The 288358-nt window shown below is 36.5% G+C and overlaps 7 protein-coding genes and 7 long non-coding RNA genes across 22 annotated transcripts; 10 read left to right on the top strand and 4 right to left on the bottom strand.

The window, feature by feature from the left end:
* Positions 1–112555: 112555 nt before the first annotated feature.
* Positions 112556–113378, bottom strand: LOC115763072 (trypsin). The gene has a single exon (XM_030705500.1). The coding sequence runs from the start codon at positions 113376–113378 to the stop codon at positions 112602–112604; it is 777 nt and encodes a 258-aa protein (XP_030561360.1). The 3' UTR covers positions 112556–112601.
* A 9078-nt stretch (positions 113379–122456) lies between these two features.
* Positions 122457–122852, bottom strand: LOC115763267. The gene has a single exon (XM_030705746.1). The coding sequence runs from the start codon at positions 122850–122852 to the stop codon at positions 122457–122459; it is 396 nt and encodes a 131-aa protein (XP_030561606.1).
* A 24066-nt stretch (positions 122853–146918) lies between these two features.
* Positions 146919–147661, top strand: LOC115763080. The gene is made up of 3 exons (XR_004017860.1): positions 146919–147034; positions 147094–147301; positions 147572–147661. It is a non-coding gene; the product is annotated as an uncharacterized LOC115763080 (long non-coding RNA).
* Positions 147662–151008: 3347 nt separating this feature from the next.
* LOC115763075 lies at positions 151009–151688 on the top strand. Its single transcript, XR_004017855.1, has 3 exons — positions 151009–151108; positions 151201–151340; positions 151397–151688. It is a non-coding gene; the product is annotated as an uncharacterized LOC115763075 (long non-coding RNA).
* A 1119-nt stretch (positions 151689–152807) lies between these two features.
* Positions 152808–153374, top strand: LOC115763077. The gene is made up of 3 exons (XR_004017857.1): positions 152808–152892; positions 152976–153114; positions 153167–153374. It is a non-coding gene; the product is annotated as an uncharacterized LOC115763077 (long non-coding RNA).
* A 608-nt stretch (positions 153375–153982) lies between these two features.
* LOC115763079 lies at positions 153983–155348 on the top strand. Its single transcript, XR_004017859.1, has 3 exons — positions 153983–154083; positions 154139–155074; positions 155143–155348. It is a non-coding gene; the product is annotated as an uncharacterized LOC115763079 (long non-coding RNA).
* Positions 155349–156013: 665 nt separating this feature from the next.
* LOC115763078 lies at positions 156014–156636 on the top strand. Its single transcript, XR_004017858.1, has 3 exons — positions 156014–156100; positions 156165–156306; positions 156365–156636. It is a non-coding gene; the product is annotated as an uncharacterized LOC115763078 (long non-coding RNA).
* Positions 156637–157418: 782 nt separating this feature from the next.
* Positions 157419–158059, top strand: LOC115763076. The gene is made up of 3 exons (XR_004017856.1): positions 157419–157516; positions 157574–157709; positions 157763–158059. It is a non-coding gene; the product is annotated as an uncharacterized LOC115763076 (long non-coding RNA).
* Positions 158060–159428: 1369 nt separating this feature from the next.
* LOC115763073 (protein FAM102B) lies at positions 159429–211455 on the top strand. 7 transcript variants are annotated; one of them, XM_030705503.1, is made up of 10 exons: positions 159429–159756; positions 193550–193601; positions 200690–201213; positions 201626–201937; positions 202010–202239; positions 202312–202610; positions 202691–202773; positions 205239–206462; positions 210203–210408; positions 210478–210596. In XM_030705503.1, the coding sequence occupies exons 3-10, from the start codon at positions 201038–201040 to the stop codon at positions 210594–210596; spliced, it is 2649 nt and encodes an 882-aa protein (XP_030561363.1). In that variant the 5' UTR covers positions 159429–159756; positions 193550–193601; positions 200690–201037. The 7 variants fall into 7 exon arrangements, with proteins under 7 accessions (XP_030561363.1, XP_030561362.1, XP_030561368.1 ...); XM_030705508.1 differs by lacking the exons at positions 159429–159756; positions 193550–193601 and adding exons at positions 200373–200518; positions 208432–209028 and having other exon boundaries at positions 210478–211455; XM_030705502.1 differs by lacking the exon at positions 193550–193601.
* LOC115763074 (probable cytochrome P450 6t1) lies at positions 211450–214300 on the bottom strand. Of its 2 annotated transcripts, none has more exons than XM_030705510.1 (4): positions 213021–214300; positions 212817–212957; positions 212549–212755; positions 211450–212480 (listed from the first exon to the last, which is right to left on the bottom strand). In XM_030705510.1, the coding sequence occupies exons 1-3, from the start codon at positions 214278–214280 to the stop codon at positions 212615–212617; spliced, it is 1542 nt and encodes a 513-aa protein (XP_030561370.1). In that variant the 5' UTR covers positions 214281–214300; the 3' UTR covers positions 211450–212480; positions 212549–212614. The 2 variants fall into 2 exon arrangements, with proteins under 2 accessions (XP_030561370.1, XP_030561369.1); XM_030705509.1 differs by having other exon boundaries at positions 212565–212755.
* Positions 214301–215135: 835 nt separating this feature from the next.
* On the top strand, positions 215136–217099 carry LOC115763127. The gene is made up of 3 exons (XR_004017869.1): positions 215136–215495; positions 215580–215763; positions 216918–217099. It is a non-coding gene; the product is annotated as an uncharacterized LOC115763127 (long non-coding RNA).
* A 2113-nt stretch (positions 217100–219212) lies between these two features.
* On the bottom strand, positions 219213–253838 carry LOC115763095 (protein WBSCR14 homolog). Its single transcript, XM_030705532.1, has 12 exons — positions 253103–253838; positions 249651–249757; positions 246595–246668; positions 244133–244249; positions 223006–223135; positions 222852–222938; positions 222153–222788; positions 221178–222059; positions 220387–221014; positions 220194–220317; positions 219674–219803; positions 219213–219599 (listed from the first exon to the last, which is right to left on the bottom strand). Exons 1-12 carry the CDS (start codon positions 253699–253701, stop codon positions 219466–219468), a joined length of 3648 nt encoding a protein of 1215 aa, XP_030561392.1. The 5' UTR covers positions 253702–253838; the 3' UTR covers positions 219213–219465.
* On the top strand, positions 242464–244125 carry LOC115763093 (gustatory and pheromone receptor 39a). The gene is made up of 4 exons (XM_030705531.1): positions 242464–243351; positions 243679–243741; positions 243810–243899; positions 243968–244125. The coding sequence occupies exons 1-4, from the start codon at positions 242464–242466 to the stop codon at positions 244052–244054; spliced, it is 1128 nt and encodes a 375-aa protein (XP_030561391.1). The 3' UTR covers positions 244055–244125.
* Positions 253839–255597: 1759 nt separating the features above from the next.
* On the top strand, positions 255598–271485 carry LOC115762977 (activating transcription factor of chaperone). Of its 2 annotated transcripts, XM_030705353.1 has the most exons (5): positions 255598–255748; positions 256786–257055; positions 257113–257223; positions 269933–270189; positions 270254–271485. In XM_030705353.1, exons 2-5 carry the CDS (start codon positions 256908–256910, stop codon positions 270884–270886), a joined length of 1149 nt encoding a protein of 382 aa, XP_030561213.1. In that variant the 5' UTR covers positions 255598–255748; positions 256786–256907; the 3' UTR covers positions 270887–271485. The 2 variants fall into 2 exon arrangements, with proteins under 2 accessions (XP_030561213.1, XP_030561214.1); XM_030705354.1 differs by lacking the exons at positions 255598–255748; positions 256786–257055; positions 257113–257223 and adding an exon at positions 262184–262232 and having other exon boundaries at positions 270254–271484.
* The last annotated feature ends 16873 nt before the right edge of the window (positions 271486–288358 follow it).

Here is a 288358-nt window from a genome sequence, read left to right as displayed (position 1 = left end):
TGAAATGCATTTTATGCCACTGGGAATTGCGTTTATGGCCAGAATTTCACTTGGTAATCGGCGACGACGCGCAAGTAATGGCAAACAATTTGTCAACAATACGTATTATCAGATTTTTTATTGAAATTCTTTCTTGTTTTGTTTTTGTTTTTTTATCTTCACTTTTAGTTGTGCGCTGAGCGAAGATTGATTTGAGGAGCAACAACCACAGTGGAAACAAAGAATTTCTAGCACAGTGTGCAGTTGAAGATGAAAATGATTGATTTCCCATAATGCCAGAGGCAGGGAAATGGAAGGCGTGGTGGGTTTTGAAGCCGGCATTCACTCAGAGTTTGAGATTGAGTTCTTGTTTTAAGCTGAAGCGTTTGTTTTTGCTAGCCGGTCTAATCATCAATCAATCAATCATATGCCGTGCAATTGCTGCATAAAACAAAAGGCAAAACGTTTAAAGTTTTGCGCCCGGAAAAGTATGCAATGCTTTTTGTCTGAGTTGCAGAGTGCGTGTGCGCTCGTGTGTGTGTGTTGCCTGTTTGCCTGCCAAGTTAACGGATCAGACTCCGCCGCAGTCCCTGACTTTATCTCAGCTGGCGAATTTAATTTCAGCTGTCAATCAGCATTCATTACGAGCCAGTTGGCTGGCTTTAAAACCGCATTTGAAGGCTTGCCAACGTAAATTCCGCATACGCAGCTTATAAAGAAGGGCAGGTAAAAACAGGGCCAGCTGCACACGGCACACACACACACACACACACACACACACACTTACAAACAGCCGCCAAATTGATTGTAATTGACACTTATTGGACAGCAGACGCTGACAGAGTTTCGCTGTGTGGATTGCGGACCTTTGCCCTTTTTGTTTTGGGACTTTCCTGAGGCAGTGCAGAAATATGTCGCTGCAAATAAATCAATAAGCGCCAGACACTATGTAACTTCCGTTACAAGTGTGCGGACAGCCAACATTTAACGGATACTTTATGAAGCAAATAAACAAGTGCCTATTATATATTTATATATTATTAGGCAACACATATTTGTTGAAAATCGACTTGCTTACTTCCTATGTCATAAATAAAATTACAATTTGTTTAATTTTTAAAAGTATTACACAATGCGAAATCAATTGACCGCGCCTCATGAAATTGATATTTATTTGGTTGGCTTCTGACCTCCGGTATAAAAATTGATTCTTAACAGTTATTCGCTTGGCATGGAGTCCGAATAGAAATGCAACAATTAAGTTCATCATAAACGATTTTTGCTTTTTATTTGTTTAATTTTTTTCACCAACATTTTTACATAATTTGACATATTTTCACCAATTTTCGAATTTAACAATTCTGATAGATTTAAAAATGACCTAGCACAGAAATTCATAGAGTAGTATCAGAATTTCAAGGCATATGTAATAATATGCCCATCCTTGCTATCATGCACAGGCACCGAGCTTAAGTTTTATATTGATTGATGCCCAGCAAATATGTTTTATTTTTTAAGTTGTAACTTTTAATACCTAAGGGTGTTAAATGGAAAAATAAGAATATTTGTTTTAAAAGTGTTTTTTATTTCAAATTGGGAAAAGCAACAAAAAGTAAAAAAAAGTTGTTCAGCAGAAAAGATCAAAATCAGATTTTTCTAAAGGTAGAAACAATTAAGACGACAAACTACAAACAAAGTGAGATTTCTGATTTTAAAAAATTTAGTTTTGGCAAAATTATCAGAGATGGAAATTTAGTAAGAGCATTTATTAAGCTGAATTATTCTGTGCATAAAAGTTAGAGAAATGAATGAAACCAAGGACTATTCATTGTCAAAGCATAGTTGAAATAAGACTTTGTTTAAATAAAATGAAATATTTTTGAGTTAAAGCAATCTACGTGAAAATCTCTGCAATGGAGCTCTGACATTTTCTTTTTAATTTTGTTTTGTTTTGTTTTGCTATTGCAAACAATAACAATGACAATATACAAATGAAAGGAAAGGTCTAATGGAAATAAAAAAAGTACAAACCGATTCGACAATTTGGATTTTAGCTTGTGGGCCAAAAACGTGTCTGGCATTTTTTTGTGTGTTCGGCTCTTGTTAATGAAACCCAAAGAGGGAGTCTTAAAACAGGCTGCCAGTCGAATTGATTTCTCAGCTGCTTTGTTTTGTGGTCAGCAAATTGTTTTAAATTTCTAACAACAAGTTTAACAGCCTCATGTGCACCCACTTCACCATCCACACACGCGCACACACGCACACGCACACACACACACACACACACACACACACACACACACACACACACACACACACACAAACACACTCGCACTCGCATACATCACATACGGTACACATAGAAAAAGTTTTGTTGAATTAAGGGCCGACTTACTACTGGAATCCATAGTACTTACTTACGCCTTCTTCGTTGTCCAACGAAGCATTGGATTTTAGCTGAGCTCTGGAGCGGTGCTAAGTGCAGTTTTTCCAGCCGCCCCCGGCAATCCTGCCAGCCGTTCAACACACTCCCATCAACCAGTTCAGTTTCGCTAAAGCCGTAAGCTGTATTTAAAGTTGCTGCAAAGTTTTTAATTCAAATTGAGAAGCGAGCGAGAAATGCTGCAGCTGAAGTCAAGCCGAACCGAACTCGTTTTCAGTTTGATTGACGCATTGAATGATTACCAACGGATTTTTCACAGTCTTTTCCCACAGTTCCGTAGCTGCGTACTTGGCATTAAAACTTTAACGCGGGCGTAAATTTATATGCCTGCCACTTGGTTTGTCACCTGAGCCAATAAGTCCCTTTTTCATGCTGCCTCAATGACGTTTTGAGTTTCACTTTAACCCGCGGAGAACCATTGTAATTGAATTGAATTTAACTTGACTTGTTATTGTTTCTTAATTAATATGAACTATGTGAACGAAATTGACTGACTGACTGATTGATGTTACCGATCACCGATGTTCATCGATCTTGGCAATACCTAACCGATTTGTGAAAATATACCATGTTTGTCAAATATGCTGTGCCTTGGCATATAATTATGTCTAAAATAAATTTCGAAACGTAGTTTCTGTGCAACTTTTGGTAGTTATACGACGTATCAGTTGCTGTTTCAGAGATTTAACATTAAATTGTGGCATTTACTGTGTGTGGCTTTTTGGCCAAAAAAATAAAAGCGACAATCAACAGTCAACAGGAAAAAGAGGCCACAAAAAATTATAGAAATATATATATATAAATGTATGTATAGTATATATGAAATGCTCATCATATTTTTATAACCACGTAGACATAAAGATTCGAATCGCTATACTTCTAAAGGGCAACGTGAACCGGCAACTGGCAACTGGCAACTGGGAACTGGCCGGCGAATTTGTTGCTCCGTTGTTGCTGTAATCTTTTGTTATGTGACCAATAAAGTAGGCGGCAGTTGGCCCGCAGGCAGGGCACAAAAAATATAAATGCCCCCCAACCCCTATGCAGGATACTGGCCGACAGACGAGGGGGCGTGACGCGTTCCGGGGGCGTGCAAAATTGGTACGTAAACCCGACATAAGCCAAATGTGCAATAAAAGGATTTGTGTGAGAAATTGCATGAGCACGCATTTTAAATCCACATTAAGTATGTATGGGGCTATAGTGGGCGGTGGGCGTTGTTTGGTGGACGATGGGAATGGACCTTAGGGCAGGACTAGGGCGCTTTTTTTTAGGCAGTTCGGTGGTTGGGAATAAACGCGTATAAATAAACATGAAATAAAAATGTAATGAATACCACAACAAAAGAACATAGCCAAAAACGAAGAGAGAGAGAAAGAGAGAGAGATTGGGAGGGAGACAGAGAGAGAGAGCGAGAGAGAGAGGGAGAGCCGTAGCAAATTGTTGAACTTTTGCGAGATGATTGTGAAATGATTTATGTCGAGGGCAGCCTGAACATCAAATAGTCTAACTAAAGAATGGAAAAAAGTAGAGATATAAAAACAACTTAAAACTGTCAGATTTTTGAAAATTTCCAGTTTCTTAGCTAAAAGGCATATTTCTAAAAAAAAATCGTTTAATTCTTATTTTTAAAAAATAATTATGTTTTAGTTATTTAGAAATGTACGCGAAATCAAAAATGGTGCTATATGTCTTTAGCCTCTGAGATCTTAAGGTTATTAAATATATATTTTATTTCTTTCTTAAATCCTAATAAATTATATATATTTTTTTTTAAAAGTGTGTTTGTTAAATTAAAAAATTAGTTTTACCTAGTCTACAGGGTATTTATATTTATCAGCGTGAAACTCAACGCTACTCTCATGTTGATTCATAAATTAAACATAGTTAAAGTCTATTATTAAAGGTAATTTCTATAATCTCAAAAGTATACATCGTTACATGCTACGCAGTTAACAAAGATCTCAATAACAAACATCGACTCGGTGTGCAGCTCATCGGCAATTATCATCATTTGGCCAGAGGCTAATTTTACAACTCCCGCAACTTTCAGCTCAGTCCATGTGGCCAGAGCTCGAACTGGAGACGCAGTGCCACAAAGAGTTGCATCTACGTGTGGGGCAGGCCGGCAGATAAATCAAGTTTTGTGGCACAGCCGTTGACGCCTTTGGCTCTGTGCCTTAAAGTCGAAGAGCTAAGGCGATCTCTCGAACTGCAGGCCTTGTCTACACGTTTGTGATCTGGGCGTGTGTTTGAGCTTTGTTTAATGTATATAAATTGATTAGGGATCAATGGGTTAAGCTGATTTATCAGGCGCGTCTTTACTGACTTATGCAAAAGACGATCCGAGTGGGCAGAAATTGTGAGTAAGAAGAATGATTTCATTCAAACAACATATACATTTACAGGGAACACAGAATTCTTCAACATTGGATTCTGCCCTAAATTAAATAAAATTCTTTTTAAATAATTAACCGAATGGCCAGGCAGAAATAGGAAAACATGCTCTTACTCCCAAGCCGCACAGTAAAAAAACAAATACTATATAAACTTGTTAAACAACTAGAAAACTTTTTGCAAACAGCGCTAAAACATCAACAACACACACATCCACACCCACACACACATACACTCGCATACATGTGTGGGTTATTCTATCTCTTGGCTGCGCTGCCTCTCGCGCAATAAGGCAGCAAATGCCTCCAAAGCGCTGGCTCATGTTTGTTTACTTTCTACTTACAACATTAACAACAACAAAACACAAAGTTTCAAGTGAGCGTTTGGCATTTCACCTAATTTCATTTAACGCCTGGGGGAGTTTTGCCCTTATAAAATCTATGTCAGAAAATCTTATCAAATTTAGTTTTGACGACTCGCGCCAGCAATAATTACTGCCAAGTACACATATAGTATTTCTTCTGACTATAAAATACAAGTTTTTGATAGCAATTCGTTGCAATATAGATAAGAATACAATTTTTAATGTTAAAAAGGGAAGAAAATTAATATTAAAAATAAAAAAATTAAAATAATAATTACTTATACTTAGTAATATTAATAAATATAATAAAAAATAATAAAATAAGAATATGTTTAAAAAATAGTGGAAAATAATTTAATATGCCTCTGTTCATTTAAGTGAGGTTTAGCAATTTAAATTTTGATCCCAAATATTTTTCAGCAGTTATTGTAAAGAAACTTGACTGCATGGGAACAAATAAAAATTAAGTAGATCTGAAGGCTTCCAAGCTACAGGGCATTATTACTGTTAGTTTTATTAAAGGATTAATCACGCACTATCTAAATAACACTCCTAATAGCACTAGCTACAATGGCCTCTGTCTAACACTACATTAATCCACTAGCCTGAGCCCGCAACCAAAATGACTACTTGGTATTCATTGGCAAAAGCTTTCAAAAGAACCTACATATCAAATAAGTATTGATACAGAAGTACTCGTAATCATACTCATATACATATAGCCAATTGCCACATCACATCCAAAATCAATGCCCACAAATCTCGGTGCAGCTCAACTCATTTCCTAATCAATTAAATATTCCGATTTCCAGGAACGGCCGTAGCCCAATGAATGCGTTTTGGTCATGGCGAACAAAGGCGCGACGAGGGACGGTTACTTAAGATTCATTCAGCTACGAGTTCCAAGTTTTTGGGGTCCTTTTGTGATTGCGTAATTACGTCTAATGAATTCAGCAAAACGAAATTGAAAGAGCGTAGCGACTTCTTCCCCAGGAATTTCTTGTGCGCTCAACCTTTTTTTTCGCATTTTCTTTTGGGTGTGCTACAGCTTAGGATTTGTTCTTGTCGCTTTTCATTTTTAAGACATGATAGAATAATACAAATTTAAGGCAGCCAAATCTGCCGTAACATGTACCCTAAATTCTGGACAGTTTTTTGCTGTTGGTGCCGCTCACAAAGCCAATTAAACAGTTTGGGCAATCGATTTTGCGTATAAAGCTGGCCCCCCTAACCCATAACAGAAGCTGTCAAAAGCTGCCGGTGGCTCTACTCCCTGAGCCACACAAAGTCCAACAGCTACACAGCCTTTTCGCCAACAGCTGCTGGCTGCAAGTGTTTTAAGGACATTTTGGGTAATTGACATTTTGACATCAATTACCGCATTTGCCGGGCGGCAAATGTGCTTAACCCCATCTATTTCTTGAAGTTGTTGTTGCTGTACTTGTTTACTGAAGTAAAGTGTCCTTCACAAGAATCACCTGAGAGCCAACTGCTAATGATTCAAGTGCTTTCCAAATACGAAACAAACCCAAAGAAATAAGAGAGGCATGAAAAACTGTTAAAATTATATATTTATAGAGTTAAAAATAACACAAAATAGCCCAAAATTGATATTATATTAAATCTATGTATCTAAAACTGCTTGATGTATTCGAAAAATACTTCTTCACACTTTAAAAATGCCAACGTCCTAGCAAAAGAAGACATTAAATGCAAACTTGATTTTAGATAAATTATAAGCACTTTGCACGGCAATTAATAAATATTTATATTTTCCTTTAAATAAATATCAAAACATTTTCATCATGTCATATATACGATTATCACATCTCGACTTCCTTTATCGATGCTAGTCTAAATTCATATCGTATCTCCAATTTGAACCCTGGTACCCTACATACAACTCCCTTGGCCCGCATTTGGCTCAGCAAGTGGCGTCCAAATGGCGACTGCTTTTTGGGGCAGCTACAGAAACAATCTGAACTGTCAGTGGGAACTCAATGCGCCAGGGCCAGACTGTCAGGCTGCCAGAAGCGGGTCAAGCAACCAAAGCTACATACATATTGAAATCGCAACAGTGGCAAAAAGGCCAACAACAAGAAGGCTAAAACTTGCAAGAGTACGGGCCTGACTATTAAATGCCCTTTTATATCAAAAACTTTAATGTACGCTTCGTTTAGCATTGCTCTATAATATATTTTTCTGTTTATAGAGCTGCCTTAAGTTCATTCTAATGGGATTGCAATCAAAAATTAAATAGTTATAAGTAAACTTTCGATATATTCATATAAGAGCACGTAGATTAATATATATTCTATATAAACATATTATATATTAATCATAAGCATTTTGGAGAAGTTTATTATTTGAAGGAATCTGCATTCTAAATTTTGTCGATCTAGCCCTGACAGTTTCCGAGTTGAAATAGAAGTTTTATATTTTTTTTGATCCCAAAACAACTTCCTGAATTAAGGTGGTTTTTAATACCCACTCTTTGGAGTTTTTGTTATACAGGGTATATTATGAGCAGCAACAAAAGGAAATGTCATTGAATTTTTACACCAATGCAATGCAACATCAGCTGAAGCTGGAGGAGAATTTAACGCTGTTTCCGCTCCTTGTTCTCCACTGGCTGCTAACGTTTTCAAGTCATTTTCGTAATGGAATGACTTTTGAATATTTGAAGAGCTGTTACAGAACATTGAAAACTTGACTGGCTGCTACACATGCTGCTGCTGCTGGTGCTGCAGGGCGGCATTTGCGAAATCTTGAAAACGCTTGGGGCAAAGGAACTGGGTGCCAGTTTTGGGCCGACTCCCTCTTCTATCTATCGTCGCTTTGAAATTTTCATGAACTGCTGCTGTTGCAGCCATCGCAAGTTTCTTTTTAATTTTTAAGCATCTCCTCTCTCTCTCTCTCTCTCTCTCTCTCTCTCTCTCTCTCTCTGTCTCTCTCTCTCAGCAGCACAGTTTTCAATTTGCTTGGCATGCAGCTATCTGTCTATCCAGCCATGTATCCATTTCTACAACTGCAAAGCTACACAGAGTTAGATCGAGTGAGTGGAAGGGAGAGAGCATCAGGCAAGGCAGCAGCATCAATTGCTCAAGTCAAGTGCCAAAGTTTGCAATTGCAACATAATCGATGATTGGCAACATGGGGCAACTGCGCGGTGTTGGGGGTTAGTTTTCATGTGAATTAATGCCAAATGTTCAAGGGATTCGCTGCAAAGTTTGAATGTGCACATGTTTGCATATTTTGAAGAGATTTTTGCTTTGCCAAACGAATTCAAAGAGCACAAAACACTTTTCTTTTTGTCATCTGTTTTTTCGCCTTCTATATTTTAGCAATTATTAATTTTGTGTCAAATATTATGTTCCCATTTAGGGTACATAATATATTTTACCTGTGTACAAATTAAATCTATGAAACTCCTGTTAGCTCTAATCTTTTAACGATTTCTTATATTTTGGTTTTTTATTTATTAGATTCAAACATTGCCCGGTATCAATTCATTTACTTTAACATCTTTACTCGACCCTGTAGATGACCGTGAATATTTTTTGGTAAGTACTTAACACTTAATTTTTATATTTATTTAAATCTTTCTGCACCCTGACGAAAGTATTAAAATTTTGTAACGCATAAAAAAAGGTATACCGATATATATACCTGATCAGGACGACTACCTGAGTTGATTGAGCTCTGTCCGCTCATCCACTTAGATAGTTAAGCATATTCTATTGCTATTCTTTAGATGGTAAATATGTTAGAGTGAACTTCATGGGAATTCTATCTGATATGTATTCACATTTGAACAATCGGTTAAAAGATATCTAAACAATATTCAGCCATAATGGCTTCTATATAACTGAGTTGTTCGATAGCTAAATAGATACATTATTCAGACTGATAAGATTATTATCAAAAATATACTTTTAAGATACATTTTTGAAACTATTAACTATCAACCGATGCCCAGCCGGATGTGCTAGTAACTTTCCCATACGTATTCACATTAATAACCAAGTGTTGACTTTATCTTTGGTCGCAGGCCATGAAAATTGCCCACATATCGACGCACAGCATATCCCATAAATAATTTGATGTGAGAAGCGAAATTTTTATAGCACCCACATGCGAACTATGCTGAGATTGGGTTCACAGAGAAGAGCTAATCTTTTATTTTTGTGGGAGACTCGAAAGGTTTTTGGCGAGCCTGTGCTCACATATTTATGATCACTCAATTATTGTGGGGGGGCTAGAGGGGGCGTGGTCGCGTCAGCATGAAACAAATCGAAATGTATGTATGTATGTGCATATCCATTAGCATTCCATTCCATTTTCATTTATGCGGCCATATTATTTATGCGTGTTGTTGCTGTTGTTTGCCTAAATTGGCATCAATATGCCCCACACACGCACACAAGCACACGAACAAAAATCGAAGCTGCCACGCCCACCCCCAGTGTGTTGACTGTTGACTTTGTGCGCAGCTCGTGTGAGGCATTAATGTTAATAATGCACGAGTATTTGGGTCCAAATGTCGGGCAATGTACTCGTAAATAGTTAAAAATTATATTTGATTACAGCGGCCATTGGCCGAAAATGATGGCCAAAAACTCAGTTTCCTTCCTCTCTCTTATTTTTGTGGGACAGTTTCGAATTGATTTTACCCCTCGCAATCGTGCTGTTGCAAATGTTGTTTCAGAGAAAAATTGAGATGAATTGTTTAGTAGGCAATTTGTTTAAGTGTGGCTGTGTCATGGGCCAAAGTCGAGTCTACTGGGATGGGCCCGCACTCAAATGGAACTTAAAAGTGTTACTTATGTCTTTGTTGGCCATAAATGTGCGTAAACAAATCTTTGCTTATCCGAACTTGTTGTTCTTCATCTTCTTCTGCCGGCTTACGAGCATTTTATGTGACTGTAACTAACTGGAGTAAGGCACTTAATATTAGGGCCTCTAAATATGTCTCAATGTCGGTCGGTTGTGGTAGGGGAGGGGGAGTGGTGTTTCGGGTGGTTATTTACATCGGCAAGTTGAAAAAGTAACAAAGGATATAATAGAAAAGTTATTGAACACAAGTTTCGTCTCTTAGGAATCAACTTTTGACATTTTGACCACATTCTGTGGCATTATAATTATTATTTTCTTTTGTTTTACGGTATTATATAATAGATTGGTGGGAGTTGAGCATAGCTCAATATTCGCATGTATATATATGCAAGTTGTGATATTTTTACTTAAGATATGCTTATAATATAATAATATAAGTACAAATATACACACATATATAGATATATGAGAGAAATGCCAATACAGATGCAGATATAAATGCAAATACACATCGAAATATATATAATTAGGTAATAGCGCAAATAAAGATGATAAGATACAAGTACCTATTTAGATAATAAGATTTAGATACTTCTTCTGATACAAATACAGATACAAATTAAGGTGCATATTCCGATTCACATGAGCAGGCAAAAATTTGATATATAGATATTGATAAAGATGGGAACACATATGCAGATACAAATGAACAAAAAATACTAATAATACATGAATTTATATAAGTGAAAAATCCTTTACGAGAAAAAAGTATTTGATCCGTTTGTCAGTTATTTGAAAATCAAATACCAATGTATCACAGCTTAACTGCCAGTCTCTATATTTTTATTATAATCAACAGTATATTTTCCTAGTTTACATGTGAGATAAAAAAAGTCAAAAAATGTATTCTAGTTAGTTACCATTTGGATCGATGATAATAGATATAGAGTACATTTATGTTTCTATTTAAGCAACAGAAAAGATAAGATTATAGAAAGACATGCAAAGCCTTTTTAAATTTCCTTTGACCAACGATGATTTTCTTTAGTGTTAAAATGAACGCATTTCCATGAATTTACAATTAATAACATAAATAATGCCATGGTTTTTTTTTGTATTTTTTTACTGCCCGGAAGGCGAGCTCAAATTTGTTTAACTGCCCGCAAATGGACGCCGCTTTTTCTTGCTTCTACAAATTATCATTTTACATTGATTCTCAGGCCTGTGCATATACATATGTATACACATATATATATGCACGTATTTTTTTGTGAACTAAAAGGGCTGGCACATCTCTGGGCCATTCGCTGGCGGCCTAATGCAGTTTTCTTGTTAGCTGCTTGCATTTAAATGCTGGTCGGATGTTTTTGACCGAAATCTGACATGAAAATTTAGCAGAAAATCGAGCTGGACATTTCAAGCCAATTAGTCAAATTTGTGCCCTAAAATATGCACGAGTTCGAGCATTCCGGGGCATTTATTTATTTCAATTTCATTTGTATGCGCCGCGCCGCACCATACCAATCCGGTTCTGGCCGCCGGCTGACCCCAGCCTGTTAGCCGGTTTGACCTTTCAACACCATTCGTGCGTGCGTATCTAAATCTTAATTGCTTTGGCTCTACAGACAAAACATCAAAAAAAAAAGGATAATTTCTTATAAATTCGTTGAACGCATCCATTTAGAAAGAGGTTTGCGCCAAGTGTGTGCCTGCAGGTGATAAAAGCAATATGTTTTCATCTATCAAGGGTTTTTCGCCTAATTGAAAAGCCAGACGGCGACGGAGTCGGTGTGCGGTCCCTCAACAACTCCTTGAGCTGTTGATGCTCAAGTGTTGGGCATATCCATAGCATTAAATGCACTGCGGTCAGGTAGAAAATTTTAATTGGTCATGCTCGGATTACATATTCAATGGGGCATCTCGCAATGTGTGGTGCGTTTTCCCTATATGCATAATCAACTGAGCTTCATATAATGAAAAGTTATGTGATAATTTCTGGCTACTCATCATTATTGATATTAATTTTATACACCCTGTAATCTTAATGTGTATGAAGGGTATAACGAAGCTGTGAAACTGACAGAACAGACAGGGATTACGCCATAATATATCTTATATATTTTATATATTAAATATAAAATAATTCAAATCGAACAGATTTTGTAAGGCCTATCATAGAAAATTAATTTTTTTTATCAAATTGCATATAGTTTTTCATTTAAAATTAAAAAATAGTTACATAATAATATTAAAATAATCATATTTCATATAAATTGGGCAGCGCCTTTCGATTATTATTGTTATTTAGGGTATTTATATGTCGATCAATTTTTGATAAAACCAATTCTGATCTTTTTTTGTATTTTTTATTAGGGGTGTAGCGCATTTTGACCTTTTGTTTAGCTTTGTTGCCTAAATTCTAAAGGGGTTTCGGTTATTATTTTAATGCGTGTAGATGACTGATTCCAATTATGTGTTTATCCTAAAAAGATTACTCAATTTTGTAGTGTGCTATAAAAGATATTTTTGAATCTAAAAGATACCAAGGCTTAACATTTTTATAAACAACTTTATTGAAGCAAAAAAAAAGCATGAAACTCATATACTCGATTGCTTTAGCAATAATAAAAATAAATTTAAAAAAATAAAAATAGTCTCCTCAATAGGGCTCGAACTCACATTCCAAATTTCTCTTGATCTTATAGGTTCTGATATGCTTGCGTTCATACATACAGACGGACAGACAGACAGACAGACGGACATGGCTAGATCGGCTCAGATATTGATTCTGATCAAAAATATATATACTTTATGGGGTCGGTGTTGCTTTCTTCTGCCTGTTTGCACAGATACATCTCTACTTTTGTATCCATTTTCAATGGATTGAGGGTATAAAAAATATGTTAATAATTAATATACCTGGAAATTAAAGATTAAGGGTATATAAAGGTTAAGGCTTTCATTAAGAAATATTCAAATCTTTCAACTCCATATTCAAAATCAAAAATGATTAAGACACATAAAAATGGAGCCGTATGTTTAATATTCAGTGTTCCGCGAACGTTCATTTATGAAACAATAGCTAAATTTGTAGTCAATATTTGCAAATGTTCTAGGCCCAGCATTTGTCTTCAATTGGTATAATTGGTATATAGGTATACCTATTCCTAAAATACCTATACGTAATTTGTTCGTAAAACATTGAGTGTTGCACACATAAGTCTCTTCCGTTAACTATTCAGACCAGTAACAACACATAGAGGAAAAAATGGAAATCAGCACAATCAAATTACATAATCATGTTGGTCAGTCAACCGAATTCTTCGGTCGATATGCACACAATCGGATACGCTGCGCACAGCTTTATAGAGTATGCCGAATGTTAATGGCAATAAAAATGAGTGGGCCAAGAGAGAGGTGGTGGAGAGAGGAATATTTCTTTTTCATGTCGGATCTATCTCGCTCGGGCTCAGTCGACAGCCGACGTGGCATCAACTTTAAAATGCAATTGCCACACATTTGTAAAATGCCTCGCTACGAATTGCATTTGCTGCTGTTGTTGTTGTTGTTGCTGTTGTTGTTGCTGTTGTTGTTGCTGTTGCATCTCCATATCCTGGCCATATGAACAATTATGTGTTTGCACTGCAGCAACAGCAACAGCAGCCGTCGTCGATTTCGATGGGCAGTAAAAGTGCATTCGATCGAAAAGTTTTCATTATGTTCAGACGCCGGACTCGGATTCGGACATTTGTGCGGCATCAAGGGGCAGCTGGCTAGGGCAGGTGGCGGAAGGCAGGAACTATCTACGCTTCAGTTCATTTATTTGCAGAATGCACAAGCCACTGCGTGAGTGGCTCTGTGTGTGTGTGTGTGTTGGTGTGTCTGTGTGGGGGTGTGTGTATAATTCAGCCAACTATTTAGCACTTGCACAGTGCAACGAAATGGCCTACGCACAGAGCCATGAAATTGAATCGCAACTGTGAAAAGAAGAGCATTAAAAAATGTGAAAGTAACAAATTGTTTTGGCAAGCCGAAAACATAAATACTCTGCAAGTCATATGCACAGGGTGAAAAGCTGCTAATGAAAGAGTTTTAATAACTTGTGGAAGTGTTAAAAAAAATCGGGGACTTACTCTTTTTCGTGAAGTGAAATTCAACAAAATGGTGCAAGTTCTTACGAATAAAATTTAGGATAAACTCTTTAGGGCATAAACTAAAGGGTGTCAGGTTAATTAACTATTATTAAAAAAAATCAGTATAAACTATGCAGTTAAAAATTGTATTCCTTTATATTTTTAACACTTATTGAGTGAAAACCAATATTAATATAACACACTTGGGTAGGTAAATTGACTAAGTGATGCAAGTATTCTTTATCACCGTACAATAAGCTTTTGGGCTTGAAAGAATGTTGTAAGGTCTTAGGCTTATATTTATATAAGTAAATGGTAGATAGACTTCTAGATTAGGTACTTAAACGTTGCTCAAATAAAGGAGCTCTATGAAACTGATATGTAGATAAGAGGATACGAGTAGTAGATTAACAACTTTTGTCTGCCCAGGTAAGGTCCAGGTATCATTTCTGCTGTTTCTGTTTATAATTAGACAAGGCAGAGTCTATAAAATGTTGGTCATCAAAAATTTCTGATCCAATAAAGTATAAATAATGATTAGTGATCAGCATCCATAACTGACTCGCATTGGTCAGGTCTCTTCTTTAAAGCTCAAGCCAGCAGAGTTTGCACACAGCGAAGCAAGATAATGTAGTCTTGGCAATCTGAAGGTTTATCTGGTTGACTTAGTTCAATTATTTGAATTAGTTGCTTATGGCAGATAATTTATTTATTATGGATATATACATATTCTCATCATTAGGTTAAAAGCTTTATTTGTATTTAGATTCAAGCCGATTGTATGGTTAACAAAGTAGTTGCTCTTAAGAACTGGACTGTTCGTTGATCATCAAGCATTCAGCATTAAGGCCTAACTGATTGATCGAGGTGTTTGACTCTTACCCTTAGGGAAAAAACTTTAAACTGTTGTTGTTTGCTGCTGTTAGGCGCGTCATTTGTAAGCCGCTTACGCAACAATAATAACGGCAACAACAACAACAACAACAACAACAACACCAATAACAACAACAACAACAATTAAGCAACACGCAATGAACAACTATTTAGCAACGGGTCCTCGGCATATGCCGGAAGTTTTGGCCAACACATTTAAATGATAATTATTATAATTATTTACGGAGCGTCAGACGCGTGGCATATGCGAAACATTTTTGGTTCCGTTGAAAAGCAGCACGATGCCACGCCTCATTTAATTTATGCCGCCTACGCTGCCTATGTGTGCGCGTTTGTGTGTGTGCATGTGTACGATTGTGTGTGTGTGTGTGTGTGCTTAATATAGACAACAATGACGTTTTAATTATGTGCAGCGATTTCAGCTTTCAATTGCACTGAGCCAACATTTTATCTAAATTTGTTTATTCATTATTATCGAAATTGAATTTAATTGAGACACAATTTTGAATATTTTCACTCGGAATGCGATTAGAACAAAAGGCCAAATATTTGGAACATTGTTGGGAATTAAAGTTTTTATCACTTTTCGCGTGCATTTTTGAAGAGAAGGCAATTATTGTTGTATTCGATTGAATTGTGCGAACTTTTATATATCAAGTCTTCTGAAAGGGTTTTTAAAATGACAAGTATTATAAGGAATTTCTAAATCGGGTACATATATTTGGCAAGTTGGGAAGCAATTTTTATAAACTGTTTATAATAATAAAACAATACATATGATATTTATGACCAGATGGACTAGAATCCTTAGTGAACTAACCGGTAAAATATTTAAAGTAAATATAAATTATAGCCTTGATATTTTTATTGAAATATGGTTGTTGGTTTGCTTAAAGATAATTTTATAGATAAGATTTTAAGCAACCACCAATAGGGTTTCGTTAACTATTACGATCTTATAGAGTTTATTCTGTGTACAAATTTATTAACAAGAGTTTCGGCATGAAAAATATTTAAAACAAATGGATTGCTTGAATAGTAGTAAAAATGTATTTACTTATATTGTCTGACTAAGGTCTCTGTAATTAAGATAAGCGATTACCAGCCCAACACGATGTGCTTAATATATTAATCTTTAAATATATTAAATTAATTAAATTAAATATGTATATTAATATATTATTACCGAATTCGGCTGGAACTTTATGGTATTTGTATCCATTTATTTAGTTTAGTTTTGTTTATACCTTAAATAAAATTATGATATCATTGTTTTTCTTTATCCTTTTTTAGTATGTCGTATTATATAGATTTGACTCTATTTATATTTATTTTGAAACGCTTTACTTATTTATTATTACATAATTTGTTGCTTAATGTATTCTAGAAAAATATTATTAATTTTGCCAACATATCTTACTCTAAGCGTAATTAACAAGAGTTACCGGCAAACTATAGCCGCAGCTTCCTCTTTTTCTTAACTTTATTACATTTTAAGATTTGGGGCCATTATCAATTCCCTTTTGTTGGGCGCGTTGGCGTTTTAATAGGATTAACAAAGAGAAATATCTCAAATGGCTGCCAAAAATATGTAAAGATATTGATTTTAATGCGCCACTGAAAAGAAAGCGTTGACAAAATATGTTTACCCAGTCGAAGACCCCCAATGTTGCACGAATTCAGTTTTTTTTTTTAGGGCAACAGACTCCAAAAAAATGTTAAGATTTTAAGCGCATTAAAAAAGGCAAATGAAAGAAAAACTCGCTCGGGTCATAAGAAAGCGCATTTGTCAGCGTGTTGCGTTCGAAGCACTTTGAACTGGAGCATCAAACCAGCTCGAGCGGGCTGCGACAATGTTGCTAGCAACATCTATGGGCAGCTTATAACTCACCACGGACTCACACTCAAACTGTGTTGCATCAATCAATTTAAAACTGTAAAGAATATCCCTCAAACTGTTGAGTTGCAACTTGTTGAGAGCATTTCACTCGAACCCGGTATGGCGTGTGTTACAGCAACATGCATGCACTGCAACAATGTTGCTGACACATTCGGCCAACTTCGTGTGCGCTGCGCACAAGGAAAAAAAAACGAAGCCGAAGCCAAAACCGAAGCTGGCTACGAACTCGAGTTGAGTTTTTTTTCACCAAAATAGGCAACAATATAGAACTTATTGCGTGTGGCATATGATGCAGATTTTCAAAGGAAATTCCTGAGTGAAAGTTTCTACAATAAATTAGGTTTGATTTTTATAAGACTTTACAATATCTTTAAAGTCTATAAGATTCTGTCTAAAAATACAAATTTAAAAAATGTTGCAAATCTGATTTAATTTAAAACGGAAAATGGCTGTTTTAATATTTGAGTAGAGTGTCTTATCCTACCAAAATATTTTAATATTGAAGAAAATTTAAAATATGACTATATGGAAGACAATGCATTTTACAGTGAAATATATTTTTAATTAATACAGTAGCTTCCAAACATCTTAGTTCATGTTTTTTAGAAAAAAAAAATATATTTTTGGGAATTTTTATTTGAACTTCTAAGGGAAATTTAATAATTGTTTTCTCTGGTTCATTTTTGCATATTTGAATATCAATAAGAATATATAAAAAATATGAAGCTATTAAACTTTACGTTTCTGGTTTACTTAGGATAGTTTTTTTTCAACAATTGAAATGGAAAGAAATCTCCAACTATGAACTTTTATCGCGAAATATAAATGCTAATAAAAAGATATAAAATATATGTACATATAAATTGAGTTATTAAGACCTATTCATACCTGTTCGAAATAAATCCTGATTGACTAATTGACTAGTGATCAACACACTTTTTGGAGAAGCTTCCTTTGGAGTCGAAGACTTCACAGTATTCGACCTCGAAGTCAACAATAATGCAGCTATCTAAGTCCGCATTGCAAATCTATGTACTCATGGGGCGGTAATTTGAGCTGTTATGTTTCTGAAGTTGGGGCAATTATGGAAATAACTTAAGAGCTACTTGCAATTGAAATATTATACTTTTAAGCCAAGAGATGGCAGGTATTTAAGTCCTGTAGAATTGAATAATATAAGAGTTTTTATGATTTGCTAACCTTTTTTTGTAATATAAAATACATAAATACAATTAATTATATAAAATATCCAATGTAGAAAGCCTTATTTCGTTAGCAATATTTTGATTTTCCGAACTGCAGAATTGCAGAACGTAAGAATTCCTATGTAGGGTCTTAAGGTTTTAAGATACTTTGAATAGTTTTCTTTAAGTTTTCTGAAACATATTTAAATAAATAAATAGTAGAGTTTTTTTTCGCAAACTTTGCCAACTTTGAGGTTTTCACCTGACGCTGACTGATGCGATGCGATCCGGTCGAGCAGGTGGAAAAGCTGTTAATTGGCCGCATTTGTTTTGGGCACGCGTCGTCGCGTCCATCTTTAATTAGTTATTCATACGAAATTTTAGTCGACAGACCAGAGAAACCAGCTAATTTTTTAGCTGTCGGTTTTCTTCAACTTCTTCTCTATGCGCTATTTTGTTTTGCGTTTCCTATGGCACGTTTATCTCTGGACTTCTTCATTTTGAGCTTCACTTCAAAATTATCATTTTTTTTCCCACGCCCCGCGCAGGTTGTTATATCCTGGCGCCATTTATTTGCCGCTGAGTGGGTCGAGCGAGAGTCAACTACAACAAAAATGTATAAAAAAAATAAATAAATTTTGGGTTATGCGTTGTTCGAGAAAAGTGAAATTAGCATAAAGTTTTCCTTCTGTTGTTTCTTCTTATTTTTCGCTTTCGCTTCGTATTTTTCACTTGCAACCTATTGTGGCATCGTTTTTTGTTGTCTTTTTTTAAGTGTAATTTCTTGGGTGTTATATTCCAGAGGTTTTTCTTGTTGTTAGTCCTCAAATTGTTGTGCCATCAACTTTATGGCGCAAAACTGTTTAAAGAATTAGTCATATATATTTCCTTTTTTGTTAACTTTATGATTCCACATAGTCTAATTTTTGTTGCTCGATAAACTTTAATTTATTATTATTTTAAATTTATGATGGATGCTTAGGATAAAAAGTAAATATTTTAAGAGCGTCCTAGATGTTATGACTTAATTCTGCTGCAAAAAATATTAAAGTTTTAAGTAATCCGAATTTTCAAAATATTTTGTTTCTTTGTTTAAAAACTGTTGCATGAATATGTCTTACTATTTGTTTATTAATTATTTATTGGGCTTTTAGTTTTTCACATTTAAAATTACTATCAGGGATTTGATTTTTAAGAAATATTTCAAATTTATTATTAACAATAATAAAATAAATAAAAATATACAGAAATATATAATTTGTAAATGTAAAGCACATTTTCAGACTATCTTTATAGTCAAATCTTTAAAATAATTTTAAAATATTATATATTTTTTTAAAAAAGAAAAATAAAATAGGTGGTCATTTTTATCTTAAAGTCTAAGAGACAATAATTTGTATTCCACAAAAGTCTTTTGCCGAGTAAGTGCTTTGAAAAGTTGAGAGTTTTTTAATTTTTGCAAAATTGTGTCCAGATATTCGAATCAGCTCCGATAGCCATCCACTTAATTAGCTTAATTGCGAAGGGTTTTTATGCTTATTAATTGCATTATGGCTAATTAGCTTTAATTTATTTAGTAATTATATTTTAATTTTTGCAATATGGCAACATATTTCATACACATGCATCTATATACTTGTGTAATTATGTAGGCTTGTGTAAAATAAAAATACAATCAGAATTGTTAATGACACACGGCGCCTCGTACATATACGATTTGCATCTGGTTAACTATAATGTAGATAATTTATTAATGCAGAGTGCAACACAATTTGTTGCATGATGCATGTAAAGAGGATTTAATGCAAGCCCGATGCCATCGATACAAAAATCAGGACAAGCCGACATGAACTGAAGCTGAATGTGTACAAGCTGGATAAAAGGGATAAGCCAATTGCTGGAATGAGTAAGTACAACAAGAGCGTTAACATGTGTACGAGTTGCATATAAATATGTGCACGCATATATCCATCTACACTCAGAGAAAAAAAATTGATTTTCGTGAAATCGTTTATCGTTTGTTCGTTATCGTTTTGTGCAAAATAAGGGCAAATAGGTCTCAGCGAATGCACAACATTAAGCTTTGCTTCAATAATTTTTTATCTTCGCTGAAATTCCATAGTTTTTAAAACCTTTTAAAGTTGTTTTTCTCTGATGGAGTATTTTATTTGAAAACGGTTTTTGAATTAATATTTTCTGTGTTGAATAAATACTGATAACGTTTATACTAAATTTTATATTCCCAAATGCTAAACGATTTTTCGCTGAGTGTATGTTGCACAGTCTGGCAGCACATTGAGCGACTAATTAAAAGTGCCAACAGTAGAAGATGCCCATACAAACAAGAGACAAACAGATAAACATGCAAACAACTGTGACGACAACAAGTTGATTTCTGAATGAACAATGAGCCAAAAGGAAGCTGAGCCAAAATTACAACCAAAATAACAAGTCGCACACATTGTATGCAAAACGTTCACAAAAAGTTGTCTAAGAACCACACCCTAATACTCTTTGTAGGGCATACATTAAACATGATATCTACAACACTTTGCAATGACAAACGCATTCCTATGCAGCTCACGTAGTGCTCCACATACATATCTATATAAATATATATATATATATATATATATAGGCGCCCATAATTCTTTCAGTTTTAATTGCACATCTGACAACAGGTTGTACATTCATTAATTAGTTTGTATTTTAGTATAAATAAGAAGAAAAACAGGCCCTAATATGCATTGCATATTAATTCAATAACACACTGTAATGTTTTCAAAGTTGGGTGAAAGAAATTAATAGTCGCATACATATGTATGCAAAGTCCGATATGTGTGTTAAATTATTTAGAAATGTTATCAAAGAACAATTATCTGTCATATTCTGATTTAAATTGATATTCTTTAAGTATGTTATATTCTTTTTTATTGTATAATTATTTTAAATGCAAATTATAATAATGAAATGGAAATGAGGTCAAGGATATATGTAACTAATGGATTTAGTTATGCCAATATTCAGAACGATCAGGTAAATAGGATTCTTTAATGTCTATTGACTTAAATATACCCTTTTGTGGCTAGCCACGGGGTATAATAAGCTATTTGTAACTAGAGGGAATGTCAATTGCTGCTCCGAACGGTTCCTTTGCATTTACAGTTAACTGAACTTTGCCTTCTTTTTCGAGGAGTTCGCGGGCTCCACTTGTGTAATCCGACAATTGGGTCGTGGGGTGGAGTGAAGGGAAATTGGCTAAGGGCAAGTTTAATTCTAAACAAATTTAATTGAAAAACTTTTTGGACGCTCCACTGATGCCAATGGTCAGATTTGGGCAAAACTGCACAGCCAGCTGAAGCTGGTGGAGCACTTTCCAATTTCTCGAGCCACAAAAGGATACAAATGCATATGAAATTGTTGCAAAGTTGCAGTTGCAGTTGCAATTCCAGTTGCTGTTGCCATTCGCCCGTTGCAGTTGCTTGTTTGTCGCGATACACTTGAGGACCGCTTGGCATTTAGTTTTCCGAGCTCTCCGACTTTCTTGACTTGGATCTCACTGCATTGGCCAAGGGAGCTGGCCAATTTTGGCTGTTGTTGTTGCTTTTTTTTGTATTTTTTTATTATTTAATTATTTGCTAGCCCAAAAGGCAACGGAGTACTACAAAACTTTGCAGTTCTTGATGAAATTTAAATTATAACTTTTTGTTGCTTTTTGTTGCTTGTGGAAAATTTTATTTCTTTTCTTATGAATTATGTTTGCAAGATATGTCTCCGGGCATTGGCTTTTGGGTATTGCTCAATGAAATTATATCAATTCAATGAACTTGTGGGCAATTCGGTTATGAACAAAGTTTGTTGCACAACACAAAATCGACATCGATTTTATAGAAAAGGAGTTCAGTTTTTAAAAAAGTATTAATTAATTAATAACAAAACACAATAACTAGCTGTATAATGATTATAATATTATTTAAGTTAGGGCTCTGTATTTAATAAAAGCTTTATCCAACAAAGTGTATAGTTAGTATAGTATAGTATAACTGTTATTAATGAAGCTGTTAAATAAATCACGAGGTGCAGACTAAAAATAAATCTGTTTACGACTCAGTTGTTTTTATAGATATTTTAAATATATAAATATAAAATTTTAAGAAGTATAGACGTTTATTTAAATACAAAGTAAATCGTCAACCAACACAGCTTTTGCATTCTTAATATTAATCGATAGTTCACTGTATTTCAGTAACATATTTGTTTTGTGCATATATTAAATTTGCTACATATGAAAAGTAAAGCTTTAATCTGCAACAATAATCTCTTTAGTTGCAGTCTGAATTAAATATTTAATTCATTTATTGTAAATACAAGATGTTTTTTTTTTACACATTTTCGAACATTAACTTTAACTTTACTCTGCGCTTCATATTTTAATCGACACTCTTTGATAAGTCGCTGAACAACACTTTAGGATTTACTGCTTGGTATATTTAAATCTGCTTGAATTTTATTTAAAATTTAAGTATTTTCCATACTTAAGCTCATTTAAACGAATCCTTTTTCTCTTTCTATCAGCTTATTTTGTCGCATTTGTTGGTATTACATTTTTGCTCTGGAGTACTTACAGAGCTTTGCTCTGCACAGATAGTTACTTAGCTGCAGAATTTTTTTTAGTATTACAGAACAGTATTATTTTCAATCAGACCATCCATACACACACACGCACACACACACACTCATACACACACTCGTATACACGTTCTATTGATAGCCAACCAGATCGTTGCGATATGGAAATGGAGATGAATCGCAGCTATTCAACTATAAAATGCCGTTAAAATATCCTAGCTTCAACTATGTATGTATATACATGTGTGTGAGCGTGTGTGTGTAGAAGCAGACAAAAGCAGCTGCCTGATGTGTATGAGTGTGTGTGTCGCATGACTTTAGATATTTTATTGGTTTCAAGCGGCTGCCGCAGCGCGCACTATTCAAAGATTTATATGAAAACTCAAGGATCAAGCTGCTGCTTATAAGTAGTTGCATGTGTGTGTGTATATGCGAGTGTGCGTGCCTGTGTGTGTGCTTGTGCGTATCTGTGTTAGCATGACATTTGTCAACTGCAAGTGGCTGCCAAGGAGCAAACTTGCATACAACTGCTCCGCGTATGTTGACGACCAAGTTATGTCCTTGCCACAAATTCATATACTTACCCACACACGTATGCACATACAGTGAAGCAGGCTCACGGGTGAGTACAAAAAATTCCAATGCCAGTATTATATTATATATTCAAAACATAAATAAGAAGACGTAGTTCAATCAACCTTTTCGATCTTTAACGATATATACTCAATTGATATACTACAGATACTGACTTTTGTGTGGGTTTAATGGGAAAAGCACCTAATTTAAAATATATATATGTACATATCTTAATCAAAGTACAGAAATATATTTTATAAAACGTAATTCTGATATTTTAAGTTTTATAAAATTCGACTACATATTTAAAAGGATTGACGCCGACATCAATTATTTATTTAATTTTATTATTACTTAAAAATAAACATATATAGCTTCGAGTTTGCTAGTGAAAAAATAGCTATAAGAAATATTGCTAAAAAATAAGATACAGAATTTAACTTAGAAAAAGATTGTAAATTAGTGTACGATTTGAAATTGAATACATAACTCATAAACTCTTTTTAAAATAGTTATTATTATTAATTATTAAAATTATATTTATTGAGTTAAATAGCATGCCTGCTGTTGATTATAGTATTGTTCTACTGTTACTATCTCCGATATGAATCGCTATGTGCTGGCATTATGCGAATTTTTATTTTAATTTTTGCCTTTTGCATGCTCACTTCAAGTCACCTGTTTATGCACACACACACACATGTGTATAAGTATATGTGCGTTGTTGTGTGTGGGGGTCGGTCTGTGTATTCATGTACCTATTGAAGGCAGCTGAGTTTCAGGCCAAGAGCCCAAAAGAAAAATGTTCGCAGAGTGAAGCATTTTTTTTTTTTGTTATTGGGTGCTTCTGTGGCCCACTTTGTTGGAGACTTGCAACTTTTTGTTTTTTGCCTGCAGATTGTCGTCGTTGTTTGTTGTCGTCGTTGTTGCTGCTGTCTTTTTACACTTTGTCGCATTGCAAGGAAGTGTGGAGCACTTGAGAACTACTTTTACTTTTGTATACGCAACACTGTACGTACGCTATCACGCCCGCTGCCCCTTTTACCGGTCCCACCTGCTTTGGTGTTTACAACAAGTTTTGGCTTTGGCTCACATACATATCGCATATCGGCGCCTGCTCAAGCACCTGCCAGACAAACTAAGTTTTCCTTTGCAACGTCTAAAAGCTCTTCATTTTTTTCGAACGTCCTTGCGACTTTTAGTCGTGTGTATATGTATGTGATACGCAATTAATGTGACCTCATATGTGTGAAGTGGCGGATAAAACGCAAGTAACAGCTGAGACAAAGTTAACAAGATCTGCACGATGAATTTGCGCAAAAAAGAACAATTTTGAGATTTCAGTGTCAATGATAAAGTTTTCCGCAAGTTGGGTTGATAAAATTAGAAATTAAAATTAAAGAAAATTGTTGATTCTGCTTACGATTTGAAAAGCAAATAAGTTTCGCTGCAGTCGTCAATGGATAAGTTTTCAGATTCCGGGTTCGCACCTCAAGCGAGTGTACAGCTGAAGTATTTTCTTAACCGAAGTATGGTTGATTATTGTTAAAATGAAAAAAAAAATAGTTTCTATTTTTATAATAATATAACTCATTTAAATTTGTTTAATAGAAGTCATTTAATAAAAAAGGATTTTATTTTAATTAAACCTTTACACTTTTACTTTTGTATGGAAAATTGGAACTGAGAAATTTTAAATATCTGTGAAAGTGAAAAAATCACAATTGTAGAGCTTTCTCTGAAGTCAGGTTTTTGCTTATTTGCAAAATTGGCTTTAAGAAATGCTCAATTTATATGATTTTGATTAAAATGCATCAGATTTTGAGTATGGCCACGTTTCTAGACTAGCCTCTAATTATCATACTGCTCTACCTTAAACATTGTATGAAGAGACGTTTCTTGTTTGCTCGAAAATTATGAATGAAATTATGAACAGCTCTGTTTAGTCAGGAATAAGGGTAAAAATCTAATTTAAATGTCAAACTGCCACGCCCTAAGCAACAAATAGGAACAGTTCGATACACACCCAGGACAACAGAACCATCAAGTCTAATTAGCCAGTCACAAGAAATAATATCGATAAAATTGTGGTAAGAGCAGAGACACTTTCAAAGCGATAGAAGACTTTCAAAGATAATAGCTGACAATAGTGCAAAAGGATAGCGAAGACAAGCATAGCAAAGGCAAAGGAGAAACAACGAAATGGGGTAGCGAGTGGCACAGGGTGGACAAAGGAAGGGAAAACTTTTGACTTTGGGCCTGTCAGGTGTGTTTTGCAGTCGCGACATTATTAACACGTGACTGCAAATTTTTAATTGCCTATTTTAATTGAGGGACTGAGCTGGCAGGGGGTGGTAGCCAACAGGAAAGCAGTTATTGTTCGCAGTGAAGGCTTGGCATCTGACATTAAAATAAGAATGATAATGGCAATAACAATAAAAGTGTCCCAGACTGAAATAAGCTCGTAAAGCTTAAAATAAGCGCAGTGAAAGTAGTGAAACAAAATAACAAGAACAACAACAACGAAAGCAACTAAACAACAACACAACAAAAACAAGAACCGCCAGCATCCACAAGCTGCAGCTAAGGTAAAGTCATAAAAAGTTAAACATTGCGCATACGCCACATTGGCCCCTTTTTTTCGGAGTATTTTTATTTTATTTTACATTATTATTATTCTGTTTTTTTTTCCCCCTTTTTTTTGCTGTCTGTTGTTCGTGTAGTCCATAATAAAGTTGTAAAACGCAACTATGTATTTATTGGCCATAAATATATTTGCTTCATTTTGTTTTAGGGTTTTGAAAAACATCAGCTTTATGGAAATTGTTTTAAAGTTCGCTTCAAGTTGTTGCTACGTAAAGTTTTTGTTTATTTTTTATCGGTGTTGAAAACCATAAAAAGTTCAAGAATTATATTAACAAATGGCGTTACATTTTATAAATAAATTCATAATATATTCCTTATTGAAGAAACATGAAAATATCTATGAGTCTAAGAGAAGAGAAGATGGTTTCTATTTGGTCAGTATTGGAGATATGACGTATATTATCATTCTCTCAGAATCTTACCTTAAAAGCGAATGTTAACAAATGTGTGTATATTTTAGAGGGATCGTGGGATATAGTATCTTGGGGGCCGAATAGTGTGTTCAGTGTTTGTACTGATGTCTCAGCAGCTGACCCATTTTATTAATAGTAAGGGTATTTTCTGAATAGATCTGGCATATTCGACTAATACACCGTATAAGTAACATTTTTACTTGAACTGTGGGAAATAAATAAATTGTTAAAATAAATTTTTAAGTAAGAGTCTATAAATTGTTTGCTATAAAAACATACGTTATATGAATGAATATCATTCCATAAATGAACATAATACGTATAGAGAACAGTCTATATACCAAATATAATGTGCTTTTCTAGAAACTTTCTGGGTAATAAGCAAAGAGCTAAGATATTTATAAGAAATGTTTTTCATTGCCTGCTGGCGCACATAATGTTCTCTAAATTATGATGCTTCACTTACCGAGTTTTATGTGTACAGGGTATATAAATTGATGCAATGCGAGTTGTCCATTCATTCCATAACTTGGTTACATTTGCCACCAACAAGCCCGAGTATTTCACAGACATAAAAGTCACACTCAACACAGGGACAAGAGAAGCACTTTGCTGCAACACTCGAGATTTTGTTAGCCAGTCATAAAAAGGCGGTGATAAGGTGCATTGATTATGCGGCGCCTGCTCGGCCCGTGATCAAATGCTCATTATAAACCACTAAAAAAATGCTTAATTACATAACAAGTCGAGCAGCGAACGACGCACAAAACGCCTGTAGAAGTTGTCAACGTTGTCGGAACATTTTCTTCCACCTTTGTGTTTCTGTTTTATTTGTATTTTTTTTATGGAGCACTTAAAAACTTGATGGAACAGTCGCACAGTGGATTGGATGAACGTGTGTTGGTCGACCAAAGTGTTTTGCCGGCCACTGGCAGCGCCGCATCGCATGTTGTTGTTGGCCAACGTCTGGGTCATTTGGTTAGTACTCAAAGTGCCATAAAACCCATGTGGCAGCGTTTGCTACCCTCCCCAGTTGGCGGAAAAGCGTCACGCGATTTTCCAACGGCCTTCGCATGCCCGTTGCGCATTTTTGACACGCCGTTCCGTTCTGTCATCCAATTAGGCAAAGAAGTTTCGCTTTCACTTTTTGGCAAACGGTACTCCAAACTACGGCCACTGCGGTATCTTGGCAATTAGCTAACAAATCGGACATGATTTCAGGTTTATAAATATATTTAGATAAGACTTTAATTATATTTTATGAAAACTGGCGAAAGCCGTATATAGTTAATGTGCACAGGTGTCTGGCAAGTGCTTGAGATTGTATTGTATTTTGTAAGAAGTATTCCTGTAAATAAAATATGTATAATATGTATAATAATATAAAAGTTCTTCAGATATTCAATTTAACAGCTTTAATGTTCTTGAAGATCTAGATATCGAATGAGGCATATATGCAAAAAGGGTCTGCAATTATATATATCTGAAAACCTTACACGATTGATAAATCAGTTCATGTTTCTCTGTATGTTTCTCCCAATCCACTTCCAATGTCTTCATCCCACTGAGTTTGCAATGCAAATGACAGCCGACCTTTGGTGGACTTTAAATAAGCATTTCGAATAGTCAACTATGATAGGAATATTCATTCATATATATCTTGTTCAATAAACGCCTCAAAGTGCCATATTCAAAAGTTTGCAAGTCAGGGATCGAGTGAATAGATGGGGAGGGGAGAAACAAAGGGAAAAGGAAACCAATAGGCGACCAACTTAAAGACAAAAGCATTTGCCACACAATGTCCTTTGGCATGCTACAAGTTATGTCAATAGCCCCAGGATGAAATTGTGGGCACAGGCTGGGATAAGAACTGGCCTAGTTTGAGTTTTCCAGCCACAGCATTGGGCCATGTATTCATGTATGTATGTGCCCATGTCAGCAGAACATTACCGGCAACAATAACAAATATGTCGGCCCATCGAAATTGAAGTGATGAAGTGTGGTGCAACCAGACACAGCGTCACCTCGCAACCCTCTAGAAATCCGGCAGCATTGACGACTATTGTTAACAAGCGGCGAATATTGTACATGACAGCCTGTGCAAAAAGGACTGAACTGATGCGGCTCGTGAAACCGGCAGAGCGAGCTATTTGTATTTGCTAGTCGAAACAATAAATCCACTTGAGGCAGGCCCAAAGAAGCACAAAAACCCAAGCCAAGCCATGCCAAGCGAGCCCAGGCCAACCCAAACAGAATCAAAGCGAAGCACTTGACAAGCCAAAAAGCAAACGCTACACAAAAAGAGTTTTGACGCCAGTCAAGTCAATTCTAGGGATCTCAATATGTGGAGCAGGGGTCAGTGTGCAACGTGCAAGAGCTGAGTTATGGCAAAGAAACAAGGTAACGCGTGGGCTTAACCTCTGAACATCAACAGGAACAAGTGACCCGTTGATAGAATCGGGAAATTGATTGACTTGTCTTGACCTGACGCCGACTCAGTTTTTGGATAAAGCATTTGGGTTCTTGACTGCATGTAAATTAATAAGGGATGGCTTTTGCTTGATTTGTTAGGAATTTATATCTGGGAAAATTGATCAAAAATTTGCGCAATAATTATATCTAATAATGGACTTATAATCAACTTTTCCTTATCATCGATACTTAGATAAGAAAACCTATAATATTTCATAACATTTCTGCTATTAGATATTAAAAAACATTATTTTAATCAAGAAATGTTAGGAATATTATGTGCTTGCAGTTATTATACTTATATAAATGGATAATTATAGAATTTATTTTTATAAGTTCTGGACTACACACTTGCACCTTTTTTCTGCAGTTTAGTTGACAATATTTTTTTATTTAATAATTAAATTAATAGGCATATTTATTTATACTTTGATAGTCAATTAATTTTTTAATAAAATCTTAAATATCCCTTTACAACCCAAGTACGATAAAATGGCGCCTGTTATAAAGGTACTTGATAATTTTATTCAGCATCCTTTGTAGCTGCCTTCTTTTTCTTCGTAATAATCCTTTGACTATGCTTTGTTGCTGGATTTTATTGAATATTCATTCAACCGCAACTCGAAGCTGGCTAAAAGCAAAGAAACAAAAAAAGGCATCTCATTATCGGAAGTCTTGGTTTTAGTGCTTGCTTCGACTTTTAGCTGTGCTTAACTTTTCTTAACTAATTTATTAAGCACTAATTGCATTTGGCACTAGACTCAATTAATCAATACCAGAATACGAGAATATTTTGCACTTTGATTAATTGGCCCCAGGAAAATGGGGAAAAATGCATTCAAAACTGGACAAAGCTGTCCACAACTCGAATCAATCTTCGTTCGCCTTACTTTGACTTATCACGTTTCCTTCGCTCCCGCTCTTATATTCATTGAAAAGGTCCCCAGTTCCATTGGGCTCCATTTGACTACATTTATGCGCCTCGTTTTTGGCTGCCATTGACGTGGCTGTGCAATAGCTGTCGCCTGCAGTTCCCGCCCCCAAGTTCCATACCCTGTTTCTAAAAGGTATTAGGGCGTATATTGGTTTTTTTGAATGTCCCAGCCAGTTATCACAAATTATTTCTATTTCGTAAAAAGAAATTTCTGATTAAATTTTGTGTATTTTCTGAATTTAGTTATCCTTAAGTAAGCAAATATATATTTTCCTCTTGCTAATGGCTGATTTGGCGAATTTAAGTTCGATTGTTTTATAAATACCAATAAGTTCAAAACAACATAAGTTTCTGCTATCATCCGCAAGAAGATAGGATATGGAAGCATCTCTTAAATATCTGGAAATCAAAGACAAAATAATTTCCCCTTCGTAAACATAGTAATAAATATATATCAGGGTATTCAAAGTGGCTCCTATTTTGCTATGCCTACTTCCCTACTTTTAAGCAGGTTGTCTTCGTATACATTGTACGCAATGGTTAAATAATTAATAAGAATATATGTACAGAAAATAAAATATCATAGTAATATTAATAATCTGACAAAGCGAAAGCTAGCAAGGTTGACACAATCATTTACGCCTGGGTCGAGTTCGAAGTCCCTTAAGAAAATGAATGTGTTCTGTGCAAAAGTGAAAAATGCATGATCCATGAAAGATGAGGAACGCTTCTTGAAATCTTCAAAAATGAGAACTAAATATTTTTCGAAAGTCTGCAAAATATCCATAATTTCAGTAAATTAGTATTTGTTTCACGCTTGCTGACGTTCTACCTCAATTTCTCTTTTTTCAATATTTTGCCCACATACTACGAACAGAGTATCGTTTGATCGAGAATGTCGAACTTCAACCGTTCTACTCGTGCATTTCTTTTTGCATATGGACGAGATGCTGACATTTCTGGCTGTGTCGTTTTTACACCCAGACCTGCAGCAACAGAAACAACAACAAATATAAAGGTGGAATTATTCGAGTGTCGTATGTTGTCGTCTGGCTGCGGTACTTGAGACTGACATATAGAGAACATGTCTAGCTGCAAGTGCGTTTGCTAGCAGCTTGTTAGCCAGGCGAGCTGAATGTTGAGCGAGCAAAAGTGAGAGAGAGAGAGAGAGTGAGAGAGAGAGAGAGAGAGCGAGAGAGAGAGACAGGGAGAGCGAAAGAGAGCTAGAGAAGACCAGGCTCATTGTCACAGCCAATTTGGCGACTGATATTTGCCATTTAGTTCAATCAATTTGCCACAATTTCCGCCCGGGTAGCTACCCTATTGAAACCTAATGGCACAGCTCAATAGCCCCAACCGCTGCCAGCGGCACGTAGGTCATTGATCAGATCTACGCGACAAACATAACAATGAGATGGCCCGGAGTCCGGAGTCCCAAGTCAGAGACTTTTGGGCACGTAGCCGTGAGATTTGTAACTTGTTGAGAGCGTTCCATGGTGCTTGCCAGATTTTTAAGTTTATATATATTTGGGCATACATAGGTAGGTATTTCTGTTGGCCCTTTTGGTTGATTATTTTTTCAAGTCTTGACTGCAAGCTGCGACCTGCAACCTGCAGCAGTCGTGAGTTATGACATAATGAGCCACATTTTTGGCCACCGCATTTTCTATTAAAATTCAAGTGTGTGGCCCTTGCGCAAATAAGTCGCTCCTTCGTACCCTTTTTTTATAGTCTTGTTTTTGGGTGGGTTGGGGGTGTGTGCTCTTTTGCCAACGGCGGAAATTACATAGTAAATTTACCACAAAGTCTATGAAAGCTCCAAAAATGTTGGTATGTGTAGTCTGCCTGGCAAGCAATTTAATTACAAAATGAAAACGTGGCGACTGCAGTGAGAAACAGGAACGCGGCAATGCAGACTTGAACGACGAAGGGGTACGATTATACATATATATATTAACAGACTGTAGTCTTCACAATTTCCTGTATTAAGTGGAACATCAAGTCAAAAAGGGCTAAAGGGGCAGAACAAATATAATTTATCTAATCTACAAAATATAAAAGCAGACTCAAAATTCGGAGTTCGATTTTGTTTTTTATGTAATTTAATTGAATATAATTTCTATTGGTATCTTTGGTCAATTTTGCTAAATTCCCAGTAAAAAGTAACTGATATTTGAAAAACATATTGCTTGCACTAAATTTTGTGTTTTTAGTTCAAAGTTCTAAAAATTAGAAAAATCTGCCACAGTATGCATTTGCTTCCAACCCAAAGATTATTTTACGCAAATATACAACATATTTGGGACACTATTGGCATGCTGTGTATTATATGTGTGTGTGTTTGTTTGTTTCTGTGTGTGAAATTATTCACAAAGTGTTCATGCCATAAACAAATCTGGATTGTGGTAACAAGAAGTTGCAGGTTGCCAGTGCAACTTAGGCAAACGCAACAACAAGCGGCAAGTATATCAAAAACACAAGCCGACACACACACTAATACAGCTGCATCTGCAAATGTATCTGTAGCTGCAGTTGTATCTGTATCTGTACATCTGTGCAACCACAAGCCCAAGACCCATCCAAATCAGCCGCATGCATTTTGTGAAAACACAAAAACCCAACTTGGACTATCCGAAGCCTACCTCCCCCATTCCCCCTCACATTCACAAGCCCCGTCACCACTCACCTGCTACCACTTGTCAGGGCCCGGAAGACTGTGGCAAATGGTCAAGCAAAAATATGAAAATACAAAATGCGGGCTCATGTGGGCGTTTCGGGTAGTGGGCGGTGGGTGGGTTGGTTTGGTCTGGTATGAGTGGGTGGTTACCCATTTGGCACCTGGGGAAATCAAGCAGCTCTCATGCAGGCCTCGTTCTCCTCGGCTTTTGGTGTCGGTCGGTCTCTGTTGTTGCCACTTCAACTGTAACTGTAAATGAAATGAAAACGACCACAGACAAATAACAAAACATGACAACAAGTTCTGACTGTTTGTTTTTCTTGTGAGCGTGGCATGAGCATGGGCATGGGGGTACCCGGCCGAGAAAGCGAAAACAACTCAAGCGTCTCTGAAGTTGGTAATTTCATTATCAAAAACATATGTGAAAATAAAAACTTCTTTCAAGGCTGCACATGGCATAAATTCTTGGCTGCGGTATCTGTTCACAATTTTTGCTATTTTCCAGTCAAGTTTTTGAAGTCTGTTTCTTAACAAAAATAAATATCAGGCATTTAAAACGTAAGGCTAGAGTGAAAGCGGCTCGGGATACCAATATTTTGTTAAATAAGTATACCGAAGCTTGAACTAATATCGTTGTTACAAAAATAGGCGAGGTCAGACTGGGATAGCTTCCAGTTAGGTATCTTGCTTATATATTCAAACAATGGTTATGATCTGACATTGACGGCAGCTCGACCGCAGGTGCCAAGCCTTAACTCAAGGATCGCCTGAAGCCCTTTCACCTGGCCATCGATTTATGTGCATTTGACTTTAGCGGTTTTGTTTGTTGTGGGAGCTGGCCCAATGTGGGTATATGTCTTAGTCAGCGTGCTCTGTAAAATTATGCGTCTAATGGCTTATTTATACAGTGGCAGTTATATTATGTCCACATATTTATATTTATAGAAAATTGGGTTAAAGTATATCCAGCTTTGGTACAGTTAAAATCTAAGGAAATTCTGGTTTGGGAGTAGTAAATATATTTATTATTTTCTCTTATGGCAATAACAATATGTATGTGTATATGTGTATATGTGTGTATATTTTAATCAATACTTTTGGGAACATGCAATTGTATTTAATAAAATTAAATAACATCTTATTTTAATTTTACTTGATTTTTATTATTTATCTATTACTCCCTAAAAGTAATTCAAAGTTGTCTAACTTAGAAATATAAAATACATTTCACTTTCTTCAATTTTTTTTTTTAATGTATTTTAAATAACAATTTCAAAAAATAAAATAGGGTTCATGGTACATGTTGCGTGCGTGGGTTACACATCAATAAACCTTGATTTTAGTTTTCACTTTTCCAGTTTTAAATAAAACAATTACATTTTTAATTTGAAAAAAAAAAATGATAGTCAAAGGCTGGAAAAGTACAAAAAATTTTGGTTTTTCTGTCAAGCCGGTTCGGTTTAAGATCAGTTTTCAATATCAGCTTACATAGCTTTCCTTTTAGGTTATACTGAAGTCAAATAGTGATAATAAAATAAATATTCAAGTGGATTTGAAACTGAAGTGTATGTAAATCTCCAATCTCATGATTCTCTTTCAAGCTTAGCTGTTGCCGCCACTCGTCTACATATACTTGACACTCACTGTTGCTTATAAATAAATGCGTTAATCTATTAAGGCCATAACGACATCGTTGGCTCTAACAACCACCCCATGAACAGCCCCTCTTCGAATGCGCATTGACGCATAGTTAGAAAAAACAAACACGAGGCTGAGTTGTCGACAGCAAACAATCTGAATTTCTGCAGGAAAATGCAGGAGAGCTTTTCCACCAGCCAACAGCTAACAGCTAGAGGGGCCGCCTTCAAGTTGTCCCGCCATTTCCGCCGCCCCGCTTAGAAGGCTGCTGTTTGTATTAAATAAACCAGGGTTCAGCTGCCAAAGCAGCTGACCTGCTCCCAGGGGCGAGGTTAGCGGCGGTTGCGAGGTGGCAGGCGTCAGTTCTAGCCGCAATTTATGTCGACTTCACTTCCGGTCTGCGGGAAATAACTCTTGTTGGCCACAAGCCGGGCAGGGCCTGCCTGGGCCAGCCCCCTCCGAGTTGCTGGACTGTGTGCGGGAATTTCTTGTCATCATTTTCCAGCCAGCTGCAAATTAACTTGCATAATTTAAGCGCTAGTCGGAAAATGTTCAGCCCAGTTCATCGGGCGCATTTAAAACATGATGAAAGCACTCATTTCGCCCTCCGGCCTTGCCTACTAAATTATTTCGAGAACATAGCGCATAAATCAACACGGCGGTCGACTGGTCTCTGGCCTGCCCAGTTGGGTCAATCAATAAGCACTGTTCATGAGCTAGGGTATATTAATCAATCTGATTTTCATGTTAAATTTTATTTATTAACTTTGCTTACCTTTTGCATTTTATAATTATATTAGCTTACGGCCAAGTGTGTAATAACACTGCCTGGAAAGAAACACAACATTTTTGATGGAGCAAATATGCTCTTGGCATTATATATTAACTTAAGTTTGCGTACCTTGGACGGGAATAAAGTCTGTTTGGGAATTTTTAATATACATATTTATTAGTTGCAAATGAAAAAGTAAAGTAACCGCAACTTCCAATCTTCCATATATCAGCTGTAATAAATTTGTTAATGATCATTTTGATTGTCTATCCAGTCCAACTTGCACGACCAGACTTTTACATGTTAAATTATAGATTTTTTAAAATGATGATTTATGTAAGTCAAGCTAATCGCAGGTGATGACATATATAACCACATATTTAAGTGCAAATGTTTTGAAATAAATATTTTGTCTTTTACCTTTACGGTTCCTCAATCCCTAAGCCTTGTCAAAAATGTTCTGACGCTTAGCCCAAGCAAGCATTTAACATATCGTTAAGTATTATAGTTTTAAAAACTAATAAAACTAATGTCAGTACCAAAAGCTGGGATTCTCTAATCTATAGCTCAATAAAAATTATATCCTGTCGATTCGAACTTTAAAATTCGCTAGATTCATTTGATCTAGTATCATGTAATTTTTGTTCTCTTGTCAACACTCCACTTTTAAGAAAAATTCAAATATTGCTTTTTAATTTATCCTGTCGATTGCAACTCTGAGAAATTGCGTCATTCGTGTCATTTGGTGGCGCCAACGAGACCGGGAAAAAAGTTCAAATCTGCGACATGCATAAATTGTGTGACGCGGTTTTCTGTGTGTTCGGTTATTCGCAGTAAATCTGCGAATTGTTAAGCTAAATCCAAAAGCCAACTCTGAAGCCAATGACTGCCACTTGGCAACATATCAAGGAATAAGGATGCGACGGCGGCTCGTTGCCGCCATGAGAATTTACGAGTGACAGAAAATGTCTCTGTGCCGCATGCAGCATGCGGCTTGCAGTTGCCTGTTTCCCGTTGCCAGTTGCCAGTTTCCAGTTGCCTCACAGTCCTCTTTACAAATTCGGAACATCCAGCTCAGCCCCAGTTACGCTTAATGACAAGACAAATTATGAAATTTTTAAGATGCTTAATTTTTGTTGGGTTTTTCCCTCGTCTTTGGCAGGCATTCAACTAGAAGCTGAAACCCAGTTGTTCCGAGAGGAGATAAGTGGAGAGGAGAGTTACGGGCCGAGGTTTGTTGGGTTTTCTTTGGGCATTAAGTATTTATGTTTGTGCCAATTTGGTTTTCCTCTCCGTTGCAATTAGACTGTAGAACTGCATAATGAAATGCCAAGTACAAAGGAACTGAGCTCATCGATGGTCTTGCCATATTGAAATGGGGGTGCATATGAAATAGGATTCCCTTTGTGTGACAGTAAAATTAAGTTTTAAATTTAAAACAAGAATGATTTTGAATTGAAATAGAAGGTATAGATAACAAGCAAGAAGGAGATTTTAGAAAATTGCAGTCAAAACATAGTTAAATTTTTACGCAAATAATGAAAAAATGTTAGCCTGGCACTAAATTATAAACTCTAGTTCATTTTTTTCAATTCTTCTACTACTTATGCTTCAATTTTTGTATTAGGTATGTATAAGTTCAAGTAATAATATACTAATCATATATAATATAAGAATATACTCTTTATATAATATGCATAAAATAAATTATATTAAAATGTAGCTAATCGATATATCGTACGATAGCACAATGTCTGCAAGGGCTTTATGTCTTCAAATATTATTTAGCAATGACGATGATGTTTAGCAACTTAAATGTAGTCAGTGCTTGGTTGTGCTTCTAAATCATAAATTAAAATCAGTTGTGTGAATAAGCATTACTGCCTGGGTTAATTTATCTTTTCAACAATGAGCAGAAACTGTTTCCTGTTTATGAACTCTTTTAACCAAAGTTCAAGAGTCCATATGCAAAGCTAGCATAAATTGAACAACTAAAATTGAATTTCCTTATTAAGCGATCACCAATTGTGCATTTTTACTTTAATTGCTTTGAATGGGAGAGACTTCAACTTGGGGACTCGACGTCTTCCAGCTGTCATCTTCAACGCCCTGTTTGAAACATTTACGCACTGCAAAGCATCAAATCAAGTGGACTTTAACTTAAAATTTGCATAATTTATTGAGCAAATCATCAGACAAACAATACGTAAGACCCAGGAAACGGGAAGTAATTTAACAACAGACGGACACAACTTCTGGCACAGTCTGTCTGGCCGGTCTTCTCTCCCATTCTCTTACATACTCTGCCTGACTCTTTCTGCACTTAATAAGCAAATTAAAAACTAAAGCAAAAAGTGTGGTTTGTGGGGAAACTCTGAAACTTTTGGAGTAGATGGCCGCTGTTTTGCTTTCGACTTTAGATGCTAAGTTGGCGTGAAACAATAAATCCAATAAAACACACATTAGCCGCGACACATTTGACGCTTAACGGGGCTTAACAAGTGCGAATACGAATCCGGCAACATTCAATGCCCCGCCTGCCCCACCCGTGAACAAGTTCTGTTAGCTGCCGCTTAATGCGTGTCGTTGCCGTTGCCGTTGGCGGGCTTATTTTACCGCATGCGGTGTGTTGAATGTTCTAACCAAAACCCAATCCGGCCACGTCACCTTACTTCCAACTCAGTCCCTTTTAACTCGTCCATAAGCCATTCAACTTAAAAGCTAATCCACTTATTGGGGCTTGGGCTGACAGTGGCTCAAAGTAGTGACAACTGAAGAGCAGGTAAATCAACTGAAGTGCTGCAAAGTGTCAGCATCTTAAAGTGCAGACACACATTCGCATACGGGGCACACGGGGCGTATGCGCAATGTGTGATTTAAATTGCCAACTTCGGCATTTGCAGCACATTCGATTGAAAATCACAGGCTGGCATAAAAAATGTGCACAAAAAAATACTAGAGGACTGTGCAATCAGTGGAGGAGTGCCAACATTTTTGTGGCTTTTGAAGTTCGTACCACTCCCACAGCTAAAATAAAAAGGAAGTGTGTGTAAAGGATTGCAATTTTTTTGTGTCCGCTTTTTTTTGCATTTGCTGATAAATGGGCCCTGTTCACTGTGTGCAAGGGTCGCGTGAAGTCAAATTAATTACACTAATTGACTTTGCAGCTAACAAACCAAAAACGCGCCACACACACGCACACATATGGAAATGTAGTGGGACAAAAAGATGAAAACCCTCCGGAAAATACTGTCAGAGATTTGTCAGATATTCTTTGGTTTTTTATGCGCGCAATAGTAGTCAAATTTTATTTTAAGTAATCACTGTGGAAAGTGTGGCCTCTGAATGGTATTAAAAATGAAACTACATTTGCTTTGAAACGTGTATAAAAATGTTATCAAGAATTTGTGTTTAAAGTGCGTCAATTAATTTATTTGATAATTACATTTTAGTATAAGGAATATGATTAAAAACAAAAATTGGACTAACACTACTTGTAAAACATAGACTTAAATTATATGGAATAATTCAATTATTTGTCTTGCACTTGGATTGATGAAACGCGAATATACGCCAAGCCTAAGAGAGTGAGAGGCATTCTTTCGAATCGATTTGCAGTGAGGTTTACATTTTCATATGCCCATAACAAAAGATCACTTCATCATAACATAAACATGTACACATAGGTATTCACATTTGCTGCCATTTAATTTCTGTTCACGTTCTTTTCAATTTCCCTTGACGATTTTCAATTACTTGCTGGAAATGTATTCGCCAGATTGTCGTATGTCTATGGCCGTCAGTTATATACTCATCGATTCGGATTTCAATGGCGGATGGCATTGCCATTTATATGGCATAATGATATTCATATGTGTGACAGCCGCATTAATTACTCGCCGTTGGCCAACGGGGAAATCAGCAGCGATATTTTGCACATGGCTGGCGAGAAAAATATTTTCGGGTAGAGCATTTTTAACGTACTTATTTTACGCTTGGCAAATGAAGTATACACCATGTGGCCGCGGCCAGAAGATGTTGCTGATCGGCCGGCAAATTATCGTCAATGTTAATTGCATGATTGAGTCGTCGTCCTGAAAGGTTGCTGCTTCACTTCAGTGCCAGCTGCTATGGCATTAAGTCGCCATACATCCGTTGTATGTTTTTCCGCAACTCATCGATGAGACGCTCCACCATGCATCCATTCGACAACTGGCACACGATTCATTCGGGAGCTCTCACATACTCATAGTCACACATATATACTGCTACTTATACTTATATTCACATGTGCATTCGCATCACTTCAGCCGCAAATGTCCTTGCCTCATTTTCTCATGCATGGGCGACATTTCGGCGAGAATTTCGATTATATCACTTGGCTCTGCGGCTCAGTTAAAATTGTCGCTTATTAAAACTGAGGGATTTGGGGCCATTGGAAAAGCCGTATATTTAACATACTTTACGTCTATTAAGGTGCTTAAATTTAACCATTAAAAACTGCCCAAAAGGACGAATTTTGAACTACAGAGACAAGAAATCCGCCTGGAAAAGTGTACAAACATGCAAAAAATGAAAATTATATAAACAGTTATTTTAACTATAACGTTTAGGTATTTTACATAAAGTTAAAGCGCATTATTGACCTGAAAACTAATTTAAAATTGATTTATATTGAAATAAATATGTTAAATAAATATATGCATATAACATATAAATATATACATAAAAAATAAACAACATAAATATTATATTATAATATAAATATTACTATAACATGTCCTTGTATTCCCTTGACAGAATAACACTATTATTCAGTATTACTATGATTATTACTATTTCAGAATCAATTTTATTGTTACAAATAAATATGTGCGGTAATAAGATTCATTTAAAATAATTAAATTAAATAATTTAATATGAAAGGATTAAGTCAAGTTATATTATAGGTTAAACTATCTATTCCAATTCCTAACAGCTACTCCATCTTCTTTTAGCCACTTCAGATAGTTGTCCAGTTATTTTGACATAAATGGCTCACGTAAATGCCGCAAAACTTGAGCCTGAAGGATTGAGAAGGGCAAAGTGCTGGAAAAGGGCCATATTACACGGTCAATTGGAAACTGATTGAGTCTGTCCTTGTGCTAGGACACCAGAGCAGCAGACCTGAATGACCAGATGCAGATCGATGGCTGTCAGTGCAGGTAAAAATTCAATTCTGTTAAAAATTCAATGTAAAAACCCAAAAACTGAAAGCTGGCAACTGCCAACGAACCGACGAGAAATGCTCATGTACTTGAGATATTTTGTCGCTGGGTCGCCGCAAAGTATGCAATGCATTTTATGCTTCGTGTGTGCATGTGGGTGTGTGTATAAGGGTGTGTTGTGTGTGTGTGTGTGTGTGTGTGTTAGGGTATTTCAAGTCACATAAATAAATAATTAGCACATAGTGCAGGCGACATTTCACATATGCTGCATATGCTTCATGTTTAATGGCTGCTTAAAGTGCAATTTAGTTTCCAGTCCTTTGTGCTGACATAATGATGCGACCGGAACATAGAGACCTGAATAGTCCTCTGCCGGCTTATAGCGTAACCAAGCCCATCCGCGGCTTATAAAATTCTTGTTTACACTGCATCACATAAAATGACAGGAGCAGCGACCTTCGCAAGACGAAAAAAAAAGTATATATATAACAAAAAATAAGTAGAAAAACGCAAAAAAAAAAAAAACAAAAAGAAAAAACTGAAAGCAGCAGTCGATTATTTTTGCTTGGTTTCCTCGTCTCGTTTACTTGGCTGATGCGTACGTGCCTTGACTGCTTAATGTACTTTTCGTTTGCTGTCGGCCTTTTAGGCGTGAAATAAGCTACTTAGTTGTGAGCAAAAAAGGAACTCGCATGCTTCAGGCAATATGTTAATAACAAAAGAAATTATCAATTACCTGGCAGCGACAGCCGAGACGTTTCCGGCCAGTTGAGCATATGTCTAAATTATACGAATATTTATGGCTGACTGCCAGGAGATTAGCAAAACATATCCTGTGAGTCAATCAACTGGGGTCGAGCTGGGGCATATGCATAAATCTTATGCTATATAAGAACTGTTTTGTTAAACCATGAATTTTACCCAACCAAATCCTTTTAATCACATAGTGATTTAACGACAATTTTGGTGAATGGTTTTGGCAAAAATACTCTGAATTTTAATTTAAATATCAATCTCCTTGAATTTAAAAAAATTTAAGTGAACACTTAAATGATTGAATGCAATGTTATTCAAATTGGTATAAGAGTAAAAACGCAAGGAGTCGAACTGGATGTCGCATTCCTTTCTATTGAGCTTCACATGCCCCTAACGTGGTCTGAATAATTAAGCTTCTTATATTAACTGAAGAGAGAACGCATTCAAATTAAATGCGAGTGAAAAATTGTAAGCTTTGCGTTTATTATTTCCATTTTTGTTTTAATTTTGAAAGTTAAATTTAAATTGTGAAATGAAAACATTTTTTATATTCCACTTATATAATAATAGCGGGTTTTTCCCGGCGTTGCCCGAGGTACGTTGAAGGTACAATTTTTACATGAACTTCAACCAAGAATTATGTTGCCAAATTAAGATGCCAAATTGAACTTGAGGTCAAACCTAGAATAAAAGGCTAAATCTTCTAAAAATCGCTTGAGTTTTGACCGAATTATGGGAGTGGGAAATTTCGACCAATGTCCATAAAGGATAATGATGGGTATAACCCGGCCTTGCCCGTGCACGTTTAAAATAAATACTCTCCAAAAATCTTCGGAGATACGATTAAAACCGTTCGAACGGTGGACAAAAAACTTTCATTCAACCGTTTTCATTGAGTTCTTATGTATAGCTTTCATACAAAACTTAAAACTTAGCCTAAAAAATGTTTATAGCGCATTTTCCGCCGAGAGGGCCTTGATTTTGCGAAATTTGTGAAACACGTCCCAAATGATTTTTCATATAGATCCATGGAAATGAATTTGAGCGCGAAAGATGAATGCATTTCTCGAAAAGTGTGAAACACCCCTTAAATGAACTTGAACAAAGATCATTGAAAATGAGTTTGGGGCGGATCGAATAGTAACCAAAAATGTTTCATATAAACGCTTTACGCGATTATTCCAGACATGCGAATGGAATTTCAGTCAGTCAGCGTAAACTGTGTTATATATATTGAGATTTGTAGTATGTGTACTGGACGAGCTTACAAGATTGTCTCCATTTCTTTTGACACTGGTGATATCTATTTTAATTTGCCTGACGAAACGTTTTAGTATGCCATAAGAAAGAATTTGTGATAAAATAAAATGAATTCGCCAAGCAAATACAAAACCTCTCTATTGTACTTATTCTCTTTTTCATATCCTTATTTGTCATGCCGTACTTTGTCAGACAACTACTAAAACTTTGTTCGGGTAAAATCCACTTTATTTGTATGTATATAGCGGCAACTAGTTGACTGAAACTTCAGATAAACCACAATAATTGGCCATTAGCCCATATAAAATGATGCTTTTAAGCCATGCTTCAGCCACGCAGCCATTTGGCCAGCATCCAAAAACTGCAACTCCAACAACTGAGTTGAAGACACAACGCTAATTGCGTCTAAGCTCTGATAATAAAACAATTAGAGATAAAGCCACAGAGTTCATTGAGCTCCATCTGCCAGCTTGTCACATGTCCTTCGTGTTATTTAAGGTCATGAATTTATAATGCAATTTGGTAGATTTTTTTTATTGGCGTGCGTTGACAGAATAAATTATTAAATATACATTTGAAAAAGCGAACTACTAGTCTAAGATTTAAGTTATTTAATTAGAGCAAATGTGCAAATTGAAATGGAAACATTTCTTTAAAATGTAAACAAACGCATTTAAGGCCCTAATACAAAAATAAGAAAGAGCTTAATATGGTAGAGTTAAAATATGAGAAAATTACATTGTGAATTAAAATTAATATTTAAGTGTCATTCAAGAGGAGCGTGCTTATTCTTTTTTTCAACAAAACAAAATTAAATAAAACCAAAATAGTTTTACGTATACTTAAACGTTAAACTCTGACAAATGCAGTGCAGCTATCAGCCTTGAGCCTGGCACATGAATCTAAGCTGGGATATATCCAGAAAATACATTACACACATTTGCCAAGTCAACTGATGAACCAACTGTCCAAGCTGCCGCTCAACTGACTGCCCATACACACACTCACACATACGCTCAGACACACACACATACTGGCTGCACTCTCGCAAAGGTGTGAAAATTTATGCCTGTGCATGTGTCGCTTTTTCTGATACGCTCTCTTTTTCGCTCTAGCTCTGTCTCTTTCTCTTTATATCTGTGTCTTGCTATCTGCATATCAGACGCTGCCGCAGGCACAATTTTGCATTTCAGTAAAAGTGTCAACGGCATTTTAAAAGAAAATTTTCATAATTTTTGTAAATGCAACTGACAGCAAACGCTGATGACGATGTTCCTCTTGCTGATGATGATGATGTAAGGGGCAGCCTGATGCCTGCTGTCTTGTGGAGTGTGTGCTCATTTCAATTTAATATGCTTTTTAAGTCTGCTTTCTTTTTTCGCTTTTGCAGACAAACAGAGGCTGATCAGCTCAAGTCATATGTATACATAATATAAACATAAGAAAAAGAATTTTTAACAAAAAACTTTGTCGCTAAATGTCACGAATTTGTTACTCACTTGTTTGGCTTTTGCGTAAATTGTCGTCAAGTTGACACCTTCAGAAAATTCGTCTTTTTAGCGACAGCCTGCAGGCTTCTTTATACTCTTACACAAGGTATTCTGTGTATCCTATAATATTTGCAACATAATGAAGAACTCATTTAGTAAATATAAATATATATTAGAATTGGAGTCTTAGTGCTACAAAAATGAAAAAGAATAAGTACAAAATTCATATTACAAGAATTAACATACTTAAGGCAAGTGTGATGCGTTTTAAATGGAGGCTCAACAATTCTCAGGTTAACTCGGAAATCCAATTTTTATATATTAGCAGCTTATCTTACGATCAACTTGTGTTGGTTAGGGTATTGCATCTTCGGTAGCTTAAAGCAAAGGCTGCTCTCTCATTCTATTCGTGCAATCAACTTTAATGACTCACATGCGGCGACGACAACGCAGCCGCTGATGGCCTTCAATAAAGCTTATAAATCAAAGCTGCGCCCCTTTGCCCGCCCAGCTCTTCGCCCCAATAATATTGATTGCTTCCTTTAGACACGTGTAAAAAGTTGTCAGGATAATTTTGGCAGATTTGTTTGCAGGCGTCTGTCCCATGCCGTTCGTGAGTTGTTACACCTTAAATATCCTTCAGTTATAACATTAAATTTACGTGTTTTTACTCTTTTTGTGCGGTGGACTCTTGGTACTCTTGTTAGATTTGCTAAAATTCGACTTCCAAAAATACTAAAAGTGCAAGAGAATATTTGTTAATTTAAAACATATGCTTGCTTTGGGAAAACTATACAACTTCTTAAGAATTATATTTCAACTAAATATTTTAAAATTAAATTTAAGATTCAACAAAAATATTTTAAAATTGCATGAAATCCAAAATGCTTAAATCGTGTAAAACGTAAACAGCTTTACTTAAAGCTCAGCTTTAAGCTATTTTCCGTTCCCAAGCTTTCATTCTTTTCAAACTCAAAAGCGAATCGTTTGCGCAAAAATGGCAACAATAATTCAAGTGACTTCCGTGCAAATCAGACGCACAACAATCGTCAGTAGCAGTCAGCATTGCCAAGTTCCTATTCCTCAGCCGCCGCCCCCCCCTCCCGCACCCTCTGCCACCCTGCCGCCTACACACTCTACACACCACCTATTCCCTTGACGCAACCATATGAAATATTCGTCCAGGCGCGTGTGCTACTGTGTTCTAGGAATTTCACTTTCCTCCAGACGATTTCGATTCAGCTTGCGACCCGCAGCACCAGGGCGCTGCTCCTCCTGCTGCATTCCGGGCACTCGCATTACTCCTGGGCAGACAAGGGTATAAAAAACGCTACATTGCACTGCACAGCGGGAGACATTGGCGGCGGCGGGGGCTGCGGGTGCGACGCAGCGCACAAAGTGAATTTATTGCTTTTGCCGCTAAAGTGAAACACAAAACGACTTCATTAAGCTATGTCGACTCTGTGGTCTTTGTATGAGTTGGTTTAGGGGGCGGTGGGCGTGGCTAAACCAAAACAAGGTTATGTTTTTTTTTGTAAGCGCATGAGATTGGCATGTGGCCCAAAGGATAAATGACGTGAGCTTCAGCAAAAGGTATTTGTTGTGGATGAGCTACTAATTGCAGATGAGTGTTAAGTTTCAGAACATTCTATTTAGTTTGTTAAAATTCTATTTGTAAATATTTTCATGATATCCATTTAGTATGCTTTTTCATCTCTAGCAGAATTTCGAACTCTAACTTCTTTCTAAATGGGAGACTTTCTGCGTTTCTCATAGTAACAATTCTCTTTTAAAATATTCTGTGCATAAAGGCAACTCACTATAAACGAAATTTACGTATGTATAAAAATCCTATATCATATCACATGTTAAAAGTCCGATACACACTAAACATAAACATTAAATTACCTTTGGCATCTAAATTAATCACTTTTATTTCGGATTTACACTTGCTTTTATTTCCTGAAAATGCTGTGCATATTGAAGTTATTTGCATATTTAATTAAGCGGCAGCTCTATTTGAAAACCAAATAAAATTCAACAGAAATCAATGCAGAAAAGGCCGAAAAATAGAGAAGCCAATCGATACGCGAAACGGGGCGGGCATGGCGTATACAGGTATAGATTGCACTTTGTGCAACTATTAAAAATTCAATTGTTAAAAACCCGCTGGCAGTACCAGTTACCAGTTCGCAGCCATCTCTATTTTCTGTGATGCTGCCGGTGCTGCTGCTGCTGCTGCTCTTTTGCAGCTGCCCTCATTGTGTCAAAGTGGTAAATTTGATGGGCTTAACAGGAGGCTGCGACTGGGTTTGTAGTTGTGGCTGGGATCGGAGCTGGGTCTGGGGGTTGGAATCTACCAAGTTTTAACGCCGTTAGGCGGCGTGCCTGCCTGCCCGCCCGCCTGGCTGGCTGGCTGTCTGTCTGTCTGTTTGCCCGTTTGTCTGTTGGCCGTTTGAAAAGTCAAACGTCGAGTGCAGTTCGCGTCCATTGGGCAAAGTTTTAACCCTGCAAAATATAAAAACCAAATTGTTTGGTCGGTGTTTGGTCCCAAGGCTTGCCACGGCTGCGATCTGCGGCTGGGACCCTCGACAGGGCATATGGCGTGGAAATAATGAATGAATGCCAGAATTGTGCAATCGCTTGCTTTGCCCCCTCAATCTGCCAAAATCTGTAACGTACTCCGTGACAGTTTCACGGACCAACTACTCGCTGTGTTTGTCACATTGTTGCAATGAGATTATACCAAGATTATATATACCAGACGTGCTGCCAGCTCTCATGCAGATAACATATAACCAGGGAATTCTCCTGGTACGCTATTCGTTATCTCGTGTTAATGACAGTAGTTATGGCCATGGGACTAACAAAAAATAAATATCCTCTGGCCCAAGTTAAAAATAAAAAAAACTGAATCGAATTGTTTAATATATTTTGAATTTTAAATTTGATTTTGTTTAAAACTGTCATGAAATACACATATTTGTATATTTTAAACAACAAATCTGGGACTTGTAACTTTAAGAATTTCTTCAATTTAAGAAAGAAGAAAGTTTATGTAAAGCATACTTGAACAAACAGCTTTTGGCTAGTAAAAATATAAATAAAATAAATAAACAATTGGTGAACCCATTCCGAATACGGTTTTGTCTGGTAGTTGAAATTCAATAAATAACATTTTGGCAGCAGCTTCTCTCTTCTTCACATTATAACCAACTTTTTTGGACTAGACGCTCAAGATGTCTTTATAAAAAATGTATACGAAAATATGGCTGCTGGAAATTTAAAATGTTCTGAAAAACTGATCTAACTTATATTTGTCTGATCGACTCGCATCCGTTTTGATTTTATGGCCATGATGTCATATCGCTATGATGATACCCCCTCTCGCTACGCAATTTTAGTAATGGATAGTTTAAAAAATTCATGTGATTTAAATAGACTGAAAACCTAAATATAATTTAGTTCAAACAGTCGTTTTGCTCAAATATGTTTGCTCAATGTAAATAATAAATTGTTAAATCAAAGTTTTCACTTTTCGCCATTGTTATGGCTTTTTGTATTTCCCCAAACGGGCAAACTCGACTAGCTTTAAAGTTGGCTCCAAACGCACATTTACACAAAATGCACACAATATGTACACAAAAAATATGAAATATTAGTGGGCAAAATAAGTACAGCAACAGCCATTGGGAGAAGCACAAAACAAGCGTAACGACCAAAATAAAAACTTTCAACATAAAAAATTTCAATGACAAAACTGCAGTTGGTAAAATTTGCGCGCCATTTCGGAAACACTTAAAAGTTTGCTATTTTTTTTGTTCGACTGAAATTGTCGGACGGGACAGACGTTGCTGTAGTGAATATTTTTAAAATGGCGCCGCAATTCAAATGCAATAAAATGATTGAATTACTCAAAAATGAAAATATCTATTAGAGGTATACTACTAGCCATTGATGGCCATAAGCTTTGGTTAAAATTGCCCGCAAAATGCGCCAATAATTTGAAAGATATATCTTATTCGTGTATTTTCTGTTAGTGTTTCTTTAACAAATGCGTCCATTTCTCTATAGATTATTTAACCCGGTTTCTGTATTTTATTCTGAATTTATTTTCTGTGTTAAATATACGCTCATTTAAAACTAATGTAGAAGAATTTGTCTATATATACCCTGTTTCCTTTCAGAATGGGTTAAAAAGCTGTTGCTCATTTGTGCACATGATGCTTACAGCCAGTAAGAGGCTTTAAGTGTATACTTATGTACTTTGTCCTACACAATCGGTCTAAGAGCTGGCAACGGCAAAATTGGAATATAAGTTTAATGTATAGCATATCCAGACGCATTCTTTTGTTAAAAATACCGATATAATACCATGGAAGTTGCATTGTTTAGTTTTGATTTGTGAACTCTCTTTGTAAATCCAGCTGAGAGAATATATCAGCTAGGGACTTTTATTTTGCCAATGTAGTCTCTCGTGTAGCAAACACATAATAAGTACATCTAACATTTGATCAGTAGATAATAAACAAAGTATATTTTCCAAAATACATTTTGTCACCTAATCGGTTCCTTATGTTTGTTCAATTTATTTATTTATTCATGTCCAGTTAAATTTCTAAAATTAAAGCTGAGTTTATAAAAGCTAACAAATTAACAGGGCACCTCTGAATATGCCTTTAGAAGCTGCATTCAGAAGTCGAGGCTTCGATTGAATACACGTTTATCTTTGTGGACACATTAATAACATGGTCAATAAACAACTGACAATTTGTGAGCGAACCAGAAGTTGACGCCCTTTTAAGTGGTCAGCACAAGGGCCAAGTGGTAGGTAGATGGCTTAGGCAATAGCTGGAAAGGGGGAATGGGTTAACCTACCACGGCGCTCGCTCTTTGACCCGTTTAATTTATGCGTTCCAGCCAGAGCCGAGAGGCTTAGAGGCGACGGCGACGGCGACGGCGACGGTTACGGCGACTCGATAATACATAATACCAAAGGCGATTACACTAATGGTGATTGGCTTTGTGCTTTACGAGTAGAACCTGGTCCGCAGTTAACGGTGGCAAGTTTGCCTAACTGTTGATCATCAGCCAAGTTTTGTCTATGTTCTGCTCGTCTGTCACCAAATTGCGACGACCCTCTTCCCGCACCTCTCCCCCTGTCTAACACCCGCCCCAAATCTTTTTGGCTACTTTGTAGCCAACTACTTATAAAGTCGTGACAAAGTCATTGACTGTTTGCGGCTCGCTTGGCATTTGCATAGAAATGCAATTTTCGGCCAGCTCACGACTAGAGCAAACACACACCCCACCCCCGCCCCATACACAAACACACGCACACACTCCTCCCCGCAGCAAACAACTAAATCTGAAGCTGGAGGTGGAACTGGAGCTAAAGCTGTTGCTGGTGGCAGTCGCCAAGTTTCTTTCGCTGCTTGCTGCACATAATTTTCGGCTTAGAAAGTTGTACAACACACACACATACACACACACAGTCACAAATTGGCCTGCCTTTCGCCCCTCCAAGCACTTGCCCCTCTGCATCGGAATCGATTTTTGCTTCTTAAGCCAAAAAAAGAAAAGAAAATGCGGGACGCGAAACCATTTAACAGTTTATCCTCAACTGACAACTGGGTATCGGTATCGCAATCCGTATCTCTAGCCCAGTGCTTGTTATAGTCTCAGCTTGTTTAATCATAAATTCCATAAGTAATCCAAGCCATGAGACAATTTGCAGTCGATGTGACCAATATTGCGTGCGGTATAATCGAACAAAAAATTAAGCTATAGCAGAACCAATTTTAGAAATTTAAAGCTGGCCAGACCATGTGTCTCGGTTCATATTGGTTTCTATCCATTATTATTATGTTTTAGTTTGAATTAAGTTTTGCACATTTTTTTTCATAAAATTAAGTAAAATATGTAACCACTTAACTTTTGGGAAACTATGGCTCCGTTTAAGTTCTTATTCGGCCTCTCTTTATCTGAAGCATATGGTAAATACAATTAAAAATCAAAAGAGATTTACAGCCTTACGAGAAATTAAGATAATCTAATAAGAAATGGTATTTGAAATATGATTTATTCATATTAATAAACGAGCTTGCTTTGGACAAACTACTAAGCACGCATTTTTTTCCAAAAAAAGTTCAGTCGTTTTTCATAAAAACTCTTGATACCCAGCTCTTACCCAGAGAACATGTGTTTTGCAAATAGTATGAATATAAACACATTGAATTTACAAAAAAAAAAAAAAACTCAGCAAACTATTAAAAACAGACATAAGACATCGAATTTCCTCCCTTTCAGTAGGAATTTTTAATAATTAAATATTTGATCGCCCGTCAGTCAGTGGACCAGTCAGTCAGTACAAGCGGTTAACACTGTTTAGCAAAATTTCTTTAATTGCATATCTGCACATAAAGTTAAAGTGTACATTTACTTTATAAATAGTTTAAGTTTAAATAATATTGCATGTTATGAGCACAAAAGTTGATTAATTCCCGTCAAATCACTTTCAATTTCGCTTTGAAATCAAATGTATTTGCTTTAAATCATGAATAAAAATATGCACATAACTATATGTATTTAAACAGCAACTGTTAAAAAACAAATTTTTAAAATACATTAAAACATATGAATATAAACTTATAATTTATAAGTGTGGCATATACATGCTAGGTTGGCCATCAAAGTTCCGCAGTCATGAATGCAATGTTTGTGTTCTTTTTTTTATACCCTGAACCCATTAAAAATGCGTATAAGGGTATATTGTATTTGTGCGAAAGCCAAATGTATGTAACAGGCAGAAGGCAGCAACTCCGACCGCATAATGTATATATATTCTTGATCAGCATAAATAGTTGAGTCGATCTAGCCATGTCCGTCTGTCTGTCCGTCCGTCCGTATGTATGAACGCAAGGATCTAAGAACCTATAAGAGCTAGAGACTGAAATTTTAGATATAGATGCTCCTAGCTCCCGCGCAGATCGAGTTTGTTTCCGATAATCGATAACTTACTACGTTTCCAAGCAATCGATAGAAGTCGATATCGATATCCTGTTTTTTGGGCAATTTTGGTAAATAATAAGAACTAAAGTCACCAAACTTGACATATAGCTTCCAAAATAGAATATATATATGACATAGGATTTTTCTTCATGGTTTTCCGTCTAGATTAATCTGGCATTCAAATCTGAACACCGATTTTTTAGTCGAAATTTATGTCCAAATCTTACCCCAAGATTCGTATATAGACATGGGTCAAAAATTACCACCCCCATAACTCGGTCAAATCTTATCCGATTTTCACGAAGTTTGGCTTTTTCTTCATGGTTTTCCCTCTAGATTAATCTGGCATTCAAATATGAACACCGATTTTTTAGTCGAAATTCACGTCCAAATCTTACCCCAAGATTCGTATATAGACATGGGTCAAAAATTACCACCCCCATAACTCGGTCAAATCTTATCCGATTTTCACGAAGTTTGGCTTTTTCTTCATGGTTTTCCCTCTAGATTAATCTGGCATTCAAATATGAACACCGATTTTTTAGTCGAAATTCATGTCCAAATCTTACCCCAAGATTCGTATCTAGACATGGGACAAAAATTACCACCCCCATAACTCGGCCAAATCTCATCCGATTTTCACGAAGTTTGGATTTTTCTTCATGGGTTTCCCTCTAGATTAATCTGGCATTTCAGAATGAACAGCGATTTTTTAGTCGAAATTCATGTCCAAATCTTACCCCAAGATTCGTATATAGACATGGGTCAAAAATTACCACCCCCATAACTCGGTCAAATCTTATCCGATTTTCACGAAGTTTGGCTTTTTCTTCATGGTTTTCCCTCTAGATTAATCTGGCATTCAAATATGAACACCGATTTTTTAGTCGAAATTCACGTCCAAATCTTACCCCAAGATTCGTATATAGACATGGGTCAAAAATTACCACCCCCATAACTCGGTCAAATCTTATCCGATTTTCACGAAGTTTGGCTTTTTCTTCATGGTTTTCCCTCTAGATTAATCTGGCATTCAAATATGAACACCGATTTTTTAGTCGAAATTCATGTCCAAATCTTACCCCAAGATTCGTATCTAGACATGGGACAAAAATTACCACCCCCATAACTCGGCCAAATCTCATCCGATTTTCACGAAGTTTGGCTTTTTCTTCATGGGTTTCCCTCAAGATTAATGTGGCATTCAAATCTCGACACCGATTTTTTGGTCGAAATTCATGTCCAAATCTTACCCCAAGATTCGTATATAAACATGGGTCAAAAATGACCACCCCCATAACTCGGTCAAATCTCATCCGATTTTCACGAAGTTTGGCTTTTTCTTCATAGTTTTCCCTCTAGATTAATGTGGCATTCAAATCTCGACACCGATTTTTTGGTCGAAATTCATGTCCAAATCTTACCCCAAGATTCGTATCCAGACATGGGTCAAAAATTACCACCCCCATAACTCGGTCAAATCTCATCCGATTTTCACGAAGTTTGGCTTTTTCTTCATGGTTTTCCCTCTAGATTAATCTGGCATTCAAATCTCGACACCGATTTTTTGGTCGAAATTCATGTCCAAATCTTACCCCAAGATTCGTATCCAGACCACCCCCATAACTCGGTCAAATCTCATCCGATTTTCACGAAGTTTGGCTTTTTCTTCATGGGTTTCCCTCTAGATTAATGTGGCATTCAAATCTCGACACCGATTTTTTGGTCGAAATTCATGTCCAAATCTTCCCTTAAGATTCGTATATGGACATGGGTCGAAAATTACCACCCCCATATCTCGGCCAAATCTCATCCGATTTTCACGAAGTTTGACTTTTTCTTCATGGTTTTCCCTCTAGATTAATCTGGCATTCAAATATGAACCGCGATTTTTTGGTCGAAATTCATGTCCAAATCTTCCCTTAAGATTCGTATATGGACATGGGTCGAAAATTACCACCCCCATATCTCGGCCAAATCTCATCCGATTTTCACGAAGTTTGACTTTTTCTTCATGGTTTTCCCTCTAGATTAATCTGGCATTCAAATATGAACCGCGATTTTTTAGTCGAAATTCATGTCCAAATCTTACCCCAAGATTCGTATATAGACATATGTCAAAAATGACCACCCCCATATCTCGGCCAAATCTCATCCGATTTTCACGAAGTTTGGCTTTTTCTTCATGGGTTTCCCTCTAGATTAATCTGTCATTCAAATATGAACAGCGATTTTTTAGTCGAAATTCATGTCCGAATCTTACCCCAAGATTCGTGTATAGACATGGGTCAAAAATTACCACCCCCATATCTCGGCCAAATCTCATCCGATTTTCACGAAGTTTGGATTTTTCCTCATGGTTTTCCCTCTAGATTAATGTGGCATTCAAATCTCGACACCGATTTTTTGGTCGAAATTCATGTCCAAATCTTACCCCAAGATTCGTATATAGACATGGGTCAAAAATTACCACCCCCATATCTCGGCCAAATCTCATCCGATTTTCACGAAGTTTGGCTTTTTCTTCATGGGTTTCCCTCTAGATTAATCTGTCATTCAAATATGAACAGCGATTTTTTAGTCGAAATTCATGTCCAAATCTTACCCCAAGATTCGTATATAGACATATGTCAAAAATGACCACCCCCATATCTCGGCCAAATCTCATCCGATTTTCACGAAGTTTGGCTTTTTCTTCATGGGTTTCCCTCAAGATTAATGTGGCATTCAAATCTCGACACCGATTTTTTGGTCGAAATTCATGTCCAAATCTTACCCCAAGATTCGTATATAAACATGGGTCAAAAATGACCACCCCCATAACTCGGTCAAATCTCATCCGATTTTCACGAAGTTTGGCTTTTTCTTCATAGTTTTCCCTCTAGATTAATGTGGCATTCAAATCTCGACACCGATTTTTTGGTCGAAATTCATGTCCAAATCTTACCCCAAGATTCGTATCCAGACATGGGTCAAAAATTACCACCCCCATAACTCGGTCAAATCTCATCCGATTTTCACGAAGTTTGGCTTTTTCTTCATGGTTTTCCCTCTAGATTAATCTGGCATTCAAATCTCGACACCGATTTTTTGGTCGAAATTCATGTCCAAATCTTACCCCAAGATTCGTATCCAGACCACCCCCATAACTCGGTCAAATCTCATCCGATTTTCACGAAGTTTGGCTTTTTCTTCATGGGTTTCCCTCTAGATTAATGTGGCATTCAAATCTCGACACCGATTTTTTGGTCGAAATTCATGTCCAAATCTTCCCTTAAGATTCGTATATGGACATGGGTCGAAAATTACCACCCCCATATCTCGGCCAAATCTCATCCGATTTTCACGAAGTTTGACTTTTTCTTCATGGTTTTCCCTCTAGATTAATCTGGCATTCAAATATGAACCGCGATTTTTTAGTCGAAATTCATGTCCAAATCTTACCCCAAGATTCGTATATAGACATATGTCAAAAATGACCACCCCCATATCTCGGCCAAATCTCATCCGATTTTCACGAAGTTTGGCTTTTTCTTCATGGGTTTCCCTCTAGATTAATCTGTCATTCAAATATGAACAGCGATTTTTTAGTCGAAATTCATGTCCGAATCTTACCCCAAGATTCGTGTATAGACATGGGTCAAAAATTACCACCCCCATATCTCGGCCAAATCTCATCCGATTTTCACGAAGCTTGGCTTTTTCTTCGTGGTTTTCCCTATAGATTAATGTGGCATTCAAATCTTGACACTGATTTTTTTGTCGAAATTCTTGTCCAAATCGTACCCCAAGATTCGTATATAGACATGGGTCAAAATTTACCACCCCCATATCTCCGCCAAATCTCATCCGATTTTCACGAAGTTTGGAATTTTCTTCATGGGTTTCCCTCTAGATTAATCTGGCATTCAAGAATGAACAGCGATTTTTTAGTCGAAATTCATGTCCAAATCTTACCCCAAGATTCGTATATAGACATATGTCAAAAATGACCACCCCCATATCTCGGCCAAATCTCATCCGATTTTCACGAAGTTTGGATTTTTCCTCATGGTTTTCCCTCTAGATTAATGTGGCATTCAAATCTCGACACCGATTTTTTGGTCGAAATTCATGTCCAAATCTTACCCCAAGATTCGTATATAGACATGGGTCAAAAATTACCACCCCCATATCTCGTCCAAATTTTATCCGATTTTCACGAAGTTTGGCTTCTTCCTCATGGTTTACCCTCTACATTAATCTGGCATTCAAATCTGAACACCGATTTTTTAGTCGAAATTCACGTCCAAATCTTACCCCAAGATTCGTATATAGACATGGGTCAAAAATTACCACCCCCATATCTCGGCCAAATCTCATCCGATTTTCACGAAGTTTTGCTTTTTCTTCATGGTTTTCTCTCTAGATTAATCTGGCATTCAAATCTGAACACCGATTTTTTAGTCGAAATTCACGTCCAAATCTTACCCCAAGATTCGTATATAGACATGGGTCAAAAATTACCACCCCCATATCTCGGCCAAATCTCATCCGATTTTCACGAAGTTTGGATTTTTCTTCATGGGTTTCCCTCTAGATTAATCTGGCATTCAAGAATGAACAGCGATTTTTTAGTCGAAATTCATGTCCACATCTTACCCCAAGATTCGTATATAGACATTGGTCAAAATTTACCACCCCCATAACTCTGTCAAATCTCATCCGATTTTCATGAAGTTTGGCGTTTTCTTCATGAGTTTCCCTCTAGATTAATCTGGCATTCAAATCTGAACAGCGATTTTTTGGTCGAAATTTATGTCCAAATCGTACCCCAAGATTCGTATATACCAATGGGTCAAAAATTACCACCCCCATATCTCGGCCAAATCTCATCCGATTTTCACGAAGTTTGGCTTTTTCTTCATGGTTTTCCCTTTAGATTAATATGGCATTCAAATCTCGACACCGATTTTTTGGTCGAAATTCTTGTCCAAATCGTACCCCAAGATTCGTATATAGACATGGGTCAAAATTTACCACCCCCATATCTCGGCCAAATCTCATCCGATTTTCACGAAGTTTGGATTTTTCTTCATGGGTTTCCCTCTAGATTAATCTGGCATTCAAGAATGAACAGCGATTTTTTAGTCGAAATTCATGTCCACATCTTACCCCAAGATTCGTATATACCAATGGGTCAAAAATTACCACCCCCATATCTCGGCCAAATCTCATCCGATTTTCACGAAGTTTGGCTTTTTCTTCATGGTTTTCCCTCCAGATTAATGTGGCGTTCAAATCTTGACACCGATTTTTTGGTCGAAATTCTTGTTTAAATCTTACCCCAAGATTCGTATATAGACATGGGTCAAACATTACCACCCCCATATCTCGGCCAAATCTCATCCGATTTTCACGAAGTTTGGATTTTTCTTCATGGGTTTCCCTCTAGATTAATCTGGCATTCAAGAATGAACAGCGATTTTTTAGTTGAAATTCATGTCCACATCTTACCCCAAGATTCGTATATACCAATGGGTCAAAAATTACCACCCCCATATCTCGGCCAAATCTCATCCGATTTTCACGAAGTTTGGCTTTTTCTTCATGGTTTTCCCTCCAGATTAATGTGGCGTTCAAATCTTGACACCGATTTTTTGGTCGAAATTCTTGTTTAAATCTTACCCCAAGATTCGTATATAGACATGGGTCAAACATTACCACCCCCATATCTCGGCCAAATCTCATCCGATTTTCACGAAGTTTGGCTTTTTCTTCATGGTTTTCCCTCTAGATTAATATGGCATTCAAATCTCGACACCGTTTTTTTGGTCGAAATTCATGTCCAAATCTTACCCCAAGATTCGTATATAGACATGGGTCAAAAATTACCACCCCCATATCTCGGCCAAATCTCATCCGATTTTCACGAAGTTTGGCGTTTTCTTCATTGTTTTCCCTCTAGATTAATGTGGCATTCAAATCTCGACACCGATTTTTTGGTCGAAATTCTTGTCCAAATCTTACCCCAAGATTCGTATATAGACATGGGTCAAAATTTACCACCCCCATATCTCGGCCAAATCTAACCCGATTTTCACGAAGTTTTGCTTTTTCTTCATGGTTTTCCCTCTAGATTAATCTGGCATTCAAATCTGAACACCGATTTTTTAGTCGAAATTCATGTCCAAATCTTACCCCAAGATTCGTATATAGACATGGGTCAAAAATTACCACCCCCATATCTCGGCCAAATCTCATCCGATTTTCACGAAGTTTGGCTTTTTCTTCATGGTTTTCCCTCTAGATTAATATGGCATTCAAATCTCGACACCGATTTTTTGGTCGAAATTCTTGTCCAAATCTTACCCCAAGATTCGTATATAGACATGGGTCAAAATTTACCACCCCCATATCTCGGCCAAATCTAACCCGATTTTCACGAAGTTTTGCTTTTTCTTCATGGTTTTCCCTCTAGATTAATCTGGCATTGAAATCTGAACACCGATTTTTTAGTCGAAATTCATGTCCCCATCTTACCCCAAGATTCGTATATACCAATGGGTCAAAAATTACCACCCCCATATCTCGGCCAAATCTCATCCGATTTTCACGAAGTTTTGCGTTTTCTTCATGGTGTTCCCTCTAGATTTATGTGGCATACAAATCTCGACAATGATTTTTTGGTCGAAATTCATGTCCAAATCTTACCCCAAGATTCGTATATAGACATTGGTCAAAATTTACCACCCCCATAACTCTGTCAAATCTCATCCGATTTTCATGAAGTTTGGCGTTTTCTTCATGGGTTTCCCTCTAGATTAATCTGGCATTCAAGAATGAACAGCGATTTTTTAGTCGAAGTTCATGTCCACATCTTACCTCAAGATTCGTATATACCAATGGGTCAAAAATTACCACCCCCATATCTCGGCCAAATCTCATCCGATTTTCACGAAGTTTGGCTTTTTCTTCATGATTTTCCCTCTAGATTTATGTGGCATTCAAATCTCGACACCGATTTTTTGGTCGAAATTCATGTCCAAATCTTACCCCAAGATTCGTATATAGACATGGGTCAAAAATTACCACCCCCATATCTCGGCCAAATCTCATCCGATTTTCACGAAGTTTGGCGTTTTCTTCATTGTTTTCCCTCTAGATTTATGTGGCATTCAAATCTCGACACCGATTTTTTGGTCGAAATTCATGTCCAAATCTTACCCCAAGATTCGTATATAGACATGGGTCAAAATGTACCAACCCCATATCTCGGCCAAATCTCACCCGATTTTCGCGAAGTTTGGACTTTTCTTCATGGTTTCCCTCTAGTTTAATCTGGCATTCAAATCTGAACACCGATTTTTTAGTCGAAATTCATGTCCAAATCTTACCCCAAGATTCGTATATAGACATGGGTCAAAAATTACCACCCCCATATCTCGGCAAAATCTCACCCGATTTTCACGAAGTTTGGCTTTTTATACTCTGAACCCATCAAAAATGGGTATAAGGGTATATTGTATTTTTGCGAAAGCCAAATATATGTAACAGGCAGAAGTCACCAAACTTGACATATAGCTTCTAAAATAGACTATATATAAGCATTTGATGTTGGAAGAAGAGGGTTCAGGGTATCCCCTAGTCGGGAGCTCCCGACTAGAACCTCTTACTTGTTTAAATATCGCGTGTGTGTTGCAAACACAACCTGCCACAGGCAGAGGCAGAAGCAGAGGCAGTGACAGTGGCAGCCTCACAGTTGCACAGGAAGTTTGTGTCCTTAGCTTTCGGATCGAATGACATTTGTCAATTTAATGCAAGTAGCTGCCAGTTTAGGGTTTGACAGGCGCCAGACCCAGCTGACAGTTTTTTATTTGCGATAATGAAGTTGCATTTGCATATGAAATTCCTATTTTGCTGTCAATACTCCCGCATAGGCAGCCGTATCCTGTAGGCTTTCAGAATTTAGATTTTAATTTGTATTTTTCATACATTTAATTGAAAAACTTGCTTAAAGGTCGTCAGTCGCGCATGTTAGCCGTTCGAAATTCTGGCCCGTTCCCATTTACGAATTTCCTTGTGTTATTTGCGATGAATCAACAAAATTTCGTGGAAGTTTTGGATTCGACCTTTTCTCTATTGGCAAACGCCTTTGGGTGTTTTCGCTTTTTTGTCGATTTAGTTTCTTTGCTTTTGCAGTTGCTGTTGTGTTGGTAACGAAAAGTTAAATTTATTTAGTGTTCAGGTTTGTTTGTCTATTTATTTGATTGGCTTGCGTTTTCGATAAAAGCTTTTGCAACGGGCCATTCAATTTTGTGAAAATGTTCCTTTAGACATTTACCCAGCTTTTTGCTTTATATACTCGAATAATTTGTTTTAACTTTTGTTTTCTATGTTCGCATTTAAAAGAGGCAATGCTTTTTAACATACATTATTTAGCGTGAGTGGGTATAGGTGTTTCCTCAATTTGTTCTGGTTCAGAAACATATTAAACATAAATATATATAAACATATTAAAGTGCTTACTGTTTTTAACTGTATATTATTATGTAATAATATAATATATTCTATACTAAGTATGTATCAACTTTATTTACATTCTGATCGGATTATTGAGCTACATCTGTTTATTCATACTAATATTTCATAAGCATAATGATATTTTGGTATTTTGGATATTTTATAAATAATTTCAAATATTGTGTGGCTACAAAATAGAAAGAAATTCGAAATCTAATATATGTCTCCTAGGGTATTCAGTCATCGACACATCTGTTTTTTGTCTCTATCAAATTTTTTTCTTGCCTCTTAATTTGCTCAATTATCTTGAAATGATAAACGCTAGACGAACATTGACACAGACTTGTCGGCTGGAAAGAATCCAGACAGTCAGGGAAATAAGCATTTACAGAGCGGATCCAATTCGACTTCAATTAGATAAAGTGAACTCGCAATCTTTTTATTTGCCGACGCGTTTTTGGGAACTTTAAAGCAAATTTTAAGTTGCAACTTGAATGAGGTGAAAAGGGCGACACAAATGTTAGCTAAAAATTAGGCACGAATTGTGCGCAATTTGTCGTGGCCTAAACTAACACACACACACGCACACACACATAAACACACATGTGTGCAAACAGTGCAACGCGTCTAGCTTATGACTGAGGGGTGCGGAGCGGGCTGCGGGTCGCTAGCTAATTGTTGCAGCGCTCGCGGCAGCTTTGCGGTCATTGTGTGTGCACCTTCCTGCTGCCAGCTGTCAACGGGCCTTGCCCATTTGTGCTTGATGCCGCAACCATCCACCAACCACCACCCACCACCCCGCCATGCTGCCGCCCATTTTTACGGTTTTTTTTTTTTAATTGCCAGGATTTTCGCATTCTGCATTTTGCATGAACTTAACTTGGGAGAGCCGCGGACGAGCAGACATCCAGCCAGCTGTAGTCTCTCCACTCTCAGCTCAGTGCTCCCCTAGCTCTCTCTAGCCTTTTCCCCTCCCCTTCGTGAAGCTGCTGCTGTTGCTCCTGTGGCATTAGTTTTGGTCCTTTGCATTTGAATGCGCATGAAATGTTTTTCGACTTGTTGGCAAGTTTGCGAATGCAACTCGTCCAGCAACGCCCGACAACCCACCTTCCCCTTTCCCACCCTGTCGTTGCCAGACCACCGTCTTGTCCTTTAATCGAGTTCTAATTACTTAAACTCTTACCAAGCAGGATAATAGCCACAACGTGGTTCTCAATGTTCATGCAATTATTAAACACAACGGGCCAAATGTAAATTTGATGCGAAAATTTCAGTTAATGCGCTTCAAGAGTTAAAACTCGAATTTAATTGAAATTATAATTATTATATATAATTTAAGTGCTCATGACAAGCGCAATATTTAATGCACAAACAAAACACTTAAAGCTGCAATTTAAATAATAACTAGTTTCGGGATGTAAATATATAGAAACTGGTTTTATGGTTTGATTTTATTCATGTAAACCGTGTTAAGCATCAACTGTGTCTTTAAATATAAATACAAATTTTAAATTCTTGAATGGGGAAGTTGGTTTTAATAACGGGCTTGCCTAGCTGTATAACATATTTAAGGACCAACAACTGTCCGCTGATCAGTAACAAAATATTAAATAATATAGCTGTTATAAATTGATTGATAAATTTTTGGCATATGCCAACAAGATAATAAAAGTTGGTAATTGTATTACCTTTATTTATTTTGCCAACAAATGGGTGAATCTGTGATAACAGCATTATAGGCTCAAGTGAAGGCAATACTGAAGGCAATGGTTTCCAAATTCAGAGTCGATAGTAAAGTTCGCTGATGATAAAATCTTGCGACGCTTCTTTATGGCCGTTATGAGCTACATATACAAATATTATTGGACAAGATAGAGAATTTAACATCGGTAGGCGAAGACTAAATACCATTATAGAACAAAAGCAGAAATGTGACTTAATATTTTTTAATACTAAGCTCTGCGACACTCCATTGCAGGAGTGCGTTTTTATATTAGTATATATTTTTCCAATTTTTCATAATTTTTGCTTTTTAGAGAAACAAAAGAAACATTTTGTCTTCATATTTATATTAAATGTCTTGCTTACCTAAGATGCCCTGAAATGGAAAATAATAGAAATCAAATCAAGATATCAAATACCACAAGCACACACACCTACACACCTACAGTGAGCATACCCATCTGACGAACAAGGACTAGCCCTACCGCAGCAGATAGTACAGATATCCGCTCGTAGATACCTATACAAATGTATGTGTATATATATGCGTATTGGCATGCTGCCAGGCTAAGCCAATGACATGCCCATACACTTACCTGATATAAAGAAAGGCAGAGGTAGAAAGAGAGAGAGAGAAAGAGAGCGAGCAAGCGAGTTCTGGCAAGGCCAAGGCAGTACATGAAAAGAAATGCCGCTACACTCGCTAATAAACCGTAATAAACTGCCATCCTCTGGCTGTCTGCTACGTTTTGGTGTTTGTTTTCATGTAGCACCACCTTGTGTCTCACCCATACTGCCCCGCCTCTCATTGCTTACCGCCCATCATCTCTCTGCTTTCCGAGGCATACGACAAACATTTAATCTGCACACACAGACACGCGCTTAAACTTAACAGCAACAATTTTTCCAGGACCTTGCAGAATGTGGCGCGGTGTGGGCTTGGGGTTGGGGGCAGGTAAATGCGGGAAGCCTTTTGTAAAAATTATGCTCCTTGTTTGGCTCGCTTTGGCAAGGCTGGCAAGCCAAACGCACAGAGGATGATTATGAGATCACTTTGTGTGACGTGCTGGCTGGCTGGGTGGCTGGCTGGATGGCAGGACCCAAACTGCTCCGCCTGCTCTGAGCCAGTCTCTGTGCGTGTGTGTGTTTGTGTCCTGCTAAAGGCGTCCTGCATGTGCTTTAATAAAAATAAATGTTACTTGTAATAATTTCTTGCACGTCTCTTGCAATTTCCACACCGGTTTTTGTTTTATTTTCCGTATTTAACGCCTGTTTGCCTGAGACCCACCTGAAGGGGTGGGCATCCCCTCTGCAGCCGAGGACGTTTCGGAGCCTGAGTCTGGGCCTCGAATCTCGCTGACTGCCCGTCTGCCGGCAGCTCCATTGTGCGCTGATGTCGAGTCAATGCTGAGGCGTCTGCGTCTCTTAGTGGGTAGAGTGCATAAAATATTAATAATTGCACGCGTGGTGGTAATGAAAATACACCCACACACATATACACACACAACAACCTAATGCATACATTTTGGGTTAATAATGTGGACTTAAAGCAACCACACACACCCAAACGCATCTTGGCCGTTGCCCGGATATAAACGCATAATCAGCATCTTCATGAGTTTCTTTTTCGCCTGGCACTGCAGAACTGAGTTCCTGCAGGACTGGAGGCCATCCGTCTCAGTTTACGATGATTGAAAGGCAATTGAGACTTGTCTCAAGTCAAGTGACAGCATTGAATTCTAGTTGAACATTCAAGATGCGCTCCTCTTTGGACAGAAATACTTGAAATGTCTGCATTTCTTTATTAAATCTAGAGACAACAGGTTTGTTTGGCTAATTAAAGATCCAATAATAATATGTAAATGGTCACGAACATGTAAATGATAAAACTTGCCTAATTACAACTTTGCTTTTTGGGAATACAAGTATATCAATTGAAATGAGTAGTAAAGGGCATATTGGTTACATGCATACAAATCGACCTCTACAGTTGATGTATATAAGTAAGTATATTTTTGGTTAGCCTAAAAAGCAGTGTTAACTACAACCGAATAACTTTTGATTGTCTGTATGAATGCATCCATCTCAAAGACTACAAGAACTTGAGCTGATCTCCACCAACTTTTGCTTATCGTTAATTTCAGCTTTGTCTTTTGTACTCTTTTATTTGCACACATTAAGATGTAATATTGTAGCACTAAACATATAGTATGATAAAGATTGGTTAACAAACCCCAATGTTACTGGTTTCTCTCTGTATATATTAATATAAAGATAAGTTTGCAGTGTACAGTGCAGTGCTACAGAGTATATCTTCCTCAGCTACTCTTGACTTAGAGATTCTCATACCGGATAATCCCTTTTTGGCCGTGCGGTCTTCTGGGCAAGTCTCAGGTTGCGATTCTTTTGCGAGAGTAGTCTTTTGCACAAAGCAAAAAAAGTCTCTCAGTTTCATAAAGAAATACGTCGACCTGTTGATTTAACAGGTTCAGAACAGCTGTTCCAATTGTTCTTATTATGAAATAAATAAGAATACTTCTTAAAAATATGCATCGCCAACACATATTTTTATTTTTGGTTTTGCTTCGAAAAAGTAAGTAAATAAAATACATATTAATTACATATTAGGAGCTTGTGTACGTTCATATAAACACGGCCCCCACTGACAGTATTTGTGAACTTGTGAGAATATTGACAAAATGTGCAGCCAAAGGGAGCCTTGTGGTTAGTGGAGGGAGAGCGTCGCCTTGAGCGTAGACGACAGCACCTGTCAGCTGTAATTAAGAAGAGGAATTGTAAAGAATATATTTATATACATATATATAAAAGAAGCATTTGCTTGGCTGTGACGTCAATTGTAAACTATGCCACAAGATGTGGCTGTTCTAAGAACCTTTAATCCTGTGATTCCTTTGGCGTGGCTGCTGAAAGTGACGCTTATTGGATGCTTGCTAATCACATTTATAGCCCGCCTTCGAGATTCCTCTATAGCCTTCGGTTCACCAACCTTTTTAACCCTTGAGCATGGCCTAATTAGAGGGAGCCACCCACAGTAACCGCAATTTGGAACCCTTTGCTCTGAGACGACCTTGAACTGTCTGTCGCCATTGTGTCGGGCATAACTGTCAACAGCAGCAGCAGCAGCAGCTACGACAACAACAACAAAAACAATGACAACGACATCAACTCTATAAAACTTTACTGCTTTTGTCAGTTTCACTTTTCGTGTTGGTTGGGTGTTTTTCCGCTTTTCCTCTGACTCCGGGGCTGACTCTGCGCTCGTTTTCAATTCAACTTCAAGTGCAACGCTTTCGGCTTGCCCTCAATACGCAGTGTAACAGCTGATAACTTTTTGCATCTCGTTCGATCGTTGTTGTTCCCGTTGTTCTTCTCCTTGTAGTTGTTGTTGTCAGTTTTTATTGTTCCCGGATGGATTTTAATTTTACTTTTTTTTTACATTTTTATTTGTGTGATATAACTTTTACAGCTTCTTTAAATATATATGCTCACGAACAGAGTTGTTTAAGACTCTATATAATTTTATTTTGATTATATTCATTTAAAATGAATATATAAATCATGTTCCTTTTTCACTTTATTCTTCACAAGGTCCTTCTTACTATAAATATAGACAGGAATGAATAAAGGACATGACCTAAAAAAGGCGTAATTATTAAGATGTTAATAGACTGAGAAACGAAAACTATTTATATAAAATATTAAATATATAAATATTTACTCAACACTATGTGCAATATGCACATTCAATACAACAAAAATATTTTCAAAGTTGATTTGTATCTTAAAGATACTTCGAATTAGGCAGCATATCTTCTTCTATGTTGCGTGGTCCAATGCTCCTCAGGAGTAGTGGAATATTTTTACTATGAGCCCCAAAAGCTGTTTAAGCTTTCTATTAAATTGGTAACTATTTTCACTAGCATTGAGCTTTCATTGAATAAAAGCTTGAACAGGAGATTCTGCTATGCTGTATTCTGCTTAAATGCGTTTGAAAAAAGCTCAAGCTGAAAAACAATTTGAGCTTTTTTGGTGCTTGATTTTCGTTAAGGGATGTTGGAGCTGCTTTAACGTTAGCTTTCGCAAATCTGAGTTTATTCGGTGGCAACTCTGGTTGGAGCTTATTCAAAAGCAAAATATTTGAATAAAAAACATTTGGCATTATATAAAAAGGCACGATATTATTTATTTAATCTGATTTATTGATGCTCTTTAATACGCAATTAATAAAAAGTAGTAACATTATAACATAAGGAATTAATAATATAGGATAGTTTTATAAAAGCTTGTGCAGCATTTCTTACATATAAAAAAAATGAATCGTTCGCGCTCTGTATCCAACGGAATTCTACTTCATTAGTGCGTCCTTCAACTAGTTTAACCCTTTTGACTGCACAGCCCAGCAACTAGGTAATTTAATTTCGCTAACATGCCAGCAATTAATCCTTCAAGAGTGCATGTTGATGCAGTGTGTGTATGTGTGTGTGTGTGTGGAAAGCCTATATGCATATTTTCTGCACGATTTGTGTATTCCAGCAGAAGTATTTAATTAATACGTACACAATATTTTTATAATAACAATTATACATTGACTGTATGCTCAATTAGAAGATACCCTTTAATTTGATATTAATACATGTGAAACCATGATGTTCAACCAACATAGTATGTATCTCTAGTAACTTGGATCGCAGAAGTATTTTTACGCCCAATTACAAACGCTTAACCTTAAGATATTGGAAGAGAGTATAAAATAAAACAGTAGCACTAGAGAGGGTATTTACATATTATAGCATAGAAAAAGGTTTTTGAGAGGGAGCTTAAAAATTAGAATAGGTGTATGAGCTGCTACAATTTAAGTTAGCTTAGGTGGAAAACTTAAGCACAGCACATTAATCGCCGGAGCAGCATTAGCTGCATGCGTCGGGTACGAGGGAACCAGGTGAAGCAGGCAGCAATCGACTAACCTCAATTTTGACACGCACACTTTAACTTTATGTTAAGCGCGGGCAGTAAATAAAAATGTATTTCGTCACTTTCATATGAAAATGCGAAACCCAACTCAAAACAGAAAAACGAACAGCACTTGACAGTTAAATAGGGAGGAAAGGCGACGGATATGGCAGCGGAAGTGAAAGCAGGGCACGTCGCCGGCTACTGACTGACAAGGACATTTAGCCCAACCACACACACACACACACACACACACTAACACACACACAAACACACTCACAAACACACACGCATACACACGCCTGCATGCAGGGCTGTTGCATCGTCTGCTGCTCGCCGACGGCTGCTGAGTTAATCTGCTTCAATTAAGTTCATTTATTTGAATTTAATTGCTTTCCGTGCGCCCCCAATCCCGGCCAGAGATCCGTTTTTAACTTTGTCATCGGCGGATACCCGGCTGCCATCAGCCCCGCTCCCCCACCAGCACCTTAACTTGTTCAGGTTCTCACGGGAGTCGCGCGTAAGCGCTGTCTGGATCCAGGGCTCAGTGGGACATTTGGTATTCACGGTGATTTTATGCAACAGACAAAAAGACATAAGATATATATATATATATATTCCGAGCAGAATTGATTGATTGTCTATTTGTCCATCTGTGTGATGGAATTGATGGAGAACCTTTGAGAGCTGGAGACTTTTAATGGAATTTGAGTCAAATTATGAGCACTATCTACTTGACATCTTGAAGGTGCTCGAAATAGCAGAGTTATGACTGATTTGGTGATCAATATCCATTTTAGAAAAATAGCCATAGCTCGGAATTGAGATCGTGAGGACCACCTACATCGATCTGCTTTCAAAAATTATGGGTTCATCCAAGAACCTTGGACTATGGACTTATTCATAAGGACGGATGAAAGTCTTAATCAGAAAAAAATGATATGGCTTTATCCAAGGTATGGGATAACCAACGATATGTGGGTCAACTAGAAACCAACGTTATTGATTAAAATTGAAATTTATTATTTTTATATAAACTTTAAAGGTATGAAATTGGAGAGTCCGAATTTGGAAAGCATTGCTATTTGGATCCGTAAATACTGAGAAGATTAAAATTAGAATTTAAGAATGCAAATTTCGTAATACCAATCGGTATTACATGTCACACATTTTCCAAAAATGATGTAGAAAACTCCTTAAATTTCAGAGTCTGATCTTAAAATTAGTTAGCCTAGCTCAATAACTAAATTGTGATTTTTTGTTTATTGATGTCAAGCGACCTAAGCGCCCCACTGTATATCCAGACACACACAAACACACACATACAGTTTCCCACCTGCAATCTCCGGTGCTGTGTCCTTTTATTTAAGGCACGTGTGTGTGTGCGCGTGCTTCTTGCTTTGGTGTGAGTGATGTGTTCATTTATTTGTTGCTCTGTGAATGCTCGTGTGAGTGGCACGAAAATAAAACAGTTTCACTATCATTTAGTGCAGGACGCGAGCAGGGGCAGCGACAAACTGTTTATAGTGTATGCGTGTGTGAGTGTGAGCATATTTGGGAAGGGGGATGCATGTGTGGCGCCTGGGTGTTCATTAGGTCCAATGGAGCAACTACAATGTCGGCACTCGCCGCTCTATGCAAATGAATGTGTACCACATTAGCTGGGCCAGACAACAGACGGGTTGATTAGGTGTAACGGGGGCGGCAGGGCAGGACATGGGAGTGGCAGCACTTTGTTAGCTTTTCTGCTTTCCGTTTTCAGTTTCATTGTAGTTTTCGGCTTTTGTCTGTGTTGTGGAAAATGCTCTCTCGAATTGGGTCGTGCCTGCTGACCCCTTAAAGCAACTGCGCACGTTCATCATAGTTAGTGGGCACCGTAGCCACTCACATGTGTTTGCATTGTGCATTGGAAAATGTTGCCCCTTTCACATGTGCGACCACTCGACTTCCGGTTGCCGCTGGACTACTCACGGCAATAACTTTAATGGAGCTTTAAGCCCCTTGTGGTTGCACGCGCTTCCCGCCTGCAGCCAATATTAACTATTGAGCTTGATTGGAGTGACTTTTGTTTTGCCCTTTTGTCAGCAATTGCTGTGACAATTGAATTAGCGCAAATTAATTGCAGCTAATTGTGACTGTGGTCGTGCAAGGTGTTAGGTGGTAGTTCGCAACGCAAATATCCCTCGAGCAGTTTTAATTAACTTAGATTTGTGTGCTTTTTGGATTGATACAATCATTTAATTACAAACTTTAACTTTCCCCACTAATTTACCTTTAAAAAGTGATTCCTTTCTTGAAATTGAGTTTGACAAAAACAGTGAAAATGTCATTTAAAATTAATAATAATAATTATAAAATAATTACAAACCTTTTATAAAATATTTGATTCTGGGCATTCATTTTAATTAATTATGCCGCTATGGATCAGCTGCCCCTCGCTTGTCAGCATTTGCTAAGCCCAAATGATTTGTAATGATTTTCGCTAGCTGCGCGAATCCTTGCGAGCATTTTGAAAAGGTTGACATCGCAGCTTAATCATAATTGCAGATGCTCAAAAGGCATTTGAAACCGTGGCCTCATACAAAATGCATATGTGAAATAACGCACACAGATGCGGCTACAGTTGCACTCTCGCCGCAGATACATTTGTGCATGCAGATGCAGACGCTATCTGTGAGATACTTGCAACACTTGCCGCACGCAGCAGCAGCTTACGTATGTCAATGGCAGTTTTGCAAGATAGCTCGTCCTTGCCGGCAGCTGCTTCACACATTTTTGGCATTTGCCGTTCATTTAATTTGTTGCTCAAAGTGATCCCCCCATTGCCGCCCCGTTTCCCTGCTGTGCAGCTCCTTTGTCATTGAGTTGCTTTTTACAATCCTTGAAAATGTTCGCAAAGGCGTTCGCATAGGCACAACATAACGATCTTTGTGTGTGTGTCTGTGCGAACATTACACGCAAGTCAAATAAAATTTTACGCTACACACACACAAACACGCGGACACATACACACATGCACATGCACATGCACATGCACTCGTTGGCACTCACTCACAAAATGGCGGCACATAAAAAGCGTCTTTAAAATGCGCTCAGGAAATTGTTGCATGTGACATTTTAGACGCGGCAAAGAAAGTTACCACAGCTATTCAATGCAGTTGGTCACTCTTACAATATAAAAAAATATAAATATCTAAATGAATATACATACAATAATTTAATAGAATATATAGTTAATTTAGTTTTCATTAATTACAGTTATTTTTGTTTTTCAGTTATAAGAGTATTCAAGCTTCGGCTTTCTACAAGATTATTTGCCTTTTCTTGTTACACGCTGCTGTTGTGCAAGCTTTGGCATGTGCCTCAGTGACTCTCGCTGTGTGTGTGTGTGTGTGTGTGTGTGTATACACACGTGCGGTTTTTGTAGTTGACACACTAACACACACTCTCACACACACACACACACACACATACACATATGCAGCTGTTGCGGCACGCAAACACATTTCATTTACGTTGAATTTTGTGCAGATTTGCCTGGCCAACCTACCGGAACCGAAACCCAACCCCGCCACGACACGCCCCGCCCACCCTCCGCCCTAACTGTCAGTAAACTGTTCTCGCATACCTTGCCTCAATGTTACCCAAAACACACACATATTTTCATTTTCCCGTTGCCCTTCCGTCCAGTGTGCTTAAGCGTAAAATTTCGTTTAGTTTTTCAACACATAAAATAAAAATCAGCAACAAATGCAGCATGAAATGGTATAAAACGCTGTATTACAAATATTTATTGACCAAATTCCTTGTATGGATTTAAGCAACGGGGCGGGCTAGAGAAGCTTTTAATTCAATCAATAATCAAACTGCATCACCGAATACCCTTCTGGCATATAACTGATAGAAAGAATGTGTTTTTGGCAAGAGATATAATCGCTTCTAAACGCCCTACTTTTTCACCTATAAGATATCTATGGCAGCCGATAGGGCTGCAGCAAATGTTCTTCAGGCTCTTAAAATGTATGGTTAGGGTTGTTGCTTTCACTTTGAAAATTGATTCAAATGACCGTTATCGATAGTTATCTTATCGATAGTTCATTATTGAAAATTTGTTTGAATATAATAATATTTATTAAATCATAATATATACAGAATATTTACCAAACCCAAAACTAAATATGTATACATATTTTTTAAGCGCATTTTCTACTCTAGAGATTTTAACTCGGGTACTCGGCTTACCTAAGCCTATAGATATTTTAATCACTTCTATTAAATCCTTAGCCTTTTTTAACGAACCGCTAACCGAAAATACCCTAGAATTATTTCTGTATGCTCTATATGTTCTGCAGTACTGTTGTTGGTCGCATATTTTTGATATCTTAGATTTGTATTTGCTAAAAAGGCGTTGGCTCAGCATACCCCATAGAACTCAATTAAAAAATATGTATATTTTTTTCGTATATTTTGGCCACAGTTGATGTTTGTCTTTTTTTTTTTTTAGGGGCGGGTGCATTTTTTCTGTATACTGTGCGACTGCGTTTGTTATTCGTGGGCATTTTTATAGACAAAGTTTTGATTTTAATTCTATTTTTTGTTTATTTTTATTGTTTTTTAGTATTTTGTTGTTGTTATCGCTGCTGCTGCTGCTGCTGCTGCTGCATCCGAGGCTTATTTGTCTGTGCCCAATTGATTGGGGCTTATTTGTGTATTTATTTATCAGTTTGTGTGTGTGTGTGTGTGTGCTAGTTTTTAAATTAAATTTGAGCGGATTTTAAAAGTCAGCCACTTTTTTAGCCGTTGCCGTTTTTTTGTTCTTTTATGTGAATAGTTTCTTGATTTTTTTTCGTTATTTTTAGGTTGGCCATTTATCAAGCACGTATTTAATTTTATGAACTGGGATTCGGTACCATGGAATATTATATATTATATATATATACATATGTGTCCATGTATGGATACTCTTGAATTTATTCAGCGTTTGCAAACGATTTATCAATTTCCTGATTTATGTACCATTTAACTGAGATATATGCGTATATTTTTCAGTAGTTAGTTCTTTATAATCGCTTTTCACCCTGACTAATTTAAGTTGGCAATTTCAATTGCGTTTGTTAAGTGCTTTCAATTTAAGCTTGGAATAACATTTTTTTTTTTTTGTATTTTCAATTTAATAGTTGAATATTCAAAGCTATTTCTTAGCAAACTCTGACTAGATAGCAACATTAGGTTTCCTAGCCATACTTTGTCAGATTTATACACATCATTATGCATTTTATTATTCTATATAAGTATTTAAAAGTAATTCATTGAACGTTTTATAGGAAATCTCATTGATATAAGACTTAATAACTTTATAGCAAAGGGATTTATTCACATAACATAGCATCGAATTTGTTTAAGTATTTTTGTAGACTTTGACAAAAGCAGTCTTATACCTTTTTTTGACTTGAATAAGTTACACAGATGGGTTGTGAAACTAGAATGTAAGCTCTACTGTTCGATGACAGTTATAACTAGATAAAAGTATGACTTGCACAGCAATCTGTTATAACTGTGGGGAAAAAGTATAACAGTATAATAAATGTCTTATACAATGAAGGAAATTATACCGATTGGAAAATATGTAATACTGTATAACAAACATCTTATACAATGAGGGGTTTTATAACTGTCGTTAAGCAAGTATAACAGGCAACTTATAAAATGTATATTTATAGTGTTAGACTGTCATACTAAACCTCATGCATGTCAGCCATACATTTTCTGATTGCTATAAACAACCCCTGTTGTAGCTGAGTTCACAACCATGAGTTTTTATATTATAAAAATACAATAGTATATCTCCAAAACTTCCCCTGGCGACAGAAGGGGTTGGGCTTTAGTAAGTTATTTTTTACATGTGGAAAACATTTTTTTTTAAATCACCATTTGATATTCTTTGTTTCAAGTAAGACCCTACAAAATATTCATAATAATAATATTAAAAAACGTTGTAATTCTTAAATGATTGTGATAATTTTTATTTAAATTTTTTTAACATATTTTATTGCGCATTTTTAAACTAAAATTATTAAATTTATTTACAATAATAAACTAATGAAATTAGACCGTCATAACTTTATGTTATTCATTAAGTTGTAGCTGCCATTTCCTAGAATTCCTTTCTGATACGAAACAGATTAATGAACGCGTACCAGTGCAATCTGATCACAATTTCACTTAAATTTTTTACAGGGTTTCAGTCCAAAAGTTGCCAACATTTAAAAAATTCGGGACTAATTTTGCCAGTTGAGGAACTATCGTCCTATATAGTCCTCACCCTCCCATTTAAGAATATACAGCCCGAGGGACGAAACTCCTTCAAACAACGAAGTTTTAAGGAAAAATTTCAATAAAGAAAATGGGCCATAGCTCGGCTGTATTATTGGGAGTCCTTACAGGACACGTGTCAAAAAATTGTACTAACCATACCTACCAACTGGCCAGGACATCAAGATCGTCCTTGCAGTTTCAGAGATATAGCTATTTTACTGAAAATTTGTGTTTTCAGCCAATTTTCATTGCGGCCCGCGACTGAAAATTTACCAAGTCCCGGATTTTTAGATGACACCATAATGTTTTAATGCAGTTAGATGCAGGTGCTCCGTACGATACTATTGCATCACGTCATTTAAAAATCTGTAAGGATATGTTCGAGTTATGGCTATTTTTCTAAAAAGGATATTATAACAAAACCACCCATAACTTGGATATTTCAAGCTCTTTCGGCATGTCCTTTGCATGTAAAACTGTCTTTATCTTCCCCATTTAGAAAATATAATTAAAAGGACGAAAGTCCTTTAAACAGCCAAGATATGAAGACATTTGGCTTGTATATTAAAATAGCTATATCTTAGCCATATCCTTGCGGATCCTGAGAAGTCCTGTGTTAAACAACTCAAAAAGACTAGGACTATAAACTGTCCAAAGGACATCAAAATCGTCCTTCTGGTTTCAGAGATATGGCTACTTTTTTAAAAAGGACATTCTTCTTTTAGCCATATCTTGGCTATATCCTTAAGGATATCAGAAGGATATACCTTTTCGAACTCGTGAGAAGCAGGACTATCGATTGGCATTCAAGGATTTCCAGAATTCGACAAAAAATTTCACTAAAATTTATTACAGGGGTTTAGTCAGAAAATGGCAAAAAATCGAAAAATTCGGGACTAACTTCGCCATTTGAAGGACTATCGGGATGTCCTTTGGACAGCAGATAGCCCTCGCCCTCCCATTTAAGAATATACAACCCGAAGGACGAAAGTCCTTTAAACAACGAAGTTTTAAGGACAAATTTCAATAAAGAAAATAGGCTATAACTCGGCTATATCCTTGCGTGTCCTGACAGGACATGTGTCAAAAAAATTGTACTGACCAGGCCTACCAACTGGCCAAAGGACATCAAGATCGTCCTTGTAGTTTCAGAGATATAGCGATTTTACTGAAATTTTGTGTTTTCAGTCAATTTTCCTTGCGGCCCGCAACTGAAAAATTACCAAGTCCAGGATTCTTAGATGACCCCATAATGTTTAAATGCAGTTCGGTGCAGGTGGTCCTTACGATCCTAACGCACCATGTCCTTTGAAAATCTGCAAGGATATGGCTGAGTTATGGCTATTTCTTTCCTCAAAATACCCTTTTAACTTCCTTATGATATTTTTGATTCAAATGTGCTTTTATCTTTTCAGATTGAAGGATGCAAGGACTCTGCTCGATTCAAAGGACTTTTACGAATCTAACAAGGCTATTCCTACCAGGATCGGACTTATTTTAAGACAGATATAGCCAAAAATGTTAATTTTAACAGAAATAAATTTACATTGAAATCGTCCAAAAACATGTTTTTTCTTTCTGTAAATGAGCAGCAGCCGCAGCTGTTATTTAACAGCCGAGTTTACAGCACTCATGGGTGCCCCTTTCGGGTATGCAACAAAAATTTTTCGATCGCTGAAAAATTTTGTCGACCTTCTGGGCATTTCTGTTCGCCTGGTATTTTGGCAAAATTTAGGAAAAATCTCGGCAGCCAGCGGGCCCCTTACGGGTATGCATTAGATTTTTAACGTCCGTCGATTTTACAATTTTGCACAATTCCATATCCCTTGGAAGTACAAAAACAGGAATTTGAGTAATAATTTTAAATTTATCCTTTATTTTTGTTAAAATTAACATTTTTGTTGTTTTTTGCATGTATTTTCGATTTTAGCTTAAAATGTCTATATCTGGCTTAAAATACGTCCGATTCTGGTAGGAATAGCCTTGTTAGATTCGTAAAAGTCCTGAATCTCGATTCAGAGTCCTTGCATCCTTCAATCTGAAAAGATAAAAGCACATTTGAATCAAAAATATCATAAGGAAGTTAAAAGGGTATTTTGAGGAAAGAAATAGCCATAACTCAGCCATATCCTTGCAGATTTTCAAAGGACATGGTGCGTTAGGATCGTAAGGACCACCTGCACCGAACTGCACTTAAACATTATGGGGTCATCTAAGAATCCTGGACTTGGTAATTTTTCAGTTGCGGGCCGCAAGGAAAATTGACTGAAAACACAAAATTTCAGTAAAATCGCTATATCTCTGAAACTACAAGGACGATCTTGATGTCCTTTGGCCAGTTGGTAGGCCTGGTCAGTACAATTTTTTTGACACATGTCCTGTCAGGATACGCAAGGATATAGCCGAGTTATAGCCTATTTTCTTTATTGAAATTTGTCCTTAAAACTTCGTTGTTTAAAGGACTTTCGTCCTTCGGGTTGTATATTCTTAAATGGGAGGGCGAGGGCTATCTGCTGTCCAAAGGACATCCCGATAGTCCTTCAAATGGCGAAGTTAGTCCCGAATTTTTCGATTTTTTGCCATTTTCTGACTAAACCCCTGTAATAAATTTTAGTGAAATTTTTTGTCGAATTCTGGAAATCCTTGAATGCCAATCGATAGTCCTGCTTCTCACGAGTTCGAAAAGGTATATCCTTCTGATATCCTTAAGGATATAGCCAAGATATGGCTAAAAGAAGAATGTCCTTTTTAAAAAAGTAGCCATATCTCTGAAACCAGAAGGACGATTTTGATGTCCTTTGGACAGTTTTTAGTCCTAGTCTTTTTGAGTTGTTTAATACAGGACTTCTCAGGATCCGCAAGGATATGGCTGAGATATAGCTATTTTAATATACAAGCCACATGTCTTCATATCTTGGCTGTTTAAAGGACTTTCGTCCTTTTCATTATATTTTCTAAATGGGGAAGATAAAGACAGTTTTACATGCAAGGGACATGCCGAAAGAGCTTGAAATATCCAAGTTATGGGTAGTTTTGTAATAATATCCTTTTTAGAAAAATAGCCATAGCTCAGACATATCCTTGCAGATTTTTAAATGACGCAATGCAATAGTATCGTACGGAACACCTGCATCTAACTGCATTAAAACATTATGGGGTCATCTAAAAATCCGGGACTTGGTAAATTTTCAGTCGCGGGCCGCAATGAAAAAGGGCCGAAAACACAAATTTTCAGTAAAATAGCTATATCTCTGAAACTAGAAAGGCGATCATGATGTCCTTTGGCCAGTTTATAGTCATAGTCTACACAGGATGTTTGGCATAGGGCTTGTCAGGATCCGCAAGGATATGACTGAGAGTAGGTCATTTTAATGGATAAACCAAATGTCTTCATGTCTTAGGCACTTTGATGTCCTTTAGCCAGCCTATAGCCCTGGTCTATCTATCTGGAATATTTGTCAAGTTCAAGGCCGGGTAATAATATTCTTGTTTATTTACATGGTTAGTTAGGATTTGGCTAAATGTGCATCGAATTTTGCATTCTGTTTTCCCCAGCAGGGCGTGCGATGGTAAGGAAGAATATGGCAACCAATATATTTTAGGGAGTTGACTCAAATTTGGAAAAGGGTAAAGAACATTGAAGTTTTCTTGTCGCAATGACAGTCTGAAGAGTATTTCAATGCAAATGATTATCATCAAATGTCCGGATGTGGCCAAACTTAGTATGGGGGCAAGGAGCTTAAGAACTTTGTGAACCTAAATAACTGCATAAAACGTAATGATTCGAATTTTTAATATAAAGGACATAACTATGTTAAGTCTAAGGAGATCATATTTTTAGGTTTATGAATACGTACGCATACGATAGGATACGCATTTTTGGTGTAGTTCATTGCCTAATTTTCATTTAGTTTTTTTTTATATACTGCTGGCACTATAAATATAAATAAATATCTGTATAGAAGGAAGATTAACATTTTTGCTTGATATTACCATTTTGTAAATAGGTATATCAACGTAAACAACAAACCAAATTCGCCTTAAATTTACTAAACTATGATATTTAATTCTTACGAAATCAAAAACATTTTTCAGTGTTTGCTTTACGATGTGGTTTATTAAAGCAAGCCCCAAAATATATGTAAATGAATATGGCAATATTCACATGTAGCATGAAAAACATGTAAAATATTTAAACTCACACCTTTTCAAGGCTTTTAAATGCCTGTCAATATTTACGAATTATCTATATTTATTTAAATCATTCAAATATAGTGTTGGCTACAGTAACCAATGCATTAATTTTTACGTTTTTTGCCCTTGTAATATTAGATTAATATAAATAAATTGCAAAATAGATACGTAAATATGTATGTATTTATACACGTATGTATATAAAATTATTAATTTTTTGTTGTTTTTTTCTGCTGCAGGCTTATGCGCCCTTTATTCTTAACTCATTAACAATTAATAGCTATTATGTTTCATTTAAATAACTAAAACGTATTTTTATCAATTAATTTGCCAAACGATTAATTATGCTTGTTTGCGCAGCACAATTTCAAATATCGATTCTTTACAAATGTCATTGTTCTATTTAAAATTGTATATTTACATTTTTCGAATTCTGCAATTGCCTAGCAAAATACTTCAGAATTCATTTCTTAGAAGTTCCAGATTTAATTGTTTTTTTTTGCTATTTTTGCTATCAGCAGTCGCCAGCCCAATAAAATACTCTATATATGAATCCATGATTAAATCGATTTGGGTTTTCCGAATGAAATCAAAGCTATGCAGCTGATAAACGTAATTATAGAGGAAATGAGGAAGCGAAATACATCATAAATGGATTATAAATTCATGAAACTTTAATCGCATATCTTATGATTTGGCTTTGGCTTTAAAGAGCTGATCTCTTGAAGTCTTAAATAATTTTAAAATTTAAATTTTATTCTGCTGTCGCTTAGTTTTCAATCATTAGTTTATCAAAATGCAATTGTATATCTTCAAAACTTCTCCTGGGAACAGAAGGGCTTGGGCCTTAGTGAGTTTTTTTTCATGTGTAAAAAATTGCTATTTTCAAGAAAGAACTTAAAACATTTTCTGATAAATTCCGTTTCGTATTTAAGAGCTTAACATAAAGCAATTTAACATTAACAGCGTATTTGAGTTTCTGCGCTCTCAGTCCCTTATACGTATGTACATATGTACATATATTTATATTTATATCTGCAAGCAACGATAATGCGCTCTCTGGTGCCGGAATACATGGCCAACAGTGCAAGCTCAGCATAATTGGGCTAGCTACGGTCAATAACTCGCTTGTGGCTGATAATGCCTTGCGCATGGAAATGTTTGCGTCAATATATAATTCTTGCTTGTCTTTCATGTGCGCACATATATATGTCTATGTACTTAAAATTGTGGACTGACTGACGGATTGACTAACTGAATAGCGCCCAGCCCCAGACGTAAGTGCTACAATATTTTACTGTACATTTTCAAAAGGAATTTTTAACGAAATCCACTCGCAATTTTGGGAAATTCGTGAAAAAATGTCTGTGTGAGTTTTTAATTTGTTTTTTTAAAAGATGTTTGTAAGACACTTTTTCTGCGCGACAGTTGCGGCGAAATTCTAAGTTCTGTTTCATTATCGACGATATAGAAAAATAACTCCAAAAAGAATTCCACCCACAAGTGTGGAATATTCGCGGAAAGAGTTATGTGAAACATTTTATTTTATTATTCGCTTAAGTCAATTATATTAACTATATGAGACGTGAACATATTTTTCAACGGGAATAAAATGAGTGGAAAACCTTGAGTGATTTAAGCATTAAGTACGTAGCTTAGCCCGAGAAAGGCCGGGTAATACTTGCTACAGATATATGTATTTATTTATTGAACGAAGTGTTGCGAAAATGAATGCCAAGGCATAACATGACGATAACTTAAAAGCGAGCTTACGGAGTACGATAACAGAACTTGATTATGTTTTGCTCTAGAATATTAGGCGGGCCTCTTTCCAGGTTTCCAATAGCTCTTTCAGTTTGGATGCAACACATGCGAAGTTCAGACTCCATAATACTTAAATGTGTTAGACATGATATAATTGCTAATTGCTCTAAAAATATATCAAATTGGAGCTGTGTTAAGCAGAAAACTAAGTAAATTTGAGAGAAATAAATAACAAAATAAATAAATTAAAATATTGTGTGTGCTGTTACTTAAGAAAATCGTGCTAAGTTCGTAAATTTTAAGCTTACTATGGATAATACTGCTGAGCGATTCATTAAATTTGAACAGAAAATTTTGGCTGGACTTAATAAAAATACAAACGATATAGAAAACCTTTACCGAATCATACTAAGTGCCACTCTAATCGTTCTGTTTGTTATCACAATACTATTTGTTGTTAACCTGGAGCCAGTTAGGATTTGGCTAAATGCGCATCGACTTTGTGCATTCTGTTTTCCCAGCAGAGCGTGCGATGGAAAGAGAGAATATGACAAGCAATATATTGCCGAGATTGCCGCAAATTTGGAAAAAGGTAAAGTACATTTTAAGTTTTGTTATCGCAAGGTCGATGACAGTCTGAAGCGTATTTCAAACTCAATGATCAATTCACAGGAAATCCTTATCCAGTTGAACAGGGACTCTATGCTGTCGCCAATACGACTCCCTCACTCATAGCAACAAGCAAATGATTATCAAATGATTTCATGTACGGACGTGGCCACATTGAGTATGGGGGCAAGGGGCTAAAGAACTCTGTGAGCCTATATAAACGACATAACCATGTCTATGGAGATGATATTTTTAGGCTTATGAATAAGTATGCATAGAATAGAATACGCATTTTTGGGACAGTTTGTTACCTAATTTTCATTTAGTTTTATTTATATTTCTGGCAATATAAATATAAATAAATATATGTATAAAAGGAAGCTTAACATATTACTACCCTGTTTACCTAATCATCATCTTAAACAACAAACTAAACAGGCCTTAAAATTACTAAACAAGCAAATTTAATTCTTATAAAATCAAAAACATTTTTAAATGAATGCTTAACGATGAGGTTTGTTAAAGCAAGCCCCAAAATATATGTACATGAAAATGGCAATATTCACATGTAGCATGAAAAATATGTAAAATATTTAAACTCACACCTTTATTTCTATATTTATTTAAATCATTCAAATATTGTGTTGGCTACAATAACTAATGCATTAATTTGTAGGTTTTCTGTCCTTGTAACATTAGATTAATATAAGTAAATTGCAAAATAGATACGTAAATATGTATGTATTTATACACGTATGTATATAAAGTTATTAAGTTTTTTGTTTTTACTGCTGCAGGCTTATGCGTCTGTTATTCTTAACTCATTGACAATTAATAACTATTATGTTTTATTTAAAAGCCTAAAATGTATTTTTTATCAATTTTAATTAATTGCCAAACGATTAATTATGCTTGTTTGCGCAGCATAATTTCCATGCATCATATTATATCAAATTTCTAGAATGATAGATTCTGTTCTATTTAAAATTGTATTTTTACATATTTCGAAATCTGCATTTGCTTAACAAAATACTTCAGAATTAATTTCTTGGAATATCCAGATTTGAATTATTTTTTGCTATTTTTGCTTTCAACAGTCGCCAGCTAAGTTAAATACTCTTCCGAATGCAATCAAGGTTATGCAACTGATAAACGTAATTATAGGGGAAAAAATGAAGGGAAATAATTCATAAAATGGATTAAGAATTCTTGAATCTTTAATTCTATATATTAAGTTCTTTGGCCTTAAGGAGATGATTTCTAGAAAGTCAAGCAAGAAAATAATATTATACTTCTAATTTCCAAGCGAGCATTATGATTACTTTATTGTATGGTGTTAATTAAAATAATGTTATGCCCCAATATGTAGCCCACAATTGTAGCTGCAACACAGCTGCTACAGCTTTCAACAGCTCTTGTTGCATCTTGCATCATGTTGCAAGCTGGCGTCAGGCGAAAATGTTTTTGCGGCTTATCAGTTCGACCGCAACTGAAAATGTAATCATATCGTTAACTGCTGATTGGAAAAACTTAGCACACACATTAACACAGTAAATGAAAAACCGGAAAACAGACAGATTTGGTTACCGAAGCGTCAAATGAATGTAATTAAACTGAACCACAAAATTTCATAATAAATGCCAGTGAACATATTTCCAATATGGCATAAAAGACCACGTAGCTCTATGATCAGAAACGAGCAGAAAAAATTAACTTGGCCATAATCGTAAAACTGCCCGGCGCACACTTCACACTTGCGGCTGCGTTTGGGTTTTTGGTTGCGCTTAACGAAATTCTTTTTTGGTTTTTTTTTGCGCCCCCCGTTGTAGCCAGAGCCAACTTTATTAAAAATCACTTAAAAATAACCAAAATAGCTGGCAGGGCGGCCACGTTGATATTGGGGATGATGATGATGATGATAGGGCTGATGATGGCCATGATGATGATGATGATGATGTTACCGGCTTTCGATGGTGGCTGCGGCATAAATTTTAGCATAATTCAGGCAACAGCTGTTGCCACAAACGATAAAGACCATGAATGGAATACAGCAGCAGCAGCAGCAGCAACAACTAGGAATAGCCATAAGCCAGACGTTCAACTCTCGCTGTATATGGGCGCATATAAAGCCATTTGGAATCTTTATAGACACACAAAAATTTCCAGTATGACTTCATTTTTCAAATTCCTGCGAAATGTAGCCCATAGCCAAGTCTTATGTGTTTGTGTGTACTATGTGCTTTTTTTTTGGCTAGAAAAAGTCAGAGCCAAGAGTCGTCGCTGGCAGGTGTTGCATTGAATTAATGGTGCAAATGGCATTTCTATTGCCTGCAAAATTGAGTTGCAATAAATATTTATGCACTAAAGTGAAAAATTGGCACAGCAAAAGACAGCGTTGAGCGTTGGCGACAACGAGAAAAGGGCACAAAAATGAATCAAGTTGGTCACTGTGCACGTGCATGTGTGTATGTGTGTGTATGTGTGTGTGTGTGTGTGTGTGTGTGTGTATGTGGCTGTGTGTCTTGGTGTGAAATCAAAGTTTGCAAAATGAAAAATAAATATTGCCATTACTCTACTGCAGGCAGCGAAGCGGTAAGGTAGAGTCTGAGCCCAAACCCAAGTCGGAGTCGGAGTCGGAGTAAAAAACTGAGTCTGAGCCGGAGTCGGAGAACTACACGGAGACCGAGACCTGAGGCCGATGTGTCTATTAATATTCATATATCGAGGCAAGTCGGTGCCAACAAATCAAATGCAGACGGCGTCTGGCAACACAAACAAAGACGGGTTAAGACCAGAAAACAAAGCTGGCAATAAACGAACATTTAATGCACTTTGGCCCAGGTGAAACACCTTGTTGTAGAGCAAATCAGGACTTTTATTTTAAGGAAATTTCAGCTCGACTTAAGTAAACATTTGCCTAAATTGCTTAAGGCAGAAGGGAAGTGGGCGTTAGATATGGTTTTGGTGGGAAAAAAGTGTAAAAAATGCGAGGAGGAAAGTCGCGCCAAGCTTATTTTTTTAAGAATTTTCGTGTACTTTATTTATTTCTAGCGGTTAGCTTGCCAATATTATTGAAAAAAATACTGATAATAAAGCCATAAAAAGTTCAAATTAAAGTTGAAACTTGTAAATCGAAAAAAAACCGTGTGTTGAGGCTCAACGTATGGTGTAAAAAAAGGCAAAAATATGAAAAATAAAACTTAATAAAAAACACTCAGCCAGTTAATTTGGATTAGTTATATAATAATAAATAACCGAACATATTAATAATTTAATAAATTGCTGACTAACTTTCATAAGAAACAAAATGAACATTACCTTATTTCCAACTGTTAGACCCTTCGTATATCGTTGTATTTGAATTGTTTTTTCATATCTTGCTCTATATTTTCTTAAGTTTTTTTCACTTAACGTCTCTCCCGAACAGTCCGTACGACAGGCAACTAGCGAGAAAAGAAAAATGGTACATACAAATAATATTAATTAATTAACTAGATAAGCCTTTGAGTGTATTTCTTAAATTAACCATTACATTAAAGTATATCTTAATTGAATAAAAAATTATTAAAAATAAACGAAAGAATATCTTCCCCCTCGTTAAACAGTTTTATACTTTGCCATTTTGCAGCAATTAATATAAGAACAAAGAACAATGAGTTGATATAAGTTAGTACATTGTTTATTTAACTCTCAAATCGAGCTACAGCCCTCGGGCTTTGCAGTGTATTCAATCAAATCGGAGTTCATTGTTTACGCTCGACCATAGTTTGTGCCGTTGGCTTTGCATGTTGGAATTGTACGGCGGATGGGCTTAGAAGGGACTTTGGGCTGGTCAAGTCGTTACCATTTCGTCTGCCATTACGTTGGAAAAATCTGTCAATTACAAGTAAGAAAAGCGCAAAAGCATGTCTATCACACGGATTCTCAGACACTGGCCAAGTATTGTGCACAAACAAACAGTCGATTGGGCCGTCAAGTGGCACTGAAAACTGACTCTTAGGAGGCTTATGGGCAGGGAAAGGGGGAGGGAGCAGTAAAAGGGTACAAGCCGACCGTGGCTGGGATTCTGAAGTTGCCATGCCTGCGCCTGCTTGCCATTTGTTAGACTGGGTCTAGGCGGTTCATGATGTTTGCCACGTTTGAAATTAATTCGTTGGAAATAGCGAGAGTAAGACAAACGGTAGAGCCAGACGGTCAAATTAATCCGCTATAAATATGGCAAGTGTGGCAAAACGTGAATTAAAAAGGCAAAAGGCATAAGCACCTGGGCTGTATTAATTAAATCCTTAAACTCAACCCAATAAACCTGAACTTTTATAATAATAACTAAATAAGCCAAAAACATCGAACCCTAGCTCAAGCCCAAGAAATATCAGATCACGAGCCGAACAAGTATTTTTTGTAAATGGTTTGTTTTATAACAAGAAACGCTTTAGGCAGTTCGAGCCGTACTAAATAAAATAATTGAACGCTAACTACTGAACTTATCTGATCATATTTTACAGATGCCAATAGAGATCAAAGTATGCGCCAATTGAACTCATAACTATGTACGCCCGGCTTTTAAAAGAATGTTCAAGAATACATTGAATTTTTGAAAACAAATGACAACACATTTTTTTAACCAAAGCCTTGATGTGGATGTCGATGTGGAAAGCTGACAATTTTTTGTTTGCCCTGTTTATTATAAATATTCATATACCCTACCAATCAGCATCTGCTGCAAGTTAACAAACTAGAAGCTACCTATCAAGCGATATCCTAGGCTTCGCCTCCTGGCAACAGCGGGCAGCAATAGCTGCGAAAAGGCAGAGAAAGCAGAATCCGCAAAGAGTGGGAATTGTAGAAAATGAAAAGCTGAAAAAGACAAACGCACGACAAAATTTTTCACGATTTCTTTCTTTTTTTTTTTTTTTGTTTGTTACCAGCATTGTAGGCCAGAACGACAAGGCGGAGGACGTTGAGGACGTGGACAAGAGCTTGGCAGGCTCGGTTTGTTTTTTAGCAAAAGCCTGACAAACCTGTCACGTGATTGCTCAACTATAGCTTAGACGCCGAGCCAGGACGAGTCGGTCCAGCTGCTAGGCCGACGTCAGCTAGCTATAATGACACCCCCACCCCATCACACATCCCACATCCCACATCCCACGCCCCAAACACGCCCACAGCCTCCAAGTAGCCAGTTGGGCACGGGCCTATTCACTCGGCTCTGTCGTCACCGTGGCTATGCGCGGTGTGTGTGTGTGTGTGGGGTGTGGGGTATGGCGCCGTGTCCTGGACAGTACCTATGTCATAGTCGTAGCCATGGCGACGATATTTTTCTAGTGGCTGAAGCTTTTTAATTGAATTTTCCGCTATTTACGACGTCGCAGCAGCCATAAAAGGACGAACTATCCCAGCGAATGGCAGGCGCTGAGCGCCGCGGCACGGCGGGAAATTTTGTTTGAAAATATGGCAGCAGTTGGAGAAAAGCGAGAAAGAGTTGCCAGATACGCGTAGAACGTAAAAGGCAAATTGTGTAACATTTATTCATAATATATAAGCGCTTCGGTCCGAGCCGCCCCGCAGGCCTGGTCCCTACGTTTTTTAAGTAGTCCCGCTTTATTCTTTAGAACGCTTTTTGCTGTTCCAAGAAAATGGTGTGAAAAGCTTTAAAAAAATTAATATATATATATATATATATATATATATATATTTCAGCACCACTTCTTTTCTGCGCCTTTCCTTGTTAGCCAAAATAACGAAAATATTTTCCGCATTAATACGCCACTTGTTGTTGCGTAATTATGATTCTAAAAATGATCATCGAGGTGAAATGTGAATTGCCATTGTCCAGGAAATTACCACTGGTTCCTTATAGTGTGAATAATGCTCAGTCCAGTTACACAAGTTGTGGTTGGATGTACTTAAGGGCATTTTAACTTCTAATTGTAAATAATTGGCATTAAGAAAAGCTAAGAAACATATCTATTTGTAATCAAAATTCTATTAGATATATAAATATTATTTAATTATAATTAATAAAACAATAAATAAATATTTACGAATACTTTGTAATATGAGTAAGTAATTTAAAGAATGAATATATTTATCTTATATAATAACATTTAATTTAATTTAACTTATAGCGTAAAATGATTTACTTATTGTAAATTGTTGTAAATTCAAATAATTAATATTATTTTAATTTATTATATTATAAGTTCTAACTATTTGATTTTTTATATAATAATTTGTTATATTATTTATTTGAACATTATTAATATCGATTTAGTATAAATTAATTATATAATAAATTGATCTATTAAAATTAATAATATTAATAGAATTATTTATTATATTTTTTTCTTTAAATAACCGATTTTGGAATCTATGAGTTGTTTGGCCATACAATATAGAAAAATATTATGTGTTTACTTTACTCTTTACCAGCTCCATATTGGAAAGAAGAAGAAGTGATAAATGAATAAGCACATTATACAGGGCAACACCTAGTCGAGCAGCATCCACTGGTACTTGATTGCTTGTCCAAATTGTGGTCTATTCGATTGTTTCATATTTTAGACTTCATCAAAACAAGCCATTAGTAAAGTCAATCGAAGTTGACAATTGTCAACTGAAAATATATTCAATTGAAAATATATTTTAAAGTACCAGCTGGCCGCAATGTTTTCTAATTGACAAGCTCAAAAGACAAATGCCAGTCCATCAAGTAGATTTGGACTGTATTTGTGCCGCAAGTCATACAATTTAACCCAAATAGAATGCAACTCCTCGACCGCAATACACAAGTTTCCCACTCTATGCAAAGTACACTGCCAGACAGTTTCCATCTCAAGCAGCAAAGAAAAAAAGAAAAACAAATAAATATAAAGAACAAAATTATTATTCCTGAATATTGTGCAGTTGATTGCATTTAATAGAATCTCACAATACTCTGGGCAAAGTCTGCTGAGTTGCTCTGGGATTATTTTACCAGAGCTTATTTGGTTATATTTTTTAATTTCCGTAGTCTTTGTTTATAAACCACACACTCTTTCCAACGCACACACATACACACACACACACAGGCACATGTACGCACACATAATAGTCACTTAATAATAATCAAATGCACTCGAGTCGCATGCATCTTAATTTTGGCAATCGGCATTCCGCACAGAGCACCTAACACATTTTCCATTTTCCACATACTGCCTAGTTAAATAGTTTGCTGCAGCTTCATTTGTTTATTTTGCAAATAGAGAAATTAAAACACATATAAATATTTATACTTCATAGAGTATTTTAATTTCTCGGAGCGTTACTATTAAAATAATATACATTAGCTATAGCTAGCATGCCTGATAAATCGAATTAATTTATTATATAGCTAATATATACAAATTATGCCTACCAAATTTAGTCGTTGTTATATACTCTCGTGCTCAACAAATACATTAACCAACTAATAAATCAATTAAGAAAAAAATCATCATACACTATTATTCAAGTAACATAAATTAACCTTATGTTAATATATGAATACAAAACTAAATTAAATTTCAAATATGTTTGCATTAATGAATGCATCAATGAATAGTGAATAATGCACCGTAATGCTTAGTTAATATTGTTAAATTGATTTTATACTATTTACAATCTCACAAATCAAAAGACAGACATAAATAGTTAATTAATTAACATGCAAGCGCATTCACTATTCGGTTGGGAAATACAATTTTTAATATTTGGAATTTTGTATAAAATGTTATTGTAACTAGGACTTTTCTGCTCAGTTGCCTTCGATGCTTTCGTCGCCTCTCATCGCATTTGCTTGCACTTTTGTTCTACAGTTCGGGCGGGGGAATGGAGCAGGACGACCACAGCTCCTGGGCAGCAGACTGTACTCGTAGATACAAAAGTACACGTAATTGGGCTAATGGATATTTCGGTACTAACACAATTTTGCTAATAAAGTTCGCAAACACACAGAGAAGCACGGAGCCGGCCTGTCGAGCGGCAAAAGCAAAGGCACCCAGATGGACGGGGCCATTGCAATAGGGATAGGCCCAGCGACAAGGACTAGAAACAAGGACCTGGCAGCGGCAGCTGCAGCAGCAGCAGGTTGTCTGCACTTTTTGTCTAGTCTTCTGCTGCAGCTTTTGGCAACTCTCACAGCAGGCAACAACATTTGCGTATAAGTGCGTCTCTATGTTTTTGTTGACAACTCCTTACTGGTCACACAAACACTCACGCTCACACACACGCACACACCAACACTGATACAAGGTATACTCTGATTTATATTGCGCTGCCTTGCTCTGAGACCTACAGCCTACAGGCCAGTCGAAAAGTTTTCGTACTTAATGTACTCTATTTAATTTGATAATTGCTTACTAGGTAAACACTTTTATTCGAATTCCCTATATAATATAAATAAAGTGGCTTAAAAGGTATCAAATAACTGAGCATATGCAAATAAAAGGATGCAGTTGAACCTTAAATTAATAGAAATTTAATAAAATAACAATAAGGGGTTAAAAATTACAAACTTTTTTTATCTGTAACGATTTCGTATTTGTTTGAGTAAACTATTAAGGAGGATTTTAAATATAACCTATATGCTAATTTAAAAATTTTAAATTGTGAACGTGAATCACACATTACGACTAATAAAAATAAATAAAATATCTTACATTAACATATTTTAATAATGTAATTCATTTAAGTAACAATATATCTTAGGTTTTATTAACTAAATAAGATGCCCTTAAATCTTTATAAAAAATTTATCTCCACGGCTATAAGATCAATTTCTTAGAATATAATTGCAGCCATTAAGCTCGTTTTTTTAATAATTAATAATCTGCCAGACTTAAGGTACTTGAACAACACTTTCTAGCAATTATCCATTTGTACTATATTATAAACCCATTACCTAGAAGCTAACGGTCAAATTGGGAATGTCAAAAACTGAATTGATACTGTTCAATCCGTAACTTGTGTGGACTCAGCCACATATCTAATTGCAGCTGGTACTTATCTGGCATCTGGCAGGACTTTGAGCTGGGCGTTCACTTTTTTACTAGGAGACTGTGCAGCGTCCTCCCGATATGGCAGCTGTAGTATCATCAGTAGATGGTGCGTGTGGACTATAACCAAAGTTTGTTTAGCAGCTGTCCATACAAGTGTGTGTGTGTGTGAGTGTGAGTGTGGGTGTGTGTCTGTCGATATATGTTGCCTGGATCTCTGCACAGCAGTCTATGGAAATTGCCGAAAATTCCAATGCAAAACACACACAAACACAACCAAGGGGAGGCTTTGGCGAGTGGCTGGAGGTTTGAATGCATGTCCTGCACTTCCCTTGACTTGACTCACCACAAACAAAAACCCAACCAAGCAGCTAAACTCTGTTGGCAGCCCCCCCCGTGCCACGGCACCGCACCTACCCGCAGCTACCGCTCGGAGTCAGTTGCCTTCCTTTTGGCAGTAGTTAAACTCAATTATTATGCAAAGTCAACAATGTCTATTTGTGCCACCAAAAAGGTGCATTGCTTCAATGGCTGTGGCAGGGTAACATGCGGCATAGGGAAGTAGAAGGGAGGGAGAAAGGGAAGGTGTGTGTTGATGCTGCCACAGAAAATATGATGCGTTTTGCGACCAAATGCATTTAAATACATTTTGATTTGCAGTTAAAGAGATAACTTGGAACGTGCACAGACATCGCTTCAGCTACGTGGTGTGGTTATCTGTGCATCCACCCCCTGTGGCCCGTTGCCTACCTATTCTGGACCAAATTCTGTAAACTCTGTACAGCAGGCGGTAGGGTTGGGGAGTGGGAAGTGGAGCGGCCACTGCAAATGACAAATAATTTGTGCAGTTTTATTGAAAATGTTTGACTTTTATTTGCCCAAAAACTTGGCGCTACTTCGTTTGCCTTGTACATTCGAGTGTCTGTTGTAGTCGCAATTGTTTTTTTTTTTTCTTCTAAGGGGTGGGTCGGGTATTATAATATTTTTGTTGGCTTTGTTACGCTGAAAGGGGATATCTATATATTAAGCACACCATCTATGCGCTGTAAGATACCCTATACATTTAATACAATTATTTTTGGAGAGAATTTACCAGAGTAAAGCTCCCTGTTTGCCTATATGAATAATAAAAAGAGCTTCTGTGAGACCTTTTGAGCGCAACTGGCCCTGTCAGATAAAGAAGTCTGAGTATGTTTAACATTCTCTAAATGACTTTCACTGCACATAAACTGAATTAAAAAATCGACAAGTAGTCCACCTCAGCCCCATACCTGACATGAATACAATCAAAGGTACAAGGCAGCGAAATACAAGCTGCTATGAAGAAAGGAGGTAATAAAAGTGGGCCTGTAAGCTAAAAGATTGTAATAGGCTATATATTAACAATATCTGTATTATTTTACAATATTAAAAACAAATTAATTGCAAATAACATTAACAAGGAAACAAGGTGAAAATCAATCGATTTCGTTTTTAAACATAACACAAATATTCCACAGAGAAATTAATGTGTTAAGTTGGAGCCACTATTCTATTCCTTTCCAACGTAATTCGCAAGAAAGTCCTGAATAATATTTCTGATGAATCTTCAAATACTTTTAGCAAATTTAAAAATTCAGTATACAATCTCAACAGCCTAGGTTGACACAGATCCCTAACGAATAAAGAAAAGCATATAAAGCAACTATTCGAGATTTTCCGATATTTTCTGATCAGCATTAATATTCTGTGTTTTTAAATGCACTTGTCTTTTGTTTTCAAATCATATATTTAAATGTTATAGATTTTTAATTGAGACATTTGGAATTTATTTGTATATTTAATTCATCAATAAATAAGATTTAATACTCGATTTTTAAGAGACGCAGAGTATCTTTCCGTACATTTGTATATGTTGTAATTGTATCTGGACTGAAACGTGCTTATTGTTTCTGTTTTCTAGCTGCTTTCTGTTTGCTGGCTCTGGCTGGCGCACTTTTGCAAACAATAAGTTTTTAAGTAGTTTGACATTTGAACTTGCATCTACTTTTTGGAGAGCAATAAAAAAGCGCAGCTAGCCGGAAATGAGAGACGCAACAAAACAAATAAGCAAGGCCTTCGTCTTCGTTTCCAACCTCCCCTTACTCTTCACACTCCTCAAAGTTGGGGGCGTGGGCGAGAAAAACTTTGTCAGCGAAAAATTGCGGCGCAGTTTATTGCAAAAGTTCATTACAGTGCAAATGTTGCTAGATTGTCCCCCGACGGGTGGGTTGCTCGGCGGGGTAGGAGGTAGGACTGGTTGGGGCGGTAAGGAGCTAACACTAGAGAGTTGGTTTGCGAACTTAAGTCTGCTTTGTCTTTTGCCATTTCGGCGCCACTTGTTTAATTATAAAGTGCGAAAAATGTTTGCATACTTTTCGGCTGACGCTGATGAAGCGCAGGTGATGCAACATCCCGTAAGCCTCATGACGGCCCCACCTGCACCCGAAAATGTCCACTCTGTCGCCAAATGCAATGAAGTGACTTTTTTTCTTTTTGTATTTATTTACTCGGTGCAGCGGCTGGGGCAAAGTTCGCAGTTTGTCTGCCAACTAATTTGCATTTTCTCATCAACGCAGCCGCCTGCATAACTAATATGATGGAGGCAGGCCTGTTTGGCCGAGATGGGGGTTTGGGTGGTCTGCAGAGATTCTCAGAGTTCTCAAAATATTATAAATAGTGCGCTGTGATTTTGCATAGTTCGCGCCTGTGCAAACTTTAGGCATTTAGCGCATACGTCAATCATACGACATGTGGTCCAGGATGGACACAACCCACGTTCACCGCGCCTCGCACCTATGCAGAGCCAGGATAATTTATCATTAACCGTTGCAGCCGTAACAAAACTTTCGACCTGATAAATGAAGTGTTTTTATTCTCCTGACTTTCCAGATTTGCTTCCTTTTTTTCGGTTTTGTTTTATGGTCAAATTATGCAAATGATTAAATTATATTTTTTGCTCTCACAGAATGTCACATGAATTGGATTGCCAAAGGACACAAAAAGGTGTTCTAAAAGCTTTTGATTAATGGTCGAAAAATTACTCGAAAAAGTTAATCAGCTAAGCAGCCAAATTGAAATGTGTTGCAAGTAAATTAATTTTCACTATCTTTGCTTTTTATGTGCATAGGATGCCAACAGAGTGCACATAAAAACATAGGAATTCACTTAAATTCAGCATTTAGTCTAATAAATATTTAAAAGCAACTGCAAATTTCGACTCTTCCAGTAAAAGTAAGATATTAACCTATAAAGTTTGAGGGGATTAAGGAAACATTAGCCGAAATCAAAAGGTAAATCGTATTATGTTTTTTTTTTTTAGATATCTGAAAACATTCCTCTAATTGCTGTACAATATAATAAGCTGATCCTGCCTAAAATTTAAAAAGAAATACAAATTTTAAGAAATTCACAAACTAACTTTAATTTTAATTTACTAAAAAACAAAATAAAGTTTACATAATAATTATATTAACATAGGTATACAACATATCTGTGGACTTCAAATTTAAAATTGAATAAGAATTTTTGCTATGCCGCATTTTATTTATAGATATGTAGATATGTATAGATAAATTCATAATGAAATGTGTAACTCATAAATGAAGACATCTTTGACCCTATAAAGTATGAATACTCTAGATCATGCTCAAAAGTCATGGTAATATAAAACATGTCCGTCTGTTTGTTTTCACAGCGAGCTAATTTCTCAGTTTCAACGCCATCTTGATTCGGATCGGACTACTTAATCATATAGCTGCCATATTAGAATAGTCGTAAATTATGTTCTTATATGATACAATATTTCTTGACCAAACCCTGCATTTACTATTTACAAATATATAACCTTATATTCTCGCATAGTTTAAGTCCCTTGGCAATATGCGAAATGATTTTTATAATTTCGTCTCCACCAATTGTTTTCAAAATATAGTCAATTAATTATTTACCCAATATTCACTTGAAATTTGCTTGTTTAATTGTCTGAGTAATTGACAAGTTGAGAGCTCAAGAATATCAGTCATAATTTATTCATAAAAATCCCAAATCAATTCTTACTCAGACATTAATTTCAATTATTTATTACAAAAAAAAAAAATCAAACTGTCACGGATTTAATTTATTTCTCATTAATATTTGCCACTTGTCTGTAATTGTTTGCCTCGCTTTCAGTTTCGATTACACAATTCACGTTTATAAAGTCATAATCCTTATGGCCCCCTTTGTAATGTGGGTCGATTCAGGCGCCGTCTCGAAGAACTTGACAAAAGTAAATAATTTGAAACGAAAAAGTTTTTGCTACATAAGCCATAAACCTGGGCAACTGAACGCCCTAACTGGTCTTAACTTTTGATTAAGTATTTTAACCCTAATTAAATTTCCAAAGGCCAAATCGAAAAAATCATCATCGACGGCAATAAGTCATGCATACTAATTGAATCACAGGTGGAAGGCGAAATCGAATTCGCTGATTCTTATGCCCTTGTAGAGGGTATCATAATTTTCAGCTGAAATGTGTAACGCATAAAGGTGACCACATGAAGTATATATCTTGATCGATATAGACAGGTCCGTCTGTCTTTTCCAAGCAATGCATATATGATAACCGTAAGAATCTGAGCTCTATATTGTATATATATATAATTTAAAAATTTCTTGTATGACAAATGTTAAGTTTAAATATAGCTTGAGCTTTATTTCCGACATATATTTAAAACCGACTTCTACATAAGGCTTCATTAGAAAGAAGATACTTCTAAGCTATTTGCCTACAAGGGTATTGAAGTTCGGTGTGCTGAATTTAGGCGTTCTGAGTTGTTTTTCTTTAATTTTTTGCGCTACTCGCTCGATTTGTTGGCAGCTAGAGCCCTGCCTGCGGGCAGAGATGAGCAGTGCATATTTCAGGTGGCAGGTAATCAAAAATGCTTGGGCCAACAAACACTTCAGGCCAACTCAGGCAGTATGGTAAGGGGGGAAAGAAGGAGGGAAGAGACCGGCAAGCAGGCAGCCAAGTAACAAGTGTAACAATGAAGTGCGAGCACTTCGGGCCAAATACATGTGAGAGAGAGAGAGAGAGAGCGGAACAGAGAGAGAGAGTTAGATCCAAAACATTGGCATAAGTAGCGCTGCAGGCGGCTACAAGTGGGCGTGTACGGTAACGTGGGCATGGTCGCGGGTAAGGGGCTCCCAATGATGTAGCCAGGCCCAAGGCTCAAGGATTCACACGCTGTTTATATTTGCATACATTTAACCTGAGGCTAGGCTCAGGCTCGGTTGTGCAATGTATTTGTTGTTGTTGGCTGCCAGCTTTGTTTTTACAAGTTGTTTCGTTTATGTACATTGCACATTTAGTTATATATATATATTTTGTATTCTGTTTTATATTCTACTTGGATGTCTGTACATTTCGTGGTTAATTAAAATTGCACAAGTGGCTGCCTAGTCTGTCTGGCTGATTCGTGGGGCGTTACTTGCCAAAAGGGCGGCGGGGCGGGAACCCTAAATATCTAGCCGCAAGACATATCGCACCAAATATTTAGAGAAATATTTAGTCTGGGAGCTGAGATAAAGAACAGTTGGTAGCACATTTTTACTACACGGTAGAAAATGTTATGTGCTACTGTTGTCAGCATGACCAGCGCTGCGCATACGTAATGTTCATACGCACTGTTTGCCGCAAGTTCATAAAGAGATGACTGTTGAGTTTGAGACTACGCAGAACCACAGAAAACTTCACTCAGCGAATTAGTACCTATGCCGACGACTTTAACTAACCTATGCATAAACTGCACATATTTAAGATCTTAACTGATCTAAACAACGAAAAAAGAAACACCTAAATATTGCAGTCGTAAACTTGAAAGTTAGATTCCAATTGGATTGTACTAAAAAAAATTAAAAGCAATAGCAGCTATAACAATAATATATATATATCTGCCTTGAAAGGAAAGCTAAAGTCTTAAATACTGCTGTGGGGCTTCGGTTACTAATAAAAAGTACCTTCCATCATCAATTGCACTTTTGATTTATGCGCAAAAAATAATAATAAACAAGGATAAAAAAGGAAATAACAAACAGTTCGGAAAAACCAATTTCACGTGGCTTACGAGTATATTTTTTTAAACTCCTGGAATATACTATGGCTACAGTTGATTTTAATCTGTTGCATAGCACGTACACACACACACACACACACAGGCACACACACAGGCACACACACAGACACGCACACACACGCACGCACGAGGGCATTTATCAATGTTACGACAGGATATCAAGAGTTTGAGCGGGTCGACTTTCTCATTTTCATTTTCATTTTCATTTCTCATCGTTTGATAACTCGCTTGCCATACTTTTGTTTTTTCATTTTGCAACTTGGCGGCCAAGGAAAATATTTACACAATCAATTGAATTATTGTAAAATTTATTTTATGAATTATTAATGACTGGGCTCTGAGCACCGCAAATCCATATATATACATATCAATATTAATATATATAGAGGTTTATATATATATATATATATATATATGTCTGTATAGAATGCATATCATTTGTTTCATTTTATGAGGCCTCTGACCGCAGAAATTTTAAGAATTTGTGGCATTTGATATTCGAATAATGCACACGAGAAAATGGCAGCAAGCGGAGGGGTGTGGGGTTGCTTTAATCGATAACAGCCGATTATTCATAATGTGGCATACAAGCTGGCAATTTAAACTACTTCACGTGCCTACTGCAAAGACGTCAATATATCGGAAAAGCCGCTCAGATTGTAGAAACTCAATTGGCTGATAATTTGTTCTAGAAGGCAGCTGCTCGTTAAACTTTACAAGCCGCTCGTGTTCAATGCTTAAATAACGTTAACTTGGGTATTACACTGTTTACCTATAAATACAACCCATCGGCACACAAATGGCCTCATTTAAAGTTCGAGTTCGCAGCGAGGGGGAGAGAGTTATATTTGTTTGGTACCGATAATGTATCCGGCTGAGTGTTTGACCTGGTCACAGTGCCTTTTAAAAGCAACGGCCGCTAATCAGCTAATCGTTAAACAATTGAGATCCCTGCTGCTCTTTATCTGCGACGACGAACGACTGTTGCATGTGCTGTGGAAATGGCTGCTCTATAAGTACGAGCACGAATTCAATTAGCCTTAATATAATCCATAAGCTGTTTAAGTTATCAATAATAAATACAAATTGAAACAAAAGAACCAGATCAAGTGCAAATTGTTTGAAAGATAAAATAACTCAGTTGCAGTTGGCTTGAATAAACGTGAATAAGCGGATTGACTAGCTCAAAGATAACCCTTTAAATTGATAATGCGGAATGTATACATATTGAAACCCATTATTTCTTTAATTTGTATATTTATATGTTCCATGTACGGATTTAAAAATGCCCAAGGTTTTTCTGTGGGACTGCTTTTAAACCAGTATCGCTTTTAAGTCAGGATGGAATATTTCTTGAAGCAAGAACCTGAATTAAATAATGTTAATTATTTCTTGATATACAAAGTGCGCTCATTTCAATGGGACTGTACTCATGATACTAGGACACTTAATAGCTGTTAGGGCCCTTGATTTCCTAAGCTACTCACTCAAGTCAGTTGAACAACACTCGCATTATTCTCTTTCCAGCAAAACTCTAATCCAAATACAGTCAGCCCGAGTTGCAGAAATTTCACTCATGACTGCCTTTTGCTCTACATTTAATATACTCAAAGAGTAATCATTGGGAATGTTAAAGGTACTTAGTCAGCTGCAGCTTGAATCATTAAGTAAGAAACTCAATGAGCTTGGGTTAACAATGAATAACTCAAAAACATTTGCAACCTACGTAATTTACTCAAGAGTAAAAACTGAAAGAGTGCTACCAAAATACCCTTACAAACAACTCACTCAGCAGCTGCTGTAAGCAGTTGCTCTAAGAGTTTTTTCTACTGAGTCTAAAATAGACTCAAGAGTATTTTATTGCAGCACTCAAAACTGTGACTATTAAGAATTTAGCACATTTTTGCTCAATAGGTTACAGCTCATACACTCAGCTACAGTTACCAGCAAGTGCTCCGGTTTGAAACACTCAAGAGTAGTTCAAGTGATTGCAAGGCATGCAATGCTCATTCGGTCGTTATTTTATATTCACCACTTAAGAGAATATTTCGCACCAAGCACTCTCTAGCGAGAGCTCTTTATTTTCCTGGCAAAGCCCACTCAAAGAGCAAAAGCTTTACGAACTGGACTCGCCTCCCAAAGCAGCAGAACCGAAATCGCAGCCGAGCGTGCAACGAAGACTCGCAGTGCTTCGTGGCGGATGCAATATTTTTGGCACATTTAGTACACGGCCAAGGCACACATGGCCAAGGTGGGTGTGTGTGTATGTGCGTGTGTGTGGCACGTGAAATTTTATTTATTTATCGAATGTTCTTTTTTGTTTTTGGTTTTTTTGTTGTTGCATCTTGTTGCAAAGCTTGCAGTTTATTTTTTATGCGATTTTTTTTTTTGTGGGAGGCAAAGTTTTGTTTCAGTTTTTGTTTGCTGGCTTTTTACTTTTTATGCAGTTGCATTTGATAGATTGAATTTTGCAGAAATTGAAAGATAAGACAGTATCAATAGTATCTTGTATCTACGTAGCTGCATAGCTGCGTATCTACGCATTTGCGTAACTGCGTGCAATGGGGTTTATGGCGCTCAGCGCTGGCTGCTGTTCAGACATGTTAATTTCGACTTAATGCTGTTTAAGTAAAGCCCCAATATTTGCGCCTAATACGCATACATGTGTAATGAATGTAGGCGCTTAGGCACACACATGCACACAAGCACACACAGACAGACAGACTTGGCAATATGAGTGACTTACATGTGTAAGTCGGTAACACGACGAAAACAGATGCTATCTTGCATACATTTAGGCGCACAAGCAACAGCACAGGGCCAGAGGCTGGGACTGGGACTGGGACTTGGACTGGCATTGTGTACTGGTAAGGGGTTTGGGAGCGGAGTCGTCTTTAGGTGCTGCCACTAAGGCGTCAGTCACGTTCAGGGCGTGCGACAGAGATAGTGAGAGTGAACGGCACTGTGCAGCGATAAGCAAACATTGTCCATCAAAAACACACCTACATAACTGCAAACACACACACACACACACACACACACGCTCGCATGTGTTTGTGCATTCATTGCATTGAGCATGACATATTTGTCGATTTGCAAATTTATGTCAGCCTCAGACAAACCCTTCGTCCGGTGCACACACCATTTCAATAACAGTCCCAGTTCCCATGTCGCTTCGTTTGATCCCAAAGTGTCGGCCGACTCAAATTGATCTTTGGAATCAAATTAAACAAAATTATATATGCAAGTCGGCTGGTACTAAATGAAAGTGTTCGACTGCAAGCGGCAACAGCACATGCACCAAATTTTGATTTTGCATCAAGTTATAAATTGCTCGAACACGTCTTAAGCTCCTTTTATTCAGAATTCTTAAAGCTGGCCAAATTATGCTACTCAAAATATTACTCAAATGTAGCAAAATTTCTGGCAAATGCACTATGTCAATCATATACTAAATAAATACCCATACAAAACTTCTTAAAAGTCTGTGATATAATTTTTGCTGATAATATATATTTGTTTCTTAACAAAAAATAAATATAATCAAAAATGTCATGAATTCAAGCATGAATAAATTCTTAAATAAGATTTAAGGTCTTATTCTTTATTTATATGCCGCCCATTTGAAAAAAAATGTGAATAGCTTGTTCTAGATCACAATTGGTAATCAACCTATCTTAACAGATTTAAAAATGTTGTTTACATATTTATATTTGAAAAGAAATCTCTATTAGAGAAGCAGGCTTTTTGCATTTGAGAACAATTTGAATGGTATAATAAATAAATTGTACATTCAATGTCAAAATAAAAGCCTTGACAGCAAGTTTACTTTCCATAAATCCATAAAACCTATATGCTCGTAACTTTGGGGAAAACGTATCTTAAGAACATCGAAAATGTAACAACAATTTTTTTTTATCGTTTCAATATTCGGTATTAGTTTTATAATAAATTATAACATTTTTCTATGAATTTAAATTAGAATTTATGCACTTTTGTGGTGCATTTAAGTGCGTTTCGGTAAACTGGCAAACTAAATTCCAGGCCACACACACACACACACACACACACACGCACACAAGCACAAATATGCGTATGTATGGCAACAACCTTACAAGTGACTGCACTAAATATTCAATTACATTTCAATGTTTAAGCTTTTTGGGCAAATTTTGTGCAAACACACTCGAGCACGTACAAATATATATTAATAGATATATATATATATATATATATATATAAAGGATTGATGCTGCGCACGTGGGCGTGGCTAGTCAATCTCTCCGCCCGCTTCATTAAAAATACTGTCAATACCTATTAAAATCAAAAATCAAATCAATTTTGTGCTATAATTACAAAAATGTCTGCCGTCGGTCGTAAAGTGCTCAGTGAAATGCACACATGAATATTACCACACACACACACATATACACCCCAATATAAACACATACATACACACACACACACACACACACACACACACACGAGCACACTCAGAGTGAGTGCAGAGTACAAACAAATGTCAATTAAAAACTAAAAATTGCTGGAAAATGGCGCTCGACCTGACTAAAACAAAAGGCCAGTCAGCCAAGCAAGGGTCTAGGCAAAAGGGGGAACTGGGTACAGCGTACGGGGAACCGGGCCAAGTCCTACTGGCAGCAGAGAGACAGTCAGCAGCAGGGCCAGTTCAGTTTGGGCCAGTTTTAGCCAGGCACTTCTGCCGCATTTGTCGTTCACTGTGCACAAAACTTTCTGGCCAAGCCGGAGCCGCCGTTTTGCAGGTCCTTCGATTGGAGCGCCTGTTACCAAACACTTTTGGCATTGGCAAATGGCAAATGGCGTTCACGTTGCCTGCTACTGGGTTAGGTTAGGTTTTCGGCGCGCTTTGAACAGGATGTGGGTCGAATCATATTGCCAAGCACATTGAGCTGAGAATGGCCACTGGCGGACTTATTCATTTTGTTACTAGGCTAACTAGTAGACAGTGGACAAAGGGAGCTTAGTTCTAGACAGTTATTGAGTAGAATATTTTAAATATCAACTTACAAGAAATACTTTTTGATTTATCTATTTATTCAAAAAGAAAAACTATGTTTTTTTACGTAAGACTTTAAGACTTTTCGTAGAGTATTTTCAAAATTTTCATTTTAAAAAACATGTTACTTTTTTTATACCCTGAACCCATTAAAAATGGGTATAAGGGTATATTGTATTTGTGCGAAAGCCAAATGTATGTAACAGGCAGAAGGAAGCTTCTCCGACCCCATAAAGTATATATATTCTTGATCAGCATCAATAGCCGAGTCGATCTAGCCATGTCCGTCTGTCTGTCCGTCCGTCCATCCGTATGTATGAATGCAAGGATCTCAGAACCTATAAGAGCTAGAGACTGAAATTTTAGATGTAGATGCTCCTAGTTCCCGCGCAGATCGAGTTTGTTTCCGATAATCGATAACTTCTTCCGTTTCCAAGCAATCGATAAAAATCTATATCGATATCTTGTTTTTTGGGCAATTTTGGTAAATAATAAGAGCTAGAGTCACCAAACTTGACATATAGCTTCTAAAATAGAATATATATATATATATATATATATATATATATATATATATATATATATATATATATATATATATTTGATGTTGGAAGAAGAGGGTTCAGGGTATCCCCTAGTCGGTAGCTCCCGACTAGAACCTCTTACTTGTTTTTTGATAATTTTGAGGGTTTTCTTTAATGGATTTTAATTTTAATTCCCTCAAAAGAATTTAGGGCCTGTATGAATGCATTTAGAGACATTATTTATTCTCATTCTTCTTAGATAGAGCGAAAAAACTAAAGGCAAATTGTAGTCTATCTTCGTCAATTTACAGAGCTTTTTATCCATTTAAATGGTAGTATAACTATTTTTAAATTTATTTGCTACGATTTTTAAATGGTTTATTCATGTTATTTATATTAATATTTTCTACTCCCTCCCATACTTTATTACACAGTCATTCTCGCTTTCTATGTTTGTCTCTCTCTCTCTATTTGATTTTAAGCATTATTATTTAACAACTAATCCCGCTTTTTCTTCTTGTTCTTATATCTGTCTTGGTCTACTTCTTGCTACGTCTTCCACTTTCTTTATTTTTCTTTCTTTAAATCATTCTCGCTCGCCCTTTAAATCTTGTTATATATTTTCCCATTCTTTATCCTCTGTCTTTTTCTTTCCCTTTAATTGTGTTTGCATTCTTTCTCTTTTTCCACAACCATTCCTCCTTTTCCCACTGGTGTACTTTTTATCCTTACAGCACTAATTACTTATCAAGAAGTTATTGATTTGCAATGTACATTTTCCTTAAATTATTCCCAGCTGGTCCGGCCACTTTCTTTTACTTCCCTCTTTACCCACTATGACTCTTGCTCTCTCTCTCTCTCTCTCTCTCTCTCTCTCTTTTCATGTCCTTAACTTCTACTACTCATCTATCTTTAAATTATATTTTCTCCTACTGCCTAAAGCCCGCATCCACTTGAACAACTGGACTCAAGACTTCATTAAGCAAGCTTCACTGTACTTGTCACTGTCACGCTGCCGTTGACTACATTTTTTGGGGGCCATTTGCCTTGGATGCTGGTCAACTGGGCAGCTGCCACTTAAAAGGGCCTGAAGCACCCAAGGAGCGCTGCTCCATTTGAATGCCGAGACTCGACCGCTTGGCTGTTCTGGGGTGTTATATAAAAAAATGTAGGCGCCATAATAAATGTCTGGCAAAAATAAATAAAAAATAAAAAAACCAAACAAATATATATAAAATGGTACAGAATCAGTACAAAAAGCGGGAACAAGACTCGACAAGTGCTCCGACTTTAACGGGGCTGCCAACTGAATTCAACAAACAACAATTGCCAAAGGAACAGAGCGAGAGAGAAAGCAACCAGAAAAAGAAAATAACTGTGATTGAGCCCTGTTACTAACCAGTTCTACAATTACAGAAGCCGCTCGCCCGTCGCCATCCACCCCCCCCCCTTTAGACATAGATCGAAGACGTTGACATCGTCGGAGGCTGGAATAAGTGCACTGCGCGATAATCGAAAATGAAGCAATATAGTATAAACAAAAGCGCAAAGAGGAAGTCGAAGACTGAGTAGGAATCAAAGTCGTTTGCGGCAGGGAGCGAAACAGAGGGAGAGGAACAGTCAGATAATTTACAATATATATTTACTGATTTTTGGCGGGGGCGGAGGGCGGTCGGATTTACAGTTGAGCTTGCCCTATTGCTTACATTTACAGCCAATGTTAAACTACATAACCTGCTTTTAAATGCATGTCTGAACTTTAAGTTTATGTTCTTCTTTTTTGCTTTCTCTATATATTTAATGCGGATTGGCAGCGAAAGGCAGAAGCGGGTAATTAACAATTTCTACAATATTGTTATGGCTGGGCAGTAAAAAAGGGATTGTTAAATGATTTTAGTCGCCAATCTAATATATTTATTTTTAAATCAGGTTCATTTTAAAGGATATAGCTAACAACGTTCGGGATTTGCCTTCTGCATGCAATATTCCCAAAGAAAAAAAGAAAAAGCAACTATTTTCGATTTTTGAAATGAACATCGATTTCACACTTTCAAAGCAAGCTGTGAAAACGCAACTGGGAACACGCAACAGCAGAGATAACTAAGCATCTAACCAAAAATACATGCAAACACTTTCGGAACGGAACTGACCTATCCAACAATTTTGGCGCTGCCAAAAAGCAGAAGAAAGCAGAGAGCGAGTAACAAATGACGGTCAGTAAACAACGAAGCGAACGAATTATTTGTGCGCGTGAGAAAGAAAGGCGAAAAGCCAGACAGGCCGAAATCAAATGAAACGCATAAGAATCGATTCGATTAGTAAAATGAAATTTACGCCAAAATAAATTTGCACAACTTACTGACTTGTCGCGCCTAAGTGTATGCTATATATATCTATGCCCTAAGAGAAGGTATTAGTGTGATGTCGGGGATATGTAACACCGTTAAGTAAACCTTTCCGATAATTAAAAATTTAAAAGCATATGTTATAATTTTATATATATAAATTTATATATACATATATATTTTGACTATAAGTAGACTTTGAATTTGGATGTAGGTTTTTCTCGAGTCAATTTATTCGCTGTTTACCAGATACCATAGAACTTATTGATAATTAGTACACCCTAATAGATCAAACTACCTAATTCATACATACTTAACGAGTCTGGGAAACAAAAAAAAACCTATAGAAAATTGGGTTTTTGTATGAAAAAAATACCCAAATGCGAAAATTATTGCATATCAAAACAATATGTGTATATGGTATATGCAGATCTTTCAGGTATATAAAGTAAACAGCAAAAAATAATGTCAAGTTTTCTTTGCACAATTCCAGTTCCAGCTTTTAATGATGAGTATCTGCGTTTAGTAATTTATGTATTCCAGAAGAGAAACAGTAGGGTATATAATCTTCGGCGTTTGATTATTTTGATACAGTTTTCGTGCTCATTTTGTATTTTGCGCCAGTCGCAGCCGCTTGTCATGTTGTTGTCTTCGTTGTTGTCGTTGTCGTCGTTGTCGTCATTGTCTCTAAACTTTTGTACGTTCATTAATCTTGTAGAGCGTTTTTACTGTTGCGTCAGACTTGGTGTCCTTGTACGTATGTATGTGTGGGTGTAGCTGTCTCGCAACTCCCTCCGTGTGTGTGTGTGTGTGTGTGTGTGTGTGTGTGTGTGTGTGTGTGTGTGTGTGTGTGTGTGTGTGTGTGTGTGTGTGTGTGTGTGTGGCAGTTTGTTTGTCTCGTAGTTGTTTAAGCTGCGCCGCCTTTCTCGTTGGCGCTGTCTTCACTGTCAGGACACTTGTGCGACAGTTGTTGCATGATAAGGTTTAATCTATTTAATTGTAATTGATATTTTTGCAAGATACGATGGAGCTGCCAGCTTGTCCTTTTTTTTTTGTACCCATTTATAAACCAAATGAGGCGCCTAAAACAACAACAACGAGTCAACAACTTGTTGGCAACACTTGAGCAACACCCAACAACTGGCAAATCATAATTTATAAAGTGCTGCGCGTGGCAGAGAAGAAAATGGTAGCCGGCTGAGGCCTGTCGACAACTAAATACCCTTGTAGTTGACACAATTATTGACTTGATTTTAACTACAAAATATTGTTTTATGCTCTTAGCTAAAATCTATCAAAATTTATCTTACGACATTTTAAGAAATTCCTTTGTTTTAATCTATTTTTAAAAAATACGTTTTTTTTTTTTTAAAATAATTTCGAGAAAATATGTATTATATATTCATTCTACAATATTTATACGAACGATCCTATCCAAATTATGATTGACTTTATTAATAAATTATATAAATTGCAGCCGAAATATTTAAGTGATATTTTTAACAACATTTTCCTGAATAAGAACCCGTGCTTCGAGCCAGCTAAACAAATAATTAAATTATATAAATAAATAAAATTAGTTATTATCGAAGTAATGGGGTTGGGTTCGACTGTAGAGCTAAGGTTTAAGAATTATGAGAAAAAAAATCAAAAATGTAATATGCTGCAATATGCTGCTCACTTTTAGGGGTCACACATTCCCTTACAAAATGATAATTACCTTTCGCTAGTACATTAAAAATCAATTTACTTAGGGACTACATAGCCAAGAGCATGCATGAATGAGTTAGTGGAATATCAGAACATTTATTTAATTTGGCACATCATAGAGTCATGGCAATATATAAGATGTGTAGGAATTTTTACCATGCAAAATGCTTATTTTGTGGCCATAGCAAATCTTAAGAGAGTAGAATACAAGTGTTCACTTTTATTCCTAAGCAACCTTCCCTTAAATTTCTTTTAGCCAAAGTAAAGCTGGAAGTAAATAGAATACAAGTGCGCACTCTTATTTCCACTTACCATTCCTCGAAGTAACCTTAGTCCTTCCGCTTAAAGTAAACTCGAACAAAAGCGTGTGATAATTCAATGTCTGTGCCCAGTCAGAAGCTCTGTCACCGCCTCAGTTTCAATGTGAGGCTCAGACTGTAATCACGCCCATGCCATTATCCTTCGTGTCCCTTTGTGTTAGTGGAGATGATGGAGGGACGTCGCCGGTATCGGCGTCGTCGTCGGCGTCGCACACATGGGACACATCAAATGCAGTCAAGATAAGAGAGTGCCAAGTTGTTGATGTGTAAACGGTTTCGGATTTAAAATAAGTAGGCGTGAGTGAACACGACACGGCCGTGGGGCGCGGGGGAATGCGTTGCCATAAAAAAGCCGAATATACAGCAGGAAGCCTAAAACAAATTGTAGCGGAAACGCCAGCAAACACAATAAATGTTTAATAAGCCAAAACGAGCAGAGAAAAAGCGAAAGCGATGCTGCTGGAACCGTCTGGCCTAAAAGCCGACGACTTCAACCAGAACCAGAACCAGCAGACTCTAAGTCCCGGTTGATGTTCTGGATGTCGGCCGGGGTCTGGCAAATAGTTAAAGGGAAACGGAAGTTCAAGCGGAAGCTGCTCGACTAGTAAAAACAAAAGCCGGATCGAAAAGTCAACTTTTGCCTGATATCTAGGTTAAATTTTAGAAAATACGCTTCCAAGGAAATGCACAAACCATGAGTGGCTGGGAAGACTAAATGGGGCATATTAAAAAATAATTTGAAAAAATTCTACGATTCTTTATGTTCAAATTTTAACTTAAAGAGTTTAAAAATACTCTTGACTAAAAATCAACAACAAAAAATAGAGAAGCAAACATATTCTATGATTAAAGAAAGACTAAAGACTCTACAAAGCCAAAATATGTATTAAATTATTCATATTTTGAGTATGCAACTCTAAATGTGAATAATAAACGAAGCAACTTATTAACAATATCTTGTTATTCTGAAAATTGGAAGATATAATGATTCGCTTACACAGAAGAACCCAATTATCTTACACATCATTTAAAATTCAGCCCAACGAAAGGTATATGTACATATATTCGAATGAACGTTCTATGCAAATGAATAGCACAATTTATGCTGGCAAAGAGAAAAATATATGAGAGCCTATGCATTTTTCATAAATGAAACCAAAACAGCAAATTGCACAAAAGAAAACGCTTTAAAAGATGCTCGCAAACAAAAAAGTAAAAGAAAACCATTTAAGTATCCTTTGGCTGCCACACTAAACGCCTTCAATTTAGGGCCAGACACCTAACTGGGGGCGAAAGTGGTTCAGTGGGGTAGACCGAGGTGGGCGGTGAGGTAAATCTACAGTGGGGGGCACGGTGCGCTTCAATTTTTGACCGCGCATTCAAAATACGACTCAGACATGCGCCCCAAAGTATGCTACACCAAAAATCACTTAAGCGGCGCAAAATTTTCAACAATTGCGAAAAGCTGCAAAAAGCGCTGCTGATGAGGTGTAAGAAGCAGCAGTAACAGCAACAGCAACAGCAACAACAACAGCAGCAAGAAAATTGCACGAAAACTTTCAGTTAAGGAAAACATATACATACGTACGGGACTCGTAAAACTTTGCTTACGACAGCCGCTTCACGTCCTGCGGCTCCTCCCTCCGCACCTTTTTCTCAGGCGTATGTCAGACATATATCATACTTTGTGCGTGTTCGGAGCTTAGGAAAACCCGCAAACAATATTTAAACTTGGCTCAACTTAGAAAAACTAAAACTACAGCTTATGTTTAATCCTTAATTTTAGACATTAGCCTTGTTGTCTTTTCCTTAATTATCCTAAAATATTTTCATTGCACAGTAAAATAATTTCCAGAAAAATCTTATCAAGGGAAATATATGCATACAAATTTTAATTGGTAAACATTTTTTTTTAATAATAAACGCTAAATATCATAGATTAGTTGTAAAGGCTAGCGTTGAAATCAAAACCGAATATTTATCGATGTAGCTGAGAAAATCTTAAACCCAACTATTTAATTAGGCTTCTTTCATGTTAATTAATAAACGTTGAATAATATCGATAAATTGTTTAAGCACTAGAGATGACATTAAAAGGGAATATTTATCGACATATTTTTTATTACAAAATTTACAACTAGCTTCGGTTTCTTTTTGAGAAAAGTTGAGATATCTCAACCTTAGTCTTAAGCTCGAAGCTCAAAATGTAATGCTTATTAGCCAAATTCGCCAATGACAATGTTTTAGCTACAATTTAAATTAATAGATCTCTGTTTTCTACACATATATTTGATAATAAGGAAATCTCTATTTATTGCTGCTTATTTTGTGGGTGGCTGCAGCGCACAATTATGAGACCTGCTGCGGCCCTGTTCTTTCTACCTTATCTAATGCCCAGCAAAACAAGTTAATAGTTTTTCACGCAACATGTTTTTCAGCCAGGCAGCTGCTCTGTGTCGAACTTTTGTGGCATGTTGCAGGTCGCGCCGCGTCTCCTGTGGCGCAGTCAACTTTGCTGTCGACTTTAAAGTCTGTATGGGCGGAATTGTAGTTGTTGCTTTGGTCGCCCGGCAGAAAGCTTTAAAGTTTGTTTTTATGTGGCTATTTACGCTTTTAAAGTGTCATAAAATAGATGCTAAATGCTCGTATATGGCAAAAGGTGCTAAAGGCATTCTAAATCAGGAGCCCTTCTTCAAATTTAATAGAATATATGTGCGAAAATATATAAAATGATTAAGTTTTGCCATATATGTAGTCGCATATCTACATAAGTATTTATTGTAGTCGCATATCTAAATAAGTATTTAATAGTAATAAAACTGCAAGATATCGCGAACTTAAATATAATTGAAAAATACAGAATGGCAAAACTTATATTTTGCTAAAAATGTAAGGCAATTGCCCCACTCAAATCCTGCGCCACAAAAGTGGCAGACTGAACAGACAAGGCAATTGGTCAAAGACCTGGCAGCCACTTGTTGGCGATTGCCAGACAAAACACATGTAAGGCCAGCCACGCCCACAACTGTAGCATGTTTTTTGTAGAATGTAAGTCAAGCGAACTGTGTGTGCAGATAAGGCAAGCCAGATATTATAAAAATAAATTTTAAATGCCAACGAGCACAAAGAAAAAAAATTGCAAGCCGTGGAATATGGCACTGAGGATTACGCCCTAAAAGCCTACCCCAAAAATTATTGTGCAAAAAGTCGACAACAATAACAACAACAACGACAACCACAAAATGCTCAAACTATGCAAACTTTTTAAGTGCAGAATTTATAGCTGGCGATTTGTTGTCTGGCCGGCTTTTCAGTCCCCAGCCAAACCCCCTTGCCGCTAACCCATTTGGCAGCCCACAATTTGTTCTTAATGGTTCTGCAAAATCAATACAATGAGAGCTCCTCCCAGTACATGTAACAATGTTGTGTTTGTGTGTGCTGGTATGTGTGTGCAGTGCATTTTAGAAAATATGAAAAGTCAAGAAAAGTTTATGGTAAATGAGTAATGAGTGGCCTGACTGGCTGACATTATGGCCAGCCTCAGTCTCAGCCAGGCAAATGCCAACTCCTGCCAAAGCCAAAGCCAACGAGCATCGTGTTTGACCCAAATAAGTTTTTAAACAACTTTAAATACCCTAGAAATAGGTACAAATATTGAAGGAATGTCTTCAATTGATGCTACAGCATTTTGGTCCTTAATATTTGTGATCAATAATATTGTCTTATTGAGAAATGGTTATTCGTTAATTGATTGAAAGCCATCTGAAAATGAAAACTTGGTAAAAAATGTTTATATAGCTAAGTATTCTCTTTCAGCTAACAGCATCTCGCTTGGAATTTCGATACTCATCAAAAATGTTTAGCGAAAGGATGATAAAAACACTTACAACTTTTTTTTCAATATTATTTTTTGAATGGTTCTAAATTAAAGCATAATCTCTGTTAAGGACAAGTCTACTTTAGGTAAGAAATTAATTATTTAATATGGCCAACAGTGAGTTTTAATATTGTAGGATGTATATAGATATCTGAATTGGTTTTATGTTCATTTATTATTTCATTGTGTTCCAATATAGCTTGTTCACCGATCTCTCGAGATCATGCCTCCCTTTCTATCCATCTATCACCAACAACTTTTCTGGGTCTTGTTTATTTATTTTTTATTCTTGAAGTAAATTAAGTTTCTCATACACTAGTTCATAATTACATCAGCTGTTTAATTTCGCAATCGACTTATTTCGAAGAGACGAAAAAAAAATACAAAATTAGTTAAATATTTGTGTGCTACCTACTTGAGGTACTCAAATTTCTACAAATATTTAATACCATTTTTCATTAGTATATTTTTTACAAAGTTTAACATGCACTTGAATAACTTTTTAATGGTTATGATTGGCTGCACATGTATGTGTGAGTGTCTATGTGTGTGTGGGTAAGTGGGCGTTACAGCAATACATAGCAATAATTAATTAAATATATGTTTGGTTAATTCCGTTGATTCTCTCAGCTTAATTTATTTGGCTTGCAATTCGAAACTGCAACAAGCCCAGGCTTTAGCACATCAATGACTTAATTGATTTAAATATGATTGATGAACACTAACAAGCACACAGATTTTTTTCGAGTGCACTTTAACAAAACTCAGAACTTTGAGTTAACGCCCTGTTTCATTTGCTGAAACACTTATAAAGTATTTTTAAAATTTATCTTATAACTGGGATGCTCTGTTAAAATTACATAATTATTATAAAATTAATTGTATATAGTAAAATATTTTTCAAAACTTTTATATTGATTTAATTACGTTTAAGTTTAGGTTAAAAGTTTATGTAAGCAAATAAAACATATTTGGTTAGGAATCTATCTCATTTTCAACCTCAGCTTCAGAGTCCATGTGCTGTTACATTTTCCCCGCCATATAAATGATATTTAACATCCACTGAGAACTTTTATGAATTTTTAAAACAACCCACGCAACCCAAGCTTACACACTTACATACTCATACCCTTACACACACACACACACATACACACATCCATTCATAAAATTGACACAGTTCCCCACTTGAGTTGCCACTCGGTCAGACCCAAATATTACCAGCCAGACAGGCATAAATTATTATTATATTATGCAAAAAAAAAAATAAAAAAATAATGGAGCAAGGCTGGCATCAAGTGATTTTCATCCTTCGCCAGTGACTGAATTTTTATGCGACTAACCCAAAATCTGACAGTTGATTGCAGCGCAGCCAGAAGATTGAGATATTAAACCTGTTCGGATATGAAGTTCAAGCTGGGGCAAAGTTAAAGCGAGTTAAAAATTGTTGATTACATTTGAATCCCAGTCATAACTGTCAGACAGTGCCTCAGTTTACCAGTGGATGCCCCCACCAGCTCCCAGTGCTGACATGTCCCACCTTCTGAAATTGATGGCTACATGGCGTATGTGTAATGTGTGCATGGACTGTGCGGAAAAGTCGGCTGTCATTATGTCATAAACATATGAGAGAGGTTTACACTTAAAATGCACTCATAATAACGCCGCCTGCCAGTGGTTGGCAACACGGCAAGAATTCACCGTCCACTACAGGACTGTTCCTTCAGCCAACAACCAGAAACAGCCTCCAGTCCCATTATCATTGCCCCCTGCTTAAATTTGAGTTAATGTAAATGCATTGTGGAAGAGCTGGAGACAAGCAAACGCGTTGAAAGTTTACCTGCATGTACACTTTTCGCTTCCCTCGCAAAACATTTTAATATTGAAAATCGGAATCTAGAATTTCCAAATATGATGTATAAAAAGGCTTTGTATAATGCTCAATCGAATATTTTACGATTGCAGTATCATTCAAATTATTATTTATATACTAAAAAAATTGAAAAAATACTTTTTGTCAAATAATAAAAGGAAAAAATGTATTTAACAAGGAGTTCTGATAATATAATATATATTACAATAAAAACTCCAAATACATAAATTACAAGGAAAGATCATTTAATGTTGATAATGAAACCTAGTGTAAAATGTTTAAGAATATAAGCTTGACAAATTTAATATTCACAGAACTAATAATTTTCGTCAGTTGATAATTTTGGCAAATGTATTTGCCTATATCAATCTGAACATTTCAAGTAATATAGCGTAAAATGCTATAATTAAAATGGTTATCTTTTGAAATTAAAGTAATTGTCATGACTATCCGCCCTGGGTACACTGCCGGGTGTGCACCTGTTTCTGTTTCGGCGACCCTGTAACGGATATTCATGCAGCACATCAGCTATTTCTGCTATGCCACGCGTCTGGCATATAATTTTACACCTGCCTGAACGACGATGTCAATGCTGCCTCTGCTGTATTCCGACCTGTGTGGCACCTCTCGAGCGTGTTGCTTAAACATTGGAAATCATTTTGGTTGCCAGGTGAAGAGGCTGAGGGTAGAGGGTAGGGGACAGAATTCGCATTGTTGTTGCCATCATGTTGCCGGGTCAATTGCTGTCCATTTGAGCCGGGCAAAAATATTCCACATTTCTAGCATATTTTTTTTTTCGTAGTTGGTTGTTAGGGCAAATATGATACTAAATCTCGCCGATGCGGCGGCTGTGTGCCGAAAAGCATTTCAGGGAGTTGATTACTATACAAACTATTCAGCCACAAGCTGAAGCTCGGCCGAATGGCTCCAGGAATTTGTAGTGTTTGATTTTTTCCCCATTTTTTTTTTTAGTAATATATACTGCACTGCATAAATGGGAAATTGATAACTGTTTGTAAAATATTGTGTACAATCGCATTTATTGACTTTTATTTAATATTCATCAAAATCTATGAAACTTGTTTATATTTCTCTTGATTGATTTTGATTACGTTTGGATTTTATAAAGTGTCGTGTACACTTGTGGGTAAAAAATCAAAGTTTTTTTTTGAGTTTAGTCAACACTTTTGATATGTACATTCGATAGAAAAAAGGAAAATATCATATTTAATAGTTTTAATATGGAACACACAAAATTCAAAGAAATTTGTTGGCTGAGGCAGAATTTGAATTTCGGGGTCGGACTTGCCTCCTCCTATGCGTTACACATTTCTAAACTAAATAAAATTATCTACAAACAAAAATAAATAAGTCTTTGACTAGGTAAGTTTCCAACTTCAACTTTTATGATTTGGGCATTCCCTTAAAGGCTTTTCATGTAAAATGATTTCACAACAGAATCATATTGTTGTTGAACAAAAAAAGTTAAATAATTTGAATTTCAATTAATAGGTAACATAATAAATAACATAACGCTTTATTGAGCTTTTTTGAACTGTTTCCCAATGGGAAATGAATTTCTCCTACAATCCTTTCATTATTTACTTTGGCTTTTTCATTGGACCGCTCCCTGAGCAACGACAGCTGAGATTAGTTGGGTAACACCCAAACGGAATTTTGATTAAAAATGTTTTTAGATAAAAGATAACATTTAGTCTCGACTTTGCCAGACACACACGCACAGCTCCGACTGCGACGCCGGATCCGGTTAGCAATCGCAGTCACAGTCGTAGTCTTTGTCTCCGCCTCGACTGTTTTATTGCTTGCTAGACGCCGGTTTGTGGGCGTGACTGTTTGTTGTTTTCTATAAAGCTGTTAAATACTTAAGTGTAATTTATGGCATGCGATATTATTCGGGTGTGCTGTCATGTTTGCTAAAAGTTTTACATATGCCCAGGCGCATAGCCGAAGCAAAAACCAAACCAAAAACTTAAACCGAGTCGACAAGAACTCGATGTATCTGCAGGATACACTCCGTATTATGGCAAACTCAAGCCGTTGTGCCAACACACAAAATTTCTTATGCCACACAAGACACACACACGCACTACCACACCCACACTCACACACACGCACATAGGGGATAATGTTGTAGTCTGGGGTCTCGACCCCAAACCTAGGCAGGCAGTTAGTCAACTTGTCGTCGTTGTCGTCCTGCTCATCCTCGTCAAAAGTTCTACACTCACTTCTAATAATTCTTTGCATATTTTCAGCTGGTTTCAAGTGGCTTGTTTTGTGGCTGAGCTGTGGGTCTGTGAGTCTATTAGATGTTAATAAATGAGCAAGTTATAGACAAGTTGTGTTATGCCTTGGGTGCTATCATGTGGCTAACTGATGGCATGATAATGTTCACAGATTGACATTGGGCCAAGTGGATTAAAACCCATTACCAGTATCTCAGGTTGTGGCTTAATAAAAAATACGACAAATATTTCTTGTAATAAATATTAATATTAGTTCAGGTTTATTTTGGGGTAAGGCATATGTGAGCTGGGGAAGAAGTTATCGTGGAGGAGAAAATGTATTAACGTCGTGGACATTTAGCCAATATGATGACTTTTTCTATTTTCAGGCACATCTTCTCAAAAACAGATATTGATAGAATAAAGGAAAATATATCTTTAAAAGGGTATTTAAAAAAAAGTTGCATACAAAAGGAAAGTATTTGATTGATTCATGCAATAGAAGCTATATCGAACTATATTGATCGTTATGTATCTGATTACAGGTTGCATATATATAGAAATTGGCAAATAGGAAGTTGGATGGATCATAAGCTTTATACTTAGAATCCCAGGATCTTTTCGATCTAAATTTCGTTGGAAATTTGAAATGATGTGAGAGTTAAAATCTATGCAGACAAGGCTCACAAGTAAAATACTGATCTTAATCGGAATTCATTACTCATAAAAATTATTATTAATTATTCCCAAATATTGGGAGAAAAATAAAACTTGCAGCAATATAATATTTATAATATCATATGAATTTATCAGATTTTGATAATTTTATTAAAAAGTTTTACAATTCCGCGGCAGTGTTCTCAATCCATTGTCTGAGAGAAGCAACATCAGCATAGACACCAGGATAGTCAGTCATGGCGCAGCCATTGCCCCAGGACACAATACCGACCAGCTCACCATTGGCGACCAGTGGGCCGCCAGAGTCACCCTGGCAGGCATCCTTCTTCTCGGTATAGGCACAGACCATTGTGTCCAGAATCTTGTCCTGACCGTAGGAATAAGTGTCAGAGCCGCAGTCAGTGACTGACAGCAGATCGACCTCCACTTGCTGCAGGGTATTGGGTGATGAGCAGAACAGGAAACAGGTGGTGCCCCAGCCGGTAACAACGGCAGGTGTTCCGGATGGAGGTGTGACCTTGGCCAGCTCAATGGCGCGCAGCTTGGCCGTCTGGCGGACAGGGGAGCTTAGCTTGATCACAGCCACATCGTTAATCATGAGTTTGCTGTTGTAGCCCTCGTGGAATTTGAATGACTTAACGCTGACGACCTCGCCGCCCTCGTTGCGCTCGGTGGCGCCCAGACGCACCTGGATCTCGGAGGCCTTATAGGACTGCATGCAGTGGGCAGCAGTGACAACGGTGTCCGAATCGATCAGACTGCCGCCGCAGAAATGGGAGCCTTTGGTGGTCTGAATGGAGACCTGATAGGGATGAGCCTCGATTGTCGTTGGCTCGCCATTCACGATGCGGCCAAAGGGAAACTCCGTGTCCGGCAGGCCCTGGGAGGCGGCGATGCACGCCAACACCACAACGAAACTCACAATCAATCGGTTCATTTTGTTAGTAATTACTAAACTGAGCAGCACTCGGTCCACATTGCTTTTATACCATCGCTATACATGGTCAAAGGCAAACATTCTTATCGGCTCTGGCCAGTCATGCTGTAAATCACGGGCCATCTATCGTACGGCTTTGGGAGCCCATAAATTCTCGGAAGGCTTCACAGGTCTACAGATTAGAGTTAGGGGCAGCACGCGTGCTATTATATTTAGCCCAAGACACTAACTAAACAAGTAAGATCGCTTTACTCGGGAGTGCCCAGCTTGGAGATACCCTGCTAGATACCCGCACATACACAGCACAGAAAACAATACAATCCCAATTGCAACCCTTTTTTAAAAATAATTTAAAAAAACCAACAGTATTTAAATATCGATTTGTATCGTTTGCTTGGAAACGGGGCAAGTTATCCGATTATAGAAAACAAAGAGGACCTAGGTTCAAAATTGCATGTCTTATAGGTTCTGCGATCCACGTATACTTGATGTAGTCGGAGATGCTTCCTTCTGCCTGTTACATACATTTTGTCAAAACCATCATACACACTTAACACATTTTCAATGAGTCTAGGGTACAAAAACAAGCTTAATTATTATAAATTAAAAACAAGAGAGATTTCAAAAATATCGCGCGACTGGACAGTAAATCTTTATGGACTACGCACTTAAGTCTATCAGTTACGATCACGATCTATAATTAAAAAACAAGTTAAGAAAACACAGAAGGGTAATCAATAAGAATACTGATTTGGCGAATGATTAGTCAAACTCTTATCAGCATTGGGTAGCCCTTTGAACACATTTAAAAAGGTCAAGGCTAATCAAAAAGAAGAAACACTGCTGCAGCTGAAAAGGTTCGAGTACAATTTGTCAATTCTAAAACATTTCCACGACTATAATTAATACAGGGGATATTTATCCGAAGTATTCTACCCTCTCTGACTGATTTATTGACCAAGAGCCCTAAAAATCCCTTTAAAAAATATATTTGTTCTATCAGAAATTGCTTTTAACATTTTCAAGTTCAAATTCGACTGATTTGATTGAGCTTTGCTATACATAATGATAAATGTTCTACGTAACCAGCATATGTTGCTCATGTTGTTATCTGGACGCGTTTCTGATGAAATCTCTGAGGGACAACAGCAATCAGTGCACATAGAACACAGAGCTTTATCTTATCAAGTGACTGACAAAACCAGCGAGTAACTTGCCACAAAATATTGGGCATGCGACGACGCCAGGGTTGGGCTGAGAGTCGAGGGCGCCCCAGAAGATAAACGTCGACCAGTTGAGCTGACCAAGTAAAGAATTGTGGCAAAAAGTGAACATGACCATGAATTTCAGCTGCCAAAGTTCATTTTTAATTTAACACACAGAAGAAGAAAAAAATAAAGAACGAAGCGGAACAATCTATAAACCCGCAGCACACAAGAGCTCTACTCCTTCTGGACAGTGGGTGGAAGGATTGGGGGCAGGTGGATAGTACTCGCAGTTGTGCGCTCAAAGTTGTTGATATCTATTACTGCAGATTTGAAGTTGTTCGCCGGCGTCTTAACTCACTTAACTCGCAGGACGTCGCACGTCGGAGCTGGCGGAGTGAAAGACTTAAAGACAGTTGCCAGTTGAATGGAACTGACTTCAAGCTGTGCGAGCTAGCTTCCAGCTTGAATTGACAGGGCAAGGAGAGGCGCACACACTCACGCACACACACACACATGACACGACAGCTGGTTAGTTTGGCTGCTTTAAGGAACAGGGGGGAGTGGGTGCCACCGAGGGCACGAGGCACGTAGCGCACTGCAGTTAAGATTTGGATTTGGTTTTGCCAGCTCGCTGGCTGAGCATATCAAAGGAAAAAACTACAAAACACTTATCTGGGTGACAAATAGAAAAGCGGGCGCCGCACAACCCAACAAGACGCCAGCATAGCAGGAATAATATCTCCGAGTAGATTAAAAAGAAAAAAACAGCAGAAGAAGCAGCAGCAGCAGAAGAAACCGCGCAGCTCGAGAAAAACAGAAAAGAAACCGAGCACCCACCCACAAAGCAAAAAATGACGCAGGTTGTCGTTATAATAAAAGCGCCACAGCAAGTGTGTGTGTGTGTGTGTATGTTATGCATGTGCGTATGGTACATGGGACAGGTGCCCGGCCAAGGCTACACACATGTGTATACACAGACATAAATGTGTGTGGGCTAGACAAGCTGCGGGCGCTGCGTCTATGTTTGCCATTTTGTTTTTTACTATTTACTTTTATTTACTATTTACCAGAATAGTCAAGACGTTGTGACTTAATTTGATACTCTTCAAAAAAACGGCATCCACGATAGCAATTATTACACGAGTAAACTGCATAATAATAGAGGATGATATTCAAAAATTCTTCACTAGCCAGAAAACGATTGAGCTGAGAGTATTTTGTTACAGCTATATGCAAAATGATATCAAAAAAGCACTATGTTATGATTATTTTATAGTTTTCTTAGAAAACAGACAAACAGAACTTCAATTATTATAAGATAATCTTTAAAAATATATATTAATGTTCAAAAAACTTTTACTAAATATTGGTAAATATTGTAAGTTTATAATTTTATAATTTATATTTACCATGTAAAAATTAGGTTCTTGTATAATCTATAATTGATTTTAACTATTACTCGCCATTGAGAAAATTAAAATTAAATCTAAATCAGAATTTTAAATAACAAATATCATAAACACATATCTCTGAAAATGACTTTGAAGCTAATCGTTTTGCAGCAATTTTCTACTCGTGAGAAAATTTAGATTAGTTTTTAATTTATTAATAAATATAAAATAAGATTATAAAAAAAAAATATTATAATAAATGAACAAGGCAATCAAAAACTCAATTTCCAAAAAATATCGATTGCTTTTAAATAATATAGTTATAATTATAATCAGACAAAATCTATATAAATACTTAATATATATAAACTATTTAATTAAAAACTCACCAGTTATTAGCTCCGCAAGGGACTACAAGATTCACAATGAACATATTTCCTATATCATCTTCTTGTTAATATTTGCAAGACGGGCAAAGGGCGACTTTATCTTAACAAGATCAAGTCAGGACCCAAGAGTTCTTGAGCTGTTGTTGTTGCATGCCATTCCGGTTGCCATTTCTTATATCATTTAAAATCATTTTGCAAGGTTTGAGCTGAGCTTTGCCTTTGGCCTCGCGCACATCCCTTTAAGGATTTCTTGTATTTGTTTTGTTTCTGTGTCGTGTCTCATGTGTGCGGATTTGCTTTCTTATCGGTTTCGTGTGACATCTTAGTTGCACGCGCCAAAGTTCCTCTAAGAAGGGCAATGCGAGCCAGAAGGAGCGGAATGTCAAGTGGTTAAGCGGAAAAAGCCTTGCAGAAATCTGGGATGAATTTAGCGATAAGTCCATGAGCTGTAAATAAGCATGGAATCGTTTGCATATTATCGGCTTATTGTTTTCATAAGGCATTGAAGAGGAGGTATTTCAGATATTTTCTAAATAAAAAGTTGGGCTATTTAATTAATTATAGACAGCTTGTTCTGCAAAATATAAAATATAAATGAACCCATTAAAAATGGGTATATGGGTATATTGTATTTGTGCAAAATCCAAATGTATGTAACAGGCAGAAGGAAGCATCTCCGACCCCATAAAGTATATATATTCTTGATCAGCACCAATAGCCGAGTCGATCTGGCCATCTCCGTCTGTCTGTCTGTCCGTCTGTCTGTCCGTCTGTCTGTCCGTCTGTCTGTCCGTCTGTCCGTATGTATGAACGCAAGGATCTCAGAACCTATAAGAGCTAGAGTTTTAGATGTAGGTGCTACTAATGCCTGCGCAGATCGAGTTTCTTTCCGATAATCGATAACTTACTCCGTTTCCACGCAATCGAAAAAAATCGATTTCTATATCCTGTTTTTTGGGCAATTTTGGTAAATATTAAGAGCTAGAGTCACCAAACTTGACATACAGCTTCTGAAATAGAATATATAGATGCATTTGATGTTGGAAGAAGAGGGTTCAGGCTATCCCCTAGTCGGGAGCTCCCGACTAGAAACTCTTACTTGTTTTAAATATCTTCTATGATGCTAAATAAATAAGTTGACATTTTTTTTATAAATAAATAAATTTATATTTTTATAGCTATTTTGTAAGTTTCTTTTGCAATCTACCCCTATAAAAAGAGTTGGCTCTTAACTGAACTGCAGACTCTTTAAAACCATAAAAAATTATGTCCCATCCATGTGCGTGAACAATTTATATAGCAACAATGCGTAGATCATATCACGTGGATAGTGTTAAGCCGTATAAAAAAATACTTTTGAAAAGGATTTTTTATTTTCATGGTTTTTGTTTTGTCATGGAATGCATAAAAACGTGGTCGTAAAAGAACAGCAGATTAATTTGTTATTAAATTACAACATAACAATATCTAATTTCAATGCGAAATGCGGGGGCGTGGCACGTATTGTAAAATCTCATGTGTTTGTGTGTTCGGGTATGTATGTTAGAATAGGATCCAAGGGGAGATCCCCTCCCAGGGGTGGCCATTGTTGCCAGGCCGCCTACACAGCCAGTCGGCCTATTAACCACATTTTAAGCATAATTGAATTTTGTGCATAAATTTCGGTTTATGGGACGCTGGGAGACCACGACCCGGGCAGATTATTACATTATTTACTGTGCAGAGCCGGCAGGCAACAGTTAGGTTAGAGCAAGGAGGGGACATGGCACGTTGGCCAGGCGATCTGGGACTATAGGCCAGGTTGTTTGGGCAGACGACAGGGCATCAATTTTATATGATGCTCGCTGGGTCGATTCAACGGATTGGTCTTGGCTGCCTGCGGAGCGGCTCCGACTGCCGTTGAAAGCCGAAAAATATTTATTAAATTTGCTTTTTATGACACAAACACACACACATACAAAAAACAAAGCGCTCCACAAAATGTTGCCAAAGTGTTGGCAATTGTGTGCAGTCAATGTCCCTTATTAAACGCTGTCAGGGATGGTCCACGATGTTGCTAAGCCCTGATAGGAATTAGGGATATTATATAAACAGAAGCTGTTATTTTTACCATGCCAAATTACAACCATTGTATAAAAACCCAAAAATTGTAAAAATTAGACACTTATAAGGTAGGTTAAAATGGGGAAAGAATGCCTTTTACTCGCAGTTTTAATTTGCTTTTAATCCTGATTTCGCTAAATCAATTTTATATCCTCAAATTTTTTCCCATTAATGAGAATCGGCAAGATTAAAAAAGAAAAGGTCATCAAATAACCTAGTATTCAATATAATTATTATTAAATATCAATAAATATTCTTCATTACCGTTCAAGCTATGTTTTTCTTAAAGTTTAATTGTGTTTTTTTTTTATTTTTTATCGCAGTCAATAGTTTTTAATATACAATTTATTCTTAAATACTTACAATCAACAAAACACCCGCCGATGGTGCCTTTTTGATTACAAATGCCTCTCAAATGATTTTTGCAATTATTTGTTTTTGCTTTTAATATAATTTTTGGTATTTGCCAGTTGAATTTGATTCCGAAACATAGTGCAAATGTTTATTGGCAGACCAGACGAGTGTCTGCCTAGGTTCATTTTCAGTCAGAGAAAGAAAGCAGAAAAACAGGCAGCCCATCAACTTTTTATTAGCTGGAAAATAAACACGGAAAACAGCAGAGATCAAGGCAGGGAGTTGGAAAAGTGTGGAAAACACGAAAATAAACAGGCAACACAACACAAAACGCAAACAAAGGCGGCAAGAGTTAAGTTACAAATATTTACAGCCCACCCCATCTTCCCCACCTCACCAAAGCCGTCCGACATCTAGGCTGCTGTTATTTGCCATTTGGTAAGACACGGCCAAGCAGCGTGTAAATGTTGGCCTGGCTACGCAGCGAAAAACCTTCGCCAGCGCGACTTAATAAATCTTTTTAAAGTACGCGCCGCGCGGCTCTAAAATATGTTATTTTATTTTAGTAAACTGCCTGTTTTTTTTTATTATTTTGGTTTAGACCCTTTATTTTAAGGGCCTGAAATGCAACTATGTTGCTCAATTTGACCCGTCTACCGCATTTTCGCTTTACATAAATATATTTCTTATTTTACGCTTATTGGTTCTCCTCTCCACAACATGTAAATAGCGTGGCGTTGGGTAATGTATGGATTTCGGGCTTATGAAAATAATGACAAACTAAGTACACTTAGCAATAATGCTTGATCCGAAAATCGATGGATTGAATAACCTCAAGGATAAGCCAAGTTGATTTATCGTGCCTAGTGCTCATCTAAAAAATCCTAAGGTATGCCAGATAACAACATTTTAAACTAAATTATCCTAAATTCATCTAACAAAATAAAAACGGTAAGGCTTAAATGTTTTTTTCTTTTTTGAAAAATTTTCAATGAAAAAGTATTTATACACTTATAGCTATACTTTTTTACACTTTTAGCTGTGGACAAATTATTTATTTTGTATTTTAGCTTGGTTTTACTGGATACCCTCAAAAATTGTTTTGCCCTATCTATCTATTCTGAATTTCTAACACTTAACAGAAATGCCCAAAAGTATGCCGACATTAATACGACCTTAAAACTGAAAATTTGATCGTTTAAGTAAATATTCATAGAATTAAAAGCAAAATAAAATTTTTTTTTAAATATCATATATATACAAATATTGGATAAAAAAGTAAGTCTACTGCTTTGCAGCTTTAACCAGTAAATCTTTGAACGAAATTATTAATTGAAACCTATTCGGAGTTCGCGGCATTCACAATAAATAGAGGCATTCATTATGGCAACTTTTTGTTTCTGTCTGCGCAAGGACCCTCGAAGTTCCTTTGGATCTCATCCCAACGAGTAAAACCGTTCAGCTGCCCCATAAATTTGTGGTCCCCATTCAATTTAGTGCCTTGCGCTCGATTTCGTTGGCCTTTTTGTGGTAGAAGCCAGGTTCGGGGTTCAGTGAACAGACAAAACTGTGGTCAATAGCCAATACCAGAAGAGATGGGCAAACAAGGCGAACTTGGCGATTGCTTCTGGTACTGTGGCAGCTAAAACAAATTATCAAATTAGTTTGTTTTGTGGCCACTTTTACTAGCTGTTTAGCACATTATTTGGCTAAGACGATTGTTTTGCGGGCCAAAAACAAATATGAAAAAAAAAAACAAAATAAAAAACCCTACAATGATTAATTGTTTTTAATGGACAGCTTAAGTGTGAGTTAACAGGCGCATAAATTAATGCTGGGGCCTTTTCTAAAATTAAAGAACTTTGATTAACCGCAATTACCGATAGGGGGCTTTTCCCAAGACTCTGCAGACTGGAAATTATCTCAAAACAACGGCATATTGATATACCACTTGCCCTATCTTATCGGCGCGTACGTGAAAGAGCTCAAAAGCCAAAAGCGTCTGAAGTGATTTCAGGTATTCCCCAATTGCGTGCTCACAAATTTATCCACTTGAATCGAAAATGGGTTGGTCGATATCTATACGATCAAGTCAAACCGGTTTTAACTCAAGTTCTGATCTTATTTATTGAAAAGTAATATCATTTATTTCTATATTAAGAATGAGTTTTCAATTGACTATGAAAAAGATTTCTAGTATTTTTAACAAGAGAGGAATCAAACCCGATTGAGACGGTTATAAATCGATCCAGTTATGAATTGTTTGTAGCCAGCTTATCAAATTCGCAATCAAAAATATATTTTTCCGTGACGATTTTTGATTAAATGGAGCTTTATCAACATAATCAAAAAACAATTATTTTTTTAATTTCATAGTTTATTTTGGGATTGTTGTATAACAATTCATTATATCGTAAGAAATGATTTTTAGTTAAACTATTTTTATTAATAATAAATAATTTACTGAGTCAAACCTTGCCCGACTTTAATATGAAATGCTAAAAATATTGCAATAACATTTTGATGCCAATCACTTTCCTCGCTGGTTGACCCACTTCGTGGGGCGCGTCTCCTTTCACCTCAGACGCCAAATGACAATACGAATTCTCCACCTACGATGTCATTACTTAGAGTGCAACTGAGGACCTTTGGCCAAGGTCTATGCCAGTTGCCGTGGATGTTGAGTGTGCACACACACTCAGCATTTAAGTACATATGCATGTCATATCAGACAGTCAGCAATATACGATTATGATAAGCCAATTTAACTTTAAACACAAATGGAAACTGACAGCGCCATCAATCAAATTGCACAATCGTCTGATTGATTGATTAACGATAAGTGTATTAAACAATTCTTAAATATGCGATATGATATATCCTTTTGCTGGTGCTTAAAGCACAAACATATCATTTATCCATTGCGCTTTTGATGTTCTTAAACAATATTTGGTCGCGTATCTGTGATATGGATAGACATATGCATATATAAGTACATGTATATTTAAAGCACACGCTTGCGATACCCTGTATAATAAAGGTCTTACAAGGGTTGTTGAAATATATTTTCCATTTGCTTTTTAAAATATTCCCTAAATATAAAAGTAATTATTTTACAGAAAGGTTGGATAATACTTATAAGGTGTATTTATATATTTCTTATATGTAAAGCACTGACAACTAGTGCTGTAAAACTATCAAAAGTAGTTTCAATAAGGGATTTCGAAAAATAAATATGAACACCTGTGACAACACCGATGTAAGCAATTTTTAAAATAAATAGTAATTAACGTAGTATATTTAAATTTAAAAACAGCTCTAACGCGACTTACTGTGCTATGGACAGAGGAATTTTTTTTATTATTATTTATCTTATCTGAGTGTCATAAAACTACACTAACTTATAAATGTTTCGAGCCCATTTTGATTTTAATTCTAATATACTAAAATGTTAAATATAAATGATATATTAATTAAATTCCACAAAGCCATATCGACAAGCTAGAGTACGATTTGAGTATCGCCACGTAATTGAATCCAGGATATCTTGTGGTCATATCCTTGGCGTGTTCTCACTCTCTGTTGGCTGTTCTATTGTTCCTTCACTTCCGCTCCTTGGCCTCGGTAAACATGCTACGCCTGGGAAGCTTTGCACTTGAGCAGATTTCTTTTGTCGCGACTCATGCGACTGCGGGCCGCCATATATTTCTCATGAATGAGCGCGTACAGCTCCTGCTGAAAGTATCCGTGCTGCGGCTCGACATTCATGTAGTCACGTCGTATTTGCCTGTCCCGACACCGGAACTCGCGCCACAGCCCAAGCAGTGCCAGCCACTTTTTGTCAATAAAGTCCAGAGTCTTGCGCTCGAACGGTGATTTCTTATAGTTGGTAATCGCGTGTAAGATGAAATTTGCATTGATTTGTTGTTGCAGCGCCAAATGGTCCAGCATCTGGAGGCCGTTCGGTGGCCAGGACACTTGATTAAAGGGAAAACTGGGCCCCAGCTTTAAGGCAGCAACATTCGGCATTTTATTTTATTTTTATATATCTTTGTTACTTTAAATTTCTTTTCACTTCTTGCACTTCACTTGTAATTTATAAAAAATTGTTATTTTTATTGTTAAGTTTTATTTTTTGTTGCTTTTCGACAACAGAATATGTTTTGTTCTTCTGTGCACTTGTCTCGCAGTCTCCCGGTCTATTTTATAATACTAAACCGTTGGCGGCTTGCGCTTTTATATATAGCATCGAGTTGATAAAATGTACAAAAAGTTTTTTATGGAAATTCCGGCCTGATAACTCGTAGTGAGCTAGCTCTATGGAAAATTGCGCGTCATCAACGTAGGTGTTTACAGTACCTGACGCTACTGAAAGCTACCGAAACAAAATGAGTGGACTCTGGTAGTAGTATATATACCATGTATAACTGACTAGATCTTTAGTGCGAAAATATAATAGAAATATTCACATGTAAGTATTAAGTTGTCTTTAATAAAACAATAGAATATAAATATATTTTTCAGTTACTAAAAGAACAAGAGCCAATCATTTCTTAGGTGCCAATAATTTATACCTCGTTTTGAGAACTTCAATCTTTGCATCTATGAAGCAGACTTTTGCATTGCGCCTTTAAACATTTATTTAAAAAAAAAAAAAACTAAATTAAACGCTTTAATTTTGAATTTATAATTGCAGTTTGCAATTGAACCGAACTGAATATATTTCAAGTTTTTCACTAAACTTCACATCTACCAATAGTTGGTCTATATCTAGAATTACACAAATGCATTAGTTGAGGTTTAAGGTATTTTTGCTGGATGCCTAAAATATTTGTTGTATTCAACCAAACCATTTTAAAAGAAATATGGTACGATTGAAATTGTTACAATTAAGTTTTGGTTCATATTAAGTTGCATATTGAAAATTAGGGTTTGAAACGGTTTGGCGCAAATCCGCTGCGCAGTCTTCCGCTACCCCCTTTACAACTTATTTTAACTTACTAAACATACGATTTCTCGTCAACATATTAAATATTATAAATTACTTATTAAATTGAGTTAAATAATTTTAGTTCTCATTAATATGATATACTCAAATCTAGAAAAAGTTAGCAAGTCGTACGAAGAGTTTTTATAAAGAATAGTTTTTATAACCGACATAGGCTTAAGACTATGGCAAAGTGTATAACTATATACCCAATGTAAACCTATCCGTTTATTATAAAAAAATATAATTCTTATTTACGAACATAGCAATTTGTCAAGGACATTTTTATACATATATATATATATATATATACATATATATATAGAGAGAGAGAGAGAGAGAGAGAGAGAAAGAGAGAGATAGACAAAAGTACGTAATATGTGTATTAAACTTTTTTTTTATTTTAAAACCTTATAAGTATAAAGAAACGGCTAGAGGTGTACACATATACTCCCACTAAATGGAAACGCCCCTTAAAAAAGTGCTGGTAACCACACAACACTGACCACACACCCTGCACCATAGTTTGGTCAATCATTTTGGCCAATTGTTGAGCAGCCGTAAAACAATTGTTTATCAAATCACGCACAGGAGGCCGAGCTGCTGTTTTTGATTCATGACGATTCAATGGGCGATGTGTGCTATCAAGAATATTGCTCGCTAAGCATGATATGCCGCAGCACACACGCACCCACGCACACACGCACCCACGCAACCGCACACACACAGACACGCGTACACACGCAGAAACACATTCATACACTCAGGCAATCATACACACGCACAACCCATCAGCAATTCACTCGTTGCGCGGCTGGCACATTAGCCTATTCAACAAAATCGTTAGCCAGTCAATGAACACAATCGTTAAGCATTACACTAGGCAACAAAATTTTATCGCCCCCAGTGGGCCGGCTTATGTCGGGCGTCATGTTATCGTCAAGTGTCGCCAGCTCATCGCTGATAATTGTGACGCCCCCCATATCATCACGATTGGAGACGCCCAGCCAACTCCAAAACACTAAGCTAAGTGCTGGGGTCTCATAGATTCAGTTGAGTCTTACGGACCACTCGAACTTAATAATGATTTAATTACAGGCGTCAAGTGTGTGTCAAGTGTCACTGCAATCACATGCAAACGTTTTTGTGTGTGCCTTTTAACTAATATGGATACTAAAACTGCGATCCCAGCATTAAATGCTGTGACTGGTTTAGCTGTTAAAATATGTTTCTAAAATTCTGCAATAATTCCCAAGTGGGCTTTTTACACAGTAAAACTTGACTTCAAGTCAAGTTGGCACGTACAATTAAAATATATCTATTAAAATTAAGGTGCACGCTTTTAACAAGTTTTGGGAAACTTTATGCGTCAGGTCGGGAACTAAACGAAATATTAATATGCGAAACTTTTTCATTAAAAATAAAAGAAATTTTCAAACACCAACAATTATTGCAAATATTTTAATTGAGACGTGAAAGTGGAAATTTAAGTGGAAGTACGACAACTATTTTGATTAATTATATTTGTATCACGGGAAAACCACTTGACACGGGCAAATTTCCCTATTTGAATTTCTAAATATAAATATAAGCCCCAACGTTCAAAAAAAAAAGCTATTGAGTCATGAACACAGAATATTTTCGTAATGTTTATACTAGAGACAAAAAAATATATTACCCAACAGATATTGAATGAAATATATAAACATTTTTCTAACTGTATCTTCTAATAAAGTACTTTTACTTACTGCTTGACTGGAAGATGCCTCGCAATTGGATCGTTGCTCTTCAACTAGGCATTTACCACTGGCATATTTACATATTTATTTGAATATATAAAACTCATAATTTGGTAAATTTAAAATGCTTGTTTAGGGGATACCTCATAACCAAATAAAGAGTTTATCATCTTTAAAGTTAAATTTTAGTAGCTTAGAAAATACACTGTAACTTGACTAAAAGAAACGAGGGTAGCTCAAAGGATGATATTCAGTTTAGGTCCAAATATATATTTGCATATCACATTCACTAACAGGGCAATATTTTTATCTGCACTGTTTCACTCTTATTTGCTGATATCTGTGATAACGCAATTATTAAGCTATAATTATCGTAAATAAGTATATTTAATATTTAGCTTACGACAGACAATTGCAGCATGTGTAAAGTGTATTATAATATGATGAAAATGTTGATTTCACAAATGCGTTGCATATTTCACGGCTCTCTGACTCTCGGATGAATGGACGTGTTGCATGAATGGGTTTTAAACACTATTTTCAAATGATTCAAATCAAATGAGCTGTCAATTATTGTTATTTGTATTGTTGCCACATTTGGGCTGGCATTCTTGTTGTTTTCTCTGCTCATGTGGCTGCTGCCTTGGTGGGCATATTTAATTTTAATCTGTTATTTAACTATGGCCTGTTTTTGGTTTGGCTATTTAATTTGCAATATGAATTGCATGGACTTACGAGCATATTCAGCGGTCATTCAAACAGCATTCGAGCATTTGGAAATTAAATTGAAGCTCAATTTATATATTTCATTGTATTAGACTACAAAGCATAAAAAGCAAAGCTCATAAAATAATGGACAATTAAATTTGTTGAATAAGTTAATCCTGTTACTTTGCACTATACGAAATGTATCGAATTCTAATGTGATTTACATTATTAGCAGCGATAACCAGGCTTTGCTCGAATATTCCCTGAAAAAAGGTTTATAGAGTATTCAATAATTTTTCTTTCTTTTTGTTTTTAAACATATTGACCAGTTGACTGTAAAATGGTATGGAAAAAGTACACAAAAGAAAAAGAGTAAGAAATATCAAGTGGCCCACAAGCTACGCAACTTGGTTAATGTATTTCTAAAGAGTTTTCCATCATGTAAATTCACAACAGCTGCTGCTGCCTGCCGCACCCCGTTGTCATTCTTTAACGTAAATATCATTAGCATTATGATGCTACGCAGCTTGAAGCTTTTTGTTATGTCACATTTCACGCCAGCTGAGCCGATGTCCCCTACCAGCCGCGGCCGCCTCTACAACTACCCTTGCCCCTACCACTACTCGTCGTTGCCATCATGAACAATGTTTACCTTACTTCATATGCACATTTACACACACAAACATGGAGCCGCACTCATACGCAACGTGCTACACATACGACCTGAGGACATGTTTTCATATCGAAAACTGAAAAGATAAGCAAATGATCAAATAACGACCTTAATACACACTATCCAAATATATTAATATATATACACTAACTTAACGATTTTTATTCAAAGAAAGATTATTATTCAAACACTTTTCAAATTTCTGCGTCGAATATACTTTAATTTTCGAATTTAGGAAATCTTTTTAAATTAATTTATTAATTTACTGTTGGTTGCTTAAAGGTAATTAATCAGGCACGGATGTATTCCGTTTAAATATTATTTACTACTTGAAATGGAAAACTTATTTTAATTATGCTGCCAGTATGGAAATTATCATTATATGTGGGCAAATGCTGTAATACATTTTCAGAGCTCGATTATAGGGTATATAAAATAATGAGAATATGCAGAGGAGACTAAAAGGCAACCAACGTTAACGCATTGAGTGAAAATCAACATGTGCACAAACAAGCAGTTGGTTCTACTTGTACATCTATTGCCTACTTGTAGGCGCAAATGTTTTTCATATACACAAATTACATAATGCATACATGTATTTATGTATGTCTATGTGTGCATGTGTGTGCATGGGTGTGTGTATGTGTTTGTATGCGAATGCGTTGTGTAAGTGTTGCAATTGAGTTTTCTAGCCCATGAAAAATTCATTTCAACTTTTCCATATTACTTAAAAGGCAGACGAGACCAGAGCGCAGCCCAGCAACAGTGCATATATAGCTTAATTTTTCAATACCCTAAATAAAGGGTATTCAGATTTTTGGTGATGGTTTGTTGAAAGGGAAATTAAAAAGTAAGGGTATGTTCCGAAAGTAAAGTGAAAACCGAGACCGCTTGTTAGTCGAAAATCGACTTATTAAAATTTGTTTAACAATAAATATATAATACAGAAATATATATATATATATTTAAGTAATTCATTAATTTTAAGAAGTTAATGCAACAAAATAAGAAAGTTTTGTCAAGAGGCTTAAGACAGGTTAATATATAAGCTACTATATTTATTATTATTTTGTATTTTGAACTTGTGTACCCTATTCAAGAAGCGTATTTCTGCTTCGGCTGCCCACAGGAAAACTATGCTTTCTAGTTCCATGTGGCCACAGGGGCGCCACCTGGTGTACGTACACGGAACTGACGGCAACAGGGTAGCGAGGAAAGGTTGCTTACAACTTGGTTCTGTTAGAAATTTTATTTTATTGAATTTTTATCAATTTGTTGGCAGCTAAATTGAAACAGCAGCAGCCAGGCGCACACGCATGCGAATGCAAACACAACATTGCCACGCCCATTTTTGAGGCGTACTTTTGCATGCAGTTGGGCTTTATGCTGTTTACTTAGCCCACGCAGCCGCCCACGACATCCCCATTACCCAGGCCGTCGGTTTGCAGCAACAGCAAAAATTGTTATGAAATTCTGGCCTGTGTGTGTGCGCCTTGTATGACAAGTTGTTAGACATTTGACTTTTTTGCCTAACCAGAGCCGAACCCGGCAACACCCCTCTACCCTCGCACTCTGGCCTTGGCTCATGCTTTGGCTCATAGTTTAAGCCATTGATTGCATTGCCCGAGCATCGTTGGCTTTTGGCTTTTAGTACAAAAGTTTTTAAGTCTTTGTAAAATGTTTTTCCATCTCTGCTCTCTGTGTGGCCTGCTGATGCCATAAGCCGAATGATGTTGACTGAATGCTTGGCTAGATAGGCATTTTTGCCCATTGTAAGCCCGGGCATAAAGTACCAGTAAGTATTATCAAGTCATAGACATGCTTCATGTCTTAACCTGACAATATGCTTTACTCTGTAGCCCGCCTACCATTTCCATTTGGCAAAGTGCATATTCAAGTGGCTTACTGCAGATTTTCTTAAAATGCAAGCAACAAAAATGAAATTGGAATCTGTTTTGACATGCATTGTAATAATATTTATTAGTGTTTTTTTTTCGGATAAAGCTCCGATTAGCATAAGCCTAATCTAAGTTGCAAATTTATTAAGTCTATACAAACAAGTATATTATTAATCAACATAATGGAAAACTCAAAGAACATAAACCAAGTAAAGCTTTTAATTAAAGCTAAGCATTATCAAAAGACATGTAATAATTAGATGAAATTAATAGCTACTATTAATATTTATAGTATACATATAAAATTATATTTGTAATATATATTTATATCAAAATATAATAAAAAATTACATCAATATTAAAAAGGTTTTTAGAAAGTATAAATAAATAAATTGTACCAGTAAAGATGTGGTATAGAAAAATGTTCCATATGAAAATTGCAACACATAAATTATAATATAAAAAACAACTTTCATATTTTTAATATACTCAAAACTATATAGTTTGAGTATAATTAATGCAACAAAAATTTACAAATATAAAAAAGTTCAAAATATATCTCTGTTGCGATACAAAAATGAGTGCGTAAAAAATAATCAATTAAAAATACTCAATTAAAACGACACCATAACCATTTTTTTTATCAAATAAAAACATATATATACGAATATATTCATAGTGATGCTTTAACCCAACCTTATTTTATTGACTGATTTAAATTGTATTCATAAAACTTTTCATGGTAAACTTATACAATTTAACTTCTCAACATTACATATATGTTTAAAAAAAATATATAAAAAATATTTACACTTCATTTCGCCTTATGGGCATAACTTTACCTCAACTACACACAGAAATTTAAGTATTATTTCCTATACACTTTTATTTCATTTTCATCCCATATTCAACACCCTTTTACGTATTTATCCTTATCATAACCCCAGGCGCTAACAATTCAGCTTTATTTATGTATTTAACGTTTTGTTATAGCGCAGTTTTAATCAACGCTTCACACATACACACACACACAGACACACACGCACACACACACACACAGTAAAGCTCGCTGCAGGGTTGCCAGCCCTCTCTGCAGCAATAAGAAAACAAAACCCTGTTACATAGTTTTGCGAATAAATTAGAATTTGCCACGGCCGCTGGCAAGCAAATTAGAAACCTCTTGAAATGTGCGTGATATAACTTCGACCATACACAGAAACATGCAAGCACACACACAAACACAAACACACACATACACACACACACACACACACACACACACACACACAGATACTTGTTAGTTACTCAGGTGTGCGCACACACAGCGCCCAAAGCAAAATGTGCGTGTTTAAGTAAAGAACGCTACAGAAATTAAAATGAGAATCTGCCCAGGCAAAAGTCGCCGAAATAGCAACAGCCAGAAGTGGCAACAAAACAAAAGAAATAAATAAATTTTATATAGCACCCTTTTCGAATTACCCTTTCTGTGAATGCCGATTACAGACGTTAGCACTGATACCCTGTAACAGTTGCAAAATCAAAGGGGAACTTGATAAAACACATAGACACAATTGAATATATTTCTTTAGACAGTATGGATAAAGCACATTTTAAATTCTCATTTAGCATGTAATCTCTAGAATAATAATAATAATAAAATAATAATAATAATAATAATATATACGCGTTAGATCTATATGGGAACAATTAGAAACTTTTAATTTGTTAATATAGATTTCTGAAATAGATGAACACTGAACACTGTTTTCAATAGCCAAGCGTTAGAGTCTGTGGTCTCCCTCACACCTTAAAATCTTTAAATAGCATTATGAAATGTTAAACTCGAAACTCAAAAAAGTAATGAATTATTAATAATAATTACTTTAAATTAGATATTATATATTTACAAGCTTTGAATGTAGCCCGTTAAGTCTTAACTTATTCTAATTTGAGTATATTATTGAGTATATCTAAATATTAACAAAATGTTAAATTTAATGATTTTTAATCTTAATCAAGAAAAACAGAGCCTAGTAAAAATGTTCTACATTTGTTCGAAGAACCATTTATTCATGTAAATATACATTTTTCTGATTTTTTGAGGTCTTAAGTCTTCCCTCTCTACTCTAAAAGCCTTTTCGCGTAACTGTGGTAAATGATCCATTGTGTAGAGTCATTTTCTTCATTTTTTCGTTACCTACTCTATAGCAAATATGTATATTCTTTCCAATTGTAGGGCATGCAAACGCAGAAACTAGCCAAACACCTTTCGTCTATTTGGCAAAAGAAGCCAATGCCCGCGCCTGCCTACCCAGCTGCCGCATTGTCTGCCACAGCAGGAGCCAACAGCGACTCCTACGGTCTGCAGGCATCGGCTGCGGCACCACATGCATTTCAATTAACGGCTACCGAAAGCACTTCAAGCGCAAAAACACGCACCGCTCTTACAACCACCGGGCACGCCCACCACATTGATAGGCGCTAGCTGGAAGAGTCGTGACAGCAGCTGCAGCTGCAGGTGCAGCAGTGGCACACCTGACAGAGAGGCTGGCCGTGCTGTGGCCGTGCTCCAGCTCTGCTTTTTTTGTTGGTTTTGCGTGCCGCTGCGGAGGGGCGGGCCTGGAACTTGGGCTAGGTCTGGCCGTGCACATACGAGTATCCACTTTGTTTATGCTGCGTGGCTGCACTTTATCAAAGCGCCGGCGAATGCTAAAAACAAACTGCGGTCGCCGACGCCATTTTGACTTAACACACTCAGCGAAATAAACCAAAATATGCGCACACAAGCTATGCTAAAACATTGTTCACAAACAATAAAAAAAGTCTTCGTTGTATAAAACAATTTAAATTTAATTTAAAGTTTTTTAGGCTTAAGGAAGTATTGAATATTCTAATAATGAAAAATTATTGTAACTTATGTGATCAGAAACAACTTTATAAATAGCTTATATGAATTAAAAAAGTATTAAATTAAATAAAAACGATATTACACAAAATTGATATTTTATGATCCTTAACGAAAGCAAATGCAATACACTGTTTTTTTAAAGAATTTTTTGCTTCCATTATTAACATTTGTTTCAATAATTTATTGAATATTTAAAACAATTTTTGATAATATTTTTAAATCAAATCTGTTTTTATTAAAGACAAAGACTAGATTAAAATTAAAAAAAAATAACCACAAAAAAAAAAAAAATGTTTTCGCGAGTATTTTCCGATCATGCCAAAAGTTATAACAACGCTTTTCTCTGAGTGCAGTTGCGTTTTTTATTCAGCCCACACCCACCAATTTCCCCTACACACCTATCAGCTGCCGTTGCACTTTGCGTAGGAGTTAAAAAGGTTTTCAGCTCGCACGCACTTCCGCTTCTTGTTGTCTCTGTGCAACCACTCCCCCTACAAGCCGCATTGACAGCTTAAGGCTGTCTGGTTAGCTACTAGCAGAGGGAACTTTGCTCTGTGCTATATACATATATTTATGTATATTTATATATATATATATGTATATATATATATTATATTTGTTGTGGGACAATTTTCCCAGCTGCATATGCAAACAAAAAGCGCAAAATAAAAGGTAAACAAAATTACTTCCGAGCAATTTCGCGAATAAAATTATGTATTCAAACACCCCCTTCCAGACACACAGACCATCTGCCACCAACCTCCCTCACAGTCTATAAAGTACACAATAACTTTTTATCCGAAATGTTGTAGGGCATCTCGCTTTTTAGCCGAAATTTATCCAACTGCTCCATAAGAAACTTAATTAAGAGTTATTTTTTTTTTTTTTTATATTTTACTCGTGAAGCCATTTTCGAATTTGCGTGTAAGTTTAATTATATTCAAATTCAGTTAAATAATCAATAAGATTATTAATATTATCAGTTAAGAAATTTATTTATTACATGATAATACATTTCTCACTGTTCTTGATTAATTTATACAGTTATTTACGTCTATTTGAATCGAGAAGAATACAAAATTTATTATAATTTAATAAATTATAAGTTAATATAATTGCACATATTTCTAACTTATTGTTCAAAAAGAATTCATACAAAATATATTCATAAACAATTAATGATTAATTAACTTGGTTTGGGACATCGAGTTTTTGTTTATATAGTGCTTCGATTCTTTGAATTATTTAATGTGTGAGAGATATTACCTAACTTCAAACCAGCATAGAAAATATGTTGGAACAAGTTTTGATTAAAATAGAATTATATTACCCAGTATGTAAATGTAGCGCACATCTGCCACATGTTATTAAACCAGCTTTAAATCTCAATGGTTGTCGCACAGCTGGAGCCGGACATATCGACAAAATGATAAAAGCCTTTGCAAGCGAATCTAAAAGGAAACCAGGAAAAACCGCAGCCTAACTAACCAGAAGCCGGTCAGCTGGCTGACAGCTAAGGTTAATGCAACTGTCAACAGCTGTTACGGCCGTGTTGTGCATCTCACATAGTATCTATTTTTTTTTCGTAACTCTCCGCTCCCCACACACTTAACCCCTTCGTCCATGTGGCGTATCGTGTGTCGCATTTAGCGCCGCGAGCAATGCAGCTTTACATTTAGTTTGTGTGTGTGTTTTTTTTTTTGTGTTGGCTGGGGCTGTTCCATGTTGGAATCTATGCGCGGCCCGTCTAACCCGTCTTTATCTATACCAACAGCCAAAATTAGCTTCTATGTATTTAAAATTTTCCACTACTGATTTTCATGCATTTTAAATACAACAAACAAAAAAAAAAAACAATATGGAAACTGAATCCAAAATCTAATTATAACAAAATGTTTGTATACTTTGTGCGATGCAAATTTTAGCGAGAAATTTAATTATTTTTCGAGCATACATGGCGTATACACAATATGATATTTTGTGCATAAACCTCAATTCGATTTAATGCGTCGCCCAATTTGTTTAAACAAATGCAGTTATGGCTCTTTTCTAATGCGTGTGTTTGGCTTATATTAATTTACAAAGCAGCTAAAATTTTAATAAACAAATTAATTAAAAGGCTAGCAATAAAATGTACATTTGGCAACGTTTGGTAAATAAAAGTACAAATTTATCACCAGCCAACATATTTGGGCATGAATATTGTTAGAAATAAAATTGGAGCATCCAAGAAGCTAGCAATATTGATAAAAATGTAATTTCTTTTAAATTGAATCGAAAGTAAAATAGGAATCATTTATTAAATAAACAAGAATGACATTCTTTCTTTAAAAAGGCGTTAGCCTAGCACATTTTTAGCTGCCATATTATAAGCTTGAGAATTTCATAGAATATATAATAATAACCAATCGAACAGGGTATCTCCTAGTCGAGCATTTGTGACTACAGTACTTGGTTTACTTATTTATTAATATTTTCTACCGATCTGTACTTAGGCAGCAATTAAATATATGAAACCTATACAATTAACTTTTATATATATTCAACAATTTTATTTAGATCTACTTAGAATGTTTTTTTGTTCTATTTTCGTTTTACTTATTATGAGAACAACTAATTCTACAGTTAAGTCTTATAATAAAAAAATGTACAAAAGTTATTGTGGTTAAATTAACCGATCTGAGAGATCGATTGGATGAGACCTCCGCAATCTCCTCCCGCTTTCGGACTTCTACAACTTTTCGTGACAATTTTGTAAATTCCAAAAAATTTAACAAAAAATCAAGTTTGTTGTCCTATTTTTTATCAATTACACCCCAGCCATCAATTGATTTCTCAACTCGTGCAACCCTGGCAAAAATATCTTAAGTCTCGATGAAACAATTCCAAGCAATTAATTTATCCACTTAACACGCAAACTTTAAGTGTAAATATTGGCAGCTGTCTGCGGGTGTGCCCCCGGCCCCTCCGCCTGCCCCACCAGCTATTCAATCTAAGTTCTGCACTTCTTGCGCCCCGCCAAGTATGCAATTATTATATAGAAAGAAATCAGGCGTCAGCGCGAACAACTTTTCGGGAATTGGAATTGAGTTGAGCTGAGCAAAGTTGAGTTTAATTTCAATGGGCACCGCAATGGCCTTTAAAATGCATTTGAGAAATTTCATCTTTTTTTAATCATGTTTGGGGTTTGGGGTTTTCTTTAATTGCTCAACACTTACACTTTAAATGCAGCCAAGCAGCAGGGGGCCTGGCAGGGCATTATTATTTTCATTGCATAGCATGCGGCGGCGGGTAGCCCCCGTCTTCTTGGCCAGGCAAATAAAATGTCTGGGCTGCGTGGTCTACCCGACTAGCCATGGGCGGGGCTTGGGCTCCCTTTTATTGGTTTGTGGGGGCACTTCCATTGAGGTTTGTCGCAGGGGGGGTCTATGAAAAGTGCTTATCAGGCAAATTTTTCGACTTGTGTTGCCGGCATTATTGAGAAATTAAGAGCAAAGCGTGTGCATTTGTGCTGCCACGTACTGCCACGCCCACGGTGCCAAGGTGGCTAATAAAGGGGCAGGGGGGAAGAAATAAAAGGCAAAGCCAGCCACAGCAGCCAAGGGAAACTTTAATGATAAAAGTAGCTAACGGAAGTAAGTAAAGGAAATATTATAGCAAAAGTAAACGACAGAATGCGATGAAAGGAGCAGGTGTAAGAAAATTATAACGACAACCTGCTGAGAAAACGTGGCTGAGGAAAAGCCACAGGCAGCCGGAATGGGAATTCCAATGAGAAAAAGAAAGTGAAATAAATAAACTAAACATAATATGAGCCATTGAATGCTAAGGAATTTTAGATATAGTAGGTAAAAGAAAAGAAATAAACGGAGAAGCGGAGTAGAGACAATTTGAAAGAAAAAGAAGCGAGATTAGCAACACGGCATAGAAGTCTTTAGCATACTGACACTGAAACATAAAGGAAACTGTGGTATATTAGGCGACGAACGATCTGATAAATTTAAGATTTTGCAATGAGAATAGAAACTTAAGTTAACTAAGTGAGTATACAAATAAAGAACAAAGCAGATCGTCAGTTTTTCAATAAGAGCTGAGTTTTTCTTTTTTGATTATAATTGATTCTAAAACTGTATCCAGAAGAATTTAGGTGGAAATACCATATTTAAGACTCAATCATTTAATAAAGTCGAAAGAAAGACTAAAGTCTAGGAATTACAATTATTTCATTATTAAACATTCATAAGATATTAATCATTTTTTATTTTAAATAAAATAAACATTTCTTTTACGTTGTGAACAAACTATAAAAACGGTTTAATATACAAAATATGAAGCAACAAAATATTATGTGTTGGATATAGTTTGGACGAAGCTTGATTAAAATACGCGGACAATATTTAAAACTGCAGTCAAAATGAAAAAGAAGTATGCAATGCATGGGAGACCAAAACCACAGTATATCACATTCGATGGAAATGGTCATCCAATTGGAAATACAACAAAAAAAATTGTGTGAGTCCCACACGAGTCCAATTGGAGCAGTTGGGTCCACGTAAACGTGACAGTGGGACAAATAATTCACTGGCATCTAACGAGCTGCTGCTGTGAGCAGTCGCGTCGGTGCCAAGCCAAGTGGGCTCAACAAACATAATCAGGAGCTAAGCAATGGGCGAGCAGCTCCAATTGCAACTCGAAACGGCCAAAAGTATGCAACAATTTATGCATGTTTACAATGGCAATTTTGGGGTGGATGCAACTGCACACCCGGAGTGTGATCAGGGGTGTATCTCTGTGAGTGAGTGGATGTGTATGTGTGTGTGTGTGTGATGGGGAGCTGTACAAATGACCAATGCCCTGGGCGCGTTGCATACTTTTGAACGGCTGGTGCTTTGGAGCACCGCAAAGCATAGACAAACATTGATCACTTACAGGATGCCAGCGGGGCCGGTTTGTAGTGGGCGGGCGGGGGTTCATGGGAGCTCAACATAAGCCAACGGGCCGTTTTGTCAGCTGCACTGAACTGATGCAGCCGCCGCATGTTAATATCGAGCGGAGCCAGGAGACACAGTTGACGGCGGGGCGGTGGGTGCCACCATAGCCATGGCCAGATGTAGCGTGTTGGCGTCTATTGGCCATTGGATTAAAGGCTGACCATGTTGGCCATGTTGCCCCGTTTGTAGTCGCACTGGCAGTCGTCTGGCGACCAAACATGTGGACAACCTGGTAATGGCCATGTCCTGCATGAGCATCGATAAAAACAGACGCTGACTAAATGCAGCGCATATTTCGCGTTTCTCTCGCTTCTTCGTTTTCTACTTTTTTCTTACCATCCTTTTTCAAATTTCAAATTTTAGAAACACCAAACACGTTTTAAATTATTGATAGTTATGCTGCTTTCGTTTCTTTTTGACTGCTTACAAAATTATTTCACTAAAATTCCTTGAATATTTTTAGCTGTGAAAATCAAATAATGCAAAGTGACCTCTTCTATCGCTCGTCGCTTTAACTTGTTGCAAATTGTATCGCATCTGACGACGAAAATCAGTAGAGCGCAGAAATCGAACGATAAAAGCTACAATAGGCCTGGAAGACTTAAACAATCGGATGAACTTGATGTTCTGCCTTTTAAACTTTCAATCTCCTTTTAAACACAAAAAACAAAAATTCTGTCACATTTAAATGTTGCGAAAAATTGGTTTTAAAGCTTAAATAAAGTAAAAGAAATTCGATGCACAAACAGCACTCAGATAAAGCATTTTTATAAAATTAAATTTTTGCGGGAATTCATTTTGGCAACTCATTTTCAAGCCGAACGAAATTTATTTAACGAATTCTGCATTTAAGCCCAAACGCTTCGGTTTCGCCGAATCTTTATGTCGAACTGTAAAGGGTTCCACCTCAATGTTCGCTTCGTCCGCCTTTAAGGGCAAGACAAAATGGCGCAATTAATTAAATGCATGCAGTTTATGGCCAAAAAGCTCGGGGCTTGGGAGTTGGCTGGGTCGGTGTCTGCTTTTGGGGCGGGGCACAGAAGGTCTAAAGCCAAAACCACACAATCAGCTAAATAGCAATCGCTGCCTGGCGCCAGCGTTGTTTGAGAAAGACGCTGAGAGCTGCTGGAAACCTGCATTCTCCATGCCGACTGCTGACATCGACACCTGCGACACCTCCGACTGTTGTTGCCAGCAGCAGCAGCAACAACAACAACAACCACCACCACCACCACAACAACAACAACAACGTCAACTTAATTTTGCCAGTTTAGTTGTTGAGTGTCTGCTGTGTGGCAAATTAATTGACACTCTGCCAAAATGTTTGCCCATATTATTGGCAGCGGAAATTGTCACAGACTAAGTGAATAAGCGATTCTATGCAATTTAAATGTTTTCTGCAACAATGTATATATATGCAGACAAACATGCTTCAATCTTAGCTCAGTTATAATTAGAGTTATTTGCACTTCTCGTTCAAAATTGTTTCGAATACTTGAATCAATAATTGTTTAATTGTTTTAAGAACTTTATTCTTAATTTAAGACAAATCTGGTACGAAGCATACCCAAAAGTTGAGGGTACCAAAAACCTATATACATAAATTAAAAGTTTTTTTGATATTTACGGAATTATGTTATGAGCTTCAAGGAAATCCATTTAAAATACGCTGGCTCTCATACAAAATATATAGGGATAGCTATCAAAATTAAATGAAATATTTCCTATATTCAATTATGATTGAGTAATATTACACGGATGAATTTTCCAAAATCGAATTCAGTTTTTTTGAAGCCGATGGCAGAAACTTAAAACTTCACCTTTCACCCACATTTTCCAAGAAGGTGAATTTCGCAGAAAGTTTTAAACATGTCAAAAATTAATTTTCGCAAAGAGCTCAAAAAATTATTTTGGTAGGGCTTTAAATAAATATTAATAGATATCCTTGGAAAGGATTTAAAGCAAATCTTTGGCCCCATTTATATACCCCTCAAATTAATTTGAACAAAGATCTTTGAAAACGAGTTTAAGTTAAAGAAAAATTAAATGCAATGAATCAATGAACGGTTGCATTGCGAAAAGAAGGTGGTATGGTTTCAACTTTTGGTATGGAAAAAGAACATGTCTAAATGCAATCACAACAAACATCTATATTATTAAGAAGGTCAGGAAAAGGTACAAAGCTTCATCCTGCGACAGCTTATATAAAAATATTTGTTTCAAATAAATAAGATAAAGGCCCGATATTTTAAATACTTGAAAAATTATTATTAGAATAGATATAATATAGATTTAGTTTTTCATATTGACTTAATATGTTTACCTATATGGATAAAATATAAGCAGTAGCCTCAGACTCCAACCAGAAGCCTCCCTCACTTATAAAAGACATATTTGTAAATGTGTGAACGATCTTGTTACATTACACACACACTTACAGCGACTTAAATGATAAATGATACAGGATGAAAACAATTATGTTTTCTGTTAAGAAACATCAATTCATTACATTTAATTAACTCAAGTTAATTGTAAGTTCAATCTTTTAGATTGCTTAATCATACACACCTAAGGAAATTGCAAAAGACGTAATAAATCAAAATATATTTTATTTAAAAATTGAAAATGTGTGAATACACAGCTCCACTTTGACTTCAGCTAGTTGCCCTTTTGGCTTAGGTGAGAGGGAGTGATAGGGATTACTTATCGATTCAAAATCGAATCGAATCAAATCAATTTGCAAGCTTCACTCGTAATGGAGAAATATGCCAAGTTTCAACTCTTGGCAAAAAACAAAAGCCAGACAAGTTACTTTCAGACTTCCATCCCCTTTTCCGACTGCACTCCCCTGGCAGGTGCATTCATAAATCTCAATTTTCAGCGCCAATGACTGGCAAAAGTTGCTGTTGCACATGTTTTTTTTTGTTTTTCTTCTATTTTTTATCATTTTTTTTTAAAGCATGCGAGCAGCTGCAGGCAACAAAAATGTTAAATTTAGAATTTCTCAGTGCACAGCAATTACAAAGAGACGGTTGGGGGCTCGCATCCGCCCCCAGTCCAGGTCCCCAGTAAAGCGTTTGCCAGTTTTATCTTTATTTCGACCTAGTCTACTTTATCGCTGCACCGTTCTGGCCATATCTTTTCTTTTATTTTGTGGCAAGCGTTGCCATTTCCGCCATAAAATTGGCCCCCAAAAACCCAAACTCGAGCCCAAAAGCCGCAACACCCATTTCGACCAGCCCTGGCGACCATAAAAAATTAACAAAATAAATAAACAAAAAATGAAACAGAAACAACAAATAAAAAAAAGGATAGAAAGAGACAGAGAATGAGAAATATTCTAAACGGGCAGCAGAAAAAAGGGTAGCATAAAGCTCTCGCCCGCAAAAATCGTAAAAAATTAAAAGTATCTCGCAGATACAACAGTTGCCGTAACACACTTCTCGCTGCTACAGTGTGTGCCATAAATATTGCTCTATGGTTTTGGTCATGCAACTAATTACATTTGCATTTGCCTGCATCGCCACTAAGGGATTCGGTATTTCACCAGGCCTCAGGCCTCAGATCAGCTCTGCGAACACAACAAATATTACGATAGAAATATTAGAAACTGTGCAGCCAGAGGCTGAGGCACAATTCCTAAAAAATGTTTGAAAATTAAGTACAACAAAAGTGTACAAGTTAGTTCGTTTGCAATATTTCCATGCAGTATATATTTTTTGACATTACAGAATATATTTTTAGATAGATATTCTGGTAAAAATTTGCCGAGATGGGAATCAAAGCCTAATATCTACGAAACACAGCCTCGCTTTCTCTGACAATCATTTTTTGAATTATTTAAGAATTGTGAAACAGAACACACTTTTAACAACATTTGATTGCTAATAAAAAATGCAATTAAAGTTATTTAACTCAATTTTTAAATACACATTTGGTTGTGTAATAAGATAGTAAAACTATCTGAAAGTCATATTCTATGTCAATATGCTTTTGACATTTTATTACTAACTTTAATTATGTAAATCTCTGCAAATTTTATTTTAAAGACGAAAAGAGTCTCTTCGTTTCCTTCATGCGGACCGACCGCTAAGTGTTACTCCACGAGGGGGGATGGCATGGAAATCTCTTCTAGAATCTTAACAAGAGTTACAACTCAAATTGCGGTGCCTTTCAGCGTTACGCTAGGATAATATGATTTCTGCTACCATGTGGATTACTAAGTAGAATATCTATCACAACAATGACTGTAAAAGGGGTCCCAATACAATGTCTTAGCTGTTCCCGTTAAGCTTTATGTGTGTTAAATATAACTCAAGCAAACTTATCTAATTGCCTTAATCCAGCTTTTTTTTCGTGTTCCATAAAATAATCATAAAAATCAGTCAAGTCGTTCTCTAATTATTGTTTGTCTACAACTCAGATCATTTATTTATAGAGATACGTACAAGTATTTTTAATTTTAGCTGCTCTGATAACACCTAGTTTTCCTTTATTATCTGTAATCAATTTATTTAAACTCACCCCAAAACTGCACAGTATCTTAAGCCAGAAGCTGCTCTTATCGCAGGTGCAGCTTCATTACAAATTATCCACTCGACTTATCCCCAACGAAATCGAAGTGTGCCCCCAGGTAATCAACACCTCGATAGACCCGCAACCAAACCACAAACAGCAAAAATCAATCGTGCTCAATCGCTGTATATATATATATATATATATTTTATTTTATTTGTTTTTTTAATTTTTACTCTTGACTTGATTTATTTAACTTTAATGAACTGCGAGCAACGGCAATGGGTGAAAAAAGGGAAGGACAGAAGGAGAGCAAGGGCAGCCACAGAAACTGACGGATGACAAACAAGTTAAGGTTAAAGGTGTAGGAAAAGCGGCCAAAAGCGAGCTTGAACATTTTTGACTCTTGGCTAGCTTTTCGACATGATGATGACCTTTTGGCCAACTGACAAACCCGCAAAGTCAACTGCAGCCAGTGGCCAGTTGCAGGTCGAATTCGAATCCGCCTTCAGCTGGCAACTTCCAACTCTCCGCCAACCGACGACTGCTAGAAACTGCCGCTGAACTTAACCTCAAACCTAATAAATAGCTTAATTAGTCTTTTGTCTGTGTATGTGTGTGTGTTTGTGTGGATGTGGGTGTGTGTGCGTGTGTGTGCCATCACCTTGACAGAGCTGCAGCTGGAAACAAACCCCAGGAGCTGACCCATGGCATCATTACACATTTAAACGGTTCACTTCCGCCTGCAGCAACCGCATCACCCGCACCACCTGCTCCACCTGCACACTCCGCACGGCTCCCCCACCTGCCTGGCTGCCTGCGTTTGTCTGGCATTGGAAAAAATAAATGTATATATAAAAATAAAACGTATCCAGTTATTGGCATGAAATGCGCATCTGGTTACGGGAAATGCTCGTAAATGTATTTTAAATTTAATGTCCGTCTACATTGTACTTAACAGGGACAAAAGAAGCAACCTTTAACTGAGTATAGAGTATGCCATTTGCATTGATTTCTTGATTTAACAAGACAATCTAACAAGCTTAGGACTTGGTAATCGCAGCATTGATAATGCATACTAAGAGTCATATTTTATTTAACACTATCATATAAAGTTTGCTTAACTTTATAAAAAATAATTTTTCAATAGAATTTAAGTTCTGAACAAATCTCTACATGATAACATAAATAGTAATTATAAGCTGAATATTAATCAACGATATAATTTATTTATTTGGTAATTAATTTGCAACTTTTGTAATAAGTTGTGTTAGGCGATGTTAAATATAATTCCTATGAATCTCTGGAGCCGTTAGTTGGGTGATAATATATATAATTTTAAAACGATATACAAATAAATAGGCATTCGTTCTCTTATCTATGTTGTCCGGGTTAAAATTGATAGTTAATCAATTACCACAAAAGTTGGACTAGAACTAACAACAAATTTAGGAATTTCTGCGCTATATTTCTTGGAGAGAAGTTAAAACTTTAAATAGAAGCCAAATTAGGGCCACATCATCAATTTTTAATATATTTGCAAATACAGTCAGACAGAAAGACATATGGATAATTGGGTGGATAGGCGGATAAATAGAAATGCAGACAGATGGAGGGTCATGATATGCAGCTACATAAAGATAAAGATAAATATACAGAAGAGGAAATAATTATATACACGGATGAATTACAGGACAGTCCGGTAAAATTACAAATCGATAAGCGGGCGGATAAACTATTATATAGCAGAACGTTTGGGCAGTCGGTTAAAATAATAGTTGAACAAAAGAATAAGCAGATGTACCAAAAAAAAAAAAACGTTTAATAACATACATATTAAACAACGTCTGCATGGAGGACATATAAACTTATAAAACGACTTATCTATTCGTCCGAGCTTCTGCTTTGTAAGCATTCAAAAGGATTGATAGATAAATTAACGAACTAGACACATTTGTCCATTATAAGCAGAAAAGCAAACGAGTTGACAGACGGAAGAATAAACGGATAAACAGATGGGTTAATTGCCAGTTGGATAAATGGATAGACAGAAGCTCAATGTGCAAACTTCATTAAACAATTGTAATACCCTCTGTTGGGCTTAAAACGGAAATAATAAGAAATGCTCTAATACCGTATACCTATGCACATAATACTGTATTTTAGGGGGTTTGTTTTAAACGCCAGTCGCACCACAAGGCTCCCATTAACAACAATAAGCAGCCAAAATAAACAAAATAACAACAACAAGAACAACAACAAAAACAAGAATTGTAATGAGCAACGCGACGGTCGCATCTCGCGATAATTATGTATGAAGCAATTATTTCGCATGTCCAGCAACAGCATCAACAAAAAGGGAAAGCAACAACAACAAACTCACACACGCGCGCACACACACATACACACACACACACACAGGCAGACAGGCAATAAGTGTTGTTGGGGTTTCTACGTGCGATCCACACAAATTGAAACGCGACGAGGCTGGCAACAATATGATGCTGTTGAACGACAACAACAACAAACGAGTTAAATGCCTGACTGACGTCTATAATTATAAAGCGGGCAAAAACAACAACAGTTCGCGCGAAATTTAAGCACGTGCTGCTATTTTGTGTTAATGATCGACTAGGAGATACCTCTTAGGCAACAATACATGCTGAATTTGACATCGCTGGCAACAAAAGGCCAAGACTGATATTTATTAGTTTATGGAATGTGTGAGATGTTATCAACAATACTTGTATCTGCAATACTATACGATAACTTTCCGTATATACCAAAAAAAAACAGGACTGAAGTTCGATATTTATCGATTTATGGGCATAATAAGAATCTGTATCGAAATTAATTAAAATAATTAAACAAATATCGATTTTTGTCGATTATGGGAATGAAGATGGCGTTATCCACAGTATTTTTGATCTTCATAAATCAGGACTAAAAAACGATTATTTTCGACTTTAGGCAACAACAGACGCATTATCAATAATAATTTGGATCTAAGCATACCATCTTTTATCTTTTATGCTCGAAAGTTAAGGACTGAAAACCGAATCGTATCAATTTTACAAAATATAACGTTAGCATAATTTTGTTTTTCGATAAATCCATACAGACAGACGAAGAGAAAGACAGACAGATAGATCGACTCGATATTTACTCAATATACCCTTTCTTGAAAAACACTCTCAATACAGGGTATAACAATACAACCCGAAAAAAATTAAGTGGAAAATGTGTATAATTAAGTCGCCAGCCCAAAAGTAGGCAATACAAAATACCCCAAAAATACCCACAGCTCAACAGAGCGTACGATGGAGTGGGAAACAGGGAAGGGCAAAGAGGGAAAACACAGTCAGCTGTAATTGCATTTGTATTTGTATTTGTATTCACTTGTATTTAGTATATTTTATTTACAAATCGGATTTTTTTATTGCCCACGCTACAACATTTTTATAAATCGAAATATACAATTTTCCCCACAGGATTTCCCTCACAAGCGTAAATATTATTCACTTGCATATATATTTACTTTTATACAATTTTAAGCATGTGTGAGTGTGTTTTTCTGTAAGTGCATTCTAAGCTGATTTTTATGGCTCTGTCAGTTTGTTTTTACTTCCTTTTCAAAAGTATTTTCGCAAACGTTTTTGTGATGTCTCTTAATTTGTTCCATTGTAATATATTTTTCTGATATATATAAAAAACACTTATAGATCACTTTTAAAATTTAAAAGTGTTTGGAAAGTGTGCAATTTTGCATTAATTTTTATTTTTACGTAAGAGTGCAAATATTTAATTTAAAACAAGTAAGAGGTTCTAGTCGGGAGCTCTCGACTAGGGGATACCCTGAACCCTCTTCTTCCAACATCAAATGCATATATATATTCTATTTTAGATGCTATATGTCAAATTTGGTGACTCTAGCTCTTATTATTTACCAAAATGGCCCAAAAAACAGGATATCGATATCGATTTTGCTTGGAAACTGAGTAAGTTATCGATTATCGGAAACAAACTCGATCTGCGCGGGAACTAGGAGCACCTACATCTAAAATTTCGTCTCTAGCTCTTATAGGTTCTGAGATCCTTTGACTCATACATACGGACGGACGGACGGACGGACATGGCTAGATCGACTCGGCTATTGATGCTGATCAAGTATAGAATAGAATAGAATGGGGTCGGAGATGCTTCCTTCTGCCTGTTACATACATTTGGCTTTCGCACAAATACAATATACCCTTATACCCATTTTTAATGGGTTCAGGGTATAAAAATATTTTCGCATTCATTATCGCTTGATATTTATATGCACACAACTTTCCAAATCACAAGCTGAAATCGATTTTTATCGATGTTGGGGTAATAGGAAGAGTTATTAAATTTGGATAGGATCTGCCCGGCCTGCCACTAATATTTTCTCGGCTGCAATCTACCCATTTCTGCCAACTTTTAAAAATAAGCACAGGACTTCAAAGCAAGGAAAATCCGCAATAACAACTTAAGCCTCTTGAATAATGTATTGAAAGCAGCTTTAGACATTTAATTGCTTGTCATTAATTTTTCACCTTTAACACTTTATTGCTTTATTTAATCCCCGATTTTGCTTTGTGTACCTCACGCCGTCAGTATTTGCTTATTGTCATTATGAAAGTGCACAACGTGTCCTCATATAGATGGGAAATACCTCCCTCTGTTTTTTATACACACTTCAGATTCACAACACCTGACCTGAATTGAAGGGTTCAGGTCAAATGCCAATTGTAATGCCTGAATTATGTAAGGGCACGGAAGGCTTGGGACACAAAATTGCGTTTGAGATATATAATAATTGCTGTTAGGCTTACCAGACTTCCTAGGTAACGAAAAACGTTGCCAACTCTTGATAAGTCCCGAACATATGTATGATAAGCTTCACTGACAACGTCTTCAAATCCAGAGCTTCGTCCAAAACGGCGACGAAGACTCCTGATAACGTGAACCATGAAAAGTTCAATTCGAAGGGGTACTTGCCGCTTTTACAACAGTTCTTGCCCATGTTCGTGCCACGCTCCAACGCCTATCGAAGCGTTCGCCTGTCACGCGTAGATTTCGCATGTAAATCTTGTCGCATTAATCCGCCGGCCTTAACGGCAATTTTTGTTGTTAACGTTGTCGTTGCTTGAAAAAGTGCAACACGCCCACGGGCACACACTCATATACATATATATATACATATATATATACATATATATATATATATATATATTCCGGCATATGCTCGTGCGGAGAGTACGAAAATGAAATTTAATTTTAATGCACTTAACACATTTTTCACTTAGCTGGAAAATTTATATGAATACTCGAATTCACATTTTCTGCCGGAATTTTTTTTTTTATATAGCACACACGCGTTTTTGCCGCCCATAATTACAAATTGATTTTTTTAATGATAATGTAAGGCAGTTGTAGCTGGTTCTTTCTTGCATACCCTGTAATAGAGAAGAGAGTATAGTATAAGTAAAAATTCATAAATACTTATGAGTAAACATACATTTGATCTAGGTACGCATGAGTATATATGCATATATGGAGTGAGTACTTTCGAGTACTCATGTACACAAGTAGGCGTGTGAGTAGGAGAATATATACTTCATGTAGTTTTAATTGTAAGTTTATTTTAAATATATAGATATTGTTTGGGTACATTTGAGTATATTTACTGTAAGGAAACATAAGATTTCGGAACCTCAACAACACAGAACAGGGTATCTGCTAGCCGAGGAAGTGCTATTTTTTATTTGGTAGGTTCTTGGGCTCATTAAGCACTTTGGGCAACAGTGATTAACACAAGCTGTTGCAGATACCCTCAAGCAGATAAAACCAGAAACGAAAAAAATTGAGCGCTAAAAAATGTGTAAAATGGGTGAATAACGCGTTTTTAAAGGCAGCAAAAGAAGTGAAAAATAAATGAAAAACATTTGAAAGAGTTAAACGCCTTCAACATTAAATTATTAGGGTATTTTTATTTGCAGAGACCATAAAAAGTATAATTGCAGTAAATATGAAGGGTAAGCAAAGAATAGTTAATTAAATTTAAAACTTTGAGACTTCATGTATAAAACTTCAAACACTTCTTAAAACTCTTTAATTGACTCCATTTCATTAGGTTATGCATTAGCTGCAATCGTTTAATGCTCCCAATAACAATAATGAAGCACTCTTCCTCTCACACTCTCACTAATATGGCATTAAAATATTCAATTAAATATCAAACAGCTTTACGTTATTTAATTACTTTTCATTGTATTTATATGCTTTTACTTTCGCACTTTTCCCAGAATTTGCGCCATTGTTACCAGGACTGCAACAACAAGCCCAAGTGGCATACAAAGAGAACAGCTTTATCTATTGAACAGAGTAAGAGTCCTGAAATTACAGACATATTGAAGTTTTCAATACTCTCAATTGCCCTTATATTTACCTTTCTTTGTTGGCTGCTCGTTTATAACAAATAAGATTTCCTTAAATTATGTTTCTTATTTACGGGGTATTATAAATGAAATGTAGGGAATATTGCATCGCATACAAACTATTCAAGCTTCTAAAACACAATAAGCTCTGCCTAATATTATTTCAAGTTGGTTTTCTTGAAACTAATTACAGATGTTTATATTTCAGGCTTTTTAGTAGGAGGTAAGTGTAAAAAGATATGCTCGATTTTTTATCCAGCAATCCAAAAAGTATCTTATGCAAAAAAGATAAAAAGGAGAAAAATAAAAATTTTAATAATATATAACTATAATGTTAGCAAAAAGTTTGCCTACTTTTCTTCAAACACCGCAATATGCTATTAGATTTGTATTAAGATCAGTTAACTATAAAAGTTCTGCTGAGAATACAAATTTTAACATATATTAGGGTATTTAGTCTTTAACAGCTCACATTAAGCTTGGTTTTTGTTTGTTTTCTTTGCCGCAATTGTCCAAGTTACGCACATTAATGTCAGGACAACGGGCTTGGCGTATATACAAATATATATATATATATATGTGTGTAGTATGTATTGTACGCATTGTTGTTGTGTGCGCGAGCGGGTCACAGTCAAGTGGTTGTCTGTCTCCACTCAAGTGTCAGGGTTGTCCTCGTCATGAGGCTGGCAAGCGGCCAAGTGACGTGAAGCTAGTTGAATGACATTGTGCGTGTGTGTGTGTGGTAGTGTGTGTGCCATTTTCACTTCCACTTGCCCGTTCCGCATTCTGCATTGTTACACACGTACATGAATGTACAGAGGCTTCCTTACTTGTTGGCTAGCAGTGTGAATCCTGCGTCTAGTCGTAAATTTTCCTGGGACACATTCAGTCTTGAACATCATCCTGGTCAGCTGCTGATTAACAATTCTCATCTGCTTGTTCTTCTTTTTGCTACTTGTATATTTACTCAAAGTGCCTAACATGTGTCTTACTTATAATCTCGAAGTAAGCTACAATTATAATAATTTAGTTGGAGCTATAAAAAAAATACCTCTATTCAATAATCTAAAAATAGTTTTGATAATTTATAAAATATAACAAAATTTATAATTAGAATTATAAGTATAGCAAAATAAAAAGCCCAACTTCCTATGTATCAATTTTTACTTTTGTGAAAGAAGTGTTATATAGAGATACTTTAATTACCTATTTTAAAATTCATTGATTATAATAATTGAAATGGAACATTTCCAAACAAATATTGTTCGCAATGCAGACAATAATTATGTCAGATCCAAGCAAATGTTCAGGTAATATTTTAATTGTATTTGTTTCATTATAAAGTATTATTCAGTTTATGGTAACCGAGAGCATTTAATTGTGATCAACCCCCGAAATAAGTGGCCCCTTTTATCCGGCAAATATATTGATAGATGAGCTCAAGCACTTGGCACTTTTCATTGCCATCTTCCGTTGATATTTGAACTGGAAACTGGAAACTGAAAGCAGCTCTTTGCCTTTGAGTTAGGTTTAAAGTGCCTGCCTCACATTTTCTCCGCACTTCGGCGCAAGCTTGCAAGAAATTTTCTCAGGCTCCGGGCTTATGTTACAACTCTTAGTCAAAGTTTGAAGTGCAATGCTAAAATGTTCACACAGTTGTGTTTAAGATGACTGCGAAGTTTGTCTGAATTAATGCTCAGTGTATTTAAATTGTGCTCTTAACTGACTAAAATAATTTCCCAATAATAGAACCGAAGTAGGCTCCGAAAATTTATTCTAAACGATTCTGGCCCAGCTACCAGACCCAATACAAATAATCCTCATTCTGCTTCTAAACTTGTCCAGTAAAAGACTATAGATTTTTTTGTGTTATTGTGAGTTTTTCATAAAAAAATTGAAAATTATATTTATTTTTTTAAATATTGAAAATTATTTAATTTTCTTATATAACCACAGGTTTCTTGTAACTGAAAACAGCGACTGCATTGGATTCCAGAATCTTGAAATCCGGAATAAAGTTTTCTGTAAGCCAATCTGCAGTCGTGAACTCCCATCTTAGTACCTATTTCCGTGAAGAAGTTCAACTAAACGTGAGTACTAAAATGTAACTCGCTATTTTGTCTAATATCCATCTTCTACTCTGCAGTCCCTGTCAAAATGTGCTGCGGACCTTGCTACCCGTGCTGCGGACCCTGCGGAGGATGCTGCGGACCTTGCGGACCCTGCGGTGGCTGTTGTGGACCTTGCGGTAGTTGCTGCGGTCCCTGTGGCGGCTGTTGTGGACCTTGCGGAGGATGCTGCGGACCTTGCGGACCTTGCTGTGGTGGCTGTGGTCCCTGCTGTTAGAAACATCTTCAGAACGAAACTTAGGTACTAACCAGCATTCGGTACAAAAAGCAACAGCAAGTCCCATGTAATAGTATATAAATAAAACGAACAAATTAAAAATCTTTGGTTGCCATATACTACTCAAGCAGGCTTCTCTATTCTATCTGCTAGCATTTCCTTAGCTTTAGGCTCTCATAATGTCACAAAATTGGCTATGAAAAGAGGCATAGCTGGCCAGACGGGCAAATAAAATGCCTCCATCGTGTCGGTGATACTATTAGAAGATTGTATATTCTATTAAGGCATTCAGCATTTAATTTTCAATTTGCTGTATTAAATAATTAGGAAGACTCTCGTTTTTGTCGACCATTAATAAATAAAAAAATAAATGAAATAAATAAATTGATAATATTTACACATATAAATAAATATCTATGTGCTTATAAGAAATTTCCTTTCATACATTTATCACTAACTTGGAAGAGTTATCAAAATGGGCTTAATTACTAATTGCAACATTTTCATTCTTCAGCAGCCGGCATCACAATCATTGAAAACAGTATATTTTGAAATATCTTCTGTCAGCTAAGTGATTGGTCCGCTGTTAATAAGATTTTGCATATATATGAGGATCTTAGTAGAACTAATAAATGCCAAATTTGGTCAAAATATCTTGATAAACACAAAACGTAACATTTGACTATGGCAGCTATATAATAAAGATGTCCAATCTGACCGGTTCCATATTAACTGCCTGCAACAGAAAGGCAGATCTATACAAAGTTTGAGGACGATAGCTTTAAAACTTAGGAGCTACTCCGTATTGAATGAAAAAGACCGAAAGACGGACAGAGGTCATGGATATATCTACTCAACTGTTGATTCTGATCTAGAATATATATACAATTTAAGGACTTGGCAAAGTCGTTAGGCGAAGACTAAAACTCAAAGTTGGCTCTGACAACGATTCTGGCCTAGCTAGCAAACACAATACAAATAAACCTCACTCAGCTTCTAGCACTTGTCCAGTTGACTAGATTTTTGTGTAACTAGATTTTGTGTAAATTTTATGGGAATGTAAGCTTTGATATTCTAATAAAAAAATTAAAATTTATAAAAATCAGTTGATTTTGAGCTTAAAATTAAATAATCTTTATCTTATGCAACAGGTTGAAGTCTTTTCTGTAACAGAACACGTCGACTGCTTTGGGTTCCAGGAACTTGATATCCGGACTAGTTTTCTGAAAACCAATCGGCGGTCGATAAATAACATTCTAGTACCTATTTCTGTGAGGAAGTTCAAATAAACGTGAGTACTCAAATATTCCCCACTATTTGAACTAATATCCATCTTCTGCTCTGCAGTCTCTGTCAAAATGTGCTGCGGCCCTTGCTACTCGTGTTGCGGACCCTGCGGAGGTTGCTGTGGACCTTGCGGTGGTTGCTGCGGACCCTGCGGTGGTTGCTACGGAGGGTGCTATGGCTGTTGTGGACCTTGCGGAGGGTGCTGCGGAGGCTGCTGCGGTGGCTGTGGTCCCTGCTGTTAGACCCGTCTTCAGAACGAAATCTAGGCACTAACTTTTGTTACAAAAAGTCACGGCAAACCCTATGTACATATTTGTTTATCAAATTATATAGTAATAGAAATATATAAATAAAGTGAAGCCTTTTTAAAAAATAGTATCTTTTACTGAGCAGAACGTAAAATAAAATAAGACCCAAAATACATTTGTTAGCCGTAAAACGGATTTGCAAACAAAATAAAGTTTATTCAAACTGAGTAATGCAGGCTCTACGCGTGCCAATATTTCTAAGCCAATCAAATTTAACAGTGAATGGTTTATGCAGTTCTGCAAATTATCTTTGTTCATATTTCGCATCATTTTCTTCGTATATTTTATTTATGTGAACGAAATCTTAAGGACCAATCTGCATAGCTTGAATGTGTCCACAAACTTTTTTGAAAATTTCGTTTTCCATTCTTTTTTTTTTGTTTTGAAAAATTTGTGAACTATCAAATATTGTAACATTCCCAAGCATTGTAAACTACAAAATATTGTGACACCACGTACAATTTTTGATAATTCTTGCCAATATTCCTGAGCTCAGATTTTACAGTGATGTCAATCCAGTTCTGCAAACTATCTTTGTTCATATTTCGCATCATTTTCTTCGTTTATTTTATTTATGTGAACGAAATCTTAAGGGCCCATCTTCATGCAAGTATATACGTGATCTTGAGGTCGAATAAAAAATGGGCGTTCCTCGATCCAATTAAGGTGAACTTTGCGAAGGCGTGTCACATAGGTTCTAATAAAGATCTTTGAAAATGAGTTTGGAGCCAATAGTACACCAAAAAATTAACTTAAGTATTTTCGCCAATTTTCCACAGTTGCAGATGGAATTTTCAAATCGCTGAAACACGTACTCATTATGCTTTGAAAATAAGTTGGATGCAAGTCAAACATAAAACAACATTTCGGCCAAGTTTCCATATATATAAATGTTCCTCCTCGAAACGATTGTGAAGAAGCGTATTTACACTGGTCAATGGGGAAATGAAATAAGCCAAATTTTAAGTGGACTTATCTTTAAGAGATGATTCTAATTTTAGAGCGAAAGACATTTGAAGTGCGCTGGCCACAAAAAGAGGAAAGTTGAAAATTCGCTAGCATATATAACATATAGAACATAATGTTACAAAGTAAAGACCACAGTAGGCTCCGACAATTCAATATGAATGAGTCGGGCCTTGTTAGCAGACCCAATAGAAATAAACCCCATTCAGCTTCCCAGATTTGTCCAGTTAATAGCTCTAGATTTTATTTGTGTTTTTTTTTTTTTTGTAAATTCTTGGGAATGTAAGTTTTGAGCATCTCGACGGAATAACAAATTTTGTGATTGCATTTACAATTAAACTAATACTTTTGTTATTCGATTACAGGTTGAAGTCTTTCTTGTAGCAAAAAGCACTGACTGCATTGAATCTGTTTTACAACCGAACTAAATAGTTTTCTGAAAGCCAATTAGCTGTCGGACTTAACCATCACAGTACCTTTTTCCGTGAAGCAGTTCAACTAAACGTGAGTACTAAAATGTAACTCGCTGTTTTGTCCAATATCTACTACTCTGCAGCTCCTGTCAAAATGTGCTGCGGACCTTGCTACTCGTGCTGCGGACCCTGCGGAGGATGCTGCGGACCTTGCGGACCCTGCAGTGGCTGTTGTGGACCTTGCGGACCCTGTGGTGGCTGTTGTGGACCTTGCGGAGGATGCTGCGGACCTTGCGGACCCTGTTGTGGTGGCTGTGGTCCCTGCTGTTAGAAACATCTTCAGAACGAAACCTAGGTACTAGCCAATATTCGGTACAAAAAGCTACAGCAAACCCTTTGTATTGTTTTTCTTTCATATAGTAAGCATAAATAAAATGGAATACTGATTTATTAAAATTAGAAATGGTTCGATCTCAATGTGCCGTAGCTTAGCTTTTCGCTCGTATCTTTGAAAATGAAATAAATGTAGCCTGTTGGTCTTACGCTAAAAATTCGTATTAAATTAGGCTTAAATCTACAACCAATTAAATAATACAGTAGATCAAAAAGAACCTCCCAATAAACTTTGGAAATTGTATAAATGCTTCTGAGATATGCTTTAAATATAAATATGAAACTAGATACTCATTGTATACATTTTAAGTTCATCGAGTTCTTAGTATCAGAATCGTCGTGTATAGACAGATATGTTATATGGGGACACATATACTTCTTGCTGCGTGCTACATTTGCTCAAGAACATTTCCCATTTTCGTGGATTTGGAAGACATGGTCCACAAACGATAATCAAGGCGGTTCTTAGCTTATATAGCAATCATTTTTTAGGTGTGCCCAATAATATTCACTGTACTATAGGGCTTGTTGTCGTATCAAAGTTGGCTATGATAAATTAACTTCTGACGCTTTTAGTGTGTTTTTTAGACAACATTCATTTCCCTTTTTAGGCTTGTCCACTTAGCATCTATATTTTATTGTAGTTTATTTTCCAAATTACCGGAATGTAAGTGTTAAAAGTAGAAAATTGAAGAAAAATAATATATTCTTTTCAAATACAGGTTGAAACTTTTTCAATAAAAAGAAAGCATCGACTGCTTTGGGTTCCAGCAGCTGGAAAACCGAACAAAACCGTTTTCTGAAAGCCAATCAGCGGTCGATATTTACCAACTCGGTATCTATTTCCGTGAAGAAGTTCAATTTAAAGTAGGGGAATTTCGCCTGACATAATCTACGATCTACTCTACAGTCAGCATGTGCTCTCCGTGCTACTCGTGCAACTATTCCTGCACCACGCCCTGCAATGGTTGCTGCTCTGGATGTTGTGGCTGTAACGGCAATTGCGGGGGCGGAGGCTGCTCCGCCGCCTGCTTCTGCTATCCTAACTGTGGCGGATGTGGACCCTGCTGTTAAGAACCTATTCAGAATAAAATTTTGATGCTATATCTAATAGTTTGATGTTAACTGTTGAAAGGATTAAGTTGATTTTATTGATTTATAATCAGCTTTTATTGCAAATGGGACAAGGCATATTCGACCCCAATAATAGATTCTCGATCAGATAACCAAGCACAGAACCATGTGTATCTGTCCTTGCGATCGCTCTTAACCGGAGCTAATCTGCAAGGTTAAACTCTCGGTCAGCATAAACAGACTTTTAAAGTATGATTCATGAAAGAAATATGTGAGCCATAGTAGAGCGTACATCCAATGCCCTTGCCAGATGACATTGAATCCTTAATAAGGATTTGATTGAGCGGAGCATATAAAGGGATTCTTCAGATTATGTGCAGTTTGGTCAGAAAAAGATGTTGGGAGAAACCCTTAATCCTCTCTCCATTTTTAATGGGCTTAGCTGATCGGACGGAACTTTATAGAACCAATTGCCAATTGTTCTATAAAGGAAGCGTTTTTATAATAGCAAAATTTTCAGCGGAATTCAGTTTACAACAACAACAACAATTTTGGTTTAGCTACTTACCTAGCAATAATTCAAGGTGAGTTGAAAGCAATCTGAAAAAGGAAAATTGAGTTAAAGTGAATTGTATTTTATGTTTTTAAATAGGTTAGTGTTTCATATAACAAGAAAAATAAAGAGTGTTGGGTTTGTAATCTCCGAAAAATAACCTAATATCCGTGAAGAAGTTCAAATAGAAGTATATACTCTGTTTCTTCACCTAAATTGGAACTACGTTAATCATCCTTTGACGTTATTCATCCTTTTTCAAGAACAAAATCTAGGCACTACACATAAAGTGCAACCTATAACCCACATTTTATATACTTCCGATGTATGTATATGTAATAAAAAGAATTGTATATAAATCAAATGTATGTGCGTGCATCCATTAAATGGAAAAGACTGTACTGGAAATGGGAAGAGATTTTTGATGCACGTAATTGCTAAACTTGTAGATTATTCCTATATTATGACTGCTATATATTGGTATATATTATTGGTAGAGCTCTTAAATGCCAAATTTCGATAAGATTTGTTCAACAAAGCTCGATACGACTTGGCCCATATATAAGCAGCACGGGTTAAATAGTAAATGGGGTTGACCAAAATATCTTGATATACTAGTCTGATCCGACCGGATATGCAAAGTTGCAATTGTAAAGATTTAAGATAGGGAGACTAGTCTGTATTGAAATAGACTAACGTGTCGGACTATATAAACTAGACTGTTGATATTGATTAAGAATATATAGACTTTATATTCCATTATATTCCGATTGACATTCCATGATATATTCTGGCTCGGAATTGATGCCTCGCGTTCCAGTGTGCGAACCGCTGCATTGACAAGTTTTTGGGCCTATCGACATGATTGTTATACATTTTGGGCCAGAAGAATCCTTCCGATTTTATGTGTATTTGGAGCAAAGTAGCCTTAGAGCCTCTTATCTCTAGTAATTTTGTTTATGCTCCTGGGACAGCTCGGAGCTCACTCAATTTTTGAGGCTTGTCCAGTTAATATCTCATCTTTCTTTCTGTACTTTAATGTGAAGTTTTTGGGAATGTAAGTTTACAAAAGAGCAAATATATTTTCTTGAAGTAGCTTTCATTTTATTTTTCTATAAAAGGTTGAAGTTCTTTCCGCAACAGGAAAACGGCAACCGTGCTTGAACACCCGCAGCAAAGAAATTAGCTCGATAAGATTTCGTATGCAACGGAACGGTCGCTCAATTCCCAAAGAACACCTATTTCTGTGAAGTGTTATTCAGGGTAGAAATCCTCCTAGTTTTACTGGAACTCTCATTAAAAAAAACCCACCCATCTACAGCCTATTCTATCAACATGTGCTGCAAACGCTACCCGTGCTGCGGCGGCTGCGCCTCCCCGTGCTGCTACCCCCCGCGCCTATGTTGCGGCGGATGTGGTCCTTGCTGTGGAGCGGGACCTTGCTGTGGCTCCTGTTGCGGGGGCTGTGGACCCTGCTGCGGACCCTGCTGTGGCGGCTGCGGACCCTGCTGCTAGAAAAAGTCTTCAGAACGAAATCTAGGTGCACCACATTCAGTACAAAATGCCTTCCGTAAATGTGTTTGTAAATTCTCAGTAATGAAATAAAAATTAAATTATTTATAAAAAGAGTTTGTCCTGGGAGGCCGATGATAGCTAGACATTTGCCTTATGATATTGCAAAAAACATTAAATCTTTTGTATACCTACTTTTCGACCGATCGTTTCTATGGCAGCTATACAAAAGTATCACGATGTTGGGATTTTTCAGTTTGGACAAGATATCTTGATAAACAATATGTTTTTCATGCAACAACTTAATTTTCGACCGATTGTTCCTATATGATATAGTGGTCCGATCTTAATAGGATTTTGCATATATATGAGGAATATAGTAAAACTAATAAATGCCGAGTTTGGTCAAGATATCTTGATAAACAAAAAAGTTCCATACAAGAGCCTAATTCTCGACCGATATATGTTAGTGATCCGATCCGGCCGACATATGGACATATGGGCTGCGTACAACAGGAATTTGGAGTTTCAAGTCGATATTAAAAATTGCACGTTCTATAAAAAAAATTAGGCCCATTTTTAAAGATCATTGTAAAAATATGGAAATTTGAGCTTTAAGATTGCGTTGGCGAATATAAAGGAATAAATGAGAAAGCAATTGCAATTGCAATTGCAATTCCACTCATGGTGGTATATGAGGAAAATATATAAATCTTTATAATATAACGAAAAATACTTTGCCGATATCGACTATATCGTAGAAAGTCTCCAAAAAGATCGATTGAAAATTATCCTAAAATCATCGAGCTTTAACAAATAAGAACAAAAGCAGGCCATGATATACTAACTACAACGATTCGGCCTAACCTAACCAGACCCCATACAAGAAACACTCATTCTTGCTTTTGGGCTTGTCCAGTATTTGCTTTTTTATGTAAATTTTTGTGAATTTTACGGGAATGTGAGTTGTAAAAGTATTTTAAAAGAAAAGTTATTCAATTTTTTAATTCAACTACAGGTTGATGTTATTTCTGTAATAAGACGACGACGATTTCATTGGTTTTCGAGAATTTGAGAAAAAGATCTTTGAAAACCAATTGACGTTCGCCTAAACCCCAAACAGTGCCTATTTCCGTGAAGAAGTTCAAATAACCGTAAGTAAATGCTTTCCAACGTTGCTTCAAGTGGAACTAACGGATCTTCGCAGACTCTCTTTTAACATGTGCTATCCGTGCTATTCGTGCTGCGGCCCTTGCGGCGGCTGCTGTTCCCCATGCGGCGGATGCTGCTATCCCTCTTGCTACTGTGGTCCATGCTGGTCGTGTTGTGGTGGTTGTGGACCATGTTGTGGTGACTGTGGACCCTGCTGTTAGCACTTCTTCAGAACGAAATTTAGGCCCTGCTCAAACTGTTTGTACAAAGTAACCAACATGCCCAATGTAAATTCATGTATTCCTACACATGCATACGATAACTATGTATAAATATATGGAATCACGTCTAATAGTGTTCGGTTGTGGCGCCATCTTGGTTTTACCGTTTTAAGTTAAAATGTGTAATTACGAAATGGTGGTTGTCTGGGGTTGCAAACGCGTCGCTTCAGAAATTATGCTGCAGGTGGCGAATATTTACATGGTCCCGAGACCAGGCACGCGAGTGTTTAAGTAAATCGATACTTATAGTTTCACATTAAACGCACGAATAGTTTCCTTAAGCACTTGATTTTTGGTAACTACGTTTTGTTTTTCACCTTACTTTATTATACATTACCAGCCGACTTAATGCCAAGCGTAACAGTGCCATTCTGAGCGCGACAGTGCCATTTTGAGTATAATCAGCATTCTAACAGAAAATGTTAATTTTAAGCCTAACAGTCTGCTGGTAGGCATTTGATTGAGCCCAGTATGCAGCACATGATTAACGTTGCGAATTTTATATTAAATCACTAACCGATTAATGTAAATCAGAAGGTGTTCTCTATCGAAGTAAAATTTGATGTGATTAATCTGTAGACCTGTGCATTCCGCGTGCTTTTAAATGGGGCCTTGATACATTCTCACAAATGAATTTCAAACTTAACAGCGTAAATTGTAACAGGCCCACTTGAGTATAACATAATGCCCTCATGTCTAAGCACATTAACATAACGTGTTAGCATTAACAATCTTACAAGCGGACGGTGAAGTCGCGTTTTGGGTGCGTTTTAATTTGCATAATGTTTGTGTGTGTGTGTTAATGCCTAAAAGTTTAAAATAATAAGCATAAATACGCTAAAACCTAAAACAATCCGATGAATAGCTAATATTTGCTTCAGTCGAAATACTGAAGTCACTCGCTGATTGGTTGCCGCGTTCGGTCGTGGGTGGCACTTTTCGTGGCTCTATTGTACAATTCATATGTATTTCGTGTGAGATTGAAACCAAAGCGAAACGCGTTTAATTTAATAAAAGTAGCTGAAACATATTAATATTAATATATATTTATGAAAGCGACGCGAGCGTCGCAATAACAAAAACAACTGCTCTCAGAAGCAGTAGCATCGTGTGTACATGTGTTTGTGCCTATGTGTGCGTGTGTGCTTGGGTCTTTCTATGCATGCGTGTATGTGTGTGTGTGTGTGATGCGTCTTTTCACCACAAAAATGTTAATATAAGTGCTGAAATTTTGAGAGAAAATATTACAATAACAAAAAGCTTGCCACAACAATACACAAACACTTGCAAAGGCTGCAGAACCTGTGCTGAGAGCGCGGCGAGAAGTGCTTTAATGCTTTTTCTCAGTGAAAAAGTGACAGATTAAAACAAATGTATACTAAATTTGCAAAATTCTTGTGCTTTCAATTAAAACAATGAACATTTAGAAAACAAAAGGCAACTGCAACAATAACAACAACACTGCCTAATACGACGCCCTGTCGTTTATCTTTGTATTGGTGAGCGACGGCGCCGTTGATGTTCGATTTTTTTTTTGTTGTGCTCATTGAGAGAAAATTCGTTCTGCTGTTGTTGTTGTTGGTGCTCCTTATCTTATTTTATTTTTGTTGCTTTGCTCGAAAAAAGTCTTTAGTTTGTGTTTGCGCGCGTGTTTTAATATAAAAAAAAAAATTTGTTTCTTTGCCGCATGCCAACAGCTGCTCGTGACGTCGACAACAACATCCACAGCGTAAATTGTAAAAAATTTGCAATACCAACATTTCGCGAGGTGAGTTTCATATATTGCTGTATTGTAAGAGATGTTGCTTTCTTATATCCGATTTTAACGATAACATGATTGTTCTTGCTGCTGTGCAGTCATCGATTATCGATAAATGCGCTGCTGCAACTAACATTTGTGCAAATCTTGCTTAACAGCTGCTGCGAACAGCTGTTTAATATGCAGGTGTAGGAATTGAGAACTTTGCTTTTCTCCTAAGAAAAGTAGTTTTAATGAAAAACAGACGTAAGATGCAAAGCAACAAACGCTGTGCAATTATATGAACGTTATTTCAACTCTCCTAGTTGGCCACATACTTGCAGATTAGCTTTCTTGGAAATTGTTCAAAGGCAAAAATGTTAAAAATGTTAGCAAAATGTTGGGTTGGAATTTAAGGTATTCTCAATTGAAGAAATTCAATAAATATGCACGAGAATATTGAATAACGACAGTTATTTTCGACAAATGTTTTAATATCGAACCTCAACTTTTTTTTTCCTTTATTTTTTGAATTTTGCTTTTTAACATAGTCTTCATCTCCGTGAAAGTGCGCGTATGCACATGGAGAATATACTCCACACTAATATATACGTACCTATGTATGTATACTCCAGCCTGTTACGTAGACTAGCTCAATTTTGTCATGCCCCCTTAACCCGTCTGTAATGGGTATTGGGCATTAACATGATTTGAATGGAGCTCAAGAGACGAGCGAATGTTCTGTTTGCCGCGCGTGTAGCTATGCCAAAGGTGTATATCTGTCTGTGTATGTAGTTGCTTGCGTGTGTGTGTGTGTGTGTGTCTGTATTTTGTTGATTATAAATTTGGCTTTTATTATTTTTTGTATCCCCACATTCTGCGCAATTCAAGTTCAAAGCATTCCGTTCAAACGCTGACAGAAGTTTTCAGCATTCGATTTACTGTTTATGAAAACTACGTAAATATGTATCTAGAAAATATTCCGAGCATAGAAATTTAACATAAATTCATTTAATATGTAGATGTATCTACAAACTATACAATTCGAGTGAAATTTATTTGAGATTTTGCTTTCTACACATTGTTTAAACAGAAGAGGAAAAAAACTTTTCATTCGCATTTGTTTCAGACAAACAAACAATATCTAAACTGCGAGATAAATGCGTGGGCTATTTCATTATTTCAGTCTTATGATAATTGCTTTCTATCGTGCGAATGAGTGGCTTTCAGTTTGGCGATTTGGCCGAAAGGCCCCGAAAAAATAATCATAATAGTTAAAAAGAAGGCTAAACAAACGTAAGGCAAAGGCGAAACAAATCAGTCCACTTGAAAGGTATTTAATAAATTCATGCACATCAATCTGAGCTTAATAACAATTGAAATTAGCAAATAATGCACAAAATGTGAACTAATTCAAATATGTTGCAACAACGAGCTAAATTGTAGAAAAGAGCTTTTATTGCTAGAGAATTTCCAGCAGGTAGAAGCTACAGCTTATATAGTTGGCCTTACAGGGTATTTTGTAGGTCTGGCACACTCTACTGTTACGTTCTTACATGTTTTTTAAGCAAAACCTTGTTGAACTCGTTCCGCAAGTTCAGTGCTCTTTTTAGTTGCCTTCTCACTCTTCTTCTTTTCACATCTCACTCCTGGCGTCTGCCCTGAGAATTGGGCTGTGTGCCTCTAACTGAACCCCGTCCCTTGCCTATCCACCCCTCCCCCCCTCTATCTGCTCGACGCTATCTGCATAGAGGAACTGAGCTTTGTGCTCGCAAATGTATCTGTATCTGTATATTGCTAGTCGTGTATCTGTATCTGTGACTGTGACTGCAATTAGGCAAATAAATTGCGCAAGCTGCCGGCCAGGCCCACAAATTGATCTCTTCCGGCCGTAAAAAAGCAACGAGCTGTACGGAACACGATACAAAGGTAAATCCCAGACTAAAGGCCAACCCATTAGCTAAGCAGCTGTCAAAGTTGAACTCTCTCTCTCTCTCTCGAGGTCAATCAGGATCTCAGAGAGTCTCTCTCTCTCTCTCTCTCATTCTCTCTTTGCAAGTGCAAAAGTTGTTATTTAATTGAATGTATCCTCATTAAATTCAGCTTCCAAATAAACTCATTCACACTGATTTGATTACAGCCCGCACTTGGCGACAGTTTCAAATTGAAAAAATACATAGATAGACAGATATGCATACATCTAAATATAATATAAATGTGTATGTATATTCATTTTCAACATTCAATTGAATGCTCATTTCGAGCTCAGCTGCGCAGCCTGCAGCCACAATTCGGGCTGCTTATTTGTTATTTTTTTAGCCACTTATTTTTATGTGGGGCTAAACTGAAGGCAGACAGCAGATTTTAGATTGGCCCAAAAGCCAGGATAAGCATTTCAGCCTGGCTGTGTGTGTGTGTGTGTGTGTGTGTGTGCGTAGGCAGGCTAAAAAATAACAATTTATTGCAAGTACATTATGTACTCGTGGGTACAGTAGTCTCTCGGAGACGAGAACTTTTTGATCTACAATTTTATCGAAGCTTTGAATATGCATTTAAAGACCTGATATATTTTATTAATATTTATTTAAATTAATAAAAAATTAATGAACAAGCTTAATTTAGCATTAAAAACTCTGGAATCGAAGCGTTCTATGTTAATAAATACTTGTTGTTGTGTTATTTATTTTGTCATTGTTTCTAAGAAACAATAATATGCTTATGCAGCTGTTTTTTTTTTCTTTTTTTATAATAACAAATAAACGTAAATCTGTTTAAATATTTGACTGCAATATGGTTTAGCTAAGAATAATAAAATTAGCTAAGAATTAAAAATTATTTACTATTTAAAAAAAAATTGCCACTGCTTAAATTATTTATATGTTAATCAAATCCCAAGTTTGATCGAAATTTAGATTTTATTAGAATTTGAGCTATTGAAGAAATTCCTGCATTCGTTCACTGTAAAAGTACTTTGAATTATTCTGAAAATTTATTAATAAAAAACAAATAACAAAAAGAAAAAAATAAAAATAAGCAAAGGTTTTTTAAAACATTTAATATTTTGTTTGTTTTTTTTTTAACAATAAATAAATTATAAATTTCGCGCATGAAAATCGTCGCTGTAATTGAAAGTTTCTCATAAGCGAGAGACTACTGTATGTCCTTTAAAAAATCTTCACATTGAACTGTTAAGCATTTCGTTTTAATATAAAACCTTTTGAATACTCCAAATATATAAAGAAATATAATCATATAATTTAAACTAAAATAATTTGCTCAAAATATTAAAATAATATTTATGTAATTGAGACAAAAACTTAGACGTTCTTAAAGAACTGTTTTTATTTTGTTTTTAATTAGTTTTCTTTTGCGTTTATTTTTTTTTTATAGTTTTTGTTTTATCTTTTCGCTTATTTGCTTTTTGGTTAAAATTTAAAATTCCAATTAATTTGTTGTCTTGTCGCATAGTTTTTTGTTGTTTTTTGTTACTTTTTGTTTTGGTGCTTGTGCACTCCGATAAAAAAAAAACAAAAAACAGGAAACCGGTTCACTTAAAGCGCCTTTGCTCTATTTAAGTTGAGGGTTTTTCAAGCCCATTTATTAACTTTGTTTGTTAGCTTTTGTTGCTCTTATATATACATATATATATTTTCATTAGCGACTGAGGCTAATTTGCATGCGAAACACATTTGTTGTGTGGCATAAACAAAGATTTACTAAAAATATCATTTGTTGATTTTTATTAGCCAAGGTCGTTTTTGGGACGCGCGGCTTATCAGCCAGCTGGGCGGGTCTTATCGCTTTATCTGAGGTCAACTTTCTATTCGCTGGATAGCTTCAAAACGTTTGTGTTTCTTTGAAATGATTGTGGGAACAATGAATTGCCTTATCAGCATGTCGTGTTATCTATCGTTGTCTTTATCAAGGGGAACTGCAATAAATTTAATGGTCTAATTGGTTTCAGGTCTTTTTTTATTGCACTTGTTCGATTTCAAGTTCTACTAATACCATTTTCCAGGCAAACTCTTATCGGCTTCTACCACATAGTGGAAAAGCGCTGCAGAAGGGGGCGGTGGGAGGAGGGGGCTCCCCTTCAGACGGCAATTGGTTCTTGGAAATTGTTTAATGGCAAATTGTTTTTAATGAGAAAAACTTGCAGATAAGCTATTTTTAGCAAATGTTACCTACCGTAAAAAGGGTATATACAAGTTCTTATGATATTTAATAAAAAGCTTCAAAGATTATTGTTCATATCAGGGGGAAGGTCTTTACTTTCCCCTCAATATATTGAGGAGCAAAGATTAATATTAAGTTATCTATTATATGTCTTAAAAAGTACTTATTTGAATATTATTTGATTTAACTAAAAGAAGATTTTAAATTATGAGAGCATGCAAGTATTTAACATAATCAAAATAAAGAGTTGATTATATTTAATAAATTCCATAATAGGTAAAAGAAAATATATGTTACTTAACTATATGAAACAAGCATATTATTTTTAATTTTCCTCAAGGTACTTTATGTGAATATGCCCATATATCAATGTATGACAGTCAAAGAAGACACACACACACACACGCACTGTCACTCCCCCCCACACACACACACAAGCACACGCACACACACAAGCACACGCACACTATCAGTCAAGCGTAAAGCACCAACAAACAAGCCAAAGAATTCGCTTTACTTTTTTTTTTATCAGCAAGTGGCTAAAAATAAAAAAAAAGCAACAACAACAACAACAACAACGTAAAGTTGTCAGCATACGAAGAAATGAATGAAAAGCAGGCATCGTAAAAGGAATGGGCAAAGCGAAAGAGAAAGGCAAAAGGGTGGAAAAGAGAAAGAGAGCGGCAGAGGGAGTGGGAGAGAGGGATGACAAACAGCTAAGGCGGCTGTCAAGTAATGGAGAGAATGGTGACTAAAGTGGAGAGTGGAGAATGGAGACTGTTTGAGCCCACGCCTTGTAGTGTTGTGTAAATGCTTAAGAGTAAACGCCGCACCCCTCCCCAACCCACAGCTGCCAGCCAAGGTTCAGCGCCCCTGAAGCCTGGGCTAGGCCAAATGTGAGCGAGGCATATGATGTAGATTTGAAGACGTGTTACGAAAAGCTGTTGGAACACAAATTTGACCCACAAAGCAGGCCCAATTGATTTTTTTTGTAGCCCTTAGCCCGTAGCCCTAGCCCACACACATGACGCGTGCCCCGTGAAGAAGAGGAACAGAACACACCGGGTCCATGGGTAACACCTGTCCGACAGGGGGAAACAAGCGTAGCATGTCGCCCCTCCCCCTTCAAGTGTATTTGGGAATATGGAAAGCGGACACGAGTCTGGTTCCGAGAAAATTACGGTGGACGCGTGCACGGCACGCGACCAAAACAAATTAATTTGTGTTTTGCATACCCTGTACTGTACCCATTCGAAATGGGCTAAAGGTGTATTAGGCATATGTGCAGGTAAATGTTACAGCTAGTTGGAAGCGTATTTATTCTCAATCTAAAGGTCTTAAACCTATTTAAGTCTTCAACTATAATAAAAATCGTTTTGTTTAAGTTGTTCAAAAATATTTAGGATTTTTATTTCGACTCTGTTTATTTACAAAAAATTAGTAGAAATCAATTTCTCAACTTCTTGATACTAGAAACTCAATATACAAAGATCTGTTTCATCACCAAGCGCAACTTGAACTTGATTATAGGGTATCCTTACGTCTGCCAGCTAATGAAATCTTTCTTGTTTTGAACATTGAAAAGTAACTGTAAAACCAATAAGTTCCACCTCCTCCTCCGCCAGCAGGCTGGTAAAAAACCAGTGACTTGTCCCGGCCAAAAGTACCTCCAGCAAAAATGTAACGCTCATGCGGAAGTCGGAAACGCTTTTCACATGCCAAAGATGATGTAAACTGGGCCCAAGTATGCGTTATACGAAAAGTGTGTGTGTGAGTTAATGATGATGATGATGATGATGATGTTGATGTTGACAGAGGCAAGCAAAATATGTGTGGAAATTCAGATTGATGGGAAGTAAGCATTTGAAATGAATGAAAGATTATCAACGTACGATATTAGGAAAATAGTGAAGGCTTGTGAACTTTGAGCTTAGTGATTAATCGTGCCCAAGTCCCTTTCATTATAATTAGTCTGGGAGAAATATATACAATTTTCAGGTTTCTACTGTAAGGTTTTTACTGCTAGGGCTATTAATAGAAAGTCTTCAAATAAAAGTTATTAATACATATAAGAACTTCAATTTTTCCGAGAAAAAATCACATTTCTGTAAAACTGTTATTGTCACAGTAAATCTAACAGCAAACACAACAGTGCGCTGTTAACAACATTCAAGCACGCTGACTACGTGCAGAGGTCATGGCGCTGTTGTGGCTGCTGTTGTTGTAAATAGTTATATGCATACATTTTACATACACAACTGAGCGCTGGCGACATTGCGACGTCATTTAGAAGACGTCACTGGGTCGCAGACTTTGCTGTATAAGTATGTTCCTATGACTGTGTGCGTGTGTGTAGTTGTTGGGGTTTGCCGTTAATGAGGCGACGCTTGTGGCAATAACAACAACAATACCAATGGCAAATCACAATAGCAAAGCAGCCGCGCTGCTTGTTGCCCTCTCTCTCTCTCTCTTTCTGCCGCTCTCGCTGTGTATAAGACTTATGCCGTTTTAAATGTGAGAGAATATTCGTTTGTCTTCTATTTCGCTGTTGTTTGTTGTTGGGGGCACTCGGAAACAAGTTCCGCCTGCTGCTGCTGCTGCCTTTTGGTGCGCTTTTGTTGTTGCTTCTGTGGCAAATGTTTAGCGGTTCTTTTTTCCGCTTTGTTGCAGCAGCTGCTGCTGGTTTTGGAGGTTATTCTTCTATTGCCCAATAATTATTCTCTGAAGCGTTAAAAAGTAAACACGGCAACAAATTTTTGCTCTATTTCAATTTATATTGTGCAAATGGTTTTTCCTGTACTTAACATATTTCCCATGCAAATTGCTTTACATTCTACAAGTTTTCACCAGAATGCGTGAATCTTTGATTTCGATTATCGACGGCCAGCGATGAGGCAAATATTTGAGAGAGAGAAAAAGCTCACTTGACCACTTGGCTCCGGCGACTTTTTATTTATTTTTAATTTTATTCGTTTATTTTTGACCTGGCAGCTAATCAAAATTACCCAACCGGTCAACAAACCGCAAAATTAAATAAAGAAAAAAAAGAAGTTATAAACTGTGTCGAATTTAAACTCTTACAAATTTGCATATTTATAAACTCACTTTAAAACCCTTTTATTTAAAAATAGCTTTTTTCTTGAATTGTTCAAGATTTCAGTTGAAGTTACTATTAAAAATTCGCCTAATGGCTTTACGAGAAATATCTGGTTCGGTTCTACAAAACTTGATATACCGTTTTGTTTTGGGGCTTAAAATAGATATTAACAGGGCAAGAGAGGGCGACCCTCTAGGTGAGTGTCGTGGAGCTGACATCCGATATTGCATGCATTTCATACAATTTCGTGCTGTGCTTCTTCCTCTTCTTCTGCTGCCAGTTTAAGTGGTTGTGTAGGGCGCAGGGGCGGGGGCAGCGCAGGGGCGTGGGCACAACGACAAGTGCAGTAGAGTTTGCTCAAGATGAGAGAGTTGTATATAAGAGTACATACACTTTTCAAACAGGGCTGTTCATGAACTAAATGAGGTAAAGTACTTGAAAAGATAAAGTTAAATTAATATTAATAGCATTACAACTTTTTTAAAAGCTGCTTTAAAAAAATAATAAGTTAATTGTGTTCCCAATTAATTGCTTTCATCATTATTATTTGTTCCAAGCTAATTCCTTAATTTGTAAATAAAAAGTTAATTACTGATTGCCTGATCGGTTATTAAAATTTAAGTATTTAAGTCAGGTCAACTCAATTCTTATTAAATTTATGGAACTAATTGATTTGCTTCTCTCTGGCCCGTCATTTTCCCAATATTAGATTAATAGTTATTAATAACTTTAAGAAATGCGTAGAGTATTAAGGATTGTTTTCTTCTTCTGAACGTATCGAAAAATAATAATTATCTGATGAAAATGATGTCTGTTATCGATCAAAAATATCGATAAATATAAAAATAATTAATATTTTGAAAAGTTTTATTGATAACAGATTAAATAATGATAATATTCAAATGGAATTCAAAATACAACCCTCGCTCATAAGCTTTAATGCAACTCAAGGACGTTGTGCTGCATATTCTACACATAAGTATATACAGTGTGTCGCAGAAGTATGTGCACAACGCAGATGCTCCGAGTATTTGCTTGGTGCGCTTGACTAAAACTGGTTGCTTGGTCGGTCGGTCGGATGGTTATGGAGGGACTTTGCTTCGCTCTGAGTCTTTTAATTAAGTTCTGCCACAGTGAGTGGGGCATTTGGTTCTCATTGGGGCGTGCTGTCGAGTTGTTAGCTATGCTTAAGGGCTTAAGTGGCTGTTGAATCGGAAATCAGCGCTGGATGTAATGAGTTTTTGAAATGGGTAAAACCTAAATTGTGAAATAAAGAACAATGCATTTTCTGAGCGATTGACTTAACTGCTTGAAGAGACCAGTTTTGGTATTAAATAAATTCTAGATTTTTTCTATTTATTTTGTTATTTTTGTGAACTTAAAATAGTTGCAGATAGAACTTTTCTAGCGCATTCCATTTCATCAAAAGTTTGGGGTTTTTAGAATTTCTGGGCCCTTTATCTAACACTAATTTTGACATCAATTAATACTAGATGTGAATATAAAACATAATGTTGGTAGTAGTGATTCATTTTAATATCTAGATCAGTACAGAATACCATAAATATTTGTAGGGGTTAGGGGAATTCCCCTAGTGCAGCAACATAAAAATTTCTTGTGGTAGGCAGCCCTGGGAATACCCTTAATTATTGCCGCCATAACTTAATTGTGATGATAATGAATCAACAATCAACTCTGCAAGTCATCGCCCGCCTCTCTCTTCTCGCCCCCGAAGCTCACAAAAAAAACCTGTTGCGGTTCTTAAGTGACCAAGCGAAAGATGTCTTCGTGCTGGCTGGTCCACAGCTTCACGCTCTCCGCCCCCTCCCGGCCCGGAGCGGAGCTACTGTAATTCAATCACTTTTCACGCTCGCTCACAGCACTCGAGGCACTCTCAAGTATCCACAACTCGTTTGGGAGTTGGAGCTTTACTTGTAGCCAACTTTGTTCGTGTTTTTTGCAATTTAAACGCATTTGGACTTTGATTAGATACAAAGTGAATTCACAGCTGCGGCTTCTGTGGAGTTTGTGGACATATAGGCTATTGCAAATTCGGACAAAAAGTTATCAGGTAGTGTACGTAGCTGGGGTTAAGGGCCTTCCAGTACGCAAAATGCTGCTCTCAACACTTTCAAGTCAATTTCAGTTGCGTGTCAAGTCATTCGCCATGCTGGTCGCGTATAAATTTGCCAAAAAAAAAAATAAGCTGGAAAATAGAGCGAATGTAAAGTGTGTTAGCTTGGCTACTTAAAATTGTGCAAGTTTTTGGTTAAATACGTTATGTATGTATATACTTATAAAACGGCAGACTTTTTGGGTTACACATGGATTTCAGTTGTCACGAAACTGCTGCTCGAAAGGTGTCTTTAAACATGTTATTCGTTTCTGTGGAAACATGCCAGAACGACACCTAAAATGGGTTAACATATAAAAGGAAAAATAAACTAGTTTTTTTTCTGGATTAACTTAGAATTAAAATGTTCCTGATTTTGCAAACTTGTTTGGATTAAATATGTTATTCAAATATATTTCCCAAATCTTAAGCTTTTTTAGCTCAGCATTGAAAATGCTCCCCGAAGATCTGTATTCAGGTATTTAACTTCCCAACTCTAAAATAATTTATTACATTTATCTAGTCATAAATAATGTGTTAATCAGTGCATTAAGTAAAATACAAAATTATGAACACCAATTCTCTATGAACTAATATCGAAGCGCCCTTGAAACAAGCTAACTCAAACGCTTATACGTACGTCGAAATGATAAACTCCTTCAAATAGAAATCCAAACGAACAAAATTAGCCAAAACAAAAACTTGAACAAACGGAAACCTGAACAATGCCTCCTTTTGTAACCAGTGCGAGAAATCCAAGTCAGGGCCAAGGTTTCCGCTTGGTATGCATGCCGAGCCGCCGAACCGCCAAGCCGTCAGCCGACGACATTCTTTAATCATTTATTTTTTTTTGGTTTTTCAAAAGCCGCGCTTAATAAAATGCACAAATTTTAAAATGCTGGACAAGTGCGACGAGTAAATAAACGCATAAGTATCCCAGACTGCGAAGAAGAGGGACGGAAAAAAGCAACAACTGGGTTTTTTTTGTAGCCTCCAATTGCAGTTGCAGTAACCTTCAGGCCCGGGTTCGAGCTCAAGCTCTCGGGTCCAGCTTCAATGCCGTCAACAGTTCCAGTTGCAGTTGCAATTGCGACCCAGTTTCGACAGCTGTCGCGTCTCCCCCCCTCCTGCCGGACCGCTTCCAATTCCGATTTCAATTGTCTAACGTGGGAATGTCGCTCAACAAAAGCAAAAATTGTTAAAAGCAAAAACTAAGCTCAACTTGTCGCCGTCATCGGCAAATTTTCAAATTAAAGCACTTCCGCATTTTATACGCCTGGCGGATCCGAAATATAAAAAAAGGGGCCCCTACTTCTAGTGCCGATTAGACCGACCGGGGCGACGGTTAAGTGGGGGCTTATTTCCAAAGCCGGAAAACATTTGCTGATGAGCCAGTTCAGCTCGTTGTTGCTGCTCTGCAAGCAAATCCAAAACTAAGCGAGTGACTAGCAGATATCCTGTTAATTGGCACAAAAGGTACATTAGTGATTATTCGATTTGATTTGATAAATTAAGATCGTAAATCGATTAATAAAGAGTTCAAAAAGAAATCATATGTAATTCGATTTCGAATGGTTCTCATTTACAGGGTATCTCATGCTGTGCACTATTATTAATCGCATATAACCGACAATTTGCGCGTTGGCGTTATTATTTATTTATGCACATTTTGCATAGTTCATTTTCCTGCTAATTATTCGCAGCTGAACCCAGAATAGAATAGGAGTTAAATAATAGAAACCAACCACTGCCTGCCCGTCTGGTGGGTGTGCGGGTGTGCGGGTGCGACCAACTGTTATGGGCATTCATCAAAAGTTGAGCCAGTTTTAGCCATTTGCATTATATATGAGTTCTTAAGAAATAATTGCAGTAGTTCAGAATTGGCTGCGAGGGCGGTCGGGCGGTAAATGCAAAGGGTAAAAGTTTGCGAAAATGCTTCAAAAATGGCCAGGCAAAGATTTAATTATTTAATTTTTGCTCGCGGAAGGTTTAAAATGAACTGAGTTTTGTTTAAACGTGAGCTATTTATTATTTCTAAACATATTTGAACTATAATTAAAAATCCAAAAATATCAAATAAAGAGTAAATCTAAACTAAATAGACACAAAGTCAAATTTAAAACATAGATAGATAGTTTGACTAAAATCAAAAAATTTTTATATAGTCAACATATTGATATCTTAAATCTTCTAACTTGATTGACAATAAATTAACAATTTTAATAATTTGATTTAAATTTAATATAAAAACAGTCGATGAATTTTTTATGAATAAAATAATAGTCAAATAAATATTAAAAACTTTAGACGAATACATCAAGACAATTCTTTTATAATTTATGTCGTAAATGAACTACAGCTAAATATTCAAAGAATTTTTGTTCACTTTGCTCAAGTTTTCTTTTAAATCTGATTAATATAGCAGTTTATAGTGTTTATTCGACTTTCAAAGAGATTCTTTTTAATTTGAAATTGTTTAGCTTCTGCATAAATAAGGCAATTCAAGCGGATGTCTGCCCCAACTTCTTACTATCCCCTCCGAGGGTCGTAAATAAATCCATTAGTTACCGCAATGACCTTGCGTTAACCAAAACCAGAAAAGAAAAAAAAATACCCCAACCAAAAACAGAAAAAAAAATACATCTCTCAGCACCAATTCGCATACAAATAATTGAAATTAAATGGCCAAGTATACGAGTTGCTATTTGGCCCAACACACGCGCCACATGATAGCCCCAAATACAGACACAACAACAGCTACAACAACAGCAGCAACAACAACGATAACTGTTTAGGCAAATTAATCAAACGAGTGCAGCAAACAAGTTGACGACAAACTTTTAGCACAAATATAAACAAACGAGCTGAGCCAAAGACACAACAATTTGGCACAAAATGACAGAATTGTCAACAAAATTACAGAAATTAACGCCAAAAACGAGAAGCGACTCGGCAAAAGCCAAGTTTGTGGCTGCCCCGCCGCCTGGCCACGTCGCGAGTTGGCCTAATGGCGGCCCCCCAAAACCTGACAGCCAGGGTAGCTAAAGTGTTAGGTGAATTAGTTTCACGCATTTCACATATTTGCTTATAATTTATTATGATGTCAGTTTTAGTGAAAAAGTTTCTTGGCCTGAAACAGACAGTTCAATTAATGAGGTGCTTCATCAGCTTTTCCACAGCTTGGAGAAAAATATGCTACCATGAGTATATAAACTGTGAACTGCAAAAAGGGGTTTAATAAATGTACATTGTATGTGACCTATTTTAAATAGAAGGAAAATTTGAAAAACTCGAATTGATAGAGAATTTAAACTATCCTGAGAAAAACATTGCTAGATATAAAATTAAGAAGACAGAAATTACAAATATAAAACTTAAGAAATCTTTAAAATTTATTACAAATAATTATATGAATATATAAAAAATTGAAAATATCATTTTTATAGATGAAAAATAAGAACTACCTCTTTAGCTAATGCGTTTAACTTTTAGATTGTCAAGTGTTCTGGGCTGTAGGTAAACTTTTAAAAGAGTTGTATAGACATATTTAAATTTAATTCAAGCTGGATTTCGACTTACAGCTTAAATATTAATCCAGTTCTAGAATTGACGAACAGGTTTTAAAAATATTAAACAGTTTTGTTTTATAAGCATTTATGAAGAGTAAAAATAAAACTGTTTATCTTTTAAATATTTAGATTTGATTAGATTATATAAATCCAATATTTAAATGAACTACACAAGAATTTTGACTTTAACTTTAAATTTTTTTGGGCTTTTTAATAGACGAATTTCATTTACAGCTTTGCTGATAATGGGAAATAAAAGCGAACTGGTTTTTATTTTGTAACTGGTTTCTTGCCTAGCTGATTAACTAAAGATTTATTGGAAATAAAAGTTATTTTTGTTTTTTAGCATATTTTTGCATACATTTCATTCTTACACCCAAATCAAATGTTTGTGACATACAACACCAATTAAAATGCCAATATGTTCATCATCATTATATGCAATTTACATTAATAATTACTCGCCTAAACACTCGTCCAATCACCTCGTCACTCAACAAACGCAATTGACAGCGTTTTATTATGCCAAGCAACAACCTGTCAGCCCAACTCAAAGCAGTTCCATGGTTACAGGAATTGAAAAAAAAATAAAATAAAAAAATTTATATTAACGCTTGAGAGACGCTTCAAGTGCAGACTGAGTTTTTAAAATGAAGCATAAATAATTTGGCATAAATTAAATCAACATAAATTGGTACATTTTGAGTACAACTCTAGTTAGATGTCCAATAATCAACAGTTAATTGAAACCCGACTAGTTTTAGAGGATTTTTCTGTTTAAGTTTTGGGTCTATAATTTGTATGCTCCGCCATAATTACCAGATATTTATATAAGTTGACTAGATATTGTGTCTACATATTAACCAAATTATATATATAATTAAAACAAGTAAAAGGGCTCCAGTCGGGAGTGCTCGACTAGCAGATACCCTGAATCTTCTTCTACCAACACCAAATGCAGCTCGCGTTAGGGCGATGGCCGTATTAGCTATAAAATGAATTATACTTGTTCTGTTTATATACTATTCTAAAAGTATATAAACAATTGAAATCAAAGAAATTTGCTCAAAAAATACGATTTCGATATTAATTTTTATCGATTGCTTGGAAACGAGGGGAAAGTAATCGACTATGCGAAACTAACTCGTACTTCGCGGACTCTAGGAGGCCCTACATTCAAGTCTCTAGCTCCTATAGGTTTAGAGGGACGGATAGGAGAGACAGACAGATTGACTCGAATATGGATGCCGATCAATAATATTTATACCTTATGGGGTCGGAAATGCTCTCTTCTGCCTGTTACATACATTTTCACAAAGCCATTATACCCTATTTACCCATTTTCAGTAAGTTTAGAGTATGAAAATAAATAGAATTTTCTTCTATTTTTATATTTTTTTTATTTATTGTTTATACTACAAAAAACATACCTTAATGTATGAATTTGTAATTATTGGAAAAAAGTTATTATATTTTTGCTATGTTTATTCTATTTACACTCTCTTTCTATGACACTTACATATATAATTTCGACAGCATCTTCAAAGTGTTGTCCAACAAATAAACTTGAATTTACTCAAACAAATATTTGTAGACAAATTTGAATCTCTTGCGCAGTCGATTTGTCACTGAATAAACAGCAAAAATAGAACATTAGGCGACTGCGACTGCTTAATGCATTCGTCGTTGACTTCCGTGTGGCTTACATGGAGGCAATCCAAAATTCCAGCGCATTTAATTGATATTGGCTTTCAATAAGCACACACACACACACACACACACACACACACACACACACACACACACACACACACACACACACACAAACACACACAACCTACACACAAACAATTAAGACCCAAATCCGAGCAGAGTCCCCCCGCCCAGTTCCTGGTGCATGGGGAATGGGGAATGGAAATTCTTGCAACTGTGTCATAAATTCAATTTCGAACTTTGTCGTTTCATTTTGTATTTTTATCTTTGTGAAATTTATTATGATAGAGTTTCTAAATTTACACGCGGCGCATCTGTTGAGGCAGTTCTTTTCCAGAAATTAAGATGATTTTTCCAGCATTTGGTTTAATCACGTGCCAGTTAAGTGCAGAGAATGTGGAATCGATGTGTGTGTGTGGGTTTCATTTTCATTAGCGAAATCTGAAGACAGAACAAGTTTTCAAGTTGTCTGTAAATGCGAGTTGATTTCTTCTGCTTCTTGAAGTGAAAATTGTAGAAAGTTGAAGTACAAAAAAGAAATAAACTTGAAACAATTGTCAGCCAAATGGCAAAAATGGCAATTAATTTGCGACAGATTAAAAGCCGACAAGACAATTTCATTTTAAACTTATCAATGTGTTGTCTGCTTCGCAGGGGCAGCAGAAATACTTTCATTTGAGCGCGAGATTAGCTTTATTTAAAGCGCATAAATCTTAGGCATTCCAAAGTGTATATAGATGGATAAAACATATACATACTTTTAGAGACTAGCTCTCCGCCTGAACATTATCCCCATTTTAGGTGCGTGTAAAATTTCTCACCTCAATATTCTATAAGTACATTTTTCGCATGTACCAAGATCATCATTTGTTGTGTTTATGTTTCTTTTTATTATTCTATTTTTTTTTTTCATTACTTTTGTGAATGACAGTCGAAGTTTGCGTTGAACTAAATTTTACCGCCCAATTCTATTGTTCAATCACACAATACTCAAAGCCCACAATAATGTTGCTATTGTTGTATTTCCTTATGGTTGTTATTATCTTTGTTATTATTATCTATCCAATAATATATTTTGAAATTTTTATATTGTTGCATTCAGCCTCTTGTTTGTTTGCCTTTTTTTTTGTATTTTTTTATGTCAGCGTCGATTTCTGGCACCGATTTTAGCGCAAAACATTTTTACAATTAGCCGCCCCCGTCGCCGCTCTACTCGCGACCTCATAAACTGTAATCGCAAATATTTGCTGAGCTAATGATATGATTTTTTGCATGTCTTCACAGTATTTTTTCGTTCAATGCAATTGGCGCAAATAATGTAACTACAAAATGTTGAGACAGCGAATTGTACAATTTTTCAACTAAAGCGAACTTAACAACAATGTTGATAATATGTGTAGCGAAATTGGGTTTTGAGTTCACATTCCTGAAATATAATAGCTTTTAGGCATACACGAGGGTGACTCCTAAACGTATTGAGTGGAAAACAATGAAAGATCATTTTTATATTGACTGAAAAGAAAACAAAGGAAACACGAATTGTGACAACTTAATATTTAATAAAACAATTGTCGGGTTTCAATTAAAATTTCATATCTTTTACTTCTTAATCTACATTTCTATATTTACATTTACATTAATATTATTAAATGACGCTAATTCATTTTAATTTAGTATAATATGTTGGTTAAATGTGAAAATTTACTATTTATTATGTCAAGTGCTAGTTTTCAATTTTAATTTAATTTGTTATGATTTAATCCAAGTACTTTTTGCAATATAACTAAATTCTCACAACTCACAATTGTGTGTATTTTTAATAAAAAATGTAAACAAAAAGTTATATCATATGATATGACAGGCTCTTTGCTAGATTAAATAAATGAAAAGAGATAAATCCCCAATTCGATTCCAGTTTCATTCATATCAAACCCACTTTCTCTTAACTGCAAAGCTTGTTAAATGATCTTTTTTTATATAAATGTTGATATTTTTGATTACTTCAAAAAATAAATTAAATTGATAGGCAAAATAATATGAAACTGTTCATAAAAAGAACAAAACGGCTTTTTATTTACACCAATTATTTTTGACTCTTTGTTAAAGCTTATATTCATTTTAATGAGTTTAACTTTTTTCGCAAAATATTTTTAAAACAAGAGAGTAAGGATATCTTCAACAAGCCAAAATTTAAATACATTTGTTGACATTTACCTTACGGTTTTACACATAGAAAAAGAGCTCATAAGCGCTTTGAAAGCTAAACAGTTAGCTGTATAGATATATATATATATATGATATAGTTGTCAGATCCGACCGGTTCCGACACATGTACGATAGCTTTAAGACTGAGAGATTAGCTCGCATAGAAACAGATAGACAGACAGACGAGCAGAGCTTTATAAACTCGGCAGTTGATGCTGATCTAGAATATATATACTATATAAGGTCGGAGATGTCTCACGTCTGAATTATAATACAAGTTAATCTACAGATCGAAAGACTTTTCGCTCAATGCATTTGTTTGATCTGCGTAAACGGTTAAAAATCAATGTTTGTGAACGCAAATTCGTGGAATTTAATGTGCACCCTTCACATTTTCGATGCGAGCGAACGTTTAGGCAGGCGAGCTGCAGCGTATTTGCACAGTTGCAAATAAATATTTGTTTATTGCGCGTTAACTTTATATTTAGTTATTATTTTTTCTTTTCTTTTTCTTAAAGCCCAACCGACTGTTAATTTTAAAAGCAAAGTTCAATAACTTGGCAAAGTGGAGTTCCACGACTTCCGCGGCACTCAAGTGCCCATTAGTTCAGTTCAATTTGACTGCTCCTCGGCTCAATTATCTTTCCGCTGTTTTTTTTTTTTTTTATTATTTTTGGAGCCTATGTTGTGCATCAATCATGTCCATGTCCATATTCCACTTCAGTTGGATTTCTTTTGCTGTCCCAGGTAAATTCCGTGGCCATGAGCCATGTAATATATTCATTATCGTTCATTATCAAGGTGCTTGCATTACATCTACATTTTGTTTCTTGTCTTTACCTATTGTACAATGTGTTTTGTGTTATGCTTTATCTATATTTTTTTCTGTGGCTTTACTATTGCCCATTTTCAAGTGCAAGTTGAAGTCGGCGTCATAAATACATATTATTTGATAATTCTGTCCGTTTGTACCTATAAAACGGGTATGAATGTGTCTATGTAGATAAGTAGCTTGTCAATGATTATTAATCAGTTGGTTTTCTTGTCATGAAGCAAGAGTAAAATTTAAACTAAATACGTTAGATGTACCTGCTATTTCAAAGATATATTTTTATATGTTAAGCTGGCATTTCTTTAACTGTGGACAATTTGCTGTAAACGGTTTTATGACAGTTTATTATTTTCAAGCATATTTATGAAAATTTATTTAAGGTGTGTTTCGTATTTATTTTTAAATACCATTTTCTCTCAAATAAAAAACAGATTTCAAAGGCGAAACTTATCTTTCCGGCTTAAAACGAGCAAAATGGGCGGAAAATTTGGCTCTAAATTAATTTTCAATTCGCCATGAATATTATATTAAATTTCGCACGGACGTGAAATTGGTGAAAAGCTAAAGGAAACCCGAACAGTTGGCAAAGCTGTATACGCTAGTATATTTATTAAAATCTGAAAGATTAGGGTAATCTATCTCCTTTATTAAAAAACCTCATAATCAACACGAATTTATTTCACTTAAATTACAATGGGCTGATGTCGGAATCAGTTCAATTGTCAAACCAAAGCGAAACTCTGTGGCTGTCAAATTTTTATCATATTCAGACCTAGCTATTATTAATCTTTTTCTATTGTAATCTAAAATAATTTCAATTTATACGTGTTTGCTTTTTCCACTTCATAATTCCCAATTGAAATCATTTAGTTGCTCTCCATGTTAATTCTAAATGCTTGTCCACCTTTCCTTCAATTTAACATTAGCTAAACTCGATTGCACAATTCCCAAAAATTACATAATGAAGTAAAAACATTACAAAAAAGCATAACGTAACTTTCGAATGCAAAGCAAATACGAAATTCAAGTATTACAAAAACTAAAGCACGACTGCCTTCAGGGGTTAGACAGCCTCCAGGGGCTTTTGTCTAATTACTGGGCGTTTAGCTAAAACAGAAATAAAAATAAAAAAACAAAACAAAACTTTTACCCGTGCTACAAAAGACTGCACAATAGATCATTAATAAACCCATTGCGATTCAAACCAAAACGTCTGCGACTGATTTATGGCGAAATCTTGACACACTTACTGTGTGTCGCCCACACACACACACACACACACACAAACACACACACACCACACATTTACAACAGCAGTCCAATCAAAATCATTTTAGTCGCATCACTTGATATCACAAATTTCAGCTTTTATATTAAATTCAATTGCAAAATAGAAAAAAATAGAAAAATTGAAATCAAGCAAAAACTATTGCGAAATGCAGCAAATGATTGACAACAAACAGACTGTAACTGGTTATGTCATATTGGGCATATATATGTCAAGTGGGGCAGCTCAAGTATCTTTCTCTCCGTCTCCGTCTCTCTCTCTCGCTCTCGCGCCGAAAAGCCACCCAAAGTGCCGGCTAGTCTGCCTAGATACAGCCACAATTAGCCTGGACACGAGCCGAGATTAAGCATACGCCATGTGCGTCGCCTGCTGCCATTGGAACTGCCAACAACAACAACAACAACATCAAGAACAACTTTGGTTCGAGGCTGGCTCGTGACGCAATTAGAATTTATCGCGTTTTGTGTCGTGTTGCCAAGCTTACGCCGTGTTTAAAACTCGGTTTTGTTGAGCTATACATATATGTGTGCGGCTTGCATAAGTCTGCCACATATACTAAATACTATATAGTATACGGATGTAACCGTGTGCGTGTGTGTGTGTATGTGTTCGATTAAACATTACGACACAAAAGTTGCGCATGTTTTTATATTAAATATACCCTGTAAAATATCCAAAAAAGTGTATGCCTCTATATAAAGAAAACTATCTAATAGACGAATTTCTTATAAAGCATAATCAATTTGCTTTCCTATCCTCTTATACCCTGTAAGACAGCTAAAAAAGTAAAAAATAAATGATGTAGAAAAATTTGAACGAGCGACTAGAAAATTCAGCATGTTAATTTAAATTCATGAATTTTTGTTTTCCACCTCAAAACCCTTCAAACATTATTGAGCTAATATTTTCAATAAACAAAGTTTAGCTTTCTTATGCTTACATTTGGGGACATATCATACATATTATAAACTTTTATACAACATTTTAAGGTAATTTTAGAAAATTTAGCGCAAAATATAACTACATTTATAGCTGACTACAGGGTATATGCCATTCGATTATTTATTAATAATTCATTTGAGTAAATTTTTTTTTTTTTAATCATTAGTTGTCGAGGTTTTTTGTTTTGTTGTTTATTCAATTTTTTTCTCTGTGTGCACAATTGTTTTTGATCATTTTTTAATTGCACTTGACGCCAGACGAATCACGAACAACATTTTGTTGCTTTGACACATTTGAAGGGTTACTTGAGATATGAAAAATCTGCTGCTGTGCCATCCAAACGCATAAAGCTCAGTAAATAAAATTAAAGTACTTTAAAATATCATATATGTGAATAATTAAGTTTACTGAGCAAAATATTGTTGGGCTTCAAACTGACTTAATTTGGGAAAAAAAATGTTATTACTTTATTTGAAGTTCACTTCTGTTGTTGTTTCAATCAAATCAAAATTAAATTAACTTTTCATTTTGTTTAATGTACTTCTTATTGAAATTCTGTTATTAATAAATACAATTGAAATTACACGTAGAATTGACTTGCCAAAACAAAAACTCTGAATTGAACGAACATTTCAGGTAATAAGCAGCAATAAATGTAATAAATTTCAGGTATTGCGCATGTCTAATTAAATTTTAATGGGATTTGTATGAAAAACAAACAGAATGCTTGAAAGGAAAATGTTGATCATTCGAATTTCCACGGAATCGAATTTAAACAAAGAAAATTCCATTGATGTCCGTATAATTTATGGGTTCCTTAAATGCTACATGCTACTCACAAAAAATAATAATTCATAATCAACATATACATTTTTTTGTTTTCTTTTACTCAACGTGAAAATCAAACAAAGCGGAAATTCAAATTGCCATTTGGCTAAATGCAAATTCAATTTTATTATTTGCTCTCTGCGCAAATCAAATGGGTTTTTGCCAAATATGTGGAACTTGCAAAAGTGCCTAGCAATAAAAGCAGAATTAAACATAAGGCAAAAGTCGCTTCAGATGTATGCATATATATATATATATGTATTCGACGCACATGTGCGCCACACTCAGCTCGAGTCATTGAACGTCAGTGCAAATGACTTCATCATCAACTTAGCTGACAGCTGACTATTTGTATCTGCAACAGCCGCCGCTCAAATGCCACCAAGTGCTGTAGCTACATATTTCCAGTTCGATAAATTCCTTTCAATAACTTTTTTTTTTTTGAATTGGATGCTTGTCTGCCTGGCTGTTCATTTATTCATGAGTGCTTCGATTTGTTCCAGAAATGGTTCACCTGGAATTGATGGAGCAACAGGCTGAGCTTAATTGAGCTTTACAAATACATGTACTACTTGGTGTTTTCATAGGAACTGCTCTATAGTTCGTTTGTGCTGCGTGTTTCAAAAAGACTTCAATTAACAAGAATAATGCTGATTGAGTTTTAACACAGCTTAAGCAACTTTCAGTTCGCAATTATAGGTACTTGTTATAGTACACACTCGCTAAAAAGGACGCTTCAGCTTCAAACACATTTTATTTCATGCAAACGCACTTTTAAAATCTAAGATATACATATTTTCAATTAATTAAAACAATAATAAGAATTTAAGAGATCAAACGTTGAATAGATTTAAAAATCTGTTTCTTATATCTGGAAAAAATATTTGTATTGCAGACAGGTTTAAAATTGTTTTAGATTTAGAAATATATGGCAATTATAGAAAATTTCAAAAAATCAATTATTTTAACTAAAGTTAACATCTTTTTATTGTCGAAAAAAAAGTAATTTTAAAAAAAATACATGTTTCATTTGGCGCCAGCTGTATAATTATTTGTACAGTCCGTAATTTGGGCTAGTTTTTAATAAGCTGAAGCTCACATGAAAGCAAGAGTATTAAAAATGCTTCACGCACATTGCACCGAAATTCGCGTGATGATGCCACATTTCATTTTCATTTATTTTCCCTGACTCTGGGGAGCTGCTTTTGTTTTAATTATATTTAATGTTTTTGCTGTGTTTTTTTTTTTTTTTTTTATAAATGGCATGTGTGAGAGTACAGATGCATATGTAAAAGCCCTCGATAATTTGGTGTATTTTTTTCTTTCTTTCTGATGCTGCATTTGCAAAATTCACTTATAAATAAAATATTAAGTGAACAATCGTAAAAAGCGTGTACTTAAATGCAGATTTATAAACTTTAAAATATTATGCTGCCTCAGCGCAGTCGAATTAGCCTCATTTTCTGTGTGGAGTGTTTGCTTTGCCCATAAGACATTTGCCTGCTTATTTTTTATTATTAATTATCGCATGTTGCGTTAATTTCTTTTTTCTTTGTATTGTTGTATTTTTTTTGCGTGTTTTTGCACGTTTTGCAGTCAGCAGCTTTTTTTTTATTTGTCTAGACGCGAACTATTTACAATATAGTATATGTGGTTAGTTTTTATGGTTTTGTTGTGGGCTTTTGCGGCCAGTGCTTTAATTAATAGAACATCCAGGGAATTAGCAGGAGCCATTTATACACAAATGACGCCTGACTCATGCGCAAGTCGTTGGCTAACTACGCTGAAAAGGTCAATATATTTACTTTGGAGTTGCGAAACCAAAAGGTCTACAGGCAACAGCTTTGTATTTCTTTAGAAAGTACTAATGTAATTGCCTCTAATGCAGCTTTATGCCCCTCGTCAGCAGAGGCTTATATAACTTCGCAGTTGGTTAAATTGGATCACCTCTGGTCGCACCGAATTCGTGTGTTTCTCCGAGTTTGCATTATGGCAAATATTTATATGCAAGGGTATTTAATATTCGCCTACATAAATGTAATTTTAAGTTCCTGTTAAGGTCTTCTAGCTTGTCATACGCTACATATTATTCTATATAAATAGCCATAGCCGTCACTTACTTTGATCGATTTGCATGTGAATATATTTTAGATCGATGAACCCATCAAAAGCACTCGCCCATAAATTCTCTCATTCACACATCGCTTCGTTTGCACTCGGGTACTCGCTGGCAGTCGCAGTTACAGTGACAGAGTCGCAGTTCCAGTCGCAGTCGCAGTCATTGCTCATTGCCCATTGCTCATAAGCACTACAAGTCCGCTTCATGTGCATTTGCAACACGTTGCGAGCGACAACAAAGGCGATTCAAGTACAATTTATGAGCACACGAGCTAAATGCATTACACCAACTGCCACTGTATGCTACTGTTGTTGTTGTTGTTGTTGTTGTTGTCGGTGCACAAGACAAATATATTTACTTTCGCATACTATAAAGACACCTCCACACACTGCCCCTGGCCCTGGCACTCACATGATTTGTGGCCTGCAATTGTGACTCGGGTCGGTTGGGGGAAAAGCTGCGGTCGCGGTTTCTCAAGCACTTTACATGGCTAAATTAAAGCCGCGTCACATAAATTCACCTGTACTTTAAGTATTTTTATAGACAAACCCTAACAAAATTATTAAAGTGTTTTTTCCTTATGTTTTTCTCATTGCAGGTAAGAATTTAGACTGCGATTCTCTCTTGTTAAACCGCGCCATGTAAGTCTCGTATTTCATCATTAAGAACGCACCCAGCAACTAGTTTCCGTCGTGTTTCTCTTTATCCGCTCACTTCCTCTCCGACCCCAAGGTCGTTCAAGGCCTTTTGGGGCTTTTGTTTGCTATTTGATTGTGTGGGGCTGTTGTTAGTTTTTTTTTTTTTTCTCTCTTTTTATCGCCACACGCCGTTTGACGCTCTGCTTAACGACTGTAAGTGCATGCCTTGGGTTGAAAATGTTGGCATTATAAATTGTACATGGAAATTTAAAGCTACTTGGATTTTTCTTAAAAAAATATTAGACCTATTGATTCCGTTCCATTTAAAGGGGTTGATTAGCTATATCACAAGACAAACTAACAAAGTTTCTGAATTTTTAATATTATTCTTTAACGGCTTAGAAAATGTTTGTTCCATTCAAATTTGGTAATTCAACAAATATTTTTGATGGAAAGTTTTTTGTGATTTCCTTTTTTGTTTTCTATTTTCCAGAGTTTCCCTTTTTTCTACATAAAAAATGCAGCAAAGGGCTTAAGCCTAATGGACGTTTGCTTAAAAATGTATAAATCGATTTCATTTCAGCTCGATATTCAATTAACTTTAAGTCCTTTTGTTTGTAGCTGTAAAGTTTTCCACTTGTTCTTGTTATTGCATCATTGTTATATACCCTAGCCAAAGCTCCTCAAAAGTTCCTCGAAATCCTAATATAATTTAATTTTTAATATTAATAGGAATTATGCATCTAAGCATATTCTTCCTAAAATTCCCAGCTAATATATATTTTATTTCGAACCTATTTTCATCATAAAATCTCAAATTTTCTGCGATATTTTTTGTTTGTAAATTTTAGATTATTTGTATTATTATACATATTTTATAACTTGATAAGGTTTTCAGCAAAAGAAGAGATAATATTTGCACCAAAAAAGCACGTTAAACATTTGCTTTGAACAACAAATAGATACGGATCCAATAAAATTGTTTTGGGCAAGGGTACAATTTGTGGGTTGATAAGATATTTGACCTGTAATATTTGTGGGTGGGTGACACATTGACAAGACATTAATTATATTGCGGAGCCCCTATCGAAAATGCGATATTTTCTGCAGAAATCAGCTCCAGCACGGGCTATACACACGTCTACGTATCGGTCAGATGACTCAGTCAAGCTAATTAATATTAAGTGCGAGTATTTACACAAAACTCATTTGTACCCGTTCATATCTACAGCAGCGACTTGTTTAATGGCGGTTTCTTTTGTTTTGAAAGGTGTTTATTTTTTTGCTTGACAATGTTTTACAAAAGACATTTTCGAAATGCGGTTACACTTGAGACACTTTTGCTATTGGGAAATTTCTTGTGGGGGCTGTGGACGAGAAACCTTCATGCTTCGGCTGGCATCTGTTAATTAACTACTCGCACTCATTAAAATCTTTTCGGTAATTGTTTTATGAGCTACACGAATATTAATTTGTTATGTTATTTGTTTTGCACAGCTGGCGGCCATGGAATGTGCATAAATTTCGAATTCGAAAAATCTACTAAGGCAAGAGAAAACTCGAATCTTAGCCGCAATTTAGCGCAGTTTCTATTTCGATGTTTGTCTCTGTGGGTGATCTATTTGCATGCTGACCCAAATATATTGCGCATGCGACGCGTTTGCCCCAACACGTTTCCGCATGCCGAGCGTAAGAATTTCTGACATTTACGGCCGCACGATTGAATCATTGAAAGGAAAAGAGAAAAAAGTAGCAACTCGACATATAGTAGGAATATACGTATATGAAAAGAGAAATATCCCATAAATAATTGCAATATTTACATTTTTGCGCTCGCCTGGAAAATGCCGCAGCGGGGAATTTCCCATGAAAAAGCGCGCATACATTCCTTTCGAAAAGCTAAACAAAGAAAAGATAAACCCGTGACTGGAAGCGCCAGCGTGAATTAAATCGAGCGTTTCTGAAGAATTTTTTTTAATGAACTCAATGTGATATACCCTTCAATATAATATACCCTTACCTCGCAAATCATCGATTATAGGTATTGAAAAACAACGTAGTAGCGTATTTCCTCTCAGATAAGATAGTATTTTAGGTGCAGGCTATGCTAGATAGTTGCAAAAGAAAACAATAGACGGATATTATGAGAAAGAGTTTCATTCGTATCGATTAATAACATATGATAGCTAAAATGGGTTATATATGAACTCAAAATATAACAGAAATTGCTATTAATTTTGGAGAAGAGAGAGATATCTGTGTATACGGAACGTTATATGATAATATTTCAAAGCTATTGAATCTGTGATGCAAGAAATAATATTCTCAGATTTAATTGCTACTTCATTTAATAGATTACTAACTGGATTCATTAAACTCTTTCCACAAAGATGTCTATATTTTCTTAGTCTTCATTGAAACAAGGGACTCCAAACCTCGGCTGTGTAGGGTATACAAAATCAGAATGTGTGTCCAGCTGCTTCTACAGTTGTGTAGTTGGATATGATAATCTTCTTTAAAGATTGAAATTATTTTTGCCTCACCCACTCTCGCTCCCACAACTTAAAAAAAAGGCTACAGTTTAAAAGTCACTTTCGACTATGCCTACGTTCCAACAGTTACCAAATTTGCAATAAAGAAATCGCTTTTCAGTCGGTTTGTGTGAACAGAGTAATCTTTATCTTGCTTCCAATTGGATTGTGATAAAAATATGATTTATTTTATCTTTTAGAAACTCTTTTTATATTCTCTAGTTATTTGCTTAAGTTGATAAAATGTTTATCTAAAATTTTGCATCCCACAAAAACATTTGTTCTTCGGTTCTAGCTAAAATACTTAAGATGACTAATTTTTTGCAATTTACTTATAGTTCACATAGATCCTCACATTGTTGTTTATAAGCAAGATGTGGCATATCGTTCATTTCGCGGCTGCTGCAATCTTCATATGATGACTATACATAGACCATGATTCACAAGAATTGTAGAATTCCATGTCTGCTGTGTACCACCCAAATCTAATCGATAGCTTTAAAATTGCTATCATAAACTCATAATGATTCAGTCCCGCAAAAGCACACTGTGCAAGGTTTATATATTAATAATAATACCATATCTATATATACAGACAAACATGTGTTTGTAGCTGGTTGGACGATATCTAGATTGAATTTATGGGGAACAGTTTGCACTCAAAAATCAATTAGTTAAAGGCAGTTAGATCAGGTGAAATTAGTTAACTTTGCGGTGACGAAAATTGAATGTGGTTTTTTGAAATACAATATTCGCATACTGATCAAATTTGTGAAGTCTTCATTTCAGTAAAGGAAGATCGCGAGGGTTGTGTTTTATAATTTTAATTCAATTAAAATTATATTCATTTAGAGGATAATAGTTTAGGCGGAAAATCAAAATGTTGTTTGTAATAAAACTTGTTTATCTATAAAACCACTTTTGTTTATTTGTTTTCAAATTTATAGAAAAATTCAAACACCCCATGACATATAGATTATAGACTATAATTTAGTTACATTCAGTATATTTTACCTGATTTAGTTATATTTTTAAATTAAAAACTATTCACTTTTCTTTCATAATCTTCATTTGAATTTTATACAAATTTACATCACCTTTGAAATTAATTTTCTGTTACATTGTCAACCATTCCATCGAAAGTCTTATTTGTGGCGGCGGCCATTGTGAAAATAGCTTTACATTTTTCGGTGCCTGTTCATAGTTTTTTTATTAAGTTCCCGGTTTTCCTGTAAAAGCAAAGAACGGACTCTACAGGTATTATCTTACATGATACACGAATGCCTCAATCCTTTATTCCCGTGTATCTGTTCAACTCGTTTCTAGCCATTAGAGCGGGTGGCTCGAGAGAAGTATTCGGAAAAAAGGCCAGACAATGCGCAGAGCAGCACATTAAATTGCAGACGTGCCTGCGCGTTGCTCAGCTGCAATCGAAATGAAAATCAAAAGTAAAAAAAAGCGAAAAACGAAAAAAATAACCGGGAAAGCAATTTTTATTTCATGTCACGTACACATGACAACAGCGAGACAACAAAAAACAGAAAGATATTAAAGCCGACTACGACAGCTCCAAGAGAGCGCCCTGCCGCCTACCCCTAGCCCAACCATTAGGCACCTCCACCCACTCAAGATTTCAATTTTAATTTGTTGCATGTATGCGAGGCACTGGTCAGCCGATTGAGCGCGTCTCCCGGGGCGGACGTTTATGCAACCTCGAAAGGGGCAGAGCTGTGTCTATGTGTGACCTTTTTGGGCGGAATCTCAGGCGGAAATTACGTTTTTAATTTTTATTTTCAGTCACTCATTTCAAGTTTATCTAATGCTACTTCGTAATTTATTGATTTTTCCACATATAGTATGTATGTATAAATAGTTGCCATTTCGTGTTCATTTTACAGTTGTTGTCAGCTCTGACCACTCGCGTGTGGGCGTTCTACGCCCAACAATGAAAAATTTCAAAATGTCGTGTCAATTAAAGCACAGTTCACCCCAGCTCTCTGGGCCCGCGCTCTCGGTCACGCAATATGCATTCTTTATTTAGACCAGGACAAGCGGGCAATTATAGGAGCAGCACTTGGCTCGACAACGTCAGAGGACGTTAATAATACATGGCGCAATGTCAGCGGCCAATGTTGTTTTTGTTTTTTCCACATATATTGTTTGCGAGTGGGCACTTTGCGCGGTAGCTAGTAGTTAAATGAATAAATACGTAAAATAGTTTCACGATTTTTTTTATTTTAAATGAAGGTGTTTTAAAATTACAATGAACTTGTTTGCAAATGTAAAATTTAACCGGAGGATAAAGTAAATATGATATTGCACGCATTTAAAAAGTTGGAAGCTATGAAAATGTAAGGCCTAGAACTAGTATATCCTTTCATATAGTCTATATATTTAATAAGAACGAGAAGGCTACAAAATACTTATGTCAAATTTATCTGGAGGATAAATCGACCTCTATTAGACTAAGTTGGGAAATTTCGAAAGTCACGCTTAACTTAATGCCAATGCAATCAATTTCTTGAATTAGAACTTACAAACAAAATGTTCAATTAGGAAATCAAACCAAGTGCTAAGGGACATTCCAAACGCACAATTGCTATCAATGTAGATTAGAATCCAAATTACAAAACTTTTGGAAATTAATTTAATTGTAGGTGTGAGGAGACAAGAGCTATCATATCAAATCATAGATAATATCTGCAATATCTAATCTCAACAACTTGTTAGTACAATGCCACATGTGCTGTTCCCCAGTCATTAAACTTGAACCTTAATGCCATGAGCGTACATTGGTAAAATCAATCATTGCGCACCCACTATATTATATTTATATTTTTTATTATTTATTATTTTTATGGGTTCCGTGTACGCAACCACTGATAACCTGACAAGCCAACCACACAGCCACTTTGTACACTTTCATTATGCCACCGCCGACTATAATTAAACCCACATAAACAGAAAGCCGAACCCTTATCAGTCTTATACCTCCATCCTCAATGGTTGTGGGGGAGCCAAAGGCTACCTTATCAGCGAGAAATGTAAACAAAGCTTGAGAATTTGTAGCGTAGGCAATCTAAAGTTCATACCCACTGCTCATATTCATAAAAGCGGCAAACATTTAATTCATTTAATGTAAACAAAATATTTAGTACGCTGGGCTTTTGCTATCAATAATTTATATCTTTTGCAATTTCCGCGATGGAAGTGAAACACAGGCAGCATTATCCGACACTGGGTACAAAGGGTTGACTTTTAAAAGGTTTCCACTAGGTAATGAACATTTGGACACAAGAATCTAGAAGTATCTAATACTACTAAATAATCACGGCTATAAATATACTATATATATTATATATTTGCTTGCTAACCCAGATTATTATATTATTGTGTGCAGACTTTCTCATTAGTTCTAAGATAGAATATATTTAAATATTCTGGAAAATGATTTTAAAGATCCTTTTTAGAGCGCATAAGTCTTTTCTTAGCTTTTTCATTTAAAAAGTATCTTATATAATATAATAGAATAGCTATAGTTTTCGGCAATGTTATCTACGGAGTGTTATTTTTAATTTATAGAATCTTTCTTATCATCATTAAGTTTCGTTTAGTTTTCCTAAAGCGCAATTTTCAGTTTTGGCCATTTATATTCAGAATGCTTTCCTGTCCATTATTTATTTGTTAGTTTCTTCTTTGTTTGTATTTTGTGTTGCCTTTTGGCAAAAAAAAAAGAATCACATCCATTAGAACTACACAAGTTTATTATGTGTCATTAATCAGGCGCACAATAGATAAAGGATATATACCAAAACTACAGTTGCCATGGCCTGCCATTTGAGTATCTCTTGTATCCTAGCATTAAGTATATATATATATATTTTTAATGAGTTACTTGTGCTTTTCATTAAATACGCCTCTTACACGTTATTGACACATATTCTCGTTTATGATGTTTACTTTTGGCTGCCCATTTGCTTAGTAGTTTATTGACCAGGGTCAACGGAAGCCAGCTGTCTCTTCACGCCGTGTTGGGGGGAAGGAGGCTGGCATTGCGTCAGCGTCAATGTTGCGTATGAAAAGCAATGAAAATGCGCACCACATTTGTTTATGGCTTTTGACTACTTAACACATTTATTTAGTCATTTATTTTTGTGAATGCAATGTATACAATTTCTTATTGTATTAAAGTCTTAGTCACTTGGCCTTTGCAATTAGCCAGCACTGTAAATTGCATCAGTTTCTCAACCATATACTTGTTTTTTATTTATTCATATGGTGCAGGGGTTTCTTTTTAGGGTTTAAGTCGTTTGTTATTTTTCCTTTTTTTAGTTTTTGGCTCAATGCCAGCGCGCAAATGGTCTGTGTCACTGTGCCAAGTAAACATTCCATAACAAGAACATAATAAGGTGGTCAATTTGGTTTAAGCGTACACCGATATAATTATACCCCGCAATACATCTAAATAATCTAACTTTAATAATATGTGATGCCCCGACCAGCATTTATATTAATGAATTTGACTAATAATATAAGTATGTATTATATGAATATTAATATAAATCTTAAAGCCATGAAAATCACATGGAACTTAAAGAGTGCAATCAGAATGTTTGATGTAGTAGAATCGCACTGTAAGGCGAAATATCAGAGTATCGACAATTTCGAATCACAACCTAGAAATCATTCACATATTAACTGTAGCCGGGTGGCAGGACTCGCCTACATACCCAGCATATTATACCCTGTACACGAAAGCAATTTGGGTTGTCCTTTAATCGTAAAACGGAAACTAAGCCAAATTATCCATTAGCATGAGAAATGTTCATTTAGATTGTCAGGCATCGATTTTTCATGTCCCTGGAAATATGGTGAATGCCTACCCACAACACGCCAGATAATATCAGGTGTGTACGAGCAGATGCCGTCAAAATCAATTTCTACAAACGTTTTGGGCCATGTTAAGAGTGAATGACGCGTGCAGTTGTGGTGGGTTAGCTGGAACCACGTCAAACATCTGGTAAATGGCATAAATTAAACTCCTGACGTTGACAATGCTGATGACGTTGTCAGCCGTCTGGCAATCTCTGTCTCTATTGTTTAACTAGCTGTCTGACTATCTGCCTATCTGCGGTTAGGTGCACATCCATCAGATACATATAGCTGTTGCTAGTCGCGAGACCATAAGCAGGCGCTGCAATTGTCGTTATTTTCACATAAACAACTGCGCGATTTCACGTCGTGTTTATTTGCTTTGATTAGTGTGCCATAAAAACCAAATACTTATCGATTATATTGCTTGTGGGGGGGATTTTGTAAGTAGGTGGCGGTATAGTTGCTAAACAATGCCCAACCATATTCGAAGTTAGATGAGCTCTTAGCTCATCGCCAGTTCTGAATATGATTAAGTGTAGTGAGGGTGATTTTTTGCATTATTTTAAATAGGTAATTGATTTTTATCGTAGGATGATAAAATTCCCTTACCGGTTGCATTAGTTGGTGTTAAATCTGAAAGCCTCACGATCTAAAAGCTGTGGTGAAATATACAGACATGTGTTCTAATATAGATAATATGTTGTTTCGATCTGAGCGTTACCTATGCATAGGCTCTTGGAGATTTCACTAATTTCAACAAAAATAAATCTATATTGACATAAGTCCGTTTTTTCAACATAATAATTTTCCTAAGTCGCCCATTTAAGATATGGTCAAACCATTTAATAAATTCCGACATATATAATATATCAAAGTGAAATGTTTGTCTATTTAAAAAAAAATATATATAATGTTTTTCAATAAGTTATTGCCGTCAAAGCTTCCACATACTTTGCGACAAAGTAAGGCGATCCGGGCGTTACCGAATCAACAATATGGCATACAAACTTTCAGACATTTCCCCAATAATTTTTCCGAGTAGGGTATTTCGACTTAGTTTTTACTACTTTAATCATATCACACATATTGTGTTTTAAACAAATTTTAATAATATAAGATGCATAAACGTTTTTCAAATTGACAAAATACAAAGATAAACCGTAAAGAACTGCCCCAAAGCCTTTAATAGCGTATGGCGAGTACAAGTTACACTGTATATCTATAAGTTCGGAAATAATTCCATCATTTCGAAAATATTGCAATACTTGAAGCTATAAAAAGTGCTTTTAAAGTCAGACTCGGGTCATTTGCGCGCACTTTAAACGCATTTCCACTTGCTCTCGTTTTCCAAGAGATGATGTCATCGCACATTTTCGCGTCCATTTGCGTTTCCTCTCCAGAAATTGTCGTTTATCGCATTGAGGCTGACATTTGACAGTGAAACACTTTCGTTTTGTGTGTCGTCGTTGTCGCTGGTGTGGCCTGTCAGCTCTGTCTGCGTCAACGCAAGCGTCGCAGTCGCAGTTGCCGTCGGTCCGATAAGTTGAAATTGTTGTTTCTATGCCCCGGGGGCGGCATAAACGGAACCTCATTTATAACATATTTTTTTGATAAGAACAGCAAGGCGCTTAGTTTAGTTTTACTCCTCGCAGCGACAACACGCACTTATTAAATAATTATAAAAATTAAATAAATACAATAAATATTCGGAAAATAACATTTTGCATTGATCTTGCGACCAATGAGCACCGATAAGGCTGAAGTACTTGGAGCCAACTTTAATCGCCTTACCGTATTTTGATCAAGCATATGAAATGTATTTTCAATGCCAGTAAAAAGTGTATTATTGTGATTTTTTTAAATATCAATTCAGAGTCTTGGCAAATATAATTGAAATTGCCTTTCTGCATTAAGGTAAATGAAATGTTGGCAAAGACAAGTAAATATTTGGCACCAACTTATCCAGGCTTAAATTGCGTCAGGATGTAAACATTACAATGTGGAAATTGAATATATATGCATAAAAAATTCGAGTTGTTATTCATATTATTCGATGATTCGAGCAGAGCATATTCTTTTCCATGTGCTTAGGACCCGATATATCACTAATATAATTTACAAGCGCAAAAAAAGAGGATTAAATGAAATTTATCTTAAAGTTCAAAATAATGACAATTTCTTTATAGAAATCTATTCTGATATCAGAATTCAGGATCTCATCTCAGTTTTAAAAGATATAGTAGGTCGATAAATATGCTTATTTCTCATTGAGTAAAATAATAATAATTTTCACGTTCTGTAAACTTTAAAATGGAACCGAACTTTTGATAATGGGCAATACATTTCTAGAAATTTACAAAAGAAAAATCATCTGGTTTAAAATGAATTTGAACTGTTTTTATTTTAAATATTAAATTGTATGAAAAACTGCTGTAGTTAAGCAAAAAAACAGCTGCTAGTCCCATCAGCCTAATAGGTTTACTTTTATTGCACTTTATGTAGTCGTAGAAGGGAGTAGATATTCCTTCATATTGCACAATTCCACATTACCCTTAAAGCCAGCCTTAAAAGTAGTTAAGGACCCGTATACCATTAACTCTACTATACTACCTACTCAGTTTACGTGCTTGTAAAGCACAAATACGTGGTTTATGGCACATACCACTCTATACGCAGCACTGGGCGCTGAGGTGCATTTGGGCCCCTTGCATCCCAAGAGCTGCGCATTTTTCATGTTTTCGCCGGCACCTCGGGGCATTTGTTGCGCAATTTGTGCAGCCACTTGCTGCGATAAAGTAGGTCAGGCCAGAGCGGAGGGTGGGCACATTTGAGCTTGAGCAAAAGATTTTTCGAAGTGATGACAGTAATTTACAAGGATTTCTCTACCTGTCTTGCAGGCCAGCTGCTGTGCAGCCCTCCCCCTCCACTTGTGAGGTGCAGATAATGCGGGTAAGTTGACACAATTAAACGCACTCTCTGCCCCAGTAGACAAGATAAGTTGGTCGCCCAGATGGCAGTGGCATTCATTAGAGTGAGCCTCATTAACACTTCAGCACCACACGACAGGTGACATCCTTAGAGCAGAGAGCAAATGAGACTACTATTAGATACCCTCTAAAAAAAAAACACCTCGTTTGTATGCGAAAACAGCGACTGCTCTATTTTTGCCATTTGTCTCTTTTTCCAACTCTCAAACGATTCGAGTCCTAATTACTTCTGCGTTTTAAATGCACCTTTGTAGAGCTGTACAAATTTTGGGAAAAAGAAATGCAAGAAGAAAAGTTGTGCTAACAGCTTGCAATTAAATAAGTTTTGAATTTGGCAGAGTTTTAATGAGACCAATTTTGCTAAAGGAATTAAATTACTTAAAGTTGCAGTTGACTTGATATATTTACACATGCACTGAAATATAAAAAATGTATATAATAGAAATTACAAATACTCGTAAAGTATTGCATAAACCTCTTTTACACTCTATTTTCATATTAAAGCTCTAATTAAACCATTTTACTCATTTAATGGTACAGGGTATAAGCTTAAATTGAGTTTGCACTCTTAATGACTAGAAGCTGTTTAGGGAGAGAGAGAGAGAGAAAGAGAGAGAGGGAGGGGGAGAGTTTGTGTCTAAGTACTTTTATATGTGCTAGGACGACCATAAACCCATGCCATAAAAAAGTACCACCAAGAAGCTGTGGGAGTTGTCACCAATGAAGGTCAACTTGCCCGGGAAACTGCTGGGAAAACTAATAAATGTGGTGCACTTAGTGCCAACCCATTGCACAGCACAGTGGCTGTTGAAAGTTTAGCATTTAGTTGGGAAAACATAAAAGTTTTCGCCAAATTCCACCTTAAAGGTCAAAAGTGCAAGTAAATCAACTGCTTTGGCATGCAAAATCAAAGCCCATTTAGTTGGAAGCAATGCCTGCAATGTTTTTCCATGTCTTGTTTCGCTCTGCCCTGCCTGCCCATTCAAAGTCGAATCCATTAACGCTTCGCTTTGTCAAGGTCAATGTCTCTCTAGTTGTCTGTATGACTAAGCGTCTCTAAGATATCTCTATTGTCTGTGTCTCTCTTTCTCTCGCTCTGGGACAAAAGAGAAATCACTCAAGCATCCAGTTAATTTTTTTTTTCTATTTCAATCAAGACACGTTATGGCCTCTTCTGAACTTTCAGTACGTGTCGTTGCGGCCAACTTGAGCATTTTATGTAAGTCGAGCCAAATAATAAGCTCATTGCAGGGCTCAGCTCGGCGCTTAGAGCGAAATGTAACACGTATCTCAAAGCTGCTTAGTACTACTCAAAGTGCTAGCCAAATAGATATATTAGAATTGGCAGACAAGTTACTCGCATACATAAAACTACTTTTTACTAAATATTAAGCTGGCCGGTCCGAGGTCAATGTTGGTCATAACGACTAACAACAACAAGGAATGAACTGAAACGTCTGTTTAGCTATTATAAAAGCCTCCCAGTTCTTTCATTAGCAAACGTTGCCACCGAACCGTAATTGGCAAGGCCTTAACCTCAGTTTGAACCATAACCACTTGAGAATTATAAGCAATTGTTTAACTTTGCGAAGTTTTAAACCTAACATTGACGAATTCAAATTTGAAGAAACACATATTTTAAAAAGCTGACGTTTTAAGAATTTTAATTAGTTTTTGCTAGTTCAACGAGTTTTGTTAATTTATCATTGTATCATTACCAATTCCTTAATACTTTACATTCTTTTATAAAAGTTTAACTTTTTAAGATAAATGACTGTTAAGATTTAATTTATGTCCAGCTTAATTTCCTTTCCAATGTTTTTCACAAAGAAGTTCTTTGTGTATCTATCAGTTTCTATGCATCTATTTGAAACTTTAGAAAACTTTCAAAAATGAGTTCTAGTCTCGTTAAACTTTTTTGTCAGTTTCAAAAATCAGAGCTTTTTATGGTTCGCATTTATCCTGTGCATCAAATTAGCTCGCACACCATTTGGTTGCCAATTAACGTTGATCTTGTTCGCTGTTTATTCTGAATATAAACAAAAGTTCTTATCTTTTGGGCTTCCGTGCTTATCTTAATGACTAGCACTTCGCTCACTCAACCGGCACTCGGGTCGACTTCGAGCCTGGCTGACATATGCGAGCATATGCCCTCCAAAGAATGCTCGATATGTGTTCTGTTTTACACATCATTAGCACTCGAATATTTTTTCGGATGTCTAAATGAAAGGGGGCAAAAGGGCACTGGAATCCACAAACATATCATCGAGCATTAAGCGCGAAGCCAACTGAATGCAAATCATTTGAACATGTGTGCAACAGCTGCAGCTATTGAATGGGTGGCAAGTTCTGTAAACAGTCGTCGCTTGAGTGGATCGAGAAGTTTGTCGAATTTATAGTTACAATAACTACCCACAAAATATAAAAGCTTGTCAGTTCCTATTATATCATGTCAGTTTGATGATATAATGATAAAACTTTGTAGACAGACAGTTGATCAGCTAATTCTTGAATATTATCTCTTAAAAATTATTTTTAGTCTGTCTCTTTTCATACAAACTATTCTTACTGCTTGAAAGCAGGTGTAGATATTGGTGCAGGTGTTTCTATGCGACAATTTGCAAGACAGAATTACTATATCGTACCTTAAGATACTTCCTAACACTTGTACTGTTAAAGATACTTTTTTCAAATCGTATGTTTCGAAATATTTCGTTGAGTTTGATAAACTATTTAGCTGCCTCTCGTTAATGCGCCATCATCTGTTCAGCGAGCTCATTTGTCACTTTGTCGGTGCTTTCTTCGAACCGTCGTTTCTTTGACAATAAGCAGATACTTTTGTATCTGTGAGAGATGCGTGTCGAAGGCAACTTTTGGGGGCAACTAAACGCAAGCTAATTCAATCAGCTAATTTGCACAAAAAGACGAAAATATATTCGACTTGTATTTAACATTTACTGTGAGAACTTGGCCATGACACGGCGTCCACGTCCAAGCAAGCCAACCCTGATGACAAATGCCATAGGCAATGCAAACAGTGCAAGGTGGAATGCAAATCCCACCCATAATTGTTTACTCACTGGTCAGGGATTATGTAATGTGCAATATCATTGCACAAATTGAACCATTGCACTCAAGTTTTCTTATTTCGAATTGACAAGTCACAGTTCAATATAAATTTACTGTTGATAATTTCAAAGATATTGATGATGCCAGATAAATAGATGGATTTCAAACTAAGATAGAATTATTGTAATGGTTCGCATAACAGTTCGGTGCAAAGCTGATTCAAAATTATACAAAATTTGCCATTTCTTGAATTTCTTGAAAAACTCAATTAATTATGAATCGTATGTGCTATAAAAGAAAAACTTGGGGTTTTTTAGAACTAATTTTCTACCACAGAAAACGAACTCTGCAGATATCACTATTTTCTTATTGATTCCTTTCTCTTGCTGCAATAATTCTTCTTTTCCTTTTTCATTGTCTCTCGTTTCTTATATATCTCTAAAATCATTTTTGTCTAAATTAGTATTTCGCTATTTTATTCATCACACTACTATTTTCTCCTACCTCTCTCTTGTACATTATATGTTTATACCTCTTAAATTTTCCCCACATCTCTAGCATATTATTGCCCATGTGGGAATCGAACCCGGATCTCTATTGCATGCTCTAGTGGGCGTACTGCGTCACATCGTCTAGCTATAAGTTTGAAATTCCCCATTTCACCTATCTCTTGATTCGCCTGATTTCTTTCAACAATTTTGCACTGGCGACTCGTTTACAATTCGCTTGTCATCAGCCGGCGCCATAGGATGCTTTGTTTTTGCTCTTGCTGTGGCGACTTTGTTGGCCAAGATACGCGATGTGGGCAAGTCCGCAGATGCAGATAAATATATATGTATCTACATATGTACACATGCGTTATATACATCAATATTTGTTATTGTGCACTCTGTGGCATGTTTAGCAATGAATTTTGATTTCTTGTGCTGTGCACACTCTTCTCTTTCTCAGTTTTTGCGGCTGCGGCTGCCGTTGGTGCTGCTGCGTCATTGTTAATAAATAAACGGATGATGCGGCAAGGTAAAGGTCAAATTGACCTAATCAACGGCAAATTTGTGTACGCTCGTTAATTGACTTCTGGACCAAAAGGTCCATCACACTGATTGGACTGGTTAGCGAAAAGCAATCAATTCACAAGTTGCCTGAGTGCAAACGCACTTGCTTTGCATTAATCAGCTAAGTGGAAAAATATCTCCTAAGTGAGCACTAATATCAGCACAAGCGGTCTCATTAAAAAGCCATCAGAAAATTGACGTAAAACACACTTAAACCCCAACTAGTATCAGAAGGATAAGCAAATACAACAATGTGCATGCCTTGCGCTCATCGGGATTAAGCAGTCCAAGGCGCACCTAGAAATGAATGTGCATACACTTAAAAGGGATGCTCAGCTCTGCAATACTCTGTAAGTCAATTGTAAAATGAGCTGCATTGATGTAGAACAACAGAAATCATGTTTTGGGTATTCCTACGATAAATATAAATTGTATATATACATAAAATGAGTTGGAAATAGTTTGTTAAATTGTGCAATCGCTTGCGTAGGGCTTATCAATTTCACAGTGAGCACGAGGTGAAGGAATCGAACCCCCTGAATACGGAAGACAACGAATCGATACCACTTGCATTTTATATATAAATTTAATGTTTCAACAATACATGTTTAACTTTATTTAAATAATAAAATACAGGAATGGGATCCTTATTTTGTTAGTTGTAAATGTTTCATTTAAAACAATGGGCAGCTATGTGCTATAGACCCAGTTTTTCTTAGACTTGCTGGGTATATTCAACATTAAGTTGTGGGCAATCAAGTAGTCAGTCAGTCAATTACTTTATACGCTCACTTTTCACCATGTTTCCGTGTCAGTTGGCCATGCCAAGCTCTGTCCAAACGGTTCGTTTTAAGGACTTTGCAACTCGGCAAGGTTTGTTTTGGGTGCGGTCACATGTGCGTGGTAAAGCAAATCCGAAGCGTAGTTAACCGCAGCTGAGCAAAACAAACGCTGTATGCGATTTGGGGTGCAATATTTTACTTTAGGGTGTGTTTGCTCTCAGGACCCAGTTTTCTTGCGGTGGTAACTGGGTTAATGGACTTTGGTTATGATTGGTCTTGCAATGTTTATCCAGCTAATTGGCATGGCTAATGGGCATAATGGGCGTAATTGGCGTGCTACGGATTTGTTTTGCCAATCATAACTGTGTGAGTTTAAGGCGAAGACTTAAAGCTTTAGTTTGATTGAAAATGAATTGAAGTGAAGATATTTTGATCAAACTAGTCTCTCTCAATGTTAAACAATTTATGTAAAGATACCGATCGAAGCAAATATTATTTCATTTACCTAAACGTAATTTATTCATATATTGCCTAACTTTATTTGTACAATAGGCAGGTAGATTTGTGAAGTCACCGGAATTTATCTATAAACATATCACATTTTAAGTAATCTATATTAATACAGTTCTATATAACCCAGCTATAACATTTTTCTATTCTTTTGTACACTTATAAGCGAAACTGAGTGCACTGAAAGATACAAATCTTTTTGTTGAAATCTAATCTAAACCACGCCCTCCTATTTTGACAATAATGATAATTTGTGTTTTTCTCAAGAACTCTTTTGTGTTTCTTCAAAGATTAACTGTCAACAAAAAGGCACGCAGTTTAATTTAGAAACATTGTATAAATTCGCAGAAAAAATCAGATACATGGAAAATTAGTCACCAATCTAAAAATTTTGTTAATGCGCCGCAACAACAATTGTCGAGTTGCAAACCCAAAAGACCCAGACGATATCAACGTGGGCGTCTACGAAATTTTTTGTGCGTGTTTCTTCTATTATTATAAATATTATTTTTATTTATTTTCCTTTTCCTTTTTTTTTTTTTGTCTTGTTGATTTTTGCCGGCAAACATAAAGACGACAGCAAGTGTGACGCTGACTAATGCGTCATCAATTTGCTAAAATCAACAACCCCACAATATTTAATAATTCACGAAAGCACGCAAAATCAAGCCAAAGTCGACGCCAAACAGAACACACCATAAAATAATTCTAGCACATTGTTGTCTTGCGTGTTAGCCCTTTTAATTATTTCTTTTCGCCTCATAGCGATTTGATTGGATGCTCTAGAATTGCGATTAGGCGCCGAGAAAACCTTTTAAATATCAGAAAAGAAAATAGTACAACTATAATTAGAATAGTTGAGAACGATTCACTCAAAGATTCCGCGTTAAATTCCCAGATTGTGTAAACAGAAACGTATTAGCATTTAGTACACGATGAAAAAAATACATCGAATGATGTGATCAAAACAGGAACGTATTAAATAATAATAATATTTTCTAAAAATATTAATTTGTCTTTCCTCTACTGGATGCGAGTATGCGGGATGAGTATACAGGAAATGTAATACCAAATTAGGTAGAACAAGTTCTTATTAGGTATTGTTGATCGCTCGCCAGTTAGAATACTTTGCTTCCTGAGATGATTTTAAGAATTTATAGGCTCAACCATTGCCAAATTGTAAATGTCTTAGTATTTGAAGTATATTGTGAAATCTTGATTCCTGAAATTGCATTGAATATACGAGAATAATTTAAATTATCGAATAGTTTCCACATACCCCATGAAAAGTCAACACTCTATCATTTCCTTAATATTCAAGTTAGCTTCTAGATATTACTTTATTTTGCAATTAGTTTCGAACAGAATGTCTTTAACTTACTTGTAAATCGCTTTTTGCAAACCCGTTGAAAAGATAACTCTCAATCCATTTAAATTGAATGCTTTGACACACCGAAAATAATGTGAGTACGTAGTGACTGATTTTCAGTTCATTTCACACGAGTTTTCTTACGGTTGTTTTATATCTATTGAAGTCTCACACACATTTCCCCCCATTAGGTTTTCAGTTTCTGCATATAATACATATAAAGCCTACGCTTATAGACGTTGTATTAATTCTTTGCATTCCGCAGGTGGACACGTGGAACAACTTCAAGGCCAGAGCCATGCACAAACCCTAAAAACATGGCTGTCAAGTAGCACAACACAACAACTGATAAGAAAGCCAACTAAAAATAGAAAAGTCTATATAGAAACATACATTAAAGCCCAACAGGTCGAAGGCAAAGCCAACTACAAGTTACGTGGAGTGGAAAATTTCGAAGCTCAAGTTGCCGACCAGCAGCAGCTAAAACCAACTTAAGCAGCTAACGAAGTGGTCAAGGCGGTGCCCGGCAACCGCCTAAAAGCAGGCATTACTTCGGTTTCCTTGTGACGGAGTGGCAACGCCGCAAAATAACGAATTGTAGGCAAAGAAATTGATGACACTACTCGGGCCTAGCGCCCCTGGCATGGCCTTTATGATGAAAAAGAAAAAGTACAAGTTCAATGTGGAGGTCCAACTTCAAGATCTGGTCGAGGTGGCCCTGGTCAATGAGGTGCTCTTTGCCAAGATACGTCTTCTGGACGGTGGCTCCTTTCAGGAGTACAGCAGTCGGTGAGTTTAACAATTATATTCAAATAATACCATCCAATAAGCTTTTACACTAGTTAAATATGTTGACTACATTCGAGAAAAGCCACTGGAGCTAAAAATGTATAAAAGAATACACATAATGCAGGTCTTACGGTTGAAGAAGCACTTTTAACCAATTTTCTTATTACAAAACTATCAACATTTGCTACAATCAAATATTTCGATAGTCGATAGTTTCTTCCATTTTCCTATATGTCATTTGTAGTATACCTGCAAGTATTATAAATAGCTTAAACTACTTGCAGTAGATATAAGTACATCACAGTCATGCAATAGACAACTATCAATAGATACAAAACACATAGATAAGCCGGTCGGAATAATTACTTAAATTTATTTATTAATTTAAAACGATTTTCATTTGTCTTCCTAGCGAGGAGGTGCGTAATCATCGCGTCGAGTGGAATCGCAGCTTTGAGTTCCCCTGCAAGATGAGCGCCAATGCATCGACTGGTGTTCTAGATCCCTGCCATTTGCGCATCTCCATACGCAAGGAGATGAAGGGCGGTCGCAGCTATTACAAGCTCGGCTTTATCGATCTAAATCTTGCCGAATTTGCGGGTGCAGGATTAACATCGCGTCGCTTTCTGCTCGAGGGCTACGACTCGCGCCATCGCCTGGACAACTCCATGCTAAGGGTTAGCATCAAAATGCACATGCTAAGCGGTGATATACTTTTTAAGGCGTGAGTAGACTACAATCTAAACATGTAGTTTATAGCTGCTTAAAGTACATAATTTATTTTCTATTTTTGCAGTCCCACGCCCAGTTTAAAGAGCAAACCAAGCAAACCTTCTGCAGATGATCTGGCCAATGAGGTAGCCTGCAGTGGTCTGCAAACGCCAACGGCTACGGCGCTCTCCAGCATGGGCAGCGGCAGTGGCGGCACAGCCATTCCTCTGGGCGGCAGTGGCGCCACTTTGGGCGGTGTGGCCAGCACAATGTCGGCGTCGGTCACGCGCCCCGTCTCCACCACAAGGGAGGAGGGTGGGTTAACCCTATTACTCAGAGCAAAACGAATGTAACTCAATTAACAAGATTTATATTATTTTCCAGCAGATCTCGACGCACAGGCGGTGATAGCGGCCATTGTCACAGACTCCGGGCTGTCCGAGTCCTCGGAATCGGCGGTTACGCTGACCACGGACAATCTGCAGCAGCATGTGATTGCCTCATCCAGTGCCACCACGCCCGTCACCGTCACCCAGACGCTGCCCGGCTTGGGCGTTATTGGTAGCAATAACTATGGCACCACTGGCGTTAGCATTAGCGGTGCTGGCGGTGGTGTGGGCGTTACTGTTAATACAGCTGCGCTTATGGAAATGGGACACTCCAGAAATTCCAGTAATACTAGTCAAGTGAGCACAACTAACAATTCTTTAAATATAAGCTGTAATTTAGAGAAAGCATTTTCTAATGATTTCCCTTCTCTACTCAGATGTCAAAAGGTTCGGGTTATAGTAGTTTTTCGCACAGTCAACATTCGAGGCAAAGTTCCGAGGGTGACTCGGGGCACGCTAGGTAAGTAGTTAAGCACAACAACAACAACAAAAACCCCCCAATATCATTTAGTCATTACGTATAGCTTCAAATATGTATAAAGCCTTGACTTTGAACTTGACTTTTTTGCCCACAATTCGCGCCAACTTTTTAATTTACATAAATAATCTATTATAACTATTATAATCTTTGTTATGCTCCTCTATACTATATGCGCTATATATGCTAAAGCTCTATATACATACTTTTTTTTACCTACCTAAACAACAGTCGTGTCTAACCTCGACAAAAGACACACACACACACGTTCTCTATATCCATAGATACATACATATTCGCCCTTGATGTTTACTAAAACTTAATTCAAACAGTATTATTATACAACACTGTTAACACATACATACACTACACAACACTTTATTCGATTTCCTTCATTTTCTTAATTATTTTTGTGTTCTTTTATATATATATTTCTTAGATAAGTTCCACTTTGAAACTGCTACAAGTTTTGAAAAATACCATAATTATAAGTATTAATTAAATACTAGCTATCAGTTATAAATAGGTCATTTAGGCACTTTTAGTATAAATATATATCATATATTATAATTAGCTTAAACCAATACATTAGCTTTATGAATGTAGTCTGAACAAGTTTATTCCTAACTTCTACAATTTTCATTGTTATGTCTAAGGTCAAATGTAGACAATGTACACCCATATACACACGCACACACATTTACATTCCAATATCCTTGTCCAAACACACACAGACAGACTGTCGCCCTGTAATGGTTCTTATGTATTTGGTGCAAATCCGAAAATACATTAGTTCTAGTCGGATTTGCTGTGGTTATATGCTCGGGTGCATCTGCACAATTTGAATATTGTTGAGCTTAGAGAATTGTTTACTTAAAATAAAAATGAAAATAATGCGCAGCCGGTGATCTCATCGGTTGACGTCATGGGGCGCTGCAAAGGTCACGTTTTGCATCTGGCATTTGCACGAATTTACTTAGGTCAATATTTCTGCACGAACTTTAGAAACCTACACAAAGTGTTGGGCTCTTAAGTAGTTAAGAATGTAAATAATGACCATAAGAAGAAGCAGCAAAGTTGATAAGAGGTTGCGCAAATTACACAAAATTGATAAACTGATATAAAGTAATTTGATATCAAGCATGTGTTTGGCATAGTCAAGAATAAGAATATAAGAAAAGTACAGCAAATAATGATATTTCATCAATTTATGCCTTAATTTTAAAGCAGCCTGGCTATTTACATGATATAGTAAAAAGTTTAAAAATAACTATAAATAAATTGTTAGAAGCAAAAAAGCAAACAGATGACTTGGCTCGACTTCCAGTAAATGATACCTTTTGAAAAGGAAAATATTTTTATTCTTTCAACACGCTCAGAACTAGTTAGCAGACAAATTATAAAACTGGGTTGCCCAAATTGAGATACTCTTACAAACACTCGCCCTTATTATTAATATTAGATGTGATATACATTTCTATTCATAGCTTCCAAATGTAGCTTTACTTCGGCCCATTCCGACTTCGACTTGTTGAAAATATTAAACCTCACATGCTGATGATATCGATTCGGCTTTTCTCATACTGGAGAATAACAAATATATATATTTTTTTGAAAAGTGATATAGGATTGCCTCCTTTAATGAGTTAAACAATTCGTGTCATATTATTAAATCCGCTGAAGGAAGTACTATTAAAAATCAATTAGTTATTTCTAGCAAGTGTACTAGAACTAATAATAATTCAGTTTATACGATACGCAATATACGTAAAAGCAGTTTTAAAAGTTAAGTAAATAATATTATTAAATGGACAGTACGAAAAAGATTGCAGCAGCTTCTTTCTAACAATTGATCCCTTTGGGGTCGCACAAAATAAATATATATATTAAATGTCGTTTAGAATATTTCAGGAAGCAATTCGAATATTTGTTCTATATACGACGTGTCTAGTTCCCAACAAACTTTCCACGCAACGCATTCTTATGGAATTGGGTTTTCCTTGTTTTCATTTTCTAAATTTGATTCATTTAACTTATTAATATAGTTAATCTAGCTTTAAGTATATACGTGGTAGCTAACATAATAATTAACTATGGACTTATGGGCTTTTCTAATCTGGTTTTATGGTAGCTTTTACGTTTTTCTCAACTTAGTTTTATGGTTAATCATAATTTTGCTTTGGCTAATTTTGTTTAACACTTTTTGTTTTCTTCTTCTTTTATAACCAACATATGTACTGTATATAATTTAAATAAAATACAAAAAACAATCGGGTATATGGCCAACTAACCAACTGTAAAATACGTAAATAAAACATATTAACCACAATTTCAAATCTGCAACAACAACAAAAAAATTATCTCAACGAACGTCGCCAACATAAAAAAAAACCATCAAAAAAAACATACTTCAGTCGTTTTAGAAAATCCGTTTCTCTACTCAATAGACTCAATCAGAGAGCTATAAATGCCATGAAATTGAATATACCGGCGATGAGGCATCAGCACAAAGCGGAGCAGGCGCAGCCACAGGGCCTCGGCTTGGGCCTGGTGCAGGAGCATCAAGTGGGCCCGGCGGCGCCAAGGAGCCAACCAACACCACCCAATCATCAGGCAATCGTTAGCCTTAGCACCACCATCGAATATGTGAGCGAGGAGATGCTCTATCAGACGCCCAATGCCACAATGCATCCCAGCGAGCAGCTGGCCGGCTATGAGGACTTTCGCACGCCCCTGGCTGAGATGCCGCTGCCGCTGCTGCTGCAGGCCACACAGTATTATGATAGCGGAGAGACGAGCGAATCCGATGAATATCCCAATGAGGATTCGGGCGACAATGACTCCGGCCTGGAGGAGAACTATCATACGCCGCGCGTGGCCAAAATCAAGTCCATGGAGAATCTGTCCATACTCGAAATGGAATTTCACAAGGCCTCCATGGAGCTGGATCGGAATTCACCGCGACGTCTAAAACAGCTGGCGGAGCGTGCACAAATACCCAAGATGAAGTCGCTCAATAATCTCTGCTTCGACGACTACTCCGAGGAGGCGGTGCGCGAGGAATTCCAGCGCATACGCGACCAATCGCTGGAGGAGCGTCTGCGTGTCCAGCAGCACAACTATACACACCATCATCATCTGCATAATCTGCACAGCTATGGGCTGCGCAAGAATTCAACTACATCGAATGGCTCCTCGGGCAAGCTCTTTGTGAAGCATCAGTCGCATCAATCGAAGGTGGGCAATGCTAAGTTCATAGGTCAAGATAGCGGCAATGATAGTCCGCAGACGTCACATCATCCCATACAGAAAATGCGCTCCATGGGCACCATACCCGATGTCGTTAGCGAGCGCATCGAAGCGGATCCCTTTCTCACGCCCACCAGCGAACGCCGGCCCAGCTTTAATCGGCTCATACAATCGGCGGATAAGCCGGCGCTGGGCAACAACAGCGGCAACAACAGCTATGTGAATCGTTTGCTCACCTACGATGTGGTCGATTCGCCGGCTGAGAGCTTTACAAATGCCGTTTCCTTCATGTCGCGTACGCCCTTCGAGCGTGCCTATCGTCGCACCATGCTGCAGGGCAGCTCATCCACGCCGCTGGCCACACAGGAGCCCCCGCATTTGGTGCGGCCACATTCCACGAATGCCGCCTACGAGCTCATGAGGTGCGTCGCGTTTTACTTTGAATATCATACAAACAAAAAATATGAAAAACAATCAAACTCAATATTAAACTAGTTCTTCAGTAGCGGATCGTTACTCGTTAAGCTTTACTCGTTGAGCCTGACTCGTTTGCGTTCAGGCTTCAGTCTGCTGACCAAACTAAATATTTAACTAGTTCGTTCAGCAGCGAGTCGTTACTCGTTGCTCGTTAAATTTACTCGTTAAGCCTGACTCGTTTGCATTCAGGCTTTAGACTGCTGTTCAGTTATTCATTCACACGTTCGCTTCTGTCGCGTTTTGTTCCCTGAAAATCGCTTATGCTCTATCATTAAATATACTCGCTCATTCGTTTTGTTTTTCCCGTTCAAAATTACGTTATTGTTTCTGGCTATGTTTTTTGCGTTTTGTTTTGTTTTGTTCACGTTCGAGTTTAATTATTATTTTTTTACTAATCAATGCCCGGTTTGGCCCTGCGCACATTTTCGCAGGGTGCCTAAGTTAGACCTAAGTTTAGTTGTAAGCTAATCTTATAAAATATGTAATTACTATTGCTATATCCCAAGGGGATTATCACTGGTCAAGTTGGTCAATTTATTGTACAGTTAAAAGTAGCTACTGGTTCTACAATTACTAAGTACTCACCCAACTCTACTTTAATATCGATAAATTAAGAGGCCTTCGTCTAAAGTTTTTATTATTATTAATTTCATTTGGGCAGCACTTAAAAGTTTGCACTTTGATACCTTCAATTTTCTATGAATTCCGTTTGTACTTCTTTCTGCTCTCACAACCTCTCCTCCCCATGTAAAATTGTCCTTTAAGGCCAACTCTGATTTAAACTGGGGCAAGGATGTGTCCTCTGAAACTCCTCCCCGCTTCACCCGGCCAATGTGCCCCGCGTCTGTCAACCTCGTGTCGGCCAATTGGCCTTCTAAACTCTTACCTTGGCCTCCATTTGGCTGGGCTAAAAAACAACTGTTGAAACTGTTTTTGTATGCTGCTTTATACATTTTACAATAGCTGCAAAGCACTCACTGGAATTTTTATTAGAGTCGAGAGTGCGATAAATTTTTAAAGCAGAAACTGACAACTCTGATTGAGAATATGAAAAACTAACTATAAATATGGGAAAGGTCAGGGCTGCATAAATATGCAGACTGCAAATAAAGATATTGCATCCATTCGTAATATTATGACATACAAAATGTATACTAATAAATAAGCTAAAATTGTTGACTAGAATACAGGAAGAAGTTCAGAAAATTCATAAAAAAAAATTCATTTACGAAAATATATTTTAAGATTTTCCTCTTAATAACAAATACATAAATTAAACCCAAATAGGTAAAAAATCCGGAAAGACTGCATTGAAAAATACATTTATGAAATCTCATTTGGATATATATTTTCCCATGCTAATTCAAACCAGTCGAGATTCCAATCTGATAGCTATGAGAGTAAAGAAACCTGTGAAAAGATTAAGTGTGTCTAGGGATTTCCAGTTCAGGCTACAAGTGATTTTTTTGTTTTGTTTATTTTTTACATTTATAATTTGTTTAATAATATTAAACACACACACACACGTACGAACACAACCAAAAGACACTGATAATCCCTATCTATACATATATTATATACAATGTTTAAAAATAATCGTATCTTATCATATAAAGTGCATAAATCTAAAATTAAAAAGCTTCTTGACTTAAGTGCTTTAAAGTGCCTGTCAGAGGAATTTTTCGAGTTGAAATTGAATACCAAAATATATTTATATATATATATATTTATAAATATTACTCTCTAATACCCGTATTTCGTTTGAAATACTATTTACTCATGTTTATTGTGCATATTTTGCAAATATTTTTTATTTCTTATGTCTTCCGATATATCCAAACCAAACATAACGCTTTGGTCTGTAACTGTGTCTATGAATTAATCCAAATCCAAAACGAAACGCGCAACAAGCAGAAGCTTCAGCGGTGTGCCACGTCGCCTCTTCGACGGCGGCAGCAACAATTGCAACAACAGCAGCGGCAACAGCAGCAGCAGCTGCAGTCGACAGCAGGCAGCGGCAGCGGCAGCAGCAGGTGGAGCGGCAGCGACAGCTAACTCTGGCGGCTATGCGATGGGCAGCAGCTGCTCGCCGTGCGGCACTCTGGCCAGCATCCACTCGAATCACTCGGCGTCCTCGTCGAACGGCAGCAACAGTAGCAGCAGCTGCGCCCTCATCACCTTCCAGTGCAATCCGGGCAGCAGCAGTAACCAGGACACCGTGGACGGCGCTCCATCGCAGCAGACGCTGTTGGGTTCGCCCAATGGACACGGCAGTAGTCCACGGCTGGGCAATGTCATGTCCGGAGATGCACTCAGCTCGCTGGCAGCGAGTCCAACCGATGCGTGCAGCATACGCTCGAATCCTTCGGCTGCCTCCTTGCTGCTCTCCACGTCCGCTGCGGCAGCGGAGGCATCGGCCATGACCTCGGCCACCACGATGTCCGTGTCAGGCGCAACGCTCTCTCCGCTGGCTACCACACAGATCATACGCCGGCCCAGCATCACCATGATGTGGGTTGCATATTCCTCACAACGAATTTTCTACTTAGTTGCCTGCCTCTTTGTATCCATTTGTTAGCTCTTAAGTTTTGGCTGTTATTATTATTATTGTTGTTGTGCTCGTAAATCTTTGACTCGTGATTGTCTACACTATACTTAATGTATTCAATAGAGCTGGAAAACTATACGAAATTCAGGACGGGATCCTTACTTTGTCTGTCAGTATAATTTATATATGAAGCTAATCATTTCAGAGTCTGTATTAAGATCAAGTATTATATAGTTCAAGCATTACAGAAGAGGTCAACCTACATAATATGATCCTTAAGCAAACAAATACGAAAGATTGCTTCATATCAAATTTATTGTTTATATTTATAAGGATTTGTCGTTTTATGAAAATTTAAAAATTATTTTTTTGCTAGATAAATCATTTGTTAGGAGCAAAGGTTAATATATTTTCCAAATGTAAAGATTAATTCATTATTTTTCAATTTAACAATGCTGTCTATTAAAGAAGTTGGGACATATTATGTTTAAGTATATTTGACATATTTTCCAGCTCTAATGAGTATGCTAGATGCTAGATTATTTATAAAATGTGTTTTTGTTAAAAACTCAATTGGATGTACAGAAAACTGTGCTTATGATCAATGTGTTAATTTAATTTACGAATTTATTTTCTTATAATATGTGTGTGCTACGACTCTATAACTAAAAATTGATTGTCAAAACGTTATATTAATTTACTTATATATTTTATTATTTTTTCAAACCCGTCAAAACTGTTTTTATATCTAGTTTTTGATTGTGTGAAGTTTTTTTGGAACTTGTTCTATTTATAAGCGTTTCATTGGTTCACTTCGCAAAAGTTTTTGTCCGCATTATTCAAATATTTGTAATCATAGTACACATACACACACATATATGTTCTGCATGGCATGGCCAGATTTAATTGCCCTTCCCCCCGCTCCCTCGACTTGTCACAAGTGGCACGCCCCCTTTATATATATCGTGTCTTTTTGTATACCGCTGCTTATTCACATTTATTACTTAGCAAATGGATTCACATAAGCAAAGAGCACCGCGTATATACTTTAATTTATATTCTATTTATATACACAATATACAACTAATTATTGTTTTTACAATATTTACTCATCGTGCTGATGTTTTGCTTTCACAGGAATCCCAGTTCCGGTTCGTTAGTTATAAGTGAAACAGGATCTCTAGATCGCACGAAAAGCAGCGGTGAGAAACGCAAAAAGGGCGCCCTCGATGATGGGCCGCGCGTTTCGGATCGTGTCGAGGAGACGCGCGTGAATCCCAACTCATTAATCGATGAGATTTTGAAGGATACCAAGCTGGATCAGCTAGGCGAGTCTGCTGAGAGTGAGTATTAATGTTTATTATTGCGGCTTAAATATAAATATCTAAAATACACACCGTCTTTTGATTCAGCATCTGGCCTGCAGCTGTATATAGCGCGCGATGGCACTGCCTCTCTGGGCGGTCACGAGGTCAAGTCAAGCGTGCGGGCGGGTGCCTTCAAGCAGGTGGTCATGCAGGATCGAAGATAGTAGCGATTCTTGTGTGTATGTTTCGTAAAATGTATTTAGAAGACTAAAACAAACCCACAACAACAACAAAATACAGAAATAGTAAGAAAAAAACAAGAGTTTTTGAAGCATATAAATGTAATGATTTAATTTTTACATAATATTTACTTGCAAGCAAAAAGTGAGAGTATATGTACACATATATGACCTATAAATATGAGTATGAGTATATATAAATGTATGTCATGTCAAAAGTACACTACTATACATGTAACTAGCTATATATATCTATATATGTATGTATGCCTATATGCCGATATGAGAAATAATGTGTGTGTTAAGCGTTATATTAAAACAAAACAGAGCCTGAGCATCTAAACATGTTAATTAACAGTGCCCTCACTGTTAATTAACATTTTATGCAAAGCGTAGTTGTTAGCGCTTCTGGGAGTGTTTGGGCTTCTTAAAATATTTACAAATATCTTACAAAAATATTTACAATCATTTTAAATTGCACACTTTATTTATTTTTATTTACCTGTTTAGTTTAATTCGAATGTCCAACTCACTTCCAGTCAGTCAAAAATAAAATATTAACACAAATTTACTGTGTATTCTGAAAAACCAAAAATTGCAATTTTGAAACTTACTCAAAAAAAAAAAAAGGAAATAAAAATAAAACTAAACACTTAAATGCTTGCACTTTCAATGTACATAGAAATATTCATATTGATACAAAACAACTTTCAAAATTTAGCAAAATAATTGCAACAATATTTAATTTATTGCTTCCAACATAAATAATGAACAACTAAATAAAACGAAATCAAAAGCTGTCATTGCAACAAAACAAAATGCAAATTAACTTGCCACACACACACATTCACACACACACATATATATATATATACACATATATAAATAAACATACATGTATAACATTGATGAGCAGTTAGAACTACAGAAAAACCTTCCGCTGAGCTATATACATATGCCATAATAAATGCTGCTTCCTCTTGAAAACTGCTAAACAAAATATATATATAAATAAATATATTGAAAAAGTAATTAACAACAAGCCCATAGCTAAATATTCAAATTCAAATTAAGTAATTAGTTTGCAGCAGACAGAAATTCACAAATTATATTGAAGCACATTTTTTAAAAAGAATCTTTACAGTAAACTTGTGCATTTTGATTTTAAAATAACAATTTGTTCAAAATAGTTCTTGATTTTTGCTAAATTCGATTCGTAGCTAGCAAAATAAATGTGCAAACATATTTGTATACTATTATTACATTTCAATTCTGTAACTGAATACCTTTATGTATAAAAAGAAAAGCTAAATACAAATAAAACTTTTGTGTTAATATATAAATTACTAATATAATATAAAAACAAAATGCAATTAGTTGTTAGCTTAGTTCTTTAATGACGAGTGTGTAAAATTGCTTTAGTTATTTTTTTGATAATTTGTAAAAAGTGAAGATATAAGCCAGGTAGCTCGAGAGCTAGTTTTTTAAATTGTATATGGTAAAAAAAAATAAAAACAAAATGAAAAACAAAAACGGAAAAACGCGAAAAATACACAACATACATATGGTTGATTGTCAAGCTAGCTAAATATTGTTGGTAAAATACATGGTCTAAATGCATTATCAAATTTTATTTGCACTTAAAGTAACTCGATACTGAAAATTGAAATTTCTTGTTTTATAGGTTTTAAGTTTTTATAGTTTGTTAAAATGCACTTTGTTCAATTATTTTTTGATAAGCTAGCTTACAAGTCAATAAATACAGTCCACGGTCTGCGCAGATAATAACTGATTAGCCATTTATATGGCCAGCAGTATTTGGCTAGAACAACTGACAAATTTTGTGAACATTTTTGAGCTGATCTTAAGCTAAAAACAAACAAAAATTAACAAAAAAAAAATAAATAAATTAAAATAAAATAAAAAGCAGAACCTACATATGTGAACAATTACCCCAATAAAGTGAAAATTTAAAAAACTGCAACACAAGGTCCAGTTTTTTCTCACAGCGGATCCCGGACGAAGCGCAAATAGGTGCCTCCCGCAGCTGTTAGCACAAAGGCTTTGGCATCGAATCTCATCTCCGGCAGCGTTCTTGCACAGGTCTCCACGCGATAGTTCTTCAGTATGTAGACCAGACCCACCTGGATAAAAGGCGAACGTGTTTTCAATGAAATGGCAACAAGCTGAGCTAAGGAAACGCACCTTTATCTCCAGGAGACCCAGCAGCGTGCCCAGACATCCGCGCGGACCGGCGCCAAACGGCAAATATGTCATGGGTTGATGCTGCACCCGTTGCTCTGGCGAGAAACGCTCCGGATCAAACTTCAAGGGCTCAGGCCAGTACTGCGAAAGCAAAAACAGTGATGAACGTGTATAAAACTGTGATGTGCTGCGCCCAATCGTTACCTGCTCATCGCGATGCAGTCCCAGCACAGAGATATAGACGGGTGTGCCAGGCGGCAGTCTCAAGGCGGAACCACAGCTCCAGGCGGACAAATCATAGCCAGCCTTGGCATTGCAGCAGCGATCCAGAAAAGCAGTGGGCGGATACAAACGCAACACCTCATCCACCACCTGCCGCAAATAGGGCAGTCCGCTGAGCGTCTCGTAGTCCAACTGTCCGGTCGTGGCTCCGCTGCCCAGCAGCGCCGCCGCCAGCTCTTGCCTGAGGCGCTGCTGTATGGTCGGCTGCTTGGCCAGCTCGTACAGCGCAAAGGTAATCGTCGAGGAGGAGGTGTCGAAGCCAGCGAGCAGCAGAAATGCTGCTTGTGCCACGAAAAAGTCACGCCGGTGCACCACGCTCTCCGGCGGCTGCGTGCGCTGCAGCTGCAGAAATATGTCAATCAGATCGTGGCGCTGCTCCCCGCTGGCCGCACGCTGTTCCATCACCCAGTTCATGGATTGCCGCATGAAACGCTCGTATTCCTCCGAGTAGAGATGGGTGCACAGCTGGCGCGAGCAGCGCGGAAAGAAGAACATGGTGAAGAGATGTAACAGACGCTTGGGACGCGGCTCATTCACCTCGATGCACATGCGCCGAAACTCTGCGTCCGGCTGCTGTAGACAATTGGCCTCCAGGCCAAAGGCCAGCGAGGCAATAATATCTGTGCTGAATAGCGCACTCAGCTGCTTGACCTCCAGCTCCAGTGTGCCCTCCGGCGTGCCGCTCGCCGTCAGCTTCCTGGCCATATGCTGCTCCAGCTGCTGGCCAATCTGCTGCAGCAGCCCAAACATATGACGCACCTTGCCGGCGGCAAAGAAGGGCGCAAATATCTTGTGCGTCTCGCGCCACAGCTCGTATTTGGAGAAGAACAAATTCTGTGAGCCCATCGTGTCCCCAATGGCATCTGTAGTCTCAAAGCGACTGGAGAACTGCCCAAAATCCTCGACAAGAATACGCTTGATCAGCGCCGGCTCGCGCAGCAGCAGCGCATGATTGTGCAGCACGTGTATACCCAGGTAGGCCTGCCCCTTGGCGCTGGGACACTCATACAGCTCCCGGAACTGGTCGCCAAAGCAGCAACAGCCTCGCAGCAGGCGCCACACATTGCCCACAAAGGGCGCGGCGTGTGCATGCGGCACGCCCAGCCGCTGCCAGTGGCCAAAGTGCCAGCGCTGCCACAGCCAAGCCAGCAACAGCACCGCCAGCAAGCCGAAGGTGATCATTCTGCAACAATAACTAGTCAACTGAACTCTACTCTAATCATTTTTACATTTTCCTTTTGTGTAGGCTAATTGCGATTGGAATGCGACTTAAGTCAGAGAGAGAGAGAGAGATAGAGAGCGATCAATAGATAAGAGAGTGCAGTGCAGTAGCTTTATCAAATTGCGCTCTATCAGTCTGACTAGCTCGCTCTCATTCTCTTGGTGAACACCCGACAAATGCGTCGCATTCATCTTATATAGCATATCCACAACGGTAAATTTGAATTCGATATATCCTTTTGGATTGGGGTAAGTCTTTAGGCTTTTTTTGTGCCCTCAACCAACCTAATAAGCTTAGTTTGACTTCAGTGGAAAATGTGACAAGATCTGTACGCGTGCAATAAGGCTTACCATTTGAGAATCCGATTGCAATGAAATATATATAAGCGGGAAAATGTATATTCACATATATGTAACAGCTTGAGTCGCATACATACGTCAGATTTGTGAAGATTAGGTGGTTACGATCGGTTGGCGCGTGACAAATATTATTATCAAATTTGTAATCTAGCCTACTGACGAGCTGCCATAAGGACAGGAGGCATGGCAAGTTAAACAAATCTATATCTCTTAAATAAATGAGCATCAAAAATCTATTCAAATCAAAACTACATAAAAGTCTTCTCAAAAAAAATCAGAAATAAAATTGAACTCAGCTTCAAATATAACGATGGCAGCAGCCAGCACCCACACGGGATCAAGTACACGTAAAATGCCATCTCTAATTACCAGGCGCACAAAATGGGCAGCTGTTGATTAATTTTAACTGCATATGACTTTTACTTCGCTTAAAAATAACATGTGGAGAGCGTAGGCTTGAGAGAGCTGACTTGCACTCAGAGTACAGCAACACACACGTGTTGCTCTCTTCTAGTGTCGCTTCGGGAAGTTCCCCTGCCTTATTCTTGTGTATGCGTGTGTGTACTTGCCCGTTATCTTCATATGCATCGCTCTCTCGAGTTTTGTTGTTTGTTATCGCTCATCTTGTGATCGTTCGCTTGCCTATTTTCTGTGCGCCGCCTTTATTTCGTCCGCTTTGCGCTCCCGCAACTTAGTTCTGTGTCGTGTTGGCCCCAGTAGTCAGTATAGCATAAGCCGTATGAGTACACTTACAAATCAGACCCGGGATATTCAAACATAATTGATCATTAAAAAGCTTTAATTGCTACTATTCGGGTAATTGACGCTGCTCTAAAGGCCCTTTTATTATGTTAAAAGTTAACAGCTCAACTTGCAATCAACTGTGTAATTGACTTCTAGGGTCAACTTAACACAGAACTAAGTTGCGAGTGCGCAAAGCAGGCGAAAAACGGCGCAAATAGAGAAGGCAAATGATCTCACGAGAAATTATTAAGTGGAACGAGAAGCAAAAAAAAATTTCGTGAGCGAGGTAGATAACACACAAGTATACACACTATGCATAACTTGATAAACAAGATAACAAGTAAGTACACACACACACAAGTGTTGTAGAGAGAAGAGAGCATAATCGTATGTGCGCAAGTTTGTGTTTCTGTGCTCTGAGCGCTAAAGTCACCTCTCTCAAGCTTTCACTAGTTTTAGCCCACGCATTCTTAGGCGAAGTAAAAGGAATTTGAAGATTAACTCAAGCACGACTGTTGCTTATGTGCGCCTGGTAATAAGAGATGGCACCGTAGGTTCACTTGAATAGGTTGCGTGCCTGCCTGTCATCGATTTAATTATGCCGAGTTTAACTTTTATTTGATACTTATGACTTTTGTTAAGATTAACTGTGCGACACATATGGTGTTAGTTTTTTGTGCATTATACATGTTTACTTAAAATAAGTAAAAGAAAATCCATTTATAATAACAAAAGATAAAAAAAATAATGATCGATTACGCGAATAACGAAAATTTAATGGCGAGCTTATGGTTGCATTTTAATTTACTTATTGATAGATAGCTTGTTTTATGTTTAAAACATAATGTATTTAATGTGAGACTTAACATTTTTAAAATTAACCTAACATGACGATTGCATCAGCACCGCCACACATTCAAGTAAATGTGGGATGACATCGCTAACTACCAGGCGCACATAAACGACAAATATTAACTGTCTTTGTGTTGAAAACAAGCAGGTATTGATTCATATGTACATATAGGCACCAAAACAAAGGAAGAGTTACACCCATAAGTCATATATGTATGAACTTCATATTTTCGTTTCTTATAATATTGCTTGCTCTATTTTCTGGGCGCCGTTTATTTAGTCTGCTTTGAGTTCGCCTCACTTAACTTGAACACAGTAGTCAATTGGGCTAAAGCAGTTGCCGTTTAAAGCTTTTACAAAATACGAATCTTATTAAATTATTAATTATCCGAGCTAAATCCACTTAATGATATTGAAAATAAAATACATGTTAATTTTATCGGGTTTGAAATTTAAAGGACATGTACGAAACAAAATAATAATTTCAGATAACACGGAAAATTTAACAAGTCCAAAATTCTTAGATAACATAATGTTTTTATGTAGGACGATGCGACGCTTCTTAAGAACCTTATAAACCATGACCTTAAAAAATTACTTTTTATTGGTTTGTTTTATTCAAATGTGCTTTTATATTTTCAGATTGCAGACGTCAAGGACTTCGATGCCCAGGATTTCCAAACATTCAACAAGGGTATTCTTTCCATGATCGGACTTTATTAACGGCATTTTTAGTTTAAATAAGATACACAGATAATTTCTACTCATATTTGTGTAATGTTAATAGAAATGAATAGAAATTAAAATTAATTAAAAAACGTTATAAATATTGACAGAAATAATAAATTTAAAAAAAACTCGTTCTTCAGGCTTCCTAGATATAGCTATTTTTCTAAAAGGGGCATTCTATTTATAGCCATAGTTCGGCCAAATCCTTAAGGATATCAAAAGGATACACTTTTTTGGGTTCGTGGGGAGCAGGACTATCGATTGGCATTCAAGGATTTCCAGGATTCCACAAAAAAAATTGCCTCAATTTCGGCAAGGGGGTTAGTCAGAAAATCAAAAATTTCCATATCAACTTTGCCATTTGAAGGACGATCGGGATGTCCTTTGGACAGTAGATAGTCCTTGTCCTACCATTTATGAATATGCAACCCGAAGAACGATAGTCCTTCAAACAGCTGAGAAAACAGGACTTTTTTAATAAAATTTTAAAGCATAAAATAGGCTATAGCTCGGCTGTATCCTTACGTATCCTGACGAGTCCTGTCCCAAATGAATTGTATGGACCACAGCTACCATGTGGCCAAAGGGCATCGAGATCGTCCTTGTAGTTTCGGAGATATTAAGGATATTGTGTATTATGCCCATTTCCTTAAGCTCCGCGACTGAAAAAATGATCAAGTCCTGGATTCTTAGATGACCCCCCAATATTTGAATGCAGATCGATGCGGCTGGTCCTCACGATCCTAACGCACCATGTCCTTTGAAAATCCGCAAGGATATGGCCGAGTTATGCGCATTTAAAAATAGATATTTTACTTTGATGGCTGAAATACTCCGTTGCATACCCTTAAGGGGCGTTGTTATGAGCATTAAACTGTTAGCAGTAAGAGTCGACTGTTAAGAATTTTGCAAGTCAGCAGCAGCCTAACATTTTTGCCCCTTACGGGTATGCAATAAATTTTTTTCCCGAAAATTTTCGTCTGCTTGCTGGGCACTTCTGTTCGCCTGGTATTTCAGCAGAATTTAAGAAATCTCGACAGCCGGCAACGATGCAACGATATTTTTGGCCGAGCATATGAATTGCTGATTATTAAATGCGCATAACTCGGCCATATCCTTGCGGATTTTCAAAGGACATGGTGCGTTAGGATCGTGAGGACCAGCCGCATCGATCTGCATTCAAATATTGGGGGGTCATCTAAGAATCCAGGACTTGATCATTTTTTCAGTCGCGGAGCTTAAGGAAATGGGCATAATACACAATATCCTTAATATCTCCGAAACTACAAGGACGATCTCGATGCCCTTTGGCCACATGGTAGCTGTGGTCCATACAATTCATTTGGGACAGGACTCGTCAGGATACGTAAGGATACAGCCGAGCTATAGCCTATTTTATGCTTTAAAATTTTATTAAAAAAGTCCTGTTTTCTCAGCTGTTTGAAGGACTATCGTTCTTCGGGTTGCATATTCATAAATGGTAGGACAAGGACTATCTACTGTCCAAAGGACATCCCGATCGTCCTTCAAATGGCAAAGTTGATATGGAAATTTTCGATTTTCTGACTAACCCCCTTGCCGAAATTGAGGCAATTTTTTTTGTGGAATCCTGGAAATCCTTGAATGCCAATCGATAGTCCTGCTTCCCACGAACCCAAAAAAGTGTATCCTTTTGATATCCTTAAGGATTTGGCCGAACTATGGTTATAAATAGAATGTCCTTTTTAGAAAAATAGTTATATCTAGGAAACCTGAAGGACGATTTGGATGTCCTCTTGCCAGTTGATAGTCCTGGTTCATAAGGATTGTTTGGTATAAGACTTGTCAGAATCCTTATTGTTTGTACAGAAAAATTCTCAATATATTGGCTGTTTGAAGGACTTTCGCTAGGTTTCTTGTGAATTTAGAATTACGAGGATGTGGACTACCAATGACACCGGTATAGTCCTTGAAATGGCCAAGATAAGGGCGGTTTTGTGAATAATGTCCGAGTTGGAAAGTAAACCATAGCTCGATCAACTCCTTGCGGATTTTCAAAGGACTTGATGCATTAAGATCGCAATGGCCAATCGCATCGACCTGCATTTAAGCAGTATGGAAAGGGTCAAAGTATCTTCACACCAAATGTTCTTTTTCCAAATAATTCCTGCCCCTATCCAAGGGAAATACAGGTCATTTTTTGAAAAAATTGTAAAATCGTTACGTTTATTTTACGCTTAAGTCATAGTATTATAGGCACTATATGCTGCTTAGCTTAGCGCCAGCTGCAGTTGCAGTTGCAGCCGCGTCTGCTGGTGGCTGTTGTGGCATTTGTTGCATATATAATTAATCTGCCCCCGTGCGGGGCAATTTGTACAATGTGTAGCTGCAACAGTAGCTGCCAGCAGGGCGAACGGTTTGCATTGACATTGGATTTGTTGTAGCAATTGGTTTAAATTCATATCACGAGCAACAACAACGGTTAAGAGCCATGCAGATTCGGATGCTGTCCACTGGTGTTCTGCAGAGCCTTCGCCACCTCCTCCTGCAGCGTGCTGGGCGGCTCCGAGACAATGTCCGTGTGCATCGATAGGTACTTTAATTTGTTCGTAACAGCTGAAGAGAGAAAGGAGAGAGAGAGAGAGCGAAGTTAGTCAGGGCTTCCTGTGGGAGCATAAACAGGTACTTACCAGGTCGCAGATCTATAAGCGAGCAGTGCTGATCCACCCAGAGAAAGGCGGTGCGACGCAGTTCATCTAAACTGGCGCTGGAAACGGTCGTCGTGTAAGAAGCCAATAAGGGCTCCAGAATCAGACCCAGCTGTGGAGAAAATCAATTTATATATAAATATAACAAAAAAAACAAGTGTTATCTTCGAAGTGCCGAATATTACAGGTGCGCGATCCGCGATGCAATCTATCGAGACAGTTCTTTATAAAATGACAAAGTAATGCATTTTTGAAATGTAACCAATCAAACACGTTTTCCATATTAGATATCACAGTTATATGATATAGCTTCTCGATTTCCGCGGACTAGTAAACAGACAAGCGAACGGGCCACACTGACACGGGTTTTAATATTTATCAGGTAGAGGAATACTTATGGGACCGAGTTTATGGGACCGAGTTGTTTCCATATAAGTGTCACATATTTCGTGACAAAATGGTTTTAATGTAAGTATTATCAGAATTTGTAGGGGAAGCTTACAATCCAAAACTTCCAATCGTTCATTGTATTGTAGCGTACATAGACCTCATATAGCTGACGCACATGCTCCGTGCCCTGCCGTGTAACGGGTGCACCGTTCGCAGGCAGCACCGAGTGCAGGTGCCTGCAGAAAGAAATAGAATAAGAATTAGTGAGCAATCGAATCATGATATGTATATATATTGTGACCTACATAAGGGAGTTGTTTAAAGCATCGCGCTCCATTCGCAACGCCTCGATCTTGTCCTTGAGTACATTGCGCTCCTGGCGCAGCTGTTTGATGTGATCGGCGCCCTTTTGGAGCATCGCCGCTTTGCTTAACTTCGCATTGGGATTCTGCTGCAGCTGGGGTATGAGTGCGTGCAGGGTATCAAAACCATTCTTAATATTATAGCGTCGCTTCTGCTCCGCATGGATGTGGCCGGCGCGACGCTGTGTATCCCGTGGCAGATACTTAAGGCTGGTCGTCGGTGACAGCGGCAGCGGCGAGTCCTGCGAGTCATGGAACGGCGAGTCCGGCGACAAGCTCAGACTGCTGCCCAAATTGGGATTGTTGCCCTGCCCAAAGCCAAGCATTTTCGTTCCAGGCGGACTGTGTAGCGTCGGTGCAGCAATCGCGACAGGCAACGAGGCGGACTTCTTTGGTGAATGCTGCTGCGTCGGCACGGGCACCGACAGCGGCGACGTTGATGCATTGCTGACGTACAGCGATTGCTGCTGCTGCTGATGGTTGTTGCTGTTGCTGCTGCCGCTGGCTATGGCATTGGCGGAAGAATTTGACTGCTGCGCTTTGTTTGCCACGGCTGCCTGCAGGCGTGTATCTGATGTGCAAAAGAGGAAAATTAATATATTATCTGATCTGATCTGCCGAAAAGGGATAATTAATAATTAATAAATATTGCCTGGGTATTTTCTGAGACATGCATTTTTGAATAAGTCTTATATATATCAGGAAATATATGTATATGAATATAGTCAACTTACTCGACGTTAGCAGCTGGGCGAGCGTGCTATTGAGCATAGGATCGCTGGTTGCCTGTTGCATTTGTTGGGTGACAAGTAGGTTGCTGCTGCTGTTGCCGTGTCCATTGTTGACGGGCGAGCCGCCGCCGGCGGCAACAACCGTGTGCTGCTGGTGCATAGAATTGCTGCGCACGCGGGACTTCCCCTTGGCATGGTACTTGGGCACCGCGAACTGTTGCTGCTGTTGCTGCTGCTGTTCGTGATGGATGAGCTTCGGCAGCGACACGTTTAGGGGGAGACTGTTGGAGCGATGCATTTCCTTGGGCAAGATGCTGGTGTTGGGCGTCGCCCAGGAGGCTACGCTGACAGCAGGTTGCTGCTGCTGCTGCTGTTGTTGTTGTTGAGGTAGCAGCAGACTAGCTACCGTTTGCTGTTGCAGCTGCATATGTTGCTGCTGCTGCTGCTGTTGCTGTGTATTGGCTGCCTGTTGCTGGCGTGTCAGCTGCATGAGCTGCTGTGTGCTTAGACCTAGGCCCAAAGGCAGCGAATGTTGCAGCTGCAGCTGCGGCTGCTGTTGCTCTTGTTGCAAATAGCCTTGTTGTTGCTGCGGCTGTTGTTGCTGCTGCGGGACGCGCGGCACATTCAAGAACGTGCCTGTGGATGCGGATTTCTTGAACTGCGGATAGGGCTTGTAGCTGATAGAGTTGTAGGGCCCATCGCTAAGCAACGACAACACATCAGCCTGGTGCGGCTCCACCTTAACGCTAAGTTGCTGTTGTTGCTGCTGCTGCTGTGGCGGCAACTGTTGCTGCTGTTGCTGATAGCTGTCCGCATAGTTGCTCAAGAAACTTTGCGTATTGTAAGCATTTTGTTGCTGTTGCTGTTGCTGCTGTTGCGTGGGAAAGTGCAAACGCGGCTGCTGTTGTTGCTGCTGCTGCTGCAATTGCTGTTGTTGTTGTTGTTGTTGCTGCTGCTGCTGCTGCTGCTGCTGCTGCTGCTGCTGCTGTTGGGGTGTCTGAAAGGCCTGCAAGACAGCGCCCGCGCTGAGATGCTGCTGCTGATTCTTCTGCTGCTCGGCCAGCATCTGCTGATAGATGGTCGTCTGATGCAGCGTCGGTTGCGCCTTGTCGTAGTTGTGCGGCTCGCGTCGAATTAAACGCTGCGTATTCTTGGCAATGCGTCCATTGATGACGCTCTTGCTCGAGAAACTCTCGCTGGCGGAACACCGATTGCTGCTGTCATTGCTGCTGATGGCCCCAAAATGTTTGACTGTGTGCAGACGTGGCGATTGACTCTCGCCCAACAACTGTTGCTGCTGCTGCTGTTGTTGCTGCTGTTGTTGTTGCTGTTGTGAATCGCTGACTGCCTGTTGCCGCGCCGCCACAAACTGTTGCTCAATGTCGCCGTAGGGCATGTTGCTGATGGGTGTGTTCAGCTCCAGCATGTTGGCGTCCACTTGAGCATTGCCGCCACTGCTGCTGGCCACCACTTCCATCATATTGTCGCTGGTGTAGAGCGTGTGTGGAGCACCAACAATTGCCTGCAGGCAATAGTCGTCGTTCTTGAGCATCTCCGCATCGGTGCCCTCCTCGGGCACGGGTGGCAGGCGCGAGCCGGTGGTGGTGAGCAAATCTATGTTAATCAAAAGGCTTTAGCATAAACATATACTTCAACAATAACATTTAGGAAATGTACCTGAGAAGGTAATGTCGATATCATCTAAATTCGGCTGCAGCGGGCCCAGACTTGGCTGTATAAAGTCCGCAATGCCTGCACCGCGTGCTGTAGGTAGTACAATAATAAATAGCTACATTTAATTGCCAAAATTTTTTTTTTTAACGACACTTACCGATCTCTCTTGAATCTGGAAAGGGAAATGGTCCATTTATTGCCGAGAACAATGTATCCGTTGTCCAGTCGTCTGGCATTAAGTTTCTATCGTTCAGCGGTGACCATTCCAAAAAGTCCAATTCACTTTTCTGAAAGTTGAGTTAAACGAAATTTCAGAATCCATTTAGTGTTGGTAAACGTTTTATATTTTTAATCCTAATCAAATTATCTTCACTCAAAACCCAAACCCAAATTTTCATTAAATCGATTAACATAAAAACTCAGTCCCCATCTAATATTCACATATCCTAAGAAATTCATATATTTTATGAAGAGTTTGAAAATTTATTCTGTTCAACTGTAAATTACATTAATTGTACTGAAAAAAATTAACATATAATTGTTTGTTAAGTTTTCTACTGTAGCCCTACACCTATAAATAATATGAAAAATGTTGAACGAAGCGCTCTTTGCTCTCAGAAATTTTCACAGTATTTTATTACAAATTTGACTTTATCTCTTTTAAATTGAACTATTCCATTGTTTTGGACACGAAATGCCATTGTGTAGTGTTAACTGATGAGAGAGTTTCAAAGAGAAATTAACACTTAAATTGATTAACTCGAATTCTTAACTGATGTCATGCACGGACTGTGTCATTTAGTTAAATACTATTATAAAGCTCTTCACTTAACAGATGCAACTGTTGCAATTCAATTCCAAGCTCATAAACTAATTAAAATGGAGTTTTAACAAATAGTTAAGGAACTTTCATTCAGTTTGCAAAGTGAAATTGAACAAAAATTGTGCGAGATCCATCGAGAATATGCGTATTTTAAAATTCTTGCATTATCAGCGTTACTTGGGCCTCGGCAATCTGGCCTATTCGAAACTCCTGAATTGTTACATGCTGGAGGGGAACTGTAGCGCGAATTTCATACACCTGGCGGTGCAGGGTATTTTAATTTATTGCATTGTGGATACGTTCTTGAAATGGACCCTCAACTACCAGGACACCGATTCAAGATCGGGCGATACCTTCGATCATCTGGTTATACTGTCTGCATCGTTCACCCAACTGTTTGCCAATGCCTGGATGCGTTTGCATCAGCAATCCCAGCTGCAGCTGCTGCAGGGATTGGGCCGTGTGGCTGCGGCCCTGCGAGTTTCTAACATGGAGAAGCTGCGTGCCCGCTGGTTTTATTTCTTTTGGGTCTTCATGTGCGTCTACTATGCCGTGGACATTGTTGTGTTTGTGATAGTCGATTTGAGTTCACAGCTGGATCATTTGATATTTCTGCTGGGCTTCTATGTGCGTCTCGTGTGTGCAAATTTCATAATCACCTGCTACTGTTCCCTGGTGCTCGTGATGAAGCATCTGTTTCGAGCACAGGCAGCCCAACTGCAGCACTATCTGCTTGCCAAACGCATATCTCTGCAGGGCATAGCCTACAATTTGCATCTGAACGATAAGCTGCTGCTCTTGTGCCAGAACGAGATGGTGAGTGCCTTTGGTGGCGCTTTGGTCCTGCCCTATCTATATGCAACGCTCGATGCCATTGAGGATTGCTATTTGGCTCTGCCCATGGACGGATTCTCCTATACGGAAATGCTACTGATCCTCAGATGGTTGATACCAGTCGCCATCTATTTGAGCATGCCCATGCTTATCAACGATTTGGCGGATGAGGTAAGTTAAACAGCTTTTAGCTTGATAACAAACAGATTGCCAAAATCTGATTAATTGTCTATTCATCTTGATCAAAATTAACTACTGTTTACTAGAGTCATTGTCTAGGAAATATCCTGTGTAGACAGAAAAAATATAGTTTGACCCGGTTCAACGTGTATCGCAAATGAAAGCTTTCAAAATCCATTTTGGAAAACACACTAATTTAACAGTTTGACCTGGCTGAATGACTGATAGATTGATTGACAAACAACGCACTTTCCGAAATAATAAGCTACATATTTTTTGCAGAAGTAACCGTTTGCGATTTAAGTTACCCATTAGATGGTATTTAGAGAGAAACGGTTGCAAAACATTGAAAACTTCACATACCGAAGGAAAAACTAGACCCCAGTCTTCCCCTCATTTTACTTTGACAATAAATGCGTGGACAGAAGGAGAGCGTAATCTTGAGAGATTCAGCTTCAGAACACACCTAATACAAAAATCAGTTCTCTTTAAGTGACGCTTCAGCCTGCTATGCACTTGTTTGGGTGTGTGCTTTTTTGTGAGTTATCTACTTATGCATATGGTATGTTTGTTTACTTGTGCGTTATCTGCATATGCAACGCTCGCACTAATTTTGTTGCCTATCGCTCATGATAATCAATTTCTGATCGTTTATCTGCCTATTTTCTGTGTGCCACAACTTAGTTCTAGTTGTAGCTAGTTGGATCCCAGTGCCCAATATGCCATGATCCGTATGAGTATACTCGAAAATAAGTTCGTACTTACACGAAATATTCATATGAAGTTATTATTTAGAAAATCGAATTGGTTATTATTCGGGCAAATGCGGTTACTCCAAGCTATGTAGTATTAAAATTTGCATTTTCATCATATTTGCTACTGGGATTAAAATAAAAAAATAAGCGATCAGCAATACCAAAAACTCGCGTGAGTGCGATGCATAGATAGAAAATGCCCAGGATAACAATGTTATGTACAAATTTATCTTGTGAGCGATTACAGTAGTCAATAAGACCTGCTGCATGCCTTGCTTAAAGTTTAATAATTTAAACATAAAATGTAATTGCAACACTTTTTGATTTGCCAATTTTAAAAAAGACCAAATTTTATGTCATTGGCTCAAACCGTAAACGGAACTATCAAATCTATTTGTTGGGCTTCTCATTGCAAAATAGTATGTTTTAGTTGAGCTTTCTCCACTTTTTCGCATTTCACAATACTAATTAATTAAAGTGTATATATTTCTGATTGATAATCGAACTCATTTTCTTCAGCGAATCCAATATTCCATCATGGCAGTTAGTTATCCAGACGGCTTTTAACCTAACGCAAGTGTTGTTTGCACAGAAAATGCACATTAGACCACAACAGCGGAAGCTTTTCACCTTTATACACTACCAACGTTATATGGGACTGACCGATATCGATTACTCTACCACTCTTCATGCTTATGTGCTCAATGGAAATTTTTGGTCATATAGCATTCAGTTGCTCACGCAGCTTATATTTATGGCGTCTCTCCTCGATGCGCTGGCCAGGAGATATTTGTACCTGCAATCCGAGACAGGCAACGATTTCCATCACATATATGTGATTGCCATGCCGATCAGTCAGTTATTCGCATATATCTGGCTACGGACACACCAAGAATCGCATCGAATGCTACTCCAGATGTTAACTCAGCTAGCGAGGCGTCTAAAAGTCGACACCTTACAGCTAACCCCACCTCGTTGGCTTTGCCGCTTTTGGATGGTTTTCTGTGCTTTATATTCCTGCGATCTGGCACTTGGTTATTCTTTTTGTAATGCAAAGGGTGCCCAGTGCATACTCTTACATCTCAGCTTTTATGTGCATCTCGTGCGGATCAACTATATCACCGTCTACTACACATCCCTTGTTTATCTCATGATGGTTTTGCTGCAGTCACAGGCATACCAGCTGCGTGCCGAGACCCACATGAATCTGGAGAAGCTGACCAGGAACTTGGGCATTCATGATGAGCTCTTATTGCTGTGCCACGAAAAGATAGTCCTGGTTTTTGGTGGCGCTTTTGTGTTTATTTCTCTGTATTCCTTCTTGGAAGCAATATGTATATGCTATTTAGCCACAGTGGAGGATTACTCTTCAGTTTTAGAACTCCTCTACGTGTTCAGCTGGATGATACCAATATTTTGCTATCTGTGTATGCCTTTGGTCGTTAATAACCTGGCCAGACAGGTGAGTACTAATGGGTAATCTTCGCCAAACTAGGCCCGAGCTGTTGGGTTAATTTGAAATTGTGTTTTGTTGTTTTAGTTGAAGGTAGAGAAATATATCCATTTATTTACCATTATTCATACGAGGGTATTAGCTTTTTATAACCAGTATATAAGAAAACAGTTTTGTGCATTGCTTGTTTGCATGAATGCGTCTGTCTCGGAAACTATGAGTAATAGAGACTTGAAAGTTAAGACATATATTCTTCTATATTATAAGTAGAACGGGTTCTTCTTCCTGATAAATTCTCTCATTATCATAACATCTGTGTTGGTATAAAGTATACATAGACTAAGAACATTTATCTTTGAGGCCATTATGCCCTATATTAAAATACATCATTTTAAAAGCTACACACACATAATTGGATTTTATATTAAACCCTGGAAGAATCATAAGGATCGGACTATAGACACCGAAACTATAACTATTTTTCCATAGTGTGGCAAAATGGAAGAATAAGGAAGTGTGTTTGTGTCTGTGTAAAAGGAAGCTAAAATACTTGTAGCGACAAATTGTCTCTGGGTTCAGGGTATCTCTGAGTCGGGAACAACCGCCTACAGCACTTCTACTCGTTTAATTATTCTTTGCAATGCAAATGACTAATGTGAAAGATAAACTTAAAAAAATTAGCTAATTAATTTAAATACATTTAGATCATCCAAGTGATTTCATGTTTGCTTGAGTTAGCCCAAAACTCATTCAGTTTTGCATACGACTTTGAGCCAAATGCTGGTATAATTTGTAAGCAGAATGTTTGTAAAACTGCAACAAGGAAAACTCTTTAGTTTTATACACTACCAACGTTACATGGGACTAACCGACATCGACTACTCGAACATTTTCAATTACTATGAAATCAGGGGAAATTTCTGGTCGTTTAGCATTCAGTTCTTGATGCTAATTATTTTTATGTTCACTCTGCTCGGAACTCTGGGTGAGAAGTCCATCTTTTATTTGGACATGCAATCAAGCACTGGAAATAATTTCCACCACATTCTTATCGTGAGCGTACCTATTATTCAATTATTGATATATATCTGGCTTCGTTCTCAGCAAGAATCGCAACGGGTTCTGCTGCAGTCGTTAACTCACTTAGCCGGGCAATTAAACGTGAATACATTGGAGCTATCCTTGCCTCGTTGGCTTTTTCGCTTATGGATTGGCATCGCTATTTTCTATGCCGGCAATACAGTATTTTTTTATAATTTTTACTGGACCAAAAATATACACCTAGGCTTTAGATTGTCGGTCGTGGCCGTTTATCTGCATCTTATGCGCGTCAATTTTATCATTACGTGCTACACAACCTTAGTTTATGTGGCGATGGTCCTGTTTGAGGCGCAGACAGAGCAGTTGAATGCCATCGAATATGGGCCTCGGATTTCCCTGATGAAATTGGCCAACAACTTGTGCATGCACGACGAGCTACTGTTGCTATGCTGCGAGCAGATTGTTCAACTTTTTGGCGGAACTTTAGTATTCATATATCTATACAGTGTACTGGATGCTACATGCATTTGTTATGTAGCCGCATTGGAAGAGCGATTCTCAGTTTTGGAAGTAATATTCATATTTAGCTGGCTTCTGCCACTTTGTTTTTATCTAAGTATGCCGCTGATAATCAACAACCTGGCCAGACAGGTGAGTGACACGAACAACTTTAATATTGTTGAATTTAATCATTTTCTGTGATCACAAAATTATATCGATCGAATCAACAAACTAGTTTTTTTTTTTTTATTAATATTCCTTTAAATATTATACTGAGATGGATTTGGGGTCTATGCATCGTTATGTTTAACATTAATTTCCTGAAAATTTTACACATACTAGAGTTTATAAAATTCTACTTTTAAAAAATGTCACCCCCATCGGGACCATAAACTGGTTCTTCACATTGTGCAGTGAAATAATTTTATGTTCTATTCCTGCTTTGCTTGAACTAGCGACATCTCGCTTGTTACTTTGTATATATATGGGGCAGCGTTGTTTTTGGTGTATTTCATACAAACTTTGGCCAATGATATCCCCTACTTGCAGGTTGAATTATTTAAAACTCCGTCTTAATCCTCACTTTCGATCCAAATGAAAGCTTCAGTAAAGCAATATTGCTTGACAAACGTTTAAAATTTTTTGGATGCTTTGCATGGTAAGGGTACATTCGAGTCGAGCATTTGCTTTGACATACCAAAAAGCTTAAAATTGATTAAAATGCCACAGCTGTGTACAATTTTAATTGATTAAAATTTGTATAGATGGATTTCCTTGAGGCGAACCCATCATTTTTACATTTAGTTATTCGTGGAAACCTTGGTCAAAAGCAAGTCTAGTTTTCTTACAGAGAATGTGGGCGAAACCACGGGAACATAAGCTTTTTACCCTGATACATTACCAGCGTTATTTGGGACTAACCGATATCGATTACTCTACCGTTTTGAATTGCTATGTGCTCAATGGAAATTGGTGCTCTTATAGCATTCAGTTTCTAATGATGCTGGTTTGCATTGCATCTTTCATCGATGCCCAGGCCAAGGCCCACTTGGAAATGCACTCAAAGACAGGAAACTTGGTTTACGGCATAATTACCCTGGCCATCCCGGTAGCTCAGTTATTAGTATACATCTGGCTACGTTCAAAGCAAGAATCACAACGTGTGCTGCTGCAGATGTTGACGCAGCTAGCCTGCCGTCTTAAAGTGAACACCTTTGAGCTGGCTCTACTTCGTAGGCTTTACCGCTTTTGGTTGGGCATATGCGCTTTCTATTTCATTAATCTGATATTTGCTCACTTATATTTGAACACAAACAGCCACAAGACATATGTATTCTTTTTCGTGAACTACTATGCCCTTCTTTTGCGCATCAACTATATTATCACACTCTACACGTCCCTAGTTCACTTGGTTTTGGTCTTGCTGGAAGCGCAGGCGGATCAGTTGCTAATCGGTTCACAGATATCTCTTGAGGAGCTGGCCAACAGTTTGAGAACACATGATGAGCTGCTGTTGCTGTGCCAAGAAGGGATTATAAAAGTTTTCGGTGGCGCTGTCATAATTTGTCTTCTATATTATCTAATGGATGCTACATTTGTTTGTTATGTTTCCTCATTGACGGAGCGATTTTCCTTTGCGGAAGTGCTATTTGTGCTCAGTTGGCTGATACCATTTGGTTTATATCTGGGAATGCCACTGATATTCAACAACCTGGCCAAGCAGGTGAGTTTTGTAATTATTTCAGTTGAAATTAATTGGGCTTCATGAGCAAACTAGGCAAAGTTTAGTCAGTGTGTGCCGACTTACTGCAGAAGGGTAATAGGCCCACTTAACACCAATTAATTTTTTAAACTATTATTCCCAGCTAGAGGATGTTTACAATAATGCTGATAAGATATCGATTAAAAATTATTTGTAGCATTAATTTTATATGCTAAAGCTCACATTTGTTGATTACTTATACATTAAGTTTTGCACACTAAGCCTCGTGTCTTTTTTATTAATATTGTTAAATCCTTTGAGAAATATAAGATATATCCGAATTGACAAATGCATTGCGTTTAGCAAAAAAAAAATCCATAACGATTGTTATCCGAATATACATTTATATAGATTTTCCTTTTGACCAATAGAATACACCTGATCAAAACAATTCCCACTAATAGTCCGATAATATTCCTGTCAAGTGCACAACATTTGCCATTTATTATAATTTCCACTAATTGAAATTAAAGATCTGTTGCTAGATTTCACATTTTTACTAGACTCATCAAATGGGGGTATACAATTTTGTTGCATTCAGTTATCCTGACAACGTTTACCAAAACGCGAGTGTTAATTTTTTACAAAACAAAATGTTTCCAGAAGCGACGCAGCGAAAACTTTTAATATTCATAGACCATCAACGTTATTTGGGACTGAACGATATTGTCTACTCGCAAGACTCTAAGAACTATATAGTCCAAGCCAATTGGAGTTCGTACACAAGCCAGCTGCTAGCACTGGCCATTGTCGGCCTTTCCCTGTATGGAACTCTAAGTGGGCAGTGTGTCGATAACGTGGAGATGATTTCTAAGCCGGTTAAAGCATTTTACCTTCTACATCTTTTGATGGCACCAATTATTCAGATATTACTCAACTTTTATCTGCGCATGCGGCAGCAAACACAACAGTTGCTTCTACAGAGATTGTCCCAACTGGCCCAGCGCCTGCAGTTGGATACGCAGGCATTGCCACGCCCCCGTTGGCTTTACCGATTTTGGCTCAGCAGCTGCACCTTTTATGCCGTGCACATAAGCATATTTGCCGTGATATATTGGAACCTTTGTCCACAGATCGAGCAAATATTCTTTTATATGTGCTTCTTTTTGAACTTCATGCGCATCTTTTTTGTCATCACTTGCTACACATCGTTGGTGAGTGTTGTCTCGAGTCTGTTGCAAGCACATTCCGCACAGCTGATCCTGACAGTGTCTCGACCTAGTCTGGAGGAGTTGGGCAATAGTTTAAGCCTTTACGATCAATTGTTATTGCTGTGTCACGAGGAGGTCGTTAAGGTTTTTGGCGCCGCATTGCTGTTAAGTTTCCTAAATCTTGGTCAGAATTCCATATTTGTAACCTATCTGGCCACATTAGAGAACCGTTTCTCCTATGGGGAAGTTGTAGCTATAGTTTCTTGGATGTCAGTTAACATTTTATATATGTACATGCCGTTAACAATTAACAATTTGTCTGTCGAGGTGAGTATTACAGAATATATTTGGTATAAAGATGAAACAAAAATTGCAATATAAGGTACATATATTCGGCATTAATAGCCAAGCATATAGCTATATCTTAACGTTTTTATGAATAACTTTGATTTTTAAACATATGTTTATTCGATAATTATCTATTGAAAACTTGTTTATTTACTGGCGAGGTTCTCGTTGGATACCCTTTCACTATACTTCTATCAAAATAAAATTAATTTTAAGAGGACTGTCCGATTTTTGATATGTGAACATATTACAAAAATAAGAAGAGGTTCTAGTCGGGAGCTCCCGACTAGAGGATACCCTGAACCCTCTTCTTCCAACATCAAATGCATATATATATTCTATTTTAGAAGCTATATGTCAAGTTTGGTGACTCTAGTTCTTATTATTTACCAAAATTGCCCAAAAAACGGGATATCGATATCGATTTTTATCGATTGCTTGGAAACGGCGTAAGTTATCGATTATCGGAAACAAACTCGATCTGCGTGGGAGCTAGGAGCATCTACATCTAAAATTTCAAGTCTCTAGGTTCTGAGATCCTTGCGTTCATACATACGGACGGACGGACGGACGGACGGACGGACAGACAGACGGACATGGCTAGATCGACTCAGCTATTAATGCTGATCAAGAATATATATACTTTATGGGGTCGGAGTTGCTTCCTTTTGCCTGTTACATATATTTGGCTTTCGCACAAATACAATATACCCTTATACCCATTTTTAATGGGTTCAGGGTATAAAAAGCCAAACTTCGTGAAAATCGCATGTGATTTGGCCGAGATATGTGGGTGATAATTTTTGACCCATGTCTAGATACAAATCTTGGAGTAAGATTCGGACATGAATTTCGACTAAAAAATCCGTGTTCATATTTGAATGCCAGAATAATCTAGAGGGAAACCCATGAAGAAAACGCCAAACTACATGAAAATCGGATGAGATTTGGCCGAGATATGGGGTTGGTAATTTTTGACCCATGTCTATATACGAACCTTGGGGTAAGATTTGGACATAAATTTCGACCAAAAAATCGGTGTCGAGATTTGAATGCCACATTAATCTAGACGGAAAACCATGAAGAAAAAGCCAAACTTTGTGAAAATCGGATGAGATTTGGCCGAGATATGGGGTTGGTAATTTTTGACCCATGTCTATATACGAATCTTGGGGTAAGATTTGGACATAAATATTGACTAAAATATCGGTGTTCAGATTTGAATGCCAGATTAATCTAGAGGGAAAACCATGAAGAAAAATTCAAACTTCATGAAAATCGGATGAGATTTGACCGAGTTATGGGGGTGGTAATTTTTGACCCATGTCTATATACGAACCTTGGGGTAAGATTTGGACATAAATTTCGACCAAAAAATCGGTGTCGAGATTTGAATGCCACATTAATCTAGACGGAAAACCATGAAGAAAAAGCCAAACTTTGTGAAAATCGGATGAGATTTGGCCGAGATATGGGGGTGGTAATTTTTGACCCATGTCTATATACGAATCTTGGGGTAAGATTTGGACATGAATTTCGACCAAAAAATCAGTGTCGAGATTTGAATGCCAGATTAATCTAGAGGGAAAACTATAAAGAAAAATCCAAACTTCGTGAAAATCGGATGAGATTTGACCGAGTTATGGGGGTGGTCATTTTTGACCCATGTCTACATACGAATCTTGGGGTAAGATTTGGACATGAATTTCGACCAAAAAATCGGTGTCGAGATTTGAATGCCAGATTGATCTAGAGGGAAAACTATGAAGAAAAATCCAAACTTCGTGAAAATCGGATGAGATTTGACCGAGTTATGGGGGTGGTCATTTTTGACCCTGTCTATATACGAATCTTGGGGTAAGATTTGGACATGAATTTCGACCAAAAAATCGGTGTCGAGATTTGAATGCCAGATTAATCTAGAGGGAAAACTATGAAGAAAAATCCAAACTTCGTGAAAATCGGATGAGATTTGACCGAGTTATGGGGGTGGTCATTTTTGACCCATGTCTATATACGAATCTTGGGGTAAGATTTGGACATGAATTTCGACCAAAAAATCGGTGTCGAGATTTGAATGCCAGATTAAACTAGAGGGAAAACTATGAAGAAAAATCCAAACTTCGTGAAAATCGGATGAGATTTGACCGAGTTATGGGGGTGGTCATTTTTGACCCATGTCTATATACGAATCTTGGGGTAAGATTTGGACATGAATTTCGACCAAAAAATCGGTGTCGAGATTTGAATGCCAGATTTATCTAGAGGGAAAACTATGAAGAAAAATCCAAACTTCGTGAAAATCGGATGAGATTTGACCGAGTTATGGGGGTGGTTCCTGGTCTAGAGGGAAAACCATGAAGAAAAATCCAAACTTCGTGAAAATCGGATGAGATTTGACCGAGTTATGGGGGTGGTCATTTTTGACCCATGTCTATATACGAATCTTGGGGTAAGACTTGGACATGAATTTCGACCAAAAAATCGGTGTCGAGATTTGAATGCCAGATTAATCTAGAGGGAAAACTATGAAGAAAAAGCCAAACTTCGTGAAAATCGGATGAGATTTGACCGAGTTATGGGGGTGGTCATTTTTGACCCATGTCTATATACGAATCTTGGGGTAAGATTTGGACATGAATTTCGACCAAAAAATCGGTGTCGAGATTTGAATGCCAGATTTATCTAGAGGGAAAACTATGAAGAAAAATCCAAACTTCGTGAAAATCGGATGAGATTTGACCGAGTTATGGGGGTGGTAATTTTTGACCCATGTCTATATATAATCTTTGGGTTAGATTTGGACATAAATTTCGACTAAAAAATCGGTGTTCAGATTTGAATGCCAGATTAATCTAGAGGGAAAACTATGAAGAAAAATCCAAACTTCGTGAAAATCGGATGAGATTTGACCGAGTTATGGGGGTGGTCATTTTTGACCCATGTCTATATACGAATCTTGGGGTAAGACTTGGACATGAATTGCGACCAAAAAATCGGTGTCGAGATTTGAATGCCAGATTAATCTAGAGGGAAAACTATGAAGAAAAATCCAAACTTCGTGAAAATCGTATGAGATTTGACCGAGTTATGGGGGTGGTCATTTTTGACCCATGTCTATATACGAACCTTGGGGTAAGATTTGGACATGAATGAAGACATGAGGGAAAACTATGAAGAAAAATCCAAACTTCGTGAAAATCGGATGAGATTTGACCGAGTTATGGGGGTGGTTCCTGGTCTAGAGGGAAAACCATGAAGAAAAATCCAAACTTCGTGAAAATCGGATGAGATTTGACCGAGTTATGGGGGTGGTCATTTTTGACCCATGTCTATATACGAATCTTGGGGTAAGATTTGGACATGAATTTCGACCAAAAAATCGGTGTCGAGATTTGAATGCCAGATTAATCTAGAGGGAAAACTATGAAGAAAAATCCAAACTTCGTGAAAATCGGATGAGATTTGACCGAGTTATGGGGGTGGTCATTTTTGACCCATGTCTATATACGAATCTTGGGGTAAGATTTGGACATGAATTTCGACCAAAAAATCGGTGTCGAGATTTGAATGCCAGATTAATCTAGAGGGAAAACTATGAAGAAAAATCCAAACTTCGTGAAAATCGGATGAGATTTGACCGAGTTATGGGGGTGGTCATTTTTGACCCATGTCTATATACGAATCTTGGGGTAAGATTTGGACATGAATTTCGACCAAAAAATCGGTGTCGAGATTTGAATGCCAGATTAATCTAGAGGGAAAACTATGAAGAAAAAGCCAAACTTCGTGAAAATCTGATAAGATTTGACCGAGTTATGGGGGTGGTAATTTTTGACCCATGTCTAGATACGAATCTTGGGGTAAGACTTGGACATGAATATCGACTAAAAATCTTTGTTCAGATTTGAATGCCAGATTAATCTAGAGGGAAACCCATGAAGAAAACGCCAAACTTCATGAAAATCTGATGAGATTTGACCGAGTTATGGGGGTGGTAAATTTTGACCCATGTCTATATACGAAGTATATATATATATATATATATATATATATATATTTGGACATGAATTTCGACTAAAAAATCGCTGGTCATATTTGAATGCCAGATTAATCTAGAGCGAAAACCATGAAGAAAAATCCTGTATCATATATATATTCTATTTTAGAAGCTATATGTCAACTTAGGTGACTCTAGTTCTTGTTATTTACCAAAATTGCCCAAAAAACAGGATATCGATATCGATTTTAATCGATTGCTTGGAAACGGAGTAAGTTATCGATTATCGGAAACAAACTCGATCTGCGCGGGAGCTAGGAGCATCTACATCTAAAATTTCAAGTCTCTAGCTCTTATAGGTTCTGAGATCCTTGCGTGCATACATACGGACGGACGGACGGACGGACGGATAGACAGACGGACATGGCTAGATCGACTCAGCTATTTATGCTGATCAAGAAAATATATATATATATAATATACCCTTATACCCATTTTTAATGGGTTCAGGGTATAAAAAAAAACCCCAGTAGACCTGTCTAAAGGCATCTCCTTATAGTTGACTAGAGCACTATAACTGGACGTCGAAAGTGGGCATAAATATTTAGACAGCTGTGAACTAGGTTTTGTTAATACTTAAGCCTGTTTCTTTTAATGCATTGACTATATAACGCTATACTTTAGTTTTTATACCCTGAACCCATTAAAAATGGGTATAAGGGTATATTGTATTTGTGCAAAATCCAAATGTATGTAACAGACAGAAGGAAGCTTCTCCGACCCCATAAAGTATATATATTCATGATCAGCATCAATAGCCGAGTCGATCTAGCCATGTCCGTCTGTCCGTCCGTCCGTCCGTCCGTATGTATGAACGCAAGGATCTCAGAACCTATAAGAGCTAGGGACTTGAAATTTTAGATGTAGATGCTCCTAGTTTCCGCGCAGATCGAGTTTGTTTCCAATAAGCGATAACTTACTCCGTTTCCAAGCAATCGATAAAAATCGATATAGATATCCTGTTTTTTGGCCAATTTTGGTAAATAACAAGAACTAGAGCTTCTTAAATAGAATATGTATATGCATTTGATGTTGGAAAAAGAGGGTTCTGGGTATTCCCTAGTCGGGAGCTCCCGGCTAGAACCTCTTACTTGTTTTTATATATATTTTCTATATATTATAGACAATCATTCTGTATAGAAATCAGTATAGCCTGAATACATATTGATGTATAGATATCGTTTCTGGCACTATTTATTAACCTATTTAATATCAATTTTAACCCTTATGATGCCACTGTGAATGCCAATTGAATTCGAAAATCTCAAATCTTAGTCCCAGTCAAAATATTTTTATGATATCTACTTAACTGTGTAGACATGCATAAAAAATAGCTTTCAAGGTTTTTTATAAAAAAATAGAAGATGGCACCTCCGCTCATAAGTCGCAAGCATTAAATTAATTAAATTTGTTAAGCACACTTTTATCGTGCATCAATGTTCTAGATATTTTCATTATCAGATGCTTAGCTCTGAGTACCTTGTGCCTCATTCAGTACGCCAGGCAACGTGTGCCACAACACACCGAAAGTATTTCGACCAAAGAGAAAAAAGAAATAAAAATGCAAGACCAAAGGCTGCTTGCCTATTTGCACTACCAGCGCTTTTTGGGCCTGACCAATATCGATTACTCGAGCTGCTTGCAACGCTACGTGGTGCATGCAACCTGCTGCTCACGCAATGCACAGCTGTTGACATTGTGCCTCATATTTGGCGCACTCATAGAGCCGTTTTTAGCCACACGCGTGGATTACGTGGGCATAGAGTCGAGTGTGGGCAAAGCCTTTTATCAAATTGTAGTATTTGCATCACCCACTACTGAGCTTCTGCTACACATTTGGATGCGCCTGCAGCAGCACGTGCAACAGACTCTGCTGAATCGACTATCAGATTTGGCTGGGCGCTTGCAAGTGAACACCACGAGCTTGAGTTGCCCTCGCTGGCTTTATCGCATCTGGCTGGGCATCAGTCTGCTGTATTCATGGAATTTCCTGATTTATACGATCGACACTTGGACTGCGAGCAGCCAGCTGAGGCAGTTGCCCAGCCTGATCTGCCTGTGCATGCACCTCGTGCTCATCAACTATGTCATCACGTGCTACACAGCCCTAGTTTATGTCGTGATGAGCCTGCTGCAGGCACAGGCCGATCAGTTGCGTTTGGGAGTTCTAATTACGTTGGAGGAGTTGACCAACAGCTTGTGCATTCACGATGAGCTACTGCTGCTCTGCCACGAGGAGATGCTGCAAGTCTTTGGCGGTGCTTTGATATTTCCCTTTCTCTACTTTGTGCTGGATGCCACATTCATATGCTATATAGCCACGTTCGAGGATCGCTTCTCATTTAAGGAAGTGCTGATGGTGCTTTGTTGGTTAACACCCCTTTTCTTCTATATGGGCATGCCCTTGATGATCAACGACGTGGTCAAGCAGGTGAGTTAGATCGTTTATAAAAAAGGCAGTAAATACTAGAAAAGAAACAGAACATCCCTCCCATCTCGATTTTTAGCAAGATTTTACGTAATGAAGTTTCTGCTTGTTAATAAATAAGATAACATTAATCATTTTTTTATGTTGGGCGATATTTTGATTAGTTGTGGGAAATTCAAAAGAAAATGTCAATATTTGCATATGTGTAGATAAATTAATCCAAGCTGAATTTCAATTTATTTAGTTATTTTTTAACAAAATACAATTAAAATTTGAACGGAGCGAAATATATGGGCATACCCAAGGGGGAAATTCAAAGAATTAAGTAAAATTTTATTATTGTGGATACAAATGTAAGGAAACCAAAATTAAACAGAAAATTTTAATGAAAGTGGAATTCAAATGAAAGGAATCATTGAAACGAATAGAAATCGTACCCCAAATTACTGAGTGACAATGAAAATATTTTCGATATAAATATTTCACTTTAGTTCAATTAATGTTTTCTATATTTGGTTCACTGCTGAACCATAAAAGCTGTTAGCAAACTCCCGCAAAGCAAACCGGAACAGTAAGAAAACACAATTAGGTTAATGGTTGCCGAGAAATGACATAAATACACCTTGAAATTATAAATTTTCAATCAGTTTCTGTTGAGTATTTGTTGAGCTTAAGCCATGATAAAGTATGCGCAAAGCGAGCTATATCCGTACTATCGTATTTGCCGATATATAGGCATCTTCTGCATACAATATGTCAGCAGTAAGGATCGCTTTCGGTTGCGGCGCAGTCTCATCTGTTATGTGGTGCACTTGGCCATGCAAATCTATTTGGTCGGCTGTATGGTATTATTGGTCACCTTTTGGACCTTCTGCTTCAAGAGCGAAATGACCGCAACGGGCAATCATTACGAGCGCTTTGTGCTCTTCTCGGCCCTGCTTATACAGTTCCTGCAGAATGCCTGGCTTATATGGCTGCAGGATCTACAGATGCGAATTGTGCGACAACTTGAGTTTTATAAGAGAAAATATTTGTTGACTGTGCACCTGCTGATGCCTAAACGGCTGTTAATTTTCCTTGTGATATTCAATATCATCTACTTTGGCAACTTTTTGAAATTTTGTGTGACAGATTGGTTTGTCAATATATCGGGCTGGTTCACCTTTAGCACGCTGGGCTTTCCCTTGCGTGCCCTCATCAGCAGCTTCATACAGGGCATCTATGTGTGCCTCATACATGTCGTACGACATTTGCTGCGCTGCAATCAGGCCCAGCTGAAGGCTCTGGTCCATCAGTTGCAGCGGTCCAAGCGAAACTGCAGTGATATCCTGCGCCTGCGCGCCTGCCTCGATCTGCACGATCGTCTGCTCTACTTGTGCACCGATGAGATCAGCCTGGTCTATGGCTTCAGCATTTGGCTCTGTTTGCTGTTTTCCTCACTGGACGCGACTAGTATACTTTATATCATAATGGTTAGCAAGTCGGACAAAACTGTGTTGAAGCGTATTATTTTGACCGCTATATGGCTCTCACCCACATTTATGACCTCAGCGACGGCTTTGATGAGCGACACAGTCCATGTACAGGTATGTGCAGTGAAAATTGAAGAAATAATTTCCACAAAATATATTTGTTGTAATGATCACTTTGTGAGTATTTTCCACTGTGACATTTTCATATTGCAATAAGTGCATGAATAAAAAAGTATATCTAGCAAATAAATCCTATTTGAATCTGCAAGCTACTCCTAATTTTAAGTTTCTCTTTGTAAGGTCGTCTAATTTCGGCATCATTATATTGCATTAAGTGCTGGATTGCCTATTTAGGCATACTAACTCTCTTTTTACCAACATTATAATTTTTACTAAAGTTAATTTTTTATTATATTTTTGAATATATTAAAGCTTGGTTTCTAACTTCCGAACAAGCCGATTGGAATAATACAAGTTATTTGTAATGGGAAATTCCACCTTGTATGTATTTTCCAATTCGACTTTTCCATAGCCCATTTATAAATACCAACTAGCTTCTTGTCAGACAATTGGGGAAATAATATTTTTTACATATTATATTGTCCTATATGTCTACACAAAAGATTCTGCATATTTATTATACACGAAATGGCGGTTTACATATATATTATATTGTTAACTCTGCTGATTCTAATTTTTGAAAGTTGTGAGCGACGACTTGAGCATTGTTATCATCAGAATATTAGATCAGGTGCGGATAATACTAATCGATATGCCTGGTAATTGCAATGAACTTTAAAAATGATCCCTTATAAAGCTTATTGCTAGTATCGACTGACTTTTATAAATTAAATTGAATTGATTTGGCGAACACATGGATGGCGCTTTGGGGTGTCCTGTGGTAGGCTTAAAGCCCTCAGTCTCTTGGGTGCAGTCAATTGTAACGTCAGATAGTCATGAAATGTAAACATCAATTGATTTGATTGGTAGCTCGTGTTAAATTTGATTGTTATATAGTACGACCACAACCCCTATATCCAACTAATTATTGATTGATTGATTGATTTGTACGCTTTGGGCATGTGTGCTTTCTGATGTCAGTTGCACATTTTCAGTCATGTTTTCCGGAACGGAGTTGCGCATCTATTTGATCAGTCTGAAGTGTATCGGTTTACTTTGTATAACACACGATGCTCGGACACATCAGACCTATGAGAGCCAAATGGACCAGACCTTGGCCGTGATCGGTTTTTCGGTGGCCCAAATTGCCACGTGGATGGCATTTGCGCATGTTTTGCTAACACCGGATAGCTTTATGCTGCCCCTATATACACGCGTGGGTAATGCGTATTTGTTGATCAATTACGGCATTGCCTGCATAGTTATGGCAATCGTCTATCTCGTCTTCTTTGTGAAACGTCGCCGTTTATTGGAGCTCCTCTCACTGCTGCTCTATCGCAATCGCAAGGATCTGAACAATTGCTATGCTAAACGTTTTCTAGGACGCTTTTGCATCTATGCGGCTCTGTCGGGTGTGTGTGCCGTTACGTACACCAGTGCGTTTGTGTTCTCTGAAATTCCCGTAGTTCCGTGTATACTATTGAGCTTCATCTATACCTATAGCTACGTGCTGATAGGGCTTATCATAATACTCTATAGCTGCCTGGCGCAAGTCTTGGCTGCCCTTTTGCACCTTTATAATCGCGACTTGCTGGCCGCCACAAAAACAACTAAGATCGGGCGCTGCGGCTTATGGAAACGTAATCAGATGCTCATCGTTTGCCACGAACAGCTGAACTCTGGCTTTGGACTTGTCATGGCGCTAATTACGGCGTTTACGCTCTTCTCGGCACCGGCTGCTCCCTTCGTAATGGTTACCACTGTCTTTGAACTGTATATAAATCAGGTTGGATTAAATATCGTAATTCGCTTATTGCTCATATGCATCATGTGGAATATACCCTGGCTAGTCGCCATGGGAATCATATTCCAAAAAGATGTCGTCTGGCAAGAGGTGTGTACCAATTGTTTTAATTTATAAGTTTTTACTTTTGACTAAGAATCTGGAAAAATACAACTAGGAATTATTTTTGCAAACCCTGAACACACTGAAAAACGGGTGATAAGGAGAAGCACATAGAGAAGGTACATATATATATATATATATATTTCCGATTAGGACGACAAGTTGACCTGAATTAAAATGACCATATCCGTCTATAAAAAGGCAACGATCTCAAATGTTACGAATGGGGAGACTTGAAATTACAAACATATATTTTCCCGTATGTAAATAATGTAAAATGTAAAAAATTGATTTCGATGATTTGATGCTTTTCTCCATTCCTACATAAATGGGAAAAGCTTTTTGTTAAGATTGATCCTTGTGCGTATACACACTCCGATAATTTCAGAAAGATCCGACAATAAACACCGAAGCTATTAATGTATGTATTTGGCACAGTGTAGTCAGTGTGTAGGCAGCCCGATGCTGAGTTCAGGGCCTTCTAGTCGGGCACTCCCCATTTGAGCAGTCTTATTTTTAAGCAATCACATTTTGAAAGCGTTTGCTAGTTTAATTTATATTTTGGCTTAAAAATGTAGTATATTTTGTAAGCCTACGCCCGTTCGTGCCCAAGTTTTTTGTCGGCCTTGCCAACAAGTTTAAACTGATGCAACTTGTGGGCATAGCTAATTACAGCCCTGGGTGATCAATCAATAAGTACGTAATATCCAAATCAAATATATTCTGTTAAAGCACTTAGTTAATTGTGCCGCTGCGTTCGGGCTGGTTAGTCAACGCCAGCATGTCTGGCAATCGCGACCTGCGTCTATTTCGGCGTGTCCTATATTGGCTGGGCATGATGTGTGCCCAATTCGATGATAGAGATTGTCTGCTACAGTCAACACCCAGCAGTAAGCGCTATGCGCTTTTTTATATGCTGGCCATACTGGCCGCAGCACTGGGTTGCTTTGCGTTTGCCTATCTGAGGCCGCAAGATCTGTACATGGGAGTATACAACGAGACGGGCAACTTCTATGAGACAATCAATATACGCGGTTTTTGTGTAGGACTCTGGATAGTTCATATATGCCTCTACATAAGACGTCGACGTCATATAGAGTTGGTCCAGAAACTACTCCAGCTGAATCGGTTGTGCTCAAATAAAGCTAACGAACGTATCTTTCGACGCAACTTTATATGCTATGTGGTTCTGGCACTGATCTGTCTGATGAATTACTTAAATGGCTATGCGAGGGCAGGATTGTCCAAAATTGCTGCGTTTGTCTATATATTTGTCTATCTGTATAGCTTTCTGGTGATGTGCCTGGTGCTAGCGTTTTTTGTGTGCTTGCAACATATTGTGGCAGCCGGCCTAGCAAAATATAACATCCAGTTGGCGGAAAGTAACTCCGTCACAAATCGTAGACATTTGCTCTACCAAAGGTATCGCCTACTGGACACGGTTGCTGTTGAGCTATTTGCATGCTTTGGACTCTTTATGCTGCCGATTGTACCACTCGTGTTGTTCTTGGCACCCTCTGGGCCTCTATTTTTGATTAGCACCGTGATGGATGGCAAGCTTGCGGGCTTTTTTCAATATGCCATCTTTATCTTCACCGCCAGCCTGTGGAATGTTCCCTGGCTGGCTATGATGACATTCATATTGCGCTCCAATGTCATCACAGTTGAAGTGAGTAACTCGATTCGAAAATTATCTTCATATAATTTCCTACCTAATATCGCTGGTTTAGCTGTATAAATTAATTCATAAAACTCAATATATATGCGCCTTTCTATGCGATTTTCATTATTTGATGTATGTCTCAAATTGTTATATTATTATTGATGCGCTAAATATGTGAATACGTTATATTTCAAATGGTTTATTGCATATTACGCCTTTCTATGTGATTCTCATAATTTGAATTAAGTAAGAGTTTGGTATTTTATTATTGGCTCATTTACTAAGTGTAATATCCAAACATTTTGATTGGTTTATCGTATATTCTTTTCGCAGGCCAACAAAACAGCCAAAATACTTTCAAAAATACCTAGGACTGGCTCCGGTCTGGACAGAATGGTATGTGTTTATTACACTCGTTTTTTTATTTTTATTATATACTAAGTTATACGACACCTTTCGCATAGGTCGAAAAGTTTTTGCTTAAAAACCTGCGTCAACAGCCCATACTGACAGCCTATGGTTTTTTCGCACTAGATAAGAGTACACTATTCAAGGTATGAATAGAAATTAAATTCCATTTCATTATATATGTATATTTATGTATGAATTCTGTATTCCACAGCTCTTTACAGCCATATTCACATATATGGTGATATTGGTACAATTCAAGGAAATGGAGAACTCTACTAAATCATTGCAGGAATCATAATTTAACTTTTCCGGCTTATCATTTGTCTTATTGTTATAATCGTATAATCTAAAGAATGGAGGAGGGTTTTCGACTTACCGAATCATAAGTCAAGCAGCCGGTTGCTTTTGATTTATAATTTTTGCGCCATTTTCTGTATTCGGCTTTGATGACAGCTGCATGACGTTTCCAGTATTTTCCTTCAAGCACAACGGTCTGTGGGAAAGAGAATAAATATACGTAAATATAGTATAAAAATATAATCAGTTGTTCTTTATTATTTACTAACGTAATCACAGCCCAAAATCTAGAGACTATACCTTGCACATTTTTCCTAGGCTCCCACTCGCGTCAAGCTCTTTAGACAACTGATTCAAGAATCCCGAACAAAGCAAAGTCAATAACTAAGCGTTGCGTTAATCAAAATTTATGAAATTTTTAAAACCCACTAAATAAATTCAAGTATACGGGCCTCTCTTGCCATTTAGCCAACTTTGCCAAATGAAAACAAATTGTTAGCTCGATAAGATAAATCTTTTATACGCGCCCGAGTAACGTTTCGACCCAGACGAACAGCTAAGATAAGAGACTGTGAGACAGCTTTGGGTGTACTACGATGTGGATTAAGCACTGGCGGTAGTTGACTGATGTGCCAGACACTGGCTATAATATGCGTGTGGCTTTTGAGGCTCTGCCCCCAACACTCTACTGTTGGTTGGCCAGCGGGTGGGAGAGTGGTGCATCTTACCAGTTTGTTGTTATAAGCTAATTAGCAGTTATTGTAAAAGGTGTGGGCGGTATTCGTAGTCGTATTTGTGCATTGTGTACACGCTATTTGCTCGACAATGCTTTAAATAAGCTGAAAATGTGCTAATCTATATAGAATCAAAGATAAAAAGAGTCGTTTTAAAGTCAAGTCACGCGAGCAGAAGCTAAGGAAATTAGAATTGAAAATTGCTGCTGAGTTTGAACCGGCGACCTTTTGCTTGTTAGTTCAACTCTCCCACGGCTTGGGCTGTGCGTCAAGACAAGCTGTTCTATTTGATAATATAAATCAAAGATAGAAACATAATAATTTAAATATATGCATATATATATGCACATATATATAAATATACATATAAATATAATATCGCATACCGATTCTCTTTACTTTCGTAGTTTTTATCTAATTTTTTTAAATCTTAACAAGTTGTTATTACTGTTTTACAGATTGTTAATATTGTCGCGTTAGTTATTTATTGACAAGAAACATTCTAACGTCAATATTAAATGAGTCTGTATTATCACGTGTAATCAGGGGACATACTTAATTGTTGTCAATTTAAGTTATATCAGTATCGAGCTATGCCTAAACTCCTTCTGCTTCTAGTTATCTGGTTGCTTATAACATTTACAGTATGTCAATTAATACTAGATAGCTATATTAACTGTTTTACTTGCGTCAGAAGTATGCTAACATTAAACGATGCCATATTATATTTGTAAAAAAATGCAATAAAGAACACATTTAGTATGTTACTAGGTTTTCAGGTTCCCAAGTGATGTGAAATTAAAATATTTAAAAAATCAAATATATATTTACAGCTTACTATTTAAGTCCTACAATAAAGCTTTTGCACTCTATGTAAAATGTTTAGAAATTTTCTGTAAAACGTACTACATAATTATGCATATAGAATCGCGAATCCGATTTCGATTATAACATTAATCTCGTTCTATAAATAAAATGCGATGATAGCCAAAAATATAAACGCGCGTTCTTATCACGTGCTGCAATTCGGAGTAGAGCAAAGGGGAACCCATATATCTGGGGGCTATGAGTACTATCTCCCGGTGAGTTAACGACGCGCGACGCTCTGATCACGAGTATAGCAGATGATGTTGGGCAAATCGACCAATATTTTGAGCATTTGTGTACTGCTCCATGTGGGGGTTGTTCGAGTACATTGCGATAGCATTCATTGAGGAGGGTTCATCACAACCATGGGCAGGTTAATACGTCAGCTGTGCGGTTCAGTTCTTGCTAAGCTCTAATAAACAATTGAAACCCAGTTGAGTGAAAATTAAAGTCAAATGCATTACAAGTTAGGCTATGAACTCATGATATTTAACTTTAGCTCAACTTTTTGTACTGTTTTGTATTGCAACTATGATAATTAGGTCAAATAGGAACACTTAATAAATGATTTTGGAAGAATCCTTATGACATCTCTAAGGAAACCTCATAGGAAATAATATGCCTACTTTGTTTCATTTGGGTTTAATTTTTAAATTTCCAACTTTCGTGTAAATTTCACAAGTTATCGATAGAATTCTTAGTCCTCCATCTATGCAAGTATAAACGGTAGGGGGATCATTTAAATATATAATTTTAACAGGATCTCCACAACTTCTTAATACCAACCTTTTTTTACTACTAGCCAATTGATCACAGATTTTAATACACTGTTTGTATTTATGTACATATATATATATATACATATATATATATATATATCATTATCTTACCGCGCACATTTTAGACACTTAACTATTACGTTTCACCTGTTACTACTTACTTGGGGATTACTATGTATGTCAACGTCCAGCGGCGATGCGAATTGACACACCGGCGTTCTGCGCTTTTGTATAACTGCAAAAAGGGAGAAAATAAAAAACACATATGGGTTAGTTTGTGTACTATGTACGAAGAGAGCTCGTCAAAAGGTATAGATAAGATTTTGACTCGAGATTAGCAACATTGCCAGATAGCTCCGGAGGGATGCCAAGCTGCCTCCAAAGCAGCGTTGACAATGACAACGACCCACACGTGTATAAATCGCGGGAGAATGACGTTTTATTATTTTTTTTATAATTTTTTATTATATACAACAAAGTCAAGAGACTGATATTCACAATTATCTACAAAGCATATACACTTTGCAGTACATCTAAACAATGCCCATGTATTGAGGCATGGTGAAATGTAAATGAGTTTCACAATGAAATTATTGTAGTCCGTGGTTGGTATAAATATACCATATTTCATTTCGATTTCCTAATATATAGATTAAGTATGTATGATTTTAAATTTATATACAATGCTTTGGATTTAAACAAACTCTTGAATATATACGATTTGTTTATTTGCAAAATATGGATTGGTTATATAGAATTTGTGTTATGGATGCGTTAAGCATTTCGTTTCTTTCAGTAATAAAAATCTTACGAAGTGTCTTTATTATTAATCATTATTGCTAAAAATTGATATTAGTTATAGCACGTTATATTAAAATTAAAATTGATGCTACTTTTCTTTAATATATTTGCTAAAGATGTGTGTTTATATAGAAAATAATTTAAAGTAGACAATAATTTAATCGATTAGTCTAACCCAAGATAAGATACAAGAAAAAACGAAAAACTAACATAAATAGATGAGTATTATTAATTTTTTGGTGAAATTGTCAGATGGCTATACTCTACAGCCCAATGATCGAGGCAATACGCATTTGGGTTAGTTATGCAGTTAATCTACTTAGTATGCTTAACCTCATGAATAAACATTTAGCATATATGTATGTAGAGTAGAGTATTAAGTGCTAAATGCGAGACAAGAAGTATGATGTGCATATGTAGGTAGGTGGGTTTACAAGTACAACACTTTATAAATAGACCTAAAATTTTCCATTTGCCTTTGTCGCAGTTGCCGTTGTCGTCGGTTTGTCGTCAATTTCTAGAGATAATCGTCCGTTGACGAGTTTGTAACATCTTAGCAACCATCTCGCTCTCGCATTTGTGACGTAACAGAATGGAAAGTTTATGAAAATATTTCCAACAGAGAAACCCCTAGACAACACAAATCGGATTTTCTATGTTTTATGTTTTTATAGTTGGATTTCCAGGGGTTTTGCATTATATAGAACTTTGGCAAGAAACAAAATAAATATTTTGGCGTTGCCACCTTTTCGTATTTAATCTGACATTTTTCAAATAATGTGGCAGCTTTATATATATAAATTTTAGGCTTTTCGCTGGCTTTATATGTTCTAGTTGATGCAAACGAAATCTATTTAGACGTATTTAACAAGGCGAGCGAACGATCAACACGCCAGACAGGCATCTCTGATAAGCCCAGCCGACGACTGATAAGAAGCCTAAGAAGAGCGCGTCGTGTTGCCAGACGCTTGACAACGGTCAGTGCAGAGTATAGACGCGTCTGCTATGGCAACTACAACTACAACTGCGATTTTGAGAGACTGCCAAATAAACAAAAAAAATAAATAAATAAACAAAAAGTTATAATAATAATTAGAAACCAGTTGAAAAACTACAAGCGAATGCGACTCATCTCCGGCAGAGCGTAATCAAGAGCGTTTGTGTTTGCGCTTTGAAAGCTTTTTTCCAGCTTTTAGCTTTTTTTTTCGCTCTCTCTCAGCTCCCAAATTGTGTATTGCTATTAGCTTAGCACGTGTAGCATTTCGCGCCCAAGGAAATGTTCATTAAACATTTTTGTTTTCTTTTTCATTTTGTAAATGATTTGTAATTTATTTACGCCCCTGACACGTGCCGGGCGGCTTCAATGCCGACACGGGTGGAAAATTTTAATTTAGATTTGGTTTAGCTCTGTTTAAAAATTGGAGCAATTTGGGTAAAGAATTTAATGATTTGCAATATTATAATCACAATATTTTTCAATTCATGCAAAACTTAATTCTCGTCTCACTTCTGTCAAATAAGAGAAAGAGCTGCTGTTTCCGGTCTGCTCCAGATTTTCGACCCTTGAGTTGTAGTTATCTAGCCCTAATCAAAAACTATGTGAACCGTTTTTTTTTTTTGACATAATATTGTCATAAATATTGTCGTCATGAACTATGTAACTATAAAGGTTTTTTCAATGCCCACAACTACATTTTTTACAGACTTGTTTGTTTGATGAATGAATCGGAATTTAACCAAATATTTTCTTCACTATGAAAATCATACAGATTTTCTTATAAGAGTTTAGCCTAACTATCAATTGTTTTTTCAATGGTAGCTTTAGGAAGTTGATCTACGGACCAGCAAAGATATGCACAATATTTTAAAATTTGTAATTGGGGAGTTTGAAACGCATTGATGTATAATCGCAACAATCGACAGTCAACGTTTTTAAGGTAGATTCCACAGTAATATTTAAGATATACTGTCCGGTTTGTAAACGGGAGCTAATCAAATACATTTCTTGAGCCCCATTGGGTCTCCTTGACCTAGATTTATATTTTGAAGATTTGAATAGTATAACAGAGTAAGAATATACATATATTCTATTTTTCAACTTGTAAATTATCTATAAATATTTTTCGAATTAGTCAAAAATAGAATAACTTTGACATTCAAAGCCAATTTACAAATTCGATTGGATGGTTCCAAATATTAATAAATGCTCTAAAGCTACAGTGAGAAGTATTCGTCTAATGGGGGTGACCAGATTTATTAATTGTGCATGTACACAAAAATGGTTTAAGAGAAAATCTCCAGCCCAGTTAGAATTTGGCCTAACAGAAGTGTCCGTTAGCAGAGTGTTCACTGTTATTTTCTTTTTAAGTTGTTACTTTAAACATATTTATTTTTAAGTTCTATGATTTCTACTCACATTGCATATGCCAACATCGCCAGATGACATTGTTAAGACGTATTTTGTCCTTCCAGCGCAATCGCACGCCTTTAAAGTGATTCCATTTGGGCGATGTGAGCTTTTGACTAAAAGAAAAAGAATTATTGAATATATAAACTAGTGTATATGCTTAATATGTGTAGTTTACAATAATAGAATGCATAATTTGTTTATAAATAATATAAGGTATAGAAATGGACAGATTGTGGGCTATAAATAGTTTGCCCCATAACCCGCCTGGGCGACAATCTCAAAATAAAATCTGAGTAATTTTTTTTATTTTTCCCTTTTTTCTCTCTTCCTCCTCCATATTTTGTGCGCAGCTGAAAATGAAAATGCCAACTATCGATTAGTTTCGATTAGAGGTAAAACAGTTGTAAATCTGAGCGGGTATCAAAACTAATATCGAAGTATTGACAGGGAAAAGGCCTTTGGGGGCTGGAGCGAGGTTTTCAAAAACAATTACTCTCATTAATCAATATACGTACTATATCAATTTCAATATCTATATCTATATCAATATCAATATCAATGCATATAGTACATAATAAACAATGCTTAACTAATCAATACGCGGACGACACACGATCTGTTGTTATCGTTGACTCACACTTACAAATAGTTATATAGCAAAAACAAATTGCATAACAAGCTACTCGAATCGCTGGCATCAACAGTTGGCTGCATTCATGGAACCACTCGGAATACCAAGCGCCACCAACGCACCGCCGCATTCCTGAACAGCTACTAACTTAGTTGACGCTGTGTTTAATTTCCTGTTGTAGTACTACAATTTGGCACTAATCCAGTTTAGTTTCCTTTTCTAAATGAATTGCTTTCGCAGCGGAATACGCCAATAATAAATGGAAGGCAGACGTCATCATTGACTTAACCATATATATATAAGCTTTTGTTCTATTATGTATTTAGAATTGAAGCTGGGCTAAGCCATACAGAAGTCATTTGCATAACTAAGAAAAATGTTATTGAAAGCATATCAAAATTAATATACATAGAAACAATTTTATACATAGAAACAATTGGTAAATAAAAACAAAATAAACTTTGGTCTGCCGAACAATAAATACCCTTTCAAGCATACATACAATTTGCGTTTTATTTCTACACTTGGCCAAACAACCAAGCTAAATGATAAACCGTTCAGGTTGTCAGGAAATATCTTAATGGTCTCTAAGCTAGCTCCTTTGTTACGTGACATTATTCAAATACCGATTTGTATACCCCCAAACATCCAGTCGTGTGTACAACTCCCACATGCAACAACTGTCCAGTTAATCCACGTGCGTTTGCACCCAAGGCGCATATTATCTAAAAAACAACCCCACGGCGAGGTGGGCACAAAACTGAATGGGAATCCTGCAAAAAATGCCTCTGGCTGATAAGAGAACGCAAACATAAATAAAGCCCAAGGCCTATCTAACTATCAAACTGATAAGCCGTGGTCATAAAATACAAGTATGCTAAACCCCACACCGACAAGCTGACTATAAAATAAACCGCGCGGCACAATGTTAAAAATAGATCGGCACGAAAAAAAGCACAAAATACGCAACATACGATCTTCGATGACTTTAAAACTGAATGAACTGAATGAACTCAAAACTTTGAACTCTCGCACTATGGTATGGCGGGGGAAGGACGAGAGGCAGGCCAAAAAAAAAAAAAAAACTTTTATACGTGCTCAATATCAATTAGAGATGCGCTATAAAGTCCACATATATGCACACATATATTATTACGTACGTACAAACATAAGAACCGGGCATGTGCGATAAGTATACTCTCACGTAGGGCTTAACCATTTTATCGTTCATTATGATCATAAAAATAATATAAAATGGAAAATATTTTGTAAGCAAATTGGCATTACACATGTTGATGGTGACTGCTGGACTGTCTTAGCCTCCCTCTGGGTAGAAAATAAGTGAAAAACTGTAATAGATGATTTCTACTTAGAAGCTTTTTTACACAATAAGCATTCGACTTCTTAAAGATTGTTAAAACAATTATTAAACGACACCTTAAATGGATTTTACAGTTTTCCACGACAAGAATAATATTAAATGTTCAACTAATTAAGGAATATGCACCAACAAGGTAACATTTTTTAAGTACCGTGTAAAGCCGGGTAACATCAGCGAGCCTTCTGCTCGCAACCAAAAGTAAATACGCCATTATAAACAAACTAGCTGACTTTGTCAAAAGTTGTAGCAAAAAATAAAAATAATAATAACAAAACAAATGAAAACAAAGCGTAAATCTCGGGCTACGTGCCTTACAGGAACCCAAGCGAATATTATATATGGACTATATGATCTAACTTATTCGCATTTACTTTTTCATTCAATTTCGATGTGTCCGTAGTTCTGTGAGCATTTTTATAGGTATTAAAAGTGTAATTTGGGTAAACATTTTGTACAACACACATTTTCAAAGAGCAACAACATTCTCTTCATAGTTCACCTGGGTTTACGGAAATTGGCAAACAAACTTTATCTAGGCTTATATGTAAGTCGCATTACTTCAAATAAACCTGTTGAAACTGATTAAGAATATCTTCTAAGATAGTAGATGTCTACAGTTGTCGATCGTAATAGAATAAATGTTTCATTTCAATGTATTTCCTTACTTTTTCAAAGGTTGGAAAAAACTTTACCAACAATAATTATATAAAGAGTGGAACTTAATAATGAAATGGCAGTCACAAGCCTTTAAATAATCGACAATTGCCAAATTTTAATAATAAATAATGAAAAGATAAATGAAAATTTCAGCTGAGTTTGAACCAGCGACCTCTAAATTGTTAGACCAACGCTATTGCTATTTTCTAATATACATATACCATACCATACATATATATAATACAATTTAGACCCATTTTTTAGTCAGGCGAGCCATTTTTTTTTTTAACATATACTCTCATTAAACAAATAAATAAATTTTGGAAAAACTTGTTTTTCTTCGAGCGGACAACTCTTTAAGCACGACTGAAACCTTTGTTTATTGGTTAAAGCCCTTAAAAATATTAATTAATAAGGTAATTGTTCGCTATTGCCGTCCCCATTGACATGGTTATTATATTTATAGAGTATGTAAAAGTCGTTGATTATGTTTTCAGAAATGCGTTTCAGTTTTCCTGCATTGATATTTCATATTTATGATTTCTGATTTTCTCATTTTTTTTGTTTTTTTCTTTTTGTTCGCCTGCATTTGCGAACGTTTGCAGAAATAGAAGACGGAGCAGAAAACAAAGACAGCGATTAAAGCGAAGTTGCGCCCAGGTAACCCGAGCGGCGACGTCGCCGCCAGCGTCGCAGCGACATGTGCGGACACGTCTTTTCGGCCAGACCCAGTTTAATGGGCGAATGTTATCACGCGCGTGACGCGTGGTTTGAACCGTTTGGACTCACCTGTAGGCCAGGTTCATGCACTTGAAGAGCTTGGTCAGCGACGTCTCGATCTCCAGGTGGGAGGTGATCATGCCCATGCTGTTCTCATCGCACTCGCGGTCCAGATCCATGCGCGGAAAATGCGCCACGGTCTGTGGCACATAGAGCTGCACGTCGCGGCAGGTGTTGGTCGCCTCGCCGGCTTTATCGAGGCTCGGATCCTCCGGGTCCAACATCTTGACCTCGCCATCATCCTCGAGATCATCCTGCGCCTCCTCGGCCTCAAAGTGTGAGACCATAAACTGACCCGAGTGTATTGACTCGCGTTCGGCTTTGCTTGCGGCCAACATTGCGGCGGCAGCGGCCAGCTCTGCTGCAGTGCTGCCCGCAGCGCTGCCAATGTACTGCAGCGGGGAGAGTGAATGGGGCAGCGAGTGCAGCTGCGGCTGGGCGTGGGGGTGCGAGTGGGTGAGCTGATGCTGTAGATGCTGTATATGCTGCGGCGGTAGGATCTGCTGATGATGTTGTTGTTGCTGCTGTTGTTGTTGTTGTTGTTGCTGTTGTTGGTGGGGAAACATGTTGTTTGTGCGTTGATAGATTTCGTATTTGTTCAACATCATTTTTTTTATTGTTGCTTTTACTTGTTTGTTTTTTATTTACTTTGTAGTGTGAGCAGGTGCAAATATTTTGGTTTGAGCTTCGGATATTTAGTTCGTGTTTATGCTTGTCATTATGCGTTTGCAACAAATTTTGAGCTCTGCAAAATGTTAATTAATTAGTTTGGCACGTTTCAGGCATTTTTTACAATTAATATCTATTAATATTTGTATATTTATTATTGTTAACGCATTTGCATATTTCTTAATTCTATAAAAGCTTAACAATTTAATTATTTAACTTTGAAAATCTTTAATTAACACTTTGGTTTATTTATGACAACTTTTTTGCTCCTCTTTTGTATTTCTGTTGTTTTGTCAATTTGCACTTTTATTTATACTGTTGTACTGTTTGCATTTTCTACTATTTTGTTGATATTTTTAGTAATTAACAAATTTTCTTAATTGTAGCAACATTTATTACGTTTTCTTTTTATTTTTCAACACTTCTTGTTTAGCGCCTATGCACTTGTTGCGTTTGTTATTGTTGTTTGCTTTTACAGCTCGTTCTGCTTTTCTAATGGCGAACACGCCCCGCTTTTAACGCGTCACAATTCACACAGAAACGCCTGCACACACACTTGCAAACTAACAGACACACATACACACGCAACTATTAGAAATGCGACGTCAGTTAATTGGCGCTGATAATGAAAAGCTTTTGTGAATTTGTTGCTCGTTTGCTTCTTATGGCACGCGGCGGCACAGACGTTGATGACTTTTCAATTTCACAAACGGTACTGATCGGCGGCTCGCAGAAACTCAAGAACTCAGGCTGAACGAACGAAACCTGTGCGATTGCGTTTATTATTGCCCAGCACACACAATCAAAACATAAAACAGCTGACGCCAGCAGCTTGCGCTCTCTCTATTACTCTTCTGCTCTCGCTCTTTCTAGCGGATAACTTACTATTGCTCTCTCGCACACACGCGCCTTATCAACATAGGAATCTGGCGCTAAATGTGAGTGGCTGGGCGTGCAAGAAGAAGCAACAACATTCGGCTGCGACGATGGCGTAGGCTGCGCCTGCACATATTTACTTACACATACTCGTATCGATATACGTACGCTGTGCATAACAAAAACAATTGCCACCGAGTCCCGTTTTATGTTGCGCCCAATTGGCTACAACCAATAAGCAAATTTAAAGCGCAGTCTTTCGTTTACGTCACAACTTGCATTTGCTGACCACTGGGTTTGCCCTTTTTTCTTGCCTGCGTGCACTTTTGACCTCTGCTTTTATCCATTTGTAGTTACATCGTGCACACACACACACACATGAGCTACGCGTTGGGGGCGCGTCTCCAATTGCCAAGCAGGCGTTCAGTTTATGTATAGCGAATATACGACTTTAACGCGCAAGCGTGTGTTTTCACGTAATATTAATTGTAATTTAGGCACTCATATTAATTAATTTGCTTTTGCGACTACACAACACTAAAATTGACTAAAAAATACCAAACTGCGTTAGCGTCAGATGTACGCTAGCAGCAAGACAAAACCTGACAGGCACATCGAAATTTACTTAACGAAAGTAATCTGCGGGAGCGTTAACAGTATGTTAACAAGCAACAGTGCTTGTAAAACCAGCACAATTTAATTTTATTCAATTTCGGTTAGTTTTCAGAAACAATTCCTTGAAACAACATATGCAAGCCCAAAAAGATACAACAAAGACTTGTTGGACTTCTTCAGCTTCTGTTATTCGGGATACCGATATAAAATATGTTATTTGATATGTTTTTAGTTCAAAAATACTCGGAACTCTTCGTTGCTTACTGTTATTCACTAACATTCGTTCATTGGAACCATAGAGTTCAAGTAGTTCCGGAACACGGAACACCAGTTCAGTATCTTTCCAAATGAAACGCAAAAAGGTCCAAATATTTTCGCTCGTGTATTTTGCATTTATATGGAAATAAAAATGGCTTTATAGTTTGCGCGCAAACAAAACACAAGCACGAGCAGTGCCCCAACACACAAAGTTATGAGAATGTTAACAAAAAAATTGTAAGTACCCATATTGAACAAGTGCTAACAATGCAAGAGTGCAACAATTTCGCAGTGGCGCACACACACATACACACTCACAGCCGCACACTGACTTGTATATAAACAGTTATGGTTGCGAGTGTGTTTGTTGCTTGTTTTGTCGATTCATGGTAACGTGGCAGAAATGTTTACCACTTGCTTGTGGCATGCAACAGCCAGGTACTCCAGACAGCGAAATCATTGAAATTGGCTGATGCAATCGGCTGGTCAGTTGCGTAAACTTATGCGGCAATTGCTTCTTCACCTTGCCACATGCTACAGCACGTGCAGCGGCTCGTGAATCATCTTATTTATCTATCTCACTCACTCGGGCTACAGCTGCGCTACTCTTGCGCCCTGTGCACAAGTATGCGATTTTGACGTCGACTGCGCTGCCCGTGCACATAGCAAGCAGCTATTTGTTGATAAGAGAAATGTTTTTATATGGCAATGCGAACTAGAGCTAGGCTCGTATCGTGTTTCCCATCATTAACGCGTGACTCAACACGACGTGTTCGTGTTAAATTTCGTGCCTTAAATACAATTTGATACAACAAATAAGGAATCGCTTAAAATTCAATTGGAAAAGAGTTCTAAGATTAAAATTGGAACACTAATGGAATTTTTAGAAAAATTTAAAATTACCATGGCACACGGCAAATCATCAGAGTTTGTTCATTTAATCCCAACAAATTAAAGCTGATCGTGCCAGGCACTCTCCCATCTCTAGTTTGCACCCTTTGGCTCAACTTCAAGACTTATGCAAATTGTAGTAGAAACAAAACAAAATATGAAAAAGTTTAGCACTTGACATGGGGTTGAACATGATCCTAAGGGCTTATCAGCTGTTGACGTCGTCTGAACAGGCAATTCGTTTTGTTTATGTCTAGCTGCAGTTTCGAATGAGTTGTACAATTTGTTTATCAATTCAAGTGCGCCATACAGTGCAGGTCAGCCAAATAGTGCCAAGTAATGTATATTAATCAAACATTTGTTTATTTTGCTCCCAATTGCAGTGCCACCATGGCGTCCTCACAACAACAACAACCAGCGTTCATCACATTCTACGAAACTTCTTCAATATATTCACCACATAGCACATCAAGTTTAGATTCCGATTTCCCCTTTGACTTCACATATGACAATGGAGAGTTTAGATTTGCCCCAAGAGTTGTACTGGGATCCGAAGCTGGAGCCAGCATCGCCGCCTTCGGCAGTGGCCAGCGAGCTCTTTTCGCTTGACGACCCAACAACTACTTTTCTCTATGACGATAACTTTGCAAATGGTCAGTGAATGAAATGCAAACGAATTTATTTATATTATATCTGTTCGATTATTGTAGGTATTACGCTCTTGAGCGTCGACGAGGCGGACATTTTGCAGAAGGCTGCAACTATGGGATTGCTGAGCGACGAGGATTTCGTTGTCGAATTTTCGGATCTCAAGGATGAAGGCAAGTTAACAAAGTTTAGCTTAGAGCCTAATTAGGACATTGGTTAATCAAGTTAATAGAATTAGTCGAGAGGTTAACTAAGATATGAAAATAATGTTATCTAAATATTTTATTTGGGTTAGCTACAGTCTAGACTGGCTTTATCTTGAGGACTAATTTTAGTCTGTCCCAATTATTTTAAAGATAAACTAAATATTCATATACAAAAGAAGATTAACTTTATTTAACTTATAGTTGAGTTTTCAATACTTGTGTTTTAGCTGGCTGGCAAAATGTTAATATTAGTGCTTATTTTATTATTAGTTAACAATCCCTCGAATTGACCAGTTTTTTATGGCCAACTCGTAAGATGGCATAAAAATCTTGTAAATTTGTAAGAAAAAAAAGCCCGAGAATGAGTTACACTTAATGTTTTTACAATGGTTTTTGTCAAAAGAAATCTTACAAACATAAGAATCTGATGCGTTTTTGCTAGGCAATAATTAAACTAAATAATACGCGATCATGAAAAGATGACGCTAATTATTTGAAAGGTTCTCCATAAATTGGAGCTAAGCATCGGCCGCGATAAAAAACATGTTTAACGTTTTTTGCCAACGGTATTTCTAGGAAAATAAAACAACACTCATAAGTTATATATTGCTGATAATTTGTGAGCATTTCACCATTCGAACAAAGCCTATATAAAATATATATTTTATTAATCATTATTTTCTTGCCAATTAATCATATTTTGTTGCAGACCCAAAAAAAATTGGATTATTTTTCTGCCATTTAATATGTTTCAATATTATATATGAGGCGAGATTACAAATTGTATTGCATTTTTTAGAAAACTTTCCAAAAATTAGAATTGTTTCAATAATTTAATAGAAGAAACATTTTGTTTCGATTCGTTAGTCTCCAAATATTATATTTATGTATTTTATTTCGTATACCAAAACCCAAAACAAACATTTTATAACGCAGTCGAACTTTGAACGTCTGAAAAATGTAGACAAAAAATGTTCGAGCTGAGCTTGTTTTGTTGTGCTTTGAATACGAAGTACCCTTAAACGATCTGTTTATAACCTGTTTCTGGGTCTCAAAACTGAATCACGCTGATATTTCTTTTAACTGTTCGACATTTGTTTGTTTTTTTAGGAAGTCGGACACTATTTTGACGAAACTGAAATTACCTTTTGCAATTTTTTTTTAATTAGGCTAGATTACCATAAACTTAATCGATGTTATCAATAATTATCGATAGTTTTTTGGTTCGTAGCTCTTTGAAGATTTCTTATTGACCAAATCATTTAAATTTTGGCTTAATATAAAAAGTAAACATATCTCGTTCTCAGCTTATGCTCTGTTTTATTTTATTTTTTTTAAGTCTTACAGCTTGGAGACTCTTTAGGCTTGAAATAACCCATAATGCTTGGGATTGTTGACTAATTTCTTACTTATTTGCATATATGTATATATTTTCAACCGGAATTTCATAAAATTTCCAAATGTTTTTTTCTGCATCTGCTTAAATCTCTTTTTTTTTAAATGAATGTTTAACAAATTATGAATAGTTGGCAGGTTTTATCAGGGTGCAGTGGCAAGAAACCGGTTCGAATGTTGTTTTTTTATTAACAGTAGCACTTTGTTATTGTTTTGGCATTTGCCATTATTTGCAACGTAATTATAATTCACTATAAACTTGGTCAGAGCAGCGAGCGCTTGGCCAAAAAGCCAACGAAAAAAAAGACAAAAATGGTTTTTGTTTGGGTATTTTATGAGTAATTCGCCCGATTGTGAAATCTCTTTTGGTGTTTGTCAAAAACAGAGTGTTAGATATTTTTTAGTTTGTATTTTAGAGATCTGAGAGAACTTAAATCAAACAACTGAGTTTCTTTTCTCAGTCGCGCTCATTACAAGTTTTTCAAGAACTCGAAAAAAATACAGATTTGAAGCAATTTAGTTGAAGGTCGGCACGCTTTCAAGCTGTAAACCAGAAATTAAAATTGATTTGAAACCGCTTTTAATACCCTGTACAAAATGGAATAGACCTTCTGCCAGGTTCAAGGACTTATCAGCTGACAGATCAATGAACCAGTTGATCTTTATTTGTGATGGAAATTTTTTTGTGATTTGGCATAAATTAAATTTGTTTGTTTTTGGAACTTCAACAGGAAATTAAAGTTGATAATTTCTTTGTTTTAAATATAAACTTTTCGCTCTGCCGGTGGACGTGCCCCCCATTTTCGTCTGGATTTTTTGGGGCTTGGCCTGCCTTTATGACAGGCTCTTTAGACTAAATACCGCCTTAATCTCATAGGAAACATAAAGACAGAGATTGAGAGAGATCGAAGGAGAAAGAGATAGACGAGGGAGAGAGCGATCTCTATATAGGGCGCTGTCATTGAACTCTGCAGCTGACTTTTATAATGCTGTTCATTTTCCTCTGCGGCCTTGTCACATGCTCAACTTATCGCGAGAGGAAGTATATAGTATTATAGAAATGTTATTGTTATTAGTATAGATCACTTTCTTTCGAATGGATAACCTGCTTGAGCTAGCCAAACAGGCCACTTCTATCTGTTCGAATTGCATTCTGGGTTGAGTCTTGAGTCAAGTTCATTGAACGTCACCTTGTTCCACTGGGGTCTCGAATTGTCTGGCCGATTTTATTTGTCATAAATATGTCGTCGTATTGTCGAGCTTAAAATTTGGATGCCTATCACTGCTATGGGGGGGGTTTGGGTTGGCGGTTGTGCACCGAGACCTGTCGACTGGCCGCGCTTACGTATATTCATAAAAAGCATTATTGATAATGTGCATCAAAACGCATATTCAATATATGGACTAAAGCGCTGTTCAGAGTTCGAAGCACAGTGGGTAAATATTGTGAAAATGCCAGAGGGCGTGCTTTTCAAAAAGTAAACTTAGTTCTCCTGAGTTTACTGAAAAGTAAAGCCACAATATCATGATAATATCCCATAACCTACTGTATCTATACGTTTATAATAAATTCTTTTACAACATACAAAAAAATCACATATACTGATTGAGCCTCTAGGAATATACAGAAAGTAAACTTTAACTAGAAAAACAATATATTGAAATAAAAATTTGAAAGATGAAGGATTTTGGTGAAACTAAAATTGGAATTTAAAGAGCGATACGTCGGAAAACACGTGAAATCTATTATGAAAGATTCGAAATTTATGCTCGATACAATCAAATATTATTTGTTAGGGCTTCAGTTTTAAAGATTTAATATTTGTATTGTTGTAGATTACATTTTCGAATATAGCTCATATCAAATTCACAGTGAGTTTTGGTTTCTGACCCACTGTGCAACAGTTGTTGATTTGTAAGCTTCGCGCATTCGGGTTTTTGTGCTCGGCAGCTGATCGAGAGACGGCGCCGGAGATTGATCTTATTGCAGGGCTGTTGTCTCTCACAGACACACACACTCACACACGCACGCGCCCATTCTCTCCCGTTCTCTCTCACTCTCTCCCTCTTTCGTATTTTGATGACTTGGCCAGGGCAAAAACCGTGCGCGCTTCGCGCACAATGCTCAGTACAAATCGTTACTCTGACGCGTGCGCTCGGCTTAAAACACGGCTTTTGGTTTAAGTTACGAAAATAACGAAAACAACAACAACAACAAATACTGGAAAACAAAGAAACTGCCTTCAAGCGAAAAAAGAAGCAAGGCAAAAACAGACAGCAATAAAAAATAAAATAAAATACAAACAACAACAACAACAACAAGAAAGCGCACGTCTTGGCGTTTTGAAACGCGCAAAACAAAAAGCGTAACGGAAAATAACGTGGAATTCACTCGAAATCGAAATCGAATTGGAATATTTTGTATTTAAGCAGAGTCCAATTGGCTCTCAAACTGTGGCAGTAGCCGAGACTGTCAAACTCTCGAAATTCGCAACGACGGCGCCAAACAATACGAAACGCGTGCGTCTGAGGTGCTCCACACAAAAGCCAACTATATGTAGCTGATCAACGTGCAACACACCTCTCTCTCCCCCCTCTCTAGCAGTCTCGCTCTTGCTACCTCTGTGCGCATACCAACTGCGTGAGCGGCACGCGCTGTCTCTGTTTAGGCCATACGTAAGCTGGGGCAACGGTTGCAACATTTCGGCCAGCATTCGTTTGTGTGCGCAAAGGACTTTGTGAGCATGATACCACACTGTGGATACCGTTACATGTGGAACCGTGAAATTGTGATCAATTCGCAAAAGTTGGTGAAGCGACGCTAAACGGCCCAACAAGGGGAACAAAACCAAGCAAGCGCCCCACAAGCAGCCCAACAAAAGCAAAAAAATACAAATAAAAAAAAGTAAAAATAAAACAACCTGCACTGCCGCTGCCACGCCTTTGAAGTATTTGCGGCAGCAGTTGACCAGAAATAAAAGCCCATATCCCTATTATAGTTCCCCTCCCCCTCCAGTAGCCCTTAGCCCTTACACACATTTACCAAGTGTTTCACAGCGTGAGTGTGTGTGTGTGTGTGTGTGCGTGTGCGTGTGCGTGTGTATCCGCCCCACACGTTTTGCTTGTTATTAACTTGGCCCATTCGTCGTTTGCTTTGAGCCAAACTTTATTTTTGATACCCGTTCAAAATTCGCTGTGATTTTTTCTCTCACTCTCTCACTTTTATTAATTTTTATTCAGCAGGTTTCTTTTGCCTGTCGAATTCTCGAACTGTTGCAAATAATTTGTAGAAATATATTTTTTAAAACGCGCATCTCGCTAATCTAGCAATTAGTTGAAACGTTTACTTTTAGTTTAGTACTCGTTTTAGTTTTTTTTTTGTAGATTTTTCTTTACGCTTTCAGCGTTCATCTACATCTAATATTTAGTTAAATAAAGTTGTTTTTATATTACTCCAAACCTCTCTTTTTACTGCCCTCTGTTTTGCCACATTTTTTCACTGTAATTCGATATCTCTTTCTGAATCTGAGTCGCTGCTGCCGCAATAATGAGCAGTTATATATTTATGCAACAAGCCTATGGTTAGTATACATATATCTATAGCTAAATAAGCCTAATCATATTTTATTTACATCTCGCGTTCTGTTATGTTTACGTGTCAACGAGACCTTGAAAACCTGATTATGCTTTATATATAAATGTAGGCGAGATCTTTGCTCAAAGTAGATTCGACGTATCTGATAGCTTGATTGCTTTTATAACTGATATTGCATTTGTTTACCCGATTAAACCATGAAAAGCATTATGTACATATTTAAATATATTTAATAGTTAGCTTACATTATGTTTGTATATTACAACCTCAACTTTAATGTAGATCTCTGGGTCATTTATGTGTGAGTTCCAACTCTATTCGAATACCAAGCTAGTCTATAAGTGGATGATATTCTAGTTTAAGATCTCAATAGATTTCTCACACATAAAAGAGACAATTTTAAAATGAGTTTATATGAAGATCTTATATTTATGTATCCTAAGCTCACATAAAAACATTATTATCATAAGCTTTAGTTAGAAGTGCTTATCCAAATACTTTATTAAACAATACGAAAAGCCAACTTGAATTGGATCTTGGAAGTGAAATGGGAACTAGTTGTAGCGAACTAAGGCTATCCGATTTTTAGTCGTGAACTGCGAATTTGAAAAATAATACAATATATTCTTTAGACACAGACTTTAGACTTTAACTGAATGAAAATGAAAAACAAAACTTTAGTGTACTGTATTTGTATTAACGAGATAGTAAGGATATCTTGGGCACGCCCTGGATTTAAAACCCTAGAAGACATTTGCCTTGCGGTCCTGCAGATGTCAGAGAACAGAGAAGCTTGTCAATGCGGAGTTTGATGAAAATATCTTAAAAACCGTAGTAGCTACTTTTCAACCGATCTGGTCCGATCTGGCCCGTTCAAGTAACAGAATGAAACAGACTCGACTGTTGATGCTGATCTAGAATATATATACTTTATGGGATCAGAGGTGTTTCCTTCCATGCGTTACACATTTCATGACAAAATTCTACCCCCTAAACGGGTATAAAAACGAATATTCAAGCAGATCTGAATGGAATATGAACTGATTGTAGATCAGTAAAAAAAAAAAAAAAAAAAAAAAAAAATACAATCTACTCCTGATTAAAGTCTACAATAGAACAATGCATTTTATGTATATTCATAAAGAACATTTTAGAAAGTTTTTTGAGAAGCGTACCCGATGAGAATTTATAACAAATTCCACAAAGATCATGTGCATTCCTTTGTGCTTGTGCTATCAAATCTCTAGTAAGACAATGTATTGATGAATATAAGACACAGACAGCTATGTGTTATGAATTAATGGAAAATAATTATCAATCATTGCAATTACAGCTCTGATTTAAATATATTTAGTTTGTTTAGTTATATAAACGTGTTTTTTTGAATATCACAAATAACTCTAGGTAAAATTCCTAAAATATGCTTTTACTGTCTGTCTGATCAAATAAAACACAACCATCTTTTTATTTCTTTCGCTGTGTTTGTGCTTTTTATTTGTTTTGCTGCACAGTCTGGACGGTTAATAAAGATGACTTTCCGGTCAGGCGGGTTTATCATATACATATATGTATATATATATGTATATATGCACTGGCTCTTCTTTTTATTATTGTTTATTGTTTTCCATTTCCAGCGATTGCCTCGCTTTCAGTTGAGTATTTATAAATTTCATTTGCATTTTATGTTTTCTACACAATGCCCAACGGACGCGCCCTTATCAAATATTTAAAAAAAAGGCCTTTTCATATATGTGCTTATTGAAAATTGGCAAAAGCCTATCCATTTGTCAGGATGTCCCGCAGTTTTATGGGCTTTCTGTGACCTTGACCTAATAACCTACTTAGGGAAATCAGCCAAAAAATAAATATTCCATAGCCAAGTCGAACTTCTTTCTTCTTAATTCTCAATGCTATGAGAATTATCTAATACGTTGTAAAAGACAATTTTCCCGAAATCCGAGACAGTTTTATAATTTTGTAAACTTGAAGCGTAAATCTTCAAGTTTGCCATCTTCTTTTTTTCTTGGCTTGGATAAAGCTAGCAATGACACTGATTCTGCTAACCTGTTTGCTAATTTTTTCCAATCAACTTACTCTTCAGTCTGTCCTAATACTAATGCTTACCCTTATACTATTTCTTCCGCAAGTTATATACCTCCTCTAATTATTTCACACTCCTCTCTCCTATTAGCTATAAACTCTTTAAAGTCTTCTTACTCTCCTGGGCCGGACAATATTCCTAGTTGTCTTCTCAAGGAGTGTAGTTCTTCCCTTCTTTATCCATTGCTAAAGCTTTTTAATCTATCCCTTGAAACTTCTGTCTTTCCATCTCTTTGGAAAGAATCTTATATCATTCCTCTTCACAAGAAAGGTGGGAAGTCTGATATACAAAATTACAGGGGCATTGCAAAACTGTCCGCTATTCCTAAATTATTTGAAAAAATAATCACTTCGAATTTGCAGCATTTCTGCAAATCAGTTGTTTCCCCTGTTCAACACGGATTCGTAAAGAATCGGTCAACTACGACCAATCTGCTTGAGTTTACTTCCTTGGTAAACGATGCTTTCCTTTCGAAAATGCAAACTGATGTCATTTACACTGACTTCAGTAAGGCGTTTGACTCTGTGCACCATGACATTTTACTTTTTAAACTTGACCGAATAGGTTTCCCCCTGTCTCTTCTGCTTTGGATTAATTCTTATTTAAAAGGTAGGACCCAAAGAGTAATGCTGAGGCTGACTACCTCTAAACGGGTTCACGTTACTTCTGGTGTTCCTCAAGGTAGTCATCTTGGACCTTTACTCTTTACCCTTTTTATAAATGATCTCCCCTCTGTCATATCACATGCCCGTGTACTCATGTATGCGGACGATGTCAAACTTTTTCTATCATACACTAATCCCCTACATCATTCTCGTCTACAAGACGATTTGAACGCTATGCAACTATGGTGTTCTGCCAATCAATTGCATCTAAACTGTTCAAAGTGTATGTTTATGACTTTTAATCGTACTACACCTTATCTTGTCAGTTATACAATCGACAATATCCCTTTGCAACGTATACTAACAGTTAAAGATCTAGGCGTAATTTTTGATTCTAAACTCTGTTTCAATCTTCACATAGATACCATCGTTAATGAGGCAAAAGGTGTACTTGGATTCATTAAACGATGGTCTAAAGAGTTTAACGATCCTTTTATAACAAAACTTCTGTACATCTCTCTTGTTCGCCCTATCCTTGAATACTGCTCTTGCATTTGGTCTCCACAGTATAACAACAGCCAGGATCGTATTGAATCTGTTCAGAAGCAATTTCTGCTTTTTGCCTTACGAGGTTTAAATTGGGACCCTAATCTTCGGTTGCCATCCTACTCCAGCAGACTGCTTCTTCTCAACCTTCCGTCGTTAACCAACCGTAGGACAATTCTCGGTGTTGTCCTTCTACATAAGTTGATTATTGGCGACATAGATTCTCCTTTTCTGCTAGGGCGTCTTCAATTCTCTGTTCCGGCTAGACCAACCAGAAATTATCGCCCCTTTTTACTATCTACGTGCACAACAGACTACGCTATGCACAATCCTTTTCGCGTGCTATGTAAAAATTATAATAGTTTGCATCACGCTTTCTCTACCGAACTGTCTCTACCCCTAATAAAATCGTTGCTTTCAGGATACCTTCGGGAAGTCGCTGACCATTCCCAGCTATGAGCAGGGGCATAGCTTGCCGGACAGGCTGAAAAATTTTTCCCCCACCGGGTCGGTGATTTCCCATTACTTTTCTTTCTGTCCTATCTACTTAACACTCTTTATCTAACTTACATTGCTTTACTTTATTAACAATTCTTCTTACTTTCATTTTTCCTATTTATTGTATTTTCTTTATTAATATAGCAAATTAAGATTATTTTAATGCTACTTGAAAACACTTTTTTCCTACTTACAACCTTCTGCTTAGATGTAGGCTCTAATAGCGTCACTGACAAAATTAGCTGTGAAAAGGGGCACAGCTGGCCGGACTGGCAAATAAAACACCTCCATCGGTCGGTGATGCTATTTAGAAAATTGTATCCTTTAACTAGGCTTTTAGCATAAAATTCTATTGTATATTCTATTGAATAATGAGGAAGACACTCGTTTTGTCGACCATTAATAAATAAATAAATAATTAGCAGCTAAAAAAAAAAAAAAAAAAAAAAAAAAAAAATTAAAGAGTTAAAACTATAGAATATAAGAGTTAAAGCTATAAGCTTGTTTACATTTTGAGCTGTGCTGATTTCCTGGCGTAAAACCCATTACTTTATGGGAAATTTCAGGCCTTTTTCTACTGAAAACTCTTCTAGACAAACTGCTTAGCTTTATAGCTAATATTTTCCATATATATATATATTAGTATATGTGAATGAATATGTATATGCATGAACGTAAAGGTTTCCAACGCCAAGGTTGTTTTTAATCATGCCCCCATTTATAGTTAATATATTACTTTTCAAATATATATATGTACAGCGATAGTGCGAATTGGCATTGCTTTTTTTTAATATATATATTTTTTTTGTTGCTGTCCCCTGTTCTATTTGCTATTCGCAATGGCAACTTTGTTTGCTTTAATCTCTGATTTGTGTGTGTCCAATGTCTGAGCTTTCAGAGCTGAGCTCTCGACTGCAACTGCGAATTGCGTAGTTTGCAGACCAAATGTAGGACACAATTTCAACTAACCACACTATATATATATATATATATATATATATATATATATATTACACACACACATTTCCTTACCCCCAGAGCGAGGCATTATTTCTGTTGTAACGAAATGCGTAGAACATTTATACACATATATAATAAATATATTTCTATTATAATTCGGAGTATTTAAAGTTTATCATGAGGTACGTAGAATATTGATTTGCTTTATCTTTATTATAATTCTTGGTATGTGATCTATTTAGAAAATATTAATCTAGTAAAGAGCACAGACTAGAATTCATATGCATTAGCCCCAGACTGGAACTATCATTGACATATCTTTTAAATATCACAGACTTGAGTTCATATACATGAGCCAGGGACTCGAACCCCCCGTAATGCGATACTCGGACTACAGTTTCGTTACGGAACTATCATGTACATATATAGTTCTTACTATTCAATTAAAAAACAAGAGTTCTCTCATAATGTATTTGCCCTTTGCATTTTGTATTAGTGATAATATATTATAATTAGATCGATTTTGGGCAGACTTTGTATTTTATCAAAATGATTTTAGAACTAACTTAAGTCACGTTAAACCGTTCATATTTAATTTCCTAGTAGAATACATTGTAAATGTTTAAGAGAATGCCCATAAATCAACAAACAAAAGTACACAGATATATATTACTAAGCCAGGAAAGATCAAAGATACGTTTTTAGCTACATACATATTCTTTATTATAAAATATATAATTTATGTTCATTCCAATTTGGAATTTTTTGGTTTCAGGCTCCATACTAATATGAAAAAAACTATAAGTTGTGGAAGCCCTTTTTTATGCTCAATGTTTCATATAGGATTTTTAGATGCCTCTTCCTTTACTGATTTTTGAACCTGATAGCTTCCTAGTTGTGTAGCCATATTTTAAAGGTTTTATTATTATTAATGAAGGGCTTCTCGAAAAGTTCTATTGTGCCTCCCACGGATCGTAGGTCTCCATTTAACACAACCTTGGGCTCTATTGTATGGTGAATATTTATTGAACAGGTCATTAAACCTAAAAGCTTGACAACTGGGTAGACAAGTCTCTAGCCAAACAACTTACTGACTAATAAATCTATTTACAAATACTGCGATATATTATCATGAAGGTATTTCGCCCATGTTAAGCTGACATTCAGTTAAGTGGTAAGGGCCGATGTACGTAAACGTTCCATTGGCAACAAAGTAGCTAAGGTAGTTTAACTCTGCATTGCTATTTATATATTCAGCTATGATTAGATTTTCGATTATATATTCTAGAGTCTGGCATAGAATTATTGCAATCAGTTAATCTGGGCACGCCCTATATATGAAGTAGGTGCAGTGAGTAGAAGATTGTGTTGTAAATTGAAAACTAGATTTTTATGTAAATAGTTTTCAATGCAACTCGCAGTCAACAGTTGGCACTTGCTCTGTTTATCGCGCGAGAGTTATGTGCGGAACAAGTTATGCTAATCAATATCGAGTGTCTTTGGAGAATGCGACCCAGCCCAAGGTGCCAACGGCGGGTGTTCCACAGGTGGGCAGGCGAAGGTCATTTCAGATCGCTCTCTGCCACTCGGACTGTCCAGCAGAGTTCTATATGCATAACATACATATATATGGATCTCTTTATGGACTGACTGCACTTGGCAACTGTATCGGAGACCAGGGTGCCTGCTGATGATAACCTCTGACGGTCGATGCCGCTGCTCAATTGAAATGAAACTCGACAGCGACAAGACAAATAATCAAATCGTTGAGTTGCCAGCGAACTAATTTCAATATTTGTCGTCTCTCTTCAAGTGAGAATCAATAAATGAATTGGAAATAACAACCAGAGCTGAAAATATGCCACAATCAATATGCAAATATTTACGAGACGTCGCTCCACATGGTCCAGTCGAGGCGTCCTTCACGTCTAATGGAAATAACTTTGAATTGAGCGTAGAAGAAGACGAAGAACAAGCACAAGAACGACAACACGAGTGCTGATATTACGACGTAGTTCTTATTTGTGCATACAACAGACAGCAGATATAGATATCTGTATCATATTGATCAAAGTAAAGGCCACGAAGTCTTTTAAAATATTAAGTTAGTTTTGTTAAATTAATAAATAATCTATATATATCCGAGTCGATAAGCTGGCAATCGCTTAGCATCAAGTATTTATTAAAATATTAGGAAATTGATAAGAAATTTTATTTTTCGGGAATTTTCGCTATTAATTTTCTGTAAAATATATAGCTAAATTAATTGCTCTACATCAAATTTAACTGTGATGTATAATGATAAGAAAAACATATATTTACTTATTTAAAAAAATATAAATATAAAGGTCTTGTACATTTTTGTCTAAAGAGACCCTCTTATTTCCGATTGGCCTTTAGAATATAATATATTTATATATGACTATGAATATATGAATATTTTAAGACCCAAGTACAAGGGTGGACCCTTACAAAGTGATCTAGAAAAATTTTAATTAAAAATGAAAGTTGAACCTGGATAAAACAGCTTGCCAAGTGGACCTTTAGATAACAGCTGTGTATTAATAATGCTATTTCAAAAAGCAATAAAATTGTTAGTTTCAATTTGTAAATTTCCATTGGTTTTAGCTAAGTTCAGCTGTTGGAAGTAGCAAAACCTGTAGCATAAAATCATAATCACAGCATTAAATAATAATTTAAAGAATTAAAAGAACCATGAACATTAGGTGTATGAATTGTTAAAAATGTCAGTTCTTAAAAGAATAGTATTTGTGTTGGGTTTTTTCAGAGTTCAAAGCTAAACGAATCATTCATTGAAATAGCTTAAGAGTTATTTAAGGTAAATTTATATTTATATTTATAAGCAGAAAGCAGTTCCTTCTGTGAATAAATTAGGGATAATAATATTAAGAATTACTATAACCAAAAATAATATAAAACTTAATAATCATATACTTTTTTGCCTTCAATTTTCAGAGTGCCTTCTAGACCAAAAGGCGCCGCATTACATCGACTATGAAACGACAGGCTTCCCACAGCACGTCGATGTGGTGTCGCAGGACATGCTGCCCATAACCAAAGTGCAGGTGACTGCAAATGCCGCTGATTTCCAACATGGTGACTCGTCTTTGATATTACAACAACTGACGCCGCCGCAATCGCCGCCTCATTTCGATGCTCATCAACAGCAGCAGCAGCAGCATCCGCAGCTTGTCAAGCAGGAGCCGAAGGTGGTGAGTAAAAAAAAGCAATATCTATAGTTTGCAACAATCCCAATAACACATCTATTATCCACAGCTGTCGTATGCCACGGAAGCTGCAACAGGAACAGGTGCTCCTGCAGGTGCGGCCTACGGCTTCAACAACTGGGTGCCGGTCAATGAAATCACACGCGAAACCCAATTAGTTGATGACATTGTCAACATGCGCGCCCAAGAGCTGCAGCTGCCCATCAACTGGGAGCAGTACAACGATGACTGCGAATCTCAGGCATCATCATCCCTGGGCAGCAGCAGCAGCAGCAGTAGCAGCAGCGGTGACATCAGCGCCGCTGACAGCAGCATGGCGGATGCGGACGAGGATTGGTTGCCCGAGAGCAGCAGCAGCTCGCCCGCACACACCATCGGCGAGGAGCAGCAGTCGACATTATCTGCCAGCAGCAGCAGCAGCAGTTCTTCAAAGGCCAAAAAGCGAACGCGCACCTACGGACGCGGCGTGGAGGATCGCAAGATAAGAAAAAAAGAGCAGAACAAAAATGCGGCCACACGCTATCGCCAGAAGAAGAAAATGGAAATGGAGCATGTGCTCGGCGAGGAGCAGGAACTGATGCAAGCCAACGAGGCGCTGCGTCGCACACTCTCCGAGCGGCAGCACGAATCGCGCTATTTGCGCCAGCTCATACGCGAGTTTTACAGGGAGCGCAAGCAATAGAAACTGTTGCCTCAAGTTCAAAATCATGTTTTCCCTCACACTTAATTTTAATGCTCTTTGCAAAGTTATCGTTATCGTTATTGTCACGTTGTAAATCCCCAGGACCTACCCCGCCTCACATATAAGATAAACAATATCCCAACTTCACTCACTTCCCCCTGCATTCGGCGACAAATACAAAACCAACATGCCCACAGCTTTAGCTGCCCGTCCTGGCCAGCATTTTGGCACTTATGACAAGTCGCCTCGCAGCGGCTTCGACACTTTTAGCCAGTGCTGGCCTAGGACAACACAACAACACAGAATGCCGCACAGGCCAATGTGCCCCAATGATTGGCACTCGAATTCAAAGATTCAAAAAAAAACTAATGCGAAAACCTTATTTGTTCTTAATCACATCATGTTTATCAAACCCTGTGCGGAGGCCGCTAACTGTAATCATATTTGTTGTTCTTTTTTTTGCATTTGTTGCCAGAATACTTTTGAAAATTTTGAAATCATTCATTTTATTATTTAGCAGTAAACGTTATACAGCATATTTTGAGTAATAAACTAAAATGGGTTTTCGAAAAAAACAAAAACCGATTAATTTTTGATTTTCCACCACAGAATGGTTTGCACTTGTATTTGAATTTATGTGAATTATAAATGTAATCCTGTGAAACAAATAAAAGGCCGTTTTATATACGACGAATTGTACCCTGAACTCGAGATGGGCGCAGCTGGCCCAACATGAACATAAAACAAGCTTCGGTTGAAATTTTGGAAAAAAAAAACGTAGTTTTAAAGATTTTTAAATGAAAGATGCGACTGAGTTTGAGTCGGGAGTTATACCTGTCTTGCCACGAAAAAAAACACGGCCCATACTCAAACACACAAAGCTCCAAGGTATTAAAGTCCTTTAACATAATTAGTGTTAGCAGGTTTAAAGATTTAAATTTCTTCTTTGAATACCGAAAACAAGATCTTTTAGAAATCAAAACTGTCACGAATGACAGACAGACAGCTTGTTCAAACAATCACAATTGTTATAATTTAAATGTATATAGTATAACAAATATTTTCCTCTGGTTATTTATAAAAAGGTCGAAAATCAGGTGAATGCAACATAACATCTACTTACATGCATCTATATATAACCCACACATTCTTTGTATTCCTTTAAACGTTTGGGTCTGGCTGTACCATAAAATGTCTGATCATCGATCCATCTAAATAGATATAAGCATTCCATGTTTTTAAGACAAAGCTGCTGGAAATAAGAAAAAGAAAAAGTGCAAGTCTTGGTAGATTATTGTGGCATATAACAGTTCAGTAAGAATATGCTATCTAGATTAATTTTCAATTCATAAAATTTCCAATATAACTTTTTAATTTAAAAAATGTCTTACAATTTCTAATTAAAATTACAGAAAATGCAAGAACAACACATACTTTAAAACGAGCTTAATGAGTTGCCTACTCAAGGCATAAATAAAATACCCTGTAATGTCAATGACTAGAGTTATGAAAGACATAACAATTTTTTAGAGTGGGTATGTGTGCTTAAAAATGCTTCTGCTAGACAAGCTACTTTAATCCAATATCAAATTTAGCTGTACCATACTTATTTTGGTTTGGTTTTGACTGGGACTTAAACTCAGAAGCCAATAGCTTTATATTAGAGTTCAAGACAGTGTGTAAGACAATTAATTAAATACTTATAAAATGTTCTGGTCCCTAGGCAAAGATTTTGTTTAAGATAGAATTTGTTAAAAATTATATTTTGGTTCTTCGGTTTATAATAGCTATTTTTGACTATAAACTTAAAATGGAGCATAGTTATTTGTGCAAATGGCACTCAAAAAAAGGGCTTAAACCAACGAAGCGTTTTATTTGCGAGCAACTGTTGGATTCCATTTTTAATTTTAACAGGGTATCCTTGTTGTCGCTAGGGCAGTATGAATGCTTGTCTTTATAGTTGAAAAAAAAAGTTAGCTTAATCAATTTATAGTCAACAACATTTTCAAGCAGCACAATACGCTGCCCTTACACTACAGCAACCCCCCTCTATCCGGCTAACCGATGAAGCACACGTGACGTAGGGAATACGTCGGTATAATCGGATTATGATTATATCTAGGCGGAAGTTATTAGCCACGAGCGCTGTTCCATAGACAATCTACCATTTGGCGACGTCGCCAAGTGCAGTGTAGAGCGCCAATTAATTGAAAATACGGCAAAGCAGCCGATTCCAGTAGATGGAGATTGATGCAGTGAATGCCAAAAGTGAATCCGAATTACGAATTATGTACAAATCGTGTGCAGGGTATGCGACAGGCAAAAGCAAAACAAAACAAAACAAAACAACAACAGTTCAAGAATTTCTCCATAGGATGCCAGTTGAGGGATTTGAACGCTGTGCCATTTGACTGATGAGCTGGCGACGTGAGAGCCACACCAGAGTTGACTTCGTTCTGGGCGCTTCGGGCGCCATTTTCACTACTAAACTAAATTTTCCACATCGTTAATTTATATTAATATGATTTCTGTGTCAACGGTCGACGCGCTGCCAGCCGCCCATGTCTGAGCCAACGTACTCGTCACCCGTCGCGTGTAGAGTATATATACATACATATATATATATATGTGGAGCATCGATAATAAGGACATTTTTTGTATGCTGCGTTGGTTATGGGGACAATTCGCTCTTTTGGGGACTGACCTTAAAATTTTTAGGACTGGAATGTCTCTTTTGGGGACTTTTCATAATTCTTCATAATTCTTAGTTCTTAGAAGAAACCTAAGGGTTAATAAAAATAACAATACCTTTTCTTAACATTATCCAACCAGCACTTTGCCTGTACCTCAAATACTATAATTTTTATATTATCTTAAAGTTGGTCCACTTTATGGCGAGAAGATTTTTCGGGAACACAGATTTTAAATGCGTTTGCTGACATCTGCATAACTATGATGTAATCTGATTAGGTTTATTTTGCATGCATTTGATCATTAAAAAAGAACAAAACACAATTCGTACGCTAGTTCTCCCATAATATATGTTTTTTACTAATATGTATATATCCTCATTTGGTCGATGTGGCAACTCTACGAAATGAAAATGAAATGAAACAAACTCCATTTAGGGTAACGTGTTTTATGGGGACTCAGTTCCCGAAATACTCTCAGTATATAACACAAAAATTGTTCGTTATAATGTACTTTATATATAAGGTAAGTTTTAGGGACAAAAACGCAACGTGTATTATAAGGACACAGGAACGATGAGATTTGGTCCAGTTCACACTTCAATTTAGTAAATAACAGTCAAATAGCTGTCCCCAAAAACATACTGATTTTATATAAATATAGAGACTCATATATAGAGGTTATGAGGACTAGGGAACAGTGAATTTCGATAAAACTCACTAAACTAAATAAATATAACGCGAAACCACATAAGACTCAGCAATATTTTATTAAATTTATACATTTTAAATTTAGTGGCAGACTGGCTTAATTGAAATTAAGAGTCAAATTTATTTTGAATGTAGTTTTGGATCACTTTAGGTTAAAGTAAAATTAATAATGTGAATTAACATAAATGACGTTATTAAATACATGCATTTAAAATGAATTTTTTTTTAATTCCAAAATTTTTTAACATAAATTAATATTAATATACGAAAAAGTATAATCCACTTATTTTAAATATGGTCAACATATTTATTATTTAATCTATTTGCGGAGTTCCTTGATTTAGCCTTGCGCTGATTATCTATCCATGTTTTTACTTGCGCCGGTGTCCTACATTTTAGATATGTAGAATTATTTATAACTGTGTTGCATTGATTAAGTGACGGCAATCCTTTAAGCGACAACAGGTCGCCAAAAGCCTGGTATATTTCTTCACGCTCTTCATTCGACCACCGGTTTCTTATCGTTTTTCCAAATGATGATCCTGTTAAATAATAGAGTTTAATACAATTTAGTGTGAAAAAGAATAACGTTTTAGTAATATAGAAAAATATTAAAAACTTTGCAGTCGGTTGCAACCGTCGCAATACTCAATCATAGACCAATAACAGATTAATACAGCCTACCAGAACAATTTATTAGGTGATATCAATTTTAAACATTCGCCACGCACCCAGTCAATCGTAGGCAAACTAATTTTTATCGATCTTCAGAGTAGTCCATCAATAGTATTCATGAAAAAGTTAGTCAAGCTCTAAGATTCTGTAAGATTTGCGATTGTGCAATTTAAAACGATTTTTAGGATTTACAACGCCCCCAGTGGTCGTCATTATATAATTGTAGCACTTTACCTATCGTGGATATATACGTGTATATATTTCAAGCCCAAAGTTTCTAACTTCAATGGGCCCGCAAAATAAGCACGATATATTTTTTCACTTTGCGAATGAGGATAAATAGGACAGACTAATCGCAATGCATGTAAGCACGTGACAAAAATATGTAGGTTGCAATTCAATACTCACTACTTGGACGCTTTCCTTTTGCATTGGATTTTTCTACAATTTCATCATCGGAAATATTAAATTCGCTTTCTGATCGCTGTTCAGAATAATCTGATTCCGAATCCTCTAAAGGATCATCTGCAAAATACATTTTAAGTATAATGTAAAAACATTGACAATAGGGCTTATTGGATAAGTAATTATTAGATAAGTTAAAATATTATATTCTACACAATAACTACACTTAGTATCACTCACAACCTTGATGAATATATTTACTCACTTTCTTTTAACTGATCAAGGGCTACTGTGTTTTCATCCTCAACATTATTTCCAAGAGCTGCCATAAGCATCTGGGATACTTCGGCAATCTCCGCTACTGTTACAGGGATTCTGTAGATTTCTTTGTGTATATCTTTATGATGACCCATAAAATTGGCAAGCCTATCAATTTGGACATCTTCGACGTTAAGCATCGATGTATAGGTAGCTAAATGCTTTCGAAGCATCGTTCCCCTTAAGGCCCCTGGGCAGCGAGCCCCACACTCCAGGGCAAATCTTTTTAGAATGGGGCAAGCCCGTACATACTGCTTTGCTAAAGGCTTGGCGTTAGGCACGCTAAATATGTAATCATTATTTTTCTTAACACCAGCTCTTTTACGATATTTAAGAATAGTTTCAATACAATACTTGTCAAACGGTGTGAGCAGCACTGGCACAGTTCGATTTAGTTTTCCACGGATAGTCAACCTTGTGTATTTTTGAGCAATTTCTCTAGTTTCTTTCGTGAGACGGTCGAAGTTTTCTTTATCCACATTTTCATCGATGGCGTGGCCTGTTAGATAGTTCTCAATTGTTAGTCTTTCAATTTCACCAGCTCTACGGCGGTTAAAAATTTGAAGGCCAATTAGTGTGCTTTGTATTAACGATGTCCATGACAAAAAATCAAACTTAATTTTCAGCACACTAAGAGAATTTTCAGACTTTTTTATCACATAATCAAAAAGTTTTTTGATGTCTTCTTTACATGGTAAGATAGTTGGTAGAGCTCTCTTTTTCTTTGACTGATCTTCTATAGCTTTTTTGTTTATAAAAAGAGGGATTTCGGTTTCCCATAGAACAAGAAAATCTTTAATTATTTTTTTTTTTTCATGATTTTGTGTTTTTATGCAATGAGTCCATAATATTTTTGCGCACTTTTTAATTAAAGTTGTAAGGTTCGTTGCGACTGAAGGTGTTTTAAAAAACAACAAAGAAGAGTCCCACTGAGCCACTTTTCTGATACAAGATATCATTAAATCCAAATGTTTGGGATTAATGGCGTCTTTAAGTTCCTGTATCTCATTGGGTTCAGATTTTTTTATTTCACATAATAGTCTGCTTAGCAATCTCATGTTTGCTCTGATCATATCGTACTGAAGTTCGCCGTGCTTCATAGATTCTGCGTTTGCGAATAAAACAATCAATTCATCATATATCAGATTCCGAGAAATTGGATCATCATTTAAAACAGGCATTATTTTTGTGCGCACAACGTCGTTTGCACTTTTATGCATAAAGCCGGTTTTGGAGCGACCTTGTTTAAGCAAGTCACGAGTTCCTTTCTTATGATCGCTGCCTTTGCAATTATTAATATGACTTCGTATTGTGCTTTTGGGAAAAAATCCAGAACATCCCTTGCAACATATGAAATCAACAACTTCATTTTTAGAATTAACTCGCTTTTGACGGGGCACGATTAGAGTTCCATTATTTAACGATGCATCGATATTATGGATATAATCACCATTTTTTCTAATTTCATCAATAAGTAATCTCCGAGTTTTGTCATTTTTCGGCAGGCATATGAATTTTTGTACTTGCGGCTCATTTTTATGAACAAGCTGCAAGTGACGAGCGAATTTTGTTTGCAACTTATTGCAAAATAAGCAAAAATGTTTCTTACAATTTTTTTGGGTTTTCGCAGTTTGAATAATCAAATCCCTGACATCACTTAGTGGAGTTTCAGTTGTGTAAGTAAAAACTTGTTTATTGGTTGAATTATTTAAAATGCTGGACTGGTTAGTTATATCCGGAGTATAACTGGAATCGAATCCATGAGTGGAATCTGGACAGTTAGTATTAAGCGATTGAAATGTATCATTTATCGTTGAATGATTTTGATTTTTTGCCGATGAATCTAGCCTATCATAGCCAAATTCGTTAAGTAGTTCCAAAGATCTTCTATTAGTCGATGAATTTTTAGTTGTATTGATAAATTCTTCGGATGCATCTATTTGAATATATTTAATAATAAATATATAACGAGGAATCCATATTAATTATTACTGGACATAATTCAATATTTTAAGTAAATATTTCGTATCTAATATAGTAGCACCAGGAGCTGTGCCTATATACATATTTAAGAACATTTATTTTACTTAACTTTCAGACCTGTAAGGATGTGATAGTATGACATAGTGTATACCTCCACTTCACTTGCAGTTAATTAATCATTCGGATGTGTCTCTATTACATCTTATATTTTAATGTATACAATTATTTTTATATTACGTTAAGCAGAATGAACGTTATTAAAAAATGTATATCTGTACTGATCATGATAAGCATTTTATTTATATATAGATAAATATTTATATTTTTCATTACCTTTACTAGAAACATATTAATATGAGACGAGAACAAGACAGCTGATAGGAACACAAACTAGCTGGAACGAACACGAATCAGTTAACAAACTATAAATTGGGTGATGTCAAGTATATAAAGTTAGCATTAGTAAATAAATATTAAAATTAGCAAAAAACGGTTTAGATATGTCGGGAGGCATATAGCTTAAAAGAGAATATACTAATCCAAGTAACGCAATGACGGATTGTTTCTTTGATATAGTAATTTTATGATAAGTTAATCAGATCTTACCAATATGAAAAATTTTTAATTCATAACATATAAGGTATTGAATCTTTTAATGTATATCTTCAGATTCTGGCTTTGAAACTGTGCTAATCAAAATTATACACATTTAACGCTTAAAATTGTGAAGGATTGCATTTATTTGCTGTGTCACTATTTGACTTATCTTTAAAAGTCAAATTTAACATTAGAATTTTAAACGGACATTAATATTGCAAGTACTGGATTTATCTTCATTCGTTGCTGATTCACTTTCATTTAATTTAGTGCCTGCTTCTAGTGTCTATAAATATTTTAGGTATAAGGGAAAGTTTCCTTTCATTTTTGTTTCATAATTTTGTGTTTAATTGCAATGAGTCCATAATATTTTTGCTTACTCTTTTATTAAAGTTGTAAGGTTCGTTGCGACTGAAGGTGTTTTTAAAAAAAACTTCGAAGAACTGAGCAACTTTTCTGATACAAGATATTAAATCCAAATGTTTGGGATAAATGGCGTCTTTAAGTTCCTATATCTCATTGGAATCCGATTTTTTATTTCATGTAATAGTCTGCTTATCAATTTCATTTTTGCTCTGATCATATCGTACTGAAGGTCGCCGTGCTTCATAGAGTCTACGTTTGCAAATAAAATAACGTCACTTGCACTTTTATGCATTGGGCAGGTTTTAGATCGACCTTGTTTAAGCAAGTCACGAGTTCGTTTTTTATGTTCGCTGCCGTTGCAATTATTTATGACTCCGCATTGTGGTTTTGGGGAAAAATCCAGAACATCCCTTGCAACATTTGACAAAATATTAGTCTTTAGAGTTAACTGGCTTTTGACAGGGCATGATTAGAGTTTCGTTATTTAATTATGCATCGATATTATCGATTTTATCGCTATTTTTCCAAATCTCAATAATAAGTTATCTGCTAATTATATCATTTTTCAAGGGTCATAAAAATGTTTTTACTTGCAGCTAATTATTATGTACGAACTGCAAGTGACGAGCTAATTTTGTTTGTAATTTATTACAGAAAAAGCAAAAATAAAAGTTACAATTTTTTGGGTTTTCGCAGTTGGAATAATCAAATCCCTTACATCACTTAGTGGAGTTACAGTTGTGTACGTTGAACCTTTTTTGTGTTGGAACACTTTATATAGTGCTGGACTTACTTATATCCGCAGTATAGTTGGAATCAACTACTTGGGTGGAACGTAGATAATTAGTACCAAGCGATTGATATGTATAGAATGCTTTTGCTTTTTTGATGGTGAGACTGGCCAACAAGAGGCCAGGCAAGGGATAAGTATTTTATTTATACATTTATTTCTTTTACATATTAATATAAGACGGACACAAGACAGCTGAATCAAACACATAATAGCTGGAGCAAACACAAAACAGGTAAGAATCCATAAGGTGAGTATTCTCAAGTATATAAAGTTAGCTTTAGTTAAAATATACAAATATATATAAATAATATAAATAATATATAATAAGGATGTACGTCAGAAGGCATATGGCGTACAAGAGAATATTCTAATTTAAGAAATGTAATGACAAATTGTGTATATTATATAGTATTTTTATGATAATTTCCTCAGATGTTGCCAATATGATTAACTCATAATACAATTTAAGACTGAACACTCAATAATAAATATATCACAATATATAACTCTGCCAGAAATTTTATGCAAATGATTTTTTATTTAGTCCTATTGGGCTTAATTTACTTATTTGCATACATACCGAAAGCTTCAAATTGGCCCGGGTTGCACTTATTTGTTGTGTCACTTTCTAAATTAAAGTCTGCTACTGGCGCGCCTTTAAAAGACAATGTTAATTAATTAATTTTAATATGACGTTAGTGTTTTACTTACTGGATTTATCTTCGTTAGTTGTTGATTCACTTTCACTGAACTTAGTGGCTGCTTCTAGTAATTCTATAAATATTTTATGTATTATTAATTTAAAAGTAACAAAATTGTTATATATGTACACACCATTATTAAGTTTCTGACATTGCTTCTCCAATATTTCTCGATCTTCTAAAGAAATATAAGAACATATACATACAAATACATATAATTATTGAAGGGAGAAATGTCAAGCCCAACTTACCATTCGAATCAATAATTTCCGCTTCAAAACTGCCTTTGCTGAATTTTGCAATGCAAATTTTACACCCTTCGTCTATTTTAATTTTTTTTTTTGGCAATACATAATATTGCTCGCACTTAATTAAGAAATACATCCTCTCGCACGCTTTCCAGAAATTTAATGGCGCCAAGTTTTCGAGCTACGCGACGAGTCAACACACAAGTCAAGTCATTTCTGTAAATATACTTTTAAGGCAGCTCTGCACTATCAAATTGAATACTCGAAACGCGTTCATTTTGCTCGTTTAATGGTAATCGATATTTATGCAATTAAAATAAGAGTAAAATAAGATGTGAGAAATATATTTGATTGATGATGGATGGTGATCACGAAAGCGGTCATAAAGAATAACTGCTAGCGGAAATAACTGTTTTAATTGGGAAAAAAATTAAGCCCTTTTTTTGTTAATAGATTCTTATTTTCATGCTACTATCGATATCTTACTTACATGTGAAGCAAGGTTTGTATTACGTCATAATACAAATAGAAAATACATTTTACTCTTCATGCATTATTATTAAACATTTCATGTTGCTTAATTAAACTAAGTTAATAATAAAAATTACCTATAGATGCCCGATTAATTGTAAGCATTTTTAACTAAAGACTCTAACTTAAAAATACGTTTTACATATATGGGCCTTGTACGTGATTTGAGTTAATAAAAAAACCAAGCTTATAAATAAAAAATTTGTTTTATTTTTTTATACTAAAATCACGTACAAATATATTTATAACAAAATTTTATTAGGTAAGAGTCGATAGTTAAATTTTCTTACGATAACTTGACTTTGGTCAAGATATCTTGAAAAAAAAAATTATTTTTTCTTACAACTTAATTATCGACCAATCGTTCCTCTAGCAATTATATGTTATAATGTTGCTTAATTAAACAAAGTTAATAATAATGCTTATATTTATAAAATACATGTTTGTCTAAATTACCGATATATGCTCGATTAATTGTAAGAAAATTTACCTAAAGACTCAATAAAATATATTTTAAATATATTTGGGCATTTTATGTATTCTGAGTTTATTGAAAAATAAAACAAATATTTTATGTGTAGGCCTTGTTATACCCTTGAAGAGGGTATTATAATTTTGTCGTGAAATATGTAACGCATAGAAGAAGACATCTCCGACCCCATAAAGTATATATATTCTTGATCAGTATCAACAGCCCAGTCGATATTGCCATGTCCGCCTGTTCGTCTGTCTGTTTCTATGAGAACTAGTCTTTCCGTTTTGAAACTATTTTTATGAAACTTTGCAAAAGTTCCTCTTTCTTATGCACGCAGAACATATGTTAAAACAAGTAAGAGGCTCTAGTCGGAAGCTCCCGACTAGGGAATACCCTAAACCATCTTCTTTCGACACAGTAAAGGGGAGGGGGTGATATATATAAAACGAAAAGATACTTGATATATACATTCTATTCTGCAAGCTACGAGTCAATTTGGGGACTATAGCTCTTATTATTTGCCCAATTTTCTCAAAAAATCAGACTTCGATATCGATTTTTATCGATTACATGGAAACGCGGCATGTTATTGAATATCGGAAACAAACTCGATCTGCGCGGGACCTAGGAGGTCCAACAGCAAAAAATTTCAAATCTCTAGCTCTTACAGGTTCTGAGATCCTTGCGTTCATACATACGGACGGACGAACAGACAGACGGGCATGGCTAGATCGACTCGGCTATTGATGCTGATCAAGAATATATATACTTTATAGGCTCGGAGATGCTTCCTTCTGCCTGTTACACACCATAGGAAATATCGGTCGAAAATTACGTTGTTGTATGGAAAACATTTTTGTTGTTCAAGATATCTTGACAAAACTCGGCACCTATTAGTTTGACTAACTCCTCCTCAAAATCATGTTAACATAGGAACATTTTAACATATAGCAGCCATGGGGACGATCGGTCGAAAACTAAGTTGTTGTATGACAAATTTTTTCGTATTTTAAAATATCTTGACCAAACTCGGCACTTATTAGTTATACTATACTCCTCATATATACGCAAAATCATGTCAACATCGGACCATTTTAACGTATAATTGCTAGAGGAACGATTGGTCGATAATTAAGTTGTAAGAAAAAATAATTTTTTTTTTTCAAGATATCTTGACCAAAGTCAAGTTATCGTAAGAAAATTTAACTATCGACTCTTACCTAATAAAATTTTGTTATAAATATATTTGTACGTGATTTTAGTATAAAAAAATAAAACAAATTTTTTATTTATAAGCTTGGTTTTTTTATTAACTCAAATCACGTACAAGGCCCATATATGTAAAACGTATTTTTAAGTTAGAGTCTTTAGTTAAAAATGCTTACAATTAATCGGGCATCTATAGGTAATTTAGTGAAATAATTATTTAATATTTATAAGCATTATTATTAACTTAGTTTAATTAAGCAACATGAAATGTTTAATAATAATGCATGAAGAGTAAAATGTATTTTCTATTTGTATTATGACGTAATACAAACCTTGCTTCACATGTAAGTAAGATATCGATAGTAGCATGAAAATAAGAATCTATTAACAAAAAAAGGGCTTAATTTTTTTCCCAATTAAAACAGTTATTTCCGCTAGCAGTTATTCTTTATGACCGCTTTCGTGATCACCATCCATCATCAATCAAATATATTTCTCACATCTTATTTTACTCTTATTTTAATTGCATAAATATCGATTACCATTAAACGAGCAAAATGAACGCGTTTCGAGTATTCAATTTGATAGTGCAGAGCTGCCTTAAAAGTATATTTACAGAAATGACTTGACTTGTCGTGTGTTGACTCGTCGCGTAGCTCGAAAACTTGGCGCCATTAAATTTCTGGAAAGCGTGCGAGAGGATGTATTTCTTAATTAAGTGCGAGCAATATTATGTATTGCCAAAAAAAAAAATTAAAATAGACGAAGGGTGTAAAATTTGCATTGCAAAATTCAGCAAAGGCAGTTTTGAAGCGGAAATTATTGATTCGAATGGTAAGTTGGGCTTGACATTTCTCCCTTCAATAATTATATGTATTTGTATGTATATGTTCTTATATTTCTTTAGAAGATCGAGAAATATTGGAGAAGCAATGTCAGAAACTTAATAATGGTGTGTACATATATAACAATTTTGTTACTTTTAAATTAATAATACATAAAATATTTATAGAATTACTAGAAGCAGCCACTAAGTTCAGTGAAAGTGAATCAACAACTAACGAAGATAAATCCAGTAAGTAAAACACTAACGTCATATTAAAATTAATTAATTAACATTGTCTTTTAAAGGCTCGCCAGTAGCAGACTTTAATTTAGAAAGTGACACAACAAATAAGTGCAACCCGGGCCAATTTGAAGCTTTCGGTATGTATGCAAATAAGTAAATTAAGCCCAATAGGACTAAATAAAAAATCATTTGCATAAAATTTCTGGCAGAGTTATATATTGTGATATATTTATTATTGAGTGTTCAGTCTTAAATTGTATTATGAGTTAATCATATTGGCAACATCTGAGGAAATTATCATAAAAATACTATATAATATACACAATTTGTCATTACATTTCTTAAATTAGAATATTCTCTTGTACGCCATATGCCTTCTGACGTACATCCTTATTATATATTATTTATATTATTTATATATATTTGTATATTTTAACTAAAGCTAACTTTATATACTTGAGAATACTCACCTTATGGATTCTTACCTGTTTTGTGTTTGCTCCAGCTATTATGTGTTTGATTCAGCTGTCTTGTGTCCGTCTTATATTAATATGTAAAAGAAATAAATGTATAAATAAAATACTTATCCCTTGCCTGGCCTCTTGTTGGCCAGTCTCACCATCAAAAAAGCAAAAGCATTCTATACATATCAATCGCTTGGTACTAATTATCTACGTTCCACCCAAGTAGTTGATTCCAACTATACTGCGGATATAAGTAAGTCCAGCACTATATAAAGTGTTCCAACACAAAAAAGGTTCAACGTACACAACTGTAACTCCACTAAGTGATGTAAGGGATTTGATTATTCCAACTGCGAAAACCCAAAAAATTGTAACTTTTATTTTTGCTTTTTCTGTAATAAATTACAAACAAAATTAGCTCGTCACTTGCAGTTCGTACATAATAATTAGCTGCAAGTAAAAACATTTTTATGACCCTTGAAAAATGATATAATTAGCAGATAACTTATTATTGAGATTTGGAAAAATAGCGATAAAATCGATAATATCGATGCATAATTAAATAACGAAACTCTAATCATGCCCTGTCAAAAGCCAGTTAACTCTAAAGACTAATATTTTGTCAAATGTTGCAAGGGATGTTCTGGATTTTTCCCCAAAACCACAATGCGGAGTCATAAATAATTGCAACGGCAGCGAACATAAAAAACGAACTCGTGACTTGCTTAAACAAGGTCGATCTAAAACCTGCCCAATGCATAAAAGTGCAAGTGACGTTATTTTATTTGCAAACGTAGACTCTATGAAGCACGGCGACCTTCAGTACGATATGATCAGAGCAAAAATGAAATTGATAAGCAGACTATTACATGAAATAAAAAATCGGATTCCAATGAGATATAGGAACTTAAAGACGCCATTTATCCCAAACATTTGGATTTAATATCTTGTATCAGAAAAGTTGCTCAGTTCTTCGAAGTTTTTTTTAAAAACACCTTCAGTCGCAACGAACCTTACAACTTTAATAAAAGAGTAAGCAAAAATATTATGGACTCATTGCAATTAAACACAAAATTATGAAACAAAAATGAAAGGAAACTTTCCCTTATACCTAAAATATTTATAGACACTAGAAGCAGGCACTAAATTAAATGAAAGTGAATCAGCAACGAATGAAGATAAATCCAGTACTTGCAATATTAATGTCCGTTTAAAATTCTAATGTTAAATTTGACTTTTAAAGATAAGTCAAATAGTGACACAGCAAATAAATGCAATCCTTCACAATTTTAAGCGTTAAATGTGTATAATTTTGATTAGCACAGTTTCAAAGCCAGAATCTGAAGATATACATTAAAAGATTCAATACCTTATATGTTATGAATTAAAAATTTTTCATATTGGTAAGATCTGATTAACTTATCATAAAATTACTATATCAAAGAAACAATCCGTCATTGCGTTACTTGGATTAGTATATTCTCTTTTAAGCTATATGCCTCCCGACATATCTAAACCGTTTTTTGCTAATTTTAATATTTATTTACTAATGCTAACTTTATATACTTGACATCACCCAATTTATAGTTTGTTAACTGATTCGTGTTCGTTCCAGCTAGTTTGTGTTCCTATCAGCTGTCTTGTTCTCGTCTCATATTAATATGTTTCTAGTAAAGGTAATGAAAAATATAAATATTTATCTATATATAAATAAAATGCTTATCATGATCAGTACAGATATACATTTTTTAATAACGTTCATTCTGCTTAACGTAATATAAAAATAATTGTATACATTAAAATATAAGATGTAATAGAGACACATCCGAATGATTAATTAACTGCAAGTGAAGTGGAGGTATACACTATGTCATACTATCACATCCTTACAGGTCTGAAAGTTAAGTAAAATAAATGTTCTTAAATATGTATATAGGCACAGCTCCTGGTGCTACTATATTAGATACGAAATATTTACTTAAAATATTGAATTATGTCCAGTAATAATTAATATGGATTCCTCGTTATATATTTATTATTAAATATATTCAAATAGATGCATCCGAAGAATTTATCAATACAACTAAAAATTCATCGACTAATAGAAGATCTTTGGAACTACTTAACGAATTTGGCTATGATAGGCTAGATTCATCGGCAAAAAATCAAAATCATTCAACGATAAATGATACATTTCAATCGCTTAATACTAACTGTCCAGATTCCACTCATGGATTCGATTCCAGTTATACTCCGGATATAACTAACCAGTCCAGCATTTTAAATAATTCAACCAATAAACAAGTTTTTACTTACACAACTGAAACTCCACTAAGTGATGTCAGGGATTTGATTATTCAAACTGCGAAAACCCAAAAAAATTGTAAGAAACATTTTTGCTTATTTTGCAATAAGTTGCAAACAAAATTCGCTCGTCACTTGCAGCTTGTTCATAAAAATGAGCCGCAAGTACAAAAATTCATATGCCTGCCGAAAAATGACAAAACTCGGAGATTACTTATTGATGAAATTAGAAAAAATGGTGATTATATCCATAATATCGATGCATCGTTAAATAATGGAACTCTAATCGTGCCCCGTCAAAAGCGAGTTAATTCTAAAAATGAAGTTGTTGATTTCATATGTTGCAAGGGATGTTCTGGATTTTTTCCCAAAAGCACAATACGAAGTCATATTAATAATTGCAAAGGCAGCGATCATAAGAAAGGAACTCGTGACTTGCTTAAACAAGGTCGCTCCAAAACCGGCTTTATGCATAAAAGTGCAAACGACGTTGTGCGCACAAAAATAATGCCTGTTTTAAATGATGATCCAATTTCTCGGAATCTGATATATGATGAATTGATTGTTTTATTCGCAAACGCAGAATCTATGAAGCACGGCGAACTTCAGTACGATATGATCAGAGCAAACATGAGATTGCTAAGCAGACTATTATGTGAAATAAAAAAATCTGAACCCAATGAGATACAGGAACTTAAAGACGCCATTAATCCCAAACATTTGGATTTAATGATATCTTGTATCAGAAAAGTGGCTCAGTGGGACTCTTCTTTGTTGTTTTTTAAAACACCTTCAGTCGCAACGAACCTTACAACTTTAATTAAAAAGTGCGCAAAAATATTATGGACTCATTGCATAAAAACACAAAATCATGAAAAAAAAAAAATAATTAAAGATTTTCTTGTTCTATGGGAAACCGAAATCCCTCTTTTTATAAACAAAAAAGCTATAGAAGATCAGTCAAAGAAAAAGAGAGCTCTACCAACTATCTTACCATGTAAAGAAGACATCAAAAAACTTTTTGATTATGTGATAAAAAAGTCTGAAAATTCTCTTAGTGTGCTGAAAATTAAGTTTGATTTTTTGTCATGGACATCGTTAATACAAAGCACACTAATTGGCCTTCAAATTTTTAACCGCCGTAGAGCTGGTGAAATTGAAAGACTAACAATTGAGAACTATCTAACAGGCCACGCCATCGATGAAAATGTGGATAAAGAAAACTTCGACCGTCTCACGAAAGAAACTAGAGAAATTGCTCAAAAATACACAAGGTTGACTATCCGTGGAAAACTAAATCGAACTGTGCCAGTGCTGCTCACACCGTTTGACAATTATTGTATTGAAACTATTCTTAAATATCGTAAAAGAGCTGGTGTTAAGAAAAATAATGATTACATATTTAGCGTGCCTAACGCCAAGCCTTTAGCAAAGCAGTATGTACGGGCTTGCCCCATTCTAAAAAGATTTGCCCTGGAGTGTGGGGCTCGCTGCCCAGGGGCCTTAAGGGGAACGATGCTTCGAAAGCATTTAGCTACCTATACATCGATGCTTAACGTCGAAGATGTCCAAATTGATAGGCTTGCCAATTTTATGGGTCATCATAAAGATATACACAAAGAAATCTACAGAATCCCTGTAACAGTAGCGGAGATTGCCGAAGTATCCCAGATGCTTATGGCAGCTCTTGGAAATAATGTTGAGGATGAAAACACAGTAGCCCTTGATCAGTTAAAAGAAAGTGAGTAAATATATTCATCAAGGTTGTGAGTGATACTAAGTGTAGTTATTGTGTAGAATATAATATTTTAACTTATCTAATAATTACTTATCCAATAAGCCCTATTGTCAATGTTTTTACATTATACTTAAAATGTATTTTGCAGATGATCCTTTAGAGGATTCGGAATCAGATTATTCTGAACAGCGATCA

The sequence above is a fragment of the Drosophila novamexicana genome, unplaced genomic scaffold (assembly GCF_003285875.2).
Source record: "Drosophila novamexicana strain 15010-1031.04,08,12 unplaced genomic scaffold, DnovRS2.1 tig00000689-arrow-pilon, whole genome shotgun sequence".
In the NCBI taxonomy this organism is placed as follows: domain Eukaryota; kingdom Metazoa; phylum Arthropoda; class Insecta; order Diptera; family Drosophilidae; genus Drosophila; species Drosophila novamexicana.
The sequence above is the reverse complement of the archived record's forward strand: the minus strand, read 5'-3'. Positions and strand labels throughout refer to the sequence as shown.

Coding starts and splice junctions, on each gene's coding strand:
- LOC115763072 (XM_030705500.1), bottom strand. CDS start 113,378: ATGAACCGATTGATTGTGAGTTTCGTTGTGGTGTTGGCGTGCATCGCC.
- LOC115763095 (XM_030705532.1), bottom strand. CDS start 253,701: ATGATGTTGAACAAATACGAAATCTATCAACGCACAAACAACATGTTT. Junction 249,758..253,102: donor TGCATGAACCTGGCCTACAG/GTGAGTCCAAAC, acceptor TTTTTCTTTTAG/TCAAAAGCTCACATCGCCCA. Junction 220,318..220,386: donor GCTTTAAACAACTCCCTTAT/GTAGGTCACAAT, acceptor TTCTTTCTGCAG/GCACCTGCACTCGGTGCTGC.
- LOC115763074 (XM_030705510.1), bottom strand. CDS start 214,280: ATGATCACCTTCGGCTTGCTGGCGGTGCTGTTGCTGGCTTGGCTGTGG. Junction 212,958..213,020: donor GACTGCATCGCGATGAGCAG/GTAACGATTGGG, acceptor TTGCTTTCGCAG/TACTGGCCTGAGCCCTTGAA. Junction 212,756..212,816: donor TGGGTCTCCTGGAGATAAAG/GTGCGTTTCCTT, acceptor CCTTTTATCCAG/GTGGGTCTGGTCTACATACT.
- LOC115762977 (XM_030705353.1), top strand. CDS start 256,908: ATGACAATGGAGAGTTTAGATTTGCCCCAAGAGTTGTACTGGGATCCG. Junction 257,056..257,112: donor TGACGATAACTTTGCAAATG/GTCAGTGAATGA, acceptor CGATTATTGTAG/GTATTACGCTCTTGAGCGTC. Junction 270,190..270,253: donor TCAAGCAGGAGCCGAAGGTG/GTGAGTAAAAAA, acceptor TATTATCCACAG/CTGTCGTATGCCACGGAAGC.
- LOC115763073 (XM_030705508.1), top strand. CDS start 201,038: ATGACACTACTCGGGCCTAGCGCCCCTGGCATGGCCTTTATGATGAAA. Junction 202,611..202,690: donor ATTCCAGTAATACTAGTCAA/GTGAGCACAACT, acceptor TTCTCTACTCAG/ATGTCAAAAGGTTCGGGTTA. Junction 206,463..208,431: donor GCCGCCTACGAGCTCATGAG/GTGCGTCGCGTT, acceptor CGCAACAAGCAG/AAGCTTCAGCGGTGTGCCAC.
- LOC115763093 (XM_030705531.1), top strand. CDS start 242,464: ATGTCTGGCAATCGCGACCTGCGTCTATTTCGGCGTGTCCTATATTGG. Junction 243,352..243,678: donor CCAATGTCATCACAGTTGAA/GTGAGTAACTCG, acceptor TTCTTTTCGCAG/GCCAACAAAACAGCCAAAAT. Junction 243,900..243,967: donor ATAAGAGTACACTATTCAAG/GTATGAATAGAA, acceptor TGTATTCCACAG/CTCTTTACAGCCATATTCAC.
- LOC115763267 (XM_030705746.1), bottom strand. CDS start 122,852: ATGCCGAATGTTGCTGCCTTAAAGCTGGGGCCCAGTTTTCCCTTTAAT.